The sequence below is a fragment of the Durio zibethinus genome, chromosome 16 (assembly GCF_047325235.1).
Source record: "Durio zibethinus cultivar Kanyao isolate XHJ-2024 chromosome 16, ASM4732523v1, whole genome shotgun sequence".
Lineage (NCBI taxonomy): Eukaryota > Viridiplantae > Streptophyta > Magnoliopsida > Malvales > Malvaceae > Durio > Durio zibethinus.
The window spans coordinates 19,964,242-20,252,599 of NC_143177.1; the positions used below are offsets into that span (position 1 = coordinate 19,964,242).

General features: G+C 31.0%; 23 protein-coding genes and 8 pseudogenes across 40 annotated transcripts; 17 read left to right on the plus strand and 14 right to left on the minus strand.

Moving 5' to 3' along the window:
- The first annotated feature begins 3,222 nt into the window (after positions 1-3,222).
- LOC149514412 (uncharacterized) lies at positions 3,223-3,819 on the plus strand. Its single transcript, XM_089744966.1, has one exon. It carries the CDS (start codon positions 3,223-3,225, stop codon positions 3,817-3,819), a length of 597 nt encoding a protein of 198 aa, XP_089601092.1.
- Positions 3,820-9,378: 5,559 nt separating this feature from the next.
- On the plus strand, positions 9,379-12,243 carry LOC111298627 (serine carboxypeptidase-like 34). Its single transcript, XM_089745316.1, has 10 exons — positions 9,379-9,685; positions 9,976-10,083; positions 10,217-10,312; positions 10,395-10,487; positions 10,609-10,697; positions 10,784-11,071; positions 11,154-11,284; positions 11,369-11,461; positions 11,557-11,665; positions 11,793-12,243. Exons 1-10 carry the CDS (start codon positions 9,379-9,381, stop codon positions 11,940-11,942), a joined length of 1,464 nt encoding a protein of 487 aa, XP_089601442.1. The 3' UTR covers positions 11,943-12,243.
- Positions 12,244-12,292: 49 nt separating this feature from the next.
- Positions 12,293-14,905, minus strand: LOC111298628 (porphobilinogen deaminase, chloroplastic-like; annotated as a pseudogene). The gene is made up of 6 exons (XR_016328657.1): positions 14,567-14,905; positions 14,015-14,404; positions 13,822-13,901; positions 13,532-13,736; positions 12,844-13,050; positions 12,293-12,723 (listed from the first exon to the last, which is right to left on the minus strand). The product of XR_016328657.1 is annotated as a porphobilinogen deaminase, chloroplastic-like (transcript).
- Positions 14,906-16,769: 1,864 nt separating this feature from the next.
- On the plus strand, positions 16,770-19,057 carry LOC111294303 (thioredoxin-like protein YLS8). Its single transcript, XM_022887569.2, has 2 exons — positions 16,770-16,942; positions 18,556-19,057. Exons 1-2 carry the CDS (start codon positions 16,823-16,825, stop codon positions 18,862-18,864), a joined length of 429 nt encoding a protein of 142 aa, XP_022743304.1. The 5' UTR covers positions 16,770-16,822; the 3' UTR covers positions 18,865-19,057.
- A 16,178-nt stretch (positions 19,058-35,235) lies between these two features.
- LOC149514413 (receptor-like protein 47) lies at positions 35,236-44,226 on the minus strand (annotated as a pseudogene).
- A 4,169-nt stretch (positions 44,227-48,395) lies between these two features.
- On the plus strand, positions 48,396-50,720 carry LOC111298329 (receptor-like protein EIX2). Its single transcript, XM_022893091.2, has 2 exons — positions 48,396-48,777; positions 48,877-50,720. The coding sequence occupies exons 1-2, from the start codon at positions 48,528-48,530 to the stop codon at positions 50,652-50,654; spliced, it is 2,028 nt and encodes a 675-aa protein (XP_022748826.2). The 5' UTR covers positions 48,396-48,527; the 3' UTR covers positions 50,655-50,720.
- A 16,229-nt stretch (positions 50,721-66,949) lies between these two features.
- On the plus strand, positions 66,950-71,581 carry LOC111294312 (succinate--CoA ligase [ADP-forming] subunit alpha-2, mitochondrial-like). The gene is made up of 7 exons (XM_022887581.2): positions 66,950-67,353; positions 67,701-67,910; positions 68,196-68,366; positions 68,992-69,115; positions 69,418-69,479; positions 70,563-70,644; positions 71,087-71,581. Exons 1-7 carry the CDS (start codon positions 67,078-67,080, stop codon positions 71,224-71,226), a joined length of 1,065 nt encoding a protein of 354 aa, XP_022743316.2. The 5' UTR covers positions 66,950-67,077; the 3' UTR covers positions 71,227-71,581.
- A 2,821-nt stretch (positions 71,582-74,402) lies between these two features.
- LOC111294333 (protein TRANSPARENT TESTA 16-like) lies at positions 74,403-77,885 on the plus strand. 3 transcript variants are annotated; one of them, XM_089745317.1, is made up of 8 exons: positions 74,403-74,528; positions 74,765-75,037; positions 76,083-76,149; positions 76,259-76,423; positions 76,629-76,670; positions 76,762-76,803; positions 76,968-77,168; positions 77,572-77,885. In XM_089745317.1, the coding sequence occupies exons 2-7, from the start codon at positions 74,850-74,852 to the stop codon at positions 77,163-77,165; spliced, it is 702 nt and encodes a 233-aa protein (XP_089601443.1). In that variant the 5' UTR covers positions 74,403-74,528; positions 74,765-74,849; the 3' UTR covers positions 77,166-77,168; positions 77,572-77,885. The 3 variants fall into 3 exon arrangements, with proteins under 3 accessions (XP_089601443.1, XP_089601444.1, XP_022743349.1); XM_089745318.1 differs by having other exon boundaries at positions 74,422-74,528; positions 76,968-77,173; positions 77,572-77,709; XM_022887614.2 differs by lacking the exon at positions 74,403-74,528 and having other exon boundaries at positions 74,710-75,037; positions 77,572-77,712.
- A 1,430-nt stretch (positions 77,886-79,315) lies between these two features.
- LOC111294318 (E3 ubiquitin ligase BIG BROTHER-related-like) lies at positions 79,316-83,033 on the minus strand. 3 transcript variants are annotated; one of them, XM_089745320.1, is made up of 8 exons: positions 82,956-83,033; positions 82,552-82,870; positions 82,064-82,436; positions 81,935-81,975; positions 80,181-80,222; positions 79,984-80,105; positions 79,800-79,908; positions 79,316-79,550 (listed from the first exon to the last, which is right to left on the minus strand). In XM_089745320.1, the coding sequence occupies exons 2-8, from the start codon at positions 82,774-82,776 to the stop codon at positions 79,503-79,505; spliced, it is 960 nt and encodes a 319-aa protein (XP_089601446.1). In that variant the 5' UTR covers positions 82,777-82,870; positions 82,956-83,033; the 3' UTR covers positions 79,316-79,502. The 3 variants fall into 3 exon arrangements, with proteins under 3 accessions (XP_089601446.1, XP_089601445.1, XP_022743330.2); XM_089745319.1 differs by having other exon boundaries at positions 80,181-80,282; XM_022887595.2 differs by having other exon boundaries at positions 82,552-83,033.
- A 2,573-nt stretch (positions 83,034-85,606) lies between these two features.
- On the plus strand, positions 85,607-87,806 carry LOC111294364 (sugar transport protein 11-like). Its single transcript, XM_022887647.2, has 4 exons — positions 85,607-85,934; positions 86,022-86,347; positions 86,426-87,055; positions 87,144-87,806. The coding sequence occupies exons 1-4, from the start codon at positions 85,802-85,804 to the stop codon at positions 87,603-87,605; spliced, it is 1,551 nt and encodes a 516-aa protein (XP_022743382.1). The 5' UTR covers positions 85,607-85,801; the 3' UTR covers positions 87,606-87,806.
- Positions 87,807-88,683: 877 nt separating this feature from the next.
- On the minus strand, positions 88,684-89,633 carry LOC111294375 (thioredoxin X, chloroplastic-like). The gene is made up of 2 exons (XM_022887658.2): positions 89,186-89,633; positions 88,684-89,050 (listed from the first exon to the last, which is right to left on the minus strand). Exons 1-2 carry the CDS (start codon positions 89,528-89,530, stop codon positions 88,844-88,846), a joined length of 552 nt encoding a protein of 183 aa, XP_022743393.2. The 5' UTR covers positions 89,531-89,633; the 3' UTR covers positions 88,684-88,843.
- Positions 89,634-90,803: 1,170 nt separating this feature from the next.
- LOC111294388 (E3 ubiquitin-protein ligase RING1-like) lies at positions 90,804-94,755 on the plus strand. 2 transcript variants are annotated; one of them, XM_022887679.2, is made up of 2 exons: positions 90,804-91,911; positions 94,466-94,755. In XM_022887679.2, the coding sequence occupies exon 1, from the start codon at positions 90,884-90,886 to the stop codon at positions 91,904-91,906; it is 1,023 nt and encodes a 340-aa protein (XP_022743414.2). In that variant the 5' UTR covers positions 90,804-90,883; the 3' UTR covers positions 91,907-91,911; positions 94,466-94,755. The 2 variants fall into 2 exon arrangements, with proteins under 2 accessions (XP_022743414.2, XP_089601447.1); XM_089745321.1 differs by lacking the exon at positions 94,466-94,755 and adding an exon at positions 92,139-92,418.
- Positions 94,756-109,653: 14,898 nt separating this feature from the next.
- On the plus strand, positions 109,654-111,739 carry LOC111294402 (TCP family transcription factor). Of its 2 annotated transcripts, none has more exons than XM_022887697.2 (2): positions 109,654-111,054; positions 111,145-111,739. In XM_022887697.2, the coding sequence occupies exon 1, from the start codon at positions 109,880-109,882 to the stop codon at positions 110,648-110,650; it is 771 nt and encodes a 256-aa protein (XP_022743432.1). In that variant the 5' UTR covers positions 109,654-109,879; the 3' UTR covers positions 110,651-111,054; positions 111,145-111,739. The 2 variants fall into 2 exon arrangements, with proteins under 2 accessions (XP_022743432.1, XP_022743440.1); XM_022887705.2 differs by having other exon boundaries at positions 109,690-111,054; positions 111,156-111,739.
- A 1,977-nt stretch (positions 111,740-113,716) lies between these two features.
- On the plus strand, positions 113,717-116,958 carry PFD5 (prefoldin 5). Of its 3 annotated transcripts, none has more exons than XM_089745323.1 (4): positions 113,717-113,935; positions 114,035-114,138; positions 114,266-114,343; positions 116,303-116,958. In XM_089745323.1, exons 1-4 carry the CDS (start codon positions 113,734-113,736, stop codon positions 116,366-116,368), a joined length of 450 nt encoding a protein of 149 aa, XP_089601449.1. In that variant the 5' UTR covers positions 113,717-113,733; the 3' UTR covers positions 116,369-116,958. The 3 variants fall into 3 exon arrangements, with proteins under 3 accessions (XP_089601449.1, XP_022743474.1, XP_022743459.1); XM_022887739.2 differs by lacking the exon at positions 116,303-116,958 and adding an exon at positions 115,328-115,547; XM_022887724.2 differs by lacking the exon at positions 116,303-116,958 and adding an exon at positions 114,884-115,268.
- Positions 116,915-118,192, plus strand: LOC149514414 (uncharacterized). Its single transcript, XM_089745322.1, has 4 exons — positions 116,915-117,066; positions 117,153-117,480; positions 117,565-117,775; positions 118,062-118,192. Exons 1-3 carry the CDS (start codon positions 116,915-116,917, stop codon positions 117,586-117,588), a joined length of 504 nt encoding a protein of 167 aa, XP_089601448.1. The 3' UTR covers positions 117,589-117,775; positions 118,062-118,192.
- On the plus strand, positions 117,656-119,710 carry LOC111294445 (uncharacterized; annotated as a pseudogene).
- Positions 119,711-119,773: 63 nt separating this feature from the next.
- LOC111294418 (putative RNA helicase SDE3) lies at positions 119,774-124,427 on the minus strand. The gene is made up of 4 exons (XM_022887714.2): positions 124,228-124,427; positions 123,029-124,066; positions 121,735-121,956; positions 119,774-120,948 (listed from the first exon to the last, which is right to left on the minus strand). The coding sequence occupies exons 2-4, from the start codon at positions 123,788-123,790 to the stop codon at positions 119,929-119,931; spliced, it is 2,004 nt and encodes a 667-aa protein (XP_022743449.1). The 5' UTR covers positions 123,791-124,066; positions 124,228-124,427; the 3' UTR covers positions 119,774-119,928.
- A 1,765-nt stretch (positions 124,428-126,192) lies between these two features.
- LOC111298629 (dihydroorotate dehydrogenase (quinone), mitochondrial-like) lies at positions 126,193-131,262 on the minus strand (annotated as a pseudogene).
- A 9,299-nt stretch (positions 131,263-140,561) lies between these two features.
- On the plus strand, positions 140,562-141,630 carry LOC149514415 (uncharacterized). The gene is made up of 4 exons (XM_089744967.1): positions 140,562-140,705; positions 140,800-141,029; positions 141,130-141,340; positions 141,538-141,630. Exons 1-4 carry the CDS (start codon positions 140,562-140,564, stop codon positions 141,628-141,630), a joined length of 678 nt encoding a protein of 225 aa, XP_089601093.1.
- Positions 141,631-143,740: 2,110 nt separating this feature from the next.
- On the minus strand, positions 143,741-145,515 carry LOC149514416 (uncharacterized). Its single transcript, XM_089744968.1, has 5 exons — positions 145,432-145,515; positions 144,900-145,191; positions 144,530-144,595; positions 144,397-144,476; positions 143,741-143,992 (listed from the first exon to the last, which is right to left on the minus strand). Exons 1-5 carry the CDS (start codon positions 145,513-145,515, stop codon positions 143,741-143,743), a joined length of 774 nt encoding a protein of 257 aa, XP_089601094.1.
- Positions 145,516-146,901: 1,386 nt separating this feature from the next.
- On the plus strand, positions 146,902-148,932 carry LOC111298330 (uncharacterized; annotated as a pseudogene).
- Positions 148,933-149,059: 127 nt separating this feature from the next.
- LOC111294452 (putative RNA helicase SDE3) lies at positions 149,060-155,085 on the minus strand. Of its 4 annotated transcripts, XM_089745324.1 has the most exons (6): positions 154,908-155,085; positions 154,716-154,821; positions 153,799-153,940; positions 152,609-153,583; positions 150,958-151,179; positions 149,060-150,171 (listed from the first exon to the last, which is right to left on the minus strand). In XM_089745324.1, the coding sequence occupies exons 4-6, from the start codon at positions 153,575-153,577 to the stop codon at positions 149,152-149,154; spliced, it is 2,211 nt and encodes a 736-aa protein (XP_089601450.1). In that variant the 5' UTR covers positions 153,578-153,583; positions 153,799-153,940; positions 154,716-154,821; positions 154,908-155,085; the 3' UTR covers positions 149,060-149,151. The 4 variants fall into 4 exon arrangements, with proteins under 4 accessions (XP_089601450.1, XP_022743497.2, XP_089601451.1 ...); XM_022887762.2 differs by lacking the exons at positions 154,716-154,821; positions 154,908-155,085 and adding an exon at positions 154,108-154,689; XM_089745325.1 differs by lacking the exons at positions 154,716-154,821; positions 154,908-155,085 and having other exon boundaries at positions 153,799-154,689.
- Positions 155,086-155,156: 71 nt separating this feature from the next.
- On the minus strand, positions 155,157-161,012 carry LOC111294467 (dihydroorotate dehydrogenase (quinone), mitochondrial-like; annotated as a pseudogene). The gene is made up of 11 exons (XR_016328658.1): positions 160,419-161,012; positions 159,880-159,961; positions 158,979-159,300; positions 158,547-158,801; positions 158,134-158,214; positions 157,924-158,030; positions 157,815-157,845; positions 157,220-157,345; positions 156,237-156,298; positions 155,993-156,092; positions 155,157-155,566 (listed from the first exon to the last, which is right to left on the minus strand). The product of XR_016328658.1 is annotated as a dihydroorotate dehydrogenase (quinone), mitochondrial-like (transcript).
- A 368-nt stretch (positions 161,013-161,380) lies between these two features.
- Positions 161,381-164,263, plus strand: FSD3 (Fe superoxide dismutase 3). 4 transcript variants are annotated; one of them, XM_022887816.2, is made up of 8 exons: positions 161,382-161,554; positions 161,782-161,871; positions 162,121-162,312; positions 162,552-162,723; positions 163,175-163,248; positions 163,329-163,355; positions 163,463-163,517; positions 163,599-164,263. In XM_022887816.2, exons 1-8 carry the CDS (start codon positions 161,489-161,491, stop codon positions 163,601-163,603), a joined length of 681 nt encoding a protein of 226 aa, XP_022743551.1. In that variant the 5' UTR covers positions 161,382-161,488; the 3' UTR covers positions 163,604-164,263. The 4 variants fall into 4 exon arrangements, with proteins under 4 accessions (XP_022743561.1, XP_022743551.1, XP_022743537.1 ...); XM_022887802.2 differs by having other exon boundaries at positions 161,409-161,554; positions 163,494-163,517; XM_022887810.2 differs by having other exon boundaries at positions 161,489-161,554; positions 161,794-161,871; positions 163,494-163,517.
- Positions 164,264-164,545: 282 nt separating this feature from the next.
- Positions 164,546-167,478, minus strand: LOC111294478 (Ribosomal protein L18e/L15 superfamily protein). The gene is made up of 4 exons (XM_022887790.2): positions 166,947-167,478; positions 165,773-165,856; positions 165,604-165,693; positions 164,546-165,175 (listed from the first exon to the last, which is right to left on the minus strand). Exons 1-4 carry the CDS (start codon positions 167,334-167,336, stop codon positions 164,918-164,920), a joined length of 822 nt encoding a protein of 273 aa, XP_022743525.1. The 5' UTR covers positions 167,337-167,478; the 3' UTR covers positions 164,546-164,917.
- Positions 167,479-170,123: 2,645 nt separating this feature from the next.
- On the minus strand, positions 170,124-171,852 carry LOC111298332 (peroxidase 65 pseudogene; annotated as a pseudogene).
- A 5,655-nt stretch (positions 171,853-177,507) lies between these two features.
- LOC111294502 (myosin-1-like) lies at positions 177,508-190,877 on the plus strand. The gene is made up of 23 exons (XM_022887842.2): positions 177,508-178,892; positions 179,016-179,117; positions 179,203-179,346; positions 179,441-179,591; positions 179,716-179,743; positions 180,725-180,890; positions 181,022-181,085; positions 181,210-181,223; positions 181,316-181,400; positions 181,788-181,891; positions 181,992-182,130; positions 182,783-182,901; positions 183,685-183,837; positions 183,949-184,038; positions 184,681-184,758; positions 185,432-185,590; positions 185,780-185,986; positions 187,086-187,291; positions 187,478-187,613; positions 188,582-188,711; positions 188,806-188,952; positions 189,404-189,471; positions 190,081-190,877. The coding sequence occupies exons 1-23, from the start codon at positions 178,515-178,517 to the stop codon at positions 190,738-190,740; spliced, it is 3,528 nt and encodes a 1,175-aa protein (XP_022743577.2). The 5' UTR covers positions 177,508-178,514; the 3' UTR covers positions 190,741-190,877.
- A 2,487-nt stretch (positions 190,878-193,364) lies between these two features.
- Positions 193,365-193,886, minus strand: LOC111298334 (TPD1 protein homolog 1-like). The gene is made up of 2 exons (XM_022893092.2): positions 193,829-193,886; positions 193,365-193,677 (listed from the first exon to the last, which is right to left on the minus strand). The coding sequence occupies exons 1-2, from the start codon at positions 193,884-193,886 to the stop codon at positions 193,367-193,369; spliced, it is 369 nt and encodes a 122-aa protein (XP_022748827.1). The 3' UTR covers positions 193,365-193,366.
- A 5,893-nt stretch (positions 193,887-199,779) lies between these two features.
- LOC111294511 (uncharacterized) lies at positions 199,780-217,896 on the plus strand (annotated as a pseudogene). Its single transcript, XR_016328659.1, has 2 exons — positions 199,780-200,501; positions 216,673-217,896. The product of XR_016328659.1 is annotated as an uncharacterized LOC111294511 (transcript).
- A 2,835-nt stretch (positions 217,897-220,731) lies between these two features.
- LOC111298630 (putative GEM-like protein 8) lies at positions 220,732-222,120 on the minus strand. The gene is made up of 4 exons (XM_022893354.2): positions 221,703-222,120; positions 221,531-221,611; positions 221,145-221,419; positions 220,732-221,053 (listed from the first exon to the last, which is right to left on the minus strand). The coding sequence occupies exons 1-4, from the start codon at positions 221,851-221,853 to the stop codon at positions 220,856-220,858; spliced, it is 705 nt and encodes a 234-aa protein (XP_022749089.2). The 5' UTR covers positions 221,854-222,120; the 3' UTR covers positions 220,732-220,855.
- Positions 222,121-228,163: 6,043 nt separating this feature from the next.
- Positions 228,164-235,581, minus strand: LOC111294518 (transcription factor SRM1-like). Its single transcript, XM_089745327.1, has 3 exons — positions 235,083-235,581; positions 234,046-234,799; positions 228,164-229,134 (listed from the first exon to the last, which is right to left on the minus strand). Exons 2-3 carry the CDS (start codon positions 234,429-234,431, stop codon positions 228,630-228,632), a joined length of 891 nt encoding a protein of 296 aa, XP_089601453.1. The 5' UTR covers positions 234,432-234,799; positions 235,083-235,581; the 3' UTR covers positions 228,164-228,629.
- Positions 235,582-288,358: the final 52,777 nt, after the last annotated feature.

Genomic DNA, 288,358 nt, shown 5'->3' on the forward strand with positions numbered 1-288,358 from the left:
AACTTTCTCTCAAATTTCATAAATCATATTTCGTTCAAATAAATATGTAAATTCATGATTTTCAAGATGATGTCTTCAATTTTAATTGGTGTTTTTAAAAACATAATTAAAACAAGCTTAAGATGAGATCATACAAGGTAAGTAGTCTTATTTTTAATAGTCCCTGTATCCCTCTCACTATTCATTTCAATTGCTTTAAGGGTTCTTAAATGGACATATATATAAATATATATATATATATATATCAATTTTTTTTTTTGCTTCCGCCTAAACCATTTCCTTCTCTCTAAAGCTTCTGTTATTGTCTATATTTTCAGAGCATTAATTTGATATAATTAAGGAATATTATAGTTCAATTATATATATATATATAAGCAAATTAAATGAACTAATTATTCACTACTCCTTCATTTCTATTAAGAATAATGACTCAAATTTCATAAGAGATTTATTTGGAATTGATCAGATATTACTTGATAGACAAGAAGACTTACAAAAGAAGAATTAAAAAAAAAAAGATTCTTAATAAGTAAGTTTGATTTGCAAGAGAAAAATTTTAAGAGAAAAGATATTCTTAATAGGCAAGTTTGTATGGTTATAAATAGGTGAAGTCTCTACAGGGTTAAGCATGAGAAAAAGATGTAAAAGAGTTGTAGGGTTTTATGGGATAGACATCCCATAAGAATATTGAGGCTTTACATCTTATGGGTGTATATGTTTGTTTGTGAGTGGACTAGAGGAGACTGAGAGGATCCACATAGGCATGATGTATGGGTGCATATGGGTATATGTTTGGTTGTGTTGAAAGAATGCACATGGGATGTATTTGTTTGGGTTGAGAATACTCTATAAAACTATAGGAGATTGAAAGGGTCTATGGGTATTAGTTATGAGTGTTTGATTTGATTTGATGTATGTTTGTAATTTTCTATGACTAGTGTATCTTATTTCTCATCCGTGGATATATGTTAGTTGGATCGAATCACGTTAAATTACTGTCTCTTATGTAATTAATTGATTGTTTGATTATGCTTTTGTTGGTGTGATTGGATTGAGGTTTTTTAGCCCAATAAGTGATATTAGAGCTGTGGTGATCCCCAACAAGTGATATTAGAGCCGAAGGTTCAAGACATGAGAAAAGCTGAAGGTTCAAGACGTGGAAGGAGTTGATGGTTTGAGACATGAGAAGAGGTAAGTTCAGAGGAACTTAATTCAAGAGAAGAGTTCAAGTTCAGAGGATTGGTTTGCGTGAAGCATGAAAACACACAAGAAAAGATGATTGTGAGACTTTTATTACAAGTGGAGCCAAGCATGTCTAACACGAAGATAGATAATTTGATGAAATTTGAGTCAAGATGAAGATTATTAGAAATAATGACTCAAATCCCATAAGAAATTTGTTTGAGATTGGTCAGATATTACTTGATGGATAAGAAAACTTGCAAAAGAAGAATTCTAAAAGAAAAGAGGATTTTTAATAGGTAAGTTTGGCTTGCAAGAGAATAATTCTAAAAAGAAAGTGATTCTTAATAGGCAAGTTTATATGGTTATAAATAGATGAAGTTTCTACAAAGTTAGGCATGAAAAAAAGATGTAAGCGAGTTGTAAGATTTTGTGGGATAGACACCCCATAAGAGTATTAGGGCTTTACATCTTATGGGTGTGTATGTTTGTTTGTGAGTGGACTAAAGGAGACTGAGAAGGTCTACATAGGCATGATGTATGAGTGCATATGTATATGTATTTAGTTGTGTTGAAAGGATGTTCATGTGATATGTTTGTTTAGGTTGAGAATACTCTATAGAACTATAAGAGATTGAGAAGGTCCATGGGTATTAGTTATGAGTGTTTGATTTGATTTTATGTATGTTTATAATTTTTTATAACTAGTGGATTTTATTTTTCATCGGTAGACGTAGGTCAATTGGATTTAATTACGTTAAATTACTGTTTCTTGTGTGATTCATTAATTATTTGATTATACTTTCATTGATATGATTGGATTAAAACTTTTTAACTCAATAAATGATATCAAAACTGTGATGATTCCCGACAAATTCGCCATCCAATTGGAGGACTGTTTGGATATATATTGTAAACCTAGCCGATGAATGCTGGAATGAAATGCTCAATTACTTTAAAATTTGGTACAGTGGATCCTTTGCGTCCGAGGCTTTAATGTACTTGCAGCCCTTTCCAACATCCTATTATACGTGTTCATCGTCATTGTTACTTGCTTTAATAGCTTTCAGAATTAATCCATACATTGAACTAATGGTAGCATATAATTACAATGTAAGCACAATAATTATAGTTAAAGATATTTGAATTAATTAATTTATTTAAATTCAGGTTCGAGATTGGAGGATTAGATATATCCGAAGGATTGACTGACATTTGCAACAGTGGCCACCAAATTCCTACTTATTCTCTTCAACTCATTATTATTACAGAGTTTCTGGGTAACCAGAAGCTGCCATCCCTCGCTTTTATACTCAGCTTATGACTCTATTTTTTCAAACTCTCCTTCTTCCCCATGAATTTTAGTAAGTTTCATTTGTTTTACTTTTTGATGCATGAATTCATTAATCTGTTTACTTGTTCTCTTGACTGAAAATTGTTGTCCAATTCATCTGAATTGAAATTTTTTTTAACTCTATTCTATTTATTATTTATTATTTTAAAAAATCACATGATAAAAGTATTTCAATAGAATTAGAATTATTTTTTTTATTTATAAATTAAATAAATCTTATCAATATTTTATAATAAAATTATTTAAAATGATAATTTAATAATATAATGAATAAAAATTATATGTGAATATAACAACTGAATCAAAGTGGAAAAGTCGAGAGTATGAACGAAGGAAACAGGAACACCGCTCTCGCTGGAGAAGAAACGGCAGACTACAAGGATCATCACGTGAAGTGCAGTAACGCTGAAGCACAACCTAGTGGAGGTGATAACAGAGTGAAGATCTCCTATAAGGATTCACTGTTGGGGGGAAGCTATGGAACTTATTCTGAGACAGAAGAACCTCAAGATGTGGATATGGAGGAGGATTCGGATGATGATGAAACCCAAGATAAAGAAGGAAATGTAGAGGGGGAACTCCATATTTCGTTGAGCAGTGTAGAGCGCAAACGAATCTGGGAGAGATGAGTTCACTCCCTGATTGTGAAAGTCTTTGGGCGTACTAGTGGATATAAATATTTGGCAATGAAGATTGAACAGTCATGGAAACTCGAAGAAAGACCATGCATAGTTGACCTAGGCCATGATTACTTTCTCTTAAAATTTCAGCTGATAGAAGACTATAATTATGTGCTCAAAGGAGGCCCCTGGTTTATTGGGGGACACTTTCTAACTATAAGAAGGTGGGAACCTAACTTTAGGGCATCTGAGGCAACATTTTCATCAGTAGCGGTGTGGCTGAGGCTGCCAGAGCTCCTAGTTGAATATTTTGATTTAGAAATTCTTAAAAAGATTGGCAGGCATATAGGAACTTTGCATCGTGTGGATGGGCATACATTGGCAGGGGAAATGGGGAGATATGCAAGGATATGTGTCCAACTAAACTTGGATAAGCCACTCTCCCAGTTCATTAAGGTTGAAGTCAAAAGGCAAGTCATTGTTTACGAGAGCATTGGAACTTTACGTTTTAAGTGTGGTAGGTTGGGCCACCGGAAGGATTTTTGCCCTGAGGTGCGACTAGAGAACCTTGTTTGTCCTATCATCGGGGATCAAAAGCCACTTCCTCCGACACCTAAGGATACTCAGCAGAAGGGTCAAGACGAAGAAGGATTCGGGCCATAGATGGTGGTTCAAAAAAATAAAGAATCGTACTAAAGCAACCACCAATGATCCAACGGGCAAAAGGAACAACCAACAAATTTTACCCCCAAGCCAGAAGGCTCGGTTGCCTGTTGAGGTGAATCAAGACGTCCAAAACAAGCAAATTTTAGACTTGTCAGGTCTAAAGGAGATACAGGCCACTCAATCCATAAGTGTGGGGAAAGGGAAGAAATTGGAGACAAAATGGGTGACCATAAAAAAAGTGGACATTCAAGACCAGGGGAAGATGAAAAAACCTTCCTTTATCACGAGGAATGGTACTGAGGGGTGTGCAGCAGGAATTAATTGTTCTGATAAAGGTGTCAATAAGAGTGAAATGACCTTTGAGAATTTGAGGTTAACACAAAATGTGCATTTGGAAAGGAAAAACCCTATACCTACCATTTCCATGCAAAACCAAAACACGTCATCTGTCACCACGCCCATATATGGGGACTTGGATAAGCTCTCAGACAACTACAAACTATCCCTAGTAAAAGGAAACAACTATTCAAGCTCCAGTGGAACAGAACCAAGCTTAGAAGATGTTCAACCCTGCAATCTACTGCAATAGGCGCAACCTTTGGCAGCATACGTGCAACAACAGAGCGGGTAATCAACGAACCCATTTTGGCTTGACAAGAAGGAGGAGAAGGGAGGCAAACCTGAGGGCAAGGGGGTCCCTGAACAATTTACCAAATCAGATAATGGACCATCAACAGAGACAAGCAAGTTAGCAAAATCAAAGACTTAAATCTCAGATTTTTCCTTTGGACTTAAGGCACATTCCATTCATATTCAGAGCTCAGGGCTTGACCGGGATCGCCTTCGAAAGTCAACCTTGCCCAGAGGCAGAAGTAGAAGCCCGACTCTAGAAGGTAGAAGACAACTTCCAATAAACAGAAATAGAAGAGAAAACTTTCTCTGCGCTGCTACAAACCAGTCCAGGATTCAGAGGCGTCAAACTCAATACCATTCAAAGAAGTTTCCTGGAGAGAAGAGAGGTTGACCCCACCTATATGGATCCCATCGATCCAAGAGACTTTTTCTGGCTCAACATCCGATAGAAGTTATGATGAACAATATACGTGAGAGGGTGATGAAAGTAAGAACAAGCCAAATGGTTCAACAATTTCGAATATGCGTAAGCTCCTCTATATTGCTAGAGGAAGAATTTCTAGTACACAAGGTAAAGATGTACACCAAGCTGAAGAGAGTAATGCATGAGAGGACACAGAGGGAGATACAGGTAATCCCACAATTCCAGAGACTAGCAATGAGCCACCACACCATCTAATCACATCCTATGTCTATTTTACTATGGAACTGTAGGGGAGCGAGACACCTTGAATTTTTTCGCACGGCCAGAGAACTTGTGGTAATGCATGGGCCAAAGATCATGGTCATCATAGAAATTTGGATTCAAGGGAGGAGGTTCGTTCGATCATTGATAGGCTACCTTTTGATGTCTGGAAAGATACTGTCACAATTGGATTCAAAGGAGGAATTTGGGTCCTTTGGCGATCGAACCTGGTCGACATAAGTGAAGTGTCTGCAACAGAGTAGAAGATTCACGCCACTGTGCGGGTAAGAACCTCCAATTTAACTTGGTTACTTTCAGCTATCTATGCTAGCCCTAGGTTTCATGAACGTAAATTGTTGTGGGAAAATTTACAAACTATTGCTGCCCAGCATGATTCCCCATGACTAGTGGTAGGGGATTTCAATGATGTTATTAGGAATAAGGATAAGAGAGGAGGAGCATCTGTGTCGTGGGCAAGGTCGAGGGCCTTGCATGAGTGCCTCAACAATTGTAAACTTATTGACCTTAGGTTTGTGGGACCAAGATTCACATGGTCAAATCATAGAGGGATTAGGGATCTAATTCAAGAACGCATTGACATGGCTTTCGCAAACACCTCGTGGTGCCTTAACTTCCCTGAGGCTTGTGTTAAACATCTGGCCAAAACACACTCGGATCACTGCCTTATCTTGATTAAGTTCAAGGAAGTGACATTGAAGCATGGTCCTAAACCTTTTCGCATACAAAAAATGTGGTTTGACCACAAAGAGTTCATTTCGCTTGTCCAGTATAGTTGGAATCAAGAAAACGGTTCTTTAGCTTCCACTGTCGATGTCCTTAGGAAAAATATTCAGGAATGGAATAAAAATTCCTATGGAAACGTGGGAATCGAGAAAGCTTTAAAGGTCTCCTCAAACCAATTCCTATTAGACTTGCAAAAAATTTTGATTGACGATTACAAACAGCTTCTCAAGACTGAGGAGGATATATGGGCTCTGAAATTCACGGTAAGTTGGCTCACTGACGGTGATAGGAACACAAGGTTCTTTCATGCATCAACCATGACAAGAAAGAAGATTCAATCGAATTATGGGTCTAGAGGATCATGAGGGCAAATGGAATATTAAGCCCAGTAGCATGAGACAAATAGTGCAAAAACATTTTTATGATCTTTATACGACGACGCAGACAGAAAGAAGTTGGCGGTATGAGGATAGGCCGAGACAAATCGTTCAACTCTCACAGCAGGACAAGGAGGAACTCCTTACACCATTTTTAGAACTTGAAATCCAGAAAACGGTGTGGTCCTTTAAAGCTTTCAAAGCCCCAGGCCAGACAGACTATATCCTTATTTTTTTCAACGATGATGGAATATTGTGAAGGGAAAGGTTTGTGAGATAATCAAAGGCATTTTTTAAGCCAGGTCAATACCTGAGTCCCTTAATGATATACTTATATCTTTGATTCCCAAGATGGCTAGCCCATCATGCATTGACCAATTCAAATTTATTAGTCTGTGCATTACCACCTATAAAATTGTTACAAAGATTATGGTCCAGAGGCTCTCAGGCCATTTCTCAATAAAATCATATCTTCTTTCCAGACCAGCTTTGTACCAGAAAGGAAAGGTTATGATAACTGCATTATTGTCCAAGAAATGGTTCATGCTTTTAAAAAAAGTAAAGCAAAAAAGAGGCCAATGGCGGTCAAACTAGATCTGGAAAAATCTTTTGATAGACTTGAGTGGAGTTCAGTAGAAAGGTTTTGTCTTTATTCGACGTGCCTACATCCTTGATTAATCTCATCATGAGCTGCATCTCATCCTCTTCTTAGTGCTTTTGAATGGAGGAATGCTCGAAAGCTTTAAACCTTCAAAGGGCATAAGGTAGGGGAACCCTTTATCCCCGTACTTATTCATCATGTGTATGGAATTTCTTAGCTTGAGAATTTTGGAAACATGCGAAGAAAAGAGATGGTTAACTTGTAAACCATTTAGAAATGGCCTGCTTTTTTCCCATGTTATCTTCGCGGATGACATAATTCTTTTTAGAAAGGCAGATAGGGGTACTATTGAAGCAATAAAGGAGATGCTCAGTTCCTTCTGTATTGAATCTGGCCAGAAGATCAATCTCAACAAGTTACATATTTTTTTCACGACCAACACTAGCCACAGTCATAGGGAAAATGCAACAAATACCTTACAAATCCGCGAAACTAAAGATTTGGGTAGATACTTAGGGTTTCCCCTTCATAAGGGTCGGGTTAGTAAACATGAGTATTCCTTTATCATTGATAAAGTTAGGGCCAAGTTGACAGGATGGAAGGTGGGCTTGCTATCTCCTGCAGAAAGACTATTGTTGATCAAATCTGTTATGCTAATGATCTCGTCCTATTACATGCAGTGTTGTACACTAACCTCAAGTGTTTGCAAGGAACTCGATAAAATGAATAGAAATTTTTTATGAGGAGACTCAAAGCAGAAGAAGAAAATACACCTCCTAAATTGGAAGGAAATAACTAAGAATAAAGACGAGGGTGGACTAGGATTAAGGGATGCCAAGATATAGAACCAAGCCCAACTAACTAAGTTGGTATAGAGGTTTATCCATCACAAGGAGGAACCCTGAGCCCTAACCATTCAAGCCAAGTGTATGAGTAGTGCGAATAATCAAAAACCAAAATAGAACCCCTCAATAACATGGAGAGCAATGAAGTGGACAGGTCCTGTCTTCGAAAGAGGTCTTGGTTGGGTTATCCAAAATAGGGCAAACACCAGTTTTTGTTATGACAAATGGATGAGGGGTTGAAACAATACGATCTCTGGTCTAGAGACCCTTTAACAGAAATGAGGAAGGAATCAAGGTCAAAGAAATTCTACATTTTTTTCATCTTCAGGGGAGTGTGATCTTCTTCCAATTACTACCGCCGGTAATGAAGGCTATGAGAGCTATTCCTACTCAGTTATATGGACACAGAGAGGACAAACCTTATTGGATAGCTGCTTCACATGGAGAATTTACTACCTGCGCAGCTTACGATCTTATAAAAGGAAAAAGTGGTAGTGCTAGGAAAACTGAATGGAATTGGATTTGGAGATTGAAGGTTCTACCTAAACTCCAATTTTTTGTCTGGCAATGTATGCATGAGATTTAACCTACGAAAGTTTTTCTCATGCAACGTGGAATAAATGTTCAAAATAGCTGCATGTTATGTGGCTAAGGGCAGGAGGACATTCATCACCTTTTACATGAATGCCAGTAGACCAAGCAAGTATGGAGGAATCGAGGGGAGGTTGCGGGCTTGTCTTTGGGTGGCGATTTTTGGGATTGGGTCCAACTTAACGCTACTAACAATAGAAGATCGAAACACCATTCTATTCCCTGGGGCTTGTTATTCGTCCATATCATGTGGGAAGTTTGGCTGGAGAGAAACCATAAGACTTTCAAGGGGAGCAGCAAAAGGGTGGATGTAGTCAAGCATACGATTGAGAAAGCGAGGGAATTTTATGCCTTGAACCAGAGACGGGAGAAACGTCCAAGTCTCTTTCGTTCCTGTTAAATGGAAACCACCTGAATGCGGACATTTTAAACTAAACACCGATGGGTCCTCTATAAGAAATCCAGGGAGAGCAGAGGCTGGCACCATCATTAGAGACCATACAGGAAAATGGGTGGCTGGCTCTGAAAGATTTATAGGATATGGAACGAATACGTTCGCTGAATTATGGGCTCTTAGGGATGGGTTAATGTTGGCCAAACAACTAAATATTTCTAACCTGGATGTGGAAATAGATGTTGTTGCTGTCATTTCTTTGATAAAAAACCAATCCACTCCTAACCTGTGTTTGCAACCTTTAATCGATGATTGCAGGAAGTTGCTGCAAGGAATTAGTTGCTGTGAAGTCATGCATACCTTCAAGGAGGGTAACACTTGCGTTGATGCGTTGGCTTGTTTTGGTATTGACTGCTTTGCAACTTTTGAATATTATGAAAACCATTTTGTGTTGTTTCAAGACCCTCCTGTTTTTATTTTGAACCTGCTTGCTGATGATGCAGCAGAGAGAACTTTGTACCGTACTATTTTATGATCTTTATTTAGTTCCAGTTTCCTACCAAAAAAAAAATTGTGAATATCTTCTTCTCTCTATATATATGCACATGCACATATCGTAAGACGACAGGGTAGAGATAAGTAGGTACATATATCTAGCAAGAGAGGAAGAAATGGGAGGGTCTCCAATGGCTTCCAATGCAGCTGTTTCTATGAGTTTTCTTTTTCTTTTGCTTAGTACAAGCCTAGCTATAGCTAGATTAAGTGTCATTACTGAAGGATTTTGGCAAGGTGGAAAGCTGAGCCACGATGTTTTGGCTCGACAACAAGCCGACAGGGTCATCAAGCTTCCAGGTCAGCCTTTGGGGGTGGACTTCAAGCAATATGCAGGGTACGTTACAGTGAATGAGAGTCATGGAAGAGCATTGTTCTATAGGTTTTTCGAAGCCACAAGCAAACCTGAAAAACAACCTCTCCTCCTCTGGCTCAACGGAGGTGTAACTTCAAAAATCCCAGAGTTTTCTGAATTGCTTGCTTCGGGTTTCAATGGTTGCCACTGGCATCTTGTCCAATTTTATTATTCGAAGAAAATCTATGTTTTGTTTTAAAAAGCTAAGTTTTTGATATCCCACTGTTTGACCAAAGATAGTTTTTCAAGTTAAAAATTGATAACCTTAATTGATGCACAAAATTTGGTGCATGCACGTGCATATGTTGGAAAATGTGTAAATTCGTTAACATAATATGATCAATTTTTATGAAATCTTAAATGAATTAAATTCCAGGTCCTGGATGTTCCTCAATTGGATATGGAGAAGCAGAGGAGCTGGGGCCTTTCTTCCCTCAGAAAGACATACCAACGCTAAAGCTCAACCCTTATACATGGAACAAAGGTATATGAAAACAACCATTTGAGACATGAAAATAGTTTTATGTTTGATGAACTATTATTTTGGTTAACAAAATTTTAATTTAGAAGAAAATAGAAATCATAAATAAATTCTATTATTTTGTTTTCTCATCCAGCTGCCAACTTGTTGTTTCTTGAATCCCCCGTTGGTGTTGGGTTTTCTTATGCCAACACTAGCAGTGATCTCGAGGAAATTGGTGATTCAATTACAGGTAAAAATAATCCTTTTAATGCAACAAAATTTCTGAGATAACCTCATTTCCTGATCATTCTCCTGCTTTCTTGGATGATTAGCTAAGGATTCCTATGCATTTCTTGTCAACCGGATCAAAAGATTCCCACAGTTCAAATCCCATGACTTCTACATTGCTGGAGAAAGCTATGCTGGTATGACAAATTTTCCCTTACACTACCATATTTTCATCGTTCACAATTCCCTCTATTTTCTCTTTTTTTTTCCTGGTTTTTCTCTGATTCTTCATCCTCCCTTGTGTGATGAATTTTTCAGGGCACTATGTTCCACAGCTCGCCGAGGTCATTTTTGACAGCAACAAGCATATTTCCAAGGCAGATTACATAAATCTAAAGGGATTTATGGTAGGGATTTAATTGCACTAACATTCTTTCCCGTAATTAGATTTTGTTTTGGACACGTTCGTATGCAAATGAACTTTAATGCACAGATTGGGAATGCATTGTTGGACCATGAAACGGATCAAAAAGGAATGGTCGATTATGCATGGCATCATGCAGTGATGTCTGATCGAGTTTACCACAATATTAAAATCAAATGTAACTTCAGCAGTGAACAGCCAACTCAGGATTGCAACAAAGCCCTCAATGATTACTTTGAAGTGAACAGAATCATTGACATGTACAGCTTGTATACTCCCAGTTGTGTTAGTAACTGCAGCAGTAGCGGACAACGCCCGGCGATTCAAGGCATCGCTCCTCAGATGTTGTCCAAATTTGTAAGTTCTTCAGCAACTAATAAAAATCAGGACCAGTTCAAATTGAATCAGGTCTAAACCAGTTAAATCTGATTTTCTACAGGATGGATGGCACAGGAGACCAGCAGGATACGGTGCATCAGACTACACCCAGATTTATTTAAACAGGCCTGATGTTCCAAAAGCACTTCATGCCAACGTAACCAAAATGTCCTATCCATGGACTCATTGCAGGTATTAAATTCATTACCATTTACCAAATATCAACTCTAAGCTTTAGTATATATGTAATGCTGGAGCCTTGTCCTCTGTCTACAGTGACATTATCTCAATTTGGAAGGATGCACCAGTATCTATGCTTCCTACAATTAAAAAACTTAGTGCTGGAGGCATTCGGATATGGGTTTTCAGGTAAACTCTTACCAATAATAATATTTTAAAAATCAACTTTCTGCTTGAACTTTTGAATGCAGACGTTTTATTTATCCCTTTTTTAATATTTGCAGCGGAGATACCGATGGGAGAATTCCAGTTACTTCCATCAGATTAACCCTGAAAAAGCTTGGATTGAAAACAATCGAAGAATGGACACCGTGGTACACCAACAAACAACAGGTGATGCTTTGTCCTCTGCCTGTCTCCATTCTCCAGTTGTTTCACTCGAAAATATATAATCAGTATCCTTCTTTAAATGATACAAACTTAAGAATTTTTTTTTTTGGGTTCCGTTCCAATGTCACAGGTTGGTGGGCTGACGATTGAGTATGATGGGCTTATGTTTGTCACCATTAGTCGAGCTGGTCATGAAGTTCCAACTTTTAAACCTAGGCAGGCTCTTCAACTAGTTTGGCATTTCCTGGCCAATAAGAAATTGCCACCTAAACCATTTTAGTCATTATTGCATGCATTTTTTCTTGGTTCTTTTCACAGGCGGATGAATTGGAAGAAACTTTATGATTAGTTATTTTGTAACAAACAATAGTTGTAGCATCTGTCAGGATACTTGGCTTGAAATTTGTACAGCTTGGTTTTCTTCTATGGCAGAAATTGAAGCACCAGTATCAGATGCACATCAATTAACAAACTGATGAGTTTTCCAAGTCTATACGTTTGAAATTTCTGCCATTTTCAGTTTTTTAAAAGAAAATTGTAAAAATAAAAGAAATAGACAAGGACATGACATAGATAAAAAATTGTTTTCGTTGTCGGGGCTTGAACCCAGGTCTTTTCCTAATCCACTAGATTACGAAAGATATTTGAAATTTTATTGGTGTAGATCAAAGCCACTATTATGGATTGGAGCTAGTAAATTCAAAACCCCAAATCAAATCTTAGTACATTACCCGAGCCAGTATTAGTATAATTAAAATTACAAGAAAAATCTAACCTTCTTACATCCCTCGCCAAAAATTCTCTCTTTCCGAACCAAATAATAGCTATTCCTAGAATTACAACAAATAAAGGCTCAGAAGAATGAATGAACTTGATGGACACAAATCCTACAAGTTAAACCAGAAGCCTTGAGCTTTCCTCGTTTATCCCGCATTATTGTTAAATTACTCAAAAATCAAAGAAGCCCGGACCTGCCCTAGAAAGAAGATCCTTCCTGGCATCCTTCCCCATCATAACCACATCTTCAGAAACGTATGGGCCTTTTCTTGAAGTTTCAAGCACTGAAATATATATAAATAGAGAAGAAATGACAAAGTTAGAGGAAAAACAAATAATACTATTCTCATAACAGAAAGAAGATGAATAGAGATTTAGGTAATGTTAGAGCGCGATGATCATACCATTTGTTCCATCAGGAGAAGCCACCAATCCTTTAAATGTCTTTGTATGCATAGCCAGCAATAGGAGTACGGCAAAACCCATTCAATGATCATACCATTTGTTCCATCAGGAGAAGCCACCAATCCTTTAAATGTCTTTGTATGCATGGCCCTCACATGCAACTGCCAGTCGTTTTTCATCTGATTTAATGAAGCTAGGTAACTGGCCTATAAATTAGAACCAACCAAATCAAAGGAAGAAAAACAATAGAGGATTATAAGAGGCTTAGAGAATCACAACTTACAATAAAATTTTCAAGATTAAATCAGACATGGAAGACATAAATCACTGGAGAAACTTTAATTCACAGACATCCAGAGCTTATTCAATTGCCCAAACTACACATTAGATGACTATCTAAGCCAAGGCGAAAATAAGTTATCTAAAATTAACAGCGGGATCATCTAATCTTCTATGAAATAAACATTAACTCTAACTATAAAACTTCTTGAGCCAATGGTTCTTTTGTTTTTTTTTTCCCCGTGAATTTTGTTGGTGCCATCACTCGTTATCTGATTATCAGAATTCAGAACTCTAAAGTACCATCTTTTCTCTGTTTTTAAGCTCTTTGTGGCCGAGGTAAAAAAATAACTCCAGGGTGTGATAGGAATTTGAGGTCAGCATAAATCAAACAAAAGTAAAACATACCATTTTTTCATCATGCTTCGACATGCAATTCCAATAGCCCCCTATGCAACAGCTGGAAGCATTTCATCAATTGAAAGAACAGAAGTAACATTTCTGTCATGCTCAAGCGTCTGAGTCCAGCTAATGCCAATAAAATTGCTTGGACCACCCCTTTGTTAGGTTTTCTTAACCGTGTTTGTACATTGCCCTGGAAATTATCCTCCACCTACAAAATGGCATAGAAAATTATTACTAATTCAGAATAGGAAAAACAAAAGCAATTTTGTATGTTTCAATTCTAAGATTCATGCCTTGTTCACCATGGCTGCAACATCGACATTTTAAATGCAATGCAGCACCACTAAATCCTACTTTTTAGAAACAGAGTCACCTGAGATAAGATCAACAACAGATGGAAAGTTATATTTCCAACAAAGGGAATCTTCAATAACTGTGCTAGTTCTTCTAAGAATATTATAAGATGACACAGGAAAGTAACTTAACTTGAGCGATGCACATCTGTGGAATTTTTCTGATTTTCTTCTAAGTGATGCAGTACCAACAACACTCCCAGCAGGGAGCTCGGCCAAGGAAGATGCACTCAAGCAAATAAATGCAGCACGAACATCCTCACGCTGCAGGTTGCAAGGTAGAATTGTCGTAGGAACGTCCTTCATTGAGTGGACAGCAATGTCAATATCACCATTTATTAAAGCCTCATCTATTTCTCTTGTGAACAATCCTTTCCCACCAATGTCTGCAAGTAGCTGACTCATTATTTTATCACCAGTTGTTTTTATTACAAAAATTTTGATAGACCCTTCTTCAGCTAGTTCCGGATGGGAAGCCATGAGTTTGTCACGTGTCTCATGAGCTTGAGCGATTGCTAACGGGCTTTATTCAAACAAATTAGAAAAAAGACCACTTTCCAGCATTATAATCCAACCCATCGGAATTCAAGAACCAACGGCATCAGTGATCCACATTACTGAGCAACAATTCAGAAACACATTTCAGGAAAAAAGAAAAAGAAAAAACAAAAGGCAAAGAAAGTACCTTCCTCTAGTACCAATTCTGAGAAGGTCAACTTCTGTCTTGGCAACGGAAGCTTTTATGATCCAAAAAACTCTGCCTTTTCTTTGAATCGAGAAGGGCTTGAGTGTTGAGATGTTGGAGAGGGGTCCCAAGAACAGAAGCAGAGCCACCGCCACAAAAATTGACTAGACCGCCGTGGTTTGTACATAAAGGAGAAGTTAGCGTCTCCATCGGCAGCTTGAAAATTCAATAGGGGAGGGAAGAAGAAGAAGAAAGATTAAATTGGGTTTCAAGGGATTTTTGTTTGTTAGTTGTCTGTTAGAAAAAAAAAAAAAAAAGGAGTTGGGTTGAGAACGGCTACACAGTGGATAGGATTCATCAAACATTTTTTCTTGGTAAATTATTCATCAAATATTTTTTAATTCACCTAATAAATATTTGGGTTAAATATAAAAATACTCTTATACTATATATTTTTTTTATCAGTTTAATACTTAAAAAAATATAATTTTAAATTTTAAATTTTCATTTTCATTTTCATTTTCATTTTCATTTCATCATCTACTTTAATATTTTAGACTAATTCTATTAATTAATTTATTGATATGATATAAATATCCAATAAAATTTTGAAATGTGTTAAAAAAATTCAGTAAATACTTTATCATCAATTGTCATATTAGTATTAAAAAAATTTTAAAAAATTATAAGAAATTTAAAAAAATATTTTTAAATTTATAAAAAATAAAAATATGAAGATATAAAAATTCAAATAAATATCAAAATTTTAGTAAAAATAAAAAAATAAAAAAGTTTTGAAAAAAAGGAAATTTTAATAAAAAAAATTCTACTAAAATTCTAAAATGTTTTATTAATAATAGAATAAAATCTAAAACTTTTTGAAAAAATTTGGAAAATTTTTTAAAATTTGAAATTTTAAAAATTTTAAAAAATATGAAGTATTCTAAAAAATTTTTAAAAATTTAAAAATTTCTCAAAATTTAAAAATTTAAAAATTTAATAAAATTCCAAAAAATTAAAAAAATATATCAAAATTAAAAAATATATAAAAAATAAAATCTTAAGATTTAAAACATTGAAAACTTTTTACAATTTTTAAAAAGTTTTTAGATTTTTTTGAAAAAAAAATTATATTTTTATATTTTTAAGTTTTATGAATTTTTTTTGAATTTAAAGAAAATTTTGTTTTTATTAAAATTTTCATTTGTTTGAATTTTTTGAGATTTTATAAAATTTTGAGATTTTTTTAATTTTTAATTTTTAAATTTTAATAATTTTTTATTTTAAAAAAATAGTTTTTAATTTTTTATAATTTTAAAAAATATTTTAGATTTTTAAAAAATTTTTTAAAACTTTTTATAATTTTTAAAGTTTTAAAAATTTTCTTTTAATATTGATATGACAATTGATGATACGTCATTAATTGAATCTTTTTTATATATGATAGTATATTATTAGATGTTGATGTTACGTTAACAAATTGACTAGTAGCATTAGTTTTAGGTGTCAAAATAGATAATGAAATGAAAGGTGAAATACTAAATTAATAGTTTTATATTTTTAGTTGTCAAATTAACAAAAAATTTTGTGACAATATATCTTTTTCATGCTTATAAATATAAACAGAATTTTGTAATAATTTTGTTTTGTTTTGGAGATAATTTATTCTATAAGCTTTAAGAAATTAAGAAGGAAGAAATAAGAAATAAACTATGAATTAGCAATTGCAGCAAAAGATTATTACTTTGACAATCTAAGTAAAGTGATGAAAGAAATTTGTAAGCTAAACTTATTAAACAAAATCATGCACTTTGGATTTGGCTATGAATGAAAGAACAAGAGGATCCAAGCAGGTGATTAGAAGGCTAAATTTTGAAAGGGATATTGACAAAATAATTTTTAGATTTTACCGGTAGAGTATTTTTTTTTTAATTAAAAATGAACTCTTATAAGTTTTTGTTATTTGGGTGTTTATGTAATTGTCCAAATTTTATTATGTAATTGTTATTATGAGGCGGAATGTTCAAATCTAAAATTGGTAGTTTGGAACTGAATAAGGCTAAAAATCAAGTACTTGGATGAAATTTATCCAATAATCAATATGGTAGCTATGATTGGCCAAAAAATTCTATGGTAGCAATATCACGTGGCGTTGCGTATGGCCGACGCATTGCGTATTTACTGAAATTTCAAAATGTCCGGTTTACAAATTAGGGATTTGAGACAAACTTTAGAGAGCAAAAAGGTGATCCAAAGATGTCGTATTTGCTACCACACCTGCACTCAGGATGGGCTGTAGATCAGGCCATCCTGGCCGAGGAAGAGCGTCTCGTCGTCATCCGATTTGGCCACGACTGGGATGAAACCTGCATGCAGGTACACGTACACCCCACACCACAGCCTTCTCCTCTCTCTCTCTCTCTCTCTCTCTCTCTCTCTCTCTCTCTCTTCATCGCTTTTGTTCTGAATTTTACTTTGACCAGGGTAATTTCTTGCCCTTCATGGCTTTTCTTGTTCATAATATTAATTTCAGGTTTCATCACTAGAATTTGAAATTTTTAATCAAATTTGGCAGAGAGCATGATTGATTAAGAATCTCTGTTAGAACATTGATTATTTCTATCTCATAATAAGCAGCTAATCATTTTCGATACTGTAAAAATCGAGACTTTCACAGCTTCTATAGGTCTTTCTACTATACTAGTAATATTAGGCTGGTTTCCTTCAAATGCCTTAATTTACCCTTGTAGACCTTCTTTGGCAATTTTTCAACAAGAGCCCTGCCCTGAGCCTAGTCTTCAATCCCTTGAGCTGATAGCGAGCACCCTTTCTTGCTTTCTTTGAAGCATGCATTGGTCACAATGATCACTTGGTTAGGAGCTACTTGATAAGTGCTCCTCACTTAGCTCTCCTCCTGCTAATGCAAATACCCTAATCTTGGTTCTTAACGATATGTCTCCTGCCCCTGTTTGGTGAACTTGTCTGTAGGTGGCCAGTAAGTTAGTTTCTTTTTAAGTTTTTTTCTAAGTAGAATGTGAGATATCTATTAAGTTACTTATCCGTCATTCTTTCCCAGTTTTGATCCCTCATGAAATTACTCATAAATTTCAATGCGACGTGAACTATTTTATGAATGAATTAATTCTTAGTTATTGTGATTCAAATTTAAAATATTTGGACATAAAACCAAAACTGATAGTATCATCATTTAGTGTTTCAATAGGAACATGTCTTGTATTTTTCAATTGTCATCTTCTGCTGAGATTGGGTTTAGCTGATTAGGAAGTTAGAATCTTCTCCAAGTGAGCAAAAAGGAAAGAGAGATAGAGCTTTAGAGAAGGTCTGACTGTTTTACCGTCATCTTCTTATTGAGCCCAATGGTTTAGCTTAGTAGGAAGTTGGAATCTTCTCCAAGCGAGCAAAAGGGAAAGATGAAGAGCTTTCAACAATGACTTACTGTTTTATATTCTGAAGCATTGTGTCAATTACCATTCTATAATTTCCACTTTTTCACTTAAATTGAATGACAATGAAGTAGTCAGTAAGTTCTGTTGCACTTTCTAGTAACATTCCAGCTTTCTACTAATTTGGTTTATGCCCTCTGGTCAAGTCCTTAAGGACGGAACTTGTTACCTTAATTGGATGAGAGTTATACATGGAAGCTGTTCCACAATGGCTCCAAATGGTTTTTTAGGTTGTGCTTATTGACATAATAGAGAAAGGGTTTTGTCTTGCTAATAACTGGGTCGTTACCTTTGGGCGTGTGTATGCATGTGGATGGACTTTAATAGTTTTTTGATAGGAACTTTACCTTTTTTTCTTTGTTTCTATAGACTCCCGCATATCAGTAAACTTCATTTTCTATCTTTATTTATTCAATATGAAATGAATGCTTTAGTATTGACTTGCTTTTCCTTCCTCTGGAAAGAAAAGTGTGCTGTTGTTGTTGTGCTTAATGGGCAATTAGTTAATTGATTTATGTTTTTCAGATGGATGAGGTGCTTGCTTCGGTTGCTGAAACGATAAAAAATTTTGCCGTGATTTATCTTGTGGACATAACAGAAGTGCCTGATTTTAACACAATGTATGAGCTGTACGATCCATCCACGGTCATGTTCTTCTTCAGAAACAAACACATTATGATTGACCTTGGCACTGGAAATAACAACAAGATTAACTGGGCTCTGAAGGACAAGCAGGAGTTTATAGACATTGTTGAGACTGTGTACCGTGGAGCAAGGAAGGGTCGTGGTCTGGTAATTGCTCCAAAAGATTACTCTACTAAGTACCGCTACTGAATATTCTTGCAAGCTGTAGGTGATCAGGAAGATTTATGGTCATCTTTTGCAAATTTGATGCAGTACTATTTCATTTTAAACTGTTTAGATGTGAATGCAATTGCAATGCTTGTATGAATGTGGAGGATACTTGACCTGAGAGTAAAATTTGAGAGGAAAATTTGAAACATATATTTTATGTGCTTTTTATGCATGTTTGCCAGTACAGCATCTTGCACTTAAGACATTTGAGTGTTGCACTGCTACCAAAACTATGGTATGTTAAAACGCAGGTTCTGTTGTTGCCGGTGAATATTAGGCTGATGCATGGTATAAAGTTATGTGCATACGTGAAAATAAGTTGGAAATCTTATTGGTGTGCAGTCACGTCTGTGTGCAAGCTTCCATCATAGCTTTTGATGCATGTGTGCAATTGTCATGTATAAAATAAATATATGTGGTATTATTCGTGTCTTATTCTGTATAAAATTATTGCGTAGACAATAACTGGCTTATTGTGGAGTTTTTGATAATCAAACATAATAAATCTTAATCAAATTGATATTTAATTGGTTATGAACTACTTTAACTCAATTTCTATTATATTTAAATCATTTGGATAGTCATCCCTACTTTTTAAACTTTGACTCGATTCTATTTTGGTCCATCAACTTTAAAAAGTTTTAATCATATCCTTAATTATCTAACATTGTCTTATTTTGATTTTTCTGATAATTGACAGCAAATGTTAGTTGGTATAATGTGATGATATCAGCTAGCATATTACATGATAGATAAAAGATTAAAGATGAAATTATTTTAAAATTTTATATATTTCATACATGTGCTGTAAAATATTATATTTATATTTATATTTATAGTTGCTTTTTTTTTTTGTTATAATATAACTTATTAGATAGATTTTTGTTTTAAAAAAAAATTCAAAACTTAAAATTAAGTTAAAAATTTCAAGTTCTTTTTTTTAAAAAAATTCAATACATTTTAAAAACAAAAAAAGTATTAAAAAATTATTTTACTTATTAGTCACAATAAAATATATTACTTTCTATCCAAAAAATTTTATTTTTAAAATATAAAATATCATTTATTTTTTTCTTTTTAAATATATTTTGCAAAATACATTTTATAAAAAAGAAAAAATAAAAATGTTTTAAATTATGTTTTTTGTTTTATATGAATATAAAGTTTTTATATTTTTAAATAACTTAATAATCTATTTTTAAAAATGATTTGAAAATTTTTACATAATATTTTAATATAATATAGAATTTTTATTTAATTTTTTAAACCGATATAAAAATTTTTATTTAATTTTTTAAAATGTTATGTAATGTTAAGAAAATTATTTTGAAATTTTCAACATACATTTAATTTTTTAAAAATTTATTTTCTATTAAAAATGTTATTTTATTGATAAATCATATCATAATAAAAATTTAAAAATATTTTAAATTATAATATTTTATAAAATATATTTGAAATATATAAAAATTAATTTTTTTGAATTATTTTTATCCTTTCCTTTATTATTTTTTATAAAATACATTTGAAAAAGGAAAATAACATATATTTAATATTTTAAAAATTTTATATTTTATGGGTAGAAAATAATTTTTTATTATGATTTATGAGTAAAATAATATTTTTAATAGAAAACAAATTTTTTAAAAAATGATATTGAAGTTTTTAAAAAATAATTTGAATTTTTAAATTAATTTTAATTTTTTAAAAAATATTTTTTGTTAAAAACAAAAATATAACTAATAAATTATATTACAACAAAAATATAAAAATATAATTTTTAATTTAATATTTTATAAAAAATGTATAAAATTTATAAAAATTTTGAGATAGTTTTATTTTTGGTCAAAAACTTTAAGAAAACTCTATTTTGGTCTCTCATTTATCATGTGAGATTATAGTTGATGTCATCACGTGGTGCTAGTTGGTAATTGTCATCAATTTAGATGGTTTTATAAATGAAAGGGCCAAAATAAAATAATTTTGGGTGATTAAGGATCTGATTAGAACTTTTTAAAGTTTAGTGACCAAAATAAAATTTGAGTTAAAGTTTAGAGACTAAAGGTGCTATTAACTCTAAAAAAAATGATGAAGATGAGATGGAATGTGAGATTAATTTTGGTGAGATTAAAAATAATAACAAAGATGAGAGTAGTTATTGTAGTTGTGAAATTAATTATTGTACTGAGGATATTAAAATCAATAGTTGAGTATGTCTTTCGATGTAAAAGATCATCAATACTTGGATACGTGTCTTGGTGTAAAAGTAACGATTGTAATGAGATGAATTTAGTGAAAAAAATGATTATTAAAGATATTAGAACAAAAATTTTATTTAATAAAAATTTAAATTATTTAACATTTACAAAATGAATAAATTATTAAAAACTAATAAATTATTTTTAAATAAAATAATAATTTTGTTAATAAATAATTTAAAAGTAATAAAAATAGTAATGAAAAATTAATAAAATTTTATTACATTAAATAAATTAATGTATTTCATAATTTGTAAATAAAAAATTAAAATGAAAAAATAAAAAGAAAAAAAATTAAATTATAAGGATATTGTTATCTTTATAATATAAAATTGGTAATCGGAGCTTAGCTTTGCCTGGTTTTTTATATTAATTTATAATATATTATTGAATTAATATTTGATTAAGTTAAAAGTTAGAGTAATATATGCAATAAACATAAAGTAATACTTTGAGAGAAAGCTAAAAGTTTTCTTAAAGCAATTGTAAAACTAGGCAGAAAATAGTATATGTATAAAGTAATATATGCAATAATGACATGAACATACATTCAAAAGCTTTCTTTATGAAACTTACATTCAAAAACAAAATGAAACTCACGGTGGGGTCTAACAACAAATGGGAAATCCAAATTCTCATGAACCTTTAAAATTTTTTTTTTTGGTTGGGATTATTCTCACAAAATAACCCACCAAAACTATACAAAGTACCAAAAAAAAAAGTTCTTTACCAATTGATGCTCCTTATCAAATGTTGTTAAGAGCTTTGTTCTATGTGATTTCAATGATAGACAATCTAGTTATAAAAGAATTTGTTGAATTTTCAACTGTTAAACATGGATGCTTAATTATAAGAGAATTACATCTTGTTTAAACTATTATGAATTTGTTCCAATGACAATATCAACAACATTGAGTCTCATAAATAGTAACAAATAGAAGCTAGCTTGGTAGATAAGATAAATTACAAAATGGACTCAAAGACCAGTTAAAACATTAAAGCAATCAGACGCAGGGCTGAAAAGATAAGAAATCATCCTTAAAAGAGCTCACCTTAGATTAAAACAACACTAAAAGAGAAGCCAATAACTAATCTAAATACTAACAAACAATCAAAATCAAAATTCACCTTAAACTTAAATGCAATAATACTTGAAACAATCCTTGTAGTTGTGAAGCATTGAATAACCAACAGGAGAACTAATTTTGAACATAGTTGGAACATAATTAGAGATGGTTTGAGAATTTAATCACTAAAGCTCAACATGATGTGAATTGCAAGAGATTTAGGATTTGTGTCATTTGGTTCAAAATCATCGATTAAAGGGCCCTATTTATGGTGATTTATGACAAATTGGTAAGCCATTACTAATGTCAATGCCTGCATTGAAAAACACAAAATAGTTCAATTTTTAATGATAACAATTACATTATATCATCTACTAGACATTACAACCAACATTAACATGACAAAAAAAGTGGATAAAAGCCATGAAATTGGGGGCTTACTATGTGATCATGGTTAATAAGAGCATAAATACTAGTGCTGATAATGGTTTTTCATAGAGTACAATTCAATGGTGGATTAGATGTGTTCTTGAACCTAAATGGAACAACAATGATAGGTAAACCTATAAGATTTTTCATGTAAACTTGCTCTCAATCAGTTACATTATCAATGAATGCGTCAACAGCAAAACTTTCTTTTACCTTTTAAATTAACTTTACCTAAGCTCTTTGTGCTTGTGGACATACTTTCAAATAATGAATAAATAGAAATAACTCCATGAAAAATGGTGACCTTTTTATAGAATTTGTCGAGGTAGTTCTTATTTATCTTTGTTCTAAATCTCCATGTTTTGAAGCTCAAAATTAAAAGTAAAAAAAGTTTGTGTCTTCCAATAGCTCATAAAAAAATGTGTTTAAAAGGTATATGGATTCATTGATCTTAACTAGCATATAATTTACAGTTGAAATTACACGTGCACGACATAACTTAATAGGCCATTGATCTTGAACTTCATAATCATCATCTTTCGCAGAGCATTATCGTTCATCAAAATGGGCTAACATGTCAACATCCATGATGAAATTTAGGATACTTTGAATAAAGTCCACAGTGTAATTTAGTTTGAAAGGAATCACCTTAACACTTTTTAATTCAAGCACATGAGCAACTTGATTTTAGAATAATCAGACTTTAAGATTACATTATATTAAAGTTCTCTCTAAGTAAAAATATAATATTGCAGTTCAATCAATTAAAAAAACAATGAATTCATAGTAATCATGACTTAGGTAATTATAGTTTAGTCACAAGTTTATGAAATAACACCTATTTGTTAACATCTTCAAAATAACCAACTGTAAGCTTTGTGATGTCAATTGAGAATGGATTATCAAAGAGAATAATCATCTGAATCTTTTTCTCTAATGGAATTTAGAACAACCTCACAATCTTCAGCATTTCTATAGAATAAACCAAGCTTATTCTATTAAAAAGATAGAATATAAAAGTTATTAAAAATTTACCCTTAGAGCAGAAAGTGGTGGTTGGATACTACTTTAACTTAAAAGGGGATGTCTTCTATGGAGTGATATTACCAAGCTTTTTGATATGCTTATTATACCAGTTCGGCCAATTGTGCCAAAAGTTGGCTACAGTGTTGTCACACCATACCGAGCAACAAGGTAAGTAATGGAACTAGCTATTTTTAAACCAATCACAAATGGAACCATACCTAAAACGTGAATTTAATTTCTTAGATGGAGATGCCTAAATTTCATAGAAAAAGAAAAGTCATCTATGGTATAATTTGCTCTTGTTATTAACCAAAATAGTTCTAGATCTATTTGCACACTTATAGATAGACTATAGCAATGCATACATTCTTGTCAATCCCACTACAATTGAGGGACTTATATAGGTAACCTTTTCATATACAAACATTGGACTTATTTTTAATGTTAGGTATCACTAATATGTTGTAATTTTTAATTACTAATCTGAAACAATATCAGATATACAATATCTATATGCCACATACTTCTATTAAAAATAACATCTTAAATAAGCAATTTGCAATCCAAAGCAAGAACCTCACAATAATACACTACTTGCTTCTATTAAAAATAAACATGCTGTGACAATTTATGTTCTTCACGTAATAAAATCTCATAACACAACCATAACCATTTAATCTGAAATAAATCATATAAAAATACATTGAATTGAAAATAAAACATATCAAAGAAAACAAAAAAATTACAAACAGATCAAAACAAAACAAAAACCAAACAAATCCCACTAATTTCATGATAATAAATTTGCTAGAGTGAAAACATATAGGTAAATTTTTATAAAAGGAAAACATAATAAAATAGGGAATAGAAATATTAGAACAAGTTTTATTTAATCACCTGTACAAAGGGCTTTAAAATTTTTAGTAGTCTTGAGAGCAATATCGGGAAAAAGCTGAAAAATAAAAAAAAATTGATAAATACATGCAAAAAGATAATATAAACGAAAACCGAATGTATGGTAATTCAAAACAAAAACAAAAAGATGAACAACAATATAAAAAAATGTGAACTCTTGTTGTCTATCACATGTCATTCATTACAATACCTCAAAATCATCTTTTCAACAAAATCAGCATCTATTGACACATCCATAAAATTTAAAGGATTATTCTTCTTTGCCATCTTAGCTCACTAAAATCACAACTCAAACCAGTATAATAAAAAATCTTATCAAACAAAAAGATGATAGAATTAGTAGATTAAAATGAATTTTAGCTCATAGTAAATTAAATCACATGTCAATAACCAAAAATGACTTACACCTATTCTATCATTAAAGCATTCCCAAACTTGCCAATCTTTATCAAAGTATGTAGTAAAGCATAATGTATCATTTCAATCTATTATTTTTAAAAGATTAGTCAAGAAATCATGATTTTGCATAAATAAAATGTATCAAAATTAATTTTAACATATATAGTATTTGGCAAGATTGGGCAAAAGCAAACGTAAAGCATTGCAGGTACCTAGGATACTTGGCAATATTCTTTTTGTCCTATTTCAATCTTGTACAAAGCAACCTAGCATTTCCAAATGTACTAATTACATCAAGCAAAAAAACATGATAAAAATTAGGTTCATAGATCTAAAAACTGAAACCAAAATCCAAGCCATAAAAGCAAATACATAACTAATCGAGCCAATGATTACACTGGATCAAAATCCTAGACCAACAAACAAAAGCACAGTACATTACAAACACCAATTAGAAAGTGAATACAAACACACGCAATTCAAAAAAAGTGATAATAAGTAACTTAAATATCATAAAAATATCAAATTGACTGAATTAGCATAAATAACTAAAATAATTAAAATTCAGATCAAAATGGTACATATTTACACTACCAACAAACTTTCAACAAAATTCAAAACAACATTTAACAATACTTACACAAAAAAAAAAAAGTAAACATACAAAAACCACAAGCCAATCTAAAAAAAAAAAAAAAAACCCAATGGACTATCATCCATACAATATGCAACAAATATTTTAGACAAATGTTTGAGAAAAAAATCAACATACAAACCTCACAACAAAACACACATGCAACCTCTAAATCCAGATGACCCATAAATCTAAATAACATCAATATGCAAACCTCATAACAGTTGGTTTTCTATTTTTGAAATTCTTTTGGGCTTTGTTAACACCTGAATGGAATCCATAAAAAAATATTATGTTGAAAAAATTTTGTTCAATAACAAAAAAAACTAAAACAAAAAATAAAAAAAACCCAAATCCCATTCAACAATTCATCACTATCAAATGAAATTAAAGTCTATAACACCAAAATTCTCCAAAAAAAAAAAAAAAAAAACAAAACAAAACCCATAACCAATTAAAGAACAAAAATAACCCAAAAAATTGACTAAAAAACACATTAAAAAAAACCTAAAAAAAAAAAAAAAAACTCAAAACACATACAATTCAATGTTTGGTGCTAGCATTCGTCTCTTTTAAACAAAGCCCAAAAGAAACTTTGAAAAATGCATGTATAAAAAAAATTTAAGCTACCTATGAACTTTTAAAGCACAAAACAAAATAGAAACCAAATGTGAACAAACAAAGCAAAATGTTTAAAAAAAATACACATTTTATCATTAGAATCCTTAAGGGATTCTTTTTATATAGTGTGGTATTGATATAATGCAAAAGGTAAGGGGAAAAAAAAAAAAACAAAGCTGATGCTCATTACCTTACTAGACCAATTTTTGTGTGAAGAAAAGATGTTACAACACAATTAATCGCTCCAATTATACAATCAACATGACATCCAAATAAGTTTTTAGTGATTTTTAAGGATGCAATCAACACTCAATCATAGATGTAAGATTTACATTAGAGTTTGTATTTGATACATTATCATTGTATAGATTTTATATATACATCGTTAGTAAATCAGATGATGACACTTCATTTATGAGTAAATATTAAACTTTAAAATAAATATACACAAATTAAAATTTTTAAAAAAACATATTCATTAATGAAGTTTTATCATATGATTCACCTCATTAATGAGTTATCATCATTTGGTTCACTGACAGTGTATAAAATATATATACTGACAGTGCATTAAATATAGACTTTTTATATCAATGTAAGTAAATTTTTTCATTAATAAATATATTAAATCATAACTACTCACATGCATCATTTGTTAAATTTAAAAAATAAAAAATTATTTATTTATGCTACAAAATTACAACTTAATAAATTTATCACTTGCATGTATTTAATTACAATGCACATGACTCTAGGTTAGCATATAAAAGATATGACTATATTGTGTATATTTATGAGCAAGGTACACGATTAAAAAAATAGTTTGATTATAGTATATTAGATGAATATTCTATGTTTAGGTTGAAAATGTTGTATTTTTTTTTACTTTTATTCATCAATTTTTTCTTATAAAATTTACTTAGTTAAAAAAAAAGAAAGATAAAAAAATTAAAAGAGAGTGACATATAAACATCTAAATTGACCTTTTATTCTCTTAAAATATACCTTATAAAAAATAAAAAAATAATACAAAGAATTTGAAAAGTAAAAAAGGACAAAAAAAAGCTTATAAAGGGTACCACATAGACAACGGTGGATTCAAGATTTCAAATTAAGGGGGCCAAATTAATAATTTAAAAATTTTCACTTAGTATATAATATGTTACTATTTTATCAAAAGTTATTATTTTATCAAAAGTTATAAAAGTAAAATATGTCATTCCATAATATAACCATAAATAAGATATATAAAAAAAATTCAAGTAATGAAATAAAAAATGTATAATTATTTAAAATAGAATAAACTTAAATAATTTTAGTTAAAATTATATATGATGATCTTTATAGACACCCATCTGTGAACGAGTCATCTGTTTACTTTTATTATTATTATTATATTATTTTTTTCTTAATCTACATTGAATCAAGCAATCAATCTACATAGTCAAAAGGTTTTTAATTCAAAACTGAATAGTCAAAAGGTTTTTAATTCAAAACTGAATCAAATCAATTAGACTTGCCAAACATAAGCCTAAATTACGTTGGATAGAATCCAATCCCAAGATTCAAGCATGGATTGGTTATATTCGAGTAGAATCTAATATCAAAATTCAAGCCTGGATTAATTTTATTCGAACCCTAAAATCTTTATTAAGGCAGGCTATAAATTGGACACAGGATCACAGAGAATGGTGTGAGTGGATTTTTGGAGGAAACATTATGGGTTTAAAGTTTTTAGGTTTCGAATTTCTAAATTTAAAAGATTCTGGGTTTAAAGATTCTGAGATGCAAGTTTGAGAGTTTGAAGTTTCTAGGTTTTAAGTTTGAATTTTTGGAAAATTTTGAAAAAATATGAGAAAATCTAGAAAAATTGGGTTTTTGATTTGAAGGTTTAAAAATTTCGGTTGAATTTTTTTGTGGAGTTTGAATTTTTTTATAGAATTTCAACAACATTTTTTGGAAACCGGCAAGTTACCCAATTTCTAATGGCTTATTTTGGGGTTTTTTAAAGAGAAAGCAAAATGAGTTTTAGGCTAGAAAAAAAGAACCAAAGGCTTTTGAAGAAAGGCTGAGAGATTTAACTTTTATGCCTGCACCAAACGATGTCGTTTCAGCCAGTCTTAGGATCCGCGTGAACCCATTTAAGATCTGTGCGCAGCCCGTGAAGCAACCTGACCTGATCGCGAGTTTTTTTTTTCTTTTTTCATTTTATTTTGATTTTTTATTTTATTTTTTCATTTTATTTTTTGCCATTTTTATTTTTAAGCTTTTTTAATTATTCTATTTTTATTTTCAATTTTTTATTTTATTTTACTAATTTTTTTAATTGAACAATTTATTATTTATTAAATATTTTGTAAAATTCTTTTTTATTATTTTATTTTTGAAAAATAGCCTAAAAAATAAAAAAATAAAAAACTCTCTTTTCAAATAAATTCATGAATCCTATCAAGCTATTGGAGGATTTTTCTTGAATTTAAATTTTATGGATTCTACCAAATTATTGAAGAATTTCATAAATCAATTTTTTTAAAAATAATTATTAACAAAATATTTTGCATTTTCTTGAAGGACTTTACTAATTATTTTCTTGAGTAAAATACATTAATAAATCTAATGATGGAACCTCTTCAAAGTGAAACACTAGTTTTCATGAATGCTTTTGAGGTAAGAGAATTATCTTAAATTGCTACCAAACTATTGAAGCGATCTTAAGATCAATTTTTAATAATAAATATTTTGATAAATTATAAACATGTTTAAGGCTTAGATAATTTGAAATTAAACTGGTACCATTTTTTGGATGGGAATTGTGAGGGTGCTATAACCTTCCTCATATATAATAGTACTCTCGAACCTAAAATCTGATTTTGTGGATCAGGATATACTATTTAAAGATACCTAAGTCAATCTTTGAACTCTTTTTTAAATGAAAAAATTCGATCATGTGACCAATCATACCTAAATAAAAAAGATTGGTGACGACTTTTAAAGTTTAAGTCTAAAGGTAGGTCCACAGATTTATACGTTATGATAGTTTTCTCTTTAAATAGGACAAATTTGATCAGGTGACCAATCACACCTAAATAAAAAAAATTGATCGCGACTCCTAAAGTATATGTTTAGCGGTACGTCTATGGATCTATACATTATAATAATCTTTCATAAAAAAAATCATCAGATAAAAAAGTTTTAGCAAATTTTCTCTTAATGAAAATAATAAAATTAAGATTTTCTCTCAATAAATATTGATAATTTTTTCATAGTTAAAATTAAAAAAAAAACTTATAATTTACTATTAATAGTTTCAAAATCAAAAGACAAAGATGCAGTGGTCTTATCATGGAAAATGTTCTAATAATCTTCTGTATCATCATTCACTATAAGAAAATGAAAGATTAGCGATAGTTTTATAGTGGCGTTTCACTTTAAAATACTGCTAGCTTTCATGTTTTTATAAAACTTAAGATGTTTTTTTATCAAAACGTTACTAAATATTCAAATAACGGCATTTGTACTTATAAATGCCACTAAAAATAAAAATTAGCAACATTTATCGACTAAAACACCTTGAATAATCCTTTCTAAAAAATTGGAGTGATTATAAAATGTATTTTTTTTTGTAGAAAACGCCTTGAATAAACCCCTCATAAAAATAGATAAGAGATTATTTAAGGTGTTTTTAGTAGACAATGCCTTGAATAATCTCCTCATAAAAAATGAAGGTGATTATTGAATGCGTTTTCTGTCAAAAACACCATCAATAATTTTTCTAAAAAATTAGAGAGGATTATTGAAAGTATTTTTCGTAAAAAACACCTTCAATAAATTTTTTTGTCAATAAATCTGCCAAAAATGGAGTAGCGTTGTTGGTTAGAGCATATGGTTGTTAACCATAAAATTGTAGGTTTGATCTTTCATAAACCCAAAAAATGTTGAAGGGAGGGATCGAACTTACAACCTTATGGTTAATAATTGTATGCTTTAATTGACAACGTTACTTCATTTTTACTAGATTTTTTGACAAGGAGATTTATTTAAGGTGTTTTTGATAAAAAAACGCATTCAATAATCCTCTCTAATTTTTTAGAAGAATTATTGAAAGTGTTTTTGGCAAAAAATACCTTTAATAATCATCTCTATTTTTTATGAGAGAATTATTCAAGGCGTTGTCTACCAAAAACACCTTCAATAATTTTCTATCCATTTTTTATGAAGGGATTATTCAATGTATTTTTCATAAAAAAATTTCTTCAATAATAAAAAAAATAGAAAGAGATTATTCAAGATTTTTTTTTATAAAAAAAAGCCTTGAATAATCTTTAAAAAAAATTAGAGGGGATTATTGAAGGCGTTTTTAGTAAAAAACCACCTTGAATAATCCCTAAAAAAAATTGAAGGGGATTATTCAAGGTATTTTTAGCATAAAAATGCCTTGAATAATCTCTAAAAAAAACTGAAAGGGATTATTGAAGGTATTTTTAGTTAAAAACGCCTTGAAAAATCCAAAAAAAAAAATAAAATGAGATTATTCAAGACATTTTTTTACCAAAAATGCCTTGAATAACCAATTTAATTTTTTGTAAAGGATTATTCAATGTGTTTTCTAGTTAAAAATGCCTTAAATAATCTTCAAAAAAAATTGAAAGAGATTATTGAAGACGTTTTTTGTCAGAAACGCCTTGAATAATCCCAAAAGCCTTGAATAATCCCAAAAAAAATTTGAAGGGGATTATTAAAGGCGTTTTTAGCTAAAAATGCATTTTATAATCGCACTTTTCTACTATTAATTTTCTTTAAATTTCAAACTCACGAAACTTCTTTTTTGCTTTTCTTTCTCCTACACATTTCTTTCATTTCTACTCATTTTGGGTCACTTTCTTCTCATTTTTTGCTTAAGTTTTTATCATTTTGTGGTCAATTTTCATCCTTTTTCTCTTTATTTTTACTAATTTCAAGTTAGCTTTCCTGCATTTTGAGTCAAATCCCTAAACTTCTTATTTGATATGTTGAGTCAAATCCCTAAACTTCTTGATTTGTTGCTTTTCTATTACCATCCAAGCTCCATTTCAACATTGGCAATTTTTAGTGTTTGGCTATTCTTTTTATTTTTTTACCAATTTATTTCGTTATTGTAGTTTTGAGTTTGGTTTTGTTTGGTTGGTGAGAAAAATTCAAGATATAACAAAAAATTGAACATTGAATTTAGTTACAAACACGAGTGAAATTTTAGGTTTAGTTTTTTTTTCAACAGAATTTTTTTAAATTACTAAAAAACTCTTATTTTTTAACAAGAATTTGTTTATTCATTCAAGATATCCTTAGAAAACTATTATGAAATAGTCTATTATATTTATTTTTTTTTCATCTTATCTTGGCATTTATTTTGTTTGTTTTTTTTTTTCAAATTATGGTGTTTGATGAAATGACTTAATTTTGTTTGAAAGGATTCATTGTGCATGAAAACCATTAACAACAAAAGATGGTAGTGACCAAGGTGAGAAAAATCTTTCATCAAATGGTAGTGTTCCAAATCTATACAGTTATCAATTTCATATATTTTAAATTTTTGGTTAATGTACTAAAATAATTTGAATGTTATTGCATGTATTAAACTTTGAGTTCCATCCATATTAGAACAAATTATGTTTTATAATATTTAGTTTATGAATTTAAGTTCGTTTTTTTAATATTTTTTATTTAATGATAATAATCAATATTAAAAGAAAACTTTAAAAAATATTTTTTTTAATTTAGCGGCGTTTGTACCTAAAAATGCCTTTAAATGCCAAAATGTAACAATGCATTCTACTATAAACATTGCTAAATTTAGTGGCATTTTCTACTATAAATGCCTTTAAATTTAGTGGCGTTTCATGATAAAAACGCTACCAAGTTAGTGCCGTTTTTCTAAAACTGTCGCTATTTTCACCGACGCAGGAATAGGCGACACTCTTAGTGACGTTTTTGGTAAATGCCACTAATCCTTTAGTGTCATTTATAAAGATCACTAAATGTGAAAAAAAAAAAAGGCCACTAAAAGCCTAATCCCTTATAATGATTCTACTTGGCTCTCTAAGAAGACAAGAATACAACTTCTTTTGCAATAACTATAGCAATTTGGTTCTTGCTTCAAGCTTGTAAGGAATAAGACTTAGTGCTAGGTTCAAACTTTTAGAGAATAAGATTTGTGTCTTTTTCGTTCTATTAGTCTCACCATTTTTATTTTTTTGTTAAACTTTTTTTATTAGTTTTGACTTTTTAATGGGAATCATATTTAACAATACATTTATTTTTTAATTTTTTTAATGAGAACTAAATTATAAATATTAATACTTTTTACAAATTATTTGGAATGTAAGAATTGAATTTTTTTCCTTAAAAGTTCTTTTTTGAAATTACAAGTACAAAATACAATTATCATTAAGTATTACATAATAGAATATTCAAACAAATAAATTAATCAATAAATTGGAGCATAACAAGAAAAATCCAACTTAAAATTGAAATAAATCCACATATAATAAAATTTGAATCTAAAATCTTAAGATTCTAAACATTTATAATTACAAAGAACAACTTTTTTAGGGGGCTATTTTTAATTTTTAAAAAGAACACTTATAAATTATATACATTATATCAATATGGATTAAAGGGTTTGAAAATTTTTTGGCCCCTTTAGTTTTTAATATAGCTCAACTATTGCACATGAACATTTTATTGAGTTTAAAATATTAGTTTTTTAAATTAAGATATCAAATAATAACTATTAATATAATACATATATATATAAATTTAAAATTAAATAACTAATAAAATATATACTTTTATATATCTCGAAATGACTTAGGATAAAACACCTTAAATATTCTTCTACCCCAATCTCATATCTCATAAAAAAAAAAAACTTTACATATCCTAACTTGATCTCTATTTAAAAAATTGTTTTCTATCTAATTGGAATAGATCAAAACCCATCGGATATGAATTGTTTTGACATTTCTATCAATTGATATCTTTTGCTACAAAATTTATCTAATTAAAAAAAATACAAAAAAGGCAAAAAGCTAAAAAATGAAATGGAGGTATCACATAAACATCTCCATTGGCTTTATTTTTTTCACAAAATTAATTTAATAAAAAAGCATATAAAAACAAAAAGAAAAAAATAAAAAATAAAAAAAGGAAAAAAAATCATTAGAGTAATGTGGATGTCCAAATTGAGTTAAAATATTAATATATTAAATTAAGGTATAAAATAATAATTTTATTAATATAATAAATATATAAATATAAAATTAAATACATAACAAAATATATACTTTTGTATATACCACAAAATGTTTAGGGGCAAAGCACTTTAATCCGTTTTTGACCCGCCCACTTTCTATAAAAGAAAAGACCCGATCTGACTCAAAACTATTTTTTTACAAAACACTCATGTTGAATTGAGACGAATAGAAATCTATCGAATATTGATTGTTGTAAATTGATCTAATTAAAAAACACAAAAAATAAAAATGAAACAAACAAATAGAGTATTGTGTGGATACTTTTATTGATTTTTTCTACAAAATTTATCTAATAAAAAATAATAAACAAAAAAGGGATAAAGAAAAGAAAAAAATTACCCTCTATCAGATCAAGTTAGATAAAAACATGTCACATATAAATTGTTTTGTCATCTTTATCCATTGACTCTTTTTATTGCAAAATTTATGTAATTCAAAAAAAGAAAAAAAAAACCAAATTGGGGCGCCACATAGGCACCTTAGCACCCAATTTTGTTTTTAAAACAAATTTATCTAAATTAAAAAATAAAAAAATTAACAAAAAATAAGAAATAAGTAAAATATATATATAAAGTGTCACATCACACCAGTTAAATAAAAGTTAAACTAAGTAAAATTTATATAATAGATAGATAAATGGATATATTGATAGATGGGTTACATCTTAATTATATATAAATATAACATTTTTATTAAATTAAGATCTTAAATAATAACTTTTTTAAAAACAAATAAAATTAATAATTAAAAATAATATTATATATATACTTAGGGCAAGATGGAAGACCCTAAACTCACTTTCAATTTGATCTTAATTTTAAAAATGAAAAAACCTCGACTTAAAAAATCTAGGCATATTGGATTGGATCAAATCGAAACCTATAAGATATTTGTTGTTTTATTATCCTTACATTCATTTTTTTCTTACAAAATTTATCTAATTAAAAATAAAAATTATTTTTTAAAAAAATAAAGAAAATGATAAGAAAAAAAGCCAAATGGTGATGCCACATGAATTTATTAAATAAGATATTAAAAAATAATTTTATAAATATAATACATATATATAATTAAATGAATAATAAAACATATATTTATATATCCCTAGATGGGGTAAAATACTCTAAATTCGCATTTGACCCAACCTTGATTTTTGGAAAAAACTCAACCCGATGTCAAATTAAATAAAACTCACCAATTTTATCTAAACGAATTAAAACCCATCGGATATGGGTTATTTTATTATCTATACCTCCATTGACATTTTTTTTCAAAAATTTATTATTAGTTTCTTTTGGTGCAAAATTTATTTAATTAATAAAATAAAAAGCAAATAGAAAAATAAAAAATAATCAAATGACTTAACATGTGACGTACTTTTGATATTAAATGAATTTAATAAAAAATTAAAATATAAAAAAATTTATTAAATATATAAAAAGAAAAAAAAGGAAAAGGAAAAAAAAGTTACATAACTTTAATATCAAATGGGTCTAAAAAAAATCCAAAGAAAAATTTTATTAAATATTTTTTAAAAAAGAAAAAACATTAAATAGGTTCCACATACAAAAAAGATTAAAATAAAAAGCAAAAGAAAAAAACTTATGAAGTGTCATGTGACACCTCAAGAGTAGATTAGTAAAATTTAATGTATAGATAGATGTTAAGTGATGGAAAAAAAATTAATAATGATGCAGTATAATCGAATACTAAAGGGATAATGGCCAACAAATTTGTATTCTATAAAAGAGAAAATAAATAAAATTTATAAAAAGAATAAAAACAGTGTAAGGAAATAGCAAATTGTAAATGGTAGCCAAATTTGAGAAAACCTAGCATTGGACGGTGTTTCTGTAACTCCACCACATTTCCTTACAAGTGGGCAGCCACAAAGACCAATATCGCTTACATTACTGTGATTGTCAAATGTATCAAACTGATGTCCTTGTGGTATCCTAGCTAATAGGTTATTGAAAGCAATGTTTAAAAATGAAAAAAATGTAAGATCAATTAATTCTTGACATAATTCACCAAAGACCTTGTTATGGGAAAGATCCAACTATTCCAACACTTTTACGTTTCCCAAGCTTCTTGTATTTGACCTATGAGAAGATTATTCGACATGTTCAACACAATGATGTTACAAGTTGAATCGAAAAAGGCCATGTTAGTTATTTAAGTCATTTAGTAATCGTTTATATTTTTTTTACAGTCAGTATATATGAGTCAGCATGTTAGTTATTTTGTTGAAAAAATTAATAGCTAGTGTAACATTGATTATAGAACTCTTATAAAATAAGGAGGTTACAGGAGAAAATAGAATTACACCAATTTTCTATGTTTTAGAATTTTTTTTTTATCTTTCTTCTTTCTTCTTTATTTCTAAAATTTTAGCTACTGAAATCCCAAGTTTTCACAGGCGAGCTTGAGCTAATAGTGGTTCAATTGAGCAGCATTAATTGTGGTATTAGAGCTTCGATTTTTGGCAAATGATAGAGGGTATGACAATTAGGTTGCAGAGGACATGGCCAGATACAAAAGGAGCTGGAGAGGGTGCAGACTAAATTTGATACCTCTATCAATCAACTTAATGATAACATTGATTCTTTTACAGAAGAAATACGTGGCATGTTTGAAAAGATCATGAACAGTAAGCAAAGCTCACTTTAAGAAGTTAAGATGGGAGATTCAACAACACTATCAGCTGGGAAACAAAAATTTGTCATGGGTGATATGGAAGGTAGTAGGGTCATTATTCATAAACCCTTTTTCGCAAGTGAACCAAAGGAAGTTGCAAGGGTACCAACCAAGTACTCTAAGTTAGAATGCCCAAAATTTGTTGGAAACGATTTCAAAGGATGGTTGTTGAAGATCAAACAATTTCTTAAAGCTGATCAAACTCGAAAAAATAAGAAACTAAGGATTATGATGAAGCATTTGGAGGGACGAGCCTTACAGTTGCATCAGAGGTTCATGAAAAATCATGAAAGTCTTCAAGAGGTAAGCTAGCTCACTTATGTTACTAAGATGAAGACTAAATTTGTTGAAATTGAGTTTTTTGATCCTATGTTAGAAATAGTAATGTTGAAGCAAAACAATACTGTTGATGAATTTTATGAGGAGTTTGAAAATTTATTAAATTTACTCTCCATTTCTTATGACAATGCTCTTAGTATATTTTTGAAAAATTTGAAGCCTGAGATTTCTAAGCCTGTTAGAATGTTTTATCCTAAATCCTTAAGCCATGCTTACCAGTTGGCCAAACAGATGGAGTCCCTAATATACAATGTGCCCAAAAAACCTTATATACCTTACAAGAATCCTGTAATGGCCCCTCATATATCCCATAATAATCCTTATACCTCTAAATTTACATTACCCTCACTGTTACTGTCATAAGATATAGATTCATAGACTTACTGCTAGACATGGATTAGAGAAGTCGCCACTAATATTTTTTGTTTAAGTATGATTGGACACCTGATTGAATCTGTCCTATTTAAAAAGGAGTCTTAAGATTGACTTAGGTATCTTTAAACAGTAAATTCTAATCTACGAAACTAAAGTTTGGGTTCGGGAGTACAATTACATGTGACGAATGTTATAGCACTCTTACAACACCCATCAAAAGATGATACTAGTTTAGTCTCAAATTATCCAAGCCTTGAAAATGTTTATATTTTACCAAAATACTTAATATTGAGACTTAATCTTAAAATTATCCTAATAGTTTAGTAGCAATTTAAGATAATTCTCTCATCTCAAGAGTATTCATAGAGACTAGTGTCTCACTCTGAAGAGCTTCCGTTATTGGATTTGTTAAGGTTTTTTTTTTATTTCAAAAAAATTAATGAAGTCTCTCAATAATTTGGTAGGACTTATTTTGAAATAGATCTCCAAATAGTTTAGTAAGATTTTATTGTAAAAGGATTTATAAAAATTTTGTAAATCTTATTAAGTCTCCAAATAGTTTGGTAGGACTTAATTTGAAAAATAATCATCCAATAGTTTAAAAGATAAAAATTATTTATTTATTTATTTTTGAAAACTGATTTATGGAATTTCCCATAGTTTGGTGGATTCCATTTTAAAAATTAAATCCATGAAAATTCTCCAATAGTTTGGTAGAATTCATGAATTTATTTTGTAAGAATTTTTATTTGAAAAAAAAAAAAAATTTTATTTATTCTTTTAAACTTATTTGAAAAAGGTTTTTTATTTATTTCATAAATAAGTAAAAAAAATCATAACAATAAGTAATGTATTTTTTCAATTTAAAATAAAAAATAATAAGAGTAAATAAAAATAAACAAATAAAATAAACAAAATAAGAAAAATAAAATCAAAACAGAAATTGGAGTGGAAAAGGGAAAGACAATACTTGTGATCGGGTCGGGTTGTACATAGTAAAACACAAATCTAGATGCCTTAAATTTCAGGCTTTTCTTCAAAAGTATTTGAGTATGTCTCTCTTTCTAAAATGGTTATTATTATGTCTTCTCTCTAATTGATTTATAGGTGCCCAAAAATTAACAAATAAATCTCAAAAGTCGACAGAGAATTTTTAGAAACCTAACAAATTATCTAAAAAACTAAACTTAGAAATCCCGAGAATACAAAACCCTATAGAAATTCAAACCCAAAAACACCAAATCTTAATTCTAAAAAATCTAAACCAACCAAACCCAGAACTTAAAACCTATTGGTTATTAAACAAATTTCTCTCTTTTCTCTCAAAAGTTTCTGCATAATCTTTTTTTCTGAATCTCTCCACTTTGCTTTGATTATAGGTTTATATAGGAATTCATGCTCAATTAATTCCCCTTAAATCTATAATTGATTTTGAAATCAAATCCCAAAAATCTCTCCCTATCATTTTAATGTGAATTAATTATGAAATTAAATCTCTATAATTTCTCCACATCATTTTTAATGCTAATTGATTCCGAAATTAAATCCCAAAAATCTCTCAATTATGGTTGAAGCATAATTTCAAAAAAATATTCTCGGACAAAATGTGATATCTACAGTTACCAACCTTAAAAAACCTTTTCTTAAATTACAACAACCTACTAAATCAACCAACCCCATAAATGCCTACAAAATCACAACCAATAAAACTGAGTCAACTCTAGTAAAATTCAATGTTATCAAAATACCAATCCGTGAGGAAAGAGATGATAGGAAGAAAAAAGAACTTTGTATGTGGTGTGAGATTAAGTTTACACTAGGCCACAGGTGTGTCAAGGCTCAATTGTACTAGATATTTACTGAGGAAAGGGAAGACAATAATAATGATACTAAGAAGTTATATGACTATGTAAACAATCTAGAGGAGATTGAAGAGGAAGACCATGAATTACAGAATAGGCATGCCATCTCCCCACATGCTTTAATTGGAGTTAAAGGTTATACGACCATTAGATTATATGGTCGAATCAAGAACCAATTAGTAAAATGTTCTTGGTTGATTCTGAAAGTACCTATAATTTCATTTATTAATCCTACCTATAATTTCATTTATTAATCCTTGATTAAGAAATTGGATGTAATACTCAGAAGATTACTAGAATTAGTGTCACTGTAGCTAATGGTAACAAATTATTAACTCAAGATATATGTAAAGCATTGACTTTAAAGGTTCAAAGCCTAGTCCAACATACTGATTTCTTTATGCTACCTCTAATGGGCTGTGAAACAGTACTTTGGGTGCAATGGCTCCAAACATTAGGGCCTATTCTATGGGATTTTTCCTTACTAACCATGCAATTTACTGTAGCAAACAACTAGTATAAATTGCAAGGAATAGAGGATGCTCAGGTACATATGGCTATAAGTAAGTTGTTTGCTAAATTGAAGGTGGTTAGTAAGACAAGTGAACTAATGATGATATATGGTATTGGAACTTCTCAGTCTCAAGATGAGTTATACCAGTTTAGTCAATAAATTGATTTACCACATGATTTGTAGGAATTGTTACTATGATATTCTCTAGTATTTGAGACACCTAAAAATTTACCTTCATTGAGGCCTCATGATCATAAGATACCTTTGATAAATTAATCTCAACCTGTCAAGATTAAGCCTTACAGATACCCACTTGTACAAAAAATAAGATTAAGAAGATAATAGCAAAAATGAAAGAGGCTGGAATTATAAAAGACAGCAACAGTTCATTTACATTTCTAGTGGTTCTAGTGAAAAAGAAAGATGGCTCATAGAGACTTTGTGTGGATTACAAATAGTTGAACAAAATCACACTTAAAGATAAGTTTCCTATTCTTTTAGTAGAAGAGTTGTTAAATGAATTATCTGTTACTTACTGGTTTTCTAAGCTGGATCTCAGAATTAGTTATCACTGAATTTGAATGGATCATGTAAATGTTCATAAAATAGCTTTCAAGACTCATCAAGGGCATTATGAGTTTTTGGTCATGTCCTTTGGATTGACGAATGCACTTTCTACATTTCAAAGTTTGATGAATAGTGTATTTTAGCCTTTTTAAAAAAAAATTATATTGGTGTTCTTTAATGATATCATGGTTTATTCATCAAACTGAAATGATCATTTAGCACATTTGCAGTAGGTGTTTGATGTCTTAGCCAGCAATCATTTATTTGTTAAGCTTTCAAAGTGTGACTTTGGTGTTACTCCAATCAAGTATTTGAGGCATGTGATCAGTAAGAGGATAATTGCTATGGATAGTACCAAGGTTGAATGTGTTAAACAGTGGCCAATTCCTGGGTCTGTTAAAGAATTAAAAAGATTCTTGGACCTCACTAGGTATTATCACAGGTTCATTAAGGGATATGAGACTACTGCAAAACCATTGACTGATACATTAAAGAAAAATCCCTTTAATTGGCAAGAAACAGGAACGATAGCTTTTGAGAAACTCAAGCAAGCTATAATATCAGCTTTTGTTCTAGCACTACCAAATTTTAACTCAATTTTTGTAATTAAGTCAGATGCTTCAAGTTGTGAAATTGGTGCTGTGTTGAGTCAGAACGATAAGCTAGTTGCTTAATTTAGCAAAACTTTATCTCTTAAACATCAAGCACTGTCTGTTTATGAAAAGAAGATGTTGGCCATATTAGCTATAGTAAAGAAATGGAGTACTTATTTAACTGAAAGACATTTTCAAATAAAAACATATCACCAAAGTCTCAAATTTTTGTTGGACTAAAAAATAAATACGCCTACTTAACAACTTTGGGTTGTCAAGATGATGGGATTTAATTATGAACTTGTCTACAGAAAGGGCTCTACTAACATGGCAACCGATACTCTTTCTCAAAATCCTACAGCCTTGTTATATGCTTTATCTTTTGTAACTAATGGCCAAGATTAAACAGTCTTGGTTAAAAGATCTAGTGTTGATACATTTGTTGCATAAGTTCAAGAACAACCTAGAACAGTCTCCTAAGTACACTTGGCAAACTGGTCAGTTGAGAAGGAAGGGAAAGCTTATAATGGAAGTTGATTCAGAGTTAAATAAGAACTTATTGACATTTTTCATCATTCAGTGGATGGAGGCATTTTAGAGTAGAGGCAACTATGAAGAGAATAGCTAATGTGGTATATTGGAGAGGAATGAAAAAGGCAGTTTGACAGTATGTTAGTAAATGCACAATTTGTTAGAAATGCAAATATGAAACTATCTCTCCAGTTGCTCAAGCCTATCTAGACAATGTGTACAAGTTGTATGGAGTACCTAATACCATTATTTTTTATAGAGATAGGATTTTCACTAGTTTATTTTGGAAAGAATTATTCAAATTATTGGGAACCAAGCTAAAAATGTCTACTACTTATCACCCTCACACAGATGGACAATCTAAAGTGCTCAATAAATGTTTCAAAACATATCTAAGGTGCATGATAAGAGAACAACCTAAGCACTAGTCAAAATGGATCTCTTTAGCAGAATGGTGGTATAACACTAGTTTTTAGACTACACCATATGAGATAGTCTATGGTCAACATGTTACCATTCATCGATCATATCTACTTGGGGATTCTAAAATGGATGAAGTGGATAGAAGTTTGCAAACGAAGGAGGCCACAATCAAAATTTTGAAATTTCATTTGGATAGGGCTTGAAATATAATGAAGCAGCAAGCTGACAGACATAGGATTGATAGGTAATTTGAGATTGCTAATTTAGTTTTATGGTAAGCTCCAAACATATAGACAATAATCTATCATTAATAGGTCTTGTTTTAAGCTAGCTGCTAGGTACTTTAGCCCTTATAAGGTGTTGGAGAAGATAGGACCTATCGCCTACAAACTAGAATTGCCTACTAAAGCCAAAATTCATGCTATCTTCCATGTTTCATAGTTGAAGAAGCACAATTAGGAAAGTTCCAACACAATCTAATCTTTCTATGATTGATGCAGATGGAATGGTGGCCTAGGAACCAATGGCAGTTCTAGATAAAAGATTGAGTAAGAAAAGAGGTAAAGCAATCACAGAGGTTCTAGTACTGTGGAGTAACAGTTATCCAGAAGATGCAACTTGGGAAGGATTATATGAGCTGCAGAAAAAGTTTCCTCGCTTCAATCCCTGAGGACAAGGATTATCTCAAGAGGGAGGTAATTGTTATAAGTTGAATTGAAGAAGGCCATGTTAGTTATCCAAGTAATTTAATAATCGTTTATATTTTTTTTACAGTCAGTATATGAGTCAGCATGTTAGTTATTTTGTTGAAAATTTTGACAGCTAATGTAACAATGATTACAGAACTATTACAAAAGTAGGTGGTTATAGGAAGAAATAAAATTACACCCATTTTCTACTTTCTAGAATTTCTTTCTATCTCTCTTCTTTCATCTTTCTTCTCTCCTTATCTCTTTTTCTGAAATTTTAGCTACTGGAATCATGAGTTTTCACAGGGAAGCTTGAGCTGACAGTGGTTCAATTGAGCAGCATCAAATGATTGCTTTCAGTCGTGTAATTTGAACGGGAATTGAACCAGTCAATCTATTGGAGGACAGATCTAAGATGTTAAATAAATAGGGAAAATTGCCAGCAGCATAACTTATCATTTTGGCATCACTATCCATCGCTGTCCAAGAAGTAATGCTGTCAATGCAATCAGGAATGTAACCAGATAGATTGTTTCCCGAAAGATCTAATATAGATAAACGTCTCATCCGGCACGGTTGCTGCGGTATTTGCCCTTCCAAACGGTTCTTTCCAAGACTCAGTATTCCTAATTGAGGGCGGAAGATTGTGACAAACTCCAAGACAGGCTATCTTGAAAGGTTCCGGTGAAATCATTCTTGCCAAGAACGAGAATCTTAAGATTGGGTAAACTTGAATTTCTGGGAATTGCGTGTCCTCTCAAGTTGTTGTCTTCCAAATTCAAATGTTCAAGAGAACTCATATTACTCGTCATAAGTAGGGAACTTCCCCCATGAAATTTGTTGTATGATAAGTCCAAAAAACGAAGTCGTTTTAGTCTACCGAATGATGCGGGTATGCCATCATTAAAGGAAGCATCTAGGTAAAACAACTCTGGAAAAATCAAGTTGATATCTTCAGGTAATGGCCCATCGAAGCTATCGTCGGAGACGTTTAGTGAAGTAAGTTTCGAGCTTATGTTCCGAAATATCCTAGGGAACGGACCACTCAATTTGTTGCCTCCAACCATTAATTTTGAAGTGGTACTATGCATTAGCCAAGAAGGAATTTTTCCTACTGGAAGATTGTCCGATAGATCTAGGGTCTTCAGGTTGATCTGTGTGGAAAGGAAGCTGGGAATTTTTCGTAGGTTACAACCAGCTAAATTCAGCTCATTTAGGATGAAAGATGGGAACCAAGTCTGGGACTCTGTTTCTAGTTCTAACTGGGCATTGTATGAAATCTCAAGGTGACTGATCCTTGATAAATTGGTAAAATGGCAAATGAAACCTTGCCTTTGAATTGATTTCTTGACAATACGAGTGACCCAAGACTTGTTAGGTTATGCACTAGAAAGGAAGGAAAGGAATCACTGAATTGATTGTTAGACAGATCTAGAAGTTCAAGTGAAGTCATATTACTCAAGCGTGAAGATATATTTCCTTGGAGATTGTTATCAGACAGGAATAGTTCAGTTAGAACAGGCTATCACGGAGGCATTTTGGAATTAAACCTTTCAAATTGTTACGAGACAAATCTAAGGAATAAAGAGACGGTAATGCCCCCTTCCTCCGGCAGAGATGAGAAGGATTCTTTATTAAGTTGTTCCACAGATTCAGCTTCCCAAGTTGCTTGAGTTTTTGAAGCTCTGCAGAGCATAAAATAAGTATACATCAGAAATGTTACAATGATAGTTCATAGAGCGAAGTAATTGTGTTTAACATCAGGTGAAGTGAATCCCTTAATATGATTCCCTGGAAGTTCAAGTTCTTTCAAGTCCTTAAACTGAGCAAATAGGGTAGCATTTGGTTACCAATTTCCATACAAGCTTGGATCCCTTTGGTAGTAAATGAAGATGCTACGGACACGAGTCGTGGTTGCATTGCATTCAACACCCTCTCACTGGCAACAGTCTTCTTCATACCAGCTTGAGAAAGCAGTTCCCCCTAGGCTGTTATTTGAAGCTTTAATTTGTAGGAGAGCATCCCTTTCTTCTTCCATGCACCGCTGGCAATTAAAGCATATGCACAGGAGCAAGAGCAAGGAGCACCTATAGATAACAGTGATCTCCATGATGAGAATGGAATTGTTGAACATCCCCAGTAAACTCAATCATTATTTGAAGTTTAGTGCTAGTTTGGTTTTTCCAGCACCATCGATGTGATTAAATTTATTATATCATTAATTAAATTTAAATATTAATTTCAATAAAATTAAATCAACATAAATTTTTTATTAATTTTTTAAATTATAATTATAATAATAATTATTATTATTTTTAATCTCACTGCAATCAATATGAATAAGCACAGTTGCTCTTTCTTCACGCCAACCAAAGTTCCTCGTGTTTACCATGTCAACAGTTTGTCTACTTTTACTTGCTCTGAACTTTCAGTTGTCTGTGTCAGATGGAGATGGTCAAGAGTGGAAACTGGACAATGGAAAAAAGAAGTTAGAAAAGGATGCATCTTTTACAGTGGAAATCAAAAATGGAAAATATAGGTCTAATGCAAAATAGGAGGGAATTGCTGAACCTGTAAGTTCGGCTTGGGAAGCTTCCCCACCAAATCCAGAGATTTTATTACAACCAAAGGGCAACAGCAAAGAATTTCACTTGATTAGGAAAATTTTCCACGCATTCTTTCACTTGTTGTTCATGGAAAATTTTCGCGCGCATTCTCACTTTATTATGAAAATTTCCAAGCATTTTCTGGGAAATTTCTTGTGCATTCTCTCAATTTACTAGAAAAATTTTTAGGTTATTCTCTCACTTGACTATGAAACACATTCTTTCACTTGATTAGATAAATTTCCCAAGCATTCTCTATTTCATTAAAAAAAAAATTTCACGCATTTTCTCACTTGACTAGGAAAATTTCCTAAGCATTTTCTCACTTTACTAAAATAATTTTCTAGGCATTCTCTCACACGACTATAAAACACATTCTTTCACTTGACTAGAGAAATTTCCCTATATTCTCTACTTCACTAAAAAAATTTCTCACGCATTTTCTCATTGGACTGGGGAAATTTCCCATGCATTCTCTTGTTTGATTAGAAAAGTTTTCAGAACATTTTCTCACTTGACTATGAAACATATTTTTTCATTTGACTAGAGAAACTTTCTGCGCATTCTCTACTTCACTAAGAAAATTTTTCTTGTATTTTCTTACTTGACTAAAAAAATTTTTCATGCATTCTCTCACTTCACTAGAAAATTTTTCGGGGCATTCTCTCACTTGATTACGAAATACATTCTTTCACTTGACTAGGGAAACCTCTTATGCATTTTCTGCTTCACTAAGAAAATTTCCCACGCATTTTCTCACTTGACAAGGGAAATTTCCCGTGCATTCTCTCACTTGACAAGAAAAATTTTGGGGGCATTCTCTTATTTGACTATGAAACACATTCTTTCACTTTAATAGGGAAACTTTCCGCGCATTTTTTTACTTTACTAAGAAAATTTCCCATGTATTTTCTTACTTGATTAGAAAAATTTCCCATACATTTTCTCACTTGACTAGAAAAATTTTCGAGATATTCTCTCACTTGACTACGAAACGCATTCTTTCACTTAACTAGGGAAACTTCCTATGCGTTCTCTACTTTATTAAAAAGAACTTCCCACGCATTTTCTCACTTGATAAGGGAAAATTTCCTTACATTCCCTCACTTAGATTAGAAAATTTTTTGGGACATTCTCATCTTGACAATGAAACACGTTATTTCACTTGATTAGAGAAACTTTTCGCAAATTTTTTTGTGGAGACCCGTATTTAATTTAAGAGATATTATCCATTTTAACATTAAAATTTCACGATTTTATTTATAAAAAATATCTCACAAGTTTGTGTTAATATCTCTACGTATATATAATATCATATCTACATATTCTTTTAATATGACATTGAGGACGTCATAGTATCCCTCACTAAGAGTGTAATTAATCGAGTTCAAACTGATATAGTATTAAGCTTGAGCTCACTTGAACTCAATCGAATATTTTTTTAGCTCGATTCAACTCGAGATAAAAATCAAGCTTCTCAAACTCGCTCTGTTAAACTCAATTAACATGTAAAAATAAGTTCAATTCTTATATTTGACAAAAACTTAATTATTTGTACTTGAGCTCAAATTCGAATTCAAGATATTTTATTAATTAAAATATATTAAAATATAAAAATTCGATTAGGTTGATAAATTACTCAAATTAGATATAAAAATACTCAAACTCGGACTTGAGCTCAAGCTGAACTCAATAATACCGAGTAGAATTTAAGTTGTGTTCGAATCAAACCTAAGTAACTTACGAGTACTAATGTATTATTTACATTCATAATTTTCATCTTTAAAACTTGACGTCTCTGTCAAGCTGAGTCCAACCATAAGACCAATATTACATCACATGTTGATATTCTAGATATGACTCTTATTGTGTAGCACTCAATGATTCGTACGGTCTCATTGTATAACAATAATCACTCTTATAATATAATACTTAATTTTATTTTGACTCGAAGGTCTTACGATTTTATTCTCACATTATAAATTTAAATTTAAAGCTATATATATATATATCATATCATATCCATATATTATTTTGATTTCAAAGTGAAGGCGTCACATCTTTACTTCATTAAAAAATTTCCAACGCATTCTCTCGTATTGTATCATAAGCAGAGGGTCCATGGCAAAAGTTTAACTTTGAATTGGGAAGTTCTCGGAAAATGGTATAGGACAGCTGTTCTTGGAGAACGAAAGCAGGACTAGAAATTGGTCACGTATTGGCGTAATGAAAAAATAAACCTTCAAACTATAGAAAATGATTCACTTAAGCCCCTACTTTTTTATTTAGTGCAATTAGACTTTCATAGTGTTACTTTGTTTTAATGAAATCGAATTTGGATGGAAAATGCTGAAGTAGTTACATCTCTGTTAACCCATATATGTTGTAATCCGCATAGATCAAATTAGATGATGTGACAAACATATACGGACAAATTTGATGACATGGTAATTACATTTTATAAATAAAATTAAATATCAATAAAACTTAATTATGATAAAATAAAAAACCTAAAAAATTTAATTCTAAGCCCTTGAGACAATCTCTGGTTCTCCACTTTAACCTATATTTGGATCGAAGTTAGTAAAGAAAAGAAAAAGAAAGGTTTCTAAAGAAAAAAAGTGATAATTTATTTTTTTTTTTTGGATAATTAAAATATGTAAAAAAAATGATTAATCACAACTTTTTTTTGGTTAAACTGTGAGAAAGAAAGAAAAATTATATTATGTTATATTATATTATATTATTTTAATTATACTCTTTTAAAATAAAATATTTTTCTATAATGTGAATAATTTTGATATTAACTATTTTAAATAATTTTGAAAGTCAATAAAAATATTTTTAATTAAAGAGAATATTATTAATAATTTATTCATAAAAAAATATATTTTTAATTATTTTTACATTACAATAATTTTTTTAAAAATTAATCCATGAATGAGAAAATTAAAAACTTAATTAAATATTTATTATTAAGATAAAACTAACCCTAATTTTGTTTAAGTATTAATATTTTTCAATAGTTATGCATGTTTTGTCATATTCTTTTATTTTGATTATTTAAAATTTGTGAAGTGATAACAAAATTTAAAAAAAATTAAGATCTAAGCATAAATTAAAAATATATAGAATTTGAAGTTACTGACAAAAAAAAAAGTTGAGAAATGAGTTACTAAAAATTTAAATTCAGAATCAATGATTAACGTCAATGAATAAACTTGAATATTATAATAGTATTCTTTGAAAATTATAAAATATAATAAGAAAATAAAAGTAATTTTATATTTTAAAATTTTTAATCTTTTCCTTTAATTTTTTCCTTTCCTTCCTTCCTGTCTACTCCAATTTGGGGTAATTAAAAATTTGAGCTTTTGAAGGAAAGGGAAAGATATTCAATTTTCTTTTTTTTTTTTTTAATTAAAATATAAATGATAAGTCAAACAAAGGGAAAGTTTTCTTATTTCTCTTGCTTTCCTCTTTTTTCCCTTTTTTTCCTTTACCTCCCCTCAATCCAAACTAAGCCTTAGCTAGTAGGGTTTAATTGTAGAAAATAAAATAGTAGGAGATTAAATGAAACATTTTCTATACTTTGAGAGCTTATTTATAATTAAATTCTGTGTCTGCCTGTTGTTTTTTTTTTTTTCTATTTAAATCCTGGACTGTTGTTTGAACAATTAGGCTGCTTTCAAATTTTCATTATTCACAAATAAGGTTTCATATTCGAGATAATACAAAGTTGTAACTTCATAGAAGAGAAAACAAGTTACAGATCTTTGTTGCCTGAATAATTGTGCACATCAATATGCACAATTTCTCTGTAGATGGTGGGATCCTGCTTTTGTTTGCAACAATGATAATCTGTTGCAACTTTGGATGCAGCCATGGTTGTCTTGATGAGGAGATGACGGCTCTTAAGGAAATAAGAGAATCTATGGGCTACGAATCTTATTATCAAAGCACATTCTCTACTAACTGTTTGTTTTCACAATTCAAGGAATTGCAAATATTGCATCTCCAAGGGAATCATATTGGTGGACTGACTAATCCCGAAGGTGAGGTTTTCAGTCCTGCTTTTCATTCAAAGTTTTGTTGCCGTTGAATTAACGGTTATTCATGATAACTTTTTAAAACTATGTTGGCATGTCATGCAGCAATTTGTGAACTCGTTCACTTACACTGGCTGGATCTTTCAGTTAACTCCATTGAAGATGTTGTGCCACCCTGTTGGAGCAATATGCCATCGCTCAGAACTCTGAACTTGTCAAAGAACCGATTTCGGGGAAACCTCTCCTTCCTTGCTAATCTATCAAAAATTGAGTCCATCGACGTTTCTTATAACTTTTTTGAAGGCCTGCTGTCATTTTCCATCTTCACAAATCATTCGAAGCTTATCGATCTAGATCTTTCCTACAATTACCAATTAGAAGTTGAAACTGAAACTGCAATTTGGCATCCTTCTTTCCAAGTACAAAATTTGCTTTTGGCTGGATGCAACCTCAATCGTCAGAGTGGTCACATAATTCCTAGGTTCCTTTCTAACCAATATAACTTGAAAACCCTGGATTTATCCAGTAACTTACTGGTTGGAAACTTCCCCACTTGGATGCTTCATAATGTTTCTTCTTTTTTAAGCCTGAGAAGCAATTCCTTTGTTGGTCAATTTCCTCAAGGCCACGAAAAGAAATCTAGACTTGCTAAGCTAGATATCTCTGACAATCATTTTGATGGTCACCTGCCCGCAAATATTAATCTAGTTCTCCCTGAGCTGTTTGCGTTCAATGCATCCTCCAACCAATTTTCTGGTAGCATTCCCCTTTCTTTTGGTGAACTGATATATCTACAAAGCTTGGACTTGTCAAACAATCTCCTCTCTGGAGTAGTCCCAGTTGGTTTAACCCAAAATTCACCATTACGGTACTTGAATCTGTCAAACAATAGCTTGGACGGCGAGCTGCTTCCAGAAAATTGCAGTATGCCTAAATTGACATGGTTGCTGCTTCACCATAATTTCTTTGTAGGGAATATGCCAGCCTGCTTGTCAAAAAGTTTGTCTTTGGAGCTGATAGATGTACGACATAACCTCCTGTCGGGAACCATCTCAAATCTACCAGTTTTCATGAAATTAGGAGCACTTCTTCTCGGAGAAAATCAATTTACAGGAAATCTTAATGAGCAATTATGCCAAATGATAAAGTTACAGTTGTTGGATCTCTCAAAAAATAAGTTCGCTGGGAAAATCCCTTCTTGCCTCAAAAACAATTTAGTCTGGAGAAAGAAGTTCCAAGCAAACTCATGTGTTCCGGTTGATTTCACCACCAAGGGGAATTCATATTTGTACCAGGGTATCCCCCTTACTCTCATGACAGGGATTGATTTTTCAGTTAATAAATTGGTTGGCTCCATTCCAGATGAGATTGGTGAATTGGCAGAACTGCATTGTTTGAACTTGTCACGAAACCTTTTAACAGGTCATATTCCAACATCTTTCAAAAATCTCAAAAATTTGGAGAGCCTGGATCTCTCCCACAACAACCTAACAGGACACATTCCTCCTGAAATTGTCCAGATCGATACTCTCACAACCTTTTCTGTTGCCTTCAACAACCTCTCAGGGAGGATCCCACTTAATGAACACTTTTCAACATTCTCTGAACGTAGCTTCGAGGGTAATCAAAAACTTTGCGGAGAACCATTACAAAGAACATGCTCAAGAAATGACAACAGAGATGATGGAAGAAAAGAAAATCCCAAAAAAAAGGCAGAGGAAAGCCTCCTTGATAAACCCTTGTCTTTCTATTCATTTGTGCTTATATCCTATGCTATCGGATTTTGGAGTGTCATTGCACCACTTTACATCAGTGCAAACTGGCGAAGAAAATACTTTGCCACAATAGATGGATGGATTGAATGTCTTTTTGACAAGTTTTGATCCGTACTTTGCTCCAAATGTTGTTTCAACTTACAGTCTGCAACTCCTCAATAATGAAAGGCACTTTGTTTTATCGTATATTTTTGTTACTATCCCCATCACTTTGCGTTGAACTGCATAGATTATGGTTTGCTTTGCTGTTTGAACGGTTTTATACAATGGCTAGACTCTAAAAGCAATGTGCAAACTATTTCCTAATAAGTATATGGTTGGTCAAGACATAAAAGGTCCATTTGAATGGATGATAAAATTGATCCCGATGAGATAGAAAATAATAGTGGAAGTGAAATTTGTTAACATATCAGTGAGAATGGTTATTGCAGCAGTAAAATTAAAATAAGTGATTGGATATATATTTGAATGCAAAAACAAAAATAACAATGAAGTTAATTTGAGTAAGAAGAGAAAATAACCATTAAAAATATTATATTAAAAATATATATATATATATAATTTTTATAATACATTGGGTATTTATATATTTAACAAATAACTAGAAATTAATAAAATTATTTTTATATCAAATAATAATTTTGTTAAAAATTATTGAAGACATATTTGTTCATATTAAATTTAACAAAATAATATTTTTCTTTTAATTATTTAGCTCTCACTTTTTTATTTTATATATAATTAATATGTATCTATTTTCTATTTATGTAATTTTTTATTTTATAAATAAATCGATTATATATTTTATTATTATTTGTATTTTCCTTAATATGATTATTTTTTTCAAAATAATAATAATTTTTTAAAATATTAATATATCTATACATCTTAAAATAAAACAACAAATATTTATGTGCTTTGTATTTATATAAAACAACAAATATTTATTTACTTTGTATTTATATAGATATCTATTTTTATTCACTAATAATTTAATTGATTATAAAATTGATTATTTATTTATGTATTGATCATTTTAGCTATTTTTTTATTAATTTATTTATTATAAAAAATGGTATTTGATAAAATCAGTTGTGACAATGAAATAAAAAAAAACAAACAATCATTAGAGACATTTATTTAAAATTAAATTAATAAATTATTCTCATATTTTTATTTTTATTTAATGTTTAATATATTAAAATTTTGTTCAAATAATATTATTTTTATTTCATATTTAAAATTTTAAGTTGAGATCGATATCATATATTTATACAATATATAAAAATAAATATAATTTATTTATATATTTTATATATATTTTATATAAATATATAAAAGTCAAAACTTTTGGTAAAAAAAAATAAAGACAATTGCCCTATATGGATGGTCTAAATTTTTTTACATATGGACAATTTTAAATAATTGCCACATGTTAATTATTAAAATTTTTTATTTAATTTGATTTGATTTCCATAGTTAATTATATTAATATAAGATAACTTAAATCTTTTTCTCAATTAATTTTAATTCTTATTGATTTGTTTATGATTAAATTAATTGCATTTATTTTTTTAAGAAAATATAATTAAATTAACAAGGGAAGAAAATATAATCAAAATGTAATTAACGGTACTATATTTTTAAATTTTAGTGTAAGAATTGATTTGTTATTTAATTAATTAATACAACCATATTTGCAACAAATAAAGTAAATGCATTTTCCAATTGGCTATCATGTCACCCATGTGTAAATATAGAGAGCCAAAATATTTGCTTAATTTTTTCCATGATTAAAGCATAGGAAATATATTATAAATGGTTAATATTTCGATCACCATTCACATTTTATTAGGCAAATATTCGCTCCTAACATTTTTTCATGCATTTTTTTTTAATTTATACGTAATCTTTATTTAAACTTTTTAAAATGTGAAATTTAGAGTTTTCAAAACAAAATATATGTTACATAAATAATTAATAATTCATTGTAATTGCTTTGCATAATTTACTCTTAATTAATTATAAGAGTCTCCCTAATTCATATTATAAATTGAAAACCATAGCAAGCTAAAATCGTTTGAAGGCCACTCTCCAAAAGCCTGCAAAGGTATTGTTGTAGTTATAATCAAGTAAACTTTTGTCTACACAATTCTATTAACTTTCTTATAGGAATGAAAATTTCCATTATTCAATTTAGTTTTTAATCACTATTCACTACAACAATTCGAAATATTGATCGCTAAGATGCTTTTCTTATGTTCAAAGATGTTTTTTTCTTTATCATGCTTGACAATTGATATTATTTTTCTTTTATTCATTTGTTTTCACATATTCATACTTCATTTATCTATTTATTTATTCATTCATTCCTCTCTTTACAGGTTTTGTTAATTTTTTTTCATAACTAATAGAGTATGATTATAAGATGAGATCTTTTTCATTAAATTTGGAATTTGTTAGAATTTGGCACAAGTTTTTACTCTTTCATTTGCATTTCATTTACAGTTTTCTCATAAATATCATATTTGTCTATATTTAATATATGGTATATGGTTTCATTTTCTTTTGTCAGGAAATGCAATTTTAAGTTAGACTGCTTTACCCTTTGGGAATGCAATGCAACGATGGATACCACCTAACTAAGGGTTTACTGTTGATTAATGCGAGTTCTGAATAACGGATAGGTTGTAGGTCTTGCACCTAAGGATAACAACAAGTAAGGTCGGGATGGGTTTTCACTCGATTTGACTCTATTAGATCTTTTTAATTTTGTATTTGAATCTGATTCGATTTGATATGAAAGAATTGATTTTTTTATACCAAACCTTTATATTCATAAATTGGAATTGATCAAACCCAACTTAAATTAATTTAATAATTTTAATTTATTATAATATTCATAAAATTTTTAATATAAATTATATCTTAATTATATATATAGTATTTTTATTAAGCTAATATATTAAATTAAAGTATTAAATAATAATTTTATTAATATAATACATATATATAATTAAATAAATAATAAAAATTATATTTTTATAAATATTTGGATCGAATTTGAATGATGTTATCTAAAACTTGACTTTGACCCAAGCCTAATCTGACCTAATATTCGATTCAAAAAAAAAGAACCAACCTTATTAGATAAGAGCGAATCAAAATCAAGATTAATTATTTTACCATCCTTATTTGCACCAAAACAAGGGCCTTTATTACTTAAAAATATATGTATATACACCTTTTATTACTTAAATATCTATATCTATATTTATATATATATATATATCTTTATAATATTTTTGTCTTATGTTCTGCGGTCTAATTTCATTTTCTTTTTTTTTTACAATTACCTTTTCCTTGCCTTGAATTTTTTAATAAAACTGAAATGTTGTGATTATGAAGATTGAGATTGATTCTTAAGTCTCAAATCTAATGGAAAATTTATTTACATGAATGTTTTCTTGTGATTATGATGATTGGGGTTAATACTTAAGTCTCAAACTTTTCACTACTTATATAATTTTGAAAGATCATTTATCTTATAGCATACACGAGATTTTTAATTATTTTTAACTAATCTATAGCAATAATTTTGTGGTTTCCATAATTTCATAGTTAGTTTTTTGAATTTTTAAGTTTTGAAAAAATATATATATGCATTAACAAAATCAATAATAATATATTAAAAAATAAAACATATTGAAATATTGGCCGTATGAAAAAAGTTTGTATGAAATGCTGATTTTAAGTGGAGTAAATTTTTATTTTTTGAAATCAAACATTATTTGATTTTGTTTAAATATCATTACGTGGGATATGATATAAAAGCATTATAAACACTCCCCTTTGTTGGAGTATATTTTGTAAGATTATTTATTTATTTATTGGCTTGATTTTTGTTAAATTAAAAATAAAAAATAACAGTTTGATTCAGAAAAGAGAATGTATTAGATTAAGAGATGAATTTAGATTAAAAATTTCAAATTAAATTTGATTAAGATATTGAAATCAAAAAAACTTTTTCTATTATGATTTGGATTAAATACTCATAAAAAGACTTTATTGTAATTTATGAGGATCATTTCAAAATAATTAAGAAATAAGCAAAAAAAGATTAGAAAAAAATCAAGAAAGACTCCAAAAAAATCAGAAGCAAATAAAAAAAAAAGTTAAATAATAAGAGTTTTCGATAATCTTTTCTGCGAGTTTAGTTGATTAGGATTTTTTTTTTTTGGAAAATTTTGAGTTGGAAAAAAAAATTGAAAAAAAATACAGGGAGAGACTGCGATGGCGTTACTGGTAAGAAAAAGAAGGTTGCTCTGTAGAAAAAAAAACAAAAAAAGGATTAAGGGAGTTTGATATTTGACAAAGTACCAACGGTACCGTATAATAAGAAAGTAAAGAACTAAAAGATTTGATTCGGGACTGAAGACCCTACTTGAAGACCCATACGACTTACCCATTGCTCCAACCCAAAGGAGGTCCATCCCACGATTTGCGTAGGCCCAGACTTTTGAATTAATCAACTTCAGTGCATGCCTAAGTGGATTCAGCTTGGTTGGCCCACATGTTCGTATTTTTCTTTCCTTTTTTATTTACTTTTCACTTAGTTCTTCTTTCATCTTTTTATTCTCTTACACTATTTATGGAATGTTTGTAATTGTTTGACACAATGACATATGAAAATTTTTAGAATAAAATTTAATAAAATAAGTTTGCCGAGTACATTTGCTTTGTATAATTAATAATCTAAAAATAAATAAAAATTTATCCAATAATAAAATTTAAAAAAAATTAAAAGCGTGTAATTTTTAAAAAAAATTTTAAATGGGAGATCATTTGATCAAAACGTTGAAGGATTTAGAAATTAGTCTTAATATAAAAATTTTATTTATTTTTAATTTGAAAAATTAAAATTGACAATAAATTGTGATGATTTTATGATTGATTAAATAGTGATCACATGTATTAAATTTTGTATTTGATTATTATATTTGATTATTATGTATTGAATTGTGTATTTTACTCCATATATATTTTCTTTTCATAAAATATTTAATAAATCTAACGATAAAGTTTTTTAAATGAAATGAGCATATTACTTGAATACTCTTGATATGAGAAATATTTTTAAAATCGACTAAAGTGTTGGAGAAAACCTAAAAATATGTCCAATATTAAAATATTTAAATTAACAAAAACAAATAAGTTAGGACTATGTTAATTAGGGCTAAAGATAATTTAAAATTAAAAGGTATCAATTTGTGGGTATTGTTCCCTATATGTAACTGAACTCTTGAATCTAGTTCTATTAAAAATAACAGAATTTAGGGATCCTTAGTTAAGCTTAGAAAAATCTTAGAAGGAATAGATTCAGTTAAGTGACTAATCACATTTAGATAAAAAAAAAAAAAGGGTAGCAACTCCATATTTTGTGTTTAATTATATTGATATAAGATAATTTAAATCTTTTTCTCAGTTAATTTTAATTCTTATTGATTTGTTTATGATTAAATTAATTACATTTATTTTTTTAAGAAAATATAATTAAATTAACAAAGGAAGAAAATATAATGAAAATGTAATTAACGGTACTATATTTCTAAATTTTAGTGTAAGAATTGATTTGTCATTTAATTAATTAATACAACCATATTTGCATCAAATAAAGTAAATGCATTTTCCAATTGGCTATCATGTGTAAATATAGAGAGCCAAAATATCTGCTTGATTTTTTCCATGATCAAAGCATAGGAAATATATTATATATGGTTAATATTTCGATCACCATTCACATTTTATTAGGCCAATATTCACTTTTAACTTTTTTTTATGCAATTTGTTCTTAATTTATACGTAATCTTTATTTAAACTTTTCAAAATGTAAAACTTAGAGTTTTCAAAACAAAAAATATGTTATTGTAATTGCTTTGCATAATTTACTCTTAATTAATTATAAAAGTCTCCCTAATTCATATTATAAATTGAAAACCATAGCAAGCTAAAATCGTTTGAAGGCCACTCTCCAAAAGCCTTCAAAAATATTGTTTTAGTTATAATCAAGTAAACTTTTGTTTACACAATTCTATTAACTTTCTTATAGGAATGAAAAGTTTCATTTTAAAGTTTTTCTAATGGTGTATCTTTGTCAAGTAACATTATTCAATTTAGTTTTTAATAACTATTCACTACTAACAATTCGAAATATCGATCACTAAGATGCTTTTCTTATGTTCAAAGATGCTTTTTTCTTTATTATGCTTGACAATTGATATTATTTCTCTTTTATTCACTTTGTTTTCGCATATTCATACTCTATTTATTTATTTATTCATTCATTCATCTCTTTACAGGTTTTGTCAATTCTTTTCATAACTAATAAAGTACGATTATAAAGTGAGATTTTTTAATTAAATTTGGAATTTGTTAGGATTTGGCACAAGTTTGTATTCTTTCATTTACAGTTTTTTCACAAATATCATATTTGTCTATATTTAATATATAGTATATGGTTTCATTTCATTTGCTAGGAAATGCAATTTTAAGTTAAACTGCCTTAACCTTTGGGAATGCAATGCAATGATGGACACCACCTAACCAAGGGTTTATGTTGGTTAATGTGGGTTTTGGATAGTGGATAGGTTGCAAGCCTTGCATCTAAGGATAGAAACACGAAAGGTTGGGGATAGGTTTTCGCTCGATTCAATTCCATCAAACTCCTTAAATTTATATTCAAACTCAATTTGATTCAATATTAAATTATTATTTTTTATACCAAACTTTTATATTTATAAATTGCAATAGACCAAACCTGATTTAAATTAATTTAATAATTTTAATTTATTATAATATTCATAAAATTTTTTAATATAAATTATATCTTAATTATATATATAGTATTTTTATTAAGTTAATATATTAAATTAAAATATTAAATAATAATTTTATTAATGTAATACATATATATATAATTAAATAAATAATAAAAATTATATTTTTATATATATTCAAGTTAGGTCGGAATGATACCATCTAAAATTTGACTTTGACCTAAACTGGACCTATCTTAACATTCTTATCGTGTAGTATTTAGTGACTCTCACGGTCATATCATGTAGCATTTAGTGACTCCCACGATGTAGTACTTAATTTTCGTCGACTAGTAATCGCTCTGATACTATTTGTGGAGATCCGCACCTAACCTGTGAGATATTGTCCACTTTGACTCGAAAATTTTACGATTTTATCCCACAAAAAGTACCTCACAAGTTTAGGTTTAAATCTCTATATATACATTATATTATATCTACACATTCTTCCAATATAGAATGGGGAGTGTTACAATAACAAGCATTACTAACAATTTCAAATAGATCCGCTTCCCATTTGACTTTTTCTTAAGGTCGAGCTGCTATCGCAGATTTCCCTATCTTCTAGTGATTTTTGCTAGTGAGATTCACCGGACCTTAAGGGACTAGTCAGCCAACGAAGGTGAAGCACAGTGGAAATAATCCATCGTGCCACACCAATGACACTTAAATGAATTATCACAGCACGTACGAGCAAAAAAAATACCCCAATCACAGCATACCATTAGTTTAATTGAATATAAATAAGGCCTAAGTTTGAGAATATTAAGCATAGACGATTGACAACTGAAAAGTAATGAGCCTCTAGATAAACCAAAAGTATATTAGCAATATGAAGTTAGACCTAGTAATTTGTGTATTTGTATCATATTTATACAAAAATTACGTATTATAATTTATGTTGAAATGAAAATTTGAATTAATTTTTTATATTTTGTTAAAATTTTAAACTGTCTTTTTAAAATTATTTTTTGTATCATATTTTAAATTATCAAATCTACTTGTAATTACTTAATATTCCTCATCTGAAGCAATTTTAAACTTTTAATGCCATGTCTTTGATGAACTAAAATGTCATAAATCAATATAGTTTTATGCATTAACTAAGAAAACATAAGAGGCAGAGTATCAAATTCTACAAGTTTTTGTTGAGGTTTGTCTTAAATCTCTTAATCACATATCAAAAGTTGAGTAAAATTATAAAAGTTGAGAATTTGTTTTGTATCTCACATCAGGAGTTTAATAAAGGTATAAGAGATTTTATCCTTATAAATAAGATGTTTTTATTTTAGTTTGGTAATCTTAGATAGCTAAACACTAATAGAATAGCTAAGTGAGTAGGTCATTAAAAGAGTGTAATTGGATTTTAGGTCAAATTTTGAGTAAAGAAGTTTTTTGATGAATTTTCTCATTCTAAAAGTCTTACAATTATAAATATTTATTTGTTAGTAGATTAGGTTTGAAGTTGATCATTTTAAATTGAGCCAAAATAAATATATTTGTATATTCTTATTTTGGTTTTGTGCTTATTTTATTGATTATGTGTGTTGGTACTATACGTGCATTTTTATTTCCCAACAATTCTGACTATGCTAAACTCGATTCCATCAACTTGAAGAAAACATTCATAATGAGTGGGATAGTCAATGTCTTTAGTTAAAATGTGGCAAAGTGAAAGGAAAAAGTGGAGATCTAAGTTCACCCCATGCCAATCATTTTCTTTGGTATGAAAATATTAAAAACTACTTCATACACCGAAGAACTGAGCATTACCAAAATAAGTTACTTGTAAAAATCGAACACATGACTAATTATGTTGAAACGGACTGCCTTACCACTTGAATGAATTCACCATTGGTCATTCCACATCAATCTACAGTAGTGAACCTAAAGCTAAAGGTTTCTATTTAATTATGAATGTTAGTTATCGCCTTTGTATTTTATATTAAGAGGGAGTTTGATTAGTGGAATCTAATTTTTCTTCTTAAAATTTAGCTTTTCATTATATGATTCTTTAGTTTAGTTGGAAAAATTTTCCATGCATCAAGAATCTTATATACTTAATAGTGTCAAAAAGGGTAGTAGGGGAATAAAAAATTCTCCTCCCTTTTTGTGTTGGGATAGGCATTTGAAAGAGGGATTTAATGTCAATTAAAGTTTCCAAAAGTTTAAAAATGAATTTACTTGTTTGGGTAAAAATAAAAAAAATTTCAAAATTTAGGTAGAATTTCAAGGGAGAATTTGCACTTAAAATTTCACTTAGGTGGTTTTTTTTCAAAATTCCTCCAAGTTCTCAATCTCTTTATTACACATAACTTACTATAAAATATAAAAGTAGAAAAAATAAAATATCATTTTATTTAATTCTAATATATTTTTTATTTTTTAAATTACTAATAATATCTATATATTTTTACAAATTTAATGATATCCTTATTGCATATTTTATTTGTACATGCATACTTTTTTATCTTAAATATCATTATTCTTCTTTTATAATTATTTTCTTTATCTCGTCAAATTTCAATAAACCAAATTTTTTTAAAGAAATATTTATCCAAATAAAACAATTCTAAATGCTAGCATTTTGAAATGATGTATTAATACTTTTACTTCAAATCTCTTCAAAATTTTAAAATTCTTCATCCAAATGCACTTTTGAGGTTTTTTAAATTATGGAGGAAAAGTGAAAAAATTTTTCAATTTGTTCTCACTTAATCATATTTTCAAACTACGTAAATAACATTATTTACTTTAGAAACATAGTAAATTTAGATTTTGCTTTTTATTTAATTTTCAGAATTCAACAACAATAACATTTCTAAGATAAAATGCGATTTTTATTAATAATATGAAAAAAATTATTTTTCAAAAGTCTTTAATTTTAATGAAGACAATGTTTTTAAGATTAAAAACATAATTTTTATTAAAAATATGAAAGAAATTTATATTATGAAAAATATTATTATTATATATAAAATTTATTACTACCAATGTTATATGTACAATAAAACCTAAAATACTTTTACTTAAATAATTTAATAAAAATATTAAATGAATAATTTACATATTCAATAAATAAATTTTAAATAAATTACTTATTTATTCATGTGTTATTTAGGTATTAAGCGTTATGAATATCACTGGTGAATTTTAAGAAGAAGAAAGAACTATAGGATCTCACTAAGTTTTTAAGTACTTAAGAATTTGTCCTTTTTTTGTAAAAAATATATTACAATACAAAGACTAGTTTCATTGATAGAATTGGAAACTGTGACAAAAGATTGAATTCAAAATATATGAGTTTACAATAATCAAAGGGCTTGAAATCTGTCATGAGTACTTTTAGGCTATTATTGTTCCAATTATTTTGTTGACCGTTGGACATGAGAGCTCCATATTTGGATACTGTTTGTCTTAATTGTTTGCTGGTTTTCATACTCTGTTTCCTCTTTCCATACTTTATTGAGTTAATTGGGGCCAATATGATGGGAAAAGTATCTTTTCTTACACTTCCCCTCAAACTGGACATGGGAGGACTCCATAGTCCGAGTTTGACTCGCAAATCCTTAAAACAGGCTTAAGAGAGAGGCTTAGTAAAAATGGTTGCCACTTGATTATTTGAAGAAACAAACTAAGTTACAAGAGAGCCTAAGGCCATCTTCTCACGTACAAAGTGATAATCAATCTCAATTTGTTTCATCCGAACATGAAAAATAGGATTAATAGTCATATGAAGCGTTAACACATTGTCACACAAGAAAGTTGTTAGCTGTTGCATATAAAGATCAATATCTCGAAGAATAAAAGAAATTCAAATAAGTTTGGTAGTAGTGAAGGCTAAAACGGGATACTCTACTTCTGCACAAGAACGAGCCACCGTACATTTTTTTTTACTCCAAGAAATGCAATTTCCACCAAGAAAGGTACAATATCTAGAAGTTGATGGCCTAGTGAGTGGACAACCTGTTCAACCAGCATTAGAAAAAGTATATGGATCAAGTGTCGTATCAGATAAAAGTCGAATACTAGATGTAATAGTTCCTTTGACATAACTTAAGATTCTTTTAACTAGTTGGAAGTGAAACTGTGTAGGAGAATGCATGAATTGTGAAATATAATTGACACTATAAGTGATGTCTGTGCTAGTAAATGTCAATTATTGTAAGCCACCAACAATGCTACGATAACGATGAGCATCTTGAAATAGTTCATCAGAAAATGTTCGAAACTTAGCAACCATAGTGGTGGATATTGGCTTGCAATAAATCATTTGTTTGTGCCTTTTCAAGTCAGTTGCATATTTTGCTTAGTTGAGGAAAAGACCTTGAGAGAACCGATGCAACTCTATAGCAACAAAATAATGTATGTAACCAAGATATTTCATAAAAAATGCTTCACCAAGTTCTGTAACAAAGTTGTCCAAAAAACTAATAGTGTTACCAGTGAGTATAATATCATCTACATATACTAATAAGAGAAGAATCAATGAAACTATAACAAAAACCAATAGAAAGAAGAAAATGACTAAAATAATCAAACCAAGCACGAGGAGCTTGACGAAAACCATACAAGGCCTTTTTTAATCGACAAACATGAGTGGGCTTAGTTGTATCTTAAAATCCAGATGGTTGTTCCATGTAAACAGGTTCAGACAATGTTCTACGCAAAAATGCATTTTTCACATCCAATTACTTCATTTCCATTCGTGAACTAAAGCAACAGTGAGGACAATGCATATAGTTGTTGGTTTGATAACAGGTGAAAAAGTTCATGAAAAATCCAAACTTGGTACTTGAGATTACCCTTTGGCAACAAAGTGAGCTTTTAACCTCTCCAAGGATCCATCAGAGTTTAATTTTGTTTTATAAACCCATACGCATCCAATCACATGTACGTTAGAAGTCCATAGAACAAGTTCCCAAGTTCCATTTTCATGAAGTTCCACCAATTCTTCTTTCATAGCTTGAGACCAACTAGGATGTTACAATGTAGATTTCAATGTCTTAGGTTCAGAAGTAATCGAATTGGCCATGAAGGTGTATTCTAATGATGAGTATTTAGCGTTTTGTTTTATGAAGGTGTATTTTAATGATAAGTAGTTCATAAAGACATTTCCGCTTTAGCACCCTTGAGGACTATCGATTTATCAACCATACAGTTGTCCCAAATGCTTCATTCCATAGGTTCTTAGGTACTCCTCCATGAAAAAGCATAGTTAATCTAAGTTCAGTATTGCTCCGACGCTTTCTCTCTGTAACACCATTTTGTTCAAATATACGAGGAGAAGATATTTGATGTTTAATACTAAAACTAGACAAGCAAGTATTAAATTTTTTATTAGAGAACTCACTTCTACCATCAGATTGAAAGATCTTGATCTTTTTATCAAATTGATTTTCAACATACTTTGTGAAAATCCACAAAGTATTGAAAAAACACTAATTTACTCTTCAAAGGGAAGTGCCAAGTAAAACGTGTGTATTTATCAATAAAATTAACATAGTAGCAAAAATTTTGATGTGACAAAGTTGGTGATTTACCCCATAAATCACAATGAATAACAAAAATAGGTTCATCACAAAATTCTTTGCTAATTAAAAAAGGAAGTTTACATGCTTTCGCCATTTGACAATTATTGCAAAAATGCTAAACCTTATTAGTTTTATTCGTACTAAAAATTAAATTGTTTTTCTTCAAAAGCAAAACTACAAGCATTTTAGGATGTCCAAGTCTTTCATGTCATATTCTATCACTAACCACTCGAAATCTAGCTGAAAAAAAGGCTGCTTCATTTGTTGGCTGTAAGGCATATAGTCTTCTACACCTATTTCCTGTTGCTATGACCTGTTTCTTTGTTTTATCCTTTATCACAAATTCACCAAATGAGAACTTGCAAGTATAAAGATGTTCAGTTAATTAACTAACAGATAATAATTTTTCTTTATCTTAGGTACAACAAAAACATTATTCAAGAGTAAATTATTATTGTCAGTGTGAATAGAAGTAGAGCCAATATGAGTGATATCCAAAGCATTTCCATTACCTACCATTATTTGTTCATAACCATTATATTTAGTGATATTAAATAACTTACCAACATCTGTTTTCATGTGTGCTGATGCTCCGGTATCAAGGTGCCACTCCTTATTTTGGGTAACTGGAATAATCATTGCAACCGAGGCTTGTGATGGAATGTCAGATTGGTAAAGCTGATTGTATCGTTGCCCAGTAGTTAAAAGAAGCCTGTCTTTGTTTCTTACAAATTTGGCTAATAACTTCAAATTCTTGATCATGTTTTGTAAAAGTAAAATACTTCTCATTAGTGATTAGAGTGGCTTTACACGCAAAATATCATCTTGATAACTGAAGGACGATAATTGGCTTGAGGAAAACTAACACCTTGAAAGATAAATACGGTCTGAAGCTGTCTAAATTTTTTGGTTGGAATATCTTCCACTTGATCAATGTTGAAAACATTGTTTAACAAATGTATTCTCATTAAGAGATCCAAAACCCTCAGAAAACTTAACTGATTTCGTTGTTTTGTGTCCTTGAAGTAGAGGATCAATCTCGCAGATGATGGAATTGGTGGCTTCATCATTGTTGTGACAATTTATTCATATTTTTTACCAAGACCACGCAACAATTGAAGTACCTTTGTACTATCACTGATTGGTTTGCCAATAGCAGCTAAGTCATCGCAAATCCCCTTGAATTTAAGAATATAATTAGAGATGGGTAGAGTTTCCCTTTTATATGTTGGAAGATTTTGTAGGAGATAAAATTCCTACTGTATGATTCTTGGGCAAAAGTATCAACCAAAGCCTTCCAAACAACAACAGAAGTTTCAAGACAAACCACAAGACCAAGGATTTTTTCAAACAAAGTGCCTGTAATCCATCTTCAAAGAAGAGAATCAGATTTTTTCCAAGACAAATATGATGGATTTAACTCTGGATTAAAATCAGAAGTTGAGATTGTTTGATCAAGCATGGAATATTTTCCATCAATAATACCAAGCATGCTTTGACTTTCAATGAGTCCCATGATTTATGTTTTACAAAGGAGTAAGTTTGTTTGGTTGCGATAAATAGAAACAAAATTACTGACATTTAGTGTTGATGGGCATGGACATTTTGTTAATGATGCTATTAAAGAAAATAAGAGAAAGGAGAAAGAAAAGATATAGATTTGGCAAGAAACAAAAACTAAGAGAAAGATGTACGAGATCAAATGTTTATAGGAATGTGTAAGAGAGAATTTGAATAGAATGGGAGTAAGAAAAAGTTTAGAAGAATTTTTGTAGAGAAGAAAGAAAGTTAAGAAGGCAATTAGGACTCGCTCCAATAAGGCTCTGACACGATAATGAATTTAAGGAGAAAAAAGAATTATAAGATCTCATTTTTACACGAGTCCTTAAGAAATTGTCCTTTTTATATAGAAAATATATTGCAATACAAAGACTAGTTTTCTTGATAGAATTAGAAATTATGACAAAGAATTAAATACAAAATATGTGAGTTTACAATAACCAAGGGATGTAAAATCTGTCATGAGTACCTTTAGGCTACTATTACTCCAGTTATTTTGTTTACCATCAGACATGAGAGCTCAACTTTGGCCACTGTCTCTCTTGATTGTTTGCTAGATTTTATGCTCTGTTGCCTCCTTCCACATTTTATACTTGAGTTAATTGGGGCAGAGATAATGGGCAGAGTATCTCTTCCTAATTATTTATATTTCATTAAGCATAATATAGTAAAAGATTTTATTAGATAATTTTATATTTTTTTAACCACATAAAAAAAAATCTTTCATTTTATAAAATTAACAAAACTTGAGAATCACATATTTTCTTTTATTTTTTTTTTTTTTCAGAATCATTTTTTATCTCGAAATCTAAGAATCTACAAAAACGCTCCTAAAAGAAGAATGATGCCACAGCTAGGGATGACGAGCTAATCCGTCTCCGACGGGTTTCGGCCCGACCCGATCTTACGGGGTCGGTTTTTTTTTTTAAATTCGGGTTTCGAGGTCGGGTCGAGTAAAATAAGGAAACATTCGGGGTCGGGTCGGGTCGGGTTTGCCTAAAACCCGACCCGACCTGATATTATATAAAAAATTATTTTTTAATTAATTATTTAATTTTTTATTATATATATTTATATAATGATATTTTTTAATATTTATATTTAAAAAATAATATTTTATATTTAAAAAATAATATTTTATTAATTTCGGATCGGGTCGAATGGGATACGGTTTACATGGTATTGGAGTCGAGTCGAGTTCGGATATAAAAAACCAAAAATATTTTCGGATAAGATCAAGTTCGGATTTAATAAAATATTAAATTAGGTCGGGTTCGGGGCGAGCAAAACCCGCCCCGAATCCAACCCAATGCCAACCCTAGTCACGGCCAAGTATTAAGTCAATCGTAACTTGCAGCCAAAGAGGAAAAAAATCATTAATAGAACTCCAAAATCCATCTTTAAAGTTACATTAATCAGTTATGAAAGTTACATTTTCTATTAAGCTTGTTTAGAGTCCATACACGCTTTACGGGGGCTTATGGGATTGGATTATAAACCAAAATCCATTTTATAGAGCAATCAAGGAAAATCTCATCCAACTCTCTCACCTATTTCTAATAGTTTCTATTAGCTCCACCATTGCAGATCCAATCAAATACCATGAAATCCTTGCTAAAATAATTTCAGCTTGCAGTAGGAGCAGTGATAGGCTGGAAATTTAGGCTGAATGGAAAAAGGGGCTTGTCAAAAATAGATGTCAATCTAATATTGTTCTTAATATGTGCATATGTTGCAGCATTTGCATGGTCTTGGGAACCAATTTGGATGGTTGGTGCTAATGAGATCTGCTCTCTAGAGATACAATCAGCCTGGCAAGCAATTAACATCTCAGTTAACATGCTCTTCACCTTCTTCATCTTTTAAGTATTTCTTGCCAATTTCTCATTCGAAAAGATGAAAACAATGTGGAAGGCATATTGGATTTGGAGAAAATATAACTTGAACGATGCAGTCATTCTTGGTGATAACCACAGTAGCAACCAAGCGTAAAATGGCATGGCCGACGATGAAGGTGCAAAAACCATAGCATTTTTTTCTTTTTTTCCAAAATATAACAAATGTCAACTACATCACTGTCATATGTTATTTACATGAATAATATTTGAATACTGTGTTAAATTTTGATTGGTTGACTTCCAAGTCAACATTTTTATCTAATGGTGTTAGGGATTGGTCTAACTTGACAGATGGATTACAAATTTAAATACTTAATTAAATATTTTTAATTCAAATACCGCATAAACATTTTTCAACAGTTTAGTACAAAACTAATCGAAGTTGAACACTAAAATATTAACCCTTGAATTAACGCTTAACAGGATGAACAGAACCCTAATAACTTTCGTCTGATAGCCCAATTTGGACCCAAAAACTAGCCCAAAAAGGTCCATAACACCAAAAAACAAAGGATGGAAAAATAATTAATGAAAAAAAAAAAAGGGGAGCTGACCAAGATAGAGAAGGCTTTCGCTTCTCTACGCAATTTTGTTCTCGTGTAGAGTTTGTTGTTTGCAGCGGCAGACGCAAAGGAGGTCCACAAGTGAATCAGTAGCAGCTGCAATGGCTAGACAAGCCTCACGGCTCATCCAATCTTTGTCTTCCAAGATTTCTCCTCACAAACCCCAAATATCCCTATTCAATCTCTCCTCCTCCTCCTCCCCTTCTTCTTCTTCTTCTTCTTCTTCTTTTTGGACTCGGTCACGGTCATTCTCGGCGGCTCCCGCGCCTAAACCTGCGGTTTTCGTAGACAAGAACACTCGCGTCATTTGCCAAGGAATCACTGGCAAGAATGGCACTTTCCACACCGAGCAAGCCATCGAATATGGCACTAAGATGGTATTTTAAATTCCTATTAAATTTTTATGTCTTATTGTTATTTTTCATGGATTTTTTGTTTTTTTTTTTTTTTTTTTAATTCTGAATCTGTTAATAGGTCGCTTTTCTTCACTGCAATACTTGATGAGGTATTGAGAAAATGCAGGAAAAATAAGACCCTATATGATTTGTTTATATATGTCAGAGAACTGGGTTTCTGTTAGTTTTGTAATATATTATGTGAAATTCTGTATAACATAAGGATACAATCAATCCATTATGTTTAAATTCTGGGAATGGTCCAAGGTTGCTTAAGAGTCACAGTATCTTTTTTAGTCCTTAATTTTGTCTTATTTTTCTTTTGATAGGTTGGTGGAGTTACACCAAAGAAGGGTGGAACAGAGCACTTAGGACTTCCTGTTTTCAACACGGTTGCCGAAGCAAAGGCTGAAACCAAGGCTAATGCTTCTGTCATTTATGTTCCTCCACCTTTTGCTGCAGCTGCTATCATGGAGGCAATGGAAGCTGAATTGGACCTTGCTGTTTGTATCACCGAAGGAATTCCTCAAAATGACATGGTAAATGAATCAAAGGCACCTTCAAATGAAAGAATTTTGTTTAATTGTGTGCCTAAATGTGCAATTCTGCTTCCTTATCTCTGGAAATGAATTTGTGCTGTGGTTATGATTTTAGAAGTGATTTTAGTCAGCTTATTTGCATTATGTGCACTTCCAAGAGTATGTCTGTCATATGCACTTATGGGCTGTGACACAAATTACAGTTTATATCACCCTTCCAAGTTGTGATTAGAAATGAATTGTATTGATCTTTACGAGATCAAAGCTAATATCTTTGTAATGCAGGTCCGTGTGAAGGCTGCCCTTAATCAGCAATCAAAAACCAGGCTGATTGGTCCAAACTGCCCTGGCATCATTAAACCTGGGGAATGCAAGATTGGAATCATGCCTGGATATATTCACAAACCAGGTCGCATAGGAATTGTTTCTCGATCGGGCACTTTAACATATGAAGCAGTAAGACCTTTTATTGGATATTTATTTTGTATGTTTCCATCATTACTTTCTTACTTTCATATTCGTGCATATTAGTCACCTTTTAATTATCTATATGCCTGATGATAAATTTCCGCATGCTTTTTTTCTAAACCTCCTAACCCCCGTTGGGATCAAGGCATTTTGAAGATCAGTTTTGTTCTTCTGGCATAGCTTGTGGCCAAACTACATGTGTTTCTATTTTTCTTGTCTCTGTTCTATTCACATGGCCTTTTCCTTTAAGATATATATTGCAGAAAACTTGAAGTGGTTCTTATAAAAAAAAATTTCTATTTAGTAAAGATTATATGTTAAAGAAGAAAGTTTTCAAGTGATCAATTTGATTTAATGGAAGTAGTTGAAAAAGTATGGATAGAATTAACCCTGTGAATTTTTGTTCGATGCTTAAGTTAGTCTGTCCCAACATTCAGTAGGTGTATATGTACATTTGAATATACGTACATTTTAACCACCATAGAACTCAAGAAACTCATATAAAGCTGTGTCTTACACTAAACTAACACTCTTTTGCATGTATATGCTGATGCCACATGTACACTTTTTTAGTAATTTGTCAATAAAAATATTTGTCATTTTTATCTTGTAGGTTTTTCAAACAACTGCAGTTGGTCTGGGGCAATCAACCTGTGTAGGAATTGGTGGGGATCCTTTTAATGGAACAAACTTCGTTGATTGTGTAAAAAAATTCCTTGCTGATCCTCAGACTGAAGGTAACATTTTCCTAACTTAGATCATAAGATGGAGTTTTTCTGGGACTACTTCTGTTATCAGTATTAATTGACTATCATTAATTCTATTGTGTAGCTGTATCTTGTCTATTATGGGTTTGGCAACTTGTATCTTCTCTCTTCTTTCTTTCCATTTCTTGTTTCCAGCTTTTTTGGTTTTATTTTTCTCTTTTACACTTTCTCTTCTCAGTTAAAATATTTAGTGAAAGTTACTATTGTGGAAAATTCTGTAAACTGTTGGTGAATAGGAATGCATACCATCTAATTATTGCAATTGCATTCAGGTATCGTTCTAATTGGTGAGATAGGCGGCACTGCAGAAGAAGATGCTGCTACACTGATAAAGGTAATGTTAATACTTTAGAATGAAGGAACTGAGTCCTTGTTCCAGAGACTGATGTTAGTACTTATTAGTTACTGTTTTTAGTACATATGTAAGGAAAAAATAGTGGACTTCTATGCAGATTCTCACTTGATTAATAGTAAGATCATAATTACTTTGTAAGAGTTGGTTTATAATTTATGGTTCTTTACACCTATGCAACTAACAAATTTGGTTTCTCTCTCCTCAATTGGGATAAAATTGAGGCATAAGATAGTCAGAAATTTTCGATGTTTTATATAATACCCTCTGAATTACATTTAGCTCGTAATTGTCTTAGCAGTAGTCCTTTTTTGCATAGATGATAACATCTAAGTAATGATAGGATTGGGATTCATGTTTTCTACAGTCTATTTCTCTTAAAGAAATCATACTAAGCCTTAATTTTAATCTACCCCCTTGGCCAAAAGCAAATTACCTTTTGAGTGAAGGAAACAAAAACAAAGAAATCTCGGGCTGGAAGAATATAGGAAATTACAATTATCTAGAGCAATATAACCCTTTTATAATGCAAGTATAAGCTTAAGGTTTGCAATAACCTGGTATGTGTGTAATTAGTAAAATTAAAGCTATTTCTTTACTGTAACTTATGGCCATATTATACCCTGGATGCATCCTACACTTTTTGTTGAGGCTTGCATGTTTGTTACGCATTTGATTGGATCTCTCACTCATAATGTGATTCAGTGCTGAATGTATAACTTTGTGATCCATGGATCCACAAATGAATGTGTTTGTGCTCATATATGCCTATATGGTGAATACATAAGTCACCCCCTCTATCCTTTTGGTCCTATATGTTTTTGCTTCTTTGAATATATGCTTAATTGGTTTTGCTCCATGTTGCTTTTGTTAATTTTACTTCCATAGATATAAGAGGCATGTTTGCAATTTATATGCTTCTTCATAGAGCGATATAGTAATTGGTAATATTGAACCTTCTTTATCTTGTTTCCACTGCACTTGTATAAAACTAAAAATGCTGGAGAATATCTTTCTTTCTTAGTTGCGAATTTAACATCTGGTTTTGTTTGATAAATTAAACAGGAAAGTGGGACTGAAAAGCCTGTTGTTGCCTTCATTGCTGGACTTACTGCTCCTCCAGGACGGCGTATGGGTCACGCTGGAGGTAATACATTGCTTCTATGTTTTGTTTATTAGGTTTATGATTGCAGTTACATGTATTTTATCTCTTGCATGCCCTCTTGCATAAGCTAAACAGTAATTTTAAGACCCTCTTTATACTGGAAAAAGAAAACGCTCAATCTATAATAATCAATATATGAAAGGTAAATGTCATATTTGTTCTTAATGTGTCTATGTATCGAAATTGATAGGATACACAATTGAAATTGACTATTCTGGGACAAGGTCATAGCAATGTTGGTTGAGTTTATTGAGGCAGTGTATCTGGTGCTTTTTTCCATGCTTGATGGTTTCAGTTTGTGTTAATGCCCTTCTTTGAGGATGGAATTTTTTCTCGAAACAATATAGCCATTTTTGCTCAAAAATGTTTTATTCAATTATTTATTATTCCTTGTCTTTGCTTTATTCTATTTTTGTACAAACAGCTATAGTGTCTGGGGGCAAGGGCACAGCTCAGGACAAAATCAAGACTCTGAGGGAAGCTGGAGTGACGGTTGTTGAATCACCTGCAAAGATTGGTGTAGCAATGCTTGATGTCTTGAAGCAAAGAGGTCTCACGAATTAGTGTTTTTTCTAGAAAAAAGAAATCATTTTCCTGAATTAGTTTCAGGTGGATTTTTTTTTATATATTTTCATTGTTTTGTCCAAAATTATTTTATACTGAAAGGAAGGGAAATCTTTTATCCTCTTTCAATGTGCCATCCTTTGATGGTTGTGTTGATACAAACAAACCCGAGAAGTTTGAGCCTTGAGAAAAATTCATTACAGCCGCTTGTTTATTAGTGGTAGTGTTTCACCATGGGAATCTGGGCTCTTTGAACTAGCCAGTAATTGTGAGTTGTAAAATGCCAGCTTATACAGACAGGTCGATCCATGCCCTGCCCTTGATTTTGCATCTATTCTGAAGTTTTCACCATGAATTTATATTGTATTTTATTTTGAAAATGGCACTGAAAGATCCGTGTAATGGCTTTAGTTCACCGAAGCCAATTCTAGGAATATAATTTGCAAGATTTTTGGGAGTTTTGACTTGTGAAATTGAACAAATTGTTATTTTTTTTTCCAAAAACAAAAGCCCATGGATATCTTTTCCTGGAACCTGCAATTCTCAACAAAGTACAGACGCCTGTTTCACAAATTTTTTTTGGCTTCATTCACGGGAATATAAATGAAGAATTAGTTGACCATGCATGAAGTAATTGATTTGCAGTCTATGGGCCGGCAGAAGGGTTCTCACTGTATCGGATGGTGTGTTTTATATATGGCTAATCTTTCAATTGGACTCTTAAATTTACCATTGGTGATCAATAAGTGTGCAAGTTCTATTTTATTCAGATTTTATAATTTGTTAAGGGAATTAACAATATGAATTGATTTGATGGAGAAAAAATGGGTTGAATCTATTGCAGCTAGGTTTTAAGATTTACGAGCAAATTAATAACCTACTAATTAAAGATTACAATTTTGAACGACAATGTTACAATAATAAGTCTGCCAAAAGTGCATAGTGCTAAAATGGAACATTGAGGTCTCAGGTTAGCCTCCCCCATCCCCTGTACTAAAAAGAAAAAAATGCATTTCGGGGTATATATATTAATGCTAAAAAAAAGTAAATTTGATCAAACTAATCCCAGAATGGTAATTAATCTCATATAATTAAGGCCAAAGGAGAAAATTTTTACCAGGGTTTTGTGCATGATGCCATCTCTTTGGGCTACCCTTTTACTTTTATTTTATTTAATGGTAGTGGTAATGATGATGAAACATGATGCAAATTCAGATGCCTGCGAAGGGCCATGTGAATATGAGCCCTAAATGAGGGCTGAAGTGGACCTAAAACCGCTTCTGCGATGCTTCCCTTTTATGGTAAGCCCCCATGTTCTCATTTCGTTTTTTCTTCAGACTCTAGTCAACTTGCTGGGGGAGACTGGGATTTCAACCGACTGATATAAAAGAGAGAAGAGATAGAGAGGAAGAAAAAGAGATTGTTTCAGTGAATATGGCTTGTAATTACTGCAGTTTCTGAGCTAAGTGGGATATTATGATGCTGACTAGCAATGGAAATGCTAGACAAACTCTGAGGGACCAATGGCCACCCTTAGCTTCCTCTTCGAGAAAACCTAATATGTATTTTCTGGCTATGGATTGTTACTAAAAATAGACCGAGACAAAATGCTGATTAAACAACAAAAACCCTTATCTGCCCAACAAGAATCCGAAAAAGAGATCATTGAAAACCAAGCAATTTCAATTTTCTAACTAAGAAATTAATATCACTGCCCTAGCTCATAAAATGATGGGTGAAATTGAGTCCAGAACTGAACTTATTTGATTCATGTAACATTTTAAAACTCGAATTATAACATCTGCCATCACTTCTTTTATTCTCAGGCTATGGCGTCGTGTACCAAAATATATGGGAGGAATTAACTGCATATGTACAAAGAAACACCGCATTTACTACATGTTACTCTTTGGGAGAGTTCTGTTGATTTTATTCTTCTTGCATGAACATGGTAATACATGTCTACGCATTCTCAGGATTTGATATAAAAAAAAAAACACTGGAAAGTCAGAATTCGGAAACACAGTTAATGAACAGGTTTTTTCTGGTGATGATATTATATATAGTTGAACTAAACTGCTTTTTCTCATCAACTCCGAATAAATGACTTCAATATATCTAGTTGGTGTTCGATCATTATTTGGTGGGAATTAAAATGAGAGGAGGCCTATTTCCGATTAGTTTTAAGAAATCTTCAACGTAAGGAGAAAAGCATATTAAAATGACCATGCATTATCCTGGTTCATTTCATCAAAGTTTGGTGTTTCAGCACAATGACTTTTGATCCTTTTCAGATTGCGTGTAGTGAATACTTGGTTCTGCATTTCCATTTCTTGCAGTCAAAAAGGCAAAAAGGATCATATAGACCAGATGAAAGGGGGTTTGATTAGTGCTTTCAAAGGAGGATTTACAGCCAAAAATAGAGCTCTAGGTGATGAGAATTTTACCCTCTTCATCTAAAGGTTTAAGCGTAAAAGAATTTACCTCTAATTTTTACCTCGAAGTTGCTGTGATGCTCAATGACCATACCATGAACTAATGCACACCAAGTCTTTCTCATGGGATTGTTACAGTTTGTCGTTTCCCATTAGGGGTCTTTAGGATTTTGGCGGATCACCCCCCCCCCCCCCCTCTCCTCTCGCATTTGCTTTTCTGATTACCATAATTTTCTACCCATTGTAAAAGATTACTAAATTTGGTAAATTTCTTGTTGCTTGGCAGATGAGATCAGAGAGTTGTTAAGAGTCATAGCACTCTTTTTATCTATGTTTCCGCATAGGACAATATAGGAATACTTATTGCAATTAAATTACTGATAATGCCACTGCTCGTATAGCCATGAAATTATTGTGAATTGGTATGGTCATTCATATGAACCCTCCCTAGCTCCTATGGAACATTATTGATTTTGAGTGATGAAGCATTGGATTTGTCTTATAAAAAAATTTATCAGTGAATTCGAAATTTAATTTAATTTATTTTCAGTCAACTATAAAAAATGACATCAATATATACTAATAATTTTTTTTATTGTAATCTCTTTGTACCAAAAACTACTAATAAATTAAAATTACAATGGAATAAATAAGGGACTTAATTGGCAGCTGGCTCTCTCTCATCTCTTTCTTTCTATGATCTTTTCATATATAAATGGGAATTGAGAATGAGAGAGGTGCAATTTTGTAGTTTTGCTGAAAGAGATGGAGTGTTTTAGAAAACGGCAAAGAAGCATGCTTATAGAATAAATTCCTTGTTCCTACACGCATCACCAAAACAGCTGCAGTTTTACGAGCAAGGAATAGGTAAACACAGCAGTCATCTTACTTTCTCTTTCTCTCTTCCCTTCCTGTTTTTATGAAGTACAAAAACTATACAAAGTTCTTATTTTAGGTTGCAGAAACTTTTAGTTTCCATTTTATCATCACATATCTTTGTGTCTACTTGTCCCATTAAAACCTTTTTTTTTTTCTGTTCTTATTATTTTTCCATTATTATTTGTGTGACCTAAATGCTTTTGCACCTTTTTTGTGGTTTTTAGAAGTGAAGAAAGAGTACAATCCCCTGATTTCATCTTTCCCTAACTAGAGATAGCTAGACAAGATTAAGGTGCCTGTTGCGTAATTATGGGACGTGGAAAGATACCGATCAAGAGGATTGAGAACCAGACAACTCGACAGGTCACCTTTTCAAAGCGGCGAGCTGGGCTTTTGAAGAAGACCCACGAGCTTTCCGTGCTTTGCGATGCTCAGATTGGGCTCATCATCTTCTCTAGCACTGGCAAGATGTGCCAGTACTGCAGTGAGCCTTATAGGTCTCTCTACGGCCCTTGTTTATCCTTCTCACCTTACTTTTTTCAATCTTCATTTCATTGCATCTGTAGGGTACGTTTGCATGATTAATCCATATTGCTTAGAAGAAAGCTACCCTTTTTTTCCATATACTTGGTCTAAGTTTCATCTCTCAACCTTGGCCAAAAAACGCATGAAATTTTGATTTGACAAAGATTGGGTGGTTTTGGTTTGCTCCTCCATCTGCCATGGCTCTGAGTAACTAGATAGCTAGGGTTTATTCCATGGCTTCTTTTCATGCTCATCTTTCTCATGGTTAAGAATCTGAGATTCATATATCCTTAATTGAAGAATATCTCTAGCTATATATGTAGCATCCTCAAGTCAAGTGAGATTCACTAATAGAATTGCATGCCCTGTTAAATATATAATAATATAATATTAAAATTAGCTTTAGCCCCCTAGCACAAGCCTGCAGGCACATGAGTAATTTGAACTGAATTTTCTCTTGAGAATAATTCATGCCATGTGGAACATATAGTTGTTATTGCCTTAATTTGAGGAGTTAAGATTTTCATCAAATATATATATATATGTTAATCATTTACTGGGAAGTTTTGTTTTCTAAGGATTAAAATGAAATAACTTAAACAATTAAGAGTTTATAACATGCATATCCTTCCTAAATATATGTTAATGAACTTTTATTGAGAGACAGATATTTTCTAAAACCTTTTTAATTAGAAGTATAAGCATCTAGTCCTATAAGATACTAATTGAACATGCACATATAGAAATGCTGAATCAAAAATCTGATGCCAATTCCATGAGCTAAAGCTTTCCAACCCAATTCCAGAAATAACAACTTATAATTAAAAAGATAATAGGATTAGCTAAGGCCATCTAGGGTGGAAAGAGGTTTTAAATAGGGCAGTTACCATGCTTCAGTTCAGAGGTGCATGTAATGTGCAAAGTTAATTAGTGTCTGCTAATTTATTGTCTGAAAATTGCAATGTCACATAAAGATTTAAGCTTTTGTTTCTTTAATTGCTATATGCATTGTCCCAGAATGGAGCAAATCATAGAAAGATACCAGAAGGTCAGTGGGACTCGCATTCCTGAGCATGATAACTGGGTAAGAATCATTAATTATATATTTACGATTACATAAATTTGGCTTATATATGAAGGTATTTGCAAATTTTCTTAAATTTCTCTTTCATTTCTACAACATATATATATAGGAACATTTGTACAATGAATTGGCGGTCTTGAGGAAAGAAACCCGTCGTCTTCAACTAAGCTTGCGACATTACACTGGTGAGGACATGAGCTCTATACCATTTGAAGGGCTTGATCAACTTGAACAAGAACTTGAACACTCTCTCACCAAGGTCCGAGAGCGAAAGGTACTGTTTAATTATCATCTTCCATTATATATTTCCCACTCTTTTCTCATCCTACACATCCAAAATCAACCATTATTTCTCAATAATGTCAGAGAATCAACGTCTGATCAAAGTTGATGAACCAAGTTTAGGAGAAGTAATTGTCTTTTCTTTCTTTCAACTAACATGACTTTGTTTTTCATTTGTTTGGCTTCGAATATTGCAGAATGAGCTCTTGCAGCAACAGCTGGATAATCTACGTAGAAAGGTGATACAATAACACTTCTTTAATTTCCCCTCACAACATTTATGAATTAAACTCAGATGCTAATTCAATTTTCGACTTTGGATGTGTCTAGGAGCGAATACTGGAGGAAGACAACAGCAACATGTACCGCTGGGTAATTAGTAAAGAATTTAAGTGAAGTACTTGTATTTATTCTGTAGTGTAACCACTAACTTTGTAGATTATATATGCGTAATGTTAATTTCTTTCTGATGAAATAGGGTTTTGGAAGATAAAACATTACTAATTGGGTTGGTTTCCTGGTGATCATGCACGCAGATTCAGGAACACCGAGCAGCAATAGAATATCAACAGGGAGGATTAGAAGCTAAGGCAGTGGAGCATCAGCAAGTTCTGGATCAATTCCCCTTCTATGGTGAACCTAGTAGTGTGCTTCAGCTTGCAACCATTCCTCAACACTTTCACTCCTATCAGCTCCAGCTTGCTCAGCCTAATCTTCAAGATTCAAATGTCTAGCATGTATGGTATAATCATCAAAACATTTGGCCGTTATATTTTTTTACGTCAAGCATCTACTAGTCTCAATGCTGGCTTTTTCATAGTGTTCTGAAGTAAAGTTCGGAGTTTATTGCAACAAAATCAGTTGGCTCGTTGAAACCTTAAAGCCAGTGTGTGAACTGTGAACTAGTTCAAAGCGGCAGAAAAACAGGCATTTGTTCAGTGAAATGTGAACTACATTATTTCCCCAAACAAAATAAATGATTGAATTCAATGAGATTGTATCTGAATGGATCCTTACTTCCTAAGTAGAAGTTGCTAAAGATATCTATTAGTCATCAGATACATGTCTCCTTTCAGTTGTTTGTAACTTGTTTTTATTATCATGACATCTTATGACAGTCTTTTGATTAAAATTCTGCAGAATGAGCAATGAGCAGGTTTTCTGAGAACTGAGAAGAGCTTCCTGGATGAAAAGAGAATGGTATACTCGGACAGAGTCAGCATTGGGATCAAGTCTTATGTTCACAAATCTATTAGAAGCATATTTCTTATATATTTGGTTTAGGGAGTGCGCTATGCTTTCATGTTTCTGAAGTTAGACAGTCAACTTAAGATTAATACGCTTTTCTGCGTGTTTCTGATTTTTTTTCTTTCATTTACTATGCTATTGAGAGAAGTATGAAACTATAAATTACTACTGAAGTTTAATAAATATTTCTAGTAGAATTTCTGATCAGAGAATAGAGAACAGATTCGATTAAATTCTAAACTACTACTGCTGACTCTAGTAGTTGAAGCAGCAAGCAAAATTTGGAATATGAATTAAAATGAAAACAACTTTTGTACCTCCTGATTATTAGGGAAAGCAAAACATATATGGTGGCTTAGTTTAATCATAGTAATTATAGTTCTTGGATGATTGTAATAAAAACCAGAAACCAAACCCTAACTTTACCAGAAGACTTATAGGGGTAAATGCAATGGGAAGGATTGCTCTTTCTATGTGTAATACAATAGCATCACAAGGAAAAAAAAAAGTCAGAGGCCATTTCTGAAATCTACTTTGAATCATTCCTTTGGTAAGTTTCATTGAGTTCAAGAAAGCATGCAGTCAACTAAATCACCTCCAGATATCTCTTCAAAACTAAATCCAGCAGACTTCTTCATTCCCCTTCTCCCCATGGCCTCTCTCATTGTTCTTGCTTCATCCCATCGCCTGACAGCTGCATAAACATTCGACAAGCCAATGTATCTACAATCATGATTTGGGTCTAACTCAATTAGCTAGCTTAGCTTCCTACTATTTCTGCAAGATCAGATTTTCCATATATTATGAACCCACTTAGCAGAGCACTAGCAATTATGCCGTCGGCTCCATGGGCATTTCACAGAGAAATTGTTTGGTTTTTTACTGTTGAAGTAACCTCGGATAATTGTGGTCCGAATAAAGGCGGAGTGGGTAGCCTGGAAAAAATCCGGTATGCATAATCAATGTTGCCTGTATCGGAGAGAGCAGCAGAAGAGAAAAGTTTTGATAATATAGGTTCATCATGATAGAGGCCAAAAGTTATTAGCAGTGCATGAATTGGCTTAAGTTCAGTGAACGATTTGCATTTGTCCAAGGACAGTACTAAGAGCTTGGAACATTCCACATTTACAGGAACTGGAAATTAAAAGTTGGGTACTGTTATTGGACCAGTTTACAATGAAGCCCAAACAAAAATAAAAGACCAACCGGAATCCGATGGAAAATAATCTTTTCTCTTTTGGCCATTAATGGAAAATAATTACTAAACAAATTCAAAATAAAATCTTTATGTTGTTACATAGATAATAATAGCGCTTTAAATGTCTAATTGAGAAACCAAATATCCACAAAGCATAAATTCCAAGAAAACTAGGAGAAAGATCATTGATCTTCATATTGACACAAAATATGACAGAAAAGAGTCTTTATCCCCAACCAAAATGGACCATAAGATACTTTTTGCAAGAGAAAAAACATACATTATAGTATTAAAGATTTTCATTGGTGTTCTTTCTTATGTGAAAGTATAAAAACATTATACAGATGAAGTTTCAATTCCATTGTTAAAATTGATAATCTTCAATCGGTGAAGTAATTTGGTGAGGAAAATTGTCATTACTATAAGAAGCCCCGTCAGTGGTGGCATAAAAGAAAGACGGTAAACTAATTCCAAAGCGGGTATAACACACAAGTCAATACGGAACGTATAGATACAGGCAGGAAGATTTGTTGATACAAGTCTTTTTCCCATATATAAAGAGATGGTACTACATTCTGCGTATTAAAATAAACAAGTGCCAGAGGAAGAGGATTGTCCAAAAATACTAGCTCTGCCCCGAAGTAGAGACCTCAGTACTACAAATAGGACAAACCTGCAACACATTGTTTACAAAAAGGTAAAATACAATGGTCACATAAACCAGTATTCTAACATGTATACTATTAACAAAAGCACAGGAAAGATAAACCAAAGGGGGTCAGAATTTCAAAACAAGAAATTTCCCAATATGTCCTTTGATGAAAATATCAACGGGACGATTAACAAGCCACTGACACTTTATAATCGCTATATGACACAAACAAAATGAAAGGCAGTTAATCACAAATATAAATAAGCATACCTTGTTTATTTTCAACCAATTATTTATGCACTCAGAATGATATGAATGCTTGCAAGACAGCAGTGTCAAGGAGTCACCATCGTCATAGTCTACATGACATATGACACACCTGAAAACAAGGATATAAGTTTAGTCATCAAGGGAAAAAAGTTCAGGCATTAAAAACTATGGCATTCAAACTTACGAATCATGGCTTCCAGTTTGACTGCTTCCTGCCTTGTACGTTACTGAAGGCAAGGAGGCAATTGAATCAGCTGAAAGCCCCCTGCTCTCGGTTCCAACTACGTCACCAAGTGCAAGGAGTTCCTGAATGACAGATTAAGGCTCAATAAGAGTGCTTGAGCAAAATGTTAAAGCAGTAGAATCTACAGGGCTGCTTACCTCATATGAAAGCTCATCAGGATCAACTTCCTCCCATGTATCCTGCAAATGCATGTCACCAAAAGACTGACTTGAAACAAATTGAAATAATAGAGTCCAGCACTGCATTACAAAACAAGGAGAGAGAGAAAGAGAAGGAAGAAAAATCTTGTTCTATCCTGAATGCAAATGTCAAAGTAATTGGTACATGGATTTGCTATTTCATGAAAATTCATAGTCAACTCTCATTAAGATCAGTGTAAAACAGAACTAGCTTCTATCCTCCAAAGGACTTGATATCAGGAATGACTATGGGCATTGAATAACTATATAATCCAACAATAAATTTCCAGGAAAAAAAAAAGTGTTCAGAACTATAACATATGACAACGACAAATTCTGAACCAATCACAACATAATCCTTGCCTTTCAAGCTGTGAACAGTTATAATTCTCAGCACCGTTAATACGAAAAAAAGGCTGACTGATACTCAATGCAGATATTTTATTCCAACATATCACCAGACCATTCCCAATAAGAGAAGTTCTAGATGTAAAAGAACAACCATTTCAGGTAGAATATATAAACCACTGCCTCATCCAACAGGGTAAAACAATATTATCAACCAAAGAAATGGAGGGAAAGGCATAATCCTCTGCCTCAAACATAGAGGAAAGAGAGGGTATAACAATGTAAAAGTGACAACTAAATGGACGATTTAAACTTTTCTAGTTGAAGATATGAGGTGACTATCAAGAGGGAATCAAGTGCTAATTTCAGCAAGTGCGTTTTGCATAAGTACTCAAAAGCTAATAGAAATCATATTATTTAATGGTCATTATCATTTAATGATGGCAAGAGGAGTAAAACCCAAATGTAGCCATACCAGGCATCAGATTGGAAATAACTTGCTAAGATTTTAGCTTTATTGCCATTCAGGTAAAAACTCTTCATATAGGCTTTCCATGCACAAACACAGATAACAATTATACTAGCTATAACCATACATATTTGTCACAATTCAAAATTTTCCACAAGTGCACATCTTTGACATCAAGGAAGCGAGAACATAACATGCTTCCTGATGCTTTATTGCATTTTTCATCCTTGCAGGCATGTGGGAAAGAATGCAAAATAAGAATCGATGACCATCTAAGTATTTATAAACACGTGCAAGAATGTCCAAATGATATATGTCACATACATCACTTCTAGTATTTCATGTTTTCGTTTTTTTTTTTTGGCCAAAAGTTAATCATTTCATTTAATAGTGAAGGGATAAAAATAAAATTAGACAAACAGAAAAAATAAAAGACCAAATTCAAAGAGGCAAAATACAAACTTATTCCTTCTACAGAAGTAGACAATATTCACCAGGTAAAACAAAAGCACCCTTCCTATAGGTAGGATAACAAAAAGTAATTCCTGGTTAACATGCTACCCATAGCAAATGTGACCAACAAGCAAAAAATTTAATCATAGTACACTTATGCGGAGACCAAAGTCCAGACAAACTCAAACCATCCATTTTAAATCAGTTCCAAGTGCAATACCCCACTTATGACAGCTTTAAATCACCAGTCGAATATAAGAAAGTCAACCAAAGAGGCATCTAAGTAAAGAGGGTGACATAGTGGACAATGAATCGAGATATCAATACACGCCCTATGATTAAAAACAATTTATCTGATTGAATTTTTTCCATTAATGAACCTAAAGGTTCATATATATGCATGGATTAAGCTTGAGAACTCATATATTGCAAGAATTTCTACCTGAGAGTTACCGCCATGATCCTCTAAAGTAACAATTCCTCCTGCAAATTATTAAAACTTTAGTAACACTATTAACATTGGCATATAATGAAAACAATTAACAAGAATCTCATAGTAGTGAACACTCACTATCATTAATCCCAGCTAAGGCCAACAATCTAATAGCCACTTCTCTTTCTTCAGCATCCTGAAGCGCTCTAGCATAAGCCTCATCACTCGAAAAAACAGCCGGATCGAATTCAACACTAGGGTTGTTATCATCTTCCCCATTCTCAGCATGAGGGTGCACATCAAACGCATCCACATCATCATTGGCATCAGTGCCATCATATTCCCCCTCATCCTCGTCTTCCTCCTCCTCATCATCATCATCGACATCAGTATCATCGTGATCATGAGGATCCCCAAAATCATCGTCATCATCATGCAAATAGCTTCCAGCCTCCCAACTTCCGTAATCACTCCCATCATTGTTAATTCTAAGCATCATATATGCCCTTTCCTACAGCAAGTGTATAATATATAAAGGTAAAAAAAGATTAACTTAACAAATAAATCACAAAAAAAAAAAAGAACAAATTTTAAAGTAATAAGCGACAAAAAATTAAACATTTCACCTGTTCTTGGAGGGTTCGAGCAAGAGCCAGGTCAGCATCGACCTGACTGAGATTAGTGAAAGGAGTTCTCGTCGATGACTGACGTGGAGCCTCTTCTTCTTCTTCTTCTTCTTCTTCTTCTTCTTTTTCTTTTTCGTCTTCTTCTTCATGCTCACTTTCACCGTTCAAATTATCGTTATCATTACCATTAGGGTTTGATTCTTGTTCTTTCTGTTCGGTCGACATTCTTTTGGCTTCCTCTCAAACAGGGCGCCGTCGATTTCGTTTTGCTGTTCCTTGTAGAAGAAAATTTTTAGACCGGAAAGAGAGCAGCGGTTTGCTGAAAATAGAAAAGAAAAAAACAAAGGAGAGATCAGGGGTGCGTTCGAATTGGATCGAATCAGGGGATAATTCGAGAATCTAACCTAAAAATGATAAAAGCGGCGAGAGAGAAAGAGAGAGAGGAGGCGTCGTTGGAGTCTTTCTTTATTTCCCTGATGTTTATTTTTTTTTCTTTTGAAAGGAAAATAACACTTAATATTAATGACGTAAAAAAACAATTTTTGCTTGGTTGTACGATTACTATTGAAGAGAGTGTAAACTCAATCCTACAAGGGAATTTTCAGTGTTGTCCAACGACAACTTGATTTAAAATAGCAATAAAGACGTTTTGTTTAGGCAGCCAATGGTAATTTGCCACGTCAATTATTAGGGCCGACTTTAATTGGACCATCAATTTCAACCCCCACTTACGGTTGGATCTCCCAATTTCCTTATCATTAAAACGGGATAGGCAAAGCCCAATTCTCGCGCGGCAAAAACTGAGATCATAACAATGCAGCCCTCGACCATGGATTCGCTGTGAGATATACAGAAGCAAAACACTGCACCAAAGCTTCATTAACATCCCATAACTCCTAAGCTTGTTAGTCATCCACTGTAACTCCCGTGCCAAACTTCTCAGCCATCGCCTCTCAATAATTAAGGATTCTTTTTAATAATAAATTATTAAGTTGATATTTAATTATTTTTTAAAAATTATAAATTTAAAATTATAATTACACCCTTTAATTAATTTTTATTAATTGATTCATTTGTAGCTATCGAAAATATTTTTAACACAAATTGTAATGTATTTAACATTACATTTGCATTAAAAACTCTAAACACAATATCAACATAAGTCTCATAAGTCACGAACTCTTGACTGTGCCTATAAAAATATTAAAATGTTGTTTATTTCTTTAATTTATTTTTTCCATTGTGCTTTAAGGTGATGGAGCAAACTACAATAGAGCCTTGACATTAGATTAAAATTCCAATCCGAAATTATTAAAGACATAAAAGATATATATTTTTAAATTTAAAATTACAAATTTGATTTTTTTTTCTTTATTATTAAGATTTTTTAAATTATAAAATACATATCACTTTTATTGTACCCTTTTTAAATTTTATAAAAAAACATATTATTTAAAAAAAAATTATCACTCTTTCCTAATTGTCATCAAACGATTATTCTACAGTTTTAAAACTATAATCTTTGCTATAATATCCTACAGTATATTACCTTTTTTTTACTTTGTTCTTATAAAATGATATTTTTTTTATTTATTTTTCCTTTTGTTTTTCAATAGTTATTTAAAAACATATTAATCTTTGTAATTAATTTTTTTTTCTAATAAATGTGCTAATTTATGTAACAACTAATAAATAACTTCTTATGTTTTCTTTTTAGGTGAAAAGTACCATCTATTTTATTAGCTATTTAAATAACCAAATTTTCAATAAATTTAGCCAATATATTTAGCCACATGAAAACAAATTGTACCCAAAATCAATTTAATGGACATAAAGGAACATGGTTAAATCAATTAAATTTTTTAGTGATATTATCTTTTCTTTTCTTTTCTTTTTTTTTTTTTTTGAGGTACAAAAGAGGACGTAACTTAATGATAAAGAAAACGGTTGCAAATTTTAAAATTTAAACAATAAATCTATTAAATATCAAGTTGATTACATAAATCAATTAAATTAAATTTTAAATTCATCTTTTTTAAAATATTGAATAAAAATTATTAAAAGTTTTACTAATAAAAGTCCATGAATAAAACTTGAAATAGTGAACAATTTTACTTGTAAAAATATAAAAATTTGTGACTACATGAACTAATTAAATTCAATTTCAAATTCATATTTTTTACAACATTAAGTAAAAATTGTTAAATGTCTTACTAACAAAAGTCCATGAATATAATTTGAAATAGTGAACAATGTTATTAGTAAAATATAAAAATTCATTTCACTTATTACTCAATGCATGAAATTTTTTTATTAACCAATAAATAAATCATATTGAAGATTATAACTTGAATTTAAAATGTCTTTTTTTATAAATTCATAATTTTATCTTTTTAATTTACATAAATATTTATATAAGAAATTAATTAATAATATAAATATAACCCTCACCCATGAATAGCAGATTAAAGCTAGTAGATGAATATATAAATATATATATATATATGTGTGTGTGTGTGTAAATGATAAATACATGGAAAGTAAACCAACTAAAATACAACTGGAAAATTCTTGACACAAAAGTTCTGTGGATTAGGATTTGCACCAATTAGACCTTAGTTTAAAATTTCCTTGTTTCGTCACAAAAATGATCTTATCCTCACCAGCTAGAATTGTCTGGGCTAAAATCTTGTAATTTTAGAAGAAAAAATGGAAAACAAAAAGAAAAGAACGAAGAAAAAGGATATGAACAATTCTCTTAGCCATAACTATCATGGTCAAACCGTTTAAAGTGTAGATTTTGTGGATGAGAATTTCAGTTGCAAAATAATATACGAGAAGAATGGAAGGAAATCAAGTTGAAGCCAGTAGTAATCGAAACGTTAGGGGTTGTAAAACTGGAAGGTTTCAAAGGTTTGGATTCAGCAAAAGATAGAAAAGACAGCTAAATGTTGAAAATTTTATCCTATTTTGCAACAATGTTAGTTGGAGTTTTTAGGAGGCTAGCAGGACTTGAGCACAGATATAAATCCAGGCTTTTCATCTAGGATCAAGCAGAGGGTAGTAGGAGAGTTTTATTCCTTCGGTGTGGTATGCGGGACTTGTGCAGGCAAATTCCATTGAAAGATCCTAATCAGCCCCGGGAAGATTCTAAGCAAATCACAATACAAGGACGGGAAAAAAAACTTACTCCTTAGACGCTGCTTCTCTTACATAAAGGCCAGAGTAAGTTACGGGAGAGGATTGAGAGATGGCAGGAGGAGGATTTGTTGCTCAAGATGGAGGGGCCAACTATGAAGGTCGTGTCACCGCCTTTGTGATCTGCACCTGTCTGATTGCCGCCACTGGTGGTCTCCTCTTCGGTTATGACCTTGGAATCTCAGGTTCGGACAACTAGGATTGCCTGTCTTGTCTTGTTATGATCATTTCATGTTAATTAGTACTTTTTCTTTTTTTTCTTATTTCTGTAGGAGGGGTGACCTCAATGGAACCGTTTTTGAAGAAGTTCTTCCCGTCAGTCTTAGAAGAACAGAATGATGCAGCCAAACACGAAAGCGAGTATTGCAAATTCGACAGTGAGCTACTCACATTGTTCACATCTTCCCTCTACCTTGCTGCTTTGATAGCTTCCTTCTTTGCTTCAGTGGTAACCAGGATCTTTGGCCGAAAAATTTCCATGTTCGTTGGAGGCCTTGCTTTTCTTATCGGCTCAATTCTAAATGGCATTGCCATGAATGTTGCTCTCCTAATTATTGGCCGTTTGTTTCTTGGTGTGGGGGTTGGATTTGCAAATCAGGTAAACTTCTTGATCTTCCTGCTACACCTTTATTATCTCAAAAAGACTTACAGAGGATGACTTGTTTATCCATGGCAGTCTGTTCCAGTGTACTTATCGGAAATGGCACCAGCAAAGATTAGAGGAGCTTTGAACATTGGTTTCCAGATGGCCATTACAATTGGAATACTAGCCGCAGGCCTTATTAACTACGGCACAGCAAAGATAGAGGGTGGATGGGGATGGAGAGTTTCTCTAGCTCTTGCAGCGGTTCCAGCCATAGCGATGACTGTTGGATCGTTCATACTACCAGACACTCCCAATTCTATTCTTGAGAGAGGCCATACCGAGAAGGCAAGACGAATGTTGCAAAAAATTCGCGGCACCCAACACGTTGATGCTGAATTTCAAGACCTTGTTGATGCAAGTGAGGCCGCCAAGAAAGTGGATCACCCATGGAGTAATATTCTCAAACCAAGATACAGGCCTCAACTTGTCCTCTGCATTCTCATACCATTCTTCCAACAACTCACTGGCATTAACGTTATCATGTTTTATGCACCTGTTCTCTTCAAGACTTTGGGTTTTGGTGATGATGCATCACTTATGTCTGCTGTTATCTCTGGCACTGTAAACGTTGTCGCCACAGTTGTTTCCATCTATTCAGTTGATAGGTTCGGAAGAAGGATTCTGTTCCTTGAAGGTGGCATACAAATGATCATTAGCCAGGTAATTAATCTTTTATCATCATAGATGCTCCTCAAGACTCCTATCTAAATTCTAACTTCTACCATTTTTCCCCTCGATTTTGCTATAGATTGCAGTAGGCGTCATGATTGCCATGAAGTTTGGGGTCAATGGTGATGGTGACTTGTCAAGGACCGATGCCAACGTTTTGTTGTTCTTGATCTGTGCATATGTTGCAGCATTCGCATGGTCTTGGGGACCTTTGGGATGGTTGGTGCCCAGTGAGATCTGTCCTCTAGAGATCCGATCAGCTGGACAAGCAATCAACGTTGCAGTAAACATGATCTTCACCTTTGCCATTGCTCAGGTGTTCCTCGCCATGCTTTGCCACATGAAGTTCGGCCTATTCTTTTTCTTCGCTGGCTTTGCTATAATCATGACTATCTTCATCCACTTCTTCTTGCCTGAGACAAAGAACATCCCAATTGAAGAGATGAACAGAGTATGGAAGCAACACTGGTTCTGGGGAAAGTACATCCCAGATGAGGTTGTCATTGGTGGAAACCGCAAAGCTGAGCACAGGGATGCTTGAAAGCAAGATTCAACACATGGAGTTGGAATATTATTTATAATATGCTCTGCTTATAATCATGTAAAAGCAATACGAACGAGGAGAAATTGCAGAACAACAAAAAGCAATACAACAACTTTAACAAACTTTCAATCTTTCTTTCTGAATAGAGTAATAACAGCTTAATTCGAATTGAAAATAACTCGATTTAAATCGGATTTGATTTAATTTTTTAAAATATTATATAATATTATAAAAATTCAAAATTTAAATCAATTTTTCATTCTATTCGTATAGAATAAAATTTTATCAATTTAATTTATTAATTTATTAATTTTTTTAAATTTTTATATGTTATATTAATATAAAATTTTAATATATTTAAAAAAATTTTGATATTAAATTATTATTTCTATTTTATAAAAATTTAAATTATATATATAAATTAAAATATATATATATTTCAGTTTTGTTCAAATTTTTTTTAATTTTTTATCCTTTGACCTAAAATTCAATCTAAATTTATTATATATATTTAATATTTGAACTTAATTCAAACTAAATAAAAATATTAATCTAAACCAAACCAAATATTATAATTTCATATCGATTTTCGAATTTTTCAATCTTTGTCTCACTCCTGTTTGCGGAAACCGTCAATCTTCTGACCACATAATAGTGTATCTAAATCAAGGGTTACAAGCTTCTCACACGCAAAAAAAGCCATAGTAAATACAAAAAAAAAAAAAAAAAAAGAATGGTATGATAAACGAGTGACTTAAAACCAAGAAAAATCATAAAAAAAAAAAAAAAGAGCAAATGCCACTTTTTTTAATTTGGGTGAGTAAGACTTTTGTATTTCAATAAAAAAAGAGTTAAAGTAAACTAATAATTTTAAATATGATATTGTGATATAATACAAAAATAAAAATAAAATGATATCCTTTAAAATTTACATAAAACTGTGTATGAATTTAACAAAATTAAAAAATATATTTTGTATTTAAGGTGAAACAAATTGAAACATGACACTTTTTTATTTTAAGCCTATTAGATACAAAAGAAGACGACAGAGCTACACAAATTGTCAATCTCTAAGTTGAAGCAACATAGCATTGAACTTCACTCAATTATATCTCATGAAATTTATAGCTCAAATTATACAAGAAAAAATACAAACTCAGATGCAAGGCAAAAAAGAAAGGTTAAAAAGATGGAGATCGTCTACAATTACATTTATAAAGGAAGGAGAAGATCTGCTAGGCTACAGATATAGTCTCCAAAAGAGCATCAACATACTCTTTAAGCTTGGGCTTTGTAATCGCACCTTCTCTCCTACTTTGTGGCACTTCCTGCCCATCCTTGAATAGAATCAAGGTTGGCAATCCGTAGACTTTGTACTCTTGAATCAGTTGTGGATTCGCATCATGATCAATTTTAACAACCACTAATCTGTCTTCATATTCCTAAATTTCATGAAATTTTTTTATAAAAAGATAATAATAATAATAATAATTACGCTGGTTGATTAAATTTTTTTAAAAATTCTTAATGAAAGGAATAAATACGTAATTTAGACGAAAAAGTACATAAACAAACACCTGAGCGATGGATTCCATGGCAGGGGAGATTAAGCGGCAGGGACCACACCAAGTCGCAACGAACTCGACCAGAACGGGACGGTTGGATTCCAGCACCGTGCTTCGGAAATCACTCTCATTGATTTCCTTAATGCCTGCACCGCACCGAATCGAAGGTTTAGGAACCGTAGAGGAAGTAAAAAACCGCAGGGGCCGTTGATGGTTCTTTCGAAGGCCGTTGACGGAAGGAGTAAAAGAGAAAATTGCGGTTGCAGAGTAGTGTTTAGATGGGGAAGTAACTGTGCGGACCGGAGGGAGAGGCGATCGGACCACCAAAGACGACGAACTTGAGAGAACGGTGTCCATTTTGAAGGTTGGTTAAGCGAGATGAGACGGATAAAATTGAGAGGTCAGAGCTTTCGTTTTTTAAAGGAATTTTTTGTGTGTGAGGAAGAAACGAGAGCATCTACTTCCGGCTTGCTAGGAACCCCAACGTTTAATTGTAGCCACAGCTCACATTGAAGGTTACTCACGTGAATGTCACGTGACTATGCCCTAATTTTTTTTTAAGAAAAATAATTACTATTACTGGTAATTAAAATTTTTGGAAAATAAAAAAAATAATAAAATGGAATCAGTTGATAAAGCTATCATGCCTTTAAGCTAAAACTAGGAATAATACTTAAATAAAGTCTCCATATTTTATTACATGGAGTTATAAATTTTTATTTTATTATAATTGTACTAATTAAATTTTGAAAATGGATAAATAAAATCCAACTATCAAATTTTAAAAATAAAAATTTTCAAATATTTATCAATCAAATTCATCTAGATAAATTTAAATAAGCATTTTCTATAAATCACATAAAAAAATGAAAAAAATTAACATTTAATATAATCAGGATTCTAATTATATTAAACTAAAATTTTATAATCTTAATTTCATCTAATAAAGTATTAATAACTTATTTTCATTTATAAGTAAAATTCAAATTTTTATTTGAATATTATCCCTAAATTTTATGTAAAAAGTAGTCTTTTGGTCTAATAACAAAAATTGGTATGTCTTTATTATAAATATTAAGTTTGAGAAATAAAGAACTATAATAATTTTTTAAAAAACAAAATGTAAAATTTGTGAACAAGTAAACAGCTATCTTAAATATTAATCTTTTTTAACACATTTTTTCACGTCATATTTAAAAGAAAAACAGTATTCATTTCAACATTTTTATCACAGTTATTCAATATTTATCATATTGATATGTGGTAATTGTTAATCAATTTATTTAAATTTGAAAGATTTAAAATAAGTATTTATAGGGTGGATCGACTCAATAGTTCATATCTTTAAAAATTTATCTTAAACGTTCGTTTATTAAACTTATTTAGTTTGGATTCATTATTAAAATATTAAAAAAAAAATTTATATTTTCAAATTAAAAATGAAAAAATATATTTATTTTAACTATTTAATTAATTAAAAAGTATATATATATATTTTTTATTTGAGGACGGATTATAAATTTGGTTGAATAGCAGAAGTACAAAATTAATTAATTAATTAATTAAAGTCTGCAGACCTTCTAGAAGCCTATAAAGAATATTAAAATCTCTTTCCCATAAAATATATTTCTTTAATAAAAAAAAAAAAGTCATATAATCAAATTTCATTTCTCTCGCTGACTCCAGTTGAAACCATCCCAGACGTGAAACATGTCGTTCGACGGGAGCGTTAGCGGCGGCGGGGCTAACGCCATCGGTGTAACCAATAAGCCTTTCTTTTGTTATTTATGTAACCGTACCGTCGCCGTAACTATCTCCCCTTCCTCTGGCCCCTCATGTCCCATATGCAACGAGGGCTTCCTCGAGGAATGCGAAAACCATAACCCTAATCTAGGCTCTGCCTTCCAAAATCCAAACCCGAACCCATTCGCCGACAGCTATATGTCGTTGTCGGATCCATTTTCTTCCTTCCTCCCGCTCCGTTTCCTTTCCTCTTCTTCCTCAACGACTTCGTCATCCTCTGCTTCTATTGACCTTCATAACCCTAGACTATACGGGTCGCCCCGGCCAGGCCGAGGTGATCCTTTCGGTTTCGATGCGTTTACCTTCATCCAAAATCATCTCAACGATCTCCGTTCGAGCGGGGCGCACATCGAGTTCGTGATCCAGAACAATCCGTCTGAGCCGGGCTTTAGGCTTCCAGCAAACATCGGGAATTATTTCATTGGACCTGGCCTCGAGCAACTGATCCAACAGCTGGCCGAAAACGACCCTAACCGGTATGGGACCCCACCTGCATCGAAATCAGCCATTGACTCACTACCTTCGGTGAAGATAAGGAAGAATCACTTGAATTCGGAGTTCAACCAGTGCGCAGTTTGCATGGATGAGTTCGAGGAAGGGACTCAAGCAAAGCAGATGCCCTGTAAGCATCTTTATCATAAGGATTGCATATTTCCGTGGCTGGAATTGCATAATTCGTGCCCTGTGTGTCGTCACGAGTTGCCCACGGATGATCCTGATTATGAGAGGAGGGCTCGTGGGGCACAGGGGACTAGTGGAGGTAATGATGGTGATGGTAGTAGTGGGGCTGATAATGTGCAGAGGTCTGCAGGGGATAATCGGGCGGCCGAGAGAAGTTTTAGGATATCGCTGCCTTGGCCATTTCGGTCTCGTGGGTCGGGTTCGGGATCAGGTGATAATGCGGAGGCCAGGCAAGAAGATTTGGATTGAGAATTGTGAGTTTTTTTTTTTCCTCTTTTAACAATTATATGTATTATTACTCTACCCCCGTCTCCATTTCTGGTGCTGTCTTTGTGTTAGCCTTCAATTTTGGGGTTGTTGAAAATTGGGATTATAGTTCAATTTCATGTGTATCATCTGCGGTGTTTAATGGTGATCAAATTATTTTACAAGCTAATTCAATGAAGCTGGTCATTTGAGGTTTGGGTATTTTTGGTTACAGGCCTTTGGTCCATTGTTGGGCATAGCAAAATCATGCAGGATTTTGGAGAAGATAATGAGAATGCCTGCTAGGCATGACACAATATCGAATTTCCATCCATGTGATGATGCCCTTTTAGAGTCGTAGGATCTGGCAGCATTTTTTCTACAAATTACATGTGTAATTTATGTCAATTTGATTTGGAAACCCCAGACTTCCAAATGTTATGGGTGCAAGGCTTTTTAGATTATTTCCTTGCAGTTATTGTTGATGAATGGAAACTATGATGCCTTCCAAACCATCTTTATCATTTCTTGAAATATTTCTAAAATATCACTAATTAGAGTCACTGAGCTTGAGCTACAATTTGAGATTATTGTTACTTCATTTTATGCACTCACTATTCATACAACTTGGTCGTTATCTATAATAGGAGTATAGTTACTATAATTATGAAGGTGGAGATCAAGACTCTTACAATTTTTGTGATCACTAGACATATTTAATCCCTATCTTTTAGAGAACTTGCTTAAGCATCAAAAGATTTCTTGTCATGTTCTTTCAGATAACCATTGTAGCTTAGCTGTTGATACGATAATAAAATGACAATAATAATAGGGGACAAATATGTGTTTTTTTATTCTAACTTCTCACAAAGAGACATCCACTGCCCCCATATGGTTACTGATAGTTTTGCCGATTTTGGTCAAGGGTGCATTTTTGTGTTTGACACATCTGTTAGTTTTTATGCTTCTTTATGGGGATGATAGCAGTGTTGATTTTGGAGGGTATTATAGTGGTTGTTTTCTGAACTAAATGTTTCACAACTATGTAGCTACTAATACTATATTTTCTTACTAGTTTTTGTTAATAAAGTGTTTCTTAATGCTCTATGCTTTTAGTTGGGTGGGTACTAATATTATAAAAATTGAATACCAAGATGGAGCATTCACATGTATGTGATAATAGTTCTCTGAGCTTAATAAAGGTAAAAAAAAAAAAAATCACAGGGGAATTGAAAATGGGGTAGCTGAAAGAAGATATATTTTCAGAAATATTTTGAAGTAGAAAGATTATAGGACCATGTGGTTTTCCTCTGGAATTCTGGTTACTGACTGACGTGTTCCTCCAACTTAATACTAGAAGTTAGATTAGGTAATAAGGTAAAGGAAAACATGTGTAGAAGTTGTGAGAAATGAGTGGTGGTGGTGAGGGTCAGGAATAAGAAAATAGAAATGGAAGTATATGAACTTGTGGCACAAACATCATATTCGGTGGAAGCAAGCAAGTTCTAACAGTCATGTAATGTCTAGGTTGTGTTAGGCGTTATTTGATATATCTGTCTTAATCTTGTTCCATTGTTTAACTTTCTGAAGAAACTTGTGACCCTAGTCACTGGGGTTTTAAGCCATTTGTATTTCCTTTTGTACAATATCTGTCTGAAATGTTGTAGACTTCTTGATACTGAGAGTGGCAGTAGCTTTTGGCCGTTTACGTTTATTGCTGCATGCGTCTTTTCTTGCATATCTGAATGATTTTAAATCCTGTTGAAGCAGTGTTATGAATCAATCAGGATCTGAAATACAATATTTTTGGTTGAGTTGACATTTTTTGATAATCTATGTTTGCTTGATAAGTCTACCTATTGATGTATCCTTTATCCCCAGAGACTAACCTTGCAAGGAGGTTGAACCTTATTGTTAATCACTTTTTACCTTCCAAAAGGAGAATTGATTGTTAATTAAAATGCTAGACTGCAATGGATCTGGGATAGGATTAGGTTCAATGTATACCAACTTAAAAAGGTGTTTACCTAACACTCTAAAATAGATTAAAGTTTGTTATTCATTTTTCTATAAATACTGATTGCTGCAATCATTCCATATTACTGCCAATAAAACTATCACCAGCTAGACTTGTTTTGATCTGTACTTGGTCAAAAAATTAGGGTATTTAGCAGATTCAGTCTGTAAAATGCAATTTTAATCTGCTAAAAAGACATTGTTAATCATCAAGGCCTGCATACTTGATTGCTTGCGAATTAAGGCTATGCTTGATGGAAAGGTGGAAAGATAGAAGGGTGGCTCGTTGTTTAACCATTTAAGTTGGAAAAATAGTAGTTGCAGAACTTTTGGTTTCTTGGCTCATTAAGTATATTGTGATCTACACAAATCAGAGCTTGCTTCTTATGGTGTCTCATATGTTTGCATGGTGCAGTAGTACTTTCATTCAATTTTTGTGATGCAGATTGATATATAACCTGCCTGCATTTCATGTTCAATTTGGAAGTACTTTTCTTGAGAAATATTTGTATAATGGCACCCTAACTGGGATTTGATTTTTGGCAGCTTGAAATGCAGCGAAAAATCAGCATTTCTTTCATGAGGACATGGTGATTAAACAGCCTCTTCCAAAGTTGGGAAGCGGAGTTATGTGTGAACATGGAGAACTAAGATTAGTGTGGTTACTTTTGAAGAAAGTTTTAGTTTTATTATATTTACATCTGAAATTTTTTACAGCTTTGTTTGTTAATCACAGCTTCATTTACTCTTTCATACATTGTTGTATAGATTCTCTGGTCCTTGTCCAATTTATCAGCAAACTATTACGATATGAAAATAAAACAACTTGTTCCAAAGTATTGAATCTATCAGTTAGAAGACATAATTGAACCACCTGAGAAGTGATGTAGAAAGGTAAATGTTTAAAGCATGTTTGTGTGGTGTTTTAAGAGCTACCAAGAAGAGCTAGAAATGGAAGATTGATCAGGTTCATATTTGTGAAGCTTGACTATTTTTAATCCACCAGTCTAATAGTGTCACAATTGTCTATCAAGGTTAGTAGAAACATAAATATTATGCTTAGTGTCATAACTAGCTATCATGGTTAGTAGAGACATAAGTATTATGTTCTTTGCATCAGAAAGTTAATGTTATTGATATCAGACCATTAATCCACATATGGGTTCACAAACCTGGGGAAGGTGTGTGAGTGACATTTCAAAGAGTAGACACACTCCTAATTGCTACATTTGAAAGGATACGTGCTCCTTTTTTTTTTTTTTTTTTTTTGCCAATATAAATGCTACTATTATTTTATAGGTAGGACTCATTTATGGTGTAAGAGGATGACTAGAAAGGGGTAGGGCACTAAACTTGAAGGCAAGAACTCTTAACTTTGTGTACAATTATTAGCTTTTACTTAACAACCAAACGACAGATGAACTTGGCTTGGCTATCATGTAGCATTATTGAAATACTAGAAGACATCAAATGGAAGATCAACTAGCCTTGGTGATTACGATATGTGATTTGAATAATAATTCTTATACTATGTTTCTTTATTATGTTTAAATTTATCATACATTATATTAAAACATTTAAATATTGATTATTTGACTATACAAATTTTAGTATTAGCAAAATTGAATTCAATTTGAATATAATATTTAATTCAATTGATTTATGAGCATACTTAAAATTCAAATCTTAATATCTATAATTTTTTTTCTTATTGTAATAAAAATTTATTTCAACTTTGAAGTTTTATTTAATACCTAATTCATTGACTATTAGTACATTGGATTCGTGACCCATCAGCACGTTTATAAATAAGTGCAAGATTATTACAGTTCACATGAGCCGCGCTGTGATTTTTCAGCGCAGTAATGGAAAGAGAAGAAACCAACAGTAGTAGCAAGCAGTGAGCAAGTAGACAAGATGGAAGAAGGCACCAAAACAGAAAAAATCGTTTCCCCTACCCATTCCCAGCAAACCACTGGTTTTTTTCTCATTCCTTTTTTAAGTCTGTAGTCTTAATTACTGCTGTTCTGTCTGCGTAACACAGGTCGGTGTCGTCGATGAAGATGAAGGATTTATCACTCGTTCAATGTTCTTCCAAGTGAGTCTAAACCAAGTTGCTGAGGCTACTGAATAGTTCATTTTTAGTACTAAACTAGGAAATGTTACCTGAAACTCACTGTACTAGCACTGCTTTCTTTCTCTTTCCTTCCATGTAAAACATGTCCGGAGTGGTTCTGCCTAGACTAGGGAGATTTAATAGAAATTTTTTTGGTCATCAATAAGACATGGGAAACTCTCTCCCCCCCAGTCCAAAACGAGCAGAGATCTATCTATATATTTACAAAGGAGTATAATTCTTAAGGATTGAATCCAAGTGATTGGTCAGTAATGATGATTTATAGGTGAAACTTGATCACGATTGTCCCTGCCAAACATTTACATAGTAAAGTAGACCCAGCCCATTTTTTTGGGTTGGGGCTGCTACCCTACAATCCCGCAAAATCTTGAAAATGAGCCCATCTTGTTTATGGGTGTTTGTTTTCCATATGTGCCTTCAATCATCATCTCTGGTTGTGGCGCTTAGGCCACTGATCAGGTTCCTCTACAGGCGGATCTCCACAAGTCGAGGACTCAAATTTTGGGCCAAGGGATATATTTTTTTTTTTCCTGAGGAGGAATGCAACTGTTGAAGATAAAAAAACTCAGTCTCTTGAGAATTCCCTTTTTGAAAGAGGTGAGTAAATCATTTTAATTAAATCCCAAATTGGATTCAATTTTACTTTTACCAAATCTAAAACCACAAAAACAACAATTTTCTTTGCCCTTGTATGATTTGGGATGTTAAAACAGGATAGTATCAGAAAATGTTAAAGGTTGGAATTGGAGAATAGAATATCCTTCCCACGCCCACAGTCTGGCCAAATGATTAGGGCCATTGATGTAGACGATCGATGTGTCACCCTGCTATTGGTTTTTACATAAGCATGATATCTAATTGTATGTGATTTTTCTTGAAGAGGAAAAACAGATGATATACATTGATAGCCTGCCATTGCCATGGTCATTTTCGCAAATGGCTCCAAAAACAGGTGGAGATGGGCTCCAGCTGTTTGACATGTTGATGATTTTGTGGCTTCAAGTTTGTTTCCTATTCCATCACCAACTCATTTTATATCACATTTCTTGGGGAGTAATGATGGAATCACCCAATATGGGCCCTTTTTTAGATCAACTTCTGCACTTTTGACAGAGATTTTGGAACAAGAATTGGACTTGTTTTCTTGCTTCCTCACTTTTTCACCCCTCCTAGTAAAATTTTGCTTCCCTTAGCAGTCTTTTCGTCTGTAAAGATTTAATAATTATAAATATGATAAAAAAATTATGTATAAATTTAATATAATTATGTTTCATGCTTATATAATTAAAATGTGATATTATTTATATCATATTCATATTAAAGAGTGATAATACACATAAAATATAATACTATTCATACAAACATATTTATCATATAAATTATAAATATTATTTTAATTTATTTTTAAATAAATTAATAATCATATTTGTTGTATTATTTTTATGTTTAAATAGATAATAAACATTTAATTTTAAAATAATTTTTTATTTAAATACTAATTTAAATATTTTTTGTTTAAATAAATTGATTACTCATATCTAATTATGTTATTTATATTAAACATATCGTGTTACTTGAGTGTGTTAAATAAATTAATTTTAAATATATTAATCAAATCATGTCGTATGTAACAAATATAATAAACATATCGTGTTTAGAGTATTCAAGTCATTTAAATATTCATATTATTTTCGCATTAAAATTATTCGTGTCATGTCTAAAATTATATTTGACATGAAATATGATATGATAACACGAATTATAAAATCTACTTCTATAAATCTTTTCATGGTCTCTCTTTATAGTACATTTCATTAGCGTATTTTAACTTTTTTTATTTAATTTTTTGTTTTGGTTTAAAAACTTTCTCTCTTACTAGAAATTCTTATAACCTGTACAGTGTCAACAAAAAGAGAAACGAAGGTAATAAAAAAAAAACTCTTTTTTTTTTTAATTTTGAAGAAAAAGTAAAATTTTTATTATATTTATCTCTCTTAATTATATTTTCAAATTATATAAACAACATTATTTATCTTAAAAACATAATAACTCTATATGTTATTTTTTTTATTTAATCTTTTGAATTAAAAAAAATGACATTTTAAAAATAAATACATGATTTTTGTTGAAAATATAAAAAAAAAATTTATTTTTCAAAATTCCTAAATTTTAATGAAAATAATATTTTAAAGATCAAAAACGCAATTTTTGTTGAAATATGAGAAAGTTTATATTATGACAAAATTTTATTATTACGTACAAAATTAATTATTACATATATTATATAGACAATAAAATCTAAAATAATTTAACAAAATATTAAATGAATGATAAACATGTTAAATAAATAAATTTTTAAATAAATTACATATTTATTCACATATTATTCACGTGTTATCAAAGATAATACACTTAAAGATTTTATTAAGTAATATTATATTTATCTAATTAAACATAAAAAATTTACATTTTATAAAATCAACAAAACCCAAGAATCATACATTTTTCTTTAATATTACTTTTTTCGAAATAAAAAATTCACAAATCAAATGCCTCTTAAAATGTTTATTTATTACTTTGGTTACTTCATTTTCTTATTTCATAGCGATTGAGAACAATGTTAGATACAAAATAATTTTGATCTAAGTTTTTTAGAAATTAAATCCTAATCACTTAATTCTAAACCTATTTTAAGAATGAATAATTTAAACTAATTTTACATAAAAGAATTCTATTAAAATTGAAATCATGTTTTAGTCACCATTTAGTCATTTTTTTAATCTTATGTGCTTTTTCTTTCTACTGTTTCATTTTTATTCTATAGCAACTTTTGGAGTAGTAAGATGTAAGCAACAAAAATAAATTAAAACTAATGATTAAGTGGAATCTAAGTAAATTTTAAATGCTTAAACATCTAGTTCTAAGAAACATGTACTATTTATATTTTTACAAAAGATGTTACATATTAAACATAAAAAAATAAATTATATGTGTTAAAATTTTAATTTTAAATTTATTAAATGTTATTTTTTAAAGGTGACAATATAACAAATTAAAGCTTTATTGCTAAAAGAATTTAAAGTTTAGCTTTATTAGTTTATGTAATCATTTTTAAAATATAACATCTAACAAATTTGAAATTTAAATCTTAACACGTATAATGTTTTTTTTTTTTTCAAACTATGAATTCTTTTGTATAAAAAAATTATTGCTAAAACACCATGGAGTAGACGTGTTAATGGTAAGGTCGGATCAAGTTTATATTTGATATCAATAGTTTATATGCTTACCCAAGTCTAACCCGACTTGAAATTTCGAGCTTCAAAACTTTCCTAAGTGTGGTTCAAATTAAAAAAAAAAAAAATTCAAACCCACTTCTTAAACTTAATTTATTAATAAAAAATTTAAAAAATGATTAAATTAAATTTAATGAATCATATTTTATTTACATATATATATAAATAAATAATAAAAATTAAGTTTAATAAAATATATGTAATTTTTATTTTTAATTTTTATATATTTGTGAATTAATTTATATATAATTCACATATATAATAAATAAAAACTTGATGTATATATATATATATATGTTTGAATTCAGGTCGAGTCGTGCTAAGTTTTGAATTTAAATATTTTATTTAAGATTTAATTTAAAATTTAAATAAATTTAAAAATTATATCTAAATTTATTTAATGAATTTTAATTTTTTTGTTTAAATTCTTTTAAAACTTTAATAAGTAACTCGACTCTTGAATAAATATATTATAAAGCATTTTTCTTTTACAAGAAAACAATTACAAAATAAAGTTTAGTCCATTTTTATGGGAAAACATTTCTCTTTTTGTAAAAAAAAAAAAAAAAAAAGAAATGCAAATATAATTTTGAAGTCACATTTGTAATTATTGATGATAGATAGGCACTCCTTTGGGAAAGAAAATAAATTATAATAAATTAAAAGGTACAACTATTATGAAAAGGCAAAATCTTCTTTTCCTTTATCATAACCAAGAAAGAATGAGCAGCCCTAATTGAAAATTGAAAAGAGAAGAAATAATAAGGAATCTAATGATAAAAAGAGTCTTAACCTCAAATGTTATGCCATCGAAAGCAGTTAATGCCATACTACGCAAATGTACATTAACTTTTCAAGACATATATTTGCTGCCAGATGGTCTTCAAATCTTTAGCCAACAACTATTCTAAAAGCTTTAAGCTTTGGGATTTGATAATATCAAAGGATTCAAATGTAATGTTTGATATATAAAATGATAGATAAGATATAATTATAATTATTATATATTATATTTCATTTGCATATAAAAAATAATAAGATTGTAAAAAAATTAATCATTCTTTTAATATAATATGATTCAATTATTTCAAAATGAAAAATGTTATTTTTAATTCATAAGATTAAATTTATATGTATTATTATATTCTTAAAAATTATATTAATAATTTAAATTATATATTTTTTTAAAAAATATAATTTTGATCAATAAATAAATTATCTCATCATAATATCTATACACATCAAATATAAAATAAAATAATATTATTTAATTTAATAATATTTATAATTTTATAATTTTATTGTATTATAATTTTACATAATAAATATATCTTAAATGTCTAGTTTGGAGAACTGACTTTTGAAAGAAATAATAATAATAAAAAAAGCCAAACTTTTCCTTTGAGCATTTTTTTTTTTTTACTTTTTTTTTTTTTCATATAACTCGAGATTTTATATCCTTGATCTGTTCATTGTGTGGTAAATTTTAGTGGGTGATGCTACTTTCATAGAGTTACCTTTTAAAAAAAGGTTTTTATTAAGATTTCATGTGGTTGGTGTTTTTTTTTTTTATTATTATACCTTTTATTTTTAGAATAAAAAAAAGTTGTTTGAGATTTTTTTATCTTTTCAATGAATCATTTCAACATACATACATACATACATACATATATATATATATATATATATATATATATATATATATATTGGTTTTGCAGCCATGTTGGGTCACTTGGTTCTCAAAAACTAGTGGTGAAAAATTCTCTCCGGCTTTCTTCATCTAGATTCTATTGTCAAGCTGTTTGCTTCCAATGTGTTGTTTTTTGTATGATCTTTCGCTTTGTCTTTTAGCCTGCAACACCGTAGGCTTTGCTTAACAAACAAACTAAAACCACATAAAATTAAAAAATTAAAATAAAGAAAAAATAATTGAATAATCATTTGACAAGAAAAGCCATTTGAACCTAGCAATGGCATTGTCAGGGACACCAATACCATGCATGCATGAGCCATTGTCCGAGGATAACAGTATGAAAAAGAAAAACCCTAGCTTTTCGGCCTTTAGTGGGACAAAAACAATTGGAAATGTCACTATAATAAAAGATGACGGTGAAGTAGTATAATGGGCTCATTAAAAAATGTCTATAATTGTAATTTTAATTTAATTGTTGATGTAATTATTTTTTAAATATATTTGATATACAAAATTATAATAAGATAAAATAAAATAATTTATAAAAAATTAAAATTAAATTATTTTATTTTATTTTGTATTTAATATAAAAATTAAGTATTAAAATTTAATAATTTTATTTATTGATTAAAATTATCATTTTTTAAAATTTATATACTTTAAATTATTAATATAATTTTTAAAATATAATACAATATATAAGTGCAATATCGTAAATTAAAAATAATATTTCATTTATAATCTTATTAATTTTTTTAAATATAAATCAAATATAATATATTATTATTATTATATCCATTTATTATCATATTTATCAAATATTATCTTAAAAGATAATATTAAGTAATCATGAAATTTAAATTTTAACATCTTCAACTTTTTCATCTATGTCTACAACATCTTCTGTGGAAAAAATTGATAAAATACGGCAAATCTTTGACATTTTGGTTAATTATCACTATTATATTGTAGTGGTAATTGGTAAAGGGGCAAATATAAACTTTATATTAATTAATTAAAATAATTAAAGATTAAGTAATGAAAGCGACGTCTTAAAACGCGTTATTAGGATACAGAATAAATGGCCCTCCCTCGTGTGCTAATCAAATTTGATCATATGGGTAGCACCCTATCCTATAAAAGCGTGTTCTTTTGTTGTCTAAAACGCGTTACATGGGGGCCCACTGACTGATCTTGTAAGAGTCAAATATAAAATATGTTAATAAAAGTATTCTATTTTTATGAAATTTAGTGATTATTGGTCTTAATCTTTTTAGCTTTTTTTTTTAAGTTATATCTGGAATTCAAATTTTTAAACTTATAATTATTTTTTATTGTTAAATTATGACTTTTAGAAATATTTGATTACTTAATTCAAAAGTTTTTGACCTTAGCTTATCTACTTTAATTTTTTTTAATGTGCAGCCCACAGCAGGCCCATGTAACTTGACGAGGAAATTTTTTTTATGGCGTCTTTGCTGCTTGAATTCTAATGAGGAAAAATGGGTCCCCATTTTGATTCCCAATAATAGTTTTTATTGGATTAAAATTGATGAGCACTTTCCTTTTTTTATCTTTGTGTGTGAGTGGGTCACGGAAAGGTCAAAGAGCAAGTGTGCCACTGTCTGTTGCTCAACTCCCAAGAAAGTGGATCTTCATTGGCCCCAATTACGACCAATTTGAAATTCCTTCTTGAGCATTTCCTTTTTGTTCAAATTTTACAATAAAATTCATGCCACAAAGATAGAAAGGGAAATAGTTGTAATGTTAGGTTCATTTTGGTCAGGCATTCAGATATGAGTTTTTAAGCTCAGATTCGACTTTACTCAACTCAATAATATTTTTGTTTGATTTTAATTATAATTAAAAATATTAAAATAAATATTTATTTATTTAAAATAAAAAAATAAATTAAGTTTAAATTTAAACTTAAAATTTGAAGCTAATGCGTGTGCATGCAAGGGAACCCAAATTTAGTCATGTGCAATTCATCGAAGGGGTTTTAGTTAAAAGATAGCTAATAAACGTTTTTATTTAGAATTTTTACATAACATATAGAAGTATTTATTCCCTCGTGTCTAAAAACTTGAGGAAAAATAGATATTACAATGTAATTTTTATTTTTTTATTTTTTTACTTTTGGTTTTTTTGATAATTTATTTATTTTTTAATTAAAAAATCTACCAAACTGTTAGTAAAATTGTTCATTATTAGTGAAAATGTTGGTGTCATCTAATTTCTTCATGCATTGTGTTTGAATTATTGTAGAAAGAGAGGATAGGAGGATTGAGTTTGAGTCTTTTAACTCAGCCCCTTTCTCCATCCTAAAAGCTTTGTCAGCTACCAATCAAGAATTTTATTTGTAGGTGAGGATGTTGTTTTTCCTTAGGCAGTCCCCATTTAACTAACATCCAAAATTTTAAAAATTCATTTTTAGCTTTTTTTTTTTTTTTTTCCTTCTCTCATTTGTATTCATATATATCAGTAGCAAAGCCGTGTTTCATGGCAGTACTGCTGTCCCTGCTCCAACCAAGGATTAATTGTATTGCCTTTATTTTTATTAGAAATTTTTGATGAGAATGAATCTGTAAAAGTTTTCAATAAGAAAAGGAAAAAAAAACATAAAAGAGCATGTTTTTGAAATAATCTTTCAACAATGAGCATATGTAAAGCAACAAAAATAAACACTAAGGTAATAATAAGTAATTCTCAAACATATTTTATTTCCTAGCAATCTTGCCTTTATATATATATATATATATATATATATGAGAAGAAAGATGCACTTATACTAATATAAATATTACATATATATTTTTATTTTTGTATAAAATTTATTAAATGTAAATGTTATGGATGTAATTTTAATTATGTAATAAAAATATATATAACATTTATAAGTGGATCACTACTCAATATTATTATATATATTATGAGTTTTGTTTATATATTCATAAAAAATATTTTTAATTTTATAAGCAAAATTAAAATATTAAAAAATATATTTTAATTAATTTTTTATTTTATTTAATATGATCTAAAAGACATATATATAACATTGTCAATTTTGTTTGTAAAATTTAAAAACTTTACTAGCATTGATGAAATGATTTATATATATATATATATATATATATTGATCCTTATTAAGTTTAAAGTGCTTCCTTGACAAATAATCACAATTTTTAGAAAAGGAAATCAAATAAATTTTCAAAGAAAACTTAGAAAAGGAAGCAATGTTTAAAGCTCTAATTCAATTGAAATATAAACTTCCTATTATTAATATTAATCAAGGAGTGATAATTTCTTTCATGGCATCTATATTCCAAATCAGCTCATCCATCCCTTTCTTCTTCTTCTTCTTATTTTTTTTTTTTTGTCTAAAAAACAAAACTCAAATTTGAGCTGTTGGATGGCTTCTCATCGGATACTTCTAACTAATCGGGCATATAAAATCAAAGAGATTAAAAAAAAAAAGAAGGACAAATAACGAAACATTTTTCGCGAAAAGGCAACATGGTCCTTGGTAGACAAGTGCTCCAGCGTGTGTTTGATAACCTGAAACATGACCTACAATATTAAAATGCAAGAACCAACGTTATCCGTTGGATATGTAAATTCCGGGAACTCCGTGGCCTCAACTGACGGCACGACATACTCCCTCAAATCATTGTCGCAAAAAACAGGGGCTCGTCGTCGTTGTTTATGGCAAATTACGTAAATAAACAGCCATCTAGATGTCAATTCGCGATGACTGACAGAGTTACTGACTCGCTTCATTAAAGCCATTTTCCCTGTCGTTCACTCGCCCTCACTCCTTCGTTGGACATCACGCTTCCACGCATATCACGTTTATTCGATTTTTTTTTTTTTTTAATTATTTGAACTCCTGGACCAATGGGATTATGCCATGTTTTCCGAAATTGGATTGGTTGTTTCTTTCTGAATAAATCATTGCCTGCGCCCCGTTTGGATTACAGATTTACAGTGTTCAATTAGCCCCTGACCGTCAACCGTTTAAAATAAAATTTGTTGTTTAAAGTTTTTGAAAGAAATAGCTTTGATGACGGCATTAGGATTGAAAAGCTTAAATTTTCTTTAATTATTATCACCGGTTCCGGTTGGGTACAGGTGTTAGTTGTGATGAATCCACTTTTTTTCTCCTACCCACTTATTATTTCTTCTCTTAAAACTATTTTTTAATTCCATCAAATAATTATCATAAATTTAATAAGAGAAATTATTAAATATATTATCAGTATAATTTTTAAATTTTACAAATAAATTAATAAAGTGATATATATTTTTTGGAAATAAAAAATTAATTAAAAAAAGATATGCATTATTATGTTAACTTTATGAAGTTAAAAAAATTTTATTGATAATATATCAAATAATTTTTATTTAATTCAAAGTTAGCTTTTGTACTCTGATAATAATATTTTTAATTTTATAAATAAAATAAAAAATTTATCACATATTTTAATTAATTTTATTAAAAATATTTTAAGAAATATATGTCACCATAATCAACTCTAATTTTTTTAATTAATAACAAACCCCATTGATTTGTTTAATATCTTCATAATTTTTTAAAAGTGTTACTAAATGCATAAACACGTATTTTTATCCATATACCAATTTAAAAAATAAAGAAAAAAAATTAAAATAAAATCTTTAAATTGGTAAATATATATATCTATTATTGAATAAAAATTAATTATGTAATTGTGGTACTTCAAAGCCAAATGTTAATATAGGAAAATCTTTTAATGCGATTTTGATGAAAATTTTTATTAATAACTTCCAATCCCAAAACCAAGTAGGATAATTGATTATCCCTATATTAAAATATCATCACATAGTTTTTTTTTTCAAGTAAATTAATCACAAATTCATACATATTCAATGCCTCGTGTATTATATGAGACTTAACCGCCATAAACTTAAGCAATGTGTGACATTAAACATGAACCTACATGTTCTTCGAATCTAAATAGTTAGGTTTTTTGGTTAATTTCTTTAAAACTTCTTTTTTTTTCTTCTTTTTTTTCTAAATTGAATATTCACCTTTTATTTTTTTTATAGATGCTTTAAAATTATTTTATCTTACATTTGTTAACCATTTCAAAGTCATATATATATATATATATCACATTTTTACTTTTTTACTTTTTTATATTAAACTCTATTAAAAGTAAATATTTCATAAAAAATTTAAAACAAAATTTTAAGTTAATGTTTTTTAAATTATACATCAAATCAATTATATTTTATAAAAATTATATAATTAAAAATATAAAAATAAAATATTCAAATTAATTATTTTATATAATTATTTTTTAAAAAATTTAAAATTTAAAATTCAAATATTAATTTTTTCTGTCTACTTTTTTATTTATCGAATCAAATATCAATTGCATGGATACAATAAATAGCTCAACGTTGGCATAATAATGATTAGGGTATTTTAATAATAACACATAGCTTAGCTAAGGAGTTGGAAAATGAGGATAATGTTGCTATTTGTCGTAAGAAATCCGTTGTTGAAGGATAGAGAAATTAGGATCTTCATCAAATCAAAGAGAAAAAACCAATCAATATTTCGTTGTCTTAAAGTACATCAACCCCACAAACAAAACTTAGATTGTTATTTCCTGCAAGCCACAACCGATAAGAGAGTACACACAAAAACAAAACCTGATTTCACAAGTAAACACAGAGACCTACAAAATCCATCCCTTCACATCATTCTTCGTTACCAAAGTTAGGGCCCGATAGGCTTTATCTACTCTAATTCGTAGCATTAAGGTTTTTGCTTATAGCCTTCTTTTTTATTTATTTGTTTTTATAAATATTATCACTTTCTAAGGTCTCATTTGAAAAGATGATAAAAAAATTTATTAAATTAATATTTAGTTAAATTTTATAATAACATCTGTCATTTTTTTTTGTTTGAGAATTTTTTATGTCTCAAAATTATTTTAAGTTTTGATTAATTTGAAATCGAATTGAATCAAATCTCATAAGAATGATAAATTTTTTAAAATTTATTTTCTTTATTCACAATACTAAAAATAAAAATTTTACTTAAATAAAATCAAACTCTTTACTATTTAAATTAACAACGTTGATAATAACATTTGTCATTAAACAATAATAATTGGATCAAACACTTTTTTCTTTTTCCCTATCAAATGGGACATAAATTTCTTATATAGTATTATATAATGGGTTTAATATTAATTTCATCCCAAACTATATCACTTTATTTACGTTGGATCTAAAAAATTTTTACACGCTTTTAAGTACTTAAAAATTAATTTCTTCATATAAGCTAATGGTCTTAGCTTCTTTTTTTTTTTTGGCACAATAGAAAATCCATATGATGCCATGTCATATATTTATCATACGTGAGCCCCACTACCATGTCATCAATAGAATTAATGTCATTTTTTTTAACCTTAAAAAGCTTTTTTCGCCCCCATATCTCCACATCATCTCCTCCACCGAACCCAAGAGACTAACGTCGGCGGAAACCTCTGCAACTATAAATCTACGGTTTCTTCAAATATTTTTGCTTAAGCATCATTTAAAAAAAAATGGCTGTTTCTATCTCGTTTAGACCGAACATGCTCCTCGTCCTATCTCCTTTCATTGACCGAACTGGGCCTTCCAATCTTCTTCTAAATCGAACTCAATTTCGGGTTTTCTACTGACGAACCATTTCTTCCTGACTCTTTATCGTCATCTCTATATGATTGCCGACGCTGCCGTTTCGTTTTCTGACACTATACTGATTTTCAGGAATAACCAATTCCATGGGAAGTACTTTAAAGGTAATTAAAAATATATATTTTTTGGGTTTTTTTTTTAAAGTTTTTGGTAATGAGTTAACGTTTGTTTGGATTGAATTGATTTAGGATTTAAAAAAATGGGTAATCGGGTTTGCGTGTTCCGTACGCTTATGGTTTTGCTACTATACTTCTAACTGTGCTTGTTAAGGCTGCTACATTTTTGTTGATCGAGAGGTGGAGGTTGATCTACTCTTTACCATTGAAAAAAGGAAAAAAAAAAAAAAAAAAGAGAAGAAAAAGTTAAGAAGAGAAAGAAATAAATAAAAGAAAATTATATTGATTAAATTTAAAAAATAACTTAAAACCCACGTGTCTTTTTTTGTTTTCCTTAATTAATGACATGATTTTTAATGACACCTGACAGCTTTTAATTGGTCATAATTGTCATGTCATTTTTTTTTTACGGAATTCGGATTTGAGATAAAGTGAATGACGAAACTTAACTTCAAATATTAAATTAAAAATTTTAATTTTTCAGATATTAATGTAACATAAAGTATAAAATATATAAACCATTTTTATATTTATTTTACCCTTGTGTAATGATTTGTTCACCAAATTAAGTTCAATTCCAAATTATTGCCTATCTCAGTTCCCCAAATGTTAAGAAAACAGGGGATCCAACAAATTATGAAGTTTATACATATACATACATATATATATATATATATATCGGTGATGGATCATTTTTTTTTTTTTTTGAGATGTTCAATTATATATATAAAATTTGAGCTTATATAATTTTATATTATTATAATTATTCACAACGAATTTTAATATCTTAAAAAAATACATAATCATATCATTATTAATATTATCAAATACATCTGTTTTAATATATATAACTAAATAATTATTCAACAAAAAATAAAAAATTTTAAGAATGTCTTTGGGATTGTTAAGAAGAAAATGAACCTGTTAAATTTTTTTTTTTCAATTTTGGAGGTATTCATGAACATCTCACATCATCACTTGCATTCGACTTTATTTATTTTTTGATATAAAGAAGATTACAATATAAAATAAAAATTTATAAATATTTACATTTAAAATTTATATTTATTAAATATAATATTAAAAAATAATTGTATACATTAATTAAGATAAATTATATATATATATATATATGAGTATGAGTGTGTGTATTTACTGAAAGGTGAAGTTTATACTTTAACCAAAGAAATAAATAATTGTGTATGATATGGTTAGAAAAAAAGAGTAGCTTTAGTTGTCACATGGAAATGGATTGTCATCACTTTACGTTTGACAAGGATGGTCATGAATTGAGTGTATTTGTAGTGTAGATAAGAAAACAGAAAAAGTAAAAATTTTCAGACGAGACCAACAATATTGTCTAGGCAAATTACGACATAAGTTGCGACGGTAAAACTTTCACTTTGTTTTAGAAACAAATCGAAAAGAAGAAAACTTTGTTGCTAGAATCATCAAATCAACGAACAGACCCCATTAAATCTAAGGGGGACGATTATAATCAGGGTTAAACAGTGACGTGGCTAAAAATTAAATGGATAATGAACTTATTGCACGTAGCTGGAACCTTCAATTCAAAAGTACGGAAAAGACAGTGGACTGCTCCATCCCTGACAACCCCCCACTTAAATTCCTCTTGGTTAAAATAAATAAAAAAAAGCAGGCGCGTGGAAAGCGCTTGGAAGTGGAACAGAGAAAGGGGGACCCACCACCCATGTGCCCTCCCTCCTGTCTCCACCAGCTCCTGCCGCTCAATGATTAGCACTCTGCTCCCTCCCCAAATCCCTCTCTCTTCTGTGTAAAAATTCTATTTCTGTTTCTTCTTTCATTGCAAAATTTTTGGTTCTGTCATTTGATCTTCAATAATAACTTGAAACAGCAGAGGCAATCTTTTTAGTTTGAAGCACAAAAAAAAAAAAAAAGCTAAAGAAAGGGAATTTACAGTAAGAGTGTAGTAGTATATATTTTTTGTTTGATTTCTGCCCCATGTCAAATTCAGAGGGTGGAGCTACAAACGGAGCCGTAATGGACCCTCATAGACAACAAGCGCCAGGCAACGGTTCCCTCGTCGTCAAAAAACCTCCTTCCAAAGACCGTCACAGCAAAGTAGATGGTCGTGGCCGAAGAATCCGGATGCCAATCATTTGTGCAGCTCGTGTTTTCCAGTTGACCCGTGAGTTGGGTCATAAATCCGATGGTCAGACTATTGAGTGGCTGTTACGCCAAGCTGAACCTTCCATCATAGCCGCCACTGGTACGGGGACAACTCCCGCCAGCTTCTCGACCTTGTCGGTTTCCGTCCGCGGCGGGGCCAATTCTACTTCTTTATCGTCCACGACTTCTTCGTCTTTGGATCATAAGCCTCTACTGGGTCCAACCTCTTTTATACTCGGGAAACGTGTCAGGTCCGACGATGATAATCCCGGAAAGGACGATTCCGGAGGGGTCACTGTGGGACCAGGCATGGGGTCCATTGTGGGCCCCGCGGGGACACACACGGGTGGGTTCTGGGCTCTTCCAGCAAGGTCTGACTTTGGTCAAGTTTGGAGCTTCGCGCCCCCGCCTCCACCCGAGATGGTGATACAGACTGCGGCTCAACAACCAACTGCTGCTACGTTGTTCGTTCAGCAACAGCAAGCTATGGGAGAAGCGTCGGCGGCGAGGGTTGGGAATTATCTTCCTGGTCATCTCAATTTGTTAGCTTCATTATCGGGTGCTCCTGGGAGTTCGGATCGGAGAGACAATGATCCGCGTTGATTGGGTGGACCATTTTACCTTGTTGTTGTTGGGAGTATATATATTTATATGAATATAAGGATTCTATAAACGTTTGTGTCTGGTTGTTTTTGTGTGTGGGAGAGGATTTTTAGTTGGAATTTTAGGGTTAGGGAATTAGGGTTTTGAGGTGAAACAATTTGGGACTTTGCTGGCTGATGAATGTATTCAAATTAGCGTTTTTCCCTTTCCTTAGCACTTTTAATTGATGATAGGTAGGGTTTTAAAGCGGTCACAATTGTTTAGGATTATGAGGTTTATGACCACGTTGGAGGAGAGGGGAAGTCAAGAATTAGGACTTTGGTGACTGATATTTAGCGACTGGCCGTTTGCTGAGTTTGGGGACTTCCAGAATTGGGGATTTCTTTTGTGATTAATCAAGTTTGGTAATAATTTTTTTTTTTTTTGGAGAATATAGAGTGCTATTGCTCTTTTGATTTTGTGCAAGGAGTTGCTGATTTCTTTATGCTTTGAAGAAACCGTGCAGGTTTATCCCATGTTGACAAAAGGTTGCAAACGTGGATTTGAAGAATGCATTACTTCCGCATTCGCAAATTCTTCCATAATTCATGATATGTCAATGATGAACGCACAAAGTGGGTTGAATCTTAGTTGTCGATTGTGCTTTGGTTTACACATAATTGGGGTCCGAGTTGGTTAACCGAAATTGGGTGACCAAGATGCTAAAAACCCCAAGATTTGCTCTGGATGATACTATGCTTGGCTTGATGCTGTGGATTTATGGTCTCCCTAGATATGATGGAATTCCCTTTATTGCTAATGGTGTTTGAGAATTATTAGTTTCCCTTTATTGCTCATGATATGCCATGGACGCTCCCTCTCTCTTCTGCTTTCAGCATCTATGTTGATCACATGATCTCAAAGGAGACTGCAGTGTGAAAGATAAAGGCTCTGGTTCCTTTCTGTAAGACCTCTGTTTTGGAAAATTTTAGCTGTATTCTTAGCCATTTCTCAGATTTATCCGCGTGCAAATTAATAATGTGTTCATGTATGTAAGTGGATTGTTTTGGGTGTCTGTTGTGTGAATAAAAACCCATCTGTTTTTCTCAATTTTACTTTCTGTTGCTCATTCTTTCCTTTCTGCTCCATGTAAGAATGCATTTAGTTCTGCTACTATGTGTTTCATTTCTGTGTTTTATCTGTGTTTTACGGCACGGTGGAGGACTCTCACCATGCATCCAAATCAAGCCATATTCATTACAATACAAATTTTGGAACATTGGAAACTAGAATTGGTTATTTGATTCTGATGATAGGAAGTTCAGAACTTTAAAACTAGATATGATTCTGGCTTTTGTCCTTCGAAATTAGTTGGCATTAACTACTGCTACTCCATAATAACTTTCTCATGCTATTTATTGCTGCTCTGTGAAACATAATTGTATTTTCTCAGAACCAGGGACCAGCATTGCATATGCTTGAATAATAATTTCATGGTTCCTCTTCTTCTATGGTACTTGGAGGGGGTAGTAACAAACACTTCCAGCAGTCATCTTGTCGACCCAAAACTGGAAAAGTAAACTGCAGATGATACAAAGTTCTGTCGTGATGGGAAAGAAAATTCCTTATTGAGTGTCTGGATAATTGTACCATTTGTCAAGGTGCTGCTCAGGTAGGCATGTCAAGTAATTAATAGTAGTACAACTACAGATGAGCCTCAAGTCCTGCATCAAAGCATTTCATTGAGGCAATTGTAGAGTTTTTCGGTTCTCGAAAACTTACCCATCTTATGATTTGAAATGGATTGCTTGTCAAAAGAGCTAGGAAGATGTTGACTGCGTTGTGCTTTCTAAGGTAGATTGGCAAGGAATTTTGCGGTTTTAGGGAATAGAAGGGACAATTCAATCATGATAAACGTTATAAAAACAATATTTTAAAGTTTAATAAAAATAAAAACACAAATTGTGAAATCTATTTAGAAATAAAAATGGTAATGGAAAAGGGTTTCTCAAGCTTTGGCAGAAGAGGATAAAAACAAGTAGTGAAGGCAGCAAACCAACTAGAGTGAGATAGTAAGTACAAAAATCATTCATCATTTCACAAGCATTTGTGCCTTGTTCCATATTAATTATTGCAAATCAAAAGACTGGGGACCCAATAATTGATGGGAGGTCCCCTGGATTAAATGCCTTTGTTGAAAAAGTTGGGTAGTCACTCTGACGATGCCTGTACCGTCCCAATCTTAATTGCATAATTTAGATATAAGACAGGTGAATTTCCTTCCAACTGAAATTCAGCCCACAATTTCCTTTCATTCAAGGGCTTGGTCCATAGTAGATGGGGAAGCAACACCCTGACGGTCTCGTGGGCTCAATTTGGCAATTGAAGTAGAACACATGCAACAGCCAACGGCAACGCAAATAAATCATGGGGAGCCTCAAACTTCAGATTTGGGTGATTATTCCAAATTTTTAGATGTTTTTGTGCTCCTTTTAGGGGAGCATTTTTTCATTTAGGGCCCATAAACAGTTCAGAGCGACTGTGCTAATAACCGTACAATAATTGAGGAGGGTTAATGTTTATGAAAGATGTGAAGAATCTGAAAAATATATTAATTTGAGAAAGAGATATTAGACGTTTGTCTTTTAATACATAAAAATTTAAGATGAAGGGAAATTTATTCATTCCAAAATCATAAAAGATCGCAAGTTTCATTGGATTCACAAAATCATCTAATATAAATTGGACAATTGAATCGAAACTCAAATTTAAACCTTGTAAAAAATGTATTTAAAATTTATGATTCAATCACCCTGAGTTGATTTTAAAATTTATATTGGTTATACGTAATGGTGTCACTAGTCAAATATAGTAGCAGTGTTCCAATAATTTCGGGAAAAGGAAAAAAAGAAAATACACATGAAGTTCCCCCATGCAGGATCGAACAGCAGACCTTCAGTTTACAAGACTAACGCTCTACCATCGAGCTATAAGCCTGCTTCTGTTTTATTTACGAAGTTATATTACTCGATTGTTATTTGGAGAGAAAAGAAGGTTTTATTTTAGGGAGAGAGAGAGACGACCGGCAGAAAGGAAAGCAAAGAATGGCGTCGTCAAGAGGAGGACAACAAGTGATTAGAGGAGGGGACATGGAGAAGATGAGCTTGGAACAGCTCAAAGCAGTGAAAGAACAAGCAGATATTGAAGTCAATCTCTTACAAGACAGCCTTAACAACATCCGCACCGCCACCGCTCGCCTCGAGATCGCCTCCACCGCTCTCAATGACCTTTCCCTTCGCCCCCAAGGTCCATCCATCTACCGTCATCCGCCTTCTCTTTTCTCCTTTTTAGTAATAAAATATATTATAATATGTCTTTTGATTTTTTGGGTTTTCTTAAAAATAGGGAAGAAAATGTTGGTTCCCCTTACTGCTTCGCTCTATGTTCACGGCACCCTCGACGATTCCGAAAAGGTTCTCGTTGATATTGGCACCGGATACTTCGTTGAGGTCTCTATTTTTTTGTTTATTGATTTGACAATTTTCCCTGATATTACTGCTTTGTTTAACTCTTGTCTTCCTGCTGTAGTATGATCTAATTTAACTTTGATTGTTTTATCTTGAAATTGTTTGCCAGAAAACGATGGCTGAAGGCAAAGATTATTGCGAGCGTAAGATCAACTTACTGAAATCCAATTTCGACCAACTTATTGAGGTACCCTTCTTCTTCAATAATTTTGATTGCCCTTTAACCCATCATCTTTAGGTGGAGAAGAAGTATATAAGTATAAGAAGTCTTATTATATCATGGTTAAAGTTGATGGGTACTTGTTAGGTGTTCCCTAGATTTGATTGCTTTAACAGCTTCTGAGATTAATATTGGTAAATCGAAAACCTCACTGTGGAGAAGGAAGGGTCACTCTATCTCCTGATTAGTCCTTTTTTGTATATACGCACGCCAATACGTCTTTGTAATTTCTCATTGTAGGATGATACTAATAAAAGTTCTCTTGGGGGTAAAGGAATAAATTTAACTAAAACTAAAAGACTTGAGCTTAGTTAATCAGTTTGATATGGATTTCCTTTTCACTTTGCTCGGCCAACTATTTTGAATGCTGGTGCTCTTGTTTTGGCAAACAAGATTAGGTTGCTGTTTCTTACTATTCACAACATGGTTTTGTTCTTTGAATATTTGTTGATTGTTAAGGATCTCCTTCCGATTATTAGTAATAAAACTGTGTAATTGAACATGTAGGTTGCATCTAAGAAGAAAACATTAGCAGATGAAGCTGGAGTAATTTTACAAACAAAATTGAAGCAGTTATCTCCTTCAAGTTAGGAATTCTGTGACCTCTGCAGTCTTTCATTATCATTAAGTTCTAAAGATTGTTGTAAAAGGACTCTTAGAACTTAGTTGCTGGTGATGTCAACTTTATCGTCTTAGTGATTTTGTTTTGAATGGAGATTAGGGACAATGATCTTCCCACCATTTTATGTTGACAAGAAATTCCATTCGTACTTTAAAGAGATTAATGTTCTTGTTTAGAGGTGCATACTTTTCTATTTCTAACAATTTGTACTTAATGAATTTCTGAATGCTTTGTGATGTTAAATGAGAAGTTATGTTGGTTGGATTGCTACACCATAGGCCTTTCCCACCTTTGTGCACTGTATCTTACTGAACTGATCATATTGATAGGTGATTTAGACCTGGAAGTTTGAAGCGATGGAGGTTACAAACCGACCCTGGCTTAATGGTTATATTACACCTTGTCACCTTGAGGCCGCAAAAACCGTTACAAATTTAGAGGGGCACATTATATTTTGTTTGATTTCCTTGTATCTGATTGATCTTTTTGGTTTCTAGTATTGTAGGAAAGAGAATCCATTTCAATATATGATTAAGTATGTTGGAAGAAGTTTGGGAGAGGTGTTTTATTCTTAATTACTAGTGATAACAGAAAATCTGGACTGAGAAGCATTCTCATCAGATTAATGCAAGTATGGAGCTCCTGTCAGAGGACGTGTTGGGAGGGTATTTTCTCTGAATCACTGATGATAACCTTGTCAACTTTAGAATGGAGGTTTGGGGCAGTATGGCACCATGATGAATACTGGTTGACTTGGGCCTCTGTGCTGCTGCTTGTGAAAAATGTGAGATGCTTGGTCCTGAAGACCTTGGTGTGAGTAGTGAAGACTTGGCTTCAGATATTGTTATTATTATAATCATAAAACCCCAAAATGGGGTCTGGCCATATGGATGCAGCAATACGGAAAACTGGTGTTTAAGCTAACTCGCTGCTTGCTAGTGATCTCTTCGGCCACAAGTAATAAGAAGCAATACTGAAAACTGGTGTTTCGGATGACTCTCTGCTTGCTGGTGATTGCTTTGGCCACAAGTAATATCATCCTTCATGATATAAGTAAACCTTCTCGGTCATTCACTCATTCTGACAATGTTAGGCATGACTACTAGGTTTCTCTACACTTTGTCCAAAGCTCCTCTAGGATAGTATTGTTTTTGAATTAGGAAGCTTTTCATATCGGTGCCTCAGGTTTAAAACTGTTAAGAATGCACGATATAATGAATCTAAAAAATTAGAAAATTTTTTAATAATGGTGAATTTATTTAACACGGGAGCCGTGGATGATTAAGAAATATCATGAATTGTAGATATTTGTTTCTTGCCAAGCTCTGAACCGGAGGAAAGAAATGAAGTCCTATGAAGGCTTTTTCTAGTTAAGCAATCAGGATTCAGGAAAGCAAAAGTTCTGGACAAGGATTCGTGATGCTTCAATTGCTCTATGTCCCTGTTTCGGACATACTCTAATGATGGGAAGATAATATCATATCTTTTGGATCAATCATGCCGAGAATAAAAATTTTTCTTTTACAAAAGAAATCACGGCCTGAGTCCACTTCCACTTCCACCCAAATCACAATCTCCGGTGAACTCACCTTCATCCGATCCGAGTTACGACCTTCAAAGAATTCACTTACACTTGAGCTACAACCTTCGACGAACCCACAACCTCTAAAATCCCACCCCCAGTAAACCCACCACCTCCGAAAAAAAAAAAAACCCCACTTCTTTAAATTAAACACACACAAAACCCCGTTTTTTAAATTGAGAACAATGATAACGTGAAAAGAAACTACATGCCAATTCTCCACTGAATGTCTAGTCTTGACTGACTGAGATAGTACAGTACAACGGGGCATAAGGTCTTGCTCCATTTCAGTTGAGTTACTAGAACCGCACAGACAATTCATTCAAGATTATTGATGCGACATTATTCAGTTCAGAGTACAAAACAAAAGAAGGAAAAGCTAACACACAAAACTGGGAAGAGGATTCGTTCAGGAAGTTGTCGACAGTGGCATCGTGGCAATATACATTTGACCCAAATTGTCTGGTCTGCTCCAACTCTAGAGTGGTACGAGGTTTTCTCATGCCTTTCTCACGTGTCCAATTAGAAAGATGCAGCCATGACTACAACGGTAACGTTTTATTATGTTAAAGGTTGACAGAAAAAGAGGGCTTTGGCCTCTGCTCTGCTCTGCTCCGGTTCTCCTTCGTTCTCGTTGACCTTCTTCTCCAAAAGCAAAAACTGATGTGGTACCTATGTGTATTTTACCACAAACTGCTGGATTACAGGAAACCAGAATTTGAGTCTCTAGCTGATCTATTCGGAGCTTTTGGAGATAAACAGAGCCCGGATTTCCGTACCCAGAAGAGGCTTTTAGAATGGCGGATTCCTAAACACCACCAGTCTACCACCCTCACTCCCCTTTCCATTTCGTTAATTCACCTTCCGAAGACGTTGCCAGGAACGTCGCAAATCGAAGTGGTACTTCCTTTGTTCTCTTTTCTGTCACTACTAAAATTGGTTTTCATTATTGAAATCTGAGACCCTTTTTGCGGGACATCGTAGGTATATTGTGCAGGGAATTTATGAACTTTGGGGTGAAGGAAGTTGCTATGAGCAACTTGAAGAGGCGGTGAAAAGCTATCCAGATGAACGGATGTTGCCATATTTGGCGTCTGAAAGTACATTTAAGATTGCTGTTGATAGTTTTGGGAGGGTTAAGAGCCTTCAGGAACAGAATGAACGTATTCGGGGACTCCCATATATCTCTTTCAAGGTTTGGTTCTTAATATGATTTTGTTGATCACGACGTTTGCATTGCGTAACCAATTTCCTTTGGAACAGTAAAAGCCACAATCGGGGCATGTAAGAATTGGTAAAAATAGTTATAGAAAATGTTGTCAAATTTGTTTCTGTCAGTTTTTTTTTTTTTTTCTGTCACATTTGCTAATGGTAACACTAATCAACACGTTTGCACGGTCGAGTTAATTTAAAGAATCCAGATCATAATTTTTGGCTCATGGAAACTGATGACAATGCAACTAATAATGGGCTTCCACCAGTTGTATAAAGGAGAATATTTTTTGGTAGGGAAATTGGTGGAGCAGACAGGAAACTTATACCCACGTATCAATTGAAAAGCCGAACTTATCTTGGCCCAACAGCAATGGATGCAGAAATGGCTTTCTTAATGGCCAATCAAGCAGAGGCTGCGCCTTGGAAACTTGTATATGACCCTTTTGTTGACACAGGGAGTATTCTTGTTTCTGCTTCTTTCATTTTCTTGCTTTTGTCTGACTTATTCATTCACCCAATGCCTTTCTCTTGGAAGTCATATGAGCGACCTCTGTGCAGTAACTTTGGTCTAATGACAACTGCTTGAATTCGTTCAGGGTACAGATATTGACATCAGAGTAGTGCGTGATGGGCTTCCCCTGACTATAAAGTCTGGAGCAAATTAAAACAGGTGAATGTGCAACATAACAAGCAATTCCTTTTTTTGTTTCATCTACTTGCAATAGATCTGCTTGAGATTGTATGCTCATTTGCTACTTTGTAGTGTGGATTGCCAATGCAAATTGCTTTGTTGAGGGCAGAAAACAACCTTCCTCTTTAGCGTCCTGGATTAAAAGAGGTAATTTCTTGTAAAATTGCTTGCTGTTGAACATGTTAGGTATTCTTTATTGTTTTGAATTTGATAGGTCTACTTCAATTAACATTTTTTCTTTTGAATTTCTTCAGCTGTTACGATTCCTTATCTCATTCCTCTCGGTATTGTTTTGATTGAAATACACACACACTCATTGCATTAGCTGGTACCTTTGCTTAATTTGCTAAGTCATTGTAATGGAGCATTGGTGTGATCTGAAATAGCCCGAGAAAAGAGGGCCCAATTTTCAAAGCCTCTGAAAAAAAAAATAGTTATTGAGGTACAATTGCAAAGCAACAATTAAATGCCTAGAAAGGATTATTTGAAGTTTTAGAAGAGATCATTGCGGTTTGTTTACTGTCTCCTATTCTGCGTCTTCTTTGATTTTAAGTATTCTTTCTTGCTTTTGCATAGGTGTTTGATGCAATAATTTGTGATCCCTCATTTGGAGTTCGGGCTGGTCACTGGTGGATGCAAGTCTGGTGGCCGAAAATTGCTTAAGGGGGATGTGGGCCCTTAGACTGTTCCCGATGACAAAAGGGCGGACCATATACCATCAACTGCAGCTTATAGCTAAGTGTGTACATGACTTGCTTGACCTTGCTGCTAGGATGCTTGTAATGGGTGGCAGGCTCGAGTGTGTTGAGAGAAGACCTTTTCCCATCCATGTTTCAAGTTGGTTGCCACTTCTGAACTGATATGAACTCAGTACACGAATCATGATACAGTCGCGTTTTACTCACCGTGGTAAAGACATCCTCGTACACTGAGGAACTTGCTCTGGCAGCTAGGATACAACATTTGGAGTTCAAGGAAAATCATGTCAAGTGGTTAGAAGATGGTAATCTTTACTCCTGTTTTCAGTCCAGCAGATACTGAATCAGGTGATTCAAAAGCAAGTAAAGAATCGAAGCCCAAATACAGAGGGAAGTATGTGTAGTCTTGCAGATGTTTTGTGTTCATTAGGAGGCTTATGAACCCTTTTACTTCAATAATGTTGTTACTCATCTGTCATTCATGTTTTTATTCTGAGTGATCCAAGAAATTTTCGTTGTTCTCTTATCAGTGTTATCACGATCGTCAATGATGAAAAGCAGACAAAATGGAGTATTTAAGAATGGAATATCACACCACAAGATCATGTCTTTTTTAAATACTTTAATTTTCTCCAACTTTTTTATAACAATATTAAACACTTAAAAATCTCAAATTATTATTTTTCACGACACTTTTCAAACGTCAGACACCGATATTTTTTAACCACAGCAATGCGTAAAGCATTAGTCTAGAAACACTGCAGTAGGAAATTGGGGTGGGGGCATTTTCTCCCTTGGCACCACCGTGGCTCTGTCCTGGATCTGCGCTATGAACATTGAGTTTCCATTCTTGTACGGACCAAACTCACAAAGTCTTTCGAAGTACGATCTTCTCAACCCGTTCCCCCTAGCAATATCTGCTCGGACATGGCTTGAACGATTTCCGGATGCACCAGTAACTATCACCGTTGTGCTCTCGTCAGCCAAGTTAGCCAAAGTCACTATTGTCTCTGGCTCAGTAGCTGAAGAAGCATCCACCAAAAAGATATAGCTAAAATGTCCAGCAGATATGCCTGCATTATACAGGCGATAGCTACTTATAAAAGTAGAAAATATTACTCGGAACTCCCTTAGTTCCTGGAGTGAAGGGCAACTAAAACAATCAGTTTCTGTTTTGTAAAGACAGGAGGGGAGGATGTCAATAGGAACACCCTCTATCTCCCTGAATGCAGCATTGGCTCTGAACATATCTGACACCGGAATTTCCTTTTTCAAGCTTCTCATTAGCACATCACATGTGCGATTTATAGGCGCACAGACAAGAATTTTAGACCCTGGATGGCGTTGATAAATTTGGAGCACTGCTTCTTTAACAACCAGTCCAGTTCTTGAAAGTTGCTCCATAGGGGATTTAGAATTATCATTGCAAGTTGCACAGAGAGGGCCCTTTACTAAAAAGGGTGGAGGGCCTCCAAAGTTCAAAATATGATGAACTGCTGACTTTTCATCCTGATCAAGATTATGGTTATTAAGCTTAAAAGGCGTTGAGATACGCACGAGATCTCGGGAGACAGAATTAGGGAAAAGGAACTTTTGGAATAAAGGATCAGAAGCAGCTGCAATTGCTTGGTGAGCCCTTTTCAAGCAGACTCTGTTGAATGAGAAACTAATATTATATCTGCAGGTTGAAGCATGCTGAGAATAAAACTCCTCTCCAAATTCAACTAGTACAGTTGTGCTCTTCTCCACCCGATATATAACGCCCTGCAAGAACATAAGAATGTTAATATCGGAGAAAGAAAAGATAAAGATGTTGCACAAAGCCACAAACTGACTGCATATTGAGAAAACGAGAAGACTTTTTAATGCATCAAATCTTGCATTGTGCTATTTGTCCCTATGTCGTATTGATTCTTTACTCTTTATAAGGCTTAATCAGAAAACATCTATTCTAAAGCAATACGAGGAATTCAAGTAAATGAGTGTGAGGGTTGGTCTTCGTCCGCTCTGGTTGAGCTTCTACTATGTGATGGAATCAATGAAACATAAATGTCACTTACATGAAGTAGAAAAGATTGACTCTATCAGCACATCATCAACATAAAATGAATGCAGAATTAGATTAAGTCATGAGGATTCTCAGAAAGGTGGACAAGAAATTTGGTTGCATAGCATGATACTCTTGTTGTTCAGCAAGATATAGAATGAATTCTTTATGAAAGCATCCATCTTAATATTATCAATCTAGACCACACAACAAATGCAAGATGCCAAGATATCATCACTTGATAGACATGCTAGCTAGGATGCAACATTTACTACTAGATGCATTTTAGTTTCAAGCCCATAGGCACCATGCCATCATTTATGAGACACTTATCCAAATGCAGTCTCCTCTACATTGATTAATCAAGACATTAAAGAAAAATAGATAATTTAGTAGCTTAAAGATTATTATAGTATTGGCTATAGAGCTCAAATAGAATCCTTCTTAATCTATAAAAGTCAGATATATTATGGTACATAATAATTCAAGACCAGAGGCAAAACCTGATATGGCTCAATTTTTTTGCCCGAAGGTTGTGCAAAGACAAAGTCCCTTGATAGAAGAAATGGTCGCCTCTCAGGAATAGAATCGACCTCAAACACTACAAAAGTTTTATCATCCATCTTATTTCTTGGTTTTGAGTCCTTATTCCTGCCTGACTTCTGATAGATTGATGCTGAATGCACCTCCAGAGACACATTCACCAACTCATATCCACTCCATTTCTATTTCAGACAAAAGCATTCATTAGTTTCTTGCAATTCATTGATTATGACGCAAAACCATTGTTTCATGATGCTGACCAGAAAATACTCCCATCGCACCATACAGGAGAAGCATAAAACTATGAGATAGATAAGAAGGTTATGAAGTGCAAACTTAAGAATTCAATGTGCAATTGCATTTTGCACTTATTATTCATATATTATTCAAAGTAGTTTATTTGGGATCCATTGGTATGGCCCAATGCAAAATCCTAAATCAGATAGACATGGTCCAATAGGGTCCTATGGAAGAGAAAGAAAATCAACTATTTGTTTTTTTTAGTTTTAACAGAGTCTCTTGATTTAAAAAAGAAAAAAAAAAAACTCTTGAGAAAAATAATTCTCATCAAACAAAGCAATTCTTAATAATTTGGTTTACTTTTTATCAGCTCCAGCGAAGGACTGTTCCAACCTAAAGTAAGTTTTATCAGAGCACTGTTCCAACCAAAACCATTCTCCCTTTTTCTACATGTTCTTTTTTGCGTGGTCATTACTCTTTTGCAGAATTATTTTACCTTAAGTAAAGTGCCTAACAAGGAATTTTGAGAACATTTAGCCCAATTATAACATATGCCAAAGATCCCTCATGCTTACCTCTAAATGCATTCCACTTGTATAGTCTATGGAGATAGTCTTAGCTTTTCTTTTTTTTTTTTGGGTCATATTTTACCACTCTGGCATCTCATGGAAATTCTCAAATTTAGTCCTTACTAGTTGCTCCATTATAAACAGGTTGGTGTTTTAGGCTGAAAATTCTAAAATAGTCAAAAGACTAATACAACACATTTCTTGTTATTTTGAGCACTTGTAATATATAGATCATAGCTTAATTAAGGACAATATTTTGATCAGTAGATTTAGCCCAGTTAAATGCCACACCAAAAGATTCACTACAAATAAATCAAATGACATAAATCAGACAAAACAAGTTTTTGTGAAGCACCTTAGTTTAAAACAAGAGAGTAGAGACAAATAGAAAAGTGTGATAGAATTGGACGATAAATCTTTCATGGAAGGAAACCATTGTCATTACCTCAATGTAGTAATCTTCAGCATATAGAAGAGCTGTAAAGTAATCCTGGTATGTTGAGGGAGACAAAGGGTTCTTCAGAACTTCAGGCACAATGTCTCTCTTGATCAAGTCCTCAATGTCCTTGGGAATCATGTAAATAGGTAATGTATCCTTTGGATTGGCCCATTTATACTTTCCCTTCCCTTGTTGGTAGGAAAAATTAGAAGGCACCTGCGATAGAGTCGGCTTAAGGGATGGAGTGGGGTTAGAAGAAGATGAAATTGGTGTGGAGAAGGATGAACTTGGTCTAAGAGATGATGAAGATGGCTTAGAAGATGGAGGTGGGTTAGGAGAAGATGTTGGGGGTTTAAAGGATGATGGCGAAGGACTAGGAGGAGACAGAATCAGCTTAGTTGAGGACTGAGGTGGTTTGATTGAAGTTGGAGATGAATTGTTGTCTGTGCCAGAACTCCTAGAATTCTGAGGCCCTTGATAAACCCTTTCCACAGACTTCGGATACAATGATCCAGTTGAAGTTGGTATATTTGTCTCTGAACCTAGAACTACCCCGTATGCAACAGGTACGTCACTTGGCCTGGACTGCCATGTCGACTCATTTCTAGTTGAGTTAATGAGTGATGAACTGAGGGATGAATTTGAGTCATGCTGCGGGTAATTACGATTTCTTGTTGTCGAATATGATTCGTTTAAGGAGAAACTAGGAGTGGAGACCGAGCTAGAAGAAGTGTTATTAGTCCTAGTTCCAAGAAAGTTCCCACACATTTTTCTGCTAGAGGATATATATATATATATATATATATATATATATAGAGAGAGAGAGAGAGAGAGAGAGAGAGAGAGAGAGAGAGAGAGAGAGATTGAGAGAAGTGGAAAAAGAAAAAGAAATGAGAACCTTTTAGTCAGTATCTGGTTTTTCCACTTTCTTGATCACCTCGACTGAGAGAAAATCTTTGCTCCCTCCCTTATACTACCATACCAACGTTAACCAATATCCAAAAAGAAACCCAGATTCGAGCTTCGCTTTGATTTCTGGTCTCCCTGACCAATCAAACAGAGGACTTAAAAAAAAAAAGAAAGCAGAAGCAATTCTGGTACATGGAAAATGGAACTGATACCAGATGATAAAACTTGTATAGTAAGCACGATGATCAAACTGGATTGCGAAAAGGAGAGGAATGACCAACAGAGAGGAGGCATACCTTTTCCCCGCTTCTTAAGCAAACAAATGGCGTTAGAATTACGACGAAAAGAGTCAATATTCTCTCTTAACATACTTAAAACCTTTAAGTATAAAAAAAGGGGTTTCAATATTCTCTCTTAACACACTTAAAACTTTACTTACAAGTGAAGAAAAGTGTTTGCGCTGATTTCCGATCTCGGAGTGTTTATGGAAAGGTAAAAGAGAAAGTCGATTAGAGGTGAAGGAACGGTGTGTTTCTAGTATTTGTATTCGATGCGACGTGTAAATAAAAAAGGTTCAGGTATGAAAGTGTAAAAACGAGAGAAAGAGAGTAAAATGGATTTTTTTTTACATTATTTTTGGATAAATATTGGTAAAAAAAATAAAGTTTATAAAAAAAAAAGATACATATAATTTTTGTTTGAATAATTAAAATTAATAAAAAAAAATTTTTTATAACTATTGTTTGAATAAAAAGTGAAAAAGAAAAGAAATGATTTATTATATTAATTTTTTTTAATTATCACTTTTAATTACTTATGATTTTAGAATTTTCTTAAATTATAATATGTTTGCTATCTTGTTTAATCTCACAATTGTTGTTATATCAATGGTTTTTAATTAAGTAAAACAAAAAATATTTTATAAATATGCGTTGATAGATTTTGAGCTAATTTGACATCTTATAATTCTAAAAAATATATCTATTCATAGTTAACCATTTATTAAAATTAAATCATCAAAAAATTATAAAAAAATTTTATATTAGAAGAGATATGTGAAATTTACTTGAAAAAATAGATGACTTTAAAAAAATTATAGAATGATTGTAATTTACTTATGTTTTTTATTAAATTTTTAGTATTAATAAAAAGATGAACATAATAGTCTTTTTATAAAAAAAATTGTTTTCAACTTTCCTTTCTTTAGCTTTTCCTTTAAATTATGGTATTAAAAAAATTGAATTTACAAGAAAAATCAAAGTTTATTTGGTTTCCACATCTTTTCCTTTTTTTAAATTAATAATTTATCAAAACAAGGGAAATGAAATTTTGTTTCCTTTACATTCATTTACTTTACTTTCCTTTCCTTCCTTTCCCTTCAATCTAAACACACTATTACATTATATTTGGATAAATATTAATAAAAAAAAGGAAAGGAAAGAAAAAGAATGAAAAAGAAAGTTTTTTAAAAGAAAAGAAATAATATATGTAACATTTGTTTGAATAATTAAAATTAATAAAGGAAATGAAATGAATTCTAACAATTATTGTTTGGATAAATAGTGAAAAAAATGATTTATTATAATAATTTTTTTCAATTATAACATTTTATTGCCTGTGATTTTAGAGCACTATTGGATCATAATATATTTACTATCTTGTTTGACTTCACAATTGTTGCTATATCAATGATTTTTAATCAAGTAAAACAGGAAGATATTTTTCAAACATGCATTGATGGATTTTGAGTTAATCTATCATGTTATAAACTTAAAAAATATATCTATTTATTCAACCATTCATTCAAATCAAATCCCAAAAAATTATAAAAAAATTTTATATTAGAAGAGATATGTGAAACTTACTGAAAAAAAGATATGACTTTGAAAAAATTATGTAATAATTGTGATCTGTTTACATTTTTTTATTAAATTTTTAGTATTATTAAAAAGATAGACATAATTATCTTTTTATAAAAAAAAAATCAACTTTCCTTTCCCTAACTTTTCTTCTAAATTAAGGTATTAAAAAAATTAAATTTATAAAAGAAATAAAAAATTATTTAGTTTCCATCTCTTTCTTTTTTTTTAAATTTAATATTTATTCAAATAAGAAAAATGGATTTTATTTCATTTATATTCTTTTACTTTCCTTTACTTTCCTTCCTCTCCCTTCAATTTAAATATTTTGTTAACGATATCTAACTTTCACATTTATAAGAAAGTTGTGGGGATGATTGATATGATGTTAAGTACGTTATATTAATATAATACATTAGATTTACACAAATAATAAAAATATCTATAATTATATGCTAAAGATTTTATAGAAAAAAATTATTTTATCCTTTTTACCATCAAATGTCTACAGTATAATTTCAGTCCGCAGCGTTTGTTCTAGTGTCGACAGGCTTTTTCTTGGGAACTTAGCATGCAGCTCGAGTAAAAATTCCTGCAGGATAAGGCAGCATATTTTCACTGGTGATGGAGTTGCTTCTCATGCGTACACAAGTTCAAAGTATGCCATCATAGGACTAACCAAGAACGCGGCAGCAGAGCTTGGGAGGTTTGCGATTCGACTCAACTGCTTATCACCTTCGTATTTATTCTAATTTGAAAGCGGTTGTTCTCCAACAAGATGTTGCTGAAGCTGCGCTATACCTGGATGGTGATGACTCCAAGAATGCGACTGGGCAGGGGCATCTTCCCATTCTAATCTGAAAGTAATGCTTGTAAAGCGGCCGCCCTAGATATTAGACTGCTTGCAAGGGCCAAACAACTGCAAAATATAGTAATATTTCAAGAGTCCTTTTGTTTTTCATTTGATTATTCACTTTTTCTGCTAACAAAGTTTTCTTGGAATTGCGCATGCCTTGCCCAAAGCCATGAAAGAACACGAGATTCATTCTTTTTTTTTTCCTACTACATTGTATCAAAATTGTTTTCTCATATTGTACATGTAAATCCTCTCAAACTAATGAAAGGTGGAAGGATACAATTTATGGACAATGAGAAGAAAAATAGAGCCAAGAAAAAGTGACCAACAGCCTATCTGCAATCAGCCAAGTACACGATTAAAATACAGGTATTTCGTGGTGAAGTTCTTGGTGCAAGGCAGGTACTATCTGCCATCAGCACCAACAGCCTCATGAATAGATTTGAAACCATCCCTTTCTAGGCACTCAGCAAGTTCAGCCTCCAAAAACAGCACAATCACAATAAGCGAAACCAAATATTTAACAAAAGCAATAACTCATCCAGTTGAGCATTGGCCCTAGACCTACCGACAAACTTAATAAGATAACCCCAAGCTAACAGCTGCATTCCTAGAATCAGAGACATCCCAAGAGTGTGTATGTTAAATTCGAAATCAGAGACACAAGAATTTGCGGGATTATGATATATCACAATGAAACGAAATAGTTACAGATCCTAATAACAAAGTGGTCAAGCAAGATAGATTTGTCATCCAAACAACAATTTATAACGTTTAACATCCTTTACGATGTGAAGCAGAAAGAAAATAAATATAGAACTCGGAAAGTTAAAGGAGAGTACCTTTATTTGGGGAATTAAGGCAGGGCCTCCGTATGCAAATGCAGTATAAAGCTGAACGAGGGTTGCTCCAACGATTATTTTTTTGTATGCATCCTCACCACTGAATTGAATGTGTAATTCAAATTAATGATGGAAATATAAATAAAAGTAACAATAACAGCAATGATGATGGTGAAGACGGTGACAGAGACATAATCTAGATGATAAGATCAATGGTAATGATTAATAAGTATCCTGACTTTTCCTGCTAATACCACCACACCCTATTAAAGGGATCTTTCCCTGGCAAAGAAGAATGCAGGTGAGCTTTATAAATAAGATGTATACTGTAAGAACTTTGCAAGCAATACAGCAATAAAATTCAAACAGAAATCAGGAACAGGTAAAGTATCTGAAATCTGAATGCTTTACAATTTGATTTCAAAAGATAGAGATCTAAGAAACAGCAAGAAACCATTAAAAGCCAATAATAAGGCCAGCTGCAGACCTTGCTGTTGAAAGCCATCAAACTTTAAACACCTGTGAACATGCCAGCTCCATCATCCTAACATCCAAATACAGAGTATACCCCAGGACAAAGACAAACCACATAATCACAAATTATAATGACCTCAAGAGTAAATACTTGAAGCATCTTGAAATGTCCAAGTCCAATAAGATAGTGAAACGGGGAAAATATATACAGTTCCAATACAGCATACAACAGCACTGAGTTACATGTCAAGCAGTAACAAGGCCAACATCCATCTCAATACCCCAAGACAAACAATACATATCTCCCGCTCAAAAGATTCCATGCAACTTGAACCATCAACTATATAATGTAGAAAGTAACATAGGCCAAATTATAAAACAATACCCTGAGGTTTTATAAAATTAAACTTCCTTCTCTGTACTTTCGAGAGGCAACACACTTCCACCTTGATGTTTGTTTGCCAACACCTTTTTGGCTTTACTGCATGTTTTATATGTTAGGCTGCGATAAAGGAGAGGAGTGTGGTTGTAGGGTTTTTAAAAAAGAAAGGCAGAAGATGCTGACCATTTCAACACACTAAATACAAAACATGTTTAGAAATAGAAGATATGACAATTTCAAGATCAAGACTGTAAATAAAAAACATATTTAGAATTAGACGATTTGACCATGAAAAGCCAACGGCTTCAATACTAGATTAGAATTTTTTTATAAAGAATAGACAACATACCCGTGTTAGAACACACATCTCCTTTAAGATGTTAGTAGACAAATTAAAGAGAGGTTTCCCACTTAAGCCACCAGATTCTGCGGAGTGGATTTTTATTTACAGGATCTGGTCTTGAAATGGTTGTGTTTGATATGATCTGGAAAGCAGAAATAGGTTAAAATCAGGGAAAACACATAATAGCAAGAGAAATAAAAATTATGTGCAATTTAAGTTACTATTTACTCTGTATCTTATAATAGAAAGAATGAAGTAAACAAAAACGATACTATGAAATCAACAGCTTCTTAAACCAAACTGTGATTAACATGTAGACAGCCATGAATTTCATCACAATGTTCTTTTATTGCACCTAGAAAAAAAAAAAAAAACCTGAACATTACTTTAAGAAAATACAGCTGTCTTTACAGATAAATGCAAGGGCTAGAATACAAATTGTTTCATTAGTGCAAAATGTAAGTGAGAACAAAATTGTCATATCAATGCAAATTATAAAAGCATATGAGTAAGAAAAATGACTTAAACACACCATTGAGCCAGAAACTTCAAATCACATAAGAACATGGACAAGAAATATAGGAAATTTCCAATGGGAAGAAAAATACCAATCCATCCAAGCAGAGGGCAACAGCAACCTACAATCAAAGAAAAGAAATAATAAGAACATAATAAGGTAAGCAATGAAGTAGTGTCCAAATGCAAGTAGAGCGTATGGCTGCTATATCCTCAAGGTCTTCTTTAGACAAGTCTGGAGCAATTTTAACAAGCAGTGGAGGAGGAGCCTCCTCACCCCATTGCATTTCATTATGAGCAACTTGAACCTTCGATGAAAAGATGAAAAAGCAAAGCAAAATTGAGAAGGGTGAAGTTCTGCTCTGATATATCACAAGAAGAAAGATTAAGTTCACAGATAGAGATCGATACCTTCTTAACAAGGTTCTTCAACTGTTTCCTTCCTTGAACCATACGCAATCCAGGAGTATTTGGAGATGAAACATTAATAAACTAAGAAAGTTGTGGAAAGGAGATGGCATCTAAACAATCAAATTCAAGAAAACCTCAAAGAAAACTTCTCAAAGTAATAACATATAAATTAAAAAAAGGGGGGGGGGGGGTAAATCACAAAGCCCCTGAGGCTATACTTATATCAAAATCATATTTCTATTTTAAAAAATATGCACCTATCCCCCTTCGGAAAGAAGCAAGCAAAAGAAATTACAGGGAAGAAAATCATGCTAAACGGCCATTTTAAATACTATAATCGATTCTATCATTTATTGTGTGAAAATTTTGTACTCCATGGAAAGAAATGAATTAACTCAAATAAAGAATATATAACTACCAAGTAATCAGCATACTGGGATAATGTGTGAACTCCTTGTACATAGTCAGCAGTAGCATCTTCACTTGTCCTATTCTTTCGAAGATTGACTCCTAGAATTCCAGGACCAGCTTTGCCCCCATGTTTAGCTTCCTCACTCGAGGGTGATAAAGAACTCGAAGTCTCCAACTTCGTCTTACCATGCTGGGTACCCAATCGCTTTGCAACAGCAACAATTCCTTCACTATTGAACCCACAGCAGTTGATGATAGCACTGACCAACAAATCAAGTCAGATAAGATAGAAAAACTTGAATTCCAAGCAACGTGAGTTCAAGCAATCAAATCTCTTTGGCAAAATCACAAGAAAGCATTGCCTTACTCATGCCCACGCCACAAAACAGGTAAGTTCACATTTCAAAGAAATGGTAGAAAGGAAGAATTCGGTCTCACCTTCTTGTCGCAATCTAAAGATGCGTGGCTTTGGATTACCCTCTTGTGGAAGAGGGGTTACCGATCCAACTTCCATTCGTACTTTAAAGAGATTAATGTTCTTGTTTGGAGGTGCATACTTTTCTGTTTCTAACAATTTGTACTTAATGAATTTCTGAATGCTTTGTGATGTTAAATGAGAAGTTATGTTGGTTGGATTGCAACACCATAGGCCTTTCCCACCTTTGCGCACTGTATCTTACTGAACTGATCATATTGATAGGTGATTTGGACCTGGAAGTTTGAAGTGATGGAGGTTACAAACCGACCCTGGCTTACTGGTACTACACCTTGTCAACTTGAGACCACAAGAGCCATTATAAATTTAGAAGAGCACAGTATATGTTGTTTGATTTCCTTGTATCTGATTGATCTTTTTGTTTTCTAGTATTGTAGGAAAGAGAATCCATTTCAATATATGATTAAGTATGTTGGAAGAAGTTTGGGAGAGGTGTTTTATTCTTAATTACTAGTGATAACAGAAAATCTAGACTGAGAGAAGTATTCTCATCAGATTAATGCAAGTATGGAGCTCCAGTCGGAGGAGGTGTTGAGAGGGTATTTTCTCTGAATCACTGATGATATAACCTTGTAAAATTTAGAATGGAGGTTTGAGGCAGTATGGCACCATGATAAATACTGGTTGACTTGGTCCTCTGTGCTGCTGCTTGTGAAAAAGGTGAGATGCTTGGTCCTGAAAACCTTGGTGTGAGTTGTGAAGACTTGGCTTCAGATATTCAGCTTATAGTTGTATTGTAATCTTATTTTTATAAACAAAGTCTTTATATCTACTTTTGTTTTTTTATTGTTTATTTCATATTTTAAAGCCCATACCGTGAATCTCTGGTTATTTGCTGGTATTTGTTAGGCTTTGTATACCTTGTTGTTGACCGGTTTTTAGTAACTTATACAAAATCACATCGATATTAAGCATCGTAAACATGGAATCAACTTCAGAAAATAATTATATTTGTAAAAATCAAGTTTATAATCATAGTTTGCATGTAGATCCTAAGTTTGAATCAATAATATGTCAATAAATGGAGCTGTAAATGGTTTGATTAATCTTTCTTCTTCTTTTTTCTCTAAGTTATTTGTAAAAATGGATAATATAGAAGATAAATTAGATTTGCTTGTAGAAAAGATGGACCAAAGACAAGTTATTCCAGACACATCTACAGACTTTGAACCTTTTTACTATGGTAATATTATGATGGTCGATGATAAACATTCATCTTCCTCAGCAAAGGCGAAACAAGAAAAACTTGACTTTGACTCCTCTAAATATTTAATTGAAAATTTTAAGTATAAAATGGAAAAAACTGAAGATCCGAAACAACGGGTCGACTATCTTCAAACTATAGAAACCCTTTATGAAGAACATAAAGGACTTTTTCAAAAATATAATTATCATTATATGTTTAATTATGACACAATCAGTGTTAGTAGTAAAGAAGCAAATATTGAATAGTAGAATATAATTTTGAAATTCTTGCTACTAAACCAATAGCAAAGAATGAACAAGCTTCATCATATGATACTTCTAGTGCTGATGATCAAATAAATCTAAAACCTCAAGTCCCTATTTTGCAACCAGTGGATAAAGCAAAAAAAAAGTATCAAAATATTTAATCCAAATATTGATGATATTTTACGTTTTCTAGATTTGCAAAATCCAGATCTTGTAGAACAACATTTACCTAATTTAAAAAATATATATTCTCACCTAAAAAAGGATGAGATAAAACAAATTTCAGAATCTGGCCAAACTAGTCAAATAAAACCAGAAGTTTCTATAATCGATTCGTTAAACAAACGAACAGTTGCTCAAGGTGGTACATATTTAGATTTAACCCGTGTTTCTGTCAAAGACTATGAAAAAACCATTAATGATTGGGCACAATCTATAGCTATTGTTGTCACAGGTTACAAAGATCAATGGAATAAAAAAAGATTCCTTAACTACTTTTGTGGCACATGGCAAGGTGATGTCCTTCAATTTCTCAAAAAATGGGAAGAAACAACTCTGGGAAACATTCAGAAAAACTCGCTTCTTGCAGCAGGCAACATACCTCAGCTTTTAAAAGATCTAACCCAGATTTTGAAAAATAAGTTTTGCGAGAATACAGAATCTTTAGATCAGAATCAAAAAGCATAAATTTTTTTTTCAAAATTAAAATTATGTGATATTAGAAATCTTGATGATTTCTCTAAAAGATATATTTTTGAATATCAAAAATTGGATAAAGAACATTCAAAATTTTGGTTACAATAATTTTTCTTAAAACTTCCCTCACCATAGGATGAGCTTTGTTCTCAAAATTACAATACTTATTTAGAAATTAAATTAAATCTTCTAACGCTATAAATCTAAACATAGAACTCTATGATACTTTTGGTTGTAGAATACACTACGTTCAGAGTTAAATTACAGAGCATTACCTCAAGCAAAAAGCTACTAAATAGGTAAAATCTAAACTTAGTTGCAAACAGTGTACTAAGATTTTAGAAAATGATTTAGAATTTGGTTGAAACAAACATTATATTCCTAGAAAAACTCGTTTTAAGAAAAAACAAAAATATTTTTGAAAAAAATGGAAACCTGAAAAAGTTGGTAAATCTACCAAGCCTAAAAAAGACAAATTTGTTGTTAAAAAGAAAAAAAATCTTCTAAACAAACTTGTAAATATTTTATTTGTGATCAAGAAGGTCACTATACAGATAGCTACCCTAACAAACGAAAAAATGCTAAAAAAATTATTAAAAAACTTGAAGAATGTTATTTTCAAATTTTTTTTGCCAATGAGTTATCAGATGATGAGATATATTATGAAGTCTTATCTAAAACTGATTATAGTTCCTCTTATGATGAGTCTGAATGTATTTTTATGATGAATACAGAATCTAACTAAGATAATGTTTCAATTATTTCTTCTACAAGTACAAACATTACAACAGAAAAACGTATAGTTAAACTAAAAAATGTGATGAGAAAAACTCATCATATTTCTAAAGAGAAAATCAAAGAATTACAACTCATCAAACCAAATGAGATTTACAAAACAAGTTGGTTTAAAAAATTTCAACCTTGGTTTAAATGCCATATAAAAAAACTATCTGGTGACACAGTTGCCAATGATTCTAAAACAGGATCAATGGAAATACCTCTTTTTACCAAACAGAAAATGAACCATTTTTTACGAAAATACCCTCAGGTTAAATATATACATATTGGTATGATTTAATTACCTATAAACAACTATTTCTTGCTTGCAAAGATATACCTATAATTGCTGTTTTAATGGACAATCGTTTTAAAAACCCTGCTAATGCTATAATTGGAGGGATCTAATCCAATTTAGCTACTGGTGTTGTTTTATTTAAAGTTAAACCAAACTATTTTATTTCAATTTTTTATGAAAATATTGAATAATGTTTATGTCTTCGTATCAAGATAATAAAATCTGATATTGAAGAAAAATCGCATGATCTTTCAATCAACTGGCCTGCAATTTATGAGTTTACAAATACTACAAATATTTCTATTAAACTGATAGACTTTAATATTATTGAACTTTTTGAACCAAATATTTTTGATTTTGAAATTAAACCAAAATTAGTCAAACTCGAAGACTTATCTGTCCCACAAGGATGGTGTCTCGAAGATATTTTAGAAAATACCTCTGAAAAACAAAAGATACCAAGTCTAGAATTTTTCTCATTAGGAAAAAACTTTTATTTTAAAAACCCTCAAACTTTAACCAATTTTAATCCAAACCTGGTTTTACCCCTTACTAATATTTTTTTATCATAAAAGAAATGATGATATTGAAAGTATATCTAGTAATCAATCTTTTTATACTCTTCTCAGAAGTTCTTTTTCAAGATTTCATAGTACAAACAGTGCAAAAAAATCTACAACGAGTAAACAGTATAAGCCATATAGGTAATTCTCAAATTCTTATATTTGCAGGAGATAATATATCTCAGCAAAATACAGGTGATAATCAATCCTATTATTATTCTGTTAATTCTATTTTAAATTCTCATACTTTTTTCTCTAGAACACCTAGAAATGAAGAAATAAAAATGTTTCATTTTATAAATAATTTTTGATTATTTGCACCTGAAACAATTTTATTCTCCAACAAGGATAGATATTATACTTTTGTGAAAGGTGATTTTCGCTTTCAGGATTATAAGCCATATAGTCTATATGTATTACTCGACACTGGAGCAATAATTTCAAGCTATCGCAATAATGCTTTACCCATAAATAAATGGCAACCAATGAAGCATCCTATCATCATAGTAGGTATAGATGGTAAGGAAACTATTGTTGGTTATAAAGCAAAAAATATTCCTATCTATTTTAATAATGTTATATTCATAATACCAAAAATATTATGTTTTCCTAACATGTATGGAGATATATTATTAGGAAATAATTTCTTATGAACTTATGTTCCATTTTCTATCTCCAATACTCATGTTACCCTTACAATTGATAAAAAATCAATTGAAATTCCTTTATTACAAGAACATGAGCATATTTGTGACAAAAATTTTCAACCAGAAATATTAACAAATGCTATAAAAGTAATCAATGAAAAATATTGGCTTTATAAGATTTTGCAGGAAAACTTCAGTGAACAACCATTGAAGCTTTGACAAAGAAGTCCAAGATACTGCAAGCTTACTCTTTACAATCCAAAAGAGATTGATTATAAGAGTAAAGCCCATAATTTATACCAAACAAAACATAGATGAATTTGAAATTCAGATTTCAAAACTGCTAAACAAAGGCTTGATAGAACCAACTACCAGTCCACATTCTATCCCAGCATTCATGGTAAGAAACCATTCAAAGATCAAACAAGGTAAACCCCGTATGGTTATCAATTATAAGAAATTAAATCAAAATCTTGTATTTGATGGCTATTTTATCCCTCATAAAGATGTTTTAATAAATTTAACAAAAAATGCTAAATATTTTTTAAAATTTGATTGTAAATCCGATTTTTGGCAAATCATGCTTAAACTTGAATCTAAACTTTTAACTGCTTTTAGTGCACCAATAGGCCATTACCAATGGACTGTTATGCCTTTCGGTCTATGCAATATACCACAAATATTTCAACAATGGATGGACACTATTTTTAGCAAACATAACCAATTTTACAGTGTATATATTGATGATATACTTGTTTTCTCTAATACAATAGATGAGCACAGGAAACACCTGACTATTATTGCTCAAGAATTTATTTTACATGGTATTATTTTAAATCCCAGAAAGGTTGAACTTGAAAAAATAAAAATTAAATTTCTTGGTCTCAATCTATCTATTAATGGATTAACATTACAGGATCATATTATCTCTAAGATCAAGGAGTTTTCAGAAGAACTGGATAATATCAAAAAACTGTAACAATTTCTAGGTATTATTAATTATGGCAGATAATTTTTTTAAAATCTTTCTAAAAAGAAAAGCCTTCTTTTACGTAAATTACGTAAAGATACTAATTTTGTCTGGACAACAACAGACTCTGATATTATTAAATAAATCAAATCAGAGCTAACTTATATTTCTAAATTTTATCTGCCTAAATAGAGAGATTTACTGATATTAGAGACAAATGCTAGTGAAGAATATTGGGGATGTGTCTTTAAAGTAAAAAATCTTCATCAAAAGGATGAATTGATTTGTGGTTATAATTCTGGTAAATTTAAACCAAATGAAATTAATTATATTATTTATGAAAAAAATTGCTAGCCATAAAAAATAGTGTACAACGATTTTAGGTAAATAACCAGATAGTCAGAGATTTCCTAAAAAATAGAAAACTCTTAAACAACCCAAGAAGAATCACGTGGTGTAAGTTTCTTTGTCAATACAACTTTCTTATTGAGTTTATCAACTCTGATAAAAATATTTTAGCTGATTTTCTGAGCAAGCCAAATGGATCGAGGTAAAACACCTCAGGAAAATCTTGGAGAATAAAGAATTATAAAGAAGAAGCAATCTAAAAAAGGTTTTTCTTTCTCTTCGTCTTTAACCTCAGTTTTTCCATGATCTCTTAGTTTTTTTGCAAATCCAACCCAAGATTTGGATTCTACAATGATCCTAACTAATGATTATTTTTCTATCAACCTCACAATTTTTGACCACCATACATGCCATCTCCTCTGAGATTTCAACATATTTCCACAGTTTGCTCAAGACCAAATCAATGGACACCTATGAGCTATTCAAAAATAATTTCCTATAGAAAAATTGTTGAAAGAAATAAAAGTTTTTGGCCCAGAAATCAAATATTTTTATAATCATGGACTTGAATCACGAGTATATGATTTACTAAACAATATTTGGAAATCCCATATCTCAAAAAACAAATCTGGTTTTTGAAAATGGATGACTAAACTAGCTGAATTTCTAGTCAAACAGGCTGATGAAATTCAAAAGTTTAAAGAAATAGCTTTCCAAAGTCTTCTTTCCACTAATCTACTAAAACAACAAGATATTGATTTCTTTGTTTTGGAAGAAAATCAGTACAATGTTCAAGAAATAAACAATTTCTTGGATCTATATATTTTGTAAATTATAACTTTCCTCAGCTAAACAAGCTTAAGAGAATTCTCCTTTTTGAAAAAGCTACTCAATTGCTAACTAAGGAATTATTTCAACAAATAAATCTTTCTATTCAAAAGACTACAAAAAATCTATTAGTCAAAATTTTTTTTGAATATTATTATTCTCTATATATTCATACTACTATTACAAGATATCAAATTCCAAAAATCAAATTTCATCTCAACCATGAACCTTTCGATGTAACAAGTATTGAATTCGGTTTAATTGGTCAAATCCTTGTATAAAACTTTCTTTTGATTTGATCAAAGATTTTTTCACCCTTTTTAAACACCATATCCATCAAACTGTAAAAAATAATAACCATTTTTATTATATCCATTTTACTATAATCAGCTTTATTGGAACCTTTCAAAGAGAAATATTTTTTCAACCTTACCAAATCTAAAAAATTTGAAAATACCTTTCTGGACCTCTCTTAAATCCAACCACAGACGGCCTAGAAAATCGAAAAATCTAAACAAATTTGTTACCAAATTCTCCAATTCTGCTCAATACCAATTCCAAACAGGAATAGAAAATGATGGAGAAATCTCAATATTTATTTAATTTAGCCATCAGAGTATGTTTTCTCAAAGCCACAGTCTGGACAGATAGAAGACGAATTACTACTTATAATTATTACGGACCATATGATATACCAATCAGAGATAGCAATCCAGAAGCACTGAAACTTCTTCAAAACCTATCTCAGATGAAAAATATAGATCATCCACAAGAAATACTCTTCTAATACTAAGAATGATAGAAAATGTGGAATCAATCCAAATCCAATTCTTCACATTATCACCAAACTCTAGATGAAGAAGGTGTAGAACTCCAAAATCTGGATAATGTAATGGAATGATAATTCTAATTCAGAATATCCTGTAGAAATTCTAAGTAGGAATTAGCTGATCTAAGCTATCGACACAAAAGGACAAAGCTATTCAGAATTAAAGACTAGCAGTACTGTAACAGTTATTGTTCTCGATAAAAAGTTCTGTAACAGTCACTGTAGCAAAAAGCCATTCTAAAAGACAGAGACCTGCCATCGAAAATACTATAGTAAGTTACCGTAGTAGTTACTGTAGATAAAATTTTACTGTATATTGTAGCGACAACTGTCATAGTTACTGTTCATATTTTGGTTATAAATATGTACCTTAGTAATAGGCAAAATGAGGCTCTTCGGTCACTTTTATCTCTTCTATTCCTCTTTCACTTTTCTCTTTGAGACCATCCTCTACTACTTGTAATTTAATATTTTTTATTTCCTTTAGATCCTTTTTGCACCCTCTGTGAGGCTCTTCGATCACTCCTATCTCTTCCATTCCTCTCTCACTTTCCTCTTTGAGACCATCCTCCACTACTTGTAATTTATATTCTCTATTTCCTTTAGATCATTTTCGGATTATTTTTCTATCAACCTCACAATTTTTTACTACCATACATGCCATATCCTCTGAGATTTCAAACAGATTTCTCACAGTTTGCTTAAGACCCAAATCAATGGACACCCATGAGCTATTCAGAAATAGTTTTCTCTACAAAAAAAATGTTGAAAGAAACAAAAGTTTTTGGCCTAGAAATCAAAGATTTTTATAATCTTGGACTTGAACCACGAGTCTATGATTTATTAAACAATATTTAGAAATCATATCTCTCAGAAAACAAATTTAGCTTTCGAAAGGGGATGATCAAACTAGCTAAATTTCTAGTCAAACAGGCTGGATAAAATTCAAAAGTTTAAAGAAACAGCCTTTCAAAGCCTTTCTTCCACTAATTTGCTAAAACAACAAGATATTTATTTCTTTGCTTTGAAAGAAAATCAATACAGTGTTCAGGAAATAAATAATTTCTGGGATCTATGTGAATATTTTGTAAATTATAATTCTTTTTAGCTAAACAAGCTTAAAAAGATTCTTTTTTTTTTAAAAAGCTACTCAATTCCTGACCAATGAATTATTTCAACAAATAAATCTTTCTATTCAAAAGACTACAAAAAACTTGTTATTCGAAAAATTTTCTGAATATTATTATTCTCTATATATTCATACTACTATTACAGGAGACCAAATTCCAAAAATCAAAATTTGTCTCAACCATGAACCTTTCGATGTAGTAAACATTGAATTCGGTTTAGTTGGTCAAATCCTTGTACAAAACTTTTCTTTTGGTTTGATAAAAGATTTTTTCAACTTTGTTAAACACCAAATCCATCAAATTGCAAAAAATAGTAACAATTTTTATTATCCATTTTACTATTAGAATCAGAAAACCCAAAATAGGGTCTGGCCATATGTATGCAGCAATACGAAAAACTGGTGTTTAAGCTAACTCGCTGCTTGCTGGTGATCTCTCCGGCCACAAGTAATAAGAAGCAACACTGAAAACTAGTGTTTTGGTTGACTCTCTGCTTGCCGGTGATTGCTTTGGCTACAAGTATCGTCCTTCATGATATAAGTAAACCTTCTCGGTCATTCACTCATTCTGACAACGTTAGGCATGACTACTAGGTTTCTTTATACTTTGGCCAAAGCTCCTGCTAGGATAGTGTTGTTTTTGAATTAGGAAGCTTTTCATGTCGGTGCCTCAGGTTTAAAACTGTTAAGAATGCACAATATAATGAATCTAAAAAATGAGAAATCTTTTAATAATGATGAATTTATTTTACACAGGAGCCGTGGATGATTAAAAAATATCGTGAATTGTAGATGTTTGTTTCTTATCAAGCTCTGAACTGGAAGAAAGAAATGAAGTCCTATGAAGGCTTTTTCTAGTAAGCAATCAGGATTCAGGATTCAGGAAAGCGAAAGTTCTAGAAGAGGATTTGTGATGCTTCAATTGCTTTATGTCCCTGTTTCGGACGTACTGTAATGAATGGGAAGCTAATATCATATCTTTTGGATCAATCATGCCAAGAATAAAAAATTTTCTTTTACAAAAGAAACCACGGCCTGAATCCACTTCCACCCAAACCACAATCTCCGGTGAACTCACCTTCATCCGATTCGAGTTACAACCTTCAAAGAATTCACTTCCACTTGAGCTACAACCTCCGACGAACCCACAACCTCTAAAATCCCACCCCCAAGTAAACCCACCACCTCCAAAAAAAAAAAAAACCCACATCTTTAAATTTAACTCTCACAAAACCCTGTTTTTTAAATTGAGAACAATGATAACGTGAAAAGAAACTACATGCCAATTCTCCACTGAATGTTTAGTCTTGACAGACTGAGATAGTACAGTACAACGGGGCATAAGGTCTTGTTCCATTTCAGTTGAGTTACTAGAACAGCAGCCTTCGCCATTAGTACCGTACAGACAACTCGATCAAGATTATTGATGAGACATAATTCAGTTCAGAATACAAAACAAAAGAAGGAAAAGCTAACACACAAAACTGGGAAGAGGATTCGTTCATGAAGTTGTCGACGGTGGCACCGTGGCAATATGCATTTGACCCAAATTGTCTGGTCTGCTCCAACTCTAGAGTGGCACGAGGTTTTCTCATGCCTTTCTCACGTGTCCAATTAGAAAGACGCAGCCATGACTACAACGGTAACGTTTTATTATGTTAGTTAACAGAAAAAGGGGGTTTTGGCCTCTGTTCTGCTCGCCTTGTTCTCCTTCCTTCTCTTTGAGCTTCTTCTCCAAAAGCAAAAACTGATGTGGTACCTATGCGTATTTTACCACAGACTGCTGGATTACAGGAAACCAGAATTTGAGTCTCTAACTGATCTATTCGGAGCTTTTGGAGACAAACAGAGCCCCGATTTCCGTACCCAGAAGAGGCTTTTAAAATGGCGGATTCCTAAAGACCACCAGTCCACCACCCTCACTCCCCTTTCTATTTCGTTAATTTACCTTCCGAAGACGTTGCCAGGAACGTCGCAAATCGAAGTGCTACTTCCTTTGTTCTCTTTTCTGTCACTACTAAAATGGGTTTTCATAATTGAAATCTGAGACCCTTTTTTGGGGACATTGTAGGTATATCGTGTGGGGAATTTATGAACTTTGGGGTGAAGGAAGTGGCTATGAGCGACTTGAAGAGGCTGTGAAAAGCTATACAGATGAACGGATGTTGCCATATTTGGCGTCTGAAAGTACATTTAAGATTACTGTTGATAGTTTTGGGAAGATTAAGAGCCTTCAGGAACAGAATGAACGTATTCGGGGACTCTTATATATCTCTTTCAAGGTTTGGTTCTTAATATGATTTTGTTGATCATGAAGTTTGCATTGCGTAACCAATTTCTTTGGAACAGTAAAAGCCATAACGGGGGAATGTAATAATAGGGAAAAATGGTTATAGAAAATGTTGTCAAATCGGTTTCTGCTAGTTTTTCTTTTTTTGGTCACATTTGCTAATGGTAACACTAATCAACATGTTTGCAGGGTCGAGTTAATTTAAAGAAACCAGATCACAATTTTTGGCCCACGGAAACTGAGGACAATGCAACTAATAATGGGCTTCCACCAGTTGTATAAAGGAGAATATTTTTCGGGAGGGCAATTGGTGGAGCAGACAGGAGACTTATACCCACGTATCAATTGAAAAGGCCAACTTATCTTGGCCCGACAGCAATGGATGCGGATATGGCTTTCTTAATGGCCAATCAAAGCATAGGTTGCGTGTCATGTACTAGAGTTTCTCTCAACAAGTAATAGATCGTACAATATTTAAATGAACATTTTTATCTAAGTCAGTCACCATTAGTTCGATATTTGAACAAATAATCATGAGTTACAGTTAATCTCAAGCGTACACAAGAAGACGCATTTATATCGAGATCAATCTGAAGCATACATAAGAAGACACATTCACATCGAGAAAAAGAAAAATACATCAATGCAATATTCGGGATATTCAAATCGAAGGTGTATTTTATTATAATCGAGAATAGTACATCGAAACTTCCCACCATCACCAGGGCCAAGAGGTAGCCCTTAGCGGATGACCTACGCCCGTATCGTGACCGGTGAGACAGCCCAACAGCACGCTGCCCGTTCACCCCCTAAAGAGCCTAAGAGATTTTAAAGCTATGTTACCACTAACCATTACAATGTTTGAAATGAGGACACTTTTTCTAGCACAAGAGATCTACCATTCTCCATTGACACCTCTATCTGGTTATGGCCCTATACAAGGTTGGCTCATGACATCCTCTCCCACCTATTCTATCGACGTCCTCGTCGACTTGCTGGCTTGAAATTTTTCAATCTTTCTCTTGAATCTTCGGAGGTCGTGTTCCTTTTCCCAATTGGTTTTTTCTAGTCCTAATCTCTCCCAATTCACTAAATATTCACGAACTAGTCTTCGAGATACCTTAGTTTTCCTGTCGGCTAAGATCTCTTCGACTCGATGCTCTGAGGGTGGCTTTATGGTGATGGTGGCTCTGATTGGCTCTTTTCGGCTAGCATCTGTAGGATCTGCATGAAAAGGTTTCAGGTTACTCACATGAAATACTGGATGCACCTTCATCCACTTTAATGGATTGACTTTGTAAGAAGCATTCCTTACCTTGGAAAGGATCTTCATTGGACCCTCATAGTTACGCACTAATCTATGATCTCTCTTCCTCAAGAACCTGGTTTGTTCAGGGACTAGTCGAACAAAAACCAAATCACCAGCTTGGAATTGTTGCGCCCTACGACCTTTGTCTGCCCATTTCTTCATTCACTTCGATGCCTTTTCCAGGTAGGCTTATGCAATCTTAGTGTTTTGTTTCCACTCCTTGTCGATGTTGAAGGCTCTCGGATTCTTCCCTCTATATTGCTCCAAGAAAGTATGGGGTACCTTTGGTAATTGTTCGATGACCACCTCAAATGGGCTCTTGTTAGTGGAAAAGCTTTTATTGGAATTAAAGCAAAGCTGAGCAACGTCTAATAAAAAAGGCCAATTATTCTGATTTGCTTGAACAAAATGCCTTAAGTATTCCTCTAGAAATCCATTGAATCGTTTCGTTTGACCGTCGGTTTGAAGGTGGTAGCTTGAGGAGATGTTGAGTTGGCACCCCAATATCTTAAAAAATTCTCTCCAGAAGGATCCCGTGAATCTCGGATCTCTATCACTTATAATGTTTTAAAGGAGGCCCCAATATTTGATCACATGTTTAAACAGTAGTCGAGCTATGTCTTCCGCAGTACAATACTTTTAGGTGGAAATGAATGTGATGTACTTAGAGAAACGATCAATCACTATCAAAATAGCTCTAAGATCACCAACCTTGGGAAGGCCCGAAATGAAATCGAGAGAGATGCTTTCCCATGGTCTAACGGGCACCGATAGTGATTCAAGCATGCCTACAGGTTTCTTTTTTTCAACTTTGTTTTATTGGCAGATGAGGTAAGTCTTTGTATAGTCTATCACATCTTATTGCATGTGAGACCAATAGTATCCATGTTTCAATAAAACCAAAATACGTTGCTAGCTCGGATGTTCGACCCATAGTGTGTCATGGCATTCTCTCATCAGCATCTGTCTCAAACCTCCTACTCTTGGCATAAACAATCGGGGCCCCTTGGTCCACAAGACCCCATTTTCTTGTCAGAAGTACTTTGACTTCTCTTTTTCAACTAGCTTCAAAATGGCATTGGCCTACGGGTCCTTCCCTAAATGATCTTTAATTAACTTACGAATGTCTATCATGACTTTACTAGCCGCCATTGGGGTAATTCTTCTAAGGGCTGTTAACTCTATTCGTCTACTCAATGCATCGGCCACTTGGTTGGTCTTTCCAACGGTGTGCTCAAAAAAAAAGTTGAACTCCGTTAAAAATTCTTGCCATCTAGCTTGTTTTGTTGTAAGCCTTGGTTGGGTGAGAAAATGGCTAACGGTCGCATTGTCTGTCTTTACGACAAAGTGTGAACCCAACAAATAATGTCGCCAAACCTTTAGGCAGTACACTACCGTCAAGAGCTCTTTTTCTTAGGCCGTATATTTACTCTCAGCTTCACTTAACTTTTTACTTTCAAATGCTATTTGGTGACATTATTGTAAAAGCACGCTCCCAATAGCGAAATCAGATGCATTCGTCTAACTTCGAAAGGCTTTTCAATGTCAGGAAGAGCTAAGATAGGATCATTCATAATAGCATCATTCAATCTCTCAAAGGCCTCTTGGCACTCATTTGTCCAACACCATTTATGGTCCTTTTTCAATAGCTATGTGAGGGCCGTGGTCTTGCGAGAGTACCATTCTATAAATCTTCTATAGTAGTTGGTTAATCCCAAAAATGAGTGAAGTTCACTAACATTCTTCGGTGTTATCCACTCTTTGATAGCCCTAACCTTTTTCATATCCATTCGAATGTGGCCACATTTGACAATGTGACCTAAAAAGTGGATTTGGGTATGAGCAAAGGTACATTTCTCATTTTTCACATACAACTAGTGGTCTTGTAATCTTTGAAACATCCGACGTAAGTGTTCTTGATGTTCTTCCAGAGTAGAACTATATACCATTATGTCATCTAAATAGATTACTACAAATTTGTCTAGATAGTCATGGAACATTTGATTGGTTAATCCAAAGGACATAACAAGAAATTCAAATGCGCCATACCGCGTTATACAAGTGGTCTTTGGCTCATCTCTCTCAGTGATTCTGACCTGATGGTAGCCAAATCTCATGTCCAATTTAAAAAAGCACTTGGCCTGGCTTAGTTGATCAAACAAATCTGTTATAAGAGGGATAAGATATTTGTTTCTCATGGTGACTTTGTTTAGGGCCTTATAGTCAACATATAATCACAAACTTTCATCATGCTTCTTCTGAAATAGCATTGGCGCTCCAAAAAGAGCCTTTGATGGTCTAATGAATCCGACCTGTAGAAGCTCATCTAACTGTTTCCTTAGTTTAGTCAACTCTGACAGGATCATGCGATAAAGGGCTCTAGCAGGGGGTTTGACTCTTGGAAAGAGCTCAATTTCATGGTTCACAGCTCTTTGAGGAGGTAGAACCTTAGGCACCATCCTTGGCATCACCTCTTTGAATTTTTCTAACATTTTTTTCATGCCATCAGGTATCAGTTCCACTTCTAACCCTTCCTTGTAAATCGATATGGCCACAAAATAGGGTTCCCCTCTCTTTACCCCTTTCTTGAACTGTAAAGATGAGATCATTTTCTTTTCATTCTTTGGCAAGATAGTGGCCGGCATCACACATGAGTGTTCCCTTAAAAATAACAAGCAATTAGCGACAAGGATAGGGATCACTTTAGCCAACATTATGAAGTCCAATTCGAGGACGACATCAAAGTCATCCATGGGGGAAACTGTAAAGTCTACCTTCCCTTCCCATGGCCCTAACTTGGTTATCACACTTTTGGAGCTTCCACTGATTGCAAAGGCTGGCAAATTGATCGCCTTCATTCGCCCGTAGTCTTTGCTAACCTAAAAACCACACATTTTTGCTTCTTTTGGTGTGATGAAGGTATCGATTGCACCTGTGTCTACCATGGCCCTGGTGACCTTCTCATTGATCATTAAGTTCACATACATCAAGCTTCTACCCTGCTCTTTCTTTATCGTGTTCAGTTAGGTGTGGAGGGCATTGAAGAACCTTATTGAACCCATCTTGGCTGGCTCCTCTTCAACTTCTTCAATGATCTTTGATGCTTTTGTGAATTTTTAAGACGAGGCTCTTAAAGCATTAAGGGCTTCTCTGTGTGGGCATTCGACCACCTGATACGGCCCCTTACATAGGAAAAAGCTAGTGGTTACCTAAGCCTGAAATTCACTACATTGTTTTCCTTAGGTTGGGTACCATCTCGACCAAAGGACCTCATGTCTGATCCCCCATTGAAGGGTCGATCTATTCTAGTCATCTTTCTCCCACTTTCCAAGTTAAAGTTACTGCCAACTGATGGAGGATTTTTTTTCGTTTTGAGGAGCCATCATTATAATTATGGAGACGTTTAGCTATAGCCATGGCTGTAGCCACGTCTTGCACTTTTTATCTTTATAGTTCTATCCTAACCTAAGGCTTGAGGCCCTCAAGGAAATAAAACATCATGTCCTTTTCGGACATGTCTCGAATATCCAATATTATGGTAGAAAAATTCCTCACAAACTCTCGCACTGTTCCTGTTTGCACCAATTCTTGAAGTTTCCTTCAAGCCATATATTCCACATTCTTAGGGAAGAACTGATTTTTCAATTCCTATTTTAGGTCCATCCAAGTCTTAATCGGGCACTCGTTATTGATAAACTTGGAATGCCACCATAGCTTGGCATCCCCTGTGAGGTACATCAACGCCATTGCTACCGTATCTTCCTCTGAATCCGTGTGTATAGCTCAGAAGTGTTGTTCCATGTCAAACAGGAAGTTTTCAAGCTCATTGGCATCTCTTGCCCCCTTATAGCATCGAAGCTCCGGCACCTTAGCCCTTTTTCCCCTTTCCGTCGAGCTCGAACTCAATCTGACCACAGCCATTTGTATGATGCTCACTTGTGCTCTGAGCTTTTCAAATTCCTTTTGGAGAACATTCAAAGCATCTTTAGCCTCCTCGCCCACGTTATGTAGAGTATCGGACAACTCTCGCTAGGTTGTCTCGATCTCCCTCAATCAATCCTTAGTCACCATGTGAGCTTTCAATGCGGCCATCGCGGCCTCAAGCTCCTCAAGTCTCTGTTGATAATTGGGTCTACCACTTGTGGCCATCTCATCAATTTTTTAGCACTTCTCAACCGTGCTCTGATACCACATGTCATGGACTAGGCTTTCTCTCAACAAGCAATAGACCGTGTGGCACTTGAATGGACGCTCCCACACAAGTCAGTTACCACTAGTTCGATATCTAAACAAATAACCATAAGCCACAGTTAGTCCCAAGCGTACACAAAAAGACGTATTCATATCGAAATCAATCTCAACCACACACAAAAAGGTACATTCACATCGTGAAAAAAAAAACACATCAAGGCAACATTCGGGACATTCGAATCATAGGTGTATTTTATTATAATCAAGAATAGTACATTGGGACTTCCCACCATCGCCAGGGCCAGGGGTAGCCCTTGGCGGATGGGCTAGGCCTGTATCGCGACTAGTGAGACAGCCCAACAGTACGCTGCCCGTTCACCCCCTAAAGAGCCTAAGAGATTTTAGAGCTATGCTACCACTAACCATTACAATGTTTGAAATGTGGACACTTTTCCTAGCACAAGAGATCTACCCTCCCCTGGCACCTCTATCCGGTCATGACCCTATACAAGGTTGACTCATGACACTGCGCATGGGAAATTTGTTTGTGACCCTTCTGTTGACACGGGGAGTATTCTTGCTGCTCCTCACTTTGGAGCAATGACAATGGTTTTGCATTTTCTTGCTTTTGTCTGAGTTATTCATTCACCCAATGCCTTTCTCTTGGAAATCATATGAGCGACCTGTGTGCAGTAACTTTGGTCTAATGACAATTGCTTGAATTCGTTCAGGGTGCAGGTTTTGACATCAGAGTAGTGCGTGATGGGTGTGTCCCTGACTATAAAGTCTGGAGCAACTTCAAACAGGTGAATGTGCAACATAACAAGCAATTCTTTTTTTGTTTTATTTTCTCTGCATGAGATTGTATGCTCATTTGCTACTTTGTAGGGTGGATTGCCAATGCCAATTGCTTTGTTGAGGGCAGATAACAACCTTCCTCCTTGGCGTCCAGGAATAGAAGAGGTAATTTCTTGTAAAACTGCTTGCTGTTGAACATGTTATTGTATTCTTAATTGTTTTGAATTTGATAGGTGTACTTCGATTAACATTTTTTTCTTTTGAATTTGTTCAGCTGTTATGATTCCTTATCTCATTCCTGTCGGTATTGTTTTGATTGAAACACGCACACACACTCATTGCATTAGCTGGTACCTTTGCTTAATTTGCTATGTCATTGTAATGGAGCATTGGTGTGATCTGATACAGCCCGAGAAAGGAGGGCCCAAGTTTCGAAGCTTCTGAAAAAAAAAATTAGTTATTGAGGGACAATTGCAAAGCAACAATTAAATGCCTAGAAAGGATTATTTGAAGTTTTAGAAGAGATCATTGCGGTTTGTTTACTGTCACCTATTTCTGCGTCTTCTTTGATTTTTAAGTATTCTTTCTTGCTTTTGCATAGGTGTTTGATGCAATAATTTGTGATCCCTCATATGGAGTTCGAGCTGGTCACTGGTGGATGCAAGTCTGGTGGCCGAAAATTTGTTAAGGGGGTTGTGGGCTCTTAGACTGTTCCTGACGACAAAAGAGCAGACCATATACCATCAACTGCAACTTATAGCTTAGTTGAGTGTGTGCGTGACTTGCTTGACCTTGCTGCTAGGATGCTTGTAATGGGTGGCTGGCTCGTGTTCTTCTATCCTGTGTTGAGAAAGATGGTTCTGTGGAAGACAATTTCCCAGAGCATCCATGTTTCAAGTTGGTTGCCACTTCTTAACTGAAATGAACTCAGCTCACAAATCACGATACAGTCGCGTTTTACTCACCATGGTGAAGACATCCTCGTACACTGTGGAACTTGCTCAGCTAGGATATAACATTTGGAGTTCAAGGAGAATCATGTCAAGTGGTTAGAAGATGGTAATCTTTACTCTTCTGTTTTCAGTCCAGCGGATACTGAATCAGGCGATTCAAAAGCAAGTAAAGAATCAAAGCCCAAATACAGAGGGAAATATAGTCTTGCAGCTGTTTTGGGTTCATTAGGAGGTTTATGAACCCTTTTACTTCAATATTGTGGTTACTCATCTGTCATTCATGTTTTTAGTCTGAATGATCGAAGAATTTTTCATTGTTCTCTTATCAATCTTATCAATGTTATCACGATCGTCAATAATGAAAAGCAGACAAAATGGAGTATTTAAAAATGGAATATCACATCACAATATCATGTCTTCTTTAAATATTTTAATTTTCTGCAACTTTTTTATAACAATATTAACCACTTAAAAATCTCAAATTATTATTTTTCACGACATTTTTCAAACGTCAGACATCGATATTTTTTAACCACAGCAATGCTTAAAGCATTAGTCTAGAAACACTGTAGTACGAAATTGGGGTGGGGGCATTTTCTCCCTTGGCACCACCGTGGCTCTGTCCTGGATCTGCGCTATGAACATTGAGTTTCCATTCTTGTACGGACCAAACTCACAAAGTCTTTCGAAGTACGATCTTCTCAACCCCTTCCGCCTAGCAATATCTGCTCGGACATGGCTTGAACGATTTCCGGATGCACCAGTAACTATCACCGTTGTGCTCTCGTCAGCCAAGTTAGCCAAAGTCACTATTGTCTCTGGCTCAGTAGCTGAAGAAGCATCCACCAAAAGGATATAGCTAAAATGTCCAGCAGATATGCCTGCATTATACAGGCGATAGCTACTTATAAAAGTAGAAAATATTACTCGTAACTCCCTTAGTTCCTGGAGTGAAGGGCAACTAAAACACTCAGTTTCTGTTTTGTAAAGACAGGAGGGGAGGATGTCAAAAGGAACCCCCTCTATCTCCCTGAATGCAGCATTGGCTCTGAACATATCTGACACCGGAATTTCCTTTTTCAAGCTTCTCATTAGCACATCACATGTGCTATTTGTAGGCGCACAGACAAGAATTTTAGACCCTGGATGGCGTTGGTAAATTTGGAGCACTGCTTCTTTAACAACCAGTCCAGTTCTTGAAAGTTGCTCCATAAGGGATTCAGAATTATCATTGCAAGTTGTACAGAGAGGGCCCTTTACTAGAAAAGGTGGAGGACCTCCAAAGTTCAAAATACGATGAACTGCTGACTTTTCAACCTGATCAAGATTGTGGTTATTAAGATTAAAAGGCGTTGAGATACACATGAGATCTCTGGAGACAGAATTAGGGAAAAGGAACCTTTGGAATAAAGGATCAGAAGCAGCTGCAATTGCTTGGTGAGCCCTTTTCAAGCAGACTCTGTTGAATGAGAAACTAATATTATATCTGCAGGTTGAAGCATGCTGAGAATAAAACTCCTCTCCAAATTCAACTAGTACATTTGTGCTCTTCTCCACCCGATATATAATGCCCTGCAAGAACATACGAACCTTAATATTGGAGAAAGAAAAGATAAAGATGTTGCACAAAGCCACAAACTTACTGCATATTGAGAAAACCAGAAGACTTTTTAATGCATTGAATCTAGTATTGTGCTATTTGTCCCTATATCATATTGATTCTTTACTCTTTATAAGGCTTAATCAGAAAACATCTATTCTAAAGCAATATAAGGAATTCAAGTAAATGAGTGTGAGGGTTGGTCTTCGTCCACTCTGGTTGAGCTTCTACTATGTGATGGAATCAATGAAACATAAACATCGCTTACATGAAGTAGAAAAGATTGACTCTATCAGCACATCATCAACATAAAATGAATGCAGAATTAGATTAAGTCATGGGGATTCTCAGAAAGGTAGACAAGAAATTTGGTTGCATAGCATGATACTCTTGTTGTTCGGCAAGATATATAATTAATTCTTCATGAAAGCATCCATCTTAATATTATCAATCTAGACTACACAACAAATGCAAGATGCCAAGATATCATCACTTGATAGACATGCTAGCTAGGATGCAAGATTTTCTACTAGATGCACTTTAGTTTCGAGCCCATAGACAGCATGCCATCATTTATGAGACACTTATCCAAATGCAGTCTCCTCTACATTGATTAATCAAGACATTAAAGAAAAATAGGTAATTTAGTAGCTTAAAGATTATTATATTATTGGCTATAGAGCTCAAATAGAATACTTCTTAATCTATAAAAGTCAGATATATTATGATACATAATAATGCAAGACCAAAGGCAAAACCTTATATGGCTCAATTTTTTTGCCCGCAGGTTGTGCAAAGACAAAGTCCCTTGATAGAAGAAATGGCCGCCTCTCAGCAATAGAATCGACCTCAAACACTACAAAAGTTTTATCATCCATCTTATTTCTTGCTTTTGAGTCCTTATTCCTGCCTGACTTCTGATAGATTGATGCTGAATGCAGCTCCAGAGACACATTCACCAACTCATAACCACTCCATTTCTATTTCAGACAAAAGCATTCATTAGTTTCTTGCAATTCATTGATTATGACGCAAAACCATTGTTTCGTGATACTGACCAGAAAATGCTTTCCATCGCACCATACAGGAGAAGCATAAAACTATGAGATGGATAAGAAGGTTATGAAGTGCAAAATTAAGAATTCAATGTGCAATTGCATTTTGCACTTATTATTCATGTATTATTCAAAGTAGTTTATTTGGGATCCATTGGTATGGCCCAATGCAAATCCTAAATCAGATAGACATGGTCCAATAGGGTCCTATGGAAGAGAAAGAAAATCAACTATTTGTTGTTTTTAATTTTAACATAGTCTCTTCATTTAAAAAAAAGAAAAAAAACTCTTGAGAAAAATAATTCTCATCAAACAAAGCAATTCTAATAATTTGGTTTACTTTCTATCAGCTCCAGCGAAGGACTGGTCCAAACAAAAGTAAGTTTTATCAGAGCACTGTTCCAACCAAAACCATTCTCCCTTTTTCTACATGTTCTTTTTTGCGTGGTCATTACTCTTTTGCAGAATTATTTTACCTTAAGTGCCTAACAAGGAATTTTGAGAACATTTAGCCCAATTATAACATATGCCAAAGATCCCTCACGCTTACCTCTAAATGCATTCCACTTGTATAGTCTATGGAGATAGTCTTAGCTTTTTTTTTGGTCATATTTAGAGAAGGCAAAAAAACCCGAAATCGATGGGTTTTGACCCGACCCGACCTTTTAGGGTCGGTTTCTTTTTTTTTTAAATTGGGTATCAGGTCGGGTGGCATGAAGAAAAAATCGGGGTATATATATATATATAAAAATAATTTTTTTAATTATTTATTTAATTTTATAATTATTTATATATTTTTTTATATATATTTAATTTTATATTTATATTTAAATTAAAAATAATATTTTATTAATTACGGGTCGGATATGATTTTATACAATGTCGAGTCGGATTCGGGTATAAAAAATAATTTAAAAAAATTATCGGATCGGGTCGGGTTCGGGGCGAGCAAATACCCGTCCCGACCCGACCCGTTGCCATCCCTCATATTTTACCACTGGCATCTCATGGTAATTCTCAAATTTAGTCCTTACTAGTTGCTCCATTACAAACAGGTTCATGTTTTAGGCTGGCAATTCTAAAATAGTCAAAAGACTAACACAACACATCTTGTTATTTTGAGCACTTGTACTTAATAGATCATAGCTTAATTAAGGACAATATTCTAATCAGTAGATTTAGCCCAGCTAAATGCCACACCAAAACATTCACTATGAATAAATCAAATGACATAAATCAGACAAAACAAGTTTTTGCGAAGCACCTTAGTTTAAAAGAAGAGAGTAGAGACAAATAGAAAAGTTTGATAGAATTGGACGATAAATCTTTCATGAAAGGAAACCATTCTCATTACCTCAATGTAGTAATCCTCAGCATATAGAAGAGCTGTAAAGTAATCCTGGTATGTTGAGGGAGACAAAGGTTTTTTCAGAACTTCAGGCACAATGTCTCTCTTGATCAAGTCCTCAATGTCCTTGGGAATCATGTAAATAGGTAATGTATCCTTTGGATTGGCCCATTTATACTCTCCTTTCCCTTGTTGGTAGGAAAAATTAGAAGGCACCTGCGATAGAGTTGGCTTAAGGGATGGAGTGGGGTTAGAAGAAGATGAAGTTGGTGTGGAGAAGGATGAACTTGGTCTAAGAGATGATGAAGATGGTTTAGATGGCATTGGAGGTTTAGGTGATGATAGAGATGGTTTAGAAGATGTTGGGGGTTTAGGGGAAGATGAAGATGGTTTAGAAGATGGAGGTGGTTTAGGAGAAGATGTTGGGGGTTTAGGGGAAGATGAAGATGGTTTAGAAGATGGAGGTGGTTTAGGAGAAGAAGTTGGGGGTTTAAAGGATGATGGCGAAGGATTAGGAGGAGGCAGAATAAGCTTAGTTGAGGACTGGGGTGGTTTGATTGAAGTTGGAGATGAATAAATGTTGTCTGTGCCAGAACTCCTAGAATTCTGAGGCCCTTGATAAACCCTCTCCACAGACTTCAGATACAATGATCCAATTGAAGTTGGTGTATTTGTCTCTGAACCTAGAACTACCCTGTATTCAACAGGTACGTCACTTGGCCTGGACTGCCTTGTCGACTCATTTCTAGTTGAGTTAATGAGTGATGAACTGAGGGATGAATTTGAGTAATTGCGATTTCTGGTTGTCGAATATGATTCGTTTGAGAAACTAGGATTGGAGACCAAGCTAGAAAAAGTGTTATAAATCCTAGTTCCACTAAAATTATCTCCGAAGGAAGGTCGGTTGTCATCAATATCAATGGACTCGTCTTCACAACACAGAATGCACTTCAAGATTTCAAGAAAAACAGACATTTTCTCCTGCCATCAATAGACATAAATTCATGCAATATTAAAGCTTTCTAAAACATTATGATTTGTGAGGTTCCAGCATACAGGTGATGAAGAAAGTTCCCACATATTTTTCTACTAGAAGATATATATGTATGTGTGTGTGTATATATATACATATACATACATACATATATATATATATTGAGATTGAGAGAAGTGGAAAAAGAAAAAGAAATGAGAACCTTTTAGTCAGTATCTGGTTTTTCCACTCTCTTGATTGCCTCGACTGAGAGAAAGTCTTTGCTCCCTCATATTACCATACCAACGTTAAACAAAATCCAAAAAGAAACCCATATTCTAGCTTCGCTTTGATTTCCGGTCTCCCTGACCAATCAAACAGAGGACTTTAAAAAAAAAAAAAAAGGAAAGCAAAAGCAATTCTGGTACATGGAAAATGGAACTGATACCAAACGATAAAACTTGTATGGTGAGCATGATGATCAAACTGGATTGCGAAAAGGAGAGAAATGACCAACAGAGAGAAGACATACCTTTTCCCTGCTTCTTAAGTAAACAAATGGCTTTAGAATTAAGACTAAAAGAGTCAATATTCTCTGTTGGCACACTTAAAACATAAACTACAAAAAAAATGGGTTTCAATAATTCCACGGGGTTGTCGGGTCCCATTTTTGACTTGGCAAGACCTGACAGGATCAACCCAAGACTAAAAGGATCTCACTGGACCAGATATTTATTTTGTTGCTCTCCCTGACTCTTCACTTCCCTACGAGATTCGACTGTATATGTTGAAGTTATACGTGAAGAAAAGTGTTTGTGCCGATTTTGGGGTGTTTCTGGAAAGGCAAAAGAAAAGGGTGATTGAAGGCAAAGGAAAAGTGTTTTCCTTGCATTTGCACTCGACCCATAAGTCAAAAAGATTCAGGTCAGAAAAGAAGTAAAAAAGAGAGAACGGGAGTAGAATGAACTTCTCATAATGATGCCTACACCTTCACATTTATAAGTTGTGAGAATCATTTTACGGAGCTGATATGGTATTGAACATATTAGACTGATCTGGTATATCAGATTAACACAAATAATAAAAATATTCCCAATTATTTATTGAAGGTTTTATAAAAAAAAAAAAAAATTACTATACCTTTATGATCATCAAATGCCAGCAGTATAATTTCAATGGGCTGCGTTCGTTTTAGTGTTGACAGGTTTTTTCTTGGGAACTTAGCATGCAGCTCGAGTAAAAATTCCTGCACGATAAGGCAGCATATTTTCACTGGTGATGGAGTTGCTTCTCAGCGTACACAAGTTCAAAGCATGCCATTATAGGACTCACCAAGAACGCGGCAGCAGAGCTTGGTAGGTTTGGGATTCGACTCAACTGCTTATCACCTTCGTATTTATTCTAATCTGAAAGCGGTTGTTCTCCAACAAGATGTTGCTGAAGCTGCGCTATACCTGGACGGTGATGACTCCAAGTATGCGAGTGGGCATGGGCATCTTCCCATTCTAATCTGAAAGTAATGTTTGTAATGACGCCGCCCTAGATATTAGACTACTTGCAAGGGCCAAACAACTGCAAATATAGGAATATTTCAAGAGTCCTTTTGTTTTTCATTTCATTATTCACTTTATCTGCTAACAAAGTTTTCTTGGAATTGGGCATGCGTTGCCTAATGCCCTGAAAGTACACAAGAGATTCATTCTATTTTTTTTCCTACTACATTGTGTCAAAATTGTTTTCTCATATTGTAAATGTAAATCCTCTCTAACTCATGAAAGGTGGAAGGATACAATTTATAGACAATGAGAAGAAAAAATAGAGCAAAGCAAAATTGACCGACAGCCTATCTGCAATCAGCCAAGTACACGATTAAAATACAGCTATTTCGTGGTGAAGTTCTTGGTGCAAGGCAGGCACTATCTGCAGTCAGCACCAACAGCCTCATGGATAGATTTGAAACCATCCCTTTCTAAGCACTCAGCAAGTTCAGCCTCCAAAAACAGCACAATCACGATAAGCGAAACCAAATATTTAACAAAAGCTATAACCCATCCAGTTAAGCATTGGCCCTAGACCTACCGACAAACTTAATAAGACAACCCCAATCTAACAACAGCATTCCTAGAATCAGAGACATCCCAAGAGTGTATATGTTGAATTCGAAATCAGAGACACAAGAAATTACCTTAACTTCTCTCTTAAAATTACGCTGATGGGATCTGAACTAGGATTAAGACATAAAAATTTGTGGGATTATGATATATCACAATGAAACGAAAAAGTTACAGATCCTAATAACAAAGTGGTCAAGCAAGACAGATTTGTCATCCAAACAACAATTTATAATGTTTAACATCCTTTACGATGTGAAGCAGAAAGAAAATAAATATAGAACTTGGAAATTTAAAGGAGAATACCTTTATTTGGGGAATTGAGGCAGGGCCTCCATATGCAAATGCAGTATAAAGCTGAATGAGAGTTGCTCCAGCCATTATTTTTTTGTATGCATCCTCACCACTGAATTGAATGAGTAATTCAAATTAATGATGGAGATATACATAAAGGTAACAATAACAGTAATGATGATGGTGAAGACGGTGACAGTGACATAATCTAGATGATAAGATCAATTGTAATGATTAATAAGTATCCTGACTTTACCTGCTAAAACCACCACAGCCTATTAAAGGGATCTTTCCCTGGCAAAGAAAAATGCAGGTCAGCTTTATAAATAAGATGCATACTGTAAGAACTTTACAAGCAATACGGCAATAAAATTCAAACAGAAATATTCAAACAGAAATCAGGACCAGGTAAAGTAACTGAAATCTGAATGCTTTACAAATTTGATTTCAAAATATAGAGATCTAAGAAACAGCAAGAAACCATTAAAAGCCAATAATAAGGCCAGCTGCAGACCTTGCTGTTGAAAGCCATCAAACTTTAAACACCTGTGAACATGCCAGCTCCATCGTCCTAACATCCAAGTACAGAGTATACCCCAGGACAAAGACAAACCACATAATCACAAATTATAATGACCTCAAGAGTAAATATTTGAAGCATCTTGAAATGTCCAAATCCAATAAGATAGTGAAATAGGGAAATTATATACAGTTCCAATACAGTAGACACCAGCACTGAGTTACAGGTCAAGCAGCAACAAGGCCAACATCCATCTCAATACCCCAAGACAAGCAATACATATCTCCCGCTCAAAAGACTCCATGCAACTTGAACCATCAACTATATAATGCAAAAAGTAACATAGGCCAAATTATAAAACAATACCCTGAGGTTTTATAAAATTAAACTTCCATCTCTGTACTTTCAAGAGGCAACACACTTCCACCTTGATGTTTGTTTACCAACACTTTTTTGGCTTTACTTCATGTTTTATATGTTAGGCTGCAATAAAGGAGAGGAGTGTGGTTGTAGGGTTTTTAAAAAAGAAAGGCAGAAGATACGACCATTTTGACACACTTAATACAAAACATGTTTAGAAATAGAAGATATGATAATTTCAAGATCAAGACAGTAAATGAACAACATATTTAGAATTAGACGATATGACCATGAAAAGTCAACAGCTTCAATACTAGATCAAAATTTTTCATAAGAATAGACAACATACCCTTTAGAACATACATCTCCTTTAAGATGTTAGTCGAAAAATTAAAGAGAGGTTTCCCACTTAAGCCACCAGATTCTGCAGAGAGTGGATTTTTCTTTACAGGATCTGGTGTTGAAATGGTTGTATTTGATATGATCTGGAAAACAGAAATAGGTTAAAATCAGGGAAAAACACATAATAGCAAGAGAAATAAAAATTAATGTGCAATTTAAGTTACTATTTGCTCTGTATTTTGTAATAGAAAGAATGAAGTGAACAAAAACGATACTATGAAATCAACAGCTTCTTAAAACAAACTGTGATTAACATGTAGACTGCCATGAATTTCATCATGATGTTCTTTTATTGCATCTAGAAAAAAAAAAAAAAACCCAAATATTACTTTAAGAAAATACAACTGTCTTTACAGATAAATGCAAGGGCTAGAATACAAAATTGTTTCATTAGTGCAAAATGTGAGTGAGAACAAAACTGTCATATCAATGCAAATTATAAAACCATATGAGTAAGAAAAATGACTTAAATACACCATTGAGCCAGAAACTTCTAATCACATAAGAACGTGGACAAGAAATATAGGAAATTTCCAATGGGAAGAAAAATACCAATCCATCCAAGCAGAGGGCAACAGCAACCCACAATCAAAGAAAAGAAATAATAAGAACATCATAAGGTAAGCAATGAAGTAGTATCCAAATGCAAGTAGAGCATATGGCTGCTATATCCTCAAGGTCTTCTTTAGACAAGTCTGGAGCAATTTTAACAAGCAGTGGAGGAGGACCCTCCACACCCCATCGCATTTCATCATGAGCAGCTTGAACCTTTGATGAAAAGATGAAAAAGCAAAGCAAAATTGAGAAGCGTGAAGTTCTGCTCTGATATATCACAAGAAGAAAGATTAAGTTCACAAATAGAGATCTATACCTTCTTAACAAGATCCTTTAACTGTTTCCTTCCTTGAAGCATACGCAATCCAGGAGTGTTTGGTGATGAAACATTAATAACCTAAGACAGTTGTGAAACGGAGATGGCATCTAAACAATCAAATTCAAGAAAACCTCAAGGAAAACTTCTCAAAGTAATAACATATAAATTAAAAAAAGGAGGGTGTAAATCACAAAGCCCCTGCGGCTATACTTATATCAAAATCATATTTCTAGTTTAAAAAATATGCAGCTATCCCCCTCCAGAAAGAGGCAAGCAAAACAAATTATAGGGAAGAAAATCATGCTAAGCAGCCATTTTAAATACTATAATCGATTCTATCATTTATTGTGTGAAAATTTTGTACTCCATGGAAAGAAATGAATTAACTCAAATAAAGAATATAGAACTACCAAGTAATCAGCATACTGGGATAATGTGTGAACTCCTTGTACATGGTCAGCAGTAGCATCTTCACTTGTCCTTTTCTTTCGAAGATTGACTCCTAGAATTCCAGGACCAGCTTTGCCCCTATGTTTAGCTTCCTCACTCGAGGGTGATAAAGAATTCAAAGTCTCCAACTTCCTCTTGCCATGCTGGGTACCCAATCACTTTGCAACAGCAACAATTCCTTCACTATTGAACCCACAGCAGTTGATGATAGCACCGACCAACAAATCAAGTTAGATAAGATAGAAAAACTTGAACTCCAAGCAACATGAGTTCAAGCAATCAAATCTCTTTGGCAAAATCACAAGAAAGCATTGCCTTACTCATGCCCATGCCACAAAACAGGTAAGTTCACATTTCAAAGAAATGGTAGAAAGGAAGAATTAGGTCTCACCTTCTTGTCGTAATCTAAAGATGTGTGGCTTTGTATTACTCTCTTGTGGAAGAGGGGTTACCGATCCAACTTCCACAAACCCAAACCCCATAACAAGTAAGCCTTCAACAGCTTCTACATTTTTATCAAAGCCAGCAGAAAGACCTATAGTGTTTGAAAACTTCCTTCCCCACACTTCTAACCCCAAAATTGGTGGATCAGGCCTCTTCTCCCTGGGAACCCAGCCACGAGCACAAGCTGAAACAGCTAGTGTATGAGCTTTCTCAGCATCCAAAAGTGCAAAGAATGGGTTTACAAGTTTAGTCGCTGAGAATAGCCAACCAGTGCCAAAATTTTGTATGGTATAAGTTGATGGCAAATAGATACAAGATAAGGATTCATTTCAAACTCTGGTATTTCTGTGAATGGATCCATTAAATTTTTTATATAAACTTAGAATCAAAACATAGATAAAGGCATATTGGCAACTAAAATTTCATTGTCAAGTTGTTTTAGTTTGTGTTCTTCAATGATAGCTATCAACTAAGACTAAAAAAATGACAAAAAGAAAAAATAGAGAGATGAAAATAAAGAAAGCTAACAAAATCTCCATCGATCAGGTTACTGTGATACAAAGGCGAAATAATGCTACTCTTTACAGCTGTTTTAGTCATCTAACTTGCAAAGGAAACTGTTCCATTGAAGCAACTCATTCATTTTCCAATATAATTTCCTATTAAAGTTAGTGGAACCATTTGCACAATTTTCAAAATCCAACAAAAGAAAGATCAAGAGGAATTGCAGATAATCCTTTGAATCCAGAAAAGGGGGAAATCCACCTCATTTGCAAAATGAAACAAAATATGACAAAAAAAATTTAAGTTACGAAGAAGAGATGTCCTCGGGAGGTCCAAAAAAAGTACCAGAAAGTTGCTTCATCAACAGTACTAACATAAGCCCCTCCTGCTATAATTAATCCTAAGTGGCTCCAGTCAATAACCTCCCCTAGAATTGAAAATATAACCAAAGACTATGGAATCAGAAAATAATGTCTCAGAACAGAAAATTCATGCATACAACCAAATGAACATGAATGACGCCTCATACTAGAAAGTTAAAAAAGAATGGCAATTCAATGGTTAAGCCATTCAGGAACTAGAAAATCAAGTTTATCATTAAGAAGTCAATTTCCAATGCAAGAAAAAAACAATTTAAGATGTTCTCAAACGTTCTTCTCTTAAGGCGGTCAAGCAAAAGAAGGCATGTTAACCCTCCCAATCACAACTTTCAAAATACCCAACTCCCTATTAAGACATTTACGCTTAGCTTAGCTAAACTTTTATTACCTAAAGATTTGAATGGATAAGGAAAAGTAAATAAAAGTCCCATACACGCTTCAAGCATCTCTCTTTTTCCATATACACATAAATTTTCATACATGGAGGTGGAAAAAAAAACTTACCTTTTTTGAAGAATGAGGGATTTTAGGAGCAGAAGTAGCAGCGGAAGACCAATGTCTGGCAGCTCCAATGGAAGTTGAAATTACCCTTTGGCGCATGAAATCTCTAAGCAATTTCCCAGATGCCCTTGTCGCCATCGAATCAAATTAGATTGAATTTCCAACGCTTAAAATGCACAGCTGCAGAAAGAGTGTGTATAATGAAGGGTAAAACGAAAAAGAGAAACTTTTCCTTTTGCCTTTAATATTTATTCTTTTGTCTTAAAAAGTTGAAAAGAGAGGTTTTTGCAGAGAACGAAAAATGGAGTCTGTGAGGTTTTTCGTGTCTTTGTCTGACACTTGTTACTCGCGCCCTACATGTATGGAATTTGGTCGCTCATAAATGCTTATTACTGAAATAAATAAATAAATAAATATTTAAATCTTTCAAAAAAAATTATTTTATTGAGAAGAAAAGATTCCCAAGAATTGCAACTCTTCTTCTGCAAGACCCTGGCATTTGTTTGTATCATCATGCTAAGAAAAAAAAAAGGGAAAAATCAAAAATTAATTTGAAATTATAATATTTGATTAGATTTGAATTGGAGTTTTTTTATTTGATTTAAATTAAATTTAGATATTAAATCCGATTTTGGATTGAAAGGTAAAAATTTATAAAAGAAAAATACATTGAAATATATATTTTTTTAAGTTTTAAATATATTTTAAATTTTTATAATAAATAAAAATAATAATTTTATATTAAAATTTATTAAATATATTAAAATTTATATTAAAATAATATATAAAAATAATTTAAATTCAAATCAAAAAATAATTTAAATTCAAATCAAATTTTAAATTTTTATAATATTATATAATATTAAAAAAAATTAAATTAAATCTAATTCGGTTTAAATCATTATCATTCTTAGTTGGCTTAGACAGTTTGGGCTGCTCTTTCATGGGCAAAGGCCCAATCCAGCCCTCAATTTTAGAGGCTTGCAGAAAAGAAAGGTTTACTAAGATTAGTATCCAGTCCTTGCGCAGAGAGAGAGAGGGAGAGAGAGAGATAAGGGAACTGAAGCAAAGAAATGGCTCGTCATCTCCTGGTGACTGACTTCATTCTCCCTCTGAAAAGCCCTAAGCTCTCTTACTTGGTTCGTTTCTTTTCTTTTCAATACTAATTTTGCTTTTATATATTTATATGTTTACTCCAAAATGTGCAAGAAAGCTTAAAATTGTTGTCAATTTCAATCCTTTATTATATCTGTGTTTTGCCTGTTCTTTCTGGAAGCAAAATTCTGCTATTTGTGCTCTTTTTGTCTTGTTAATCTTCAAACAAGAAAGAGTTTTGAGAACGCTTGAATATTGCTGATGTATTCAGTGTGAGCCACAGAAAGGAAGGTCTAATGGGTCGCAAAAAGTTTCTAGAACTGTTGCTTACTATGGGCTAAAGACGCCTCCTTATAAGCTTGTGAGTATTTTTTTTCCTTTTTCTTTTTCTTTACTTTTATATTTTCCTTCTTTGTTGTTCAAGTTGAATGGAACTTTTTTCCTCATGTTTTAATGAGTATTTTTTCACTAATTTTGTAGATTATAAACTATCTATTCCTGTTTTTTATGGGTAAAAAATGTCGTGCTATAGCAATCTTCAAGAAATGGCCACTCTTCATTTCTGTACTTCCTTTTCCTGGACTTATCTGCATTCCTTACCTATTTGCAGGATGCTTTGGAACCATATATGAGTAAGAGGGCATTGGAGGTACATTGGGGTGTGCATCATCGTGACTTTGTAGAAGATCTGAATAAACAGCTTGGGAAAAGTGATATACTGTATGGCTACACTATGGATGAACTTGTCAAAGCAACTTACAACAATGGGAACCCCCTAGCTGAATTTAACAATGCAGCAGAGGTATAAAAGCTTGAATTGTTCTTAAATCGTTTGGTTGTATTTGATATGTGATTCTCATTCAGTATTATCTGGTTAAAATCATTCGTGCGTCTCTATTCATCCATTGATGAACAAGTTTCGTAACCATTGATCCTAGAGTGGGTTTCCACCATTTTCAACATGTTAAAGTAATATTTATTTGTCCATTGAAGTCTGAAATCTCTAATATAGGATCAGTCACTTGAGCTTACGATTTGCAGGTGTGGAACCATGACTTCTTTTGGGAATCTATGCAACCAGGAGGTGGCAACATGCCCAAACTTGGTTTACTTCAGCAGATTGAAAAGGATTTTGGGTCTTTCACAAACTTCCGAGAAAAGTTTGTAGAAGCAGCTCTTACACTATTTGGCTCTGGCTGGGTTTGGCTTGTTTGTAAGTCTTTTCTCAAGTTAATTTCTGTTTGATTGTTGCAGGACTAGTTCACATGACAATGAAAATGCTATTTCACCCTCCCACTGTTCCTCTGCTAGTCATTTTCATAGCTCGCATTCACCCTGCATTAGCCCTGTATGTTGTTAGTAGGAGTTCTATTATCAAGATACTACTTATACACATGCTCTTCTTGTTGTTGCATGAGAGGAAATGTGTGATGCTTTCCCTCTTTGTTCTTTTACTCTCCTTGCTTCTCTTGCATTCTCTTTTTCAAATTCAGTATAATGCAGCAATGGTTGTTGAACTACCACCACTTACATTAAAAAGAGCGTCTTTAATTTTTGTGAAAAGTGATAATTAATCCATTAGCCAAATTTGGTTCTACTTGACAGTGAAAGCATATGTTTGGGAGATGATGTTTTTCTTAATTTCTTTCATTTAATTGTTTCAGTGAAGAGGCATGAGAAACAACTTGCGGTAGTCAAAACATCAAATTCAATCAATCCACTTGCATGGGATGACATTGTATGTCAATAACTGCATATACATATCTGTAATTATTTACGTCCATCTTAAACTTAATTTAACCATCTTCTCTGGTGCAGCCCATCCTCAATTTGGATATGTGGGAGGTAATCTCTTTGTCTCTCCCTCTCTCTCTCTCTCTCTCTGTTTTTCCTTTTGCACAATCCTATTAGGAAGAGAGGGAGATTAACTGATTTTTTTCACATGCTACAAGGTTTTGACAGTTCATTTGTTTGCCATTGCAGCATGCTTATTATTTGGATTACAAGGTATGGTAGTAACTCTACTATGTCTTTTTTAGTCCATTACAAAATATATTCTTCAAATTATTGTTGTCCTCTTCCAAACAGAATGACAGGGGGAAATATGTAAACGAATTTATGAACCACCTTGTGTCTTGGAATGCTGCAATGGTACGCATGGCACGTGCAGAGGCGTTTGTGAATTTTGGCGAGCCTGAAATTCCTATTGCTTGAAATGCCTAGTCCCAAAGCTCTAAGCCTGTGACTAAATGGAATCAGGAAGCCTCTCACTTTGATGGCAGGAATTGGCAATGGTCTTTGGTTTTCTTACTTGTGCTACACCCTGAAGTTATCAAAGCATGCAAATTCACTGCAGCCCCTGTTTGGATGAAGAGAAAGTGTTGGTTGTGCTGCTACTTATCCCCAATATGCAAATCCTCTGCTTGTGATGGCGGTGCTGATGGTAGTTTGGCAGGGAGGGGTTGACAAAAGCGTTCTAACTTCTAAGCAAGACAACGGATAGTAAAGAGAAAGAAAAAGGAGAGTAGGAGGGATAAGAAGACCACAACAAGGATAGTAGGCTAGACATAGTAGCTTTTTGACTAGGCATTGTTGTTTCAAGCCTGTGACTATTATACATCCTTTACCCAAAATGTTGGTTCACCTTACTAATGAAATTGGACCAATATGAACCTTTTATTTTTTTAGTAAGGTTTTGCTTTTACTTTTGTGACTGAAAAGACTAGCTGCTAACTAGAGTGAGCTTTTGTTAATATTGCTGCCTCTTAATTTTCTTTATGTTGTAGATTTAACTTGGATAGGGTGACCGTGGAAACACCATACTTATGGTTTCCAAAAGTATCAGCTTGGGCATCTCATTCTTGTTACCAAATGAGAAAGTGTCATTCTTATGGTGATGCTGTTTATGATGTAATGTTGCTAGGTTAGAATTTTTCATTCAGCTTAGGATGCTGCAATAATCGTGGAACTTCTACCAGAGTAGAATTTTCATTCTGATTGAGATCTGTAGCGTCTGTCATTCATGGATCACATAATAAAGAAAGGTGTTATTATTTTTCACAAGGGAAATACATTCATGGATCGCATGACTTACTGTTACAACCATGGAGATGATCTTGCCGTTTCAAAGAAACTGAACTAGTGTTTTCTCGCTGTTCAACCACAGAGAGTTCAACCAAGCGCAAAAAACAACTTAATTTCTGAATTGACGTGGATAAAACCGAGAGCAAAGAACAAGTTCAACTATTTATTGGCATGAAAACAGATTTTGCTTATATTGATTATTTTTTTGAAAACATGGCAAAACTTGCACCACAATGAGTCTTGGTAAACAAAATCTGTTTGCATAACAACTCATTATGAATACAAAATCTTGCAGTTCAACGACCAAACTGATCATCTGTCTACTAGACAGGAGAGGAGGCTCGCTCCTCTTCCGTGAAAAATGGGATAGGTTTTGTAGGAGCAGGAAGGCGGCCAATGCTGTCAACTTTATCCTTCAGTTTGGGAGGAGGCCTAGCTGGTTTTGGCAGCAACCTGCCCTTCTTTTCAAACCACTCAGGCTTGAGCAGAGCTCTAAAACCCAATTTGTTATAATGTACTCTCCTCACAGATCCACCCGCAGCTTCAACTGCTTCCTTTGCTCTAACAGTCACCCTTGACACCTGTAAACTTCAAACAGTAAGACCAACTTTTTTTGTGTCGGATCCAGAAAAGGAAATAGATGAATAATGACTGAATCAACATTCAGAATCTAATGAATAATGACTGAGTCAACACTCAGAATCTAACGGTTAGCTCAATTCAATATCACAGAACATCTTTTAAGTAGCACTGGGAAAACAGTAAGCACCTAGAAGGCTATAAGTGGTTAATCTATCTGAAATCTATAAAAAGATAATGCCAGATGAAGTTTCAATCATCATACAACAGAAATAACAAGTACACTAGATGATGCAAGCTTCTTTTTTTATTCTAGACTGACTCAAGTTAAATCGAAAGAGGACAGAGAAGAAGCAACAATGATCCCTTATCTAAATAAGAGTCAAGTCAGTAGTATAAAAAGAAGAAAACTTTCAAACAACCATTTTACCTCCAAATGAATTGGCCAATTGATCTGTTCAGCACCACGACCCATCAACCGTACCCCATCCTCTATCTGTTTCCCTATGGCCCCAGCATCCTATGTAATAGCAATAATCAGTGTGAATATTGCCCTTAAGTGATTTAAATTTGGATATCAGAATAAGAGTTAACTGTACCTTGAGAGTCTTCATTGTGATCAATTCATGAGAATCTATCTTCCCAGCATTTATAAGTTTGGCAATCTTTCCCAATCCTACTGGCTGCCAGAAAATGAATACGTAAGCAATTTAACAAGTGAAGAAAAATAGCTCAAATAAAACAAAACCAAAACTAAGCCTACAACCAAAAATTTAGAAAGAATATTCTAACCCAAGAAGAAGTAATGAAATTAGTATACACATCTTCTCATCTTCATGAACATCGATGCAAGAATCAATTCTCAGTACCAACAAATAAAGGAATGAAAATCCTAACCTGTTTATTCCTTTTAAATGCAGAGTGAAAATATCTAAACAAGAAAGAAACCTCCATGGACAAATTTCTTCAAATCTACGATAATCATCCACAGGATATCAAATGGCAATCAACAAATAAATTTCCATCTTGCCTAATACCACACCAGAGATATCAAATGGCAACAATTATAACAGTAGAATTTCCTTTACAACTTCAAATATGCTAGCTCTTCAATACATGAGCTTGCACAAGGATTAAAAAAAATCAAATTAAAAAATATCCTTAATGACACATCAGCTCCTAAGATGATCTTAAGAAAATCAAAACCAATATCCCAATATCCAGCAGCAATGACAGAACAAAACTCGAAAAGTGCAACCTACAAAAATACCATTTTGTTTCCTTTTCTAACTACCAGCAACATAAGTCAACATGCAATTAAATCTGAGGTGCAGATTGATAAAGAGTATATAAATCCTGGTCAAGACAGTTCATTTTGATTTTATAGCTGAAAAAAAATAGTTTAGAAAAAGAACAACCAGGATAATGTGCCTTGTTTTCTGCTATAACACCTTCCCCGAGAAAAGAAGAAGGCAAGAACTTGCATTTCTAATTTTCCTTGCATTTTCACTTACAAATTCACTAGTTATCAATCAAATAGGAAATTTCAACAATTACATACAATTTTGGCTTCCATCGCATATGTTGAATACCACGCAAACATAATTCGTAAGTCATCGGAAAAGGAAGATTAATTAAACATAAAATTCACATACATTCAATAATCTCCATTTTCTCTTAAAGAGAGAACTTACAATCAAAGCTCAAATATGTACGGAAAAAAGAAGAGTATGATTTCCCTCCAAAATCTAAATAAATTCAAGAAAACGGTACCTGAAAAGTGAGGCTAAAAGGGTTCTTAAAGCCGCGTTTAGGCAAACGTCTTCGCATGGGGGTTTGCCCTCCTTCAAATCCCAACTTGCCACCACCTCTAGCCTTTTGTCCTTTATGTCCTCTCCCAGCAGTCTTTCCTTTGCCAGACCCAATCCCTCTCCCTTTCCTCGTCTTCTGTTTTCTGGGAACATTGCCTCTCAGATCGTTCAAGCTCAAAAGACTATAAGCTCTAACACCCTGAAACCAAAATGACCCATTTTTGTTAATGGGGTTGGAGCATTGGAGGGATTGGAAGGGATGGAATTGGAGTGGTGGTGGATTGGAGATGGGTTTGGCCTTGAGGAAGTGAGAGGAAACTGAGATTATAGAAGTGAGTCTTCTTCTCATCATTGTAAAAAGATTATGGTTTGAAGTTTTTAATTGGATTGGGAATTTTTGTTCATCTGTTAGTGATCTAGGGTTTTGGAAAGTTCTGCATTTGTTCTCCAAATCGGCGATGTTAGTGTGCTAGAAGAAGCGACGCCAAATCATTGGGGTTTTAGGGTAATCATCTGGTACTTTGTTCTTATTTTTCAGGATTTGGTCAAACCAAATCAATTGTTGCCACGTGCCAGATAATGATAAATCTCAAAAATTAAATAAGTTAGCATTGTCACTTATCGTGCACTTCCCATTCGGTTCATCCAACTTTATCAATCAAGTCATCAAAATTTTAAATTATATTAAGTGATCATTTACTCAACGCTTTCAGGTTCTTTTGCTTTCTTCAATCATCTCCCTTCATTACCAATTGCTATTTCTACCGACTGGAATCTGTTAGCAATATCCCTCCATACGACCTTTCATTTGTGCTGCACAGCAACCACATTAGAAAACTATAGTTTTAAATTTTAATTTTGAAATTCTAAATGTCTTAAAATCATATTTCACCGGCGGCGAGGATGGAAGAGAGACCTAAAATGGGGAGAATAAATGAAGAGATTTTGACCATTCGACTACTCTCTACCAGCCCCCTTCCTCTAGTTTTCGTGGATGCCATCACTCTACTACCAGCCGCTGTGACTCGTTCCCCTCCTTTCTTTCCTTGTCCCAAACTCCTTAACGATTAACCTTTTTTATTATTTTTTTTAATAAAAAAATCTCTAAAGAGCTTCCAAATTGATTTTGGGTCATGATTTTTGAATGTTGGTGGCATGTGTTTGAGGAATGTGATGTAGACAGTGGCAAAGGGTGGCGGATGGCGCTATTGCATGCTGGCAGAATTGAAATGATGATAATGATGTGCTGGTTTGAGAGATTGAGAAAGAAAGAAGAGGAAGAGAGGAAGTGTTGATTAGTTGGACATAGGAAGCTCGCGATGATGCTGATTTGGATGCCATATCTGCATTTCTTTACTCCTTTTTAATAATGGTGATGGAGTAAATGACCACTTTTGATACAATTTGAAAGTTCGATGACTTAATTAATACAAATTGAAGATGGATGACCTAAGTGGGAAGTGCATGAAAGTCTAGTGATAAAGGTTGTAATTTACTCTAAATTTTACCCTAAATTTGTCAAATATGTTCTTAAAATACATTTTAATATTTTATTAATTTATTGAAATAGTAAGTTATTATGAAAAAAAGATTTAGTAATGCTTTGATAATAAATGAAAATAATTTTAATTAAAACATCTCTTATCAATCTTAACATTAAACCTTTTTTTTTTTCATCTTCACTATCTCTTCCCCTGAATAAAATATATAGCTCATGAAACCTCTTTATAACATTAACATTAGAGTTTTTTAGAATATAAAAAATTAATTTTTTAATAAATTTATTGCTAATGAAAATAAAAATTTTGATGTAAGATGATGTATAGTAAAAAATTCATTATTACTAAAGAATTATATTAAAATTTATATATAATAAAATTTATAATATATATTTAATAAATTAATAAACTATTAAAATTATTTATATAAATAATACTTTTATAAATAAATATTTAAATATATTTATATGTATATTTTAATGTTATTTAATATTTAAAATCTTTAAAAATTTTATTCATTAAATTGGATCTAAAAAATGGTTCAAATATTGCATCAAAACTAGTTACAATTGGATCCAAATCAGGCCTAACCTAACAAAATGAGAATCATTAACAGTGTATTGAGTTTAATAAGTTAAGTATATATGCATAACTCACAATTTATCCAGCTAGCTACAAGCACCAAAAACACAGAAGGGCAACATTGATTTGTAATACCATGTTCCAAAAACTATCCTCCAATCCAATCCAACCACAAAAACAAGAAGACTACGGAAGCCAAAGAAATGAAGGTGTAGCAAAATTTTGTTTTTGAAACCGACTTCACATATATGTTCAAATCTTTATGCTACAGTAAGCACCTCCACAGTTATCTGTATTGAAAAAAAAAGGGACAACATGAAATTTAACGTTCTGATCATTTACTTTCTTGAAGTCGTTCGATGAACTGAGATTTGAGAACCATCTATGATGGAGAGATTGAGGAATTAGGATTTTCTGATCTGACTGAGAACAGGCAAGACACAGTCTCATTCACTCTCCCCAAGGCTTCACCAAGCACTGCGTGCAGCATGAAGCCCATGCATGGCATGTTGGAGAAGCCTTTGAGGGAGAGTGAATGTGAAACGCCTTGTTTATACTACTATATTATCTCTTGCTTTGCCTATTTTGATGAGTACGGGAGACAATGGACTCGCTTATATAGCCTCAGGATTAGCCCTCGTGCAGCTCCAATCGTGCACATTTATTGCAGCGCTGGCACCTTTCCGTTCCCAATTCGATACAAACATATTCTGATAAAGATTAAAGAATAAGTTCTGCCTGTTTTGTCTGGATTATTATCAGATATCAAGCATCTTTCTACACTGTGGAAAACTTGTTCGTGACAAAAAATGACAATTCCCATTAACGCTAGGAAGGATATCTATTATATGAAAGTCAAATCTTTTCACGTTGCTAATTTGTGCCCATAACATGCATGATCACTTGGCTTGCAAATTTCGAGTACTTGATCAACCGTCTCAAACCCATTCATGTAGTGAGATCAAAGATTTTGATACCTGCAGATCCTCAATAATGTAAGTAATATGCCCACTTACCAACTACGCTGATCACGGGGAGCTATACTCGTGTAATTTTTTTTTTTTTTCTAGCTGCGTTTGAATCTGTTGATAGCAACTAGGTTGTCTCTTGAATGAACTTAAGAGGTAGGCCATGACAGGGAAAGCTTCTATTTTTCCGAAAGGATAGGAATAAATGGGGAGTTGATATGAGAATCTCAATCTTTAGGTAGTACTTCATAATCCTAATTAAGTTGACATTCTGGCCATGATATTCACGTAAGACCGGGTTAATGGATCTACACCCAGCATTTCATCCGAGGTTAACAAGCCGAGTCCCTTCTGAAGATTACGATAATATATAAGCATTATCGAAGATAAACGGTGTTGTTACATCATTAAGTGCAACGACAGTGGGATCGAGATATTTCCTAGGGCATGGACCCTGGAGACTTAGCGCGTAATCTTGGTTCATGGTGATCGGGTATCAATGTCAAATGTCCCGTTGTAGCTATAGATTCTTTGCATGAACTCCCAGCAAAGCGAGAAGCCTTTGGTGTGACCTCCTGATAAGGCCACCATGTCTAGTACTGATAAACCCTTGGACTTAAAGAGTGAGATCCGCTGGGAAATTGTTTGGTTTGCCTGAGGAAGGTTTCCAGCAACTCTTGAAGCCCTGGAAACCAGCCCTTCTCTTCTTCCCTTTAGCACTTCCCATCTTATGCCCCCACCTTTGCAACCAAGTGGCTTCAGCGCGTCCACACCAAGGTTTTATTTAGATAGATGATGAGATTAAAAATAATAATAAAATTTATTGTAATTATGATGAAAAAAAGTTATTATAGTTACGATTGAAAAAAAATTTTAATGAAAAATTTATATTAATTTAATTTCATTGAAATTGATATTTAGATTTAATTAAAAATACGATAAATTTAATCGTGATGTGATAAAATTCAATCGGCTACTAAGCCCATTAACTATTTTTTAAAATCAAAAATTAAGCCCCTCCTTGGCCTTTAAATAAAATTATTATTCATATGGTTAAAAGATCAAAAATATCTTTAAATTATAATTCAATACATCTAAACTCTTAATAATTTATTTTATTTAATCAAATTTTTAATTTTTATTTGGATTCAATTAAAATTTTTAATGAAAAAAAAATTAATCACGTGACAAAATTTAATCAATTAATCTTTAAACAGTAGGCAATTGAATTTTTTGAGAATCTTTGAGAGAAAAAAAATAAAAAAATATATTTTGTTATTTGATTTTCATGCATATCAATTGTATCGGGTGACAAATTTTTATTTATTTTATTAATATCATATAAAATTTTATTTTAGTTAATTTTTTAACCAAATAAAAAATTATTTATATATAAATGAATGTTAGAAGAATTGATTGATTACAATTAAAAAAAATAAGGATTTATATTTTTTTTAATTATAATTCAGACACCTAATCATTTTCGTAAATGAGAATTGATTAGAATTAATGTTATCAGGTTAACCAAGTAGCTAGTAGCAATTGCCATGACATCTGCACTAGATACTACTCCAGGGCACTGCAACTGCACAGCTCTTTTAGCTCAAAAAACCATCTCCTGGAAGTGATAGGTTAATTTCTGAATCCCTCTCTGCTTTGTTGCCCTCATTTGATGCAATTACAACCCTTATAAAGAATCAAGGAATTTGGGCAAAATCTACTTTATAAGAAGTTCGTAAAAACCAGAGACCAAGAGAATGTAATGAACATTGAAATGATAATTACTACTTCCTTCAAGAAATTACAATCTTGCACTCATGCAAACGTATACGGCATAAGAAAAAGGAAAAAAAATGCCTTCAAAGTTCCTTTTCCGTAAAACTTCTATTTGCTTAATGGTCTGTTTGGTTGCTTAGACAAGTTATGAGTATAGGTAAGGAAAAAAACAACAAATGACAGATATCTCCACTGAAACTAAAAGACAAAATTAGTACTAAGCATGCATATTCCTCTATATGAAGATTGTGTTTTGAACAAGTGAAAGGTGTGTTTTGGATCAACAAAAAGTTGATTGGGTACATTATGCTCTAGAGCTCCACTATGAATATTGTGTTTTGAACATGTAAAAGGTTGCTTTTGGAGCGAGGACAAAGTTTGATCACATGCGAACTGGAACTACCAATAGGACACTAGGGGTTAATTGTCCTGTTGTGGCTACTTGCTAAGATATGGAATTCAGGGGGAAGTTCGGAGAGAGATAGATATCACGGGAAGAAGAATGTGACAGACAGGCATATCAGAGTATCAAAGGCAGAGTTTCCCTTACAAGTTATCATCAATGGCTTCTGTACCAAATGTAAGGATACCGCGCCGTACAGTTCTTTCTTTATCTCTCGGACTTTGAACCAAAGTCTACGAAGTGTTTTCCCTCTCTTATGAACAGAGTCTCCTTTACAACCTCCAATCTGAGGAACTTTCTATCTTTTTTTGGGCCAGAACTCAGAAGCCCACTTGCTCATCAAACTGCCCTGGTCTTTGTTTCTATCCGAGGCTTAAAGCTTTGGGCTAAGATGGTTTGAGACTTTGGGTACTATTCTAATAACGCCTTGACAAAGATTAGTATTTATTTTATTTTCTACGACAAACTATAAAAAAAAAAAGTGTTTATTCTTTTACAAAGAGACCAGAATAAAAGAAAGGAGTTGCATGTGTTCATATTTAAATTTTAAATTTATTAAATTTTAATTTTTAAATATAATTATATAAATAAACTGAATTAAAATCTGAATTCGAATTTTCTTTTTGTTCAGGTGACTTAGCCTCTAATTCCCATCTTCTTTTCTTTCTGCCTAAATATCCATAAAGGGAGACTCAAACCCATAACCCCACCAGGGGGTTGTTTAAGTCTTACGGCAATATTAGCAAAATTTTGTTAAGCAAAAAAGCCAAATAGAAGACGGGCCAAGCTGATTGATATCCTTCTATGTTCATGTCAAGCAAATGAAATTTGAGGTTGACTAGATAATCAGTTTCTCATGCTCTGCATATCATGGATGACATAAAATATTCTGATTTCCCAGGGTCTGAAATGACCTGTAAATGTCCCATGGATGATCTGTCATGGCTCCTTCCCAACATTTTCATTCACCAACTTTTATTGGTAGTAGTATGCCACATCATAGCAACAGGAAACAGATGATTCATTTATTAAAACTATAAAAAAGTCTATGAAAACTCAAATGCTTTGACATTATCCAAAAGAAACAACGAGGCGAATGTGAATCAAGCCATACTGATTCTGTTTCTAGAAGATCACAGTGCTGCCCTTCAATCCAGGACGTGCCTTTTCCTCTTTTGTCTGCAGGTTATTCATTAAATTGAATCAATTGGAGCTCGGCTTGGCTGCCTCAATACTTGCTATTTGATCAAACCCTTACTCAAAGCCTTAAATAACAAAGACAATTAAGTCTGACCCGTTACCAGAAACCTTTAATCTAAACCAACTTTTTAAGGTCACAAACCATTGGGGACCCCCTGAATTACCTTTTGCCTTTTGCGTTTTGCTGCCATATGCATGAATTAGCTATACATAGCCCATCTCTCCAAATCCCATATGGTTTCTTCTAGGTGCCATCCATTAAAGCTTCCAAGTGAGCAACATAAAGATTGCTCAAAGTTTCAATGGAAGGCAATTTGGCAAGTCCCTTTCTAATATACCAAATGGGCACTTAGCTTTATTACTCAAGACCCTTTAAGGCAGTTTGTCTACCACCCTCTCTCTTTATCTTCTTTTCTATTATTCAACTTTTTCTGCAATGGAAACTACAAACACATGGGGCAATGCCGATGGATCTTTCACTTCATCCTTCCTCACATTTTCATAGTCCTAAAAGCTAAAGAATATCTATCAACTTGCTTGAAGTGCAATAATTTGTTGCCTTAATCCAATCACTCTGCTTAAACCTCACACTTCCACCAAGTTGGATTGTCAAATCCAATCATCAGTAGTTGAATCTAATTCTTAAAAAGTTTCAAGTTGGATTGTGAAATATCATGGGAATAATTCAAATGCCAGTTGGTTTGACCTTTGATGAGGAGAGAGTTGAGAAACTGAATGAATTTCAGCAATGATAGTGTTAGTGTCGGTATCAAAACTAGGAATGGAACAGGGAAAACTAGAATTATAGCATTGGGTATAATCCACGCATGTTAAATGGCAGCCCCATTGTTTCATCCGCCATGGTATGATAGATTTTGTCTCATTACATTCGTTGATGCTAGAACTGGACACATTCATTATATCATGAAAAAAAAAGTTTTAAAAAATAAAAAAAAATGAAAAATTTTTTTTATGTGAATAGTTATTTTTTAAAAAATTTAACAAGATTTATGCTTTTAGGAGTGAAGCTAGATAATTTTTGTCTTTGTCTTTTATATGTAATTTTATATTTTTATAATAATTTTCTTGTTTTTTTGGTAAATTATTATGAACTAGTGTCATTTGAATTTGACACTAATTCAGTCGAGAGTTTTAATATTAGCAAGTATATAGATAATACGTATCCTATATGGGATTTAAACTCTAGAAAAAGAAAATGAAAAAATTGTTAATCATGCATGATTTGTCAACAAGTTCTTCCAAGTATAAAAAATAATGAAAATGGCACCGACTAACTAATTTCAACAACTATAGAAGTGAGGACAATTATTGCTTGCCATTGCTTAATTTAATAGAATGCTTGACTAATCCCTCTCCCTATTTATAAACTTTTCATTAGTTGAATCACAAATTCCATGCATGCAATTTATCTAATAAAAAAACCACCGACAATGCTACATGCATTAAGGATTTAAGGTATTACATTTCTCATATATCTTTCTTTATAAATTTTTAAAACTTAAATGAAAAGTACTAAAATTTTGAAATGTACTTATTAAAATTTGAAATTGTAGTTTGAACATGTGCATTTTCAGATGAACCAATTTACAGGATCATTTAGGTCAAGAGTCGGCATGAACAGATAAAAAAATGATCTGTTTTATTAAGACAACTCAGTTTCAAACAAATTTTTGTAATTTAAGTTGTCTAAAAATGTCAACAGTTCAAGCGCATCACATGATTGATGCAATCAAATTTTGGTTATTTGACAATTGACTTTTATGAGCTCGTGTAGACAGGGAAGCAAACCATGTGTGTTTCATTTTAGTTTCATTTCCTTCTTTTTATTTTAGAAGGGTCCATTTTGTTTGATAATAATATTACAAAAACACATTTGTAATTTTACCTATATGTTCGAAATTTGGTAACATTGAAAAAAAAAAAAAAGAAGAGTGATAAATTCTAAGTATCCTATTCAGTATAATAACAAATTTGGCCCTTAACCCAATAATTATTTTTAATTATATTTATTTTGTAGATAATTTAAGTAATATTTCGACAACTATTTGCGTGATGTAATGACTTGTGAATTCATTAATAGTGTGTGCATAATCCTCCAACCCCACCCTTTTGTGGTTCCCATCGAGTGTATGGCATGGCAACAATACAACATTTAGGGTTTTTATTATGTTAGGTCCCCAAAAATGATTATAAATTAAATTTTACTTCTTGTTACATTGTTGCTAATCATGTTACTTTCACTGGCTATTTATTTGGACAAGGGACCTTGATCACACTTGAAAAAAAAAAATTAAGTTGCTCATTAACTACAAAAACAAAAAATCAAAGGTGGATTTTTTTTTTACTAGCAAGACCGATGGTTTAGGGGATAAGAGAAGGGGAATAACAAATGTTGGCATTGAATCTTAACTTTAATAAAATTAAATTTTTTTAAAGAGACGAATTATTTGAGTTAAATTTTAATTTTTTTAAAAAATTAATCTCGCCGATTTTCGGTTCGCACCATCTGTGACCGTTTATTTTTAATCCAACGGTTTCATTTGAAATGCCGCAAAATCCTTTGACTCCCTCCACGGTTTCTGTGCGGATTTCTCAGTTCCAACCAATTCACAAGCATCGATATTGACTAAATTGCCCTCACATTTAATTCCTAATTTTTTTCTTATTTAAAATTTAAATATTTCAAAAAAAAAGTTTGTACAAAAGAGAATGTCGCCATTTATGGAGTTTTATGAAGACAGTAATAAATCATAATGAATTTACAATGCAACCAACAGAAATAAAGATGCATCTCCAATTTAATCGGCAACTTATTGATTTTTTTCTTTCTTTTTATTTCACTTCCAAACTAATTTTGATTTTTTCATAAAACTATGTGTATATGCAGATAATTTTATATTTATAATAAATGGCTACCACTGCCATGCATAACATACATGATGAAATTGAAAATCATGATGTTTGCTACTAATGGTACTGCACTTCACATGTTGTGATTTATATGCTAATTTTTAAAACTCAATAAAATTTATAGCATAAGTGTATGGATTATTGTTTTATATATTAATTGTTGAAATTTTATAAACAAAATTAGAATATTATTAATTTTTTATTTATCATATTAATTTATTAAATATTTTAAATATATTATAAGAAATTACGTGACAACTCTTTAATTTCATGACTAAAATTTAAAAATTTAACTCACAATATATGATATATAGTTTAAACTGATTTTCTTCAAAAACATAAAAATTTCACAAATACATGTAAAATTAAAAAAACTATCATGCTAAGATTTATTAAAAATAATATTGTTGTGAGGTTGATGGTAACAAAATTTAACAAATAAAATATACATAGCATATAATAATATATTTTTTATCAACATATATGTAAAATTGATAATTTTTTTTTTTGGAAATACAGTCAAAATTATCTCAAGTTTTATTTGAATCTATTTTTGTGAAAAATTTAAAGAGTAAATTCTTTTATATTAATATGATATATTTAAAATTGGATTTTTAAAATGCTCTTACAAAATTGAACAAAAAAAATGAGATATTCCTTTTACCAGGTAAGCTAGTTTCTTTTGAATAATTGATAATTTTTTTATCTATAATAAATTGATGGAGATTTAATTTAATAAATAATAAAAATATGATGAGGTAAAGGTTAAATTAAGAAAGAGGAATAAATGTAGTATTTCCCAAAAGCTTGGGGCATGCTTTTTTTTTCTTTTAAATTTTCAACATAAAGATTTTAACTTCATCTTCACGATCAAGATTGAAAGATTTTTTTTTTTTTTGGGAGAAGAAGATTGCTCCAAAGAATTAGTCAAAAACATTTCGAAACAACCCCCCGCCAATATTTCGAAAATAAAACTGGCAAAATCGTCTTTCCACCTGAAATTCGTAAAAACGTTAAAAATCTTCGTTTAAATACGGTCGGCATGACGGTATCCGGAAATAAAAAACCTAAAAAATTCAAAATTTTGAGGGAAAAGTAAATGAAAAAAGAAAATAAAGAAAATTCCATAATTTTTTAAAAAAAGAAAATTTTTTAATGTCTAGCAGAGAAAAAAAATAGAGACGAGCAAAAAAGCTGCATGCCTCTCCTCTCGCCATTGAAAATTTTTTTTTCTCCGCTCTTTCTCAGAAACCAAACATCCCCTTACACCGTCATTCTACTCTTTTGAAAGAGTATATACGCTGAGCTTCTTTTTTGAAGGCTTTAACTTAAAAAGAGAACTTGGCTTTTGCTGTCATTTTCATCTGCTTCTTCTTTAGTATTCTTAATTATTTGGAATCTCTAACGTTTGCTAGGGTTTTGAGATCGATCGAAGTTTTTAAGTACTTACTTGAATTTGAAGTAGTTATTTTTTATTTTTAATTTTCTTGAGGTAAGTGAATAAAATTTTGATATTTCTGCTTCTTTTTTATTTCTCTTTTTTATTTGCTATTTTCTTGCTTGCTTGGATCGGTTTGGATTTGGCAGATTTTGTGTTTTTTTAGGCTTAGCACTTGTTTGTTTGCTGAGAAATAAGAAAGATGAAAGAAAAGTTTCTAATTCTTACAATTCTTTGATACTGCTTTGATTTTTTAATTATTTATTTCTTTATTATTTACATTATTTCTTCTATTTTTAAGCAGCCAAATGGAAATGTCCGTTTATGAAAAGGAATAGTGAAATTATATGAAGCTTGAAGATTTGGTTTAAGATTTGAAGGAAGTTAGTATTAGATCGAGGATTTAAATTTGCTGAAGGCTTATATGAAGTTGTAATGTTTCCAACAGTATAATGTATAGTAAATTCTAGTTGTTATAATTGAAACTTTAACCATATTTATGTTTTGAGCTTGTTAATGGTGGCTGAGGATTGAAGAGCACTAGGGTCTGTATCTTAAACAATGGTCCCCGCCATTTACATTGCCTTGATAAGTCTTCAAGTGGGGTCTTATATTAAAGCTCGATAGAACTTTTGCTGAAAACTGAAAAATTTTACTTTTTTAATCTTAACTTTTTTTTTTTATGCATCCTTTTAAAGCTCAAACCTCAGGTTTGTGAAGCACTTAGGAGAAAATGTCTCAGAAAACTGGGGTTCCTCCTTCCCACCGGTTTACTAAATCTTTGCCTGTTGATTTTAGGTTCATGGGTTCTCCTACTTCTGATCCTATTGGATATGCGGATCTAAATTTAGGAAACAGTGGTGTAACCAGCTTGAGCGCCCCTGAAAATTGTGACACAGGGTGCATGGTTGTTGAGAGAGTTGAAAATGGTGTTGCTGATACTGATCAGGTGAATGAGGAATCACCGTATAGTGGGAATGCTATGTTGATTGAGGACAGGCCTTCGGTAGGTGATGAGGACTTGGGCTCTGCAGCAGCACCATTGCCTTCAGTATCTAAATCTAACATCGAATGCAGGTGGAGTGACATAACTTCCTATGCTACAAAAAAGGTAATTTCTGGCTCTTGCTTTCATATTAGGTGAGCTCTTCTGGCTTTGACAGGATCTAGTCTTTGCTATGTTTATGGTAAAACTCTTTCCCATCTACTGAATTACTTAATCTTTATCTTTCAGAAGGTTCACTCTTGGTTTCAACTTCCAAATGGGAATTGGGAGCAAGGGAGGATAATGTCAACTTCAGGGATTGAGTCCGTTATTTCACTTCCTGATGGGAAAGTAAGTGAATAATAAGTAAGCATGAAGTATAAGTTCTTAAATTAAGTGGATATATTTGATTCATATACTTGTACACCGATTGTAGGTTTTAAAGGTAAATTCTGATAGTTTGATACCTGCAAATCCTGATATCCTTGATGGTGTGGATGATCTCATGCAACTTAGTTATTTAAATGAGCCATCAGTCATTTTTAATCTCCAATATAGATACAATCAAGATATGATATATGTAAGAGCCCATACTTATTTTCTGTCAATTTTTAACCTCCATCTGAAGATAAGTCTTTTACTTATGCTGGTTGTTATAATCATATTCAATTTAGACAAAAGCAGGGCCGGTTTTGGTTGCTATCAATCCTTTTAAAGAAGTTTCTTTATATGGAAATGATTGCATTGAAGCATACAAGAATAAATCCATTGAGAGCCCGCATGTCTATGCGATTGCAGACACAGCCATCCGGGAAATGACACGAGGTCCTTTTAGTTTCTTAAAATTGTTAGATTGTTTTTTTTTTTTTTATATATATATTAACTTTGCTATTATAATGAGTTTTAGCTTTAATATGGTTCTTGCTTCTTTTTTTTTTTTTTTTTTCAGATGAAGTAAATCAATCTATCATCATAAGGTTGGTATTCTTTGTCTGTTCTTTTTCTTTTTCTGAGTATATTTTTACATGGGTTTCACTGATTCTATTTTAGCTGTATATTGTACAGATGTCTTCTTATTTGTTATTTTGAGAATGGAGAACCAGTAGTCTAGTAACACAATTTGTAGGCAATTGTTGAATAAAAATATCATAGTTGGCTTACGGAAGTAATCAGTTTCTCCTTTGGCTATAAAGATGCTTTGCATGTAGGTCTGCTCTCTGTGGTGATAAGGATGATCAAATACTACAAAGTTCATGGCTTGTCAGATGCTGGGACTGTGGGACATGCTTGTCAACTCTTTCTGTAATTAGTACTTTTATTGAGTTAGGGTGTGCAACTATTAAAATGTAAAAGGGGAGTAGAGTTCTTGAAGGATTACCTCTTAAATTTGCTGCCTATTAAAGTCTGTGCTCTGAGTTTTGACTCGCTCTATGTTTAGGATGTCTAAGGTTACGCCTAAATTTGTAAAGTATCTTTTCTACAGTTGCTTTTAACCAATGCTATTATTTTTTTGGGTGGTTTTTCTCACTCTTTGGTAAGTTTTCATGGAGATTCTCTTTATTTTTCTGCTATTATTTTTTTGGGTAGTTTTTCTCACTCTTTGGTAAGTTTTCATGGAGATTCTCTTTATTTTTCTTACTTTCAGTTAGTCATATTTATCTCTGCTTAGGCTCTTTTATTTTTTTTGTCTGTGGATGTGTAATATTTTGTTCTCTGACTTCCATCCCTGTGTTTGCTTCATGGTAGCTGTGCTAGTTTAATTCAGTATGGTAAATATGTGATGGGAATGTGCAGTCTTAAATTTCATTAGAGTAAATTACTTTTTTGATAATTTGTATTCTAAAATATCTCATCATAATCAATGGAGCACATCTCAGTGATTTATTACAGCTGGTTTTGTTTCTTTTTATCGCATGTGTCTATGCATATAATGGTTGTGTTGCTATTTGCTTGTCTAGTGGTGAGAGTGGAGCAGGAAAAACTGAGACAGCAAAGATAGCGATGCAATATTTGGCAGCTCTTGGTGGTGGGAGTGGAATAGAGTATGAAATATTGAAGACCAATCCTATCTTAGAAGCATTTGGTAATGCAAAAACGCTAAGAAATGACAATTCAAGCCGCTTTGTAAGTTCCCTGTTCTTTCATGGCTCTCAAAATTTTTCTTTGATTTTATCAATTGGAGTAGAGTGTTTGCTCTTAGTGAAATTTGATGAGATGGCCTTCAAGTACTAATAATTTGGGTGAATATTTCTTAGGGAAAGTTGATCGAAATCCACTTTACTGAAACTGGAAAAATATCTGGGGCCAAGATTCAAACTTGTAAGCTCATTTTTACTACAGAGTTCCTAAGATGAAATTCATTTATTTGAGCATATTTATTTTTCCTTCCTGAAATCCGTAACTAACATCAAGTTTGAATTTGTTTTCTCCTCCCAATGAGCAGTTTTACTAGAGAAGGTAATTTTTATCAAACCACCTTGTTCTTATGTGCCATTTGATCTTGTATTTTTCTAGATATAAGTTGCTAATTTAATCTATTATATGAACAGTCAAGAGTGGTCCAATGTGCAAATGGAGAAAGATCTTACCATATATTTTATCAGCTTTGTGCTGGTGCTCCTCGTGCTCTTAGAGGTAACAATTGCTTTCTATCTTTATTTTTCTTTGGTCTAAAATACTTCCTGTTGGGAACAACTAGGGATACAGGTTTTTTCTTTTTTGCTTGATTGCTTATGGTTTATTCATCTTTGAGCTTCTCTTAGAGTATGCTTTTTGATCTTCAGTAGCGAACTAGTGTTTTCCTCTATGAAGACCTGAAAATGTGTATGTTATGGTTTGACCCTCCTAAATGTGGTAGTAGAAAAGTATATCCATGAGATTACTAGCTTAGTGTTGTGTTCCCTTTTATGCTGTTAGTTTTCTGGAATAATCTATAATTATATTGTTTTGAAGAATCATGTTCAATCTTTTGCCATATTAAATTATGTTCTTTGCCTTTTTTCATTCAATTTTGGCATGCAGAGAAGCTAAATTTGAAGGACATGGATGATTATAAATATTTGAAGCAGAGTAATTGCTATTCTATTACTGGGGTTGATGATGCCGAACAATTTCGCATTGTTAAGGTACTTGCTTATCTCTTCGATCCATTTAGTTATTTATCACGTTTCATTCTTTAAAACTGAGAAAGTGATTGGCATATACTGTTTATGTGTTTAATTTCAGGAAGCTTTGGATGTTGTTCATGTTAGCAAAGAAGACCAAGAGAGTGTGTTCGCAATGCTTGCAGCAGTACTATGGCTGGGAAATGTCTCATTCACCATGATTGATAATGAAAATCATGTTGAAGCTGTGGCAGATGAAAGTAAGAAATATCCAAAAACAGCTGTGAAAAGACTCTTACTACCTGGATTATGCTCATGTTTTAAAGTTCTATTATTATTGTTATTATTACCTTGTCACCCTTCATAGATGTTAGAAAAGTCATCCATATAGCCTTTCCCCTACCCTTTCCCTCAAACTCCTCTTCTTCCTAGGATAGGGAAAAAGTTGAAATAAAGACACAGTAGGAATCCAAACTAAAGACTATTAAGTGGTGTTAATCCCCCATTGGTTAAGTTTAGAGTTTGCTGTTGCTTTGTATTTAAGTAATGTATCTTTACCTATTGCCATTAATTTTAGGTTGGATGCTTAGCAAATGGTATTAGATTCCAATTTGTTTGTTGCACCTGTTTGTTGTTTTGGTGGCAGTCCTTTGTACCAGGGTCAAGATATGATGTCCTGTATACTAGATTCTCTTTTTTAGTTTTTGTTTTTTTCCCATTGTATTAGGCAATTGTGTTGACCTCCTGTCTCTTCATCCTTTTTAGTGCTGCTGATATGCCATCTTGCTTTTGTTCATTCGAGTGATATGTTAGTGGTTTTGCTACGAAAATGGTCTTCTTCATTTTGTTATTCACGTTGCTTTTGCTTGGGCTTCACCTGATCTCTCTGAAGACTTTAATATTACTTTTCAGGTCTAATCAATGTTGCTAAGTTGATTGGATGTGACACTGCGGGCCTAAATCTGGCTTTATCAACACGGAAAATGAGAGTTGGTAATGACAATATTGTCCAAAAACTCACACTATCACAGGTAAGGATACTTCACTGTAGAAATACTTGTCTAGTAGGTTATAAAAAGTTTAAAACATTCTGTCTCAGCTTAAGCTAGATTATGTAAAAGATGGTTTCTTCGGATCAAGAATTTCTGCATGCTTATTGTTTCAATAGCATTTCCGTAACGTCTTTTTTTTTTGCCTCATGTCTTTCCTGTGTTGCATTTGAAGACTTGCCTGTTTATTGAAGCTGGCTCGAAGAAGGCTTAAGTTGCTTTGATCCCTAATATTGTTCTCATTTTATGCCACCTTATGTCCATATCTATCCTCTTCATCTGAGGGAAATCTCTGTATTGATGCCATAATTATGGAAACTAATATGAATTTGACTGCTCCACTTTGTTTTGAAGAATCAAATTAGAGAACCAAATATGTCTGAATTTGATGATATAACATCTTTGGATTTGCAATATTGCTGTCTATGCATATCTAAATGAGCATGAAATTTATAATTGCAATATACTCACTTTCTTTCATTTCTAAAGGATGAGTTAAATTATCTTATTGTTTTGTTTAGCTGTGTGTTTCATACATGACACTTCAGCTTCACAAAATTTCTAAACTGCTTGCTTCTATGTCTTAATTTGGGGTCAAAAGTTAAAAACTGTTTGGGATTCTGACCTCCATGATTGGTTTAAGGACCTCTGTCTGACTGATGATTGTCCTAGAGTCTAACCTGTCACAGTGCAAAGCAACTTTATTGATATTCTCATTTTAAGACTTGCCGACTTTCATAATCAACGCATTCTTTCATTTTTCAGGCAATTGACACAAGAGATGCCTTGGCGAAATCAATTTATGCTTGTTTGTTTGAGTGGCTGGTAGAACAAATCAACAAATCACTTGCTGTTGGCAAGAGACGAACTGGCAGATCTATCAGCATTCTTGATATTTATGGGTTTGAATCATTTGATGTATATCTCAATAATGCTTTGTTTCTCTCTCTATCTCACTGTGGTTCTCTGTATGTCAAAATTGACATTTTCTTTTGTTATGTATTCATTTATTATGATTTGTTTCTGCAGAGGAATAGTTTTGAGCAGTTCTGCATTAATTATGCAAATGAGAGATTGCAGCAGCATTTTAATCGTCATTTATTCAAGTTGGAGCAGGAGGTACCTTATATGTTCTGTATCATATGATTGGATTAAGAGTTTAAATGTATTGATCTGAATTGTTATGGCATTTATAGAACCTGACTGAAACTTAATAGATTTCTGCAACCTTTTGGAGTCGGTATGTTTTGCATTTGCAAATAATGTGCAATAGCAGCTTCAAAGTACTACGAATTACTATGAAGTGATGCCAAACATTACAGTTTTTCCTGCTTTTGGAAACAAAAAAAAGCTCAAAACTCTGCTATTGACAATCTATTGTTACATTTTAAGTTTTCCTTGTAAAGAAACTCTTTAATACCATAAACTTTGCATTCTTCAGCAGGGAAGAGTTGTTGTAGCAATGAATCATTGAATCTTCAGTGATGATGATTGAAAATAACTTTCTAGATATTAATGATGATTGATATTATGCAGTCAAAGTGGGGGGATGCATAATCTTTCTCCATCATGAACTAATGAAGAATGCTGAAAGATCACATTGTTCAAGAAGAGTTTTAACCATTGAGTTAATCATTTTATAAAAGATAACAACATATTGCTTTGCTTTTGCTCTGGTCAGTTAGTGTTGTTTGAGAATTAATGTGATTTCAAGACCTGTAATTTTACAATGATTCTTGATCCTTTTTTCTTTCCTTCTAGGAATATATCCAAGATGGCATTGATTGGACAAAAGTTGATTTTGATGACAACCAAGATTGTCTTAATCTTTTTGAAAAGGTAAGGAGTTCATTTTTAATGCTTCAGCTTCACAGTATGTTTTCCTCATATGTGATTGGTGTAGGAAATAATGAAGTACTTTGTACAATTATCATTACTGGAAGGCCCTGTAGAGGTTGTCCTGCTTTGATGTTAGTTTGATCTTGCTATGCAAATGTCTCATAACATATTGAGTTTAATTTAGTAAAAAAAGAAAAAGTTTTCTTAGAATTTTGAAATAAGAAAGTAGCTTTCATGGTGAGTTTCCAGCAGTTGTTTCATTTGGTTCAACAAAAATTGCTTTTGTGTGCATGATATACTAAGACATTCCTTTTCTCTGATAGCATCTCAAATTATTCATATTTTATTGGGTTTAGAAGCTTCTATCCACTTTTTCCTTACTGAATTAACAATTCTCGTTTAGGTTTTACATAGCATTAAATCAAAGAATGTACATGCTTATCTTGTATATGTTACGTTGCTGCTATGCTAAGCATGTATATTGAATTCCTTTTTTTTTTTTTTTTTCATTTATTTTCCCTTCTTTTTGATGGAGTTGAAGGTAGAAATTGCTAGAATGACAACAATTTAACTGAAAATTTGATACTTGCTTCTACACTGATATCTTTTATTCTTTGCAGCATCAATGTATAAAATGTGCTTCTTTGAATCTTATTTTTTAAGTTTTATGCAGAAACCTTTGGGATTATTGTCTCTGTTAAATGAGGAGTCCACTTTTCCAAATGGCACTGACTTCACTTTTGCCAACAAGCTCAAGCAGCATCTGAAGTCTAATCCTTGTTTTAGGGGAAAGCGAGAAAAAGCTTTCACTGTTTCTCATTTTGCAGGAGAGGTATGTACCTTTCTAATTCATTGGCTGTAAATTGCAGCATTCCTTTCTTGTGTTTCAAAGGTGCTTGCTTTCACCTCCTATTTTTTCATTGTTCAAAGTATTGACAGTGGAAGAAAGATGTGTCACTTTCAGTCTTTATTTTTTCTTGCTACCTGACCATTTGACAGTTCTTCTTGGTCTCCAACTCAGGTTACATATGACACAACTGGATTTCTAGAGAAGAACAGAGACTTACTGCACCTGGATTCAATTCAACTTCTGTCCTCGTGCTCATGCCACCTTCCTCAGACATTTGCATCAAATATGCTTAACCTATCTGAAAAGCCTGTGGTTGGTCCTTTACATAAAGCTGGTGGTGCAGATTCTCAAAAGCTAAGTGTTGCAACAAAATTTAAGGTGAAGTCCTTCGCAAATTTCAAGTGTTCCCTAGCTTCAGTATGAGTATTATGTGAAAGAAGCTTCTATGGAATTACATGCGCAAGTATGTACATTCTAATAATTTGTATTTGCTCCTTCTTTCTATTTCATAGAGGGCACCAGATAGTTTTGAATATCTTATTTCTGTGTATATCGATCCATTACTTGACATTTTATGAATTTTCAATGCTTTTGCAAAAGTTGTTGCTTCTTGCTCAAGGATATGAGGTTCAATCACGTTTTAAGCTAAACTTGGCCATTGTTTATCTCATACTTGATGCTTCTTTTATCCTATTTTAGTTATCGTGTTAATTTTTTAGGCTGCATGAAAGGAAATCCTGATCAATTCAGATTGGGTGGTCCATCTTCTCCAATGTGCTTCTTGCATCTGGTTGATCTGGTCTAGATCTAAATCTCTTGACATGCCTTTTACCGCATTTACAACCTTTCCAACTAAGACATGAATCTCTTGATTCTGATTTTTCTCAGTCATGGAAAAATTAGTTTCCTTGCTTATTTGCTTATGATCTTTTTCTTTTGCCAATGGTGATTGTTTATTATTAGTATGAGGTCCAATTGTGTTCAATGGAGGTAAGTCATGCATGGTTTTAAAAGTTGTGAGTCTTATGACACTAGTAGTTTGATTTGATTTTTTTGCCCCTTCATGTTCCTTAACTTAAGAGATTAAATCATCTTGCATCCATGGAGAGGATCCATAGCAATCCCAGTTATTAATGAGGTATTTAAGACTAATAACTGTGGAGGTTACCATACTACATATGGATTAGATTACTGTTTCTTTTGCATTGTTCCTTTGATATTAGTTTCAGTGAACTTACTGTAGTCTCAGATGAAACATTAATTCAAATCTTTTACATGTTTGGCATATAAAAGTAATTCAACCTCTGTGAATGCTGGAAATGGTTGGACGAGTATGAAAGAAATTAGATATCTGTCCTTAGAATAGAAGTCATAATGTGTATAGTTTTTGAAGTCTATTGCTTTTTTAATAGAACCCTTTTTTGAAGATTATAGCTCATTTATCGTCTATTCCTTTTTGTTACTTTCTACAACATAGGGTCAGCTCTTCCAACTAATGCAACGTCTAGAGAGCACAACTCCACATTTCATACGTTGTATAAAGCCCAACAACTTTAAGTCTCCAGGAGCATATGAGCAAGCACTCGTTTTGCAGCAACTGAGATGCTGTGGAGTCCTAGAGGTTGTTCGTATATCACGGTCTGGCTTTCCCACCAGAATGTCTCACCAGAAGTTTTCAAGAAGGTAAAGAAGAGGAAATAGTTTTCTCTTGGTCAAGGGGAGAACCATTTTCCTTTTCTTTTCCCCTTTTTACACAGTTTTGAGAGTTTGTACATAATTGTTAAAGCATCTGATTCTTTTTCCATTTGTTCTTTTGTGTTTTGGGTGTTTTTGGTTGGTGATGTTGGTTTGTTTCGTACCTTTCCTCAGGTATGGTTTTCTTCTACCGGAAAATGTTGCCTTGCAAGATCCGCTTAGTGTTTCAGTTGCAATTCTTCATCAATTCAACATTTTACCTGAGATGTATCAAGTTGGCTACACAAAATTGTTTTTCCGTACTGGGCAGGTACAATTACAGAATTATGATTGGTTCATCTAGTGTAATTTACCCTCTTTATTTTTTTGTACCCTATATCCCCACCCTCCTCTTTTGCAGGGTTCTTTTTTAGGAAAAGAGGAGAGGGGGGGGGGGGGGGGAGTGGATTTGGTTGGACATGGTCTGGAAGTTTGAAGATGTTTGACTCCCTTGGCTGCTGAATGATGATGAGCCAATTAAATAGAATGCATACGGTGTAAATGGTCCTAGAGCCTTGTGCCTTTGACAACACTTATGTTTGCTTAAAATCCTTGAAAGTCCACACCCACTTTCCCCCATGACCTGATAATTTTTAGGAACCATTTGGAATGTTGTAGTTTTCATTTTTCATTTAACTAAAATCAGATGTGAAGATTAGAATCAATAATGGACTAGAATAATTTATGTTACCCTATGAACATGAGTTCTTAGTTGAAATTTTTTCATGTAAAAGAAGATTATAGTAAGCATACATTTTTTTGGGCATTGTCATTATCGTAATATATGTGTGTATATATATATATATATATATATATATACACGTATGTATGTGGGTGTATAATACACACCAGAATAATAGGTATTCTCTTAATAGATATAAATACATTCATTTCATTATGCTGATATTGCAGTTTGAATCTCGAGTCAAACCCAATCCCAACCTCTTGTGCTTGTAACTCTTTGCCTCAGTGATTTGAAAGCCAGGTCAATATTGAAAACATTGCTATCAATACTAGTAATTGAAAGTGGAAATGCTTAAGAACATATATCTACTTCGTAACCTTGACTTAAATTGATATAATAAGAACATTCTGTGCAGATTGGGGTTCTTGAGGAGATTTTATGAACTGTATAATACTAGTTATGGCATCTCTCGATAATAACAAATTGAAAATACCCTGCAACATGTATCTTTTCTTGATCTTGGTGAATTGATATAAGATTAATAATCAATGCAGATTGGGGTTCTTGAGGATACAAGAAATCATACTCTTCATGGGATTTTACGTGTTCAAAGCTGCTTCAGAGGGCACCTAGCTCGCTGCTATTTTAAGGAGCTTCAAAGAGGAATTGCTGCCCTTCAGTCATGTATTCCCATTTTCTATTTTTTATTGCTTTGGAATTATATTTATGCAAAATAAGAAACTTTCAAGACCTGATTTTTGTATATATCTTACAATAGTTGTCAGAGGAGAGAAAACCAGGAAAGAATATGCTTTCTTACTGCAGAGACATAGAGCTGCTGTTATTATACAAAAGCAGATTAAAGGCAGGAATGCTAGGAAAACATTCAAGAACATTAGTGATGCATCAATTGTGATACAATCAGGTAAGTTTTTAGTTTTTATTTTCCTTCTTGAGTTTTAAGTATAAACTATAAACATGCAAAGCAATATAACGGCTCTTTGTATTTGCTTGAAACTTGAGTTCAGAAGAACTGAAAATGGCTTGGGCTCTGGCTGCCATGGTTAGGTCAATTTGAGGATAGAGATGTTTCTGTATTTCAAGTACCGGTTTGTTTATTATAAAGATATTCAAATACATCAAAGTGCATTTCTAACATAACTCCTGAGAAATAAAAAAAAAGGGTGGTCGGGAAAACATTTAACCATGTATGAAAGTGAATGCCCTCCATGAGTGAATTTGATAAATTTGGTCGTGGCTACCAGAATTAGGAAGATTTACGACAAAGCAGGTTTCTGTAAAGTCACAAGGATTGAAAATCATGTCCCTAGAAATTTTATGTATAATTTCACAATTATGTGTGCTCTATGGTGTAGTTATTCGTGGTTGGTTGGTCAGAAGATGCTCTGGAGATATAGGATTACTCAAATCTGGGGGCTCTAAGGTACAATGACCGTCTTATTATGTTTAACTCTTACAAATTTTACTTACGGTCAATCTTTCATGTAATTCTTTGTTAGTATTTACCAAATAGCATTCCCTTATTATTTTATTTGGGTGATGATGTTAAATTTACTTTTTTTTTTTGTAATAATGCATCTTCGATCGGTACAAAGTAGCTTATTATTGATGTCTAGGGATATTAAATACCATACACTTTCAAAATTTGTCTTTGAATCTCACAGCCCCTCCATTTTCCTAAACTTGTTTTTTAGTTCATTATAGACTCAGTAATCAGTTACACTGCTTGGAAAAAATAGGTCCAAGCCTGCAAACAAATATGATAAAAATGTTCGTCCAAACAGTTTGCAGATCAATCACAGTTAGTCCTTGATGCCTATTTTTGTTTTTCAATCTTTATTTTAACTGTTATGCAGACAAAATTGTCAGTATTCATTTGATTGTTATTCTAATTCAGTCTCTATAAGTTGTGATTGATTTCTTTTAATCGGTTCCAACCTTTTTTTTTTTTTTTGAGAAGATATTTGCATTCATCCATGTTATATTACTTGCATTTATATGAGACACTAAAGGATTATAAATTCTGATATAGGTGAATGAATCAGATGAGGTGCTGGTCAAGTCATCATTTCTGGCTGAACTACAGCGCCGAGTTCTAAAAGCAGAGGCTGCTCTGAGGGAGAAAGAAGAGGAAAATGATATTCTCCACCAACGGCTCCAACAATATGAAAGCCGTTGGTCTGAATATGAGCTAAAAATGAAGTCCATGGAGGAAGTGTGGCAAAAACAAATGAGGTCACTACAATCCAGTCTATCCATTGCAAAGAAGAGCCTAGCAGTTGATGAGTCAGAGCGAAATTCAGATGCATCAGTTAATGCAAGTGATGATAGAGAGTACAGTTGGGACACAGGAAGTGATCACAAGGGCCCCGAGAGCAATGGATTGAGACCAATGAGTGCAGGTTTGAGTGTTATAAGTCGGTTGGCGGAGGAATTTGAGCAAAGGAGTCAAGTTTTTGGTGATGATGCCAAGTTCTCGGTGGAAGTAAAATCATGTCAGGTCGAAGCAAGCCTGAACCCAGATCACGAGCTTAAAAGTTTGAAGCAGATGTTTGAAACTTGGAAGAAGGATTATGCAGCAAGATTACGAGAAACAAAAGTGGTCTTGAACAAACTTGGAAATGAAGAAGGTGCAGTTGACAGGGTGAAAAAGAAGTGGTGGGGCAGGAGGAACAGCACAAGGTATAACTAAGAACTAGATTATCTTTCTTTCTAGTTGGTTTATTATAAGTTGCGGTGTCGCTGTTAGCTGCATATTCTATTCGTAACCAGGGATCGTTTCATAGAGAAATTGTGACAGTTTTGGTGTTTCAAGCGATTTGGTTACTGAAGGGGCCAGTAATTCAAGTGCATACCCAAAATTTAAATATGCATTTAGAGTATAAAAGCTGCGTATGTACGAGGATTACACTGTGGCCACATGTCGGCTTCTGCTTCTTTTTTTTCATTTCCCTTTTTGGTTTCTTTTACTTTTTTTTAATATTATATTATTATTATTATTATTTTTTAAAGAAAAAGCCAACCTTATGTCCACATGAGCTTTGTATGTCGCTGAAATGCTGAAAGCTTGTATTATGATAATCTCAGTTTAATTTCTTTGCATTCACATATGGCTTGAGGTTTACTGTTAATATGAGTTTATGGGTTTATATTTAATGTGTTGTTAGTGTATAAATTTTATATATTATCGGATGATATTATTTTATTAATAAAATAATATATCATTAATGAAGTAAAAAAAATTATATTATTTTATCGATGAGTAAATTTTAAAATTTTTTTAAAATTTTATTTTAATAATTGATATTTATTTATTAATAAAATAATATTATTTAATTTGATATTGTATAAAATTTATGTATTAATAATATATCAAATATAAATTTTGTTACTATTTAATAATTTATATTAGAAGTTAGACAAAACAATAAAGTTTAATACTACAGAAATCTCTCTCTCAGTCCATCTAAACTGCGCCTTACATATGCACCAGCCTGTTTTGAATCTCCTTCAATTGCTAACTTGTGAATGCTTCCTTAAACGCCATAAGTTATCAGATAGCAAGTTACAGTTCTAATATTGAATCAGAAGTATGGAAATGCATAAAATCCCTAGTCTCTCTTACCCAATAAAATAAAAACGTATAACGCCTGTAAAATGCGTGAAAAGCTCACAGGCCTTTGGTTGCACATATTTGGGCCATTGGCCCAATGGTTCTCTGCCGAGCTCAGATAAAACAAGAGGCGGTGGTCAAACCATATTTATGAAGGGGTATGTCATTTCAGTATTAAATTATATTACTTTTAACTTTTTTTTTTGGTAAGAAAAAAATTATTTGATATTTATAAAATAAACTATATTTAGATAATGGGAAATATTTCGTATCATTAATTACTATATTAAATAATAAAAATGTCATGCTTCATTATACTATTGATTTTTTCCAACATCAACTTACAATTAATAAATTTAGCGTGTAAAAAATTTTTTTGACAAAATTAAAATTTAGATGTTAATTTTTTTTTATAAGTATCATATTGTAAAAAATTGTGTAATTCAGAGGCGAATTCAGGTGAACCTTTTTATTAACGTGTAAAATTATCCAATAAGGAAAAAAAAAAAAAAAGAGAAATGTCGACAATAATTATAACCATCGATTCTAACTACGGTTTATTTCTTCTTCTAGTCTTCAGTCCACCAAACACTCCGGCGACATTCCTATTCTTCCCAATTCTTTCAGTTTCTTATCTTTTCCCCAAAATTTTTTCAGTTGTAATTTGTTATAGTTTTCAGGTTCTGTAAAGTTATCAATTTTAGCTGTTGCTTGAACTTTTTAACTTTCAATCAAATTTAATTAATTGGTGTTTTAAGTTGATCTAGGGCTCTCTCTTTGTATTAATTATAATTCTAGTATATTAGGTTTTTTTAAGCATTTGAATTTTCTTTTGTGCAAAGCCAACGTGAAGACGAACATGACCACCCTTCTGAAACATTGTCCTCAGTGGCAGGTTTCCCTTTCTTATTCTTCTCTTTTGCTTCTATTTTACCATAATTTTGTTTTTTGTTAGAGTTTTTATGTTATTTGTTGGCATCATTTCACCAGGACGGATAGCTGCATTGGGGAAGTTTGACGCTCTTCACATTGGTCATCGAGACCTTGCAATTCAGGCATCAAAGGTTGGAACTTCATGTCTTTTGTCATTTGTAGGAATGGCAGAAGTCCTTGGTTGGGAGCCTAGGTAGAGTTTATATATATATATATATATATATACATATATGTATATTGAGAAAAACTTAACACTGATTGAAACCATAACTTCACTATTGAATTTAAATCTGGAAAAGATATCCCTCCTTAAATGGAGATTTTAAAATAACATTTTTTTTTTAAGGTGAAAGGCAAAATATTTTCATATGAGTATTTTTGGTCTGGTGTAAACGATATTTTTTCTATGATCAAATCATTTTATCTGATTAACGAGTCAATATAATTCCAAACAAGAACAATAAAGAGATTTTTATGTCTATTTGAAAATTGTTTATGTCAATAATTCTGTGATTTATTAATAAAGTGTTCGGTTTTTTGTTTCAATTATCTGAATTTGTTATCAGGCAATATCAATTAGCAAGAAAATTATCAACAAAAATCAAATTATAATTTTTTTTAAGTTTAATTTTTTTATCATTTGAGAAATAGAAGGACACATTAAAAAAAAAAAGACTATATTTTCTATAAGTAGCCATTTTTATATTATTTGAAGTAAGAAAGCAACATCGAAATTTGGAACCCAACTTTATTAGTTTTTCATTTTTTTTTGTTAAGAACAGTTGATATGGGAGGAAAGGGGGCTGAAGGGAAACGAAGTATCCCAAGCATAGTTGAAATTGAAATCACCGAACGGAGGCACAGGCTGCCCATTGTTAACGAGGCATTCCCCTCCTGATTTAGCCAAAACTGAAGGATCTATGGTTTCCACCGTCTGAAATCCATTGCAGCTCAATTTCAGTTCAGACTGGGAGCATGAGCAACGATTAGAGATTGTCACCTTCCATTCAGGCTTGTTTTCCACAGTTTTTCCTGTTTGAGAATGGCTGATCTTAATATTGTCCAGAGAGCATTGGCAATGTCCTGGTAAAACAATCACATGCAAAATTAAGAGAGCAATAAGATACAAAAACAAATATATTTGCCATTGGCGTTGATCAGTGTCGCATGTAATTTGACATCCATATACATAATATATATATATATATATGTATATATATGTATATAGCTTTACCTTGGCCAATGAGAGAGAGGAAAAGAACTGCAAATATCAAGTTCAGAATGGCTGCCATTGTAGTTTAATTTAATCTGAATTAAGCTCTACTACTGCTACTACTACCACCACTAGCTGGTAGTATTTATAAGCAGAAAGTTGGTAGACAACTATATATGACAAGAAATCAAGAAATAAGGCACAGGAGATTTAAATTGACCAATTAGCTTTCATAATCCACGCTATTTTTGTAGCAAATAAAAATAATAGATTTAAATGCTCATTAAGTGATATATTAGCAAGAGTTTATGAGAAAAAGATTTAGTTCTCTCTTTTTTTCATATTTGGAAAAAAATATTTTTTTATAAAAAAATCATATATAAATTATAAGTACTGAAATTGGAATTTAAAAATTTTTTTTTATGTTATTTCGATTACATAAATTAATTGAATTAAATTATCATTTCATGTTTTGAAAAATATATTGCTTGTTTGAAATGTTGATTATATCATATTTGACTGTTAAGGCCACAAATTTACTCTCTCTACTTGACATGGATCCAAAATGGATTTTACCTTTCTAAAATTGTTCAGATACTTTGCCTTTTTCTGCACATAAAATTAGGTATGTTGGTGTGCTCTAAACTAATCTCCAACTTTAGCTTGATTTCCATGTTAGTAGACCAGTTTTTGGTACATGTGTGATGCATGTGTAATTAATATTTATAAAAATTTATTTTAATAAATAAATTTTATATAATAATAATAATAAATAAATAAATAAATAAATAAATACTAATTTAATTTTGATTTTGGTAAATATAAACAAAATTTAATAACTGTTTATATAAATTTGATTTTTATACTTTCGATAAAGTATTAGTAACATTCGATATAATTTTGGTAATTTTTGAAATTAATTTAGTAGCTTAGGATAAAATTTACTCTTTCTACTTGACATGGATCCAAAATGGATTTTACCTTTCTAAAATTGTTCAGATACTTTGCCTTTCTCTGCACATAAAATTAGGTATGTTGGTGTGCTCTAAACTAATTTCCAACTTTAGCTTGATTTCCATGTTAGTAGACCAGTTTTTGGTACATGTGTGATGCATGTGTAATTAATATTTATAAAAATTTATTTTAATAAATAAATTTTATATAATAATAATAATAATAAATAAATATATACTAATTCAATTTTGATTTTGGTAAATATAAACAAAATTTAAAACTGTTTATATGAATCTGATTTTTATACTTTTGATAAAGTATTAGTAACATTCGATATAATTTTGGTAATTTTTGAAATTAATTTAGTAACTTAGGATATAATTTTAAATACCAATTAAATGATATATTAGAAAGAGTTTATGAGAAAAAGATTTTACTAATTAAATTTTGAGACGTGCATGATGCATATGTAATTAATATTTATAAAAATTTATTTTAATAAATAAATTTCTTATATTATAATTATAATAATAATGATAAATACTAATTTAATTTCGATTTGGGCATAATGTAAGTAAAATTTAATAATTTTTTATATAAATTTGATTTTTATACTTTTGATAAAGTATCAATAACATTCAATACAGTTTTGGTAACCTTCAAAATTAGTTTGATAACTTATAATATAATTTTGGTAACCATTGATAAAATTTTGGTAAGCTTTTGATATAATTTTAGTAATTAACCTTCTGGTAACTTATGATATTCTTTTTGTAAATGTTATTAAATTTGTGCCATTATATATTTAACAATAGATTCTCGTAAGAAAGTATATGCTTAATTCTAATATAAGATAATTTTTTTATATATATAATAACATTATTGTTTCATTCAAATTTAGAATTTTTTCACTAAATTTTTTATTGAGTAGATTCGTGATAAGTTTATCTTAATCTTTCAAAATGAAATTTCTAGTTTCGTTTTCATTAGTAACCAAGATTCAATTCTTGATAATTTCAAATATAAAAAAATTTATTAATGATTGACAATTAAATAATTATTAATTTACTATTATGTTATCAGCGATTTAATATTAAATTATCAATTATCTACTGTTAAATTATAAACGATTTACTACTAAATTAGCATTGATTACTATTGATTTATGAGTGATTTATTATTAAGTTATTGACTAATTTATTGTTAATTTATTAATGATTTACTATAAAATAATTAATGATTTACTATAAAATAATTAATGATTAGCTAATTTAGTACTTGATTATTACTAATTTATGATTAAGTTATTAGTGATTTATTATTAAATTATAAAAAATTTACATATAAATTATCAATGATTTATTATTATATTATCTTTAATTTATTACTTAATTTTTTGATTATTTATTATAAAATATATTGCTTGTTTAAAATGTTGATTGCTTGCTTGAAATGTTGATTATATAAGATTTGACTATTAAGACCACAAACTTACTCTCTTTACTTGACATGAATCCAAAATGGATTACCTTTACAAAATTGTATTGATACTTTGTATTTTGTGCACATACAATTGGGATGATGTTGTACTCTAAATTAACTTCCAACTTTAGCTTTTATTTCCATGTTAGTAGATATACTATATTTTTAAAGTAGTTTTATAGTCCACTTAAGAAATTGGTTTTATTAAGGTAATTATTTTTTAAAGGTCGTTATAAGCTAGTTTAATATTATTATTATGGTTAGAAAAAAAATTGATTTAAAAAAATGTGTTTAAAAATATGGTAAAAAATTATTATAAAAATTTATGATTTAAGATTTTTTAATATTTGACATTGTTGTGAAAGTTTATTGTAAAAATTAAAATACTTACAAATGACATGATATTGAAAGGACAAGAGTGGATTATTTTCAATATTATTTAAATAAATTAATATTAGGATATAATAAAAATAAATTTAAAATTCTTTTGAAGTAATTAATATAAATTATTGTAAATTTAATTTAAAAATATAAAAAATGTATTTATTAGTTGAGGATATTTTTTGATTGAGTGGATACTTTAGAATCAAATAATAATAATATTATTATTATTAAAGATAATCGCAATTATTTATTGTTTAATTTCCTTAGGTCCCGTTTGGATCAGTTTTTAACGTTAGTGTGGTGCGAGTTTATCACTTTTTGTCCTATTTTGCACAGCAGAAAGCGTTTGGATAACCAAAAATCAGTGCGATTGTTTTCACTGAGCCCAAAATTTCAATCGGATGGAGCAGGCCTCCATGGAGATTTCCCTAATCCCTACCGTGGCAACCCCTTTTCCTTTTATGAAATTGCTTTTTGTTTTTTGTTTTACCTTTAAGATTACTGTATAGGGATGAATATGTCCCTTGAACTTAACCTTTTTTAAAAATTTTGATTTTTTATTTAATAATTTTCAAATAATTTTATTAATTTAATTTAAATATTTTTTTTATAATTATATAATAAACTAATTAATAAATAACTACAAATTAAATAAATACATAGATAAATGATGCATTCTATAATTAAATAAATTATAATAGATGAGATAAATAAATATTATTTTGACAACAAAATATTCATATAAATAACTAAAATAATAAATAATTAAAAGTATTTTATTCAATTTTAATTTTATGGAAAATATTATTATTAATTTTTTTAAAAATATTACTTTATATATTACTACTATTTTTTAACTTTTATTTATTTGTTTGATATTTATTAATTAATAAATAATCTAAAACTTTTATTTTATATAAATTTTAATTTAATATTTTATTTTTTCACTACACTTCATTTAGAGATGACAATGAATCAAGTAAGGATAAATTTTTGTCTACTTCAACTCCAACGCAACTCTTAAAATAATTTACTCGAGTACTCCAACCTGATATCAAGTTATTATTTTTGATACTCTGACTTTGACCCGATATGTACATGTACTTGCATTTAATGTAAAATTAATTTAATAATTTTAATTTAATATAATATTCATAAAATATTATTTTTAATATAAATTATTCTTAATTATATAAAAATATAGTATTTTATTAAATTTATATCTTAAATTAAAATATTAATAATAGTTTTATTAATATATATACATATATAAATATAAAATTAAATACATAAAATATATACACACACAGTAAGACAAGTTGGATGAAATACCCTAAAACTTGCGTCCAGCCCGAGCTCAATTTAAAAAAAAAGCCATCCACTTCTTATTAAAAAAATGATTATTTTGGATTAAGATGGATCACAATCCGTTGAAGACATATTATTTTACTATCTGTAATTTTACCTTATCATCATTGTTATATTTGCATCTAAACATATATCTCATTATTATTATTAATTTTATTAATATAATAACTAATTTCATTTCTACTACTATTTTTAAGAGGTATATAAATGCACCACAATTTTTTATCTTCACATCCCAATTTATTTTAAAAATTTTTTGTAAGTGAAATTACTTAATTATACTTCTCACAATTTTTCAGATACTCATATTTGGTAAGTTTTATAACTTAGTTGAAATTCATTTTCAATAAATTATACTAGAAATGAATTTCTAAAAAGTTATATAACTTTTTAAAAATTTATTTTCAGTAAATTTTATAACTTTTCAAAAATTCATTTTTATAAAGAAAGCATATAAACTTTTTAGGAATATTATAAAAAAAGAATTTTTTTAAAAATTTTTATTAATTGATATAATGAAAAAAATTATTATTTAAAAATCATAAATTTTAAAATTAATAAAAAATAATTTGATTTTATTATTTTGATCTTAGATAAAAAAATAAAATCTTAAAAGACTTTAATTAAACATTTTATCTCGTGATGCTATGAAAGATGATAAAGAAACTATTAAATTTGATCAACATCTAAGCTTAAACACCTTGAAATTGTATAAACAACATTATTGAATATAAAATTAAATACATATAACTAGAGAAATTTATTGTGATAAATAGATAAAAAAACTTCACTAAAAAATTCAATTTGATTAGAACTATTATAAAATTTTTATAATCGACACAAAAAAAATTTATTAAAAAAGAAATGATAAAATTTAAATTTATAAAAAATTACAATTATTATTTAATTCTTAATTTATTTAGGGTCTCATAAAATTTTATTTTTTTAAATTAAAATAGTAAAATTAATTTTTTTATTAATTTCAAATTTAAAAATGGTTAATAATAACTTATTTATTACATCAATTAATAAAGATTTTTAATAATTTTTTTATAATTTTTCTTAAAATTATACTACCAATTTTCTTGAAAATTAATTTTAATAAGTTATATAAGTTTTGAAATTTTTTTTTGAAAATTTATTTAACTTACTAAATAAAGATATTTAAAAATTTATAAAAAATAATTAAATAGTTTTACTTAAAAATAAATTAAAAATATGAAGAGCAAAATTTAAAATATAACTTTTTGAAAATTAATTTTAATAAGTTATATAAGTTTTGAAAAAAGTTTTCAAAAAATTAGGTAACTTACTATATAAAGATATTTAAAAATTTATAAAAAATAATTAAATAGTTTTACTTAAAAATAAATTAAAAATATGAAGAGCAAAATTTAAAATATAACATTTTGAAAATTAATTTAAATACGTTATATAAGTTTTGAAAAAAAATTCAAAAATTTTTATAACTTACTAAATAAAGATATTTAAAAATTTATAAAAAAAAATTAATTAGTCTTAATTAAAAATAAATTAAAAATATGAAGAGCAAAATTTAAAATATAACTATTTGAAAATTAATTTAAATAAGTTATATAAGTTTTGAAAAAAAATATCAAAAAATTATATAACTTACTAAATAAAGATATTTAAATAATTATATAAAAAAATTAAATAGTTTTACTTAAAAATAAATTAAAAATACGAAGAGCAAAATTTAAAATACATTTAAAAATTTCTTATTTTTAATTTTACCAACATTTATTTCACGCTCATCTAAATGCAGGCCTAGTCGTCACTAACTAACAATCATAATTAGCGGCAGGCAACCGAAGGTTTTGAAATTTTGGTCGCATCCCGAAAATATTTTCAAATGATGTGAAAAAATATAACTCATTAACCGACAATTTTAACATTACTACAAAAAGTCCAACAAGCCCCTCCAACAAAACGTCATAATCCAACCAGAAGCAAGAACATGTCTGTAATTCCAACACTATACCCTTTCCTTTTTCTTCTGACGCCGCAAGCTTAAATATTTTTCTCATTTCCATACAGGGGTCTAGGCACGGAGAAAGAGCGGGAGATTAGGGGTTTTATTATTCAAACCCTAATCCCAAAATTCTCTCCTATAATTAAATTTGCTCAATTCGATCCCTTTCAATGGGTGTTGCTCTTGCGTCTCCGATTTGCATAAACGAGACATTGACAGACGACGAGCTGAGATCGATACTGGCAAGGCTGGAAAGTGATAAGGACAAGGAAGTGTTCGGTCTGGTCTGCAAGAGATGGCGGCATTTACAGAGTACCGAGAGGAAAAAGCTCTCCGCACGTGCTGGACCACACATGCTTATAAGGATTGCAGCCAGATTCACACGTGTGCTGGAGTTGGACCTCTCTCAGTCGGTTTCCAGGTCTTTTTATCCTGGGGTTACTGACTCTGATCTTGCCGTTATTGCTGAAGGGTTCAAGTGCTTGAAGGTGCTCAATTTGCAGAATTGTAAAGGTAAAAGGGTTTGCCTTTGCTTTTATTTTGATGGGTATTTCTTTGTTTTGTTTAGAAATGTTCTTTTCTTTTTTGGGAAAGTGTCCTTTTGCATACAATAATTTAGAACTTTTTAGTTTTGTTACTAAAACCGCGTGTTTCGTAATGGATTGCTTGATAGTCCCAATTTGCAGAATTATAAAGGTGTTTGGTTTTGGTTCTCTTTTGATAGTTGCTTCTCTGCTTTGAGTCTTTGGGTATGTTTGCGGCAATTGCTTGCATACTGTCATAATGTCTAAATTCGGGGATCTATCGTTAGACATTGATTTTTAGGAGTTACAATCAATTTTTTTTATGTAGATGCGATTAACCACCTAAAGAATCTGTCATTTTAGGAAACACTTAAGTTTAAGGATCCCTAAAAGAATATGTTTAGATTTACTAACCAGAATAGGGTTCGAGAGTTCGGTTACGTGTGAGGAAAGTTATAGCACCTTCATAATGTCTATCAAAAGATGGTAATAACTTAAATTTGTGTTATCCAATGAGCTTTAAAATTTTATCAAGTAATTAATTATTAAAAATTATTTTCAATTCACTCTAATACTTTTAGTAAAAAATTGAAAAAATTTCCTCACATCAAGAGTATACAAGAAAATTACTGTTTCACTTACAGAGGCTCCATCGTCAGATTATTTAACATTAAAAAATAAAAAAAAGAAAAGAATAATTATTTTTGTGCAGGAAAAATTGATACTTTTAATTTTTTCTAAAAATATTTTTTTAGAAATTTTAATCTCGAGGAAAATTGATATTTTCAACTTTTTCTCAAAATATCTTTTGAAACTTTAATTTCGAGAAAAATTGATACTTTCAATTTTTCTCAAAAAAATTTTTTTTAAAAATTTATTTTTATGAAAAATTGATACTTTTAATTTTTTCTCAAAAATATTTTTTAGAAACTTTAATTTTCGACGAAAATTGATACTTTCAATTTTTTTTCAAAAGTTTTTTTTTTTGAAAATTTATTTTTAAGAAAAATTGATACTTTCAATTTTTCTCCAAAAATATTTTTTGAAAACTTTAATTTCGAGAAAATTGATACTTTCAATTTTTTCTCAAAAATTGTTTTAAAAATTTATTTTTAAAAAAATTGATACTTTCAATTTTTTTTCAAAAATATTTTTTTTATTTTATTTAAAGAAAATAAAATAATAAAACAAAATAAAAGTGAAAATAAAAAATAAAAAAAATAAAGAAAAGTAAAACAAAAATAAAAATAAAATAAAGATAAAAGAATATTAAATAAACCTAATCTAATAATAAATAAATAAATAAATAAATAAATAAATAAATAAATGAAAAAAAAAACCTGGAGCGGCTCGGAGAACGGCTCGACTTAAGGAAGAAAAAAATGGCTCAGAGAAGCGGCTCAAGACGTTGGTTCGGCTAACGGCTCGGGGAGGTAGATTATGCACGGGTCGAAAAGCGGGTCGACGTTCGGGTCGAGTTGGATCTTGGCAAAACGCGTGGATCTTTTGAGTTATTTAACGCAAAAATGACGTCGTTTTGGGAGGGTATATAAGGTTGGTTCCTTCGTTTTTTTGACAGAAGTCTTCTCCCCTCTCTTTCTCTTCTTTCCTTTTCTCTCCCTTCTCTCTAAAACTTCTGAAGAACTCCGGTTGAATATTTATTGGATTCTGAAAAATTGGTCGGAATCAAGGTTTTTCATCGGAAGTTACGTCGAAAAGTTGGTCAATTTTTGGGAATCTTCACCGAAAATTGGGCAGCTGGTTGAAAACTTCAAATTTGGTCGAAATTGTAGTTAAAAAATTCAACTTTCGTCGGAAAGTTTATCGGAATCTGAAAAATTTTCAGAAATTTCTAGAAAAAAATCACAGAAAAATCTTCAAAAAATTTCTCCCGATTCCTAAAGCTATTCTAACGCCTATAAATCCCTTTTAGCTTTCAAAAATCTTGTCTGCTTTTTTTTTTCTCAACCAGCAGCTTCTTTCTCTCTTTTTTTTATGTTTTCTTTTGTTCATGAGGATCCCTTTTATAGGGATTGATCAGAAGAGTTTCTGATCAATCTCAATTCTTCTTTGGATTGGGATTCAATCATTGAATCCAACATGGACTTTTCTGATTGAATCCCAATCTAATTTCAGTCGAATAAATCAAAGAAATAAAAAAAATCAAAAAAATCAAATAAATCAAATAAATAAAAAAATTAACAGATAAATTAAAATTAAATAACAGATAATATATAATCTGATATACATATAAATATTAACAGAAAAAAATAATAATAAAGATATATACATATTAATAAATAAGTAAATACCTAAGATAAAAATAAAAGAAAAAAAAATATAAAACAATAATAATAAAAATAAAAATGAAATAAAAATAAAAATAAAATGTAAAATACAAAATAAAAAAAATAGACTTACTTATTTGGATCAGGCCCAATTGATCCGGGCTTGGACCAAATTGAGTGTCTACAGCTATTCTTTTTTGTACATTTTCTGTGAAACAGAAATTATGCAAAGACGTAAACACCTAGTCAAGATTCAATTCGATATTTTTTATTTTTATTTTTTTTTATCAAAGCTCTTCTAAGCAAAGGCTCAACGACTTTGAGAAACATAAATGGTTCCTTTAATTAGAGGCTTAAAGACTTTGAAAAAATAAATGGCTCTTCTAATCAGAGGCATCACGATTTTAATTGCTCCTTTAAACAGAGGCACCATGACTTTGAAAAGTAAATTGCTTCTCTAAACAGAGACACCACGACTTTGAAAAGTAAATTGCTCCTCTAAACAGAGGCACGACTTTGAAAAGTAAATTGCTTTTCTAAACATAGGCACCACGATTTTGAAAAGTAAATTACTCCTCTAAACAGAGGCATCATGACTTTGAAAAAGTAAATTGTTCTTTAACAATCATGTCCAAAGGAGATGAAAATTATGTTTGAAGGAATTTCAAGAGATTATGCCCAAAGGTCTTATAAATCAACCTTGATACCAAAAGACGTCTTATTTCAAGGATTAAAAATTTACCTGACAAGTTTCTTCTCAAATTTGAAAATATCTTCACATCTGTCTTTTCTATGTAGATTGTTGGAACACCCCTGCTTTTCAAATTTATACGTTATACTTTCCTGAAAGTAGTATATGCTATGCAATGCATATGAATTTCAATGCATGCTATGCAAATGTTGGTCAATTAATTCCTATTCAATGTATGATACTCAAGTTTCCCAAGCTCTTTTTTTAGGCATCAAGCCTTTTGATTCTTCAAAGATTCAATTACATTGCTCTTCTAAGATCGAGTCAGTGTAGCTCTTAATTGTCTCTTTCACTCACATTCTTCCTGTAAGAAATCTCTTCTCAGATTCAATGTCCCAATCAGGAATTGAACATCTCAATTTTGCTTTTATCACTTTTGACTTATTCAATGTAATGTAAAAATCTTTCATGTTATTATCTATTCATCAATCATTATTTCAAACTCAAAAAGTAAGAATGCATTTGTACATTTCTTTCATGGTGGGGTATTAGGAAGAAAGGAATATGAATGGTTGAGAAACAATCACAAAAAAAGGACAAAGAATGAAATAGAATGTCTTTTATTAGCAAAATGTTGGTTAATTTTAGTCAAGGGAGAATTACAAGGATAAGTATGGGGATAAAGCCCAAAATGAACAATCAGATAATCATGATAACACATCTCAAAGTTTTTTTTTTTGAAAACCCAACCCTCTGATGTATTTAACAACTTGAAATTTTTTCGAATTTGTTAACCTTCATGTCAGCGGACTTTTAAATTCGATGCTGTATTTTTCTTATCTAAGCTGTCTTTTAATGTTTTCAACTTAGACAAACTCTCTGACTCAAACCGTCCTTTTAGGGTTTTCGCCTTGAGTCTTCCTTTTTCATTCATTTTTTTTTTCATATTTTTTATTTTTTATTTTTTATTTTTTATTTTTTTATTTTTTTATTTTTTTTCAAGCATAGTATTTTTTCACAACATCAAAATTTATAGGATGGGATAAATCATTTTCATCCATCTCAGTCAGTATCAACGTTCTACCCGAAAAAGCTCGTTTCATCACATACGGCCTTTCTTAATTCGAAATCCATTTTTCTCTACTATCATGTTGGATTGAGAGAATTTTTTTCAAGATTAACTTTCCTTCTCGAAAGCAATGGGGTCGAATCTTCTTATCATGAGCCCTCATCATTTTTCTTTGATATAGCTGACCACGGCACAGTGCAGTCAATCTCTTTTCTTCTATGAAATTTAATTGCTCATAACGTTCTCGAATCCATTTAGCTTTTTTCAATTCAACTTTTTTTAAAAGTCTCAAGGAGGGGATCTCTACTTCTACTGATAGTACAATTTTCATCTCATAAACCAAAAAAAATGGGGTTGCTTTAGTAGAGGTGCGAACTGACGTTTGATATGTATGCAATGCAAATGGTAACTTCTCATGCCAATCTTTGTAAGTCTCGGTCATTTTTTTCAAAATTTTTTTATGTTTTTATTGGCTGCCTTAATTGTCCCATTCATTTTCGGACGGTATGATGTCGAATTATGATGCTTGATCTTGTATTGAGCACATATTTCTTGCATCATCTTACTATTTAGATTCTTGACATTGTCTGAAATAATTTTCTCTAAAAGTTTATATCTACAGATGATCTCTCTTTATGAATTTACAAACCACAGAGCGTGTTACACTTGCATATGATGCTGTCTCTATCCATTTTGTGAAGTAATCTATCATCACAAAAATGAATCTGTGCCCGTTAGAAGCCTTTGGGGTGATTAGACCGATGACATTCATGCCTCACATTGAGAATGGCGATGGTGGTACCATAACATGTAAAACAGATGACGAAGCATGGATCTTATCAGCATATATATGACATTTATGACATTTACGAGCATAGTCAATGCAATCATTCTCCATCGCCAACCAGTAATATCATGCTCTCATGATTTGTCTCGTCATCATATGTTCATTGGTATGTGTTTCACATATTTCATCATGCATCTCTTCAATGATTTTTTTCGCTTTAGTTTTATTTACGCACCTCAATAATACTTGATCTCTGTTTCTTTTGTATAGGACATCCTCATAAAAAAAAAGCTCATAGTCAATCTTCGGATGATCCTTTTATCATTTTTTATTGCTTGAATTGGGTACTGTTGATCCTTAATATACTGTAGGATGTTATAATATCAGGGTTTTTCATCTTCTTCTTCTTTTACATTAGAGCAATAAGCTGGTATATTCTTAACATCTAGCTTGATGGGCTGAATGTCAGTATTGTCATTAATTCGAATCATTGCTATTAGAGTAGCCAATGCATCAGTAATCAAATTTTTTTTCTCAAGGTAAGTGGTCAAACTGGATATCTTCAAATTGTTTCGTCAACTTTAGAATATACTTATGATATGAAATGAGTTTTGAATCTCTCGTCTCTCATTCTCTTTTCAATTAATATATAACTAGAGCTGAGTCTCCAAACACTTTCAGTGTTTTCACTCTTCTATTTATAGCAGCTTGTAAGCTCATGACACATGCCTCATATTCAACGATGTTATTTGTGCAATTAAAATTTAACTTTACTGTTACAGGGTAGTATTGTTCTTTTGGAGAAATCAGAATTGTCCCAATTTCATGCCCTAAGGCATTAGCAGCTCCATCAAAGTACATTCTCCAACATTTTTCTCCATGCTCCCCTTCCTCTAGTTGGAAAATAGTCATTAGGTCTTCATCAGGGAATTTCAACTTCATTGGCTCATCTTCTTAAGTAGCACGATTTGCAAGAAATTCTGTTATAGTGTCTCTTTTTATTATTTTTTGGCTTACGTATATAATATCATATTCCGAGAGCATTACTTACCATCTAACAATTTTTTCAGACAAAGAAGGCTTCTCGAAAATGTACTTAATTGGATCAAGTTTCGCTAGGAGTTACGTAGTATGATAGAGCATATACTATCTGAGTCTTTTGGCAATCCACGCTAATGTATAACACATTTTCTCCAATGAAGAATACTTGGATTCATATTTCGTGAACTTTTTACTCAGATAGTAAATAGCTCTCTCTTTTCGGCTAGCCTCGTCTTACTGTCTCAGCACATATCCTATTGAATTTTCACATATAATTAAGCATAAAATTAAAGGTTTCCCTGAAATAGGTGGCACCAATACTGGAAGGTTCGATAAATATTGTTTAATTTTATCAAACGTCTCTTGACTTCATTCAATTTCTCAGGATTATTCTTACGAAGAAGCTTAAATATGAGATTACATTTGTAAGTAAGTTGAGAGATAAATTGAAAAATGTAGTTCAATCTCCTCAAAAAATCTCAAACTTCTTTTGGTGTGCTGGGAAATGACAGATTTTGAATGGCTTGTATCTTATCTGGATCGACTTTAATTCCTCTTTCACTGATCACAAAGCCTAGCAACTTTTTTGATTTTACCCCAAAAGTGCACTTGGTTAGGTTTAATTTGAGTTGGAATCTTCCCAACCTCTCAAATAACTTTTTGAGGTTGGTGACATGATCTTCATCCTCACATGACTTTGCAATCATATCGTCTACATACACCTCGATCTTCTTGTGCATCATGTCATGGAAGAGTGTTACCATGGTCCTTTGATATGTTGCCTCAACATTTTTTAACCTAAAAGACATGACTTTGTAGCAAAAGGTTCCCCACATGGTCACGAAAGTAGTCTTTTTCATATCATTTGCAATCATTTTTATCTGATTATACCTTGACAAACCATTCATAAAAAAAAAAATCGAATGCTTAACCGTGTGATCTACCAGTGTGTCGATATGAGGTAAAGCTTTTGGGTTAGTGTTATTCAAGTCCCGATAGTCTACACACATTAGTACCTTTTCATCCTTCTTAGGAATTGGGATTATATTGGTTACCTACTCTGGATACTTAGCCACTTGTAGAAAATTTGCATCAAATTATTTTTTCACATTTTCTTTAATTTTTAGTAGCATTTCAGGCTTCATCCGTCTCAGTTTTTGCTGAACTAGCTTATATTCTGGCTTTAGGGGTAATCTGTGCTTCACTATTTCTGTGCTCAGTCTTGGCATATCTTGGTAAGATCAAGCAAATACATCTATAAATTTTTGAAGTAGGTCTGCCAATCGTTGACTATCTCTTGATGAAAGTGAAGTGTCCATTTTGACCTCTTTCTTATTCTCTTTTTCTCTCAGATTCACTAAGTCTACTACCTCCTGATGAGGCTCAATTGACTTATTTTCTTGTTCAATAAATCTCATTAGGTCTGGAGGCATAACATATTCTTTAGAATTCTCTTCATTGTCAAGTTCATCAGTGTTAATTAAATTTTCAAAGCTAACCTTTTGATTGTTATCATGATTATCTTCATATTTATTTAAAGACCTGAAATTGAATGAAATGAGATATGTTGGCAAGATGTGCTTGGAAAGATAGAAATAATGAAGACACAAGAAGAAATGAATGAAAATGCATTTTTCATATTTTTTATTAAAAATAATAAAAGATGAATGGCCCAAACAAGAAAGATCACCCCAATGCCTTGGACAATAGTTATTGGGATGTTATAATTACATTGTATTAGAATCAAAAGTCACAGGCATCTTAATGGCACTCCAATTATTCAGCTCATAATCTGGTGGCCAAAGGCGAACTCACTCCTCTTGATTAAGCTCCATTTCATCTTCAACATCATTAATGGCTAGCTGGGCAAAAGCGTTTTTCACATTTTTTTTCGTCTCTGGGTACATGAATCCTTAAGGTCTGAAAGTTTCATACAAGTGTGGGATAAACATCAGTCTTGCTGTCTTTCCCGATGGCTTTTTTTTGACTTCTTATTCTGTCATCTTATAGCTTAGGCCAACTCTGTCGCTATTGTCTATCATCATCGGGGGTTCTTTTATTCCCTACAAGTTTTTACCTAGCCCTAGTCCTGGATATCAGCCCTTGTTGATGACTTGACTCATCACTATCCTTGAAAAAGGTTGATTTTGAAATCCTTCATCTACAGAATTAACCAATTCAAAAGATCGATAAGAGCATTCCAATGCTTCTTCGGCAACCTTTACATATGGAATGTTTAATGGTTGGGTCACTAGCATGTCTTCTTTTTCGACTACCATTACTAATTGACATTCTACATTGAACTTGATCTTCTGGTGCAAAGTAGAGGGTATAACTCCTGTCATGTGAATCCATGGTCTTCCTAACAGACAGCTGTAGGATGGAGAGATATCCATCACTTGAAACTTTACATTGAAAGTGCATGGCCCAATTTGTAAGGGCATTTCGATATCCATCAAGACTTCTTTTCTGGTCCCATTAAAGGTTCTCACAATCATCTGAATGTCCTTCACGTGAGAGTAATCGATGGGTAGTCTTACCAAAGTTGACATAGGCATGACATGGATAGCAGAGCCATTATCGATAAGGATCTTGGTTATGATATGGCTCTTGCACTTGACTGTGATATGTAGAGCCTTGGCATTTCTTTTTTCCTCCAAAGGAATCTCATCATCATTGAATGAAATGTGATTTGGCATGACTAGATTTCCAGTCAAGTGGTTCACATATTCAACAGATAATTATGTGCCATGTATGCTTGATTCAACACTTTTAGCAGGGCGTTTCGATGTGGCATTGAGTTCAATAGCAGTGATAATAATGAGATTCGAGTTGGCATTTTATTCAACTGTTTCACAACTGAATACTCACTATGTTTTATCAGTTTCAAAAATTCACAAACTTCTCTTTCTGATACTGGCTTCGGACATCTTCTTCAGGTTATATTTTAGGATTATTTTGTCTTTCTCCTTCTTTAGCCTTCTCTCTTCTAGCCTTCTCTAACATTTCTGGAGTGTAACACCTCCCACTTCGAGTAATGCCTCTTACACCAGTTATATTAAAAGCGTCAGCTTTGGAGACATCTTCTTTTTACCCCTGAACTACAGTGTCACAGTCATATCTTTAGGGTACAACTTTATCATCCTTGTACGAAAAAAGAGTCAGGACTTTAAAAGTTATCGGCCTGGGGATGAGTTTGTTTATGATTGACTTCGATTTGTTCTCACACTGAATTGTCATTGGTTTTGAAAACAACTTTACAAGCCTATCAGTCATGGACACTTCAACATTCTTTAAGTTTTTTCTTTCTTCATAGACCTCCATCTGATGTGAATCCAAGAGTTTTTGTACCTCTTGGTGAAACTGTTCACAGGTCTCAATGGAATGGCGTATTGTCCCATTATGATATTTACAACTAGTACCAGCTATATATGCTTCATGATAGCTATGTGGACTTACTAGTTGTATCATGTCAGCTCTTCGTAAAACATCGAACAGTTGATTGAGAGGTGTCTTAATATTTGTCACTCTTTCCTTTATATGACGCTTCTACTCTTCACTTATAGCATTCACATTATGATTTGGCAAATGATTGCCACTAACATTCGGTGTAGTCACCATTCCCGTGTCAAAGCAAGTCATTCCATCCTTGATCAACCGTTGCACTTTGTGTTTTAGGGTGGTGTAATTTTTGGTGGAGTGACCGACAATCTCATAATGGTAGTTACAGTGGGCTATGGGATCGTACCACTTGGGGTAAGGTGGCTTAAGGGATTTCAAATTACTTGGAGCGATCAAATGACTGTTGTAAAGCTCCTTATATAATTTTGTATAAGTCATTGAAATCGAGTCAAACACAGGTTTCTCACGAGTAGTTTGTTGCTCCCGCGAACCATCAATGGGGTTAGTTAGGCGATTTTGGGGTCTTGGGGTAGGCTAATTGTTAGGATTGTACATGATATTTTGAGGCCTATGAGGGGTTTGATATGTTTGGGGGTATGGTGATTGTACAAATGGTTGGTATGGGTGAAGGGAAATGTTATTTACAGTAAGGTAATATGACATATATTCTGGTGGTGAGTAGGGTTGATAGCCTTCAAATTGCTGTCTATCAAAGCTCACAGCCTAAGCTTCAGTTTTTTTCTTTTTCGGGACTCTTTTACTAGATCTTTCATTTCTTTCTAGTTTGTCATTCTTGATGGTACTTTCAATAATTTCTCTTGAAATTATCATATCAGCAAAGTTTTTCGTTGCATTTCCTATCATCTTTTCATAATAGTGAGATTTTAAAGCGCTAACAAACAGCATTGTAATCTCTTTCTCAGTTAGAAGAGGTTGTATTTGAGAAGCAATATCCGTCCACCTCTGAGCATATTCTTTAAAAGACTCGTTTGTCCTTTTCTCCAAATTCTGTAAAGAAACGATCAGGGGTCAAATCGATAATATGGCGATATTGATCAATGAAGTCATGTGCCATATCGTTCCAAGAGCGAATGCGGGTTCTGTCCAGCTGAACATACCATTCGGTCGCAGAACCAGTAAGACTATCCTGAAAGACATGCATTAATAGTTTTTCATCATGAGCATGAGCTGCCATCTGTCGGTAATACATTGTGATGTGAGTTCTGGGGCACTTTGTATCGTCATATTTTTTAAATTTTGGTATTTTAAACTTATGAGAAATGACCACATCAGGGATTAGGCAGAGCCCAGCAGCATGAACTGACCCATAAAAATTAAATCCTTCCACAGCTCGTAGCCTTTGTTCTAGCATATTAATCTTAGAGCTTTCCTGAGTTTTCATTCTTATCTTTTTTTTTCTTCTCTTTTAAATCATCTAGATCAGAAATTGGTTCTACTGTCTTTTTAGTAAAGACATGATTTACATAGCTATTATAATGCTCTGGGTTGGAAGCTGACGGTATTTTAGGATATGTTGGATATGTGAAATGTTGCGGTGGAACCTCTTGAGCAGACTGGGCTTGAGGTGGGTTAAAACTTGGAGGATATAAAGGGTCAGTCACTTCTTGTAATAAGGGAACTTGTTGGCTTGCATTTTTTTAACTCATTTTCCTTATTTAGGTTATTAAGAGCATCCAGAATCTTGTTCAACTCATTTTCAATCTTTTCCTGTGCTTTTTTTATTTTTTCAAATCTGTGAGAATTTTTCTGCTCCATTTGTCTGGCTCTGGATCTTGTGTTGTATCGATGGGCAGGGTTTTCGCTAGATGAAGCTATCTTTGAACCTTGAGTACCATATCTTAGAATTAGTAAATTTGCATGACTATCACATGGTTGCTTTATTAAGTGTAATAAATGAGAATGCAATGAATGAAAAATGCATGTATGTAAAGCACATTTTCCTTAAAAACGGTATTCAACTAAAAGATTTTATTTATTCCAAAAAAAACTTTTATTTACATTGAGTTTATCATCTTAGAATTATAACCATAAACCTGTTTGATCTGTTTATACTGGCCTTGGCTTCTTCGATGAAATTCAACAGACGCTGTCTATGTTCTCTTACTGGGGTAACCATTTGTCTCAATGCATCTGCCTCTTCCACCATCTCTCTTGCCTTGCATACCCCTTTATAGATTTGCGTCGTTAGGTGCTCAATGTATTTTTATCTTTCTAAGTTTTCTCTTTTACCACACCAGACTTGGTATGATAATTTTCTATGTTCTCTAACCAATGCAGCAATGTGGTCTCCTTGTTCATTCAACTTTTGACTTAGCCTGCTCAAATAACTATTTAGCATGTTAATTTCTGCCTGTGCTTCGGTACTTTTTTCCTTCAATTCAGCATACTCTTGCTTCAATCTTGTATTTTCCTCAGTCAGCTCGACAATGGTTATTTTTTTGGCCCTTTTCTCACACATAACCTTTTATGCTCTTGGTGTAGTTTTGCTAGATCTTCAATAGCTGTATCACGTTCTCTTGCAATCTTGTGAACTTTAACTTCATGACTTTCGGCTCTATCTTTCTACTGGGCTTTTTCTTCTTGAAACTTCTGGATTTTTTGCTTTAACTTGCCCTTTTTAGACTAAAATTTTTTTGTTGCAAACTCTAATTCTGATGGTGTCTTTTCAAGTTTTTCTTCTGTTGGTGGTTGAGAGATTTAATAAGTGAATACCATTTCTTGTTTTCTTTTTGTTTTCCAAACCAAGTACCCTGGGGTGACTTTATTAGTAAATGACCCAGGACTCACTCTTCAGGGATTTTTTCATGCTTTAATCATCTCATTCATCCGCTGAAATGCTTTTGGCTCACTGTAAGAGAAATCTAACGGATGAAGCCCATAAGTCATAGGAATGAATTGTTCTCCCCCAAATTGCTTTCTCATTAGAAGTGGTGCGTAATTTGTCGCTCTTCATAAACTCAGAAGTGGGACCACTGTACTATCTCATATTGGTATAATATAGGCTCAATATTCATCCATGGGGCCAACCATCTCACCTTGACGCTTTTCAATTTTTATAAGAAAGTTATCCATTCCTGTTTAGACTTTCGTTTTGACCACCCACTTTCACAGAATTCTTTAATCGGAGCTCGATTACGGATATAAAGCTTCAAAAAAGCACCATTTCCCTGTTCAAAATGGCTTTTCATCCATAAGTACAATAATTGTATGCAACCTATGAAACGTCTTTCATTTCGACGATAATAACTCAAAGATCTGATAGTCTTTGCTAATATTACCGTTGAAAGATTACAACCATTGATCACACTCTCGAAGAAGTCAATCACCGTTATCTCAATATATCCCAAAACTTTTGAAAAGATCACCAATCCGTATACGGCCAAGTTAAATACATCTAACCCTCGTTTTTCATTGGCATGTTGCATCAGAAACTTATGAAAGAACTTTCAAGGTAGGCAAACCTGTTCTTGTTTCTTCTTTGTATGAGAATCCATAATTTCCTTGTCTATCCCCATGAGTTGAGCCAAACTTTTACGAAATCCTGACTTGTATTTTTTGACATATATCTTGTCAGGAGCCTTGAGGTGCAAACCCAACAAGATCGAATGTTCTTCGATGGTGAGAGTCATATTAGCTTCATTAAAGATGAAACACTTGTATGTAGGATCCCAGAATTATGCTGCAGCTTTGATTAGTTGATCATCAACAACTACTGCTAGGTGTGCTACATGCCTGTGTCTTTGGCAAAACTGCTATTGTCTTTACGGACTCATCTTCTTTTAAATATCAACTAAATCCTTTAAATTATTTTGTTTGAGAAGGATAGATGTTTCTTGAGACAAAGTAAAATCATACCCGATTGGCAAGCAATCTCCCATCTTCAGTTGAATATTTTCTGACTGGACTTTTACTTCATTGGGTATCCCACAAGGTGCTAATACGGATGAAGAACAAACTAGTCGTTCAGTGGAGTCCATGAAAAAATTTGTTGAAGATCGTTTTTCAAGTAAATGTTCTTTATGCAACTTTATGATATGTGTATGAACCAATGCAAAAGAATAAGAAAAATGTTAGTATACCCAGAAAAAAATAAATAACTAAGTAAATTTAAACATCACACAGAGTAAAAGGGATGAATCATATGCTTTTGGTCAATTCTAAAAGGGAAGAGTGATGGCTCTATCTATAGGTTAGGCGTTCTTAAGGTTCACTATATGCGGTTTTAAGGGCAAAGTCTAAAGGTTCTCAAATTGCTCCTTACATCCTGGTCCATCACAGACTAGTAAGGCACCTTAATATTCACTCATTATAGGCTACAAGCGAAAAATGTTCAATTTGAGTGGGAGTATTTCGCTAGCCACTGCGGAGGCATTAGACCTCACGAAAGCAATAGGTACTTTACTCCCTCATAGAGGGACGAAGCTCGGGTGTAGAGCTTATGTTATGCACATGCATATGAATGACATAATTAACAAAGCAAATAAACATGAATGAATAATAACACATATATACAACAAGGTTTAATTTTATTAGGCTTTTGGATAACACAAATTATTTGCTGGCCTGACTCTCAAAGTCCCCAACGAAGTCGTCAAGCTGTCATAACGTCTAGATCCGAGGATCTATCGCTAGACATTGACTTTTATGAGTCGCCACCAATCTTTTTTATCTAGGTGCGATTGGTCACCTAAGGAATCTGTTCTTTTAGGGAATACCTAAGTTTAAGGGCCCTTAAAAGAATAGGTTTAGGTCTACTAACCAAAACAAGATTCGAGAGTTCGGTTACATGTGAGGAAGGTTATAACACCCTCACAACGCCCATCAAAAGATAGTACCAGCTTAAATTTGTATTATCCAATGAGCCTTAAAATTTTATCAAGTAATTAATTGTTAAAAATTATTTTTAATTGACTCTAATACTTTTAGCAGAAAATTGAAAAAATTCCTTCACCTCAAAAGTATGCAAGAAAACTATTATTTCACTTGCAGATGCTTCATCATCAGATTATTTAACATTAAAAAATAAAAAGGAAGAAAAGAATGATTGTTTTTATGCAGGAAAAATTGATACTTTCAACTTTTTCTCAAAATATTTTTTTAGAAATTTTAATCTTGAGAAAAATTGATACTTTTAACTTTTTTTCAAAATATCTTTTGAAACTTTAATTTCGAAGAAAATTGATACTTTCAACTTTTCCTCAAAAAATTTTTTTTTGAAAATTTATTTTTAGGAAAAATTGATACTTTCAATTTTTTCCTAAAAATATTTTTTGAAAACTTTGATTTTCGAGGAAAATTGATACTTTCAACTTTTTCTTAAAAAAATTTTTTTTTGAAAATTTTTTTTTAAGAAAAATTGATACTTTCAACTTTTCTCCAAAAATATTTTTTGAAAACTTTAATTTCGAGAAAAATTGGTACTTTCAACTTTTCTTCAAAAATCGTTTTAAAAATTTATTTTTAAGAAAAATTGATACTTTCAACTTTTTTTCAAAAATATATATTTTTTTATTTTATTTAAAGAAAATAAAATAATAAAACAAAATAAAAGTGAAAATAAAAAATAAAAAAATAAAGAAAAGTAAAACAAAAATAAAAATAAAATAAAGATAAAATAATATTAAATAAACTTAATCTAATAATAAATAAATAAATAAATAAATGAAAACAAAAAAATTGGAGCGGCTCGGAGAACGACTCGGGTCGGCTTAAGGAAGAAAAAAATGGCTCAAAGAAGCGGCTTAGGACGTCGGCTCGACTCGACTAACGGCTCGGGGAGGCAGATCATGCGCGGATCAAAAAGCGGGTCGACGCTCGGGTCAGGTCGAATCTTGACAAAACGCGCGGATCTTCTGGGTTATTTAACGCAAAAACGATGTCATTTTGGGAGGGTATATAAGGTTGGTTCCCTCATTTTTTCGGCAGAAGCCTTCTTTCCTCTTTCTCTATTCTTTTTTTTTTTCCCTTCTTTCTAAAACTTCTGAAGAACTCCGGTTGAATATTCATCGGATTCTGAAAAATTGATCGAAAAGTTGGTCGGTTTCTGAGAATCTTCACCGAAAATTGGGCAGCTGGCCGAAAACTTCAAACTTGGTCGAAATTATCGTCGGAAAATTCAACTTTCGTCGAAAAGTTCACCGGAATCTGGAAATTTTTTAGAAATTTTCAGAAAAAAAATCACAGAAAAATCTCTAAAAAATTTTCCTGATTCCTAAAGCTATTCTAACGCCTCTAAACCCTTTTTAGCTTTCAAAAATCTTCTGTTTGCTTTTTTTTTCCTTAGCCAGTAGCTTCTTTCTCTCTTTTTTCTGTGTTTTCTTCTGTTCCTGAGGATCCCTTTTATAGGGATTGATCAGAAGAATTTCTGATCAATCCCAATTCCTCTTTGGATCGGGATTCAATGATTGAATCCAACATGAACTTTTCTGATTGAATCCCAATCCAATTTCAGCTGAATAAATCAAAGAAATCAAAAAAATCAAAAAAATCAGATAAATAAAAAAATTAACAGATAAATTAAAATTAAATAACAGATAATATATAATCTAATATACATATAAATATTAACAGAAAAATAATAATAAAGATATATACATATTAATAAATAAGTAAATACCTAAGATTAAAATAAAAGAAATATATATATATAAACAATAATAATAATAAAAATAAAAATGAAATAAAAATAAATATAAAAATGTAAAATACAAAAAAAAAAAAAAAGACTTACCTATTTGGATAGGCCCAATTGATCCGGGCCTGGATCAAATTGGGTGTCTACACATACTTTTTGCCTTTTTAACTTATCTATATTATGTTCTTAACTTGTGTGATTTTGCTTTCCTCATCTGTTTATAACAGCTATTACGGATAGAGGATTGGTATCGATTGGTTGTGGTCTTTCTTCCATAGTCCTTGGATGTATCGTATTGCAGAAAGTTAACAGACAAGGGATTGTCAGCTGTTGCTGAGGGCTGTCATGACCTTAGGGGCCTGCATCTTGCTGGCTGCAGATTTGTCACTGATGGATTATTACTAACTCTTTCTAGGAATTGTAACAATCTAGCAGAGTTGGGCCTGCAGGGGTGCACCAACATAACTGACTCTGGACTAGTCGATCTTGTAAATGGTTGTCAACACATCAGGTTTTTAGACATTAATAAGTGCAGCAATGTAGGGGACATTGGGATTTCCAAGGTTGCTGAGGCTTGTTCATCTTCTTGTTCATCTTCTCTGAAGACACTGAAGTTGTTGGACTGTTACAAAGTTGGAGATGAGTCAATATTCTCCTTATCCAAATTCTGCAAAAATCTTGAAACCCTTATAATTGGTGGTTGCCAGGATGTGTCTTACGAGTCTGTAAAGTCATTAGGTGCTGCATGTAGAAATAGTCTGAAGAATTTGCGGATGGATTGGTGGTTAAACATTTCTGACTCTTCATTAAGCTGCATTCTTACTCAATGCAAAAAGTTAGAGGCGCTTGATATTGGATGCTGCGAGGAGGTGACGGATGCTGCTTTTCAGGATTTAAGGTATGGTGAAATTGAGTTTGGGTTGAAGGTTTTGAAGGTCAGTAACTGTCCCAAGATTACAGTGTCAGGAATAGGAATGATTTTGAATCAATGCAATTCTCTAGAATACCTTGATGTAAGGTCCTGCCCTCATGTAACTAAGGCAGCTTGTGATGAAGCTGGATTAATATATTCCTCGAGTGTTGTAAAGTGAACTTCACAGGAAGTTTAAGTGAGCCAGATGTCCTTGTTTAAGAACCCGACAATTTGAGCCATCTAGTACTGAGGGAAGATACTGTCCCAAAAGTTACAAGCGGTTAACCAGGTTTCAAAGCCAATGGGAGAACTATAGCAGGTGAGGACTTTCTAGCCAATTCTTTCCGGTTCTTGTACATGCAGACAACTTGGATTAAGAATATTTGTCTTGTTTTATTTGTTTATTTCTCATGTACATGTATATTTCTTTTTCCATGTCTTCATCGAATGACGTTGTAATTTGTTTGTGGATCACCATTTATTTGTATCTTGCCATGACAATAAGAGTCTGTTAACCGGATCATCCAACGATGCTTTACTCTATATTTGGATAAATATTAATAAAGGAAATACAATGAAATGAAATGAAATGAAAGGAAAGGAAAGGAAAGGAAAGGAAAATAAAGTTTTTTAAAGGACAAGAAAGGATAAATGTACTCATTGTTTGAATAATAAAAATTGAAAAAAAAGAAGGAAAAGAATTTTAATAATTATTGTTTGGATAAATAATGAAAAAGAAAGAAAATGATTCATTATAATAATTTTTTCAATTATAATATTTTATTATTTGTGATTTTAGAATACTTTTGGATCATAATATTTTTGCTATTTAGTTTAATCTAATAATTGTTACTATATCAGTGGTTTTTAATCAAGTGAAATAAGAAAATGTTTTACAAACATGCATTGATAAATTTGTTGACCATTATCAAAATTTTAGCATATTATCACTTTGGCAGATATATTCATTTAAAAGCTATTAAATATAAAAAATGCAATCACATAAAAACATTACATATGAGTGAATTATATGTCTTTTTTGCATCAAATAAGAAGTAATAACATATCACCATATAATTGTTCAACATAAATTTATTTTACTAAAATAAAAAATAAATATTTCCATCATAAGAAAAATAAAACTAATATTTATCAATTAAGTTTGTGTGAAAAACGTACTGATATGTTTATAATCATAGTCAAATTAATTGTGTTTCAATGAAACATCTTTTAGAATTGTCGACATCTCAAATTATAATATATTACATATAAAAATAAAAAATTTTAAGTTAGTTTGACATCTCATAAACTTAAAAAATATGTTTATTCATATTAAATCACTAATCAAGATCAAATCATTAAAAAATTATAAAAAATTTTTATATTGAAAAAGACATGTGAAACTTGAAAGAATAGATGATTTTGAAAAAATTACATGAAAATTGTGATGTGGTTAAGTTTTTTTTTTTATTAGGTTTTTGATATTAATAAAAAGTTGGATATAATAATCTTTTTACAAAAATAAAATTTTTTTAACTTTTTTTTTTTTAGCTTTTCTCTCAAATTGGAGTATTTAAAAAGTGAAGATTATAAAAAAAATCAAAGATTATTGAGTTTTCACCTTTTTCTTTTCCTTTAAATTAAAATTTTATCTAAACAAAAGAAATGTTTTTCTGTTTTCATTATTTTCTTTTCTTTTCTTTTCCTTTCCTTCTCTTCCTCTCAATCCAAATATACTGTTAAAGAAAAGGCAACTGTTAACCATTGGGATTTGTTATTCAGATAGGATTTTAGGTGTTTGAACGTGATTAAGGTCGACTAGACATGGTGGTATTTATGTTGAAACTTGGTGTGAATGAAGTGGAAATCTAGAAAAACATATAGGTAAGTCATAAGTGGCACTTTTTCAAACTCCCTGGCTTCAGCGAAATCTTTTGCTGGCACCGATTAACTACTATAACGCCCTTGTGTTTACAGTTCACGGTTCATTAATCTAATCTCAGATCCTAAATTCTCTAAATTTCTTCAGAGATTTAGAGAGTAGATCCACGTGACCGGTGCTGATTTGTAACTGTGTTCATCTGTATGGATCAGAACTCAGATATTTATCAGAACTCTACTTCCTCCAGGTTGAAGATATGACTTCTAGTCGCAGCCTTCAAAGACAAGAAGTTCGCCTTCATAAGATTATGGTTTATGAATCCTCCAGGTTCATGCTTATCCTGGATGGACCAAAACTCCACGTGTTGTTGCGAGCATGCTTCATGTTTCCCGTGGCAACCTTAACTGACCAAACGGCTCACCGTTAGAAAATTAGAATTGAGTTTCGTGGATTCTAGTAAAGGCTTGGTTGCTTGCGTCGTGATCGTAGTCATATCACCATAATCTATATCCTCAATCCGCTTCAGGAGAGTACATCACTCTTCCAACTTGTCCTGATTGGATGACAGTGGCCTTTGGTGGCCTCGAGTTTAGTCCTGAGATTAACAGATAATATACAAGGCCATCACAGTCGTAAAAAGCTGCTCCGAATCTCACGTACAAGTATACAGTCTTGGCACTGGCACCTAAAGGACAATTAAGGACGTGGGAGACTGTAGTGTAACTGATCGATCTTCCATTGATTTTGTTCACCCATATTGATAAATTAATCTATTTACTGGCTATAAATTAAATTTGCATGGGCTGGATTGTGAAGTAGACTGTTTTTGACCTTGTCCGTGAGAGATTCAAAAGAGCGGCAACAGTTCATCCACACATTTCATTTTTTGTATTGTTCATTCATCCACAGTTCCAAACATTTCCGTTTCAGCACGTCTATGCATTGGGGCTTCTGGGAACTATCCCTTCGTCTACAATGACCATTATAAGAGGAGCATCCTAAAAGGTTTGTGGATGTGGAGATATGCTATTGAAGGGCAGTTCTTGGATTAAGCCAGACTTATTTGGAACTATACCTCCAGGGCATTTGGATTTTATACCTTCTCATTTCCGGGTTGTTGCTTATCGTTCTGAGAAGGGAGGTTAGTACTTTCAAGTAGAAAGCAATACACATGGGTTCATCCGTTTCTTCCCAACAGGAGCAGGTGGTGCTTCATTTATAATGCTCTATTTCCCCCCTTTCAGGTATGTTGGGTTTATTTTATTCTGTGTTCCAAGGATTTTCTTCATTCAAAAGACTTGATTTGAAATCTCAAATCGCGTTGTGTAGGAGATTTCATTCAATCAAGCACCCACTGAAGAATTCCTTTTTCCTCTTTTAATTATTTCTTTTTATCAGGCACCCACTGAAGAAACCAGGATTTGGTTGGGAACTAAAAATGAAAAAGAAAAAAAAAATTTATCACGGGAAACAGCTGGGGGGCAACAGGATTGAAGAATTAAGGAGCAGATATTCCATTAAGAAAAACTTTTTTACAATTGTAAGACTGATGGTTTATCCTCATTTCATCAACAAAACAATCTGATGAAGCATAGGAGAAACATTTCTAAGCCACCTAGAAAGTGACTTGTACATCATCTAGTCTTTGGGAGATTGCCTGCTGAAGATATTTGAAAGCTTTCTGATAATTCAAGAAGCCCATAAACCAGAAGTCAAAATCATCTACTGTCACAATTTCCATGTACTTTTGCGATGGTTTCTTAATGTTTTCACCCTGATTAACTCCCTTTATTTTCTCAAGTGGAATCAAAACCTGCATGAATTGATAGAGAATAAGATGCCATGACAGGGAATGGGGGGTGCAAATATTATACAGACAGAGTGGGAAAGGAAGAAATATATACCTTGTAATGGACTCTGAGCAATTCTCCACTAGGGGAAGGGATTTTGATTGATCTGTCACTGCAAAAGGCAGCCTTTTCGGAGGAGATGAAAAGTAGACCGGCTATAGGACCTGCTGTTGTTGATAAATAGCATTGACATGCCTTCAACAGCTTCTCTTCTTCTCTGACACAAAATAATTGTTTGAAAATTTTCTCCACTCCTCCTACTTGAAGAATTCTTGCACCCAAACTCAACTTTCCCTTCACAGTTTCAGTGATCTTTGGCCCCAGCCTCACTGCAGGTTCAAAAGTAACAAAAAATAACTTTAGTTTTCATTTCACGTTGATCTTAAGACTAGTGATTTGGTTGTTCAGGAAAATAGCTAAAGCATAAGAATGTTTCTTACCATGCTCTCGGATTCCATTTGCAAAAGTATCAGCTTTCTTCCCTAGCTTATTCATCCTTTTAAGTACAAAATTTCCTTTGCCTGCAATTCCAAAACTTTCCCATTAGTACTGAAACATCTTCATCATGAATTTCTATATCCATCATTTTGAGAGCTTAAAAGGGAGACCTACTTTTTCTAAATGTGGTAGACCGTTCTGCAGAAGATGAAATGCGGTATTGGCCAGCAGCATCAGGTAAGTACCGCCTTGGCGCTCTTTCAACTCGATATGCTGTTGATCTGATTGGAGCTCCAATAACTTGTTCAAGAAGCTGATTCTTCATTTTTTGATGAATGAAATGGAATTCTTTTCTTTTCTTGTATATGCTGCTGAATGTTTCTTCAGCTTCTATGATCAAGGAAGAGATGCTTTGTGATGATTGATGAATCTTGTATTTGGCAAATGGTATTTAAAGGGGTATAGATGTGGTGATTGAATTCGACTTTTTGTTGCATGACTCACCTATTGCTCATCAAGAAGAATAAAGGCAGAGCATAGACTTCAAAAAGATAATATTTAAGCATGAGATGATGAGAAATTTGGTTTTCTTTAAAAAAAGGGATGTTTTGGAAAGGTCCAACTTCTTTTTGAAGTCCTACAACATGTTGTGCAAAGAAACATGATCCAACTCTATATGAAACGTGGCTAGTTCTTGTTCGGCAAGATTTCAACCAAACATCTAACCAAGTTTTCAAAATTTATTTAAGGGTTGATGTGTGATTTAGCCCTAAATTATTGCTTAATTTGGTATTTATAAAAAAAAAATTTAAGATTAGATACATGAATTTTATTATGCTAATTTTGTTAATGGTAAGTTGATGTACTCAAAAAATAACTAATAATATCATAACACATGACACATTAATCAGTAAGTATTTATCATACCAGCATTTTAACTAGCGTTGCTAAACAATGATCAAAATGCTTGATGGAAAAAAAGTTTCAATACTAATCATGATACTAAATCGATAAAAAGTCGTATAGTTCAAGCATCAAATTATATAATAACCTTGTATTTAAAGACAGTAAAAGGAAAACAAAACTAACAATATTAAACTGCAATGTTCAATTGCCGCATTTCTTGAAATTTTAATTGATCAGTAGAAAATGACAGAATGATTAATTTAAGATTGCGTGAATCACATCCATAATAAGGATCATACACTAATCAAAGGAGGCAAGATATTTGAAAAACTGTCAGACTGCCTTGAAGATTAAAGGAGAAGTAAAGTTTAATTAATTTAATTTGGTTTAATTAACTTTAATTGTTTTCTAAGCCTTCCAAGAAATCTAAATGGGGTAGAGAGAACAGTCCACAGAATCAAATAGCCTGATTAGTTGAGACAACCTTTTTAAAATGAGAAAAATCCTAGCAGACATCATGGATTGCCTTGTTTCTCTTACACTGACTGTAAGAGGATGTGGCTTTGAAACTTTCTGAGTTGGCATTGTAGCGTTCCAATGTCTGCCCCCACTTTGCTGCTAAGATAAGAAAGAAAAAAAAAAGGAAAGGTACATTTGGGAAACTAAATGGTCACAAACCTCAACCAAACAAATTGCATACTAAAAGATACAATAATGCAGTGACTTCACAGTTAGTGATGCTGGAATTTTGAGATACGTCATCCATGTGAGATCAACTGTCAATGCCACTAACATCTTTTCTTTTTTTTTTTTTTTTTTGGTTTGGACAGGTTAGAGAGCTCGACCAGTAGCTCTCTCCAAAGTCCATGAGAATTCTTTCGAGTTGGATTTCATTTTTAAGGAGTATAAATCTTGTAATTAATTTCATATCATTTTACAATACTTAGAGAGGGAGTTCAATGCCTATAAAATTTTCTTTTGTTATTTGAGATTGTCAAAAATTAAGCTTGATCACTCAAATTAAAAATATAGCATTTTATTAAGGTATGTTCATGGGAGCATTTTATTTATAATTTATTTATTATAATCTTACAATTGTTTAATTATAATAAAAAAATTATATAAAAATTCATCACTTATAAATATAGAACTTATATAAAATTATGATGAATTTTACATAATTTTGAAATATAATTAACTAATTATAATTTAATAATGGTAAATGATATATTATCGAGAACATTAGCTTAATGCTAGTAAATTAGTACCTAATGATTTATTGCTCGTAGTCTGTAATTCTGTATCACTAACACTCAATAATTTATCCACGTATTCTCTTTGCCCTTTCTTTTCTTTTTCACATTTGATCTTTAAGGTCAGGGATTGTAGCTAAGATCTTCATTTTCTTTTCCTTTTTTTTTTTTTTTAAATTTTTTGTCTTTTTCCTCTTTCAGTCAATGGATCTCGAGAACTTGATATGGGAGGATAGCAAACTTCAGAGACTTCTAAATGTGATGAAAAGCTGTGATGGAGGGATCCATGAATGATAGAAAGAAACCTCTTTTGAAAAGGCAATGAAGTATAGCTTTGATTGGTCAAAGAAAAAAGGTAACCTAACCAAGCATGTGTTCATGTGCCTATCTGGAATACAATCTTTTTAGCATTCTTTTCCTATCTTCAATTTGAAATCCTGAGGTGGAAATGAATGGGCAGTAGGCCATGCAAATTAAAGGTTGCCTCACCTGCTTTCCAATGCCCAAATCAGCATTAAACTATGAAAGTGAGGCTTTTGCTTAACATAAAAGAAATACAAGAATGAAGGAATCCTTGGTCGGTTTTATCGACTCAAGGAAACATACCATTCCATGACTTTAACTTAAAATTTTTTTTTTAATATTTAAAATTATCAAAATTTAAATATTAAAATTTTAATTATTAAAATTATGACTTTAATATTCTGTTAAACAAATCTCTTAGCTTTTAACCAGGTTGACTTTAATCTTTGTTAAAAAATAATTGCCACATAAGGCCCATTCCCCACATGGCATGATGGCATTAAGAGTCTAGATCCTGAATCTTCAATGAATTCAGCAAAGTACTTGATGGGGCGGAAAAAGGGTTGCCCAGTTTTTAGGGGCGCTGGCAACACAAGAGCTGGTAAGATGACATTTTTTAGTCATCTTCAGAACTTTAAAGTTCACTAATATACTTCAGTCTCCTACAAATATTTATGCAAAAATCATTAGCAGAAAATGCTTACATAATGTTTGTGTCGAGTTATCTCTTAGGGGTAAGACCCTAAAAATACAGGAGAGAGAAAGAATATGGTTAACAATAAATGTTAGAAGTACTCCCAACATTTGTATTCTAATGATCAATCCAGAGATTCATTTAGGAGAGGAATAAGAAGGATGTAACACTTAAGCTTAAGAATTAGAGGTACTTAGGTGATACTATTTATACCTATGAATGCAGAGTTTTGGGCTTAGGTTACTTGTGATCAGCTCCGAGAGATTAAGACTGACCTTATAGGTCCGAAATGAGCTAATTTTTAACTATTCACTTAGGATGTGATAAGTTGAAATATTAAAATGTTAGTGTATAAATTGTTGAGATAATGTAAGTGATGTAAATTTGTAAATTCAAATTGATCTAACATATTAAAATAATCAGAATATCTTTAATTATAAGTTGACTCGTACAAAAAAAAAAAAAATAATTTTACCTTTTGAACACTAAAATACCCTTAATATGTAGTTTTTGGAAGAATACACCTATTGTGATGTATCGGAATTGTGTGCCCACAAAATAGATGCAAACCAAACGGCTATATGAGATCATAAGTACTATAATATAATTTTAAAGAAGAATTATGAATCTCATATCAATTTTGTATTAAAATTAATCTTGAAATATAAATATTTATATTATTTTTAATTTGTAAGATATTTTTTATAAAATAAAATCATCAGTTACAATGAATCAAAATGAACAATATATGCAAATTTTGATGTGGAACCTAAGGCATAAGCATTTAGGTAATGCCTACGGTTTCTCCAGCACTTTCAAAGAAATTACACTTGGTAGCAGTGCATGAGAAATTCCAAAGAAATTATATAATGGTTTCAGAGTTCATTTCCTCGGTACTTTTTATCATAACTCTTATCCTCCTTGTCGTCTTCAATCCCAATTCTCCTGGAGATGGAATGAATTTGTGCATTGCCCGAAGAGAATGCGGCAGATATAGAAGTTTTCAAAATATAAAATTGTGTTAAGAGCAACTGTAAATTTTTAAGGTCAAATTTTGTAATTAGTCCCTATATTTATATGAAATTTGAATTTTAGTTCTTATATAATAATTTGTATTCCTATATAATAATTTGTAGAAATTAGATCCTCATATTAGTTTAATTTAACAATGTTAATTTAATTGATAATAGTGTTACTTAATCTTCGTTAAATTAATTGACATGATTGTTTATCATGCTTATATGACGTTGACTTTAATGACGTGAAATTGACTTGTTGATATAACAATTGGAATTAATGAAATCAATTGTTGAATTATGTTAATAATATTGTACTTATATGAATTTAAAATTTAATTTATGTACTGACACAAAATTTAAAATTTAGTCCTTACACTCATATAAAATTTAAAATTTAACCTTTTTAACATAAAAATATTTTGATTTTTTTTTGCATTTTTTTAGTTCTTTAAAAATATTTTAGTTCCTTTAATATATTAATTTTTATTATATATAATTAATTATTAATAATATCATATTAATAATATTATTATTATCATTTAATTAATCAATTATAATATTAATAATTTAAATTAATATATCAAAAATAATATTATTTTAATTAGCATAAATATATAATATAACAAAATTTATAATGAATCAAATAGAGTTTTATTTGTAATGAATCTAAAATAGACCATAAATAAAATGATCATTCCATTCAACTAAATAAAATAAAATAAAATAAAATAAAATATTCAAATCTAAATTCTTACGAGCAATGAGTTCTTATTTATTTAAAGGACAAACTTTGAATCTTAATAAAATGAAGGAGGAAATTATTTATTTGATAAACTGAAATATTAATATCGTGTATCATAATGAGAAGTTTCAATATTTTTTGTTTAAAAAAAAATTTATTTAAATAATTATGTTAAATTAAATGATAAGATTAATTTTAAAACTAATAAATATTAAATTTAATAAATTACTTTAATGTATTTAAAATATTGAACCTATATTTGATTATAAAAAATCATTTAAATATGATTTTATTTAAAGGAATAAAAATATTATTTTATAGATAATTTTATCTTTATCGGATATAATTATAATTCTAATTCATTAGATAAATTAATAAAAAATAATTTATTAAAATTAAATAGTGGCATATTTGAATCATATATTGACAATTTTGTGATGGATTTTTAATAGATTGGTTTATAATTTTTTTTTCATATGGTCACGATATACTACAATTGAGATAAAAAAAATGTGATAAAATTAGTAACAGATTTATATTTTATGACAGAATATAACAAGAAATAATAATATAACTAGTAATAGTATTTCACATGGGTAACAAAAAAGTATGAAAGATTTAGTGATAATATATGAAAATTGATATTAAATATTATGATAAATTTTTTTATATTGTGATAGAATATTATAAAAGAATATTGTAGCAATTTTTAAAATTTAATGTTTTACAAAACTAAAATTTTTTTAAAAATTTAAAATAATTTTTGTATTAAAGAGATTAAATTTCAAATTTTGTGAGCATAAGAACTATTTATATAATTTAATAACTGATTTTATTAATCTTAATTATTATATCAGTAAGTCAATATCACGTCATGAAATTTAACGTCACATTAACATGATCAATTATCACATCAGTTAATTTAATGAAAATCAAGTAACACTGTTATTAATTATATCAACATTGTTAAATTAAATTAGTATATGAATCTAATTTTTGCTAATATATGGGAGCTAAAGTTAAAATTTTATATAAGTATATAGATTAATTGTATAATTTGATCAATTTTTAATAATTATGACTGAATATAAAAAATTTCTTTTATTATTATTAATATTATTATATTTTTTTAGAATTTCGAATATTTGAACTTAACCATACCAAATAAAATTCTTGATTCTTGTATCCAACTTTTCACCCTCGGGGCATTGTTATACCTACAATATCCTATTTATTTGAGTGTTGCTTTTTTTTTTTTTTTTTCACTTTTTTCTTACTCTTTTTATTATTTTTTAATGAGTTTTGTTTACTAATGCTTTTAGAACTCTCTTGAAAATTAATTAATAGATTATTTATAATAATTTTATATAAAATGTAATAATCAAATTTATTCATGATTTTCAATATATTAAATTAAAATATTACTTTATATAGCAACGGGTACCCTTCGAAAACCTTCCTTAATTAATGAATGAAAATCTTCACCCAAGTGAATGCTGGAGTAACATTAGCTGAACATAATCATCAGACCAGCAATCAGACTACCATAGCGACACTAGCACCTCTACAAGTAAAGTTTTGTGACCATACAATCGCATAGGCCATTTTTAACATTCAAAACTGTTCAAAGCAGCATATTCAAATATCATTCCTGCGATCACAGCAGCTATCAAATGCCATCTTAATGAATCAGCTTTGAAGAACCGGACAAAACGCAATGGAGCCAATAATCCTGAAAAACAGGTTTTAATCATATACTTGTCCACCTGCCACGCAACCCACCAACCAAAAAACCAATTGATCGACATGTGCTTAGATACGCTGCTCATTATAGCAAGGTTTTTCTTTTTTTTTTTTTTTTTTACAACTTTGGCCACAATATTTCTAAGCATGGACTAATACTAATGCTAATGGTTGCAATGCCTAAGGGACGGAAAAAAAGGGTTAAAATGCTGTCCTACCCATAAATCTGCCACATTTAACATTTTCCTTTTACATAGTTGCCTATACAGATACATGTAAATTCTCTCCCTATGGCTTATTTAGATTAAACAAATGACAGACACAACTTGTGCTTGCAAATAAGCAAATCTTATTCAGGCTAAAATCGAAAACCCAGTAACTCAATATCCGCACAAGAAAGTAGTCTTCTGTCCTTTGTATATTTGACAGCTAAACAGCATATTACCTAGAAGCAGATGTATGCGGCATTGGGTATGTCACAGGACCCATGTTCATCGATGCTCCAGGAACCACTGGTCCTGGTACAGGAGCTCTTACTCCATAAGCCATAGGTGCCTGGGCAGGAAGATTCACTGGTGTGCCAACTGCTGAGACAAGGGGACCTCCTATTGGTTGCCCTATAGTTGGACCACCATACAAGCCAACACCAGGTGGTGCAGCGGGATTTTGAAGGGGCTGTTTGGCCGATTTTCCAGAGGAACTTCCGGATGCAGCACCATTTGATTGACCAGTGATTGGTCCTTGGGGTGCTGAAATATCTCCATTGCCAACACTGGTAATATCATGGATGCTAGATCGCCTCCTATCTTTGTTCATGGAGTTCAATCGAATGAAATATTTTTGCGCATGGCTTGCCACCTGTGTTGGCGTTCTTGTGACCACAAAGTTCCGTGATATACTTCGCCAATCACCTTTCCCATATTTATCCAAACCAATAAGAAATAACCTGTTTTTCAAGATTTAAAAAAAAAAAACAGTGACTACACAAACCGTTAAAATTGTAGTATGACATGCCTATTAGTCCAATACTCAGAATGCAATATCAAAATACCTCTCAAATTTATAGAATAAGTATAAATAGCACCCTTCTTAAAAACAATTAAGAAATTTTAAATGACAAAAATTGATAAAACCATAGCTCCTCAATCAAACTTACAGAAAACCATGTCTCTCTATGAGCATTATTTAAAAGAATAGAGAATTTTGCATAAGAGATAAGTCGTGTCAGATTTTTTTCTTTAATATGAAGGAAGCATAAACGTCAAACCTTTCAAATAAAATAATATTAATTGTAAAGACTTCAACAAACTATAGTAACTAGAAGTCTAGAACACTATAATACACAACAGAAGGAGAGGGAGCAAATAAGAGAAGTAGGAGAAACCTTGCTGACGACAAATACAATGTTCAAAAGCCTCACATGCGACCCGGTGTTATATCAAGCTGCACATAATTATAGCTGAATTTTAAAAACCCAATCACTTTAATAAAAAAGCCCAAGGGTGACTTGGATTATTCGAGCCTAGACAAGCCTACAAAAATGTCATATCTTGGAAAGTCAATATGTTTTTACATATTACTAATTTCTATACATATTGGTAATTTCTATCAGTAAACATAAAGAACAGTATCATCCAATATGACCCAGATTTCTCCTTCAGACATAACATAATAGATCCACTTCAAGGAGCATTTAGCTAGAATCACCTATATCCTTTTTTGCATCCTTCAGAAATGTTGGCTATTACTGAGGGGGGCTGGATGGAACCTACCTTTTTCTTCCTATCTGATTCTTCAGAATAATTTCTCAGTGTATATCTGTTGACACTTCAAGAGGATCTCCTAACTTTGTTTTCCTAATCCCAAACTTCAGATATAGCTAACGGGCCAAGGCTTCACAAAAACAACTCCTAAAAGACATGTAAGTTAGGGCAGGCCCATAGAGAGTCATTTTAACATTCTTACAAAACCAGAGTCTACGGTGGTTGTACTAACAGGAGTATTCATGTTAGTTCAAATTCTATGACATTTAGACCTTATCATGGACTTGTGAAGATAATCACCATGCCGGAACAAGTAGCCCATAAGAAAAGCTTCATGATCAATTCTCCTTTCATTGTTTGCAATCTTTTAAAGTGGCCTACCCAACACTTCAAAACTCCTAACGTAGGTTGTGACATAAAGCTCCTGGAGACTACTTAACTTTACCCCACAGCTTTTAGCATCGGAACATACAGCATTCTTCACATATATACGCAGAAGTTGACATCAAATTTCCACCTGCAGCAATCGCACTTGAATTCTACATTTATCCTTTCTTCTACAAGATCCTTTTTTCCCCAGATTTCCTTCTTTAGATTTCCCAATGAGATTGCTGCCTCTCTACAGAAAAGATTACAACTATTCTCAGAATTAGCATTTAATATTCATGTAACATTTGCTGAATGTTCTCTACCAAAAATATTCCCTGCTATATTTAGCATCAGATAAATTGTTCGTGTAGGGACTTTCAAGTTTCACCGAAGGAATTTCTTAACTGCTAAAGATTCCAGGTTATGGATATTAACTCTGGGTTAGGAGAAGGCATTATAGACCACATAAAGCTACAGAATATGTTCTGTAGTGATCAAATTTGGAGATAACTAATTCATCAAGAGAAAAGACACAAAAGCATCAATAAAATGTTAGCTGTCTTAACATCTTTAGCTCTTTTTGCCAAGTGCCCTTTTGGACAGAACAAATATTCTTATTACATTTTTTTTGGCCAATCTATTCTGATTACTTAAGCACAGTCAATTATTGTGCAATGATGTTTCTTAATATAACTGAGACAAAAATTCAAGCCATCATGCTTTCAAAAGAAATATATAACAATGAAAAGCATTAAATATATATGTCTAGAATTACCAAGTACAAAATTTAATGCACCAAAATATTAAGTACATATTACCATCACAGTAACCTCCCTCTTTGATGATATCAGATATCTATGTTTTACAGTAAAGTAATTTCTAGTGCATGCAAAATTCATCAACATGGAATTAAGAGAAAGTGTAAGATAAAGCTTAAGCACAGATGAAGCATCTACTTCATGTAAAACTTGCATAGGAATCATCAAATGAAATCATCATAGTAGTACACAGGTATAAGGTATAGCAAATGTTAAAAAAACGCAGACTATTTCACAGACATCAAGAACAGAATTATCGACTCAAGGACTCTACACCAATAAGTTACAGTTAATCTTGGAAATGGAAATTAATTAGTGAATGGTAAGTAAAGCCAAGTCTTTAGCAAGGAATTGAACATGTAACCAAATAACTCACTATAGTTCAAATTCTTCAATTAATTCGTTTCTAGTTGCTACAATTTTCTGCAAAGGTTTGAAGCCATGGAAGCATGTTCTATAGCACCAACACACGTGACTCCAGTTGGGATGTTTCACCTTTGATGGTCAACCTTCAAAATTTTCTCATCGCTTTTATATACTTTCACAATGCATCAGCTAGTCACTATAAAATATATACTTTCAGATGAAACTAGACTAAAAACGTGACTATAGTGTCTTCATTCTATTTCCTTCTTAATTTAGAAAGACAATACTCGTTATTCATATTTTTATGAGGTGGGCATTAATGCACAAGTTCAATGATAGGAGTGGGTAACTGGTTCTAGTACAAGCTAGTTCTGAGTAAATTTCATGGATGGTAACTAAACTTGTACCCTTTTTCCACTTAGCTCACCAAACTTCAAGTTGTCCCAATTCGGTCACAAAACTTTTTAATTGCATTCAATAAGGTCACCTTAACAAATTTTGTTCAAATAAATGTGAAATGATGACATAGTAATGATTTAAACAGTCATGTAATTTAAAAATCTATAAAAGTTTTTGCCGTTTCCATTTTTTATTTGTTCATAATCTTTGTAGATTTCCCATTCTAATAAAACCAAGAAAAGAATGGGTCTAGACTTTTAAATGATGTGGCTCTTTAAGCGGCTATTATATCGTTTATTTGGATGAAATCACTTATGGTGACCACATTTGATACACTTAAATAGGGACCAATTGGGACAAATGGAAGTTTATAAAGCAAAATGGGACAAAGGTAAAACTTTAGTGACCATCCATGAAATTTACTCAGATAGTTAATGCTATACACAGAATCAGGTATGCATAACAAACCATATATTGATGGCAAGTTTTACATCTAAAGCTAAAGTGACATGTGTTGCATACCCCCAATCTCAACTGATTTACCATTTCTCTAAAAGCCCAAGAGAAATTTAAAGTAAAAACTCAATAAATTCTCTACTGTGTTTAACCTCAAGAGACAAATTAGTTGAAGTAAAAAATTAAAGTGACATGTGTTGCATAGCCTAGTGGACATATCTGTGCATGCTACTATGTCTCTCAACATGGCCTAGTATAAATTCCTGGGATGTGTAGCCAAGTAGCCTAAATTGCACCAGCATGCGTCCACATGTATTAGTGTGCAGGGGAAATTTTTTATTACGACTTAAATTTATATAATTTATCCTATTAAATGAGAAAAATATAGTGCTAAACATAGAAAATTTGATGGAGAAACAGCAAACCGATATATGCAGAATTTATTGATACTTATCATTAATATGATATATAATTGGCAGACTTTATACTTTAGTTATGATTAGTTATTAGTAACCTAACCGGGCCAAACAAACTAAATCCATACCTTCAGTGAACCAGATATTGTGCACTAAAAGCATCTCAAATAGGGCAAACATCCACCTCTCATCTGAGGCCTAATTCAGTTAAGACAGTTTGATGGCCACTTTAGCTAAAAACAACCTAAATAGTCAAATTTGATGCAAACTTGATCACATCCCTTAAATAGTTCTTAATTCAAAAGTCATGGCTTTCCACCATAATGTCCAAGTGATATGTGAAACAAAATTGCCCAACAAAGCAAAAGTGACTATATAACCTAAGCACCAATTCATAAGACTTCTTTGATGAAATAAATCGCATAGGTTATTATTATTTCATAAATTCTTTTCTTATATGGTATCCTGGTGAGAGTTAATTCTCCACCATAACCCTTCTTGAGTTGTCCCTCCCCTTCTATATCAGAATCAAATTTGATGAGCACTTTAATAATGAAACCAAAAATTTATGCAAAAAACCATGAGAGACATGCCAGTGAAAAGCAATGAAAACCTAAAATGCCAACTTAAGTCAAAAGTAGGGCTATTTTGGTGGCTTCGAAAAGATTAACCACATCAGACAAGGTTAAACAGTTAATCCAAAAGTAAAGGCCACAAGTGTCATACAGATGACATTTAAAGATAGTATAATTATTCTCTTTTAGGGTATAGATTTTCTGGAAAAAAGAAAATGATCAAGCCCCAGCAGGATCTCTCTTCCACTTAGTAACATTGAAATTCCCTTTTCTCTTTGGTTATTTCACATCATTTAAGCATATATTATTCATCTATTGGGCTTTCACAGATATCAACAGCTTCACAGTAACACTCAGCAGTAAAACCTTAAATAAGAAAGCCATGTAGAGGATCTGAGCTTCCTAACAGCTAACTAACAATAACCATCAGATAGAATTTACCGGTGGAAAGCAATTTTTGGAAACTTTTTTGTGAAATAAAAATCAAAGATTCTAAATCCGTACAGAATATGAGCTTCCAAGACAATCAAAATATAACAAATACACATAATCACTAAAGATAAAGCAAAACGAACACTACATATTAAAGTTCCACAGGGCAAAACAGAACATAATCAAGATGCTTCTAAAGGTGCATAAATCAATCTATATGAAACCAGAGTATAAAAAATTTTAAACCACAACAACTAATTCACCTGTGCTCATCCTCTGTCCAAGCAATCCCCTTACGGCGTTCCTGATCTGACCTTGAATTCTTACTCCCATGGTTTGACTCACTGTTACAATGCCCTAAATGGCCACTTCCCTTCTTACCAGTTCCTTCATCACCAGCATGGCCCGCTGAACCCTCAGAAGAATTATATGGCGGGAGAGGCACACAACCAGATTCAATCCGGTTAACGTCATCCTCCAGAAGCTCGTAGTGTTCTTTAATCTCCTCCAAAGTTTTCCCAGGTACTTCAGCCGCAATTTTCTCCCACCGATCTGAAGAGTCCTCAGGAAAAGTTGCAAGGGCATTCTCAAATGCCTTGTCTTGCTCCCTGCTCCACTCGGAGCAGCTGCCCGCCTCATCCACAGTCATCTAGGCTTTGTCTGAATCCACTATCTAGAATATCACCCACGGGAAGAAAGAACTGAATTCACTAAACTCCCAAATTAGGATAGCCAGTAATCCGTCTCCAAAACCATGGATTTCAAGAATAGTTCTTGGATTATTTCTACAATGGGTTTCACTAAAAAAAGAGTCTAATTTACTACTTAAATTATGGGGAAGCAGAAATGTCAAGCAAAAGAGGTAGGCAAGAAGAGAGTAAATAGACCCAGAAAAGGCCAAGGGAGCTTAACCAGAGATTAGGTGCAATAAAATTACAAAGCCCCAGTTGAGTATGTGAAGAATTCACTAGTAATTTGCTCCACGATTCAAAAATTGGACTCTTGTGAATTGCTGACCTATTGATGAATGAAAAGGCGACAAAGTTCTGTTAGACATGAGAAATATCTGAAAACCATAAAATCAAAGATAATAAATGGCAGTTCAAAATGTAAAAGATATTGAAATTAATGCTAGGTGAATTCAACAGTAATGCAATTAGGGGTTTTTATTGTGAAATATATGAAGAGACAATGCAAAAACCAAACAAAGAAGAAAAACTCAGAACGTATATGCGGATAGACTGAGAATTCAAGTTGCTATTTATAATTCCTAAAAAAAATCATCTAACCAAAAGCCTACTTGATAACAACAGTTTTGACAGCACAGGCCCACATAAAGTTATCCTGCTACTGCTTCACTCTGTTAAAAACCAGATTTTACAGCATATACTTCATCTCCACATTCTTTGTTCTCTTCTGCGAATTAATATTGTTATCTTCTGCGAATTAATAGTCAGAAGAATTGCCCTAAATTACATAGACACCCAATACAGCATAGCAATGAATGAAAAGGTATAACAACAAAAAAAACCCCTCAAACTCAAAAAAACACTATCAAGATTCTGACACCGGACGGTCAATAAAACCAACCAAAAAAAAAATCTAACTTTGATGGTGCCAAATCCTACTCCACCATTTCACTTTTCTGGCAATACTTAAAAAAAAAAAAAAAGAAGAACATCCCCGCATATATTTCAGTTGTAACTTTTATGTTTACTAATTTACAACACATGTAAGCTAAAGCTATGAAATCGAATTAGAATTCTAATAAGGACAAATTAGTCGTATCCAAAAAAAAAAAAAATCCGAAAAACAAAAGAGGAAAACTTTAAAAAGCACAAATTGTTTACAAATTTACAAAGGGTAGATATAGAAAATATAGATGATGTTGATGGGTTTTTCTGAAATATCAGAAAGCACGTTGCAGGATGGGTCAATTGGTCCCATCACCTCCAATAACTACTTTGCTACAAAGGACAGCTGGTATTGAAAAAGCCTCACATCCCTACCAAGTTGGTCACATATACTGGAATCTGCTATTCCATTAATATCTTATAAGATAATAACATGTACAAAAAAGAGAAAATAAAAAAGACAACTTTTTTTCCAAAAACAAAAAAAAGCAAATTGAATTTCTCTTTCAATTCTTCTTCCTTGGCACTCCAAACAAACAAAAACAAATTTAGACGTGAGATAACCATAAGCAGTTGCACAGAATAATATATGATTTTATAAATATTCTTATAATATTACTCCATTCAACCATAATGATTGACTATGAATCATTACCTTTCGCTTTTCTTGCCCTTTTCTTCTTCCTTGATAGAGACAAAAGAGTAAGAAAAAAAAAATCAAAGCAAAGTTTCAGTTTAATTTTACCAACATGGGTTGCCTTTTCAATTGCTGAAATGTTCTAACAGCCAAAAGAAAAATAAAAAGAAGTCAAAAGGCAATGCCTGAGCGGCTGTGTATAACGGGAGTATTTGTAATAATGTATACCAAAACCCAACAGGATTACTTGTCACTTGTAATTATTTATTTGGTCCTGTTTTATTAATTATTATTAAACAATTTTTATATTCTTTATTATGTGGGTGTCTTACGTCGACGTTAGGTTTATTATTTATTAGATTTAGTAATTTATATGTTTATGTTTATTTATTTTGTGTTATATAAATATAAAAATTATTTAATTATAATTTATGTTGATATATTAAATTTATTATATAATATTATTAATATAAATTTAATTATATCATTTTTTATATTATTATCTTATTAATATTAATTATAATTTGTGTTGATATATTAAATTTATTATATAATATTATTAATATAAATTTAATTATATCATTTTTTATTTTTTATTTCTTATTATATATCATATTATATTTACAATTAACAAATCTATTATTTATATCAAAAACAAAGATTTTCTTTTGCATATTTTTAATGGGAAAATGGAGTTTTTACTGCTATACTAGTGGCTTTGATTTGTTGTTTTCCCGTAGAGTTGGCTTTGTTTCCTGTTTTTATAAATCAATGATATGATTTAATCTATTAAAGTTTATTTTTTAATAAAAAAATTTAAATTTAAATTTTATTAAAAGTTATTTATTAAGATTATTTTAAAAATATATTTTATAATTATTTATTTTAAATTATTAGATATGATATATTTTGTTCTATTTTATAAAATTAAATAACCTATATATTTCGAATTAAAAAAAAATAATTTACTGGAATGAAATTTTTGGATGCTTAATTTGGACTTCTGACGTCGTAAACTGATGTTTTTGGTTTTTGCCTTTAAAGTTTAGATACAACGTGCAAGTTGGTCTGAATAATGAAAAATAAACCAATCATTTATTGCCACCTCGGCAAAAGGTCAATTTCACGAGTTTAACGAAACACATGGTCTCTGGCCCATGGTTTTAATAATTGCCATTTATTGTGTTTCCACGTCCCCACTATTTCACACACAATTTGGGTTTGTTTCCAACCCAAAACTAGTGTTTTGGTTAAATATAGACACAACTTTTTTTTTTTTATTTTTCATTTATTTTTTTAGTTTTATTTTTTATTCATTTAAAAAAATTAAAATAAAAAGTATAAAATGCTAAATCATATAAAAAATTTTGAACTATAATTAACAAATAATTCAAGTCATTATTTTTTATTATAATCAATCAATCAAATTTCAAACATTTATTTACATCCAATTAACCTTTTATTTAAATGAAAAGGTTCATATAGTTAATTTTTTTGTCAATTAAAAAAATTTATGTGACATTAATAAAATTTATAAAAGTTTATCATGTAATACAATTAATATATATAAAAATTAAATAAAATGATTTTTTTAAATTTTTTTGTCCTTCTTTCTCAATTCTCTCTAAAGGGGTGTTTAGTTCATAGATTTTTAGATTTTGAGCGAGAAATTGATTTAGAGAAAAGTAATATTAAAGGAGAATGTGTGAATTTTAAGTTTTATAGAATTAAAAAATGTAAGATTTTTATATTTGATTCATTGGAATATAAAATTACCTAATAAATTTTTTTACTATATTATCTTTAATAACACTTGAATAACATATGATATTCATAATACTGACATATTAATAACATGTAATACATGAATAACATATTATTTTTTGTTAAAACTAAATAATTTTGAAAAATAATTTTTTTATATTTTTAATAAATATAATCTTTCAACTTTAATTATTATTTTAACATTGATTATCCTTATGCAGAAAAAAATGCAAATTGACCTTAGATTTTATATGTAATAATATTAAGTAAAGATATTTTATGTTTTATTTTTTTATATTTTCAACAAAAAACTATGTTTTTATCTTATAAGTATCGTATTTTCAACAAAGACTATATTTTTTATCTTATAAATGTCATTTTATTGAATTCTGAAAAATATTTTTTACATATTTGAAATAAAAGACTTTGTTTTTATTTAACAAAAGTCATCTTTTCAACAAAGATTATGTTTTTATCTTTAAAATGTCATATTATTAAATTCTAAAAAATATACTTTCCATACTTTCAATAAAGATTGCATTTTTATCTTAGAAATGTTGTTTTTTTCAATAAAGAGTGCTTGTTTATCTTAAAAACTGTCTTTATTAAATTCTAAAAATTATTTTTTTATATTTTCAACAAAAATTACGTTTTTATCTTTGAAACTTCATCTTTTCAACAAATATTACTTTTTTATCTTTAAAATGTTGTTTTTTTTTTAAATTCTAAAAAATAAAATTTTCATATTTTTAATAAAACTACGTTTTTATCTTAGAAATATAATTTTTTTTAATAAAAACTGTATATTTTTTGGAAAAATGTTATCTTTGTTAAATTCAAAAAAATAATTTTTTTATATTTTAAACAAAAATCACATTTTTTTTTGGTCTTAAAACATCATCTTTGTTGAATTATGAAAATAATTTTTTTTTCATATTTTCAACAAAAATCATGTTTTTAATCATAAATTTTGTGAAGATTCAATAGCATTACACTAAAAACGTGATTTTTGTTTAAAATATATTAAGAAAAAAATTATTTCTATAATATTTTATAAAAAAAATTACTGTGTTTTTACAATGCATTTGGTTCGAGGGAATCCATAATTTTTTTCCTAGAATCTTGATAGTGTGTATTTGATTTTCACGTTTGATTGAAGGTAATCCGATTATAGGAAAAAAGTCAAATTTTTAACAGTACATAAAGTTCCAGAATCAAAAACCCACTTCTCATTATGGTAATCTAGGATTCTAGAGGGGAAGTTGCCTTATTTTTAAATTTGACTTAAATAAAAAATTATTACATAGCTGTTACCCTTTTGAAAAGTATGTCTGAAAGTAATTGAAACTCAGTTGTTTAATGGCATTTTAATTTTTTTTATATTGCAATTAAGGCATTTGGCATGAAAAAACGCCTTAATTGCTCATCAATTAAGATATTTTCTTCATCAAATGCCTTAATTGATCATCAATTAAGTTGTTTCTTCACCTTAAATGCCTTAATTGATAATTTTATGATAAATCTTTTTTTTTGTCTTGAAGATCGTGTTATGACATGAATGATTATCAGATAAATGTCCATTAATTAAGGAGTTTGTATGGGAAAATGCCTAAATTGGTAATCAATTAAGGCATTTCTTCATACAAATGCCTTAATTGCTGTATATTAAAATTTTGTTTTCCTTCTTAAAGATCGTGTTTTGACAATATGAACGTTGTAATTGCTAATCATGAAGCAGAATAACCTATATTTTATATATCAAATAAATGAAACACCTTATTTGATGTTTTCATCATGTTTCAATATCCAATATATTTCTAATTTTTATTTCAACATGTCTCAGCTCATAACATTTACTTTTCTCTTTGAACCAATTTTAGCTTTAACATCTATCATTTAATCTTTGTCCTGTTAAATTTAACTTTTTTTTTTTTAAATGGTGTATATGCTTTCTGATTGATCTTTTTATCTAATCTACATTATTTGTTGCTTTACATTGTTTTTTTTTTTTTTTTTTCATATTTGTAGATGTTGTTTAGATCTGGATTTCTGTTTATGATATAATCGTCTTGTTTTGTGATTTTTTTATTTTAGTATATTTATTCAGAAATTGTTTGTTACAGATTTATATTTTTTTTAATGATATTTGATAGATTCCATGTACTATATGCCAAGATTTGCTTTTCATTCATGTTTTCAACTTTAACGATATTTTGTCTTCTAAACAGTTGTAGTTGGTTTATCACTAAGAACAAAGATGTAATTGGTTACATTGCTTATGATGCATTTGAACTAGATAGAGACTTTATTGCATTTGTTATGTTTTGTTGTTGTAATTTTGTTACATATGAACATTAAAAAATGACATAGATTACCTTATGGTGGAATATCTTATGATAGACTGCATATTAAAAAGTTAAACTTAAATGTAATGGTCTTTGAGAGTGATAGATAATGCATAGATAATACTAGAATGGATAGGAGAGCTTTTACAAAATTATGTCATTTACTTAAAACAGAATAGGGGTTACAGTCATCTAGACATATGTCAATAGAAGAACTAGTTATTAGTTTCCTCCAGATCATTGTCCCTCATACAAAAAATAGGGTTATGAAGCATTAAGTGACCAGATTTGGAGAGATGATTAATAGACAATTTCATTGTGTTGAATTTTATTTTAAGATTGCATACATAATTATTTAAAAAATCTGAACCGATATCAAAAAATTAAACAAATAATAGATAAAAATAGTTCAAGGGTTATTTGGGTGCTTTAGATGAAATATACATTAAAGTCAATATAGACGCAATTGACAGGCCTAGATACAAAACTAAAAAAAATGAAATTGCTACCACTATCCTTGGTGTTTGCACCCCAAATATGTAATTCATATTTCTTCTATCGGGATGAGAAGGTTCTGCAGTAGATGGCAGACTACTAAAGGATGCCATTACATGCAGGAATGGTTTAAGGATCTCACAAGATATTATTTTTATTATGTTCGTGTTATGTTATTAAGGAAACACCTGTTTTTCATATTATTAATGTTGTTAATCGGATAACAGGTAATTACTATTTATGTGATGCAGGTACATAAATAAGGAAGATTTTTTGACACCTTATAGAGGTTAATGATACCATCTTAATAATTGGAGGGTAGGACTCGAACCGATGACCCTGTAGAAATACTTTAATATGAAATATTCTCAAGTAAGAAATTGCATTGAGAGATGTTTTGGTATATTGATGCTAGATGGACAATTTAAAAAAAAAAGTTATTTTATTCAATAAAGACACAGTGTAAAATCATTTTTGGTTGTTACTTTCTCCATAATTTTGCTAGGTTTAAGATGATTTTAGACCTATAAAAGGTGATGTTGCTAAAGAAAATATTAGCCAACTGGATGATTATAAACATCAAGGTTTGATTATGCATGTTGAGTCATCTGATTATTGGACTTAGTTGAGAGATAATCTGACTAATGAGATGTTCACCCATTGGTTGCAATCTCAGGGATAATAACATTATATAAATGTTTTGTATGTTATAAGGTTTGCTCAATGGTTTTTATTGTATGTACCATATGGTTGAGTGTAGAATTTGTTTTGTATCAATGTTGAATATATGTTTACATTATATTTTTTTTTATTCTTAAGTGTCTAATGTATATTACATTTTGAAGTACACACTTTTTTATTTTTTTTCAATGTGCATTTGTTTATTTCATTCCTTTGATGGGTTTTTGATTTATTATATTGATATTATTGCATAATGGCTAATCATGTGATTAAGAATTGAACACATCTTCATTGCATGCTAATCCATCGCAATTAGCCCAAGGTATAACTAAAAGAAGAAATGAAAGTTATGGCATAGGTAACCATTCATGGACTCGAGATATGGATTCCTATTTTGTTCAATACTTACATTCTTTGACTGAAAATCCTAGATAGAGAGCAAATAATGGAACATTCCACATCAGATATCTTGGTTATATTAAACACATGTTAGTGTAACTCATTCCTACTTCACAACTTAAAGCCACCAGTAACATCGAATCCAGGGTTAAGTTGCTCAAGAGACAATATCATGTGATTTGTGAAATAAAAAATTCTTGTGGATTTAAGTGGAATGATAAAAAAAATGTATCATAGCTGAGAAAGAAGTTTTTGATGAATAGGTTTAGGTAAGTTTTTTAAGATTACATTATGGCTTACCTTACTAATGTATGTTTTTTTTCCTATGGGTTTTATTTGATTCATATTTGTTTGAACTTTTGGTAGGCTCATCCATATGCTAAAGGGTTAAGAAACAAACATTTCCCATTCTTTGATGACTTTAAAGTGATTTTTGAATTTGATAGAGCAACCGATTAAAAAGTCAAAACAACAATTGATGCAGTGGAGTCATTGAATGCTAATAAAGCTGTTTACTTTTCTCTAGAGTTTGATATCAATACTGAAAGAAATATGGATAGAGGAGACAATGAAGAAGAAATTGGTTTTGTTGTTTCAAGCAATGCTAAGATGACATTGTTAGGCAATAAGCATTCTAAGAGCGAATATGGACTAATTGTTGATTTTGTTGATAACATTGACAAATTTAGTGCATCATATGATAGGGCTGTGAATGTGATAAAGGGCATTTCAACTTACTTCCATATAGAAGTTAAAAATACGAATAAAAGAAAGTCACTTTTCAATGAAATAATGCAACTCGACAAATTCACGCTTGATAAAATCATCGCTACTGATGAGTATAAGTTGAAAGAAAATCACAAAGTTAAATTTTTCTTTACTATGCCAGCTGTATTTAAAAGTAATTACATTAGAAAATAATTAATCGAATGTAATGCATATCACCCATCATTTGACTTTCCTCCTATTGGACATATGTAGAGTGCATTACATTTTGTATACCATATTCATACAATAATTTTGCAAACATATTTATTTAATTAAGGCGGGAAAGGTTTAGTTGTAAATATGCAAATTGTGTGGTATATTATATATTCATTTATTTATAACAGATATCATACTTGTGTGAATCAAATAAATATTTGTATTACTACGAATTTCATATTTGTATTTAGAGAACAAAAATTGTAATTGTTCAAATGACCACACAAATTGGATTTATATATCACATGCTTGTATTAATATAACAATGTTTAGTGGTCAACATTGTATGTGTCTTGATATAATGTGAATGATATAAAACAAATATAAACCAATAAACCAATCAAAAGTAACAAATATCCAATCATCCAGCCTTTACAAAAAAATTAGATCCCTATAATGCATATATTTACAGCCAATCAACATTGTCCAACATCAAGTTTTAGCAAAATCTAATACATACTTAGCCCATTCTTTGCGGACTTCATCTAGTTCGTCTTTCATGAAGCTTTCTTTATTGTCCCATTATAAACAATTTTTAAAGAAGTCAGTGTCATTCAACTAGCACACTATTTATGTAATGTCTTTTTGAAAGTTATTACTATTATATGAAATCAATACTAACCTTGAATGGTGTGCTCATAAAATCATACAAAATAATCTCCTCATAAAACGAAGGGCATAATATCCACATTTGGTAACTTCTGGTTGACAAGGTACCTGAAAAATCAAATTGAATAGGTCGGTAAACATTTATCTAAATAAACTCAACATAAAAGAATATATTTTACACTTACCAGTAATGACACCCTATTTGTCTTTCTATTCTTATCAATTGCAGCCATTCCCCTAAATTGAATAGAAAAATAATAGTAAAAAAAATTATTGTAATTATGAAGAAACATAATATAATCTAATTACCACTTATTAATAACATGTAATACCTCTTTATTAAATTGGCAATATCAGGTTTAGGCATTGCCATTGGTTAAGCGAAGTTAAATAAGTATGGCATCCACAAATTAGTATCAATTACAATAACCTACCAATGACACCTACAAAATAATAGGCATGCTAATAAAATAATATGCATGATATTAGATGTCATAAATGATACAATTATACTACAAATATAACTTATGCAGAATTATAAGGAACCAAAAAATAATCTGCCCATTGTTGCATTCATTAACCTACATAACGACTATGAATAACGCTAGTGGCACTCTTGTGACTAATCAAATTTGGGTTAATGAATCTGAATTTATAGGTCATTTGTCTTGCCTTTATCTCTTTGTATAGAAAATTGCATGATAATAATCAACAGTACCATAATACACCATAATATAGAATAATTGATATTGACTTTGGATATTTAACTTAATTGAATATAAGCTAACCTTATATAAGTAACAATAGCATAGGCTGATATCTCATCTAGGGTACAAAATGCCTTGATCTTTGGTCCCTCAATGTAAGACATGGCTGGATGATCAAATAACCCATACTCTCCCTCAACAGTAATGATGTTTCACCCAGATAAATGATCAAGTGCATAATTAGATAATAGATTAATGACAGACTTCGCAGGGATTATCATCTGAGTTTGAACATCCTAATATAATATATTATTAAATATAAGTATTATAACTAATTCAAAAAATATAAAATACAAATAAATATTGGATGAATAGACAAAATGAAAATAATGATTATTAACGGAGTTTGGGTTTGCTACTAGACTTGATTTGCGAAAGCATTTTCCTGTTGGATGTTAGTAATAGACTGCCTTTGAGGTAAGTTAGGTTGTATTGCTACCAACATCGCCTCCAAAGTTGCGAGTCGTTATTATTGATCATTCAAGCATTGCTCTTGCTCATTAAGTCTTTGCTATTGTTGTTGAATGATTACTTCATATCTTGTATTTTTCATTGGAGGGGGTTTGGGTTGATTACTGAAGAACTGTGATGGTGACACATATCTACCAACCCCTTGAACTCGACCAAGTCTTTCTTTGGATCCTAGTGCTAAAGACAAGGGGTATTCACCACAACTGGTTGACAGTTCATTAGATTCATATCTTATTGTAAATTCATCTTGAAACATAAAAAGATGGTGTGTAACAAACCATATACAATGTATATTCATGCATACAAGCACAAACATATCATACATGATAAATTCATGAATTTTACTTATAATCTTTTTAGCCAATTTTTTAATTGCTTCATCTGCGAACAATTCATCCTTATGCATATGTCTTTTTTTTCACCCATCCCATATAGAAATTTTGATTCTAAAGGTAGATGATTCCTGAAAAATTAAGGCAATATAAGAAATAGAATCTATGTTCACATGTTAATAAATATTCATATAGGATTATAAAACAAGTGCGTGAATACTTAAAAATCATACAAAACATTTGCATAACCCTTTCTCGATATCAGATGGTGATATACATGTTTTTCCTAAATGTTCTTTTGTTGTTCTTTGATTTTCTAAAAAAAAAGATAGAAAGCAAATTTGATATTAAGATTTCCAATATATTAAATAAAATATTATAAATAATTAACAAACTAGGTATGCATACCGAGAATTTATTTGATAGATAATCTCGAACAAATTGAAACCACTATTTATAATTGCTAACATCTACATATAACGATGGGAGATCAGCTAACAATTTAAAATTATCAAAGAACGGTAAAATATATTGGGTCATCAATCTACTCTTAAGTCTCTGAATATTTTTTCAACCGATTGTAACACAATCCTTTTATACTCAGTTGGGACATCAAAACATTTCTAATAAATATAAAATAATTAGTATCAACACATTAATTTAAATCAAAATTCAAATTAAATAAAATTTAGATATTGTTGAATAAATATACCAGTACCGATTCCCATATATTATCCTTTTTACCATTAGGAACCATCTTTCAATTGTAGTACGTAATAGAAATAGTATGTCAGATGACTGCTCCAATGTGGCTAGCCAACTTTGTACTTCTATCCAACACAGGCTGCTCACGTTGATTGAACTCAATGTGAATTTTCATCTCAATTGCTTTAATTTGTTTACTATGTCTCTTTGCTTTTCTTGTCTTCATTATGGGAGTCTTTTTTTTATGTTTAGTAGAAGGAGACATATGTTTAGATGATTCCACAATACTTGTGATTTTGATCAAAATTATATGAAATACATCAAATTGTCTCTTTATATATCACACACAGTTAAAACAACCAATACTGCTATAATATACATAAAACATAACAAAACCAATAATATTATACGGATATAAGCCATATTGTGTTTCATCATAAAATGAGTTATAAAAAATAAAATGGTCCCCATTTTAAAGAATTTTTGTCCATAAATAAATGGGACATGTTATATCGTAATTTTAATATTTGATTTAATTTGTTGTTTTGAGAAAAACATTAATACCATTATTAACAAAAAATTAACTTTAAATTACATTTTTTAAGTTTCAAACATATTATATTAAAATATTAATTTTACTTGAAAAAAAATTGTATAAATTAAAATATAAAGATGAAAAAGGATAAATAATTAAATTAAACATACAATATCCAAACAAATATAATAAAATAAAAGATGTTCCTCAATTCCTAAAATCTAATAACCAAAAATTTCAAATTTCTAAGAATAATGCATCATCATCAAGGTCAAGTCACTCGGCCATCTAAAATTTGACCCTGCAAATTATAATTAAAGCAACACAATTAATGTTAATAAAATATTCTTAACTTTTTTATCAACAAAAAATTATATTTATAAAGTAAAATATTAACATACATTGTAATAAAAATTCTTAATCCTTTTTTATGAGACAACTAATTCAGCATTGTTATAATCTTCCCAAATTTAAAATTTTCATCATCATCTTCATCTAATAACATATATAAAAATAATCATATGATCATTAAAAAAACTTGATAAAATATAATCAATGACAATAAAATCTTACCATCTTGATTAATTATCGCATTATATCCGTACAACCAATTACGAATGATAATTAATATTTTTGCATTATGGGGTCTAAAACAATTTTTCCATTTATTGATAACTCTATCACCCGTACAAATGATGATTCAAAAGCAACTTTGGTAATTGGAATACTTAGTACATCCTTGGGCATGAGTGAAAGGATAGGATGTCGAAATTTATGTTTCTTCTAATAATAAAAAACATCAAGTTGCTTTTCACAATCTTCTCTTACATAATCCAAACAAACATCCAACTCTAATCTATGTGAAATAGACCTAATGTTATAACTTTTAAATCCCTATAATAATAAAGTAAAGTAAGTCCATACATCAAATTATAATAAAAAAATGTACAACTAAAGTAAAAGAAAAAAAAAACCTAAATTACCTTTTATCTTAGAAATAAGTAATAATCTTATAACTAAAGTAATTTATATTAAACTTTTGGCTAAAAATAAAATAAATATTAAGCTTATACTTATTTTTTCAAAAACTTTTCTTCGACTACTTTGATCATTATAAAAAAAAGTCATAGATTATTGAGAACGAATATTACTTGATTCTTATATTCTTCGAAAAGTAGCTTCAATTCTTATAGGACATCCAACCACTTTTCATATTTACTACCCAAATTTGGCGAAAGATATTTGTAGACACCCCATTTTGTCTGAAAATTTTTTTTGATTTGAAAATAGGCTTCAGCTGTAGTTGAAGGATTTTTGGGATTTAATTCCAGAATCAATTGGATTAAAATGACATGGAAAGATATTTGGGATTTAATTCTAGAATTAATTCACATTAAAATGATGTTTAAGATTTTTGGGATTTAATTCTAGAATCAATTCATATTATGATGAAATTAAATAAAATCATAAGGGGAATTGATTGAGCATGAATTCCAATATAACTCTATGATCAAAGCAAGATGAGGTATTAAAAAAAAAAATGTAGAAACTTTTAAGAGAAAAGAGAAAAATTTGTTTAGCAACCAAGAGGTTTTAGGTTCTGGGTTTGATTTGTTTAGATTTTCTAAGGATTTGGTATTTTTAGGTTTGAATTTCTGTAGGTTTTTGCATTTTTGAGTTTAGTTTTCTAGACAATTTGTTGGATTTCTAAAAATTCTTTATCGGTTTTTGAGATTAATTTGTCAATTTCTAGAAATAAGTTAGAGAGAAGATAGAAGAATAACCATTTTTAGAAAAAGAGACATACTCAAACACTTATGAAAAAGAGCTTGAAATTTGAGACACCTAGATCTGTATGTTTTACCATGAATAACTCGACCCAATCATAGGTAGTCTTTTTCCATTTTTCATTCCAATTTTTTATTTGTTTTATTTGTTTTATTTCATTTATGTTATTTTGTTTATTTTTATTTACTCTTATTATTTCTTATTTTAAATTGAAAAATACATTATTTATTATTATGATTTTTTTTCTTTATGAGTTTCATTTTACTTATTTACAAAAAAAAAAAATTAAAATTTTTTTTTCAAATAAATTCTTGAATCCTACCAAACTATTAAAGAATTTTTAAAGATTTAAATTTCATAGAATCCACTAGATTATTGAGAAATTTCATAAATAAATTTTTTAAAAAATAAAAAAATAATTTTTATCCTACCAAGCTATTCGAGGATTGCTTCATAAATTAAGTTTTATTAAACTATTGGAAGATTTAATAAACTTTTTTCAAAAGAATAAAATTTTCAAAAATATTTTCGAATAAAATCTCTCCAAACTATTGGGAGATCTTCTTTAAAGTAAATCCTACCAAATTATTAGAGGACTTTACTAAATAAAATACATTAATAAATCCAACGACGGAGCCTTTTTAAGATAGGACAATAGTCTTCATGAATACTCTTGAGAGGAGAGAATCATCTTAAATTGTTACTAAACTATTGGGGTAATTTTAAGACTAATTTTTTATTTTAAATATTTCGATAAATTACAAACATGTTCAAGGCTTGGATAATCTAAAATAAAATTTGTGGGTACTGTGAGGGTGCTATAACTTTTTTCACATGTAACTGTATTCCCAAATCTAAAATTTGGTTTCGTAGATTAGAATCTATGATTTAAAGATACTTAAGTCAATTTTAAGACTTCTCTTTAAATGTGATAGATTCGATAGAGGTGACCAATCACACTTAAACAAAAAATATTGATGGTGACTCCTCTAATCCATGTTTAGTGGTAGGTCTAGGATCTATACATTATGACATGATGGTGACTCCACTGAAGACGTCGAAAGTTAGACTAGTAAATGATTTCTTATTATCCAAGCCTTGCTTAATAAATTTAAGTTTGTTTTCTTTCTTTTCATTGCTTATATTCTATTTAGTTATTCATTTATATATATCTATCATTCATTTGCATGTGTATAACATAAATTCTCCACCCGAGCTCTACCCTTAGGAAAGAGTTAAGTACTTATGCCCTCGTGAGATTTTATGTCTTTGAATAGGCCTATAAAATACTCCCACTCAAATTGAACCCTTTTTACTTGTAGCCTATAATAGGTGAGGATAAATGTGCCTGACTAGTTTGTAATGGAGAATGATGTAAGGAATAATTTGGAAACCTTTTAGAAGTAATCCAAATCACATATAGTTAACTTTAAGAGCCTAACCATAGGTAGAGTCATGTTTTTTCACTTTTTTTAATTAACCCAAAATTTAAGGTCATGCTATTAGTTTACTTGCTTTATAATGTTTATTTTATTAAAATGACTAACTAATTTTCTTATCTTGTTTATTTCTTTTCTTCTTATGCATATTCATAAACATACATGCATTGCATTACATTCATTCATGACTATTTATTCATTATGTCAAATCATGTGAAGATCACTTATTCTAGATTATGGTACTAAGGTGTAAGAATAGCTTAACATCCATACAACACCCAAGCTAAAGCCAATAAGATGGAGCAAAGTAATGTTAGTTGTGTTGAGAGATTAGAAAAGGCCTAAGAAGAGCTTAAAAGAGAGTAATTTTGAAAGAACTATACAAGCTAAACAAAGGAAAGATCTAGGGCAATTAAGGGAGAGCTCACATTAATCTTATCCCTATAACTTATACTGAGCTATTTTATAAGTTGGTCAAGGATGACCTAGTATCCTCAATCCTTTTGGAACCATTGAAACCACCATATCCTAAATGGTATAATGTTAATGTTACATGAGGCTACCATAATGGGAATGTGAGTCACTGTATAAAAACCTGCCATACTTTCAAGCATAAGGTGCAAAGTTTGGTTCGAGTAGGCTCAATGAACTTTAATAAATCAAAGGTGCTGAATATCTACAAAGGCCCTTTGCCCAATCACCCAAGGGCATAATTTTGGAGAGGTTGATTGAAATTGATTATCATTTTAGGATTTCCTGAGAATATATATCTCTTTTATGTACTTGAATTTCATCTTATTTTTTATCGTTTTAGTAAAAATGATAGATTTGGTGATTTTCATGACATTTCTCTTTTGTGTGAATCATCATTATTTAATTTTACCTTCTCATACCTTTTTTTTCATATCCATTCTTTAATTCCAAATAATGAATGCTCGAATAATCATGACGATAATTTAAGATTTGATTTTAAAAACATCATTTATGACGATCTGATTGATAGATGGAGATTATTGATTTATGGAGTTTTAAAAGTAATGTAACACATGATATTTGTAATTATTCATTTGCAAGTTTATTCTTAATCAATAAATGTTCTTCATTAAGAGCATTCATGTTCGAGATAAGAAATGATCATATTTTTTGTATCTTTAAAAAAAAAAGTAAATTATTCTTTGCTACCCCATTCGTGCTTGTTAAAATTTTTTTTTGAGGAACCCTAACCAAGGATTAACCCCACACTAAGGGTAAATTTTGAGAAATATGTTTATCTTTAGTGATTTCAGGGGCAAAGCCTTTTTGTGCTTTCTTGAAAAATGATGAAAAGAAAATGAAAGAGAAATTGATGGGGCAAAATGCCATTGTGCTTCATATGAGAAAATAATCCTTAGTTTGATAATGCTTCAAATACAATTTGAGCTTGTTTTGTCCATTTCTTTCATAACCCTTCACCCTAGCCTATGTTACGTCTCTAAAAAATTTATTTTGATTAAATGTGATTACTCGAATTAGAAAATCATGAATTAAATTAAGGCATATTTGCTATTAGATTATTTGAGACTTCGATCAAAGTGTCACTGATAGATCAAAAGAAAAAAAAAAAGAAAAGATGAGAAAGAGGTGTGCAAAAAAAAAAAAAAAACAAAAAAAAAAAAAAAAAAAGAAAAAAGAGAAAAAAAGAAGACTTAAACTGAAAACCCAAAAAAACAGTTTAAGTAAAAATGAAAACTTGAAAGAACAACATCATGTGAGGGTCCTAAGAATGAGGATGATTGGCTCAAAGACTGAGGATACTAATAGGATGTGTTTTTGAAAGATAATTTTGAGTTAAAGTTCAAAATTGTCTAAACAATCATTATTTTGGATATTGATATTTCACCTTTATTCACCTTTGATATGTTATTGACCATATTTCTTATCAATAATAAAGTTTTATTTTTTTATTTTTTGTCAAATGCATATCCTCTGAATGAATCAAGGAAATGTACCATGTCTGTCACTAATTTGAATGATGATAAATAAATGAATGACAATGTTTATAAAGAGTTTTCCATTCTTTTGAAAGAAATACAAGATGAGATAAGTAAAAAAAGCCTGAGAAAATGATTTAAAAAGGGCTAACAAGGTGACCTAGTGATGAATTCAGTGATAGATTGGTTGACATGACTTGTGAGTTATGATCAAATGAGGAGAATGACATGGATCAGCTAATAAAATTTATTTTGGGATCATTAATATTAAGAAGCTAAAAAAGAATGGTGGAGTCTTGAGAACCTTACTACCACAATTGAAATTTCATGGCATTAATTTGGTAACATCTGCATTACATACATTGTGTTTGCATTATGTTTGAATCCTTGATAATTACATCTGCATCCTAAATAGGACATGCATTTGCATTACTGTAATATCTCTTATCACTCATTTTCGATCTTGGCTCAATCCAGATCATTTTCCTAACTTATGGCTCAGTTTCAATCATTTGATTTTGGTTCAGTCCAGATCATTTTTCTAACTTGTAGTTCCATCCTGGTCTTGGCTTAGTTTAGATCATTTTTTTGACTTGTAATTTCATCATGGTCGCTTAATCTTGGCTCAATCTAGATCATTTTTTGACTTGTGGTTCAATCTCAGTCATTTGTTTTGATGTTGGTTCAGTCCAGATCATTGTTTTAGCCCATAATTCAATCTCGATCACTCATTTTGATCTTGACTCAGACCAGATCATTTTTTTTTATCTTTGCAAGACTTAAAATCTTGTAAATATTTCATTCTTGCAAATTTGGAAGTCCTTATGAACCTAAAATTTTTGTGAATCTAGAATTTCTACGAAACTTGAAATTTTGTGAATCTGAAAGTCCTTACGAACTTGAAATATTTGTGAATCTAGAACCTTTGCAAAACTTGAAATCTTACAAATCTGAAGGTCCTTGTGAACCTAAAATCTTTGTGAATCTAGAATCTCAATGAAACTTAAAATCTTGTGAATATTTCATTCTTATGAATCTAAAAAAATTTGTGAATCTTGAACCTTTACGATTTTGTTAAACTTGGAATATTGGAAACTTTCAACTTCTGTTAGGAAAACCTTACAAATTTTTGAATGTCCAAATTATGAATATTTGGATTTAGAGTTGAAATTTGAACTTTATTTTTTTAATCTATGGTTTAATTTCGGTCACTTATTTTAATCCTAGCTTAGTCTAGATCATTTTATTTTTTTGACTCGTAGTTTCATCCTGATTATTTATTTTGATCTCGGCTCAGTCCAGATCATTTTATTTCTTATTTTATAGTTCAGTCTCAATCATTTTCCTATTTTTGTTATACTTCGATCACTTTTTAAATCACAGCTTTCAAACTCGAATAAAATGGATGTCTTTTATCTTTGCGCAATTTCTATTCCATAAAAAATGCACAAAAAGGGCAACTGTAGACACTCCATTTTGTCCGAGAATTTTTTTAGATTTGAAAATAGATTTCATTTGTAATTAAAGGATTTTTGGGATTTAATTCCAGAATCAATTGGCATTAAAAATGATGTGAAAAGATTTTGAGATTTAATTCCATAATTAATTCACGTTAAAATGATGTTGAGAGATTTTTAGGATTTAATTTTAGAATTAATTCATATTATGATGAAATCAAATAAAATCATAAGGGGAATTGATTGAGCATGAATTTCTATATAAATCTATGATCAAAGCAAGGGGAGGGCATTAAAAAAAAAATTATGTAAAAACTCTTGAAAGAAAAGAAAAAAATTTGTTTAGCAACCAAGAGGTTTTTGGTTCAGGGTTTGATTTGTTTATATTTTCTAGAATTTGGATTTGGTATTTTTAGGTTTTAATTTCTATAGGGTTTTGCATTCTAGGGATTTCTAGGTTTAGTTTTCTAAACAATTTGTTGGGTTTCTGGAAATTCTTTGTCGATATTTGAGATTTATTTGTCAATTTTTGAAAATCAATTAGAGTGAAGATAGAAGAATATCCTTTTTTTTTTTAAAAAGTGACATACTCAAACATTTACGAAGAAGAGCCTGAAATTTGAGATACTTAGATCTGCGTGTTTTATCGAGCACAACTTAACCCAATCGCAGATATTTTTTTCCATTTTCTACTCCATTTTTTGTTTTGACTTCATTTTTCTTATTTTATTTATGTTATTTTGTTTATTTTTATTTACTCTTATTATTTCTTATTTTAAATTGAAAAAAATACATTACTTATTATTGTGATTTTTTTCTTTGTGAGTTTTATTTTACTTATTTACAAAAAAAAAAATAATTAAAAAAAAATCTTTTCAAATAAATTCATGAATCCTATTAAACTATTGGAGAATTTTCATAAATTTGAATTTTATGGAATCCATCAAATTACTGAGAAATTTCATAAATAAATTAAAATAAAATAAAATAAAATTTATCATACTAAACTATTAGATGATTGCTTCATAAATTAAGTTTTACTAAAATATTAGGAGATTTAATAAACTTTTTTCAAAAGAATAAAATTTTAAAAAATATTTTCAAATAAAATCTGATCAAACTATTGGGAGATTTGCTTCAAAGTAAATCTTATCAAATTATTATAGGACTTTATTAAATAAAATATATTAATAAATCCGATGACAGAACCTTTTCAGGGTGAGACACTAGTCTCCATGAATATTCCTAAAGTGAAAAAATTTTCTTAAATTGCTACCAAACTATTGGGGTAATTTTAAGATTAATTTTTTATATTAAATATTTTGGTAAATTATAAATATGTTCAAGGCTTGGATAATTTGAAATCAAATTATACCATTCTTTGGATGGGCACTATAAGGGTGTTATAACCTTTTTCACGTCAACCATACTCTCGAACCTAAAATCTAGTTTCGTAGATTAGAATCTACTTTAAAGATACCTAATTCAATCTTAGGACTCCTTTTTAAATATGACAAATTTGATTAAGTGGTTAATCATACCTAAAAAAAAGATTAGTGGCGACTCTCCTAATCCATGTCTAGTGATAGGTCCATGAATTTATACTTTATGATAATATTGCAAAATTTGTAGCTTAAAACGAGGATCAAGTATAACTGCAAAAGATAACACCATACTAGAATCGTCCCAATACTTACAAAACTTATTGTCCATCTCTTTTGCCATTAGTACCATGGTTGGGATTAAGGCACAAGCATATTTCGAATTTTTTTTTGAATTTGTCATACATTTTCAGAATACAAATTATTATTGGGATAGTCTCTTCCTAAAAACAGAGTGGCAATTTCAAAAAAAGGCTTTAAAAACCTAGAAACTTTCTCAATCCAAAAAAATTCTTCAGAACTTGGAAGTGTATTGTAATTTCTATCCGACAAACTTAACTTCTCAAAAGCTTTATGAAAATAAACAAATATATTTAACATCAAATATGTAGAGTTCCACCTAGTTACCACGTCCAATCACAATCCTCTTGAATAATTCAAATTTGATTGAATTACATATTCGTGAAACATGATCTTTCTTGCTTCAAACCTTTCACATATTTTACAGTTTCTCTTACTTTTTTCAAAGGTTCATTAATGATTGATAAAACCCTTTGAATAACAAGATTCAATATATGAGCAGCACAACGAATATGAAAAAATTTCCCATGATACAGCAATGCATTTTGTTGATCAAGATGGTCACGTAAAAGGTTTTGCATGTTATCCATATTGCTAGCATTATCCAAAGTAATGCTAAAATTTTTTTTCTCAACCCCAATTTTTCTATAAATCATAAGTCTTGTTATACAAAAGAAATGCAATATGTAGTGGTGGCACATGTCAAAAATTCAAAATTGTACTGTGACTTCCGATCATCATTAATAAAATGTGTAATTAAACAAAGATATCCATCAGGATGTCCACATATCAATAGTCAAAGAAATTTTACTTGAAATTTTCTCCGTGCTGGATTTAACTTTCTCTTTCATTTTATTTTGTAGTTTCGAGCAATCAACCTTACAAGTATTCCTACAAATAGGTTTGAAAAAATTATTCAAATAGGAATGAAAGGCTCTAAGTTTAACATTCTCAACAATCTTAAATGGATATCCATGAGCAATCACACATTTAGTAATCATTTCACGAGCAACAAGTTGGTCTATTTTTTTTACTTCCACCCACATTCTCAATAGAAAGATTTATTTTGTTACATTTTTTCACATGAGGACACATGGTAGACATACCTAAATAAGACCTGCGAATCATAACAATCCCACAAAAATTGCACCTATCTCTTTCTTTGGTATCATTGTTTTTTGCTTGATATACTAACAGTTCTTTAGGATCAAGTGGAACAAAAAGTCCAAACACTGGATTTTTTTTGCCTTTTTGAAAAATTAGAAGTAGATTTAGGTATTGTGGGGCAATCTATGATGTTAAGGCCATCATTACCATTAGAGTTTGATTCCAATATGTATCTAAAAAAAAAATTAAAATAGATCAATCCCATCAAACCTATTTGAAGAATAATGGAAATATTATAGTATTATATAATAAAAATAAATCATATAAATATATTAATTGCATGTGGTAGTTGTTATATGGTAGTAGTATAACACAATTTAAAAATCACACAAATACATTATTATTAATTGAATTTTACTTCCAAGTTTCAATTGTTTATCTGATTTGATTTAAAGTAAATATGAAATGTAAATAATCTTTCTTTTAGTCGCAATCATACAAGTACAACTTTCAAGTGTTTTACATGTTCTTCTAAAAGAAAAAAAATGCTTTATTTGCATAATTCATAGCTTATGACCCATCCAAGACACTAATTAAATTATTAGAATTTACATTGCTACCCATAACATGCAACATTTCTTTATGCTCCAAAAAGTTACCCTTCCAGAGGTAGCAATAGAGGAAAAAATTTTTTGAACTTGTTTGACAGTTGGTATAACTCTACTTGTTTTTTCTTATTATGCCAGGTGGAGAATAATCCATATGATCCAAGCCTGACGGTTTTCATGGAATATAAAGACTATGCTAAACAAGAAGTTCCATGTTTAGAAGCTCAATGTCTAACATTTCTTTATGCCATGCCCCTGTCATCAATGAGAGTTTTTTTTTGGAGGTTTGTGCCATGCAATTAATTTTGTTTATTGTTCAAGTTGTACGTCATGATTACATGCAAATGATTTTGAAAGTTGTACTATGGCAAACATGTCTATTTCATTAGAAAGAAAAGCCATTAGAAAACCTCCAAACAAGTCGTCGGTAACAAGCAAACAGGTTACTCTACATATTAGAGTTTAATTTACTGTCCTTTTTTTGGCTTACTCCAGCGTTATCTAATGTAATTGGTTTCAACACAAAATAAAATAAAATAGAAGAAGAATGAAACATAAAATTATAATCAATCAAACATGCTGCTACTGCTGGGGAATTTTATTGTTGCGTTGGGCTTCATCGTTATCGTTAGTTAGGAGTGGTTGCCATAGGCTAGAAGTTTGTTGATAAAGGCTCATGGCAGTAGGCTTAAGGAAGAAGGGTGGGACTCGAGAAAATAAATTTAAGAAAGAAAAGTTTGGGTGCACCGTTAGCTTTAGGAGTATACTAATAGACTTACGAGTTATGATACTAGGGTTTACACAATTTTTTAGGTATTTTGATTTTTTATTTTTGCAAATTAGAAATTTAGAATTGTGAGGGCCTGTAACCTTTTTCGTTCATGACTTTTAATCGCTAACGTCATTTGGATATATAATCACCTTTTGGTCTTGCATAGGTTGCAAGTGAAATAAATTCCAAAATTTCTTGCTTGCGAGTCATAATATTGTAACAATTCAATCAAATAATATTTTTATCATCATTGTAGATACCCTATTTGGTCTAGACTCAAATCAATTGAGCTAGGCTCAATTGAGTCCAAGTAATTAGCCCAAGTAGTCATTATTTTATGTTTATTTGTTTATTATTTTATTTATTTATTTGTTCATTTATTTATTATTTTTGGGTTTTATCTTTTTTTATTATTTATTGATTTGTTTTGCTGTTTATCTTTGATTTTTTGTTTATTTTTTTTATGTATCTTTAAGTTTTGATATCATTAAATTAGGTGATAATAATAATAATAATAATAATAATAATAATAATAATAATAAGAGGTTAAAAAATAATAATAATAATTTTACTGTGAATTGGGGTTGGTATAGTTATAGATGAATTTAATCTAGGATAAATATGATGTTTGTGATAATATAGAACTTTATCAAAGATAGAGGCACAGTTAATCAGAAACTCTTTTGATTTCTCTTTATAAATATACACATTAATCAAACAAAAGAGGACATGAAAAAGGGATTAGAGAAACAAAGAAACATAGAAATTGAGAAAAGCACACGTAAAAGCAGTCAAAATTTTGTTGGAAAAGTTTTTGGGTTTAAAAAAAAATTTGGAAATTTTTTGAAAAATTTCCAAATTTTGGTGGAATTTTTCGGCGACGTTTAAATTTTCCAACGACTTTTTAGCGTGATCCTCAATTTCTTACGATGTTTCTAGCTTTTGACATCCATTTTTCAAAAATCGATGAACTTTCAGCTAAATTCTGGCAAATCAACCTAGATTCTAATGAAAATTTTTAAAATTCGGTGAAGATTTAACCGGTGTTTTTGGGAATTCTAAAGAGAGAATGAGAGAAAAGGGAAGAAGAGAGAGGGAGCAAAGCAATTCTAAGGGAAAAAAGAGTTTTCTACCTTTTATACCCAACACTGAGATGATGTCGTTTTGAAGCTTAAGCAATCCCAGGATCCATGCGTTTCCTTTCAAGCCATTTGACTTGAGCGCTTGACCTATCTTCAACCCGTGGACCTATTCTTGGCTCAAGCCAAGCCGAACCAAGAGCTGCACCGTCTCAACCACTTCCTTGTCGGAAGTCGAGTCGAATATGCTAGCCAAGTCAAGCCATTTTCTATTTTTGGTTTTTTATTTTTTATCTATTTATCTATTTATTTGTTTATTTATTTTTTTAAGTATTGTGTCTGATTAAATTTTAAAAAATATATAAAATATAAAATATAAAATATAAAATAAAATTTTTTGAGAATAAATATTAATTATCTAATGATAAAATTTTTAAAAATTTAAAATGGTAAATTTCTATAAAATTCATTGGTAAGGAAAATTTTTAAATTTATCCAAAATGGTAGAATAATTTAGATAAAGTTTTAATAACAATGATTAATATTTATTTTCATTTTTTAAAAAAATACTAATAAAATATAAAAGAGAAAAATGTAAAAAAAAAAAAAACTTTAATAAAATTTTTGAAATTAAATACTTATTATCCAAGGATGAGATTTTTAGAAATTTCAAATGGTAAATTCTCTAAGAAAATTCTAGATGAGAAATTTCTCTAAATTTGTCTCTAATTGTAGAATAATTTAGATGAAATTTCAATAAAAGTAATTATATTTTTTCTTGGTTAAAAAAAAAAGAATTTCTAAATTGTCCCAAATGGAAGAAAATTTAGAAATCCAAAAATAAGAAAGAGAAAATTCTAAATTGACCCAAATTAAGGGAAATTTAGAAATAACAAAAAACCTAAATTAGCCCAAATGGACAAAAATTTAGAAATAAAATAAAAATAAAAATAAATTCTGAATATACAATTCTTAGTAATCGTGAATGGTTGATTATCTAAAAAATTTCTAAGTGAGAAGATATTTCTAATTTTGGCCCAAATGGTGGCTAGATTATATATATTTTCAATAAAAAAAACCAATATGAAAAATGATTAAACATCTTTTTCAACGACGGAGCTTTTTCAAGAAAATAAATGGGATTCTTGAATACTTTTGAGGTAAGAAAAATGGTACCATCCTTCTAATGGGCATATAGAGGTGCTTGGCTTAATAGAGTTCAAATAGTTAGGCCAAAGTAGTCATTATTTTATGTTTATTTGTTTATTATTTTATTTATTTATTTATTCATTTTTTATTATTTTATTTTTTGGGGTTTTATCTTTTTTTTATTATTTATTGATTTGTTTTGTTGTTTATCTCTGATTTTTCATTTAGTTTTTTATTTAATTTATCTTTAGGTTTTGATATCATTAAATTAGGTGATAATAATAATAATAATAAGAGGTTAAAAAAATAAAAAAATAATTCTGCCATGAATTGGGGTTGGTATAGTTATAGATGGATTTAATTTAGGATAAATCTTATGTTTGTGATAATACAAAAACTTTATCAATGGTGGAGGCACGATTAATCAGAAACTCTTTTGATTTCTCTCTATAAATACACACATTGATCAAGTAGAAGAGGACATGAAAAAGGATCAAAGAAATAGAGAAACATAGAAATCAAGAAAAGCACACACAAAAACAATAAAAAAAATTTTGGGAAATTTTTTGGGTTTAAAAAGATTTTTTTCTAAAATTTTAGATTCCGATGAAATTTGTTTATGGCATTTAAATTTTTGGTGACTTTTTACTGAGATCCCCAGTTTTTGGTGAGGTTCTCAATTTCGGCTTCCATTTTCTAGAAGCCGATAAACTTTCAGTCAGATTTTGATGAACCAACCCAGATTTTGATGAAAATTCTTAGAATTCGATGAAGATTCAACTGGTGATCTTAAGGATTTAAGAGAAAGAAAGAGAGAAAATGAAAGAAGAGAGAGAGGGAGTATAGGAATTCTGAGGGAAAAAATGTTTTCTACCTTTTATACCTATATTGAAATGATGTCGTTTTGGAGTTTAAGCAACCTCAAGATCTATGCGTTTCCCTTCGGGTGACTCAACCCGAGCGCTCGACCCGCCTTTGACCTGTGAACCCATCCTTGGCTAAAGCCAAGCCGAGCGCGAGCACACCGTCCCAACTGTTTCCCCTACTTGAAGTCAAGTTGAATCTGTTAGTCGAGCCAAGCTGTTTTTTCTTTTTTTTTCATCTATTTATTTTTTTATTTGTTTATTTATTTTTTAAGTATTATGTTTGATTAAATTTTAGAAAAATATAAAATATAAAATATAAAATATAAAATAAAAATTTTTTAGAATAAATATTAATTATCCAATGATGAAATTTTTAAAAATTTCAAATGGTAAATTTTTATAAAATTTTTAGGTGAGAAAAATTTTCTAAATTTGCCTCAAATTGTGGAATAATTTAGATAAAGTTTCAATAACAATGATTAATATTTATTTTCATTTTTTTAAAAATAATAAAAAATATAAAAGAGAAAAAAATGTAAAAAAAAATAATAAAAACTTTTGAAATTAAATACCAATTACCTAATTATGAGATTCTTAGAAATTTTAAATGGCAAATTCTTTAAGAAAACTCTATGTGAGAAATTTCTCTAAATTTATCTTAAATAGTGAAATAATTTAGATGAAATTTCAATAAAAGTAATTATATTTTTTTTCTTGATTAAAAAAAAGGAAGTTTTAAATTGTCCCAAATTGAGGAAATTTTAAAATTTCAAAAAAAAGAGAAAATTCTAAATTGACCAAAATTAAGGGAAATTTAAAAATAAAAAATATTTAAGTTAGCCCAAATGGTGAAAAATTTAGAAATAAATAAAAATAAAAATAAATTTTGAAGATGAAATTCTTAGTAATCGGGAATGGTTGATTATCTAAGAAATTTTTAGGTGAGAAAATATTTCTAATTTTGGCCCAAATGGTGAATGAATTAGATATATTTTCAATTAAAAAAAACCAAAAATAAAAAATGACCTTTTTTCCGACAATAGAGCCTCTTCAAGAAAACAAATGAGATTCTTGAGTACTTTTGAAGTGAAAAAATATTTTAAAGAATTCTACCAGATTAATGCAGAATCTTAAGAATTATTTTCAATATTTGAATATAAAAATTTAAGACCATTAGAATCATGACCTTAGGATAATTTTTTAAAAAAATGGTACCATTTTTTTAATGGGCGTGTAAGGGTGCTATAACCTTTCCCATATGTAACTGAAATTTTGAACCCTGTTATGGTTAGTAAACTTGAATCTGTTTTTTTATAGACCCTTAGTCAAGCTTAGGAGCTCATTAAAAGGATAGATTCATTAGGTGGCCAATCACACCTAGTTAAAAAATATTGGTGGCAACTCTTTAAGTTAAGTCTAGCAATAAATTTTTTTTATCTATATGTTATGACAGTTTAGCAACTCTACTAGGGAACAGCTAGAGAGTCAGGCCATAACAATTTTAAATTTATCATATCCTTTGGTTTAATGGTTTTAAAATGTCATGATTTTGTTATTTGTTCACTAATATTTTTTTTTTGTCTCTTATTTGATTTATGAGGTTGAAAATTATATGTTCCTTCACACACACTATCACATGCATTTGCATTACATGAGCTATATGCCCGGGCTCCGTCCCTCTTATGATAGAGCAAAGCACCTATGCTCTCATAAGATGATAATCATCACAACGGCTAGCAAAATACTCCTACTCAAATTGAAGCTTTTTCGTTGGTAACCTGTGATGGGTAAAGATTGAAATGCCTTACTAGTCTGTAATGGACAATGATGTAAAGAACAATTTGATAACCTTTAGTGGTCAAAGTCTCTTAACCCTACATATAATCTACACTTAAGAGGCTAGCCTTAAGATAAAGCCATTCTTACTCATTGATAGATGTACCCTAAAATTAAGACACAAAAAAGAGCAATTTGTGTGATATATTAACTTGCTAACCATTTTATTTGTTTGATTTTGTGCATTATCATGCATCATTTTCATTGTCATATTTAAAATTATGCATTTGCATCATTTTTATATAGCGAATATTTGCCACATCTTAGATCTCATCCATGGAAATATACATTTCATTCATGCATTAAATATCAAATAAAGCATAGCATTTCTAATAATGACACAATTATGGTACTTAAGATTTAAAGATAGCTCCATCAAGCAAAAATCCCACATAGTTAACTTACCAATATAATACAAAGGCTCGAGCCAGACAAATAGAATAAAAAAATTTCAATCATCCCGAAAGGATAAAAAAAGCTCAAGAAAAGCCTAAAGGGGAGTTGAGTAAGATTCTAGATGTCTTAAACAAGTTAAATAAAGGGAAGAGGATAGAGAAAGATACCAGCCAGCAAGACCATCCATAATAAGAGGTGATTGACCCTCTGTATTCTTCTAGTTTTGGGTCGCATCAAGCTCAAACCATACAAGATCTACTACCATAGTAGTTCACATATTCTGTAAGGTATACATACCTTAAAATGTCATTAGCTTTAAATCAATGGTAATGCTAGAGTTATGTAAATTTTGTTTTTACTGAAAAAATAATAGAACCAATCCATGTCTCTGATTTGAACGATCCAAAAGAGAGAAAAAAAAGAGGGGGCAAGTCATTATAGGACTCGATTGCTGACCAAAAGATTAATATGCTCAAAGAAATGTTATGAACAGTAGATGAAATTGGTTTTTATGGTTCTGTGGATGTTGTTAGGCTCTGTTTAGTCCTAGATGTCATTATTCCTCATAAGTTAAAGGTTTTGAAGTTTGGGAAGTATGATGGTACAAAGTGCCCAAAGACCTATATTACTATTAAAAAATGGTTGTCCACACTAATAATGAGAAGATGTTAATGCATTTGTTTTAAGACAATCTTACTAGCTCAGCTGCTAGGTGGTATGTCTAACTGATAGGACTTGCATTCAATCTTGGAGTGATATGGCTTACGACTTTATTAGTCAATATTGACATATCATAGATTTAGCTCCTGATCGTTTATCTTTGCAAAATATAGAGAAAAAGGCAATCGAATCATTCAAAGAGTTTATCTAAAGGTGGATGGATATAGCTACTTAAGTTCAGCTTCTTCTAACTGAGAAAGAGACTACAGTATTATTTATCAGCACTTTGAAATCTTTCTATTATGAAAAGATGATAGGGATACAATAAAAAATTTCAGTGACATGGTGATCTCCAGCGAAATTATTAAGAATGCCAAATTGAAAGGAGGAGAAGCTATCAGTAAGAAAGTCTCAAGAAAAAATGAGACTGAAGCCCAAGCTGTGGGCTATGACAGACAATAGTTCAAGGGTTATCAGCCTTATCCATCATAAGGTTAATCTCCATATTATCTTGCAGTGAATAATACCTTATCCTACCTATATCAGTCAGCCACATTGTCATTTTACTCATTAACCTATCAGCCCACTTTTAGACCCTAAGCTTTTATATATAGCCTAAAACTTAACCTCCAGCGATACCTTAGTTTTGTCCTACTAACCCAACAAGTAGTTCACAAGAGCTACGAATTACCCGAAAAAAATTTGTATTTGACCTAATCCCTATGACTTGTACAGAATTATATCGAGAGCTCTACAATAACCACTTGATTGACCCCGATAGTTTAGAGTTGCTCATGTCACCCTATCTCAAGTGGTATAATCTTACAACTCACTATGACTACCACTATAGAATTGTAAGTCATTTCACTGAAAATTACACTGTCCTTAAGCATAAAGTGAAATGATTGATCAATGATAGAATGATAAATTTTGATACATGAGGAATATCGATGCCTAATGTTAGTGGAAATCCACTGCCTAATCACAATGTCAATGCCTTGAGTGGGGATCAAGAATGAGTTTGATTCGAAAGGGCTTGGTAAGCTTCAACGAATCAGAGAGGCAAGATGTTAATAAAAATCCTTCACTTAGGGGCATAATTTTGTAAAGAAAAAGGATGTTAAGGCTAGTTGGATGTTGCTTGTCATTTTGGGTTTTCTTTCAAAATAATGTTAAAAATTCTTTTATGCAATAAGATTTTATTTTTTATCATTTCAATAAAAGGCAAGGATGATGCATTTCATTACATTTTCCCTTTCATCCTAACCACTATTCCATGCTTAATTTTTCATGGTTTTTTATTCTCATTCTTAATCATGAATGTTTAGACAATGATAAAAATAATTCTGATATTTAATTTTGAGAACTTATTCACATTGATTTAGGGAGAATATTTAAAAATATTTGAGCAAAAAAAGTAAGCTGCTAGCAGATGTGAAATAGATATGTCTTGAAGATATGCAATCTTTTATAAAGATCCATGAGCTTATTTTTGTTCAATAGATAGTTTTCAAGGAAAGCATTCATATTTGAGATAAAAAAATGATATTTTTTTTACCATTCATAAAACCATTCATTAGTACCCCTTTTGAGCTTATTATGATTCTTTTTTTCTAAATAACCCCAACCAAGGATCACCCTACATATTGAGGGGTAAATTTTGAGAAAAATATGCCTAAAAAAGGAAAGAGGCAAAAAATCGCAAAAGGTCTCGAAAGTAGAGTGAAAGGAAAAAAAAAGATATAAAAACCCTTTTACAAAAAAAAATAAAAAAAAAAAGAAAGAATGCTACAAATGAGTTGGGGTGAAGTAATGAGACTCATTTTGTAAGGAATAAAATGAGTGAAAAAAGAATAAGTACTGAAATAATGTGGAATAGGGCAAAATGTCAAATTGCATCACATGATGAAAAATGATCATTTGGTTTTGAACCCTTTAAACTTGTGTTTTGAGCCTATGTTATCCATTTCTTTCATGACCCCTCACCATAGCCTATATTATAACCTTTAAAAGTCTATTTTGATCAAATGTGAATGTCGAATTGAATGATCATATGTTGGGCTAAGGCATGCTTATGATGGAGCAATGGAATTGTGCTATGTTTTTATGTTTTAAAGATTAATGTGCAGGAGATATCAATAATGGATGAAAAATAAAAAATGAAAAAAAAAGAAAAAAAAGAAAAAATGAAATGAAAAATGAAAAATTAAAATGTAAAAAACATGAAAAATAAAAAAAAAAGAAAATGAAGACTCAAATTAAAAACACGAAGGGGCGATTTGGGTAAAAAATATCTGAGCTGAGAGTTAGATAGTTTAAATGGATGAAAGATCAAGACATCTGAAGATCCCTCAAAACTGGGGCAAGGTTCAATGAGCTCAAAATGATTTAGAAAGTCAAATGAATGAGTTTTTGAAAAAGAATTCTAGATTAATGTTAAGAATTGTCTAAGTATTTATTAGTTGGACATTGCTGTACCATTCAATACCATCCCTAATGACATGCTTTTTTGCCCTTTTGTTTTTAAACCAGACTCATTTTTCATTGAATACTTTTCTTTCGATTCACCTTATACTATCTTATTTGTACATCCCTAAAATAAATTAAGGAAATGTATGATTGTATTGTACTTTTCATGATTTGAAATGATAATGAATGAATGATAATGTGCATAAAATATTCTTGCATTCCTTTGAAAAGAAATCCAAGATGATAAAGGGCAAAAAAATGAAAATATGAAAAGATGATTTGAAAGGACTCATGGTGTGACCAAATGAATATGGTGATGGATTGGTTGATATAACTTTTGAGATGTGATCAAATGATGGAAATAATATAGAGTAGTGGATGAAATTCATGGCTAGTGCTGAGAAACCTATGAATGGTGATCAAGTGATGAACATAATGTGGAGCAATTGACATAATTTGGTCTGAAATGGCTAATGCTGAGAAGCTAAAAAGGGGCAAATGTGAGATGATGAAGTTTTGAGAACCATATCACCACAATTAATTAGAATTTCATGACATTCATGTTAGTGGCATCCGTATTACATGAATTGCATTTGCATTGTTATTTGGAGAACATTTAAGACTTTGGTTTGGCTATGCACTTGCATCAGTCAATAAAAATTTGAATCATGATTTAGACTATGGCATCTGTAGTATTGTGAGAATCTAGACGTTGCATTTGTATCATTAAGAAAACATTTGCATCATTGTCATGACAAAGTTTTGACTTCGATGAAAGATTAAGAATTTTTCTGACAAGAGATTTTGAACTTTTGGAAGAAAGATTGACATTTGCATAACATGAATTGCATTTTTGAATGTTTAGTGCATAGCATGCATTGCATGTGAGAATGTCCAGTGCATGAAGCCGAGATATTTCAAGATTCCCTATTGAGAAGATAAATATTAAAACTTTTCAATGAAATAAGTTCAACTTCTCAGTTGAAAAAAGAAAAAACAAAACCTCTAAAGTAAGATTCTAATCCTTGGAAAATGATATTTCTCAATATTATGAATGATTTATAAAACCTTTAGGCATACTATTCTAAAATTTCTTCAAACACAAACTATGACTCTTCTGGACAAGATTGTCGAGAAGCTTTATTTATTTTCTAGAAGTTGTTGAGTCTCTGATTAGAGGAGCTTTGTTTATTTTTCAGAAGTTGGTGAGCCTCTAATTAGAGAAGCTTTATTTGCTATTTTAAAGTTGTTGAGCGTTTGATTAAATGAGCTTTATTTAATTTTTCAAAAGTTCTTCTTATTAGAGGAGCTTTGTTTATTTTTAAGAAGTTATTAAACCTTTGATTAGAGAAGCTTTATTTACTTTTTTAAAGTTATTGAGCTTCTGATTAGAAGAGCTTTATTTATTTTCTCAAAAGTCATTAAGCTTCTGATTAGAAGAGTCTTATTTATTTTTTTCAAAAGTCGTTGAGCCTCGATTATATGAGGTTTATTTATTTTTTTAGAAGTCATTGAGCCTCTGATTAAAAGAGCTTTATTTGTTTTCCAAGAATTATGAACCTTTGTTTAAAAGAATTTTTGTATTATTCAATAAGCCTGAATGTCTCTTTTTCAAAAATAAAAAATACAAAGAGAAAAATGAAAGTGTTGGGATGATTGTCTGGATATAAAGGGTATTTATATCTTTACACAATTCCTGTCTCACAGGAAATGCTTAAAGAGAGACAACTATAAACACCCGATTTGATCCAGTCCCAAATCAATTGGGCCTGGCTTAATAGAATCTAAATAATTAGGCCCAAATAGTCATTAGTTTATGTTTATTTGTTTATTATTTTATTTATTTATTTATTTATTTTTTTAGGTTTTATCTTTTTTTTATTATTTATTGATTTGTTTTGTTGTTTAACTCTGATTTTTTGTTTAGTTTTCGATTTGATTTCTTTTTACATTTCGATATCATTAAATTAAGTGAAAATAATAATAATAATAATAATAATAATAAGAGGTTAAAAAATAAAAAATAATTCTATCGTGAATTGGGGTTGGTATAGTTATAGATGGATTTAATCTAGGATAAATCTTAAATTTGTGAAAATAAAAAAACTTTATCAAAGGTGGAGGCACAGTTAGTCAAAAGCTTTTCTGATTTATATCTATAAATACACATATTGATCAACCAGAAAAGGACATGAAAAAGGGATTAGGGAAACATAAAAATTAAGAAAAGCACACACAAAAGTAGTCAAAATTTTGTTGGAAAATTTTTTAGGTTTTAAAAAAAAAAATTTCTGAAAATTTTCTAAAAAATTTTCAGATTTCAGTGGAATTTTTCAATGACGTTTAAATTTTTCAATGACTTTTAGACAAGATCCCCAATTTCCTACGAGGTTCCCAGTTTTCAACACCTATTTTCTAGAAAAACCAGTGAACTTTTAGCTAGATTTCAACGAACCAACCCAGATTTTGGTGAAAATTTTCAGAATTCGACGAACATTCAACCAGTGTTCTTGGAAATTCTATAAAGAGAATGAGAGAAAAAGGAAGAAGAGAGAAAGAGGGATCAAAGGAATTTTAAAGGAAAAAAGAGTCTTTGGCCTTTTATGCCCATACTGAGATGATGTCATTTTGGAGCTTAAGCAACCTTAAGATCAGTGTGTTTCCCTTCGAACGACCCAACTCTAGAGCTCAACCTGTCTTTGACCCATAGACCCATCCTTGGCTCGAGCCAAGCCGAGCCGAGAGCCGCACCATCCCAACCACTTCCTCTACCTAATGCTGAGCCGAGTTGCTTTCTATTTTTGTTATTTTTATTTTTTATCTATTTATTTGTTTGTTTATTTATTTTTTAAGTTATTGTGTCTAATTAAAGTTTAGAAAAATAAAAACCATAAAATATAAAATAAAATTTTTTGAGAATAAATATTAATTATCCAATGATAGAATTTTTAAAAATTTCAAATGGTAAATTTATATAAAATTCCTAAGTGAGGAAAATTTTCTAAATTTACCTCATATGGTGGAATAATTTAGATAAAGTTTCAATAACAAAGATTAATATTTATTTTCATTTAAAAAAAATAATAAAATATAAAAGGGAAAAAATGTAAAAAATAAAAAAAAGTTTAATAAAAATTTTTAGAACTAAATACTAATTATCTAAGAATGAGATTCTTAGAAATTTCAAATGATAAATTCTCTAAGAAAACTCTAGGTGAAAATTTTTTTAAAATTTGTCCCAAATGGTGGAATAATTTAGACGAAATTTCAATAAAAGTAATCAGATTTTTTTCTGATTAAAAAAAAAAGAATTTCTAAATTATCCCAAATAGAGAAAAATTTAGAAATCCAAAAAAAAGAAAAAATTCTAAATTGACCCAAATATAGGGAAATTTAGAAATAAAAAAATCTAAATTAGCCCAAATGGTATAAAATTTAGAAATAAAAATAAAAATAAATTATGATGATGAAATTCTTAGTAATCGTGAATAGTTGATTATCTAAGAAATTTTTTGGTAAGAAGATATTTCTAATTTTGGCCCAAATGGTGGATAAATTAAATATATTTTCAATAAAAAACCAAAATGAAAAATGAATAAACATTTTTTTTCGATGACAGAGCATCTTCAAAACAAATAAGATTCTTGAATACTTTTAAGATGAGAAAATATTTTTAAGAATTCTATTAGATTGATGGATAATCTTAAGAATTATTTTTAATATCTGAACATAAAAATTTAAAATCATTAGAATCAAGATCTTAGGATAAATTTAAAATAAAATGGTACCATCCTTCTGATGGACATATGAAGGTGCTATAACCTTTCTTATATGTGATCGAACTCCTAAACCTGTTCTTTTAAGGACCCTTAGTCAACCTTAAGAACTCCTTAAAATGATAGATTCGTTAGGTGACCAATCAAACCTAGTTAAAAAAGATTGGTGGTGACTCTTTAAGTTAAGTCTAGCTATAGATTTTTGGATCTTATGTTACTTAAAAGGATTGATTCATTAAGTGGCCAATCACACCTAGTTAAAAAATATTTATGGCAACTCCTTAAGTTAGGTCTAGCTATAGATTTTTGGATTTATATATTATGACAGTTTGGTGGCTTCGTTAGAGAATAGCTAGAGAGTTAGGCTATAACAATTTTAAATTTATCATATCCTTTGGTCTAATGGTTTTAAAATGTAATGATTTTGTTATTTGTTCACTAACATTTATTTTTGTCCTTCATTTGATTTATGGGGTTGAAAATTATATATTCTTTTACACACACTATCACATGTATTTGCATTACCTGAGCTCTATACTCGAGCTCTTTTTTTTTTTATAAGGAAGTAAGTACCTACACTCCCGTGAGATGATAATCTTTACAACGGCTAGCGAAATACTCCTATTCAAATTGAATTCTTTTCGTTGGTAGCCTGTGATGGGTAAAGATTAGAATGCCTTACTAGTCTATAATAGACAATGATGTAAGGAACAATTTTAGAACCTTTAGTGGTCAAAGTCTCTTAACCTTGCATATAATCTACACTTAAGATGCCAGCCTTAAGATAGAGCCATTCCTACCCATTGATAGATGTACCCTAAAATTAAGACACAAGAAGGAGTAATTTGTGTGATATATTGACTTGATAATCATTTTTTTATTTAATTTTGTGCATTTGCATGCATCATTTTCATTGTCATATTTAACATTATGCATTTGTATCATTTTTATATAAGGAATATTTGCCACATCTTAATCTCATCCATGGAAATGCACATTCCATTCATGCATTAAATATCAAATAAAGCATAGCATTTCTAATAATGACATTATTGTGGTACTCAAGGTTCAAAGATAGCTACACCAAGTAAGAACCCCACACAGTCAACTCACCAATACAATATAAGGGCTCGAGCCAAACAAATGAAACAAAAAAATTTCAATCGTCTTAAGAGGATAAAAAAAACTCAAAAAAAGCTTGAAGGGGAGTTGAGTAAGATTCTAGATACCTTGAATAAGTTAAATAAAGAAAAGGGGATAGAGGTACTAGCCAGTAGGACCATCCATTACAAAATGTGACTAACCTTCTGTATCTTTCTGGTTTTAGGCTGCATTAACCTTAATGCATACAAGATCCATTACCACAGTAGTTCACCTATCCTATAAGGTATACATACCCCAAATACCATCAGCTTCAAATCTAAGGCAATGCCAGAGTTATGAAATCCTATCTTTATTGAGAAAGCAGTAGAACTAATCAAAGTGCCTGATTTGGATGATCTAAAAAAAATAACAAAAAGGGGCGAGTCATATAAGGACTCAATAACTGACCAAAAGATTAATATGCTTGAAGAAAGGTAGGCTTTGTTTAGTCTCAAATGTCGTTGTTCTTTCAAAGTTTAAGGTTTCGAAGTTTAAAAAGTATGATGGTACAAAATATCCAAAGACTTACATTACCATGTACTATCGAAAGATGATTATCCATGCTAATAATGAGAAGCTGTTAATGCATATGTTTCAAGACAGCCTTACTGGCTCTATAGCTAGGTGATATGTCTAACTGGATAAAACCCACATTTAGTCTTGGAATGATATAGCCTATGACTTTATTAATTAGTATCAGTATATCATATATTTAGCTCCTGATAGTTTACCTTTGTAAAATATGGAAAAAAAAGCAATCGAATCATTCAAAGAGTATGCTTAGAGGTAAAAAAAAATAGCTATTCAAATTCAACCTCTTCTAACTGAGAAATATATTACAGTGTTATTTGTCAGCACCTTGAAATCTCCTTATTATAAAAGATGATATGGAATGCAACAAAAAATTTTATCGACATAATGATCTTAGGTAAATCATTGAGAATGCCATTAAGAATGGCAAGTTGGAAGGACGAGAAGCTCCCACTAAGAAAACCCTAAGAAAAAATAAGACTAAAACCTAAGCTATGAGCTTTGATAGACAACAGTTCAGGGGTTATCAGCCTTATTCACCATAAGATTACTCTTCGTACTATCCTGTAGTGAATAATACCTCATCCTACTCATATCAGTTGGCTCTATTGCCATCTTACTTACCAACCTATCAGCCCACTTTTAGACCCTAAACTCCTATATATAGCCTAAACACTCAACCTTTAATAAAACCTCAGTTTTGTCCTACTAACCTAATAAATGGTTCACGAGAGCTACGAACTACCCGAGAAAAATCTGTATTTGACCCGGTCCCTATGACTTATACGAAATTATATCGAAGCGCTATAATAATCACTTGATTGCCCTTAGTAGTTTGGAGTCACTCAAGTCACCTTATCTCAAGTGGTATAATCCTACAGCTCACTATAATTACCATTATGGAATTATAGGTCATTCCACTAAAAATTGCATTGCTCTAAAGCATAAAGTGCAATGATTGATCAAGGATAGAATGATAAATTTTGATACATGAGGGATATCGATGCCTAATGTTAGTGGCAATCCACTGCCCAATCACAATGTCAATGCCTTGAGTAAGGATCAAAAACAAGTTTGATCCAAAAAAGCTTGGTGAGCTTTAATGAATTAAAGAGACCAGATGTTAATAAAAACCCTTCACCTAGGAGTGTAATTTTGGAAAGGAAAAAGATGTTAAGGCTGGTTAGATGTTGCTTTTCATTTGGGGTTTTCTTTCAAAGTAATGTTAAGAATTCTTTTATGCAATGAGATTTTATTTTTTATCATTTCAATAAAAGGCAATGATGATGCATTTCATTACATTTTCCCTTTCATTCCAACCATTATACCATGCTTAATTTTTTGACATGTCTTTTTATTCCCATTCTCAATGATAAATGTTTAGATAATGATAACAATAATTCTGAGATTTAATTTGAAGAACTCATTCACATTGATTTTGAGAGAATATTTGAGTGAAAAAAGTAAGCTGCTAGCAGATATGAAATAAAAATATCTTGAAGATATGCAATCTTTTATAAAGATCCATGAGCTTATTTTTGTTCAATGGATGATTTTTAAGGAAAGCATTCACATTTGAAATGAAAAATGGTAGTTTTTTTTTACTATTCATAAAATCATTCATTGTTACCCCTTTTAAGTCTATTATGATTCTTTTTTCTAAAAATCTCTAACCAAAGATCACCATCTATATTGGGAGGTAAATTTTGAGAAAAACATGCTTGAAAAAGAAAAGAGGTAAAAAATCACAAAATGTCTCAAAAATATAGCCAAAGGAAAAAAGGGAATAGAAAAACCCTTTTACAAAAAAAAAAAAAGCCACAAATGAGTTGGGGCAAAGTAATGAGAATCTTTTTATGAGGAATAAGATGAGTGGAAAAAGAAAAAGTAGTGAAATAATGTAGAATAAGGCAAAACACTAAATTGCATCATGTGATGGGAAATTATTATTTGGTTTTAACCCTTTAAACATGTGTTTTGAGCTTATTTTATCCATTTTTTTCATAACTTCTCACCATAGCCTACATTACAACCTTTAAAAATCTATTTTGATCAAATGTGAATGCTCAAATTGAATGATCATATGTTAGGCTAAGGCATGCTTATGATGGAGCAATGAAATTATGCTCTGTTCTTGTGTTTTAGATATTGATGTGTGGGATATATAAAAAAATGGATGTAAAATGAAAAAAGAAAAAATGAAAAATGAAGAAAAAAAAGAAAGAATAAAAATTAAAACATGAAAAATGTAAAAACATGAAAAATGGAAAAAATGAAAATTAAGAGAAAAGGAATACTCAAATTGAAAACTTGAATGATGATTTGGGTAGAAAAATATATGAACTGAGAGCTGGATAGATAGTTCAAATGGATGGAAGATTAAGACATCTGAAGATCCTTCAAAATTGGAGCAAGGTTCAAGAGCTCAAAATGATTTCAAAAGTCAAGGGAATAAGTTTTTGAAAAAGAATTCTGGATTAATATTGAGAATTGTCTAAGTATTTATTATTTGGACATTGTTGTGCCATTCAATACCATTCTTAATCAAATACTTTTTTGCCCTTTTATTTTTGTACCAGGTTCACTCTTCATTGATTACTTTTCTTCCGATTCATCTTGTGCTCTCTTATTTTTACAGCCTCAGAATAAATCAAAAAAATGTATGATTGCTTTGTATTTGTCATGATTTGAAATGATAATAAATGAATGATAATGTGCATAAAAGATTTTTCCATTCCGTTGAAAAAAAATCTAAGATGATAGGGGCTAAAAAATGAATAGGTGGAAAAATGATTTGGAATGACTCATGGTGTGACCAAATGAATATGGTGATGGATTGATCGACATAACTTGTGAGATGTGATCAAATGGTGGAAATAATGTAGATCAATTAATGAAATTCATGGCTAGTGTTAAAAAACCTATGAATGGTGATCAAATGATGAATTTAATATGGAGCAGTTGACAAAATTTAGTCTGAAATGGCTAGTGCTGAGAAGCTAAAAGGGAAAAATGTGAGATGGTGGAGTCTTAAGAACCATATCAACATAATTAATTAGAATTTCATGACATTCATGTTAGTGACATCCGTATTACATGCATTGCATTTGCATTATTGTTTGGAGAATATTTAAGACTTTAGTTTGGCTATGCACTTGCATAAGGCAATGAACATTTGAATCATGATATAGAGTATGGCATCTGTATTATTGTGAGAATCTAGACTATTGCATTGTGTCATTGAGAAAGCATTTACATCATTATCATGACAAAGTTTTGACTTTGATGAAAGATTGAAAATTTTCGTGACAAGCGATTTTGAACTTTTGAAAGAAAGCTTGACATTTGCATTGCATGCATTGCATTTTTTAATGTTTAGTGCATAGCGTGCATTGCATATGAGAATGTCCAATGCATAAAGCTGGGATATTTCAAGATTCCCTATGGAGAAGATAAATATTAAAACTTTTCAATGAAAGAATTTTAACTTCTCATTCTAAAAAGAAAAAGAATACCTCTGAAGTAAGATCTTGATCCTTAGAAAATGATATTTCTCAATATTAGGAATAATTTGTAAGACCTTCAAGCATACTACGACTCTTCTGGACGAGATTGTCCAAGAGCTTTATTTATTTTCTATAAGTTGTTGAGCCTCTGATTAGAGAACTTTGTTTATTTTCTAGAAGTTATTGAGCCTTTGATTAGAGGAGCTTTATTTACTTTTTTAAAATTGTTGAACCTTTAATTAGATGAGCTTTATTTATTTTTTCAAAAGTTATTAAGCCTCTGATTAAAAGAGCTTTGTTTATTTTTCAGAAGTTGTTAAGCCTTTGATTATAAGAGCTTTATTTTAAAGTTGTTGAGCATCTGATTAGAGGAGTTTTATTTGTTTTCCTAAAAGTCATTGAGCCTCTAATTAAAAGAGCCTTATTTATTTTTTCAAAAGTCGTTGAGCCTTTGATTAAATGAGCTTTATTTATTTTCTCAAAAATCATTGAGCCTTTGATTAGAAGAGCTTTATTTGATTTTCAAGAATTGTGAGCCTCTACTTAAAAGAATTTTTGTATTATTCAATAAACCTGAGTGTCCTATTTTCAAAAAATAAAAAAAAGGAAAAATGAACGTGTTTGGTGATACTTTGGATATGAAAGGTGTCTACGTCTTTGCATAATTTTTGTGCACTAAAAATACACAAAAATGGGCAGCTATAAACACCCTATTTGGTCTAAGCCCAAATCAGTTGGACCTGGCTCAATAGAGTCCAAATAGTTAGGCCCAAATAGTCATTATTTTATGTTTATATGTTTATTATTTTATTTATTTATTCATTTTTTATTATTTTATTATTTTTGGATTTTATCTTTTTTTATTATTTAATTTTATGATTTGTTTTGTTGTTTATCTTTGATTTTTCATTTAGTTTTTTATTTGATTTATCTTTGATAGCATTAAATTAGGTGATAATAATAATAATAAAAAGAGGTTAAAAAATAAAAAATGATTCTACCATGAATTGGGGTTGGTATAGTTATTGATTGATTTAATATAGGATAAATCTGATGTTTATGGTAATACAGAAACTTTATCAAAGGTGGAGGCACGGTTAATCAGAAACTTTTCTAATTTCTTTATATAAATACACATATTAATCAAGTAGAAAAGGACACAAAAAAGGGATCAGAGAAACATAAAAATCAAGAAAAGCACATGCAAAAGCAATAAAAAAAATTGTTGGGAACAAATTTTTAGGGTTTAAAAAGATTTTTTTTTGAAAATTTTTTGAAAAATTTTTAGATTTTAGTGGAATTTTTTTGTGACATTTAAAATTTTCGGTGACTTTCCTACGAGATCTCCAATTTCTGGTGAGATTCATTTTCCAACAATAGGTGAACTTCTTATCAGATTTCGATAAAACAATCCAGATTCTGGCAAAATTTTTTAAAATTCAATGAAGATTCATCCAGTGTTCTTAGAGATTCTAGAGAGAGAAAGAGAAAAAAGAGAAGAAAAGAGAGAGGGAACAGAGGAATTTTGAAAGAAAAAAGAGTTTTTCGCCTTTTATACCCATATTGAGATGTCGTTTTGAAGCTTAAGCAACCCCAAGAGCCACGCGTTTCCCTTCGGACAACCCGACCGAAGTGCTCAACCCACCTTCGACTAGTGGACCCATCCTTAGCTCAAGCCAAGTTGAGCCGCGACCTGCACTATCCCAACCATTTCCCTTGCCTGAAGCCGAGCCAAATTCACTAGCCAAGTCGAGTCATTTTTTGTTTTTGGTTTTTTTTTTTATTTTTTCATTTATTTATTTATTTGTTTGTTTATTTATTTTATTAAGTATTGTGTTTGATTAAATTTAAAAAATATATAAAATATAAAATAAATTTTTTTAAGAATAAATATTAATTATCCAATGATGAAGTTTTCAGAAATTTCAAATGGTAAATTTTTTTTAAATTCCTAAGTGAAGAAAATTTTTTAAATTTGCCCAAAATGATGAAATAATTTAGATAAATTTTTAATAACAATGATTGATATTTATTTTCATTTTTTAAAAAAAATAATAAAAGAGAAAAGAGAAAAAATAAATAAAAATAAATAAAAACTTTAATAAAAATTTTTGAAATTAAACACTAAATACCCAATGATGAGATTCTTAAAAATTTTAAATCGTAAATTCTCTAAGAAAACTCGAGGTGAAAATTTTCTCTAAATTTATCTCAAATGCTAGAATTATTTAGATAAAATTTCAATAAAAGTAATTATATTTTTTTCTGGTTAAAAATTTTTTTTTAAATTGTCCCAAATGGAGAAAAATTTATAAATCCAAAAATAAAAAAGTGAAAATTCTAAATTGACCCAAATTGAGGGAAATTTAGAAATAAAAAAAATCTAAATTAGCCCAAATGGATAAAAATTTAGAAATAAAATAAAAATAAAAATAATAAATTCTGAAGATAAAATTCTTAATAATTGCGAATACTTGATTATCTAAAAAATTTTTAGATGAGAAGATATTTTTATTTTGGCCCAAATGGTGGATGAATTATATATATTTTCAATAAAAAAAATAAAATGAAAAATGATTAAACCTTTTTTCCGATGATGGAGCCTTTTTAAGAAAATAAATTGCATTCTTGAATACTCTTAAGGTGATAAAATATTTTTAAGAATTTTACCTGATTGATAGAGAATCTTAAGAATTATTTTCAATATTTGAACATAAAAATTTAAAATCATTAGAATCAAAACCTTATGATAAATTTAAAATAAAATGGTACCATCCTTCCGATGGGCATATGGGATTCTATAACTTTTTTCATATGTAACCGAACTCTCGAACTATGTTCTAGTTTGTAGACCCAAACCTATTCTTTTAGGGATCTTTAGTCAAGCCTAAGAGCTCCTTAAAATGATAGATTTATTAAGTAGCCAATCACACTTAGTTAAAAAAGATTGGTGAAGACTCCTTAAGTTAAGTCTAGTTATAGATTTTCGAATTTATATATTATGACAAGCATAAATTTTTGCAATATTTTTATTTAATTAAATAAAAATAAAATTAATTTTTAAGTCAAAATTACAAAAATATGTTTACAACTTGTAAAATTTAGAAATTCTTTTTGAACTCATCTAAACAGTAAACCCACCCAACTTGAATCGAATTTGAAATAGCTTGTATTCAAGACGATCCAAACTCGAAATTATCCAAATCCAAAAAAATTCAAATTCAAAAGTAATCAAATTCGAAAAAATTTGTATCCAAAATTTTCTGAACTTGAAATGAATTCAAATCCGAAAGATTCAAATCCAAAGATAACTCAATCCAAACTTGTTGAACCTACTCGTTTGCCACCTGTATCTGTTATTTAGATAAATTTGATAAATATTTTATTATTTTTCATATGAAGTCAATTGAATCAATTTTGAATTTTTAAAACCGAACAGATTGAACTAAACTAATTAATTGTTATCCTTTTATAAAATTAACAATTGTCAATATTACCCATTTATAATGTAAATTAAAATTTTTCTTATTTTCAAAATTGTAATTATTTTATATTATAAATTTTAATATTTTCAAACTAATATTCATTAATAAATTCAAAATTAATTTGTGTTTTTTTAACTTTTTAGTGTTATATATATAATATAATCCTTTTATTTTTCTTTTGTTATGATTTTAATAGATTAGTTTTATTTAAATGTTTTTTACATAATATAAATGATAAAAATTAGCTTACTTGTCATAAAATATATTTGTTGATTTAATAATTAATTATATATTATAAAATAAATAAAATATTACTAATATTTTTTAAATTATTATCTTTAAACAAAATCAAAATCATTAACTTATGCAATTATTAGAGGTTAATTTATTCCAAAAATCTTTATACTTTGCAAAAATTTGAAATTTAGTCCCTGCTTTGTAATTCATACAAATTAAGTTTCCGTACTATTTTAATTTGATAATCTTAATCAAATCACTAACTCCGTTAATTTTTTGTCATTAAAAATGCTAACATGGAAGTTGAATTTATAACGTGGGTGTTGATTTGCTAACATAACAACTTGGATGAATGAAATCACTTGTTAAATTATGTAAATAGTCTTTGCACTCACCTAAAATTTGAAAATTCTTATACTAGTACAAAGTTTGAAATTTAGTTTTTATACTGGCACGAAATTCAAAATTTAGTCCTTCTAATATAAAAAATATTTTGAATTTTTTAAACTTTTTTTATTTGTTTACAAATATTAAATTTTAAAAATATTTGTCTCTCTAATATAAAAATATTTTTAGAAATATAATTTTTTTATTATATATAATTAATTATTAAGAATATCATATTAATAATATTAATATTATCATTTATATTAATCAATTGTAACATTGTTTAAATTAATATATCAAAATTAATATTATTTTAATTAGTTTAAATATATCATATAACAAAATTTATAATAAACCAAACTATTAAATAGAGTTACATTTGTAATGAACCTGAAATAAACCATAAATTGTCTGACCATTTCATCTAACCAAACAAAATAAAGGATTCAAACATAAATTCTTATATGGGACGAGCTCATATCCATTTGAATGACGAGTTTTGAATTCTAACAAAACGAAATGAGAAAATGATCTATTTGATAAACCGAAAATATCAATATCGTGTACCATAATGAGAACTTTTAATTTTTTTGGATCTTCGTAAAAAGAACTTATCTAAATAATTATGCCAAATTAAATAATAAGGTTAATTCTAAAACCAATACACATCAAGTTTAGTAAATTACTTTAATTTATTTAAAATCTTGAACCTAGATTTGATTATAAAAAATGATTTAAATAGGGTTTAATTTAAAGTAATAGAAACATTGTTTAATGAATAATTTTATGCTTATGGGACAGAATTCTAATTCTAATTCATTTAATAAATTAAGAAAAAATAATAGTTTTGTTAAAATTAGATAGTGACATATTTATATCATATATTAAAATTTTTGTGATAGATTTTTAATAGATTTGTGAAAGATTTTTCTTCATATGATCGAAATATACTACAATAATGACAAAAAAATGTGATAAAATTAGTAATAGATTTTACATTTTATGACAGAATGTAACTAGAAATAGTGAAATAATTAGTAGCAGAATATTGTGATAGATTTTTCAATATTGTGACTAAAGTTGTAAATGATATATTAGTGCTCGTAAGCTATTTGGGCTAGACTTAGATAAAACTTAAATTTGGCTAAATTATTGTCAAGCCAAGCTCGAGTTTTAGTAGCTTAACTTATCGAGTGAGTCAAATTCGAATATTTTAATGTCAAGCTCAAATAGCTCACGAGCTTAATCAAGCTTTTATTTTTAATATATTTTTATTATTTTAATTAGTAATTTACTATTTTACCCTTAATATACATAACCTAAAAAACCCTAATCTTTTTCATTTTATTCTTTGCCTCTTACTCCCTGTCTCTCCCATCCTACCAAAAAACCTATCTACAACGCCCGTTTCTCTAATTTTCTCCTAATAATTTTCAGCACCGATGTAATAACTAGCTAACCATCCTTCCAATGTCAGCTTAGTCTTTCTTACTTCCCTGATCTTAGGCCAATAGTGACTTATTTCCTCTCACTCTCTCTTGGGTTAGTCCCTTTCTCACTCCCCAATCATTTCTAGTAACCCTTTTAGTATTTTGGATGCTTTATATGTTTCTGAATGGGTCACTTTGACAATGAAATTTGGGAACTTTATAATTTGGTGGTATAACGAATTTGTGATCCAATTGGTCTATTTTTTTCTTTGATTGTCTTCAGGGTCAATATTCTATCTATTTCTTATATGTAATGTGATTGAATTTCTATGCTTTATCTATTCTAACTTTAGTTTGTATTATGTTGTTATTCCATCTGTTGGTTAAATGTTTGGTAAACACCATTAGCTATGGTTTTCTTCTGTTGTAAACATTTATTTCATATTAATAAAAGTCTGACTTAGCAAAAACAATCTCAAATTTAGGTTATTTTATTTGGTGGGCGTAATAAGGTTCTGAGTAAAAGTTCTTACTAAAATAAAATAACAAAGGCATGATCAAAATTAGTATAAAAAAAGCTCCAAGAATTCCACTATTAAAAATTAAAAAGCTATAAAATATGCTAGGGGAAGTGCTTTTTATTCTCCATTTATTCATTTTTTTATAATCACCGTTCATTTCATTTCTTAATAGAAATTCTAAAAACACACACTTTCTATATACAACATATTTGTAAAAAATTTCAATTCAAGTTCGAGCATAAATAATTGAGCTTGAAATCAAGTTAAAAATTAAACTCATTTTTACATAGTAAACGAGTCTAATCGAGCAAGTTTGAGTAGTTCGATCTTTATTTTGAGTCAAGTTTGAGCTAAAAAAATAAAGCTCGATTGAGCTTGAGTCAAGTTTTGAGTCTCAAATTTAAAGTCAAGCTTGAGCTTTTTACTATATCGACTCAAACTTGATCAATTACAACTTTAATTGTAAGAAAATATAGTGGCAATTTTTAAAATTTAATTTTTTAAAAAAACTAAAAATTTTCTAAAAAATTTAAAATATTTTTTGTATTAAATGGACTACATTTCAAATTTTGTATGAATATAAGGACTATTTGCATAATTTAACAACAGTTGATTTTATTTATCCCAATTGTCACATCAATAAGTCAATGCCACATCAGTAAAGCCAATGCTATGTCAATAAAGTCAATGTGCCACATCATATAGTCAATCAACCACATTATCATTTTTAATGGCAAATATTGATGGAGTTATTGATTAGACTAAATTTGTATGAATTATAATACAAGACTAAATTTCTAATTTTCACAAAATATAGGAACCTCTAGTGTAATTTGACTATTATTATAATATGTATGTTATTTTTTGTATTTTCAAACAAAATAATGTTTAATTTTTAATAATATTAAACACAATGATCTTTATTTATTATTAGCTAACCAAATATAGTGACTTTAACTCACGAGTGATAAGATCACTTTAGTAATAAAATTACCTCAATGATTAAATTGTAACAGTGATCTTAAAAATAATGTCAAATATTAACTAAAACAAATACCAAAACTATATACTTGTATCATAATTTAGGCATTTATCTATCCAATAATTTATGTGTAAAAAGAAAATTATGCAAATTCTAATAATAAGTCTGAGTTTTTATTCTACAAGCTTGATTTCACAAGAGGTATAGCTAAATCTTTTTGTGAATGTGATTAAGTTGCCTCAAGATTCTATAGTATCTTTTAATAAGTTTGCATTAAATTTTTAGACTAGATGGATTAAGTTAAAATATTTTAAAAAAATAAAAATACGAAAGCTTTTAAAAAAAACCAAATCGAAGTGACTTATGGATACTTTTATTAGTCTTCTTTCTTCACAAAATTTATCTAATTAAAAAAAATAACAAAAAAATTATAAAAATGAAAAAATAAAAAATAAAAAAACAAAAAGCAAAAAATAAAAATGTATTTTATTGTGACGGCTATGTTGGAAAATAAATGAAAAATAGCTTAATCGATGCTATTTTCAAATATATTAAAATATAGTTTAATATATTTTGATAGATCAAAAGAGTAGAAATAAAAAAAAAATTTATCAATAAGAATGGGGAACTCCCCTATTTCTATCTATCGATTTAAATAATCTCTCTGGTAACAATTCATTGATTTCAATCTAAAGTGTACTTTGCTTTTTTTTCAAGTAGTTTTTACGCGTATTTAGCTAATAAGAAATTAGTCATAGTTGAAAAACCAAAAAAAAAAAAAAAAGTGAAAAGGAAATAAAATCTAATTTAAAAATAAAAATAAAAAGCCTAAACAAGTGAAAAGGAAAAAAATAAAATTGTAAAATAAAAAAAATACTTTATAAATGATGGCACATAAACACCTTTATATATATATATATATATATATATATTTGATTGCGAAGATTTGAACCCTAATTCTAGAATTAAAAGTTTGGTATTCTATTAATAGACCATATGACTATTGATCATATATACATTTTCATTAAATTAAAAAATTAATTTAGAAAATTAAAATATTAAATAATAATTTTATTAATTTATATATAAATATAAATTGAATTAATAATAAAATATATATTTTTATATATACCCAAAATGCATTGAGACAAAGCACTATAAATATGCTTTCACCCAATCTTGTTTCTATTGAAAAACCAACATGTCTCAACTCAATCCTAATTTAAAAAAATCACCCTTATTAGATCGTAATGAATTGAAACCTATCGAATACAAATTATTTTGTCATCTTTATCAATCACACCTTTTGTTATAAAATTTATCTAATTAAAAATATTTTTTAAAAAAGTGAAAGAAAGCAAGTCAAAAGGGAATGACATGTGGATACCTCTACTAGCTTCTTTTTTTATATAAAATTAATTTAATTAAAAAATTCAAAAAAACTTTAGATTTTTAAAAATTTTTAAGTTTTCATAATTTTTAAAAAATTTTAAATATGTCAATTTTTAAATATTTCAAAATTTTTAAAAAATTTTAGAATTTTTTTTAAAATTTTCTTTTTAATGTTGATATGATAATTAATGATGTGGTATTGATTACACTTTTTGATACTTTTTAATGTCTTATTTGATATTCATGCCAATTAGCAAGTTGAATAGCGATGTTAGTTTTATATGTTAAACTGCATGATATTGACAATTTTATTTTTTTAGGTATCAAATTGATAAAAAAATATATAATACATAGGTCATTTTTATATTTAACTATATAAATACTAAAATATATATTTGAATCTAGACAAATTAAAAAATAAAAAAAATTCAAAAGGAATTAAAAAAATTAGAACCCATAAAAAAAAGGGAACCATCCATCAATAAATACAAAAACTAAAAAAAAAAAAACTAAAAAATTAGAAGAAAAAATATTTTAAAAAAATTGAGACTTAGCCAAAAAAAAAATTGAAAAAAAAAAGAGACCTATAAAAAATATATAATGAAAAAAAATGGTCAAATAGGGTTTAGGAAAAAAAAAAGGTAGGGGAAATCCACCCATAAGAAAAGAGAAGATTGTGCTTGAAACAAATGAGGTGAGGCCCACCTAAAAAAAAGAAAGAGTGAATTAGGTGATGGGACCCACATAAAAGAATTAGAAAGGACGATGAGCTGCCGTGTTGCAGCCTTGTTGAAAAATATTGTACAATTGTATATGTGCAAAATTTGTCTTATGAATATCAAATGAATCCTACACATAAAAATTTAAAAATATAAAAAATATTGATTAGTGTTAAAAAGAAAAAATGAAAGAAGAAAAATTAAATAGAAAGAAAAAGAAAAAAAATGAATCGCAATGTCTTGTCTATCCGATAGAATCTTTGTACATTTACAAAATTTAAAGTATAAACAAAGAAATGACAAAAAAATGAAATGAAAATGACACATAAATTTATTAAATTAAGATATTAAATAATAATTTTATAATTATAATATATAAAAATAGGTATAAAATTAAATTAATAATAAAACATATATTTGTATCATAGCTTAAAAACCAAAAAAGCAAAAAAAAAAAAGAAAAGAATCCAAATGTTACAATGACACGTTCGTAATATGATTTTTTAAAAATTATCAAATAATAATAAAAAAATATTTTTAATCAATAATATCAAATGAACATCAATTAAGAAAATTAAAATATAAGAAATATTTATTTAATTATTTGAAAAAGAAAAAATAAAAAAAGAGAAAAAAAAAAGCAAATGAGTAATGACTTGACACATAATATACTTTTGGTATCAAGTTGGTTATACAAAAAATTTAAAATTTTTAAAATATTTATAAAATATATTACAAAAAGAAAAATAATAGAAAAAAAAAGTAAGAAAAAAAAAAAAGGCAAACAATGCAACATGACCTTGGTATCAATTGGGTTGCATACAAAAAAATTTAAAATCTTCAAAAAATATTTATAAAAATTTAAAAAAAAGGAAAAAAAGGCAAAATAAAAAGAAAGATTGTTAAAAAAAAAGGGTCCCACCTTTAAAAAATATAAATTAAAGAAATATTTATGAAAAAAAGATTGAAAATAAAATTTATTAAATTTAAATATTAAATAATAATTTTATTAATATAATACATATATTTAAAAGATAATTTTTTTTTCCAAAATTTACATTATGGATTGAAAATAAAAATAAAAAAGAGAACAAATAAAGGGCCAAAAAGGAAAAAATGTAAAATTTAGATGTGATATCGACAACTCTGGAATATCTTTTTTTTAAAAAAATTATCAAATGAAAAAAATAAAAATATGATAAAAAATAATTTTCTAATTAATAATATCAAAAAGGGTCTAATATTTTAAAAAATGCTAAAATATTAAAAAATATATTTAGATATTGGAAGGGGAAAAAAGAAAAAGTTAATAGAAAATTTAAAAAAAAAAAAAAGAAAAAATAAATGATTTAAACATGTGCATATTCTTAGTATCAAGTGAATCAAAGAAAAAATTTAAAATCTCCAAAAATATCTATTAAATATATAAAAAATAAAAAAAAATAAAATAAACATGTGGCATACTTTTTGTATAGAGTGGATCACATGTAAAAAAATTAAAAGGAAAAATTTTTTAAAAATGACAAAACACATGACATACTCTTGATATAAAGTGTGGTTGAAAAAATAATAAATCTTAGAAAAAACATTTATTAAATATGTAAAAAATAATAGAAAAAAGAGAAAAAAAAATATGACGTACTTCGTTATTAAGTAGATCCTATAAAAATTAATATTTTTAAAAAAATTTATTAATTTTTAGAAAAAGAAAGAGAAAATCATCAAAAAATAAAAAAGAAAAATATAAAAAATATTTATTATTTTTATATAATAAAAATTATATTAAATATTAAAAAAATTTTGAGGAAAATATTAAAATGCAACAAAAATTAAAATCTAAAAAATATTTACTAATTTTTTAAAAAAGAAAAATGATAGAAAATAAAAAAGAAAAAATGATATAAAGTGGATCTCACAAAAAATAAATTATTTAAAAAACATTTATTAAATGTTTTTAAAAAAATTAAAAAAAAAAACTAAAAAACGAAAAAAAAATAGAAAAAAAAGGGAGAGCTAGGAAATGTCACGTGGCACAATGACTAAAAGCTCTATACATTCGGAGCAAAATTTATATTGTACACTAGAAATAAAGCATGCGTAATATCACGGGTGGATTTTTTTTTTTATTAAAATAAATAAATTTTTTTATTATCTAAAATAATTGTAAATCTCATCAAAAGTTCACCTGAGACATCTATTAGTAAAGCTATAACCCCAATAAACAGAAACGTTAGGACTACCCGTAACACCTTGAGGGTTACAGGAATCAACATGATTCCAACAACAATAATGCCAGCAGACACATTCAAAACAGCAAAAGATGATTAAGGACTACTTAAACTACCCTAAAACCATATTACTATTTCTCAAGGGTCACATAAGCTGTCCTTTACTGCGGCAACACTGTTAAAGGTTAGAAGCAAATCAACCTGTTTTCACCAACTACTTGATATTCAAACTACCTCCCATTTTTGCCAACTATCTTTATTCTTGCATAAGTAAACTGTTTTTTCTTGTAAAAATGAATAAAATTTGTGGGGGAAGAGGTAAAAATTCAACATTGTTCCTTAAAAGAATGAAAATTCATTATGAAACCAATGCATAAAACTCACCAGCATCTAAGGACAAAGCAACATGAATGCTCTCATTGACATCATTATTTATCACAGCCACTGGTTCTTTGTCATCAACATACATAAATACATTGTTTAAGACATAATAGCCTCTTTTCATTATCCTTTCCAATCAAAGAGCGAGTAAGCAAAACAAACACACTATTTGTATATGAACAATGAATGCAAAAGATATCTCATCCTTATAATTGATAATCCAATTAAAGTATCAACTCATTTACTTTGTGTTTCAATCATTACAAAAAATATCATAAATTAGTGTGAACATGAACTAAATAAAATAATATGATTCTTGGTGCATTGTTTGCAAATAGAAATTTACTTTTACGATAACTACAAACTTCATCTCACCAGTAAGACTAGGGTGGCTTAGCAAACTCAAGTCTAGATAAAATTCATAAGGCTGTATATGGTCATTGTAAAGAACAGTGTATGTTAGTCTTGAATTAATCTTTATTTTGAAATGACAAAATATTAAGTTAAAAAAACTTAATTTAAATTTTGAAAAAGATTTATTAAGTACATGTTTTTAAATTTTATTATTTTGATACCTAATAAATAATATGATTTTTAAAATTTAAACAAACCTTTCTTTATTTTTTTTATTTCTTAAATCAAAACTATCTTTAACTATTATTTATTTGAGCTTAAATGAAAATTCAATTGTTGTTTTTAAAGTGAACTTATACATTTTGAATTCAATACAATTTTGATAATGTTAATTTTGAGATATAGATTAACTTAAGAAAGTTATTTTACAAGAACAAAATCTTTCAACATTGAACTTGTTTTATTTTTCTATATTAATTTATAAAGTTTTAATATCTGAATTTTATATGGTTTGACAACTCTTTGAGTTTACTTTCTAAAGAATTAAACAAAATCAAAATTCAAATTTTTCAAAAAAATTTTTTGAATTTTTACTAGACATTGTACGGATGTCTAATAACTGCACAAGAAATAATTTTGAAAATTTACTATAATTTGAACACAATAAATTAGATGATGAATTTTAAATGGATAGAAAACATTTTAAATGTAGTTTCTAAATCTTCAAATAGTTTTTGATTTAGAGTTATATAACTCAAAATATGATTAAATTAGTGAGTAAAGTATAAAACAAAAGACAACCAGCGACATTGTTTATCCAAAATCATTTGGTATGCGAAATCTGACTGACCCAATTGATTGGGCACAAAAACCAATCGATCCCTTTAATTATAACGATAAAAAATTGAGTGAAATTTAAGAACCAATCAATCATATTTTTCTCTATTCATATTGCCATGAATGATTGCATCAAATATTATTGTAAAAAAAACAACAGCTTCAATTTCATCCATACATTTGACAATCAAATCTAAAGTGATACTACTAATAATAATCAAATTCATATTTTTATTTAATTTTTTTCATTATTTTCATCATATTCTTTCTTTGATAATATGATAAGTAATATATGAAGATAACAATTAATAAGACAACTCAAATTTACTACCAAAAATCACAATTATAATTATTTAAGGTGTCAATATTTAAACAAAACTTAAAAACTTTTCTTCTTTTTTTGTTTTTTCTCTTACCAAAACCTTCAAATGATCCAAATTTAAATACGGGCATTACAGAGCATTTTGACAATTGCCTATGAATCCACTCATAAAAAAATATCTATTTTTTTCTCAATTTTCTCACCCCAAAACTAACAAAAACATATTTGAAACCCCCCAAATTAGCACTTTGACCTCTCATTTATATGATAACTTTAACCTAATAAATGAAAGATAAAAAATAGATAAGATACTTACCTTAAATATTTTTTATGGTGTTATATGTTATAAACTTATTTTTAACACTTAACTTGTTTTTCTCCTCGCCTCACTTTTAAAGTGCTTTTAGTTCAAGGGAATCCATAAATTTTCCCCCGAAATCTTGATGATGGGTATTTAATTCCCATGTTTGATTTAAGGTAATGCGATTACGAGAGAAAATGTTAGATTCCTAACAGTACCCAAAGTCCTATAATCAAAAACTCACTTCTCCCTGTGGTATTTTAGAATTTCAAGGAAAAAATTGCATTATTTTCAAATTTGACCTGAATAAAAAATAATGAAATAGTTATTTCCCTTTTAAAAAACAACATATCTAAAAGTGACTGAAACTCAGTTAAAAATTTTTGTACAAAAATAATAATTTTGTAT

Bases quoted from the DNA above. Each gene is read 5' to 3' on its own strand.
- LOC149514412 (XM_089744966.1), top strand. From the start codon at position 3,223: ATGAAGATTGAACAGTCATGGAAACTCGAAGAAAGACCATGCATAGTT.
- LOC111298627 (XM_089745316.1), top strand. From the start codon at position 9,379: ATGGCTTCCAATGCAGCTGTTTCTATGAGTTTTCTTTTTCTTTTGCTT. The intron at 9,686-9,975 runs GTGTAACTTCAA...ATTAAATTCCAG, and splicing joins CCTCCTCTGGCTCAACGGAG to GTCCTGGATGTTCCTCAATT. The intron at 11,462-11,556 runs GTAAACTCTTAC...TAATATTTGCAG, and splicing joins ATTCGGATATGGGTTTTCAG to CGGAGATACCGATGGGAGAA.
- LOC111294303 (XM_022887569.2), top strand. From the start codon at position 16,823: ATGTCGTATTTGCTACCACACCTGCACTCAGGATGGGCTGTAGATCAG. The intron at 16,943-18,555 runs GTACACGTACAC...TATGTTTTTCAG, and splicing joins GGGATGAAACCTGCATGCAG to ATGGATGAGGTGCTTGCTTC.
- LOC111298329 (XM_022893091.2), top strand. From the start codon at position 48,528: ATGCACAATTTCTCTGTAGATGGTGGGATCCTGCTTTTGTTTGCAACA. The intron at 48,778-48,876 runs GTGAGGTTTTCA...CATGTCATGCAG, and splicing joins TGGACTGACTAATCCCGAAG to CAATTTGTGAACTCGTTCAC.
- LOC111294312 (XM_022887581.2), top strand. From the start codon at position 67,078: ATGGCTAGACAAGCCTCACGGCTCATCCAATCTTTGTCTTCCAAGATT. The intron at 67,354-67,700 runs GTATTTTAAATT...TTCTTTTGATAG, and splicing joins TCGAATATGGCACTAAGATG to GTTGGTGGAGTTACACCAAA. The intron at 67,911-68,195 runs GTAAATGAATCA...TTTGTAATGCAG, and splicing joins GAATTCCTCAAAATGACATG to GTCCGTGTGAAGGCTGCCCT.
- LOC111294333 (XM_089745317.1), top strand. From the start codon at position 74,850: ATGGGACGTGGAAAGATACCGATCAAGAGGATTGAGAACCAGACAACT. The intron at 76,150-76,258 runs GTAAGAATCATT...ATATATATATAG, and splicing joins TTCCTGAGCATGATAACTGG to GAACATTTGTACAATGAATT. The intron at 76,424-76,628 runs GTACTGTTTAAT...CGAATATTGCAG, and splicing joins CCAAGGTCCGAGAGCGAAAG to AATGAGCTCTTGCAGCAACA.
- LOC111294318 (XM_089745319.1), bottom strand. From the start codon at position 82,776: ATGTCGACCGAACAGAAAGAACAAGAATCAAACCCTAATGGTAATGAT. The intron at 80,106-80,180 runs GTAAGCAGCCCT...TCTGTCATTCAG, and splicing joins CTGATGAGCTTTCATATGAG to GAACTCCTTGCACTTGGTGA. The intron at 79,551-79,799 runs GTATGCTTATTT...AATGTGTTGCAG, and splicing joins ATTGGTTGAAAATAAACAAG to GTTTGTCCTATTTGTAGTAC.
- LOC111294364 (XM_022887647.2), top strand. From the start codon at position 85,802: ATGGCAGGAGGAGGATTTGTTGCTCAAGATGGAGGGGCCAACTATGAA. The intron at 85,935-86,021 runs GTTCGGACAACT...TTATTTCTGTAG, and splicing joins TTATGACCTTGGAATCTCAG to GAGGGGTGACCTCAATGGAA. The intron at 87,056-87,143 runs GTAATTAATCTT...ATTTTGCTATAG, and splicing joins TACAAATGATCATTAGCCAG to ATTGCAGTAGGCGTCATGAT.
- LOC111294375 (XM_022887658.2), bottom strand. From the start codon at position 89,530: ATGGACACCGTTCTCTCAAGTTCGTCGTCTTTGGTGGTCCGATCGCCT. The intron at 89,051-89,185 runs GTGTTTGTTTAT...CATGAAATTTAG, and splicing joins CCATGGAATCCATCGCTCAG to GAATATGAAGACAGATTAGT.
- LOC111294388 (XM_022887679.2), top strand. From the start codon at position 90,884: ATGTCGTTCGACGGGAGCGTTAGCGGCGGCGGGGCTAACGCCATCGGT.
- LOC111294402 (XM_022887697.2), top strand. From the start codon at position 109,880: ATGTCAAATTCAGAGGGTGGAGCTACAAACGGAGCCGTAATGGACCCT.
- PFD5 (XM_022887724.2), top strand. From the start codon at position 113,734: ATGGCGTCGTCAAGAGGAGGACAACAAGTGATTAGAGGAGGGGACATG. The intron at 113,936-114,034 runs GTCCATCCATCT...TCTTAAAAATAG, and splicing joins CCTTTCCCTTCGCCCCCAAG to GGAAGAAAATGTTGGTTCCC. The intron at 114,139-114,265 runs GTCTCTATTTTT...ATTGTTTGCCAG, and splicing joins GCACCGGATACTTCGTTGAG to AAAACGATGGCTGAAGGCAA.
- LOC149514414 (XM_089745322.1), top strand. From the start codon at position 116,915: ATGCGACATTATTCAGTTCAGAGTACAAAACAAAAGAAGGAAAAGCTA. The intron at 117,067-117,152 runs GTACGAGGTTTT...ATTATGTTAAAG, and splicing joins TCTGCTCCAACTCTAGAGTG to GTTGACAGAAAAAGAGGGCT. The intron at 117,481-117,564 runs GTACTTCCTTTG...GGGACATCGTAG, and splicing joins GAACGTCGCAAATCGAAGTG to GTATATTGTGCAGGGAATTT.
- LOC111294418 (XM_022887714.2), bottom strand. From the start codon at position 123,790: ATGTGTGGGAACTTTCTTGGAACTAGGACTAATAACACTTCTTCTAGC. The intron at 121,957-123,028 runs GTAATGACAATG...TGTCTGAAATAG, and splicing joins CTGAAGATTACTACATTGAG to AAATGGAGTGGATATGAGTT. The intron at 120,949-121,734 runs GTTTTGCCTCTG...ATGTTCTTGCAG, and splicing joins AAAAAATTGAGCCATATCAG to GGCGTTATATATCGGGTGGA.
- LOC149514415 (XM_089744967.1), top strand. From the start codon at position 140,562: ATGAAGTTGTCGACGGTGGCACCGTGGCAATATGCATTTGACCCAAAT. The intron at 141,030-141,129 runs GTCGCAAATCGA...GGGACATTGTAG, and splicing joins CCGAAGACGTTGCCAGGAAC to GTATATCGTGTGGGGAATTT. The intron at 141,341-141,537 runs GTTTGGTTCTTA...ACATGTTTGCAG, and splicing joins TCTTATATATCTCTTTCAAG to GGTCGAGTTAATTTAAAGAA.
- LOC149514416 (XM_089744968.1), bottom strand. From the start codon at position 145,515: ATGAAGGCGATCAATTTGCCAGCCTTTGCAATCAGTGGAAGCTCCAAA. The intron at 145,192-145,431 runs GTAGACTTTACA...TCGATTTACAAG, and splicing joins TAGGGCCATGGGAAGGGAAG to GAAGGGTTAGAAGTGGAACT. The intron at 144,477-144,529 runs GTATGTGAAAAA...TCCACTTTTTAG, and splicing joins AGATTACAAGACCACTAGTT to GTCACATTGTCAAATGTGGC.
- LOC111294452 (XM_089745324.1), bottom strand. From the start codon at position 153,577: ATGTCTGTTTTTCTTGAAATCTTGAAGTGCATTCTGTGTTGTGAAGAC. The intron at 151,180-152,608 runs GTAATGAGAATG...TGTCTGAAATAG, and splicing joins CTGAGGATTACTACATTGAG to AAATGGAGTGGTTATGAGTT. The intron at 150,172-150,957 runs GTTTTGCCTTTG...ATGTTCTTGCAG, and splicing joins AAAAAATTGAGCCATATAAG to GGCATTATATATCGGGTGGA.
- FSD3 (XM_022887802.2), top strand. From the start codon at position 161,489: ATGGCTCGTCATCTCCTGGTGACTGACTTCATTCTCCCTCTGAAAAGC. The intron at 161,555-161,781 runs GTTCGTTTCTTT...TGATGTATTCAG, and splicing joins GCCCTAAGCTCTCTTACTTG to TGTGAGCCACAGAAAGGAAG. The intron at 163,249-163,328 runs GTATGTCAATAA...TCTCTGGTGCAG, and splicing joins CACTTGCATGGGATGACATT to CCCATCCTCAATTTGGATAT.
- LOC111294478 (XM_022887790.2), bottom strand. From the start codon at position 167,336: ATGATGAGAAGAAGACTCACTTCTATAATCTCAGTTTCCTCTCACTTC. The intron at 165,857-166,946 runs GTACCGTTTTCT...ATTTTCTGGCAG, and splicing joins CTTTTAGCCTCACTTTTCAG to CCAGTAGGATTGGGAAAGAT. The intron at 165,694-165,772 runs GTACAGTTAACT...GCTATTACATAG, and splicing joins TCACAATGAAGACTCTCAAG to GATGCTGGGGCCATAGGGAA.
- LOC111294502 (XM_022887842.2), top strand. From the start codon at position 178,515: ATGTCTCAGAAAACTGGGGTTCCTCCTTCCCACCGGTTTACTAAATCT. The intron at 179,592-179,715 runs GTCCTTTTAGTT...TTTTTTTTTCAG, and splicing joins CATCCGGGAAATGACACGAG to ATGAAGTAAATCAATCTATC. The intron at 187,292-187,477 runs GTAAAGAAGAGG...ACCTTTCCTCAG, and splicing joins CACCAGAAGTTTTCAAGAAG to GTATGGTTTTCTTCTACCGG.
- LOC111298334 (XM_022893092.2), bottom strand. From the start codon at position 193,886: ATGGCAGCCATTCTGAACTTGATATTTGCAGTTCTTTTCCTCTCTCTC. The intron at 193,678-193,828 runs GTAAAGCTATAT...TTGTTTTACCAG, and splicing joins CCTCTCTCTCATTGGCCAAG to GACATTGCCAATGCTCTCTG.
- LOC111298630 (XM_022893354.2), bottom strand. From the start codon at position 221,853: ATGAAGAATCAGCTTCTTGAACAAGTTATTGGAGCTCCAATCAGATCA. The intron at 221,612-221,702 runs GTAGGTCTCCCT...TTGGAATTGCAG, and splicing joins GTCTACCACATTTAGAAAAA to GCAAAGGAAATTTTGTACTT. The intron at 221,054-221,144 runs GTATATATTTCT...CAATTCATGCAG, and splicing joins TGCTCAGAGTCCATTACAAG to GTTTTGATTCCACTTGAGAA.
- LOC111294518 (XM_089745327.1), bottom strand. From the start codon at position 234,431: ATGACTGTGGATGAGGCGGGCAGCTGCTCCGAGTGGAGCAGGGAGCAA. The intron at 229,135-234,045 runs GTGAATTAGTTG...CTTGAAAAACAG, and splicing joins TGGACAGAGGATGAGCACAG to GTTATTTCTTATTGGTTTGG.